This window comes from Microtus oregoni, unplaced genomic scaffold (assembly GCF_018167655.1).
Source record: "Microtus oregoni isolate MIOR12 unplaced genomic scaffold, Mior012 000041F_ref0000270, whole genome shotgun sequence".
Lineage (NCBI taxonomy): Eukaryota > Metazoa > Chordata > Mammalia > Rodentia > Cricetidae > Microtus > Microtus oregoni.
Genome location: NW_024543208.1, coordinates 17,143,461 through 17,345,734, shown reverse-complemented (window position 1 = coordinate 17,345,734; position 202,274 = coordinate 17,143,461). Strand labels below are relative to the sequence as shown.

Sequence of the window (202,274 nt, the reverse complement as noted above, 5' to 3'; positions counted from 1 at the left end):
CTGAAATGTACCCTTCCTTTTTAAAGCTTTAGATCTAAACTGGGTGTGGTGGCAACACCTTTGAACTCCAGGAGGCAGGCAGATCCAGAGTTCTGAGGCAAACCGAATTTACATATATATTGAGTTTCGGGCCACCCAAGTTGACACAGTGAGACTCTGCCTCAAAAACAAAAAAATAAAAATAAAACAAACAAAAACCCAATCAGACAACAAAAATACCATGACCTAAAGTAGTATGAGTTCTGAGCAAAGTATTTATACTATGAAAGTATATAAAAGCCAACAAATACTATTTAAGTACTATTAATTTCTTCAAACTTGAAACTTAAGGCAAACTAGTTAAGTCTGGTTATATGAGATAAGGTACAATTTTTCTCATTTTCTTTCCCTATCAGAATTCTTACAAACTCAAAGGTTAAACTAATTAAACAAAAGGTTATACTCACTAATGAGATCCCTGTGAGGTTTTTGTTTGTTTGGTTGATTGGCTTTTCAAGACAGGGTTTCTCTGTAGTTTTGGAGCCTGCCCTGGAACTAGCTCTTGTGGACAAGGCTGGCCTCGAACTCAAGGATCTACCTGCCTCTGCCTCCTAAGTGCTAGGATTAAAGGCACCAGAGCCTGGCTGAGATTTTTCTTTAATACCTATGGTCTCATGCTATAACTTGTATTACTGTGTTCACTCTTAGCACAAGGATTATTTACTGTATTATACAATAGGAACTATAATAACCTCATGTCTGTCAAATACAATTTTTTTTAGAATGAAACACTAAAATACTTTCACTTTTCAAATAAATCTTATTTCACTGTGGTAGTTTGAATGTAATTGGCCCCCAAAGGTCATAGGGAGTGGCACTATTAAGACGCGTGGCTTTGTTGATAAAGTGTCGCTTTTAAGTCTCCACCTGCTCAAGCCACGCCCAGTTCACTTCCTGTTGCTCTTTCTCCAGCATCTGCCTACATGCTGCTATGCTTCTCTCCATGATAACAATGGACTAAACTTCTGCAACTGTAAGCCACCCAATTAAATGTTTTACTTTATAGAGTATAGGTGGTCATGGTGTCTCTTCACAGCAATAGAAACCCTAACTAAGACAGAAGTTGGTACCACGAGTGGGGTAACAGGCCTGACCATGTGTTTGCTTGAAGGGATATGGACCTTGGAACTGTGAATTAGAAATGGACTCTTTAGTTTTCATTTTGGCTCAGTTTTGGCAGGGGTGGGAAATACTGAGACTGTAATACAAACTACTTTAACAATACCTTTCTAATTTAATTTTAAAAAGAAGTTAAAGATAAATACAATGTTTACCTGTGATGATGTGTCAAAAATACCTAAAAGTCATACAGTTCAGACCTGATATGGAAAGAGACCCATTTCAAGGTTTGTGCATAAGAATACTTAAAAATAACCCCAGTACTCCAGTACTTGGGACGCATAAGCAGGCGATTCCTGTAAGTTTGAGGCCAGCCTGACCTAAAGAGCAAGTTCCAGGGCAGCTAGGGTTGTTACACTGAGAAATCATCTCAAAAAAAAAAGAAAGAAAGAAAAAGAAAAAAACTCATAAATACAACATGATATTCAATATTTTCTAAAGACTAAATTTTATGAGCCAGGTGTGGCGGCCCGTGTTTTTAATCCCAGCACTACGAAAGCAAGCAGATCCCCATGTTGAAGGCCAGTCTGGTCTAAACAGTGAGGTCCAGGCCACCAAGACTACATAGGAAGACCTTGTCTCTATAAATAATAAAAAGTAACAAGTGGGGCTGGAGAGATGGCTCAGCAGTTAAGAGCATTGCCTGCTCTTCCAAAGGTCCTCAGTTCAATTCCTGGCAACCACGTGGTGGCTCACAACCATCTGTAATGAGGTCTGGTGCCCTCTTCTGGCCTGCAGGCCTACATGCAGACAAAATACTGTATGCATAATAATAACAAAAGTAACAGGTGAAATGACTGAAGTTTTTATAGCAATGAAGATAAAGTCATGGTTATTATCATATGACAGCTTAAAAATAACAGTGATTTCAAATAGAAGAGCAAGAAAACTGATGCCAGAGGATTAAGTGTATGATGCAGGCCAGGGAAATGATTCAGTGATTAAGCACTTGTTCCCAAAACCGTGAGGATCAGAGTTCAGATTCCTACATCTCACATAAATGTTGGGTGGGCATAATGCCCACCTGTAATTCCAGCCTCGGAAGGTGGAGAAAGGGGATTCCTAGAGCAAGCCGGCTAGTGAGAGAAAGCCATATCAGCGAGCTCTTGATTGGACTGAGAGACCCTGCCTCGATGAATTAGGTGAAGACGATTCTTCATGTCAACCTTCCAGACTTCATGTGCGCACATGCCCACCCCACAAACATGCACCCATGCATGCATAACATACAAAAATAAATGGAAAAAAAGAAAAAAAGGTTTACAATGTGAATCACAGGTTACAACACAGACTTAGTAATATTCAAAAATGTGTAGGTGATACAGTGTTAAACTGATTTTAAATTGGGGACTTCCACTTTGCTATTCATTCTTTAATTCTGGTTGCAGTAACTGTTCTATACTAAATGTTGTCTACTTCAAATACATTTAATGTATGAGAGAAAAGTTCCTAGTAATAACAGAAATCCCAGCATGCATTACCTTGTCCTGAAGGATTTGCTGCCATCTTCCTATTCTGTTTCAATTATATTCAGTGGCCACTGATCAGCACTTTACAATCATCTGTAAAAAAATTTATGTGCACACATAAAATGCACTGGCCTTAAATGACAGTCTCAAAATTGTGACAAACTGCTGGGCTGAGCTCGGTTTCTTAGTATCTAGAAAGATACCCGTAAAAAACAAAGACTTAAATCAGAAGTTTAACTCTGCAAATTCCTCATGCACTTTATTAAATGAGCAGTTTTTACTATTGAAGCTGTTAATAACAATATTTAGCATTACTTTAATTTACATCATTAAGATGTATTTATCAAATTCCTTTTGAAAGTATCCATATGATCAGTGCTAGGAAGAAAAATAAAACTATAAAAAAAAATCACTCTGTTCATTTTTAAAAAAAATATCCCAGCTCTGTTGGCAAAAGAAAAGAAACTGCTCCGGATCATAGCCTGTGTAAGATGTTTCCAAAACATGTTTTTAATGAACATCTTTCTACGCCTCGTTTGTGTGTGTGGTGTGTGACCAGGGGCGAGCGTGTGTGAGCTAGCATCGCATGCCCTGCCTGCTCTATCACCCTCCACCTTGTCCCCCTGAAGCAGGGTCTCTCAGTAAGCCTGGAGCTAGACTGGCAGCCAGAAATCCTCACCTATCCTCGCGTCTCTGCTTTCCTTTGGCGCTACAGCTACACTGGCTTCTGAGGTGGACGCTGGGGATTCAGACTCAGATCCTAAAGCTTGGGCAGCAAGTGCTCTTATCAGCAGGGCCACCTCCCTCGCCCCAAGCCTGCTGATTTCTAACTTTAGAAATTAAGTTTTGTATTAAGTAGTATCGAAATTAAAAGATGGTTTTTTTCATCCAAGTAATCACACTGGGGGTGTGACTGGGGGGAACCAACTTAACAAATGCGCTCTTTAAAACGTGGGTAACCCCAGCACTCGAAAGGATGAGGCAGATTAACTGCGAGTACCAGGCCAACCCGGGCTACATGGCCAGACCCTGACTCAAAAACATGGCGTGAACAGGGCTGCGGAAGCAGAGAGCAAATTGTTGAGCGAAAGTAAAGACAAGGGCTCGAAGCAGAAGCCGGGTGTAAACGAATCGCGTCTCCTACGGCTGGAGCACAATGTGAGCAAAGCCAGCTAACAGGGAAGGCGAGCAGGGCCACCCTGCCCGCGGGCGAGGCAGAGAAACCCGGCCCGCTCGTCCGTCCGCACGAGGCCGCCGTCCCGGGCGGCGCCCGGGCCACGCTCCTGGCGTCACCCTTCCGTTGCACTTACCCGGATGCGAGGAGTCTCGAGAAACCTCGCTGTCCGGTCACGGCTGTGCCGGGGCGGGGGGCGCCCACGCGGAACTCAGCTCGGGGCGGGGGCGCCACGCGGAACTCAGCACGAGCACAAAGGAGCGCCGCACTACAACCTTCCCGCCGGCACCAGCTTCCGCCCGCTGACTGACAGAGTCGGAGAAAGCGGAAGTCCCGCCTATAGCCTGGGCGCTACGCCCGGCGATTCGTGGTTTAAGGGCTTCTCCGGCGGGAAAGGGTTTCCCTTCCGAAGAATGACAGTCGAGGAGGCTCACGGGAGATGCAGGCTGTACTGAGGGGTGCCGGGTTCCTAGCACCTAAATTGACGTTTTAGTCTTCCAGGTTGGTAGACTGGATGTTGGTTTGTCAAGATTTAAACCTGGTGCTAATCCACTTCAGCAGAGCCTCAGAAGGAGGCTGACTTCACGTTCACGTTTTAACAACCATCCCAGAAATATTTTTGTTCACACACAAAAAAGCACTAAGCTGTTACAAATTTTTACTACTATGCAAAATCTGCATTTTAAAAATGAAATTCTGCGGACTGTTGTGGCGCACTCCTTTAATCCCAGCTCTCTAGAAAACAGAGACTGATGGCACCAGCCTGGTCGACACTGCGAGCTCCAGGACAGTCAGGACTGCACAGAGAGTCAGGACTGTCTCAAAAGCAAACAAACACAAAAAGTGTCACTCCAAGACTACTGAGGAATTAGATGCTGCGTTGCAGTACACTAAATCCAGATGTTTATATTAAAAAGTAAATGTTTTTTAATGTGTGTCAACTGTTCTGTGGGCATTGATCACTTTCCACAACTTGGAACTTGTGTTCTTAATAATTAATGTTTACTATGCTCGGGATGTGGCTAAGTTGGTAGAGTACTTGCCCTGAATTAGATACCTAGCACTGAATACAACTGGGGATGGTGGAGCATACATCCTAAACAAAGCTGGGGAATTCAGGGGGAGGAGGATCTTCTGTTCGAGGTCAGCCTTGGCTACATAGCAAGTTTGAGACAAGACTTGACTATATTAAACCTTATTCTTGAAATAATAATTAATTTTTGCTAATGTTATGGTGCACAGCTTTGTTATAGAGTCCATGACTGCAACAGTACGTTCAATATCAAGAATTTCTTGTGTTCTCAGCAAGAAACTGTTGAGTGTTTTCCCATGCTAGGTGCTGGCTATCTTCAGCTTATGTCTGTGCATGATTTGTGTATTGCACTCAAAGGTGTTACTACATTCTATCCAATAAAGAATTGAGCTAAAACCCAAAAATTCTGCTGGGGGCTGAGGCTTAAATTCTTAACTTTGGCATACTGTCTTTGCTCTAGAGAAATGAATTCCTCTGGGATCAGCTTTAAGTGATTGTCATCCATCCATCATACCCCCGCCCCTGGAGACAGGGTCTTGGTATATGCAAAGGAGCCTTAATGCATCCTATGTCCCACGCTGCATACTGCCATCCTCCTGTCTCACCTTCCTGAGTGCTGGCACTTACAGGCCTGTGCCACCACACCCACCTCTGTTGACTGTTTTGGGTTTTTTTTTAATTGATTTTTATTGAGCTCTACATTTTTCTATGCTCCCTTCCCTGCCTCTCCCCTCCCCACTTCAACCTTCTCCCAAGGTTCCCATGCTCCCAATTTACTCAAGAGTTCTTGTCTTTTCCTACTTGCCATGTATTTTAGATCCATGTAAGTCTCTCTTAGTGTCCTCATTGTTGTCTGAGTTCTCTGGAATTGTGGTTTGTAGGCTAGTTTTCATTGCTTTATTTTAAAACCCAGCTATGAATGAGTACATGTTATAATTGTCTTCTTATATCTGGGTTACCTCACTCAAAATAATGTTTTCTAGCTCCATCCATTTTCCTGCAAAATTCAAGATGTTGTTATTTTTTCTGCTGTGTAGTACTCCATTGTGTAAATTACCACATTTTCCTTATCCATTTTTTGGTTGAGTGCCATTTAGATTGTTTCTAGGTTCTGGCTATGACAAACAATGCTGCTAAGAACATAGTTGAGCACATGTCCTTTTGATACGAATGAGCATCCTTTGGAAATATACTTAAAAGTGGTATTACTGGGTCTTGAGGAAGTTTGTTTCCTAATTTTCTAAGTAATCACCATACTAACACCAAAAAGGGCTGTGCCAGCTTGCATTCCCACCAGCAATGCAGAAGTGTTCCCTTTTCCCCACAACCTTTCTAGCATAAGTTGTCATCAGTGTTTTTGATCTTGGCCATTCTTACAGGTGTAAGATGGAATCTCAGAGTTGTTTTGATTTGCATTTCTCTGATAACTACGGATGCTGAATATTTCCTTAACTGTCTTTCAGCAATTTTAGATTCCTTGTTGAGAGTTCTCTGTTTAGGTCTGTCTCCATTTTTTTTTTTTATTATTGGAGTATGTGTTCTTTTGATGACCAATTTCTTGAGTTCTTTGTATATTTTGGAGATCCAACCTCTGTCTGATTTGGGGTTTGTGAAGGTCCTTTTCCATTCTGTAGGCTGTCATTTTGTCTTGTTGACCATGTCCTTTGCTTTACAGAATCTTTTCAGTTTCAGGAGGTCCCATTTATTAATTGTTTCTCTCAGTGTCTGTGCTGCTGGGGTTATATTTAGGCAGTGGTCTCCCATGTCAGTGCATTCAAGTGTACTTCCCACTTTCTCTTCTATAAGGTTCAGTGTGGAAGGCTTTATGTCGAGGTTTTTGATCCATTTGGACTTGAGTTTTGTGCATTGTGATACATATGTATCTATTTTCATTCTTCTACATGTTGATATCCAGTTAAGCCTGTACCATTTGTTAAATATTCTTTCTTTTTTTCCATTTGATATTTTTGTTTCTTTGTCAAAAATCAGATATTTGAAGGAGTGTGGATTAATATCTGGGTCTTCTATTCAGTTCCCTTGGTCCTCCTCTCTGTTCTTATGTTAATGCCAGGCTGTTTTCAGTATGGTAGCACTGTAGTAAAGTTTGAAGTCAGGGATTGTGATGCCTCCAGAACTTCTTTTATTATACAGGATTGTTTTGGCTATCCTGGGTTTTTTGCTTTTCCATATGAAGTTGAGTACTGTTCTTTCGAGGTCTGTGAAGAATTTTGCTGGGATTTTGATGAATCTATAGATTGCTTTTGGGAAGATTGCCATTTTTACTATGTTAATTCTGCCTAGCCAAGAGCATCAGAGATCTTTCCCCTTTTGGGTGTCTTCTTCAATTTCTTTCTTCAAAGATTTAATGTTCTTGTCATACAAGTTTTCCACTTGTTTGGTTAGAGTTACTCAGAGATATTTTATGCTATTTGTGGCTATTGTGAAGGGTATTGTTTCTCTCATTTCTTTCCCAGCCCTTTTATCATCTGTGTATAAGAGGGCTACTGATTTTTTTGAGTTAATCTTGTATCCTGCTACATTGCTGAAATTTTTAATGAGTCGTAGAAGTTCTTTGGTAGAATTTTTGGTATCACTTATGTAAACTATCATATTATCAGCAAACACTGAGAGTTTGACTTCTTTTCTGATTTGTATCCCGTTGATCTCCTTTTGGTGTCTTATTGCTCTAGGTAGGACCTTAAGAACTATGTTGAATAGATATGGAGAGAGTGGACAACCTTGTCTTGTTCCTGATTTCAGTGGAATCGCTGGGAGTTTCTCTCCATTTAGTTTGGTGTTGGCTGTTGGCTTGCTGTGTATTGCCTTAATTATGTTTAGGTATGTTCCTTGTATCCCTGCTCTCTCCAAAACCTTTATCATGAAGGGATGTTGTATTTTGTCAAAGGCTTTTTCAGCATCTAATGAGATGATCATGTGGTTTTTATTTTTCAATTTGCTTACATGATGGATTACACTGACAGAATTTCGTATATTGAACCATCCCTGCATCTCTGGGATGAAGCCGATTTGATCATGATGGGTGATGGTTCTCATCTGTTCTTTGATTCAATTTGCCAGTATTTTATTTAGTATTCTTTTTTTTTTTGGATTTTCGAGACAGGGTTTCTCTGTAGTTTTTTGTGCCTGTCCTGGAACTAGCTCTTGTAGACCACACTGGCCTCGAACTCACAGAGATCTGCCTGCCTCTGCCTCCTGAGTGCTGGGATTAAAGGCGTAAGCCACCAACGCCTGGCTTTTATTTAGTATTTTTGCATCAATGTTCATGAGTGAGATTAGTCTGTAATTCTCTTTCTTAGTAATGTCTTTTGTGGTTTGGGTATCAGGGTAATTGTAGCCTCATAAAAAGAGTTTGGCAATGTTCCTTCTGTTTCTAATGTGTGGAACAATTTGAGGAGTATTGGTATTGTTTCTTCTTTTAAAGTCTTGTAGAATTCTGAGGTGAAACCATCTGGGCTTTTTTTTTATTGGTTAGGAGACTTTTGATGACTGTTTTTCATTTCTTTCTTCAGGAGTTATAGGTTTATTTAATTTGCTTTTCTGGTCTTGATTTAATTTTGGTAAGTGACATTTATCCAGAAAGTTGTCCATTTCATTTAAGTTTTCCAATTTTGTGGAGTACAGGTTTTCAAAATATGACCTGATGATTCTCTGTATTTCTTCCATGTCTATTGTTATATCTCCCTTTTCATTTCTGATTTTGTTAATTTGGATATTTTCTTTCTGACTTTTGGTTAGTTTGGATAAAGGTTTGTCTCTTTTGTTGATTTTCTCAAAGAACCAACTCTTTGTCTAATTGATTCTTTGTATTGTTTTCTTTGTTTCTATTTTGTTGATTTCAGCTCTCAATTTGATTATTTCCTGCCATCTAGTTCTCTTGAATGAGTTTGCTTCGTTTTGTTCTAGAGTTTTCAGGTGTTCTGTTAACTCACTAGTGTGGGAATTTTCCAGCTTCTTTTATTTATTTATTTTTTTTATTAAAAATTTCTGCCTCCTCCCCGCTTCTGCCTCCTATTTCCCTCCCCCTCCCCTCCCCCCTCCCCTCCTTTCTCTACAGTCCTAAGAGCAGTCAGGGTTCCCTGCCCTGTGGTAAGTGCAAGGTCCTCCCCCCTCCATCCAGGTCTAGGAAGGTGAGCATCCAAACAGGCTAGGCTCCCACAAAGCCAGTACATGCAGTAGAATCAAAACCCAGTGCCATTGTTCTTGGTTTCTCAGCAGCCCTCATTGTCTGCCATGTTCAGAGAGTCTTGTTTTATTCCCTGCTTTTTTAGACCCAGTCCAGCTGGTCTTGGTGAGTGCCCAATAGATCAGCCCCAATGGCTCAGTGGGTGGGTGCACCCCTCGCGGTTCTGACTTCCTTGCTCAATTTCTCCCTCCTTCTGCTCCTCATTTGGACCTTGGAAGCTCAGTCCGGTGCTCCAGTGTGGGTCTCTGTCTCTATCTCCTTCCATCACCAGATGAAGGTTCTAAAGTGATATGTAAGATATTCATCAGTATGGCTATAGGAAAGGGCCATTTCAGGCTCCCTCTCCTCAACTGCCCAAGGAACTAGCTGGGGACATCTCCCTGGCCACCTGGGAACCCCTCTAGGGTCAAGTCTCTTGCCAACTCTAAAATTGGCTCCCTTAATTAAGACACATACTTACCTGCTCCCATATCTACCCTTCCTTTATCCCAACCATCCCATTCACCCAAGTTCTTCCCATCCTCCCCTTCTCACTTTTCTCTCCCCATATCCCTTTTCCCCCATCCTACCCCACCCCTAGATCCCAGTTTTTGCCCGGCAATCTTGTCTACTTACAATATCCAGGAGGATAACTATATGTTTTTCTTTGGGTTTACCTTCTTATTTAGCTTCTCTAGGATCACGAATTATAGGCTCAATGTTCTTTATTTATGGCTAGAAACCAATTATGAGTGCGTACATCCCATGTTCATCTTTCTGGGTCTGGCTTACCTCACTAAGGACAGTGTTTTCTATTTCCATCCATTTGCATGCAAAATTCAAGAAGTTGTTTTTTACTGCTGAGTAGTACTCTAATATGTATATATTCCATACTTTCTTCATCCATTCTTCCATTGAAGGGCATCTAGGTTGTTTCCAAGTTCTGGCTATTACAATAATGCAGCTATGAACATAGTTGAGCATATACTTTTGTAGTATGATATGGCATCTCTTGGGTATATTCCCAAGAGTGGTATTGCTGGGTCCTGGTGTAGGTTGATCCTGAATTTCCTGAGAAACCACCACACTGCTTTCCAAAGTGGTTGCACAAGTTTGCATTCCCACCAGTAATGGATGAGTGTACCCCTTACTCCACATCCTCTCCAGCAAAGGCTATCATTGGTGTTTTTGATTTTAGCCATTCTGACAGGTAAGATGGTATCTCAAAGTTGTTTTGATTTGCATTTCCCTGATCACTAAGGAAGTTGAGCATGACCTTAAGTGTCTTTTGGCCATTTGATCTTCTTCTGTTGAGAATTCTCTGTTCAGTTACGTGCCCCATTTTTTAATTAGGTTGATTAGCATTTTAAAGTCTAGTTTCCTGAGTTCTCTATATATTTTGGAGATCAGACCTTTGTCAGTTGCGGGGTTGGTGAAGATCTTCTCCCAGTCAGTGGGTTGCCTTTTTGTCTTAGTGACAGTGTCCTTTGCTTTACAGTAACTTCTCAGTTTCAGGAGGTCCCATTTATTCAATGTTGCCCTTAATGTCTGTGCTGCTGGGGTTATATGTAGGAAGTGGTCTCCTGTGCCCATGTATTGTCGAGTACTTCCCACTTTCTCTTCTATCAGGTTCAGTGTGTTTGGACTGATATTGAGGTCTTTAATCCATTTGGACTTGAGTTTTGTGCATGGTGATAGATATGGATCTATTTTCATTCTTCTACAGATTGACATCCAGTTATGCCAGCAACATTTGTTGAAGATGCTCTCTTTCTTCCATTGTATACTTTTAGCTCCTTTATCAAAAATCAGGTGTTCATAGGTTTGTAGGTTAAAATCCGGGTCTTCTATTTGATTCCATTGGTCGACTTCTCTCTTTTTATGCCAATACCAAGCTGTTTTCAATACTGAAGCTCTGTAATAAAGTTTGAAGTCATGGATGGTAATGCCTCCAGACGTTCCTTTATTGTATAAGATTGTTTTGGTTATCCTAGGTTTTTTGTTTTTCCATATAAAGTTGATTATTGTCTTCTCCAGATCTGTGAAGAATTTTGATGGGATTTTGATGGGGATGGCATTGAATCTAAAGATTGCTTTTGGTAGAATTGCCATTTTTTCTTTGTTGATCCTCCCAATCCAAGAGCAAGGGAGATCCTTCCATTTTCTGGTGTCCTCTTCAATTTCTTTCTTCAAAGACTTAAAGTTGTTGTCAAATAGATCTTTCACTTCCTTGGTCAGAGTTACCCCAAGATATTTTATGCTATTTGTGGCTATCGTGAAAGTTGATGCTTCTTTGATTTCCTTCTCTGCTTCCTTATCCTTAGTGTAGAGGAAGGCAACTGGTTTTTTTGGAGTTGATCTTGTATCCTGCCACATTACTAAAAGTGTTTATCAGCCTTAGGAGTTCTTTGGTAGAGTTTTTGGGGTCGCTTATGTATATTATCATATCATCTGCAAATAACGAAAGTTTAACTTCTTCCTTTCTAATACGGATCCACTTGATCCCCTTATGTTGTCTTATTTCTATTGCTAGAACTTCAAGCACTATATTGAAGAGGTATGGAGAGAGTGGACAGCCCTGTCGTGTTCCTGATTTTAGTGGGATGGCTTTGAGTTTTTCTCCATTTAATTTAATGTTAGCTGTCAGCTTGCTGTAAATAGCTTTTATTATATTGAGGTATGAACCTTGTATCCCTAATCTCTCCAAGACCTTTATCATAAAGGGGTGTTGAATTTTGTTGAATGCTTTTTCAGCACCTAATGAAATGATCATATGGTTTTTTCTTTCAGTTTATTTATATGCTGGATTACATTGATAGATTTTCATATGTATAACCAGCCCTGCATCTCTGGGATGAAGCCTACTTGATCATAATGGGTAATTTTTCTGATGTGTTCTTGGATTCAGTTTGCCAGTATTTTATTGAGAATTTTTGTGTCGATCTTCATGAGTGAGATTGGCCTGTAATTCTCTTTCTTGGTTGAGTCTTTGTGAGGTTTTGGTATCAGGGTAACTGTAGCTTCATAAAGGGAATTTGGCAATGACTCTTCTGTTTCTATATTGTGAAATACATTAAGGAGTATAGGTATTAGCTCTTCTTGGAAGTTCTGATAGAATTCTGCATTGAAACCATCTGGTCCTGGGCTTCTTTTGGAAGGGAGGTTTTTGATAACAGCTTCTAATTCTTCGCGACTAACAGGTCTATTTAGATTGTTCACCTGGTCCTGGTTTAACTTTGGTATATGTTACTTATCTAAAAATGTCCATTTCTTTTACATTTTCCAGTTTTGTGGCATACAGGCTTTTGTAGTAAGATCTAACGATTCTTTGAATTTCCTCTGTGTGTGTGGTTATGTCCCCCTTTTCATTTCTGATCCTATTAATTTGCATATTCTCTCTCTGCCGTTTGATTAGTTTGGATAGGGGTTTGTCGATCTTGTTGATTTTCTCCAAGAACCGACTTTTTTTTCATTGATTCTTTGGATTGTTTTCTGTGTTTCTATTTTGTTGATTTCAGCCCTCAGTTTGATTATTTCCAGTCTTCTACTCCTCCTGGGTGAGTCTGATTCTTTTTTTTCTAGAGCTTTCAAGTGTGCTGTTAAGTCTCCAATGTATGCTTTCTCCGTTTTCTTTAAGTGGGCACTTAGTGCTGTGAACTTTCCTCTTAGCACTGCTTTTATCATGTCCCATAGGTTTGAGTATATTGTCTCTTTATTTTCATTAAATTCAAGGAAGACTTTAATTTCTTTCTTTATTTCTTCCTTGACCCAGGTGTGGTTCAGTAGTTGACTGTTCAGTTTCCATGATTTTGTCGGCTTTCTGGGGGTAGCATTGTTGTTGCATTCTAACTTTAATCTGTGGTGATCTGATAAGACACAGGTGGTCACTAAAATTTTTTTTTATCTGTGGAGGTTTTCTTTGTTACTGAGTATGTGGTTGATTTTCGAGAAGGTTCCATGAGCTCCAGAGAAGGAGGTATATTCTTTCCTATTTGGGTGGAATGTTCTATAGATGTTTGTTAAGTCCATTTGCTTCATTACCTTCATTAATTCTCTTAATTCTCTATTAGGTTTCTGTCTGATTGACCTGTCCCTTGGAGAGAGAGGTGTGTTGAAGTCTCCTACTACTAGTGTGTGTGGTTTGATGACTGCCTTGAGTTTTAGTAATGTTTCTTTTACGTACGTGGGTGATTTTATATCAGGGGCATAGATACTCAGGATTGAGACGTCATCCTGATGAATTGTTCCTGTTATGAGTATAAAATGTCAATCTCGATCTCTTCTGATTGAATTTAGTTTGAAGTCTGTTTTGTTAGAAATTAGTATGGCCACGCCTGCTTGTTTCTCAGGCCCTTTTGCTTGAAAAACCTTTTCCCAACCCTTTACTCTGAGTAGATGCCTGTCTTTGTGGTTGAGATGTGTTTCTTGTAAACAGCAGAATGTTGGATCCTGTTTTTATATCCAATTTCTTAGCCTGTTCCTTTTTATAGGTGAATTGAGTCCATTGATATCAAGTGATATTAATGACCAGTGGTTATTGACTCCAGTTATTGTTATTGGTTTTGGTAGTAGAGTTTGTGTGTTTCCCTTCTTTGAGTTGTGCTGGTGAAGGGTCGCTAGATGTCTGAGTTATTGTGGGCAGTGTTGGCAATGTTGGATTCCTTGGGTTGTGATTTTCCTTCTATTACTTTCTGTAAGGCCTGATTTGTGGCTACGTATTGTTTAAATTTGTTCTTATCCTGGAATGTTTTGTTTTCTCCATTGATAGTGAACGATAGCTTGACTGGGTATAGTAGTCTGGGCTTGCATCCATGGTCTCTTAGTTTCTGCAGTACCTCTATCCAGGACCTTCTGGCTTTCATGGTTTCCATAGAGAAGTCAGGTGTAAGTCTGATAGGTTTGCCTTTATAAGTTACTTGTCCTTTTTCCTTTGCAGATTTTAATATTCTCTTTTTACTCTGTATGTTTAGTGTTTTGATTATTATTGGCAAGAGGACTTTTTTTTTGATCCAGTCTATTTGGTGTTCTGTAAACTTCTTCTATCTTCATAGGCATATCTTTCTTTAGTTTGGGAAAGTTTTCTTATATAAATTTGTTAAATATATTTTCTGTGCTTTTGAGTTGAACTTCTCTTTCTTCTATAGCTATTATTCTTATATTTGGCCTTTTCATGGTGTCCCATATTTCCTGGATATTTTTGGGTTAAGCTTTTGTCAGATTTAATGTTTTCTTTAACTTCCGAGTCTATTTCCTCTATTATATCTTCAGTGCTTGAGATTATCTCTTACATCTCATGTATTCTGCTGTTCATGCTTGCATTTGTGGTTCTTGATCATTTTCTCATAAGTTCTGTTTCTTTAATTCCCTTGTCTTGTGTTTTCTTTATTGTCTCTATTTCAGTTTTCCGATCTTGAATAGTTTCTTTCATATGTTAGATTGCTTTTTCTTGGTTTTATTTATGGGATTTGCTGATGTCTTCGAATTTTTTGTTTGTCTTTTCCTCAATTCCTTTAAGGGAATTTCTCATTTCCTCTTTAAGAGTTTCAAACATTCTCTTGAAGTTATTTTTTAGGTCATTTTCTTCTGCTTCATATATATTTGGTAGTTCAGGTCTTGCTGTTGTAGGGTCTTTAGGTTTTACTGGTGTTGTGTTGCTCTTTGTGATGTTGTGTGTGTTCTTACCTTTTCTATTCATCTTTTTCTCTAGTAGGTGTGATTGGGGCTGTCTGAGATTCTGTTGAATAATCTTCTAGGTACCAGTAAATCCAAAGCTCAGATGGTTGTTCCTCTTGGTACAGTCAGTGCCACAGTTCTAGTTATCCCGTTAGTTATTCCGTATTCCTGGAGATAGCTCAGCACTCCTGTGCTTTGCTCTGCTCCCTTGGAGTTTGCTGTCTCAGGACTACTTTGGCCTAGGTTACTGGCTTTGACCTGTTTCTTTACATCCTGGTCTGGATCCCCTCCTGCAGAAGTCCCTGGCTTGGAGTTGTTCCTGCAAAAGTTTCTGGCTCTGGTCTACTGCCTTGCATTTCCCAGCCTTGCACAAAAGCACAGAGGACCTGGCTCAGGCCTACTCCCTCTGAGGTCCCAGACTCATGCCTGGCCACCAGAGATCTCTGGTTCCTGCCTACTTCCTCAGAGGTCTCAGATTCATGCTCAGACTGGCAGAGGTCCTGGTTCAAGCCTAGTTCTCGGGAGGTCCTAGATTCACTCCCAGACCCGCAGGGGTCCTGGCTTAGGTCTACTCCCTTGAAAGTCCCAGATTCATGTCCAGACCCTCAGTGGTCTCTGGCTCTGGCTCTCTGTTGACTGTTTTAGTTAAGATATAAAGCATGTTGGTAGAGAGAATGTTTTTGTCTTCTTTAATCTGCCGGGAAAGTACAATCTTATTCATGCTGAAAATCCTTAACAATTTCAGTCAAAAGGTCATTGTGAGACTGAGAATGAACTAAAAGTCTTAAGAGATTTTTTTTGGACTGTTGCCTGGCTAATCAATGCCGGAAGTAGGGTATAGGAAGCTCTTTAATTCCCAAGTAGAAAAAAATTTAAGTAGATGAAGATGCTTGGTACCCTGATCATCACATGTGAATGCATACATTGTATTATTATACCACACTGCCTACATATGTACAATTAAAATAATGGACATTCTGAAAGAATCTTGTTTAAGGAGTGGGAGAAAGTTCTTCCAGAACATTTGGGATTTTCTGACAAGTTCTGTGTCTCAGGGTTGCAGGGAGCTTGATCAGCAGAAAGATAAATTTAATTCATGGCTAATTGTTTTGCCTCTTATTTTGTGAATAGTAATATTTGAAGTCATCTATCTTCTCCTGAGAGTTTTTGGAACCTTGGTAGGGCAGCCAGGGCTACAAAGGGACGATCCTATCTCAGAAACAAGGGGAGGGAGGTTCTGTGAAAATTTTGTACAACCAAAAACGATAGTCTGCAAGGTTGCCTTTGATGTTTCCTGTGCTCAGGACACAGCCCAGAGTTTCTGTTGACTTCCTGTTGCATGCAAGATGAAGGACTCTCAGCTACTTTTCCAGCATCACATCTGCCTGCATGCCTCATGCTCCCCACCATGATGATAATGGATTGAACCTCTGAAACTGTAAACTGCCACCTCAATTAAATGTTTTCCTTTATAAGAGTTGCCATGGTCATGGTGTCTCTTCACAGCTATTGAAAATCTGACTAAGAGAGTCTCTGAAAATGCTACAGCCGGTAGCATTTCTGTGTGAGACAAAAAGGAAATCTGGTTCACCATGCCTCTACTAGTAGGCAGTGTTGATTTCAACTTCTGGAGTCTGACCTAGGCAGTTTGTTTAGGCATATTTAAGTCCAGTACAATTCAGGGGAATGTTTCCTGATAACAGTTATCTCAATCCTATGCGCACAATAAATCTTAAGTCAAGGTAACATTGAAATTCGTCTGATCTCTTCCAGAAAGCTGGATTCTCTAGCTTAAAGGGCTCTTGGAGACTCTGATGGGGTCTTGGTTGTATGGGTAGTGTAGCAGTCACCTCGCTGTAAAGTATGTGTGACATCGCCCTAAGGATGGGCTCTATTGATTGAGAAACAATGCTCAAGATAAAGATCTAGGGAGGAAGGGTCTGGGAGATTCAGATGAGGTGTGGTCCTACAGATAACACAGGTCATCAGGCTAGTAACTATATCCACTCCCTGCCTTCTGTGTTAGAAGAGACAACCCTGCATGTTTAACATTCCTGGTTTCCCTGGTGCTTGTCTGTGAGCACGATGTCCTCTCCACACTAATATATAGTTAATATCCCAAGAGTAACAGGTACTCCTCCCCCATTGGTACAGGCTCCTGCTACCCCCGTCTCTGACCACTGTTAGCCTTGGAAGAGGATTCTTTAATTAAGGATATTCTCTGGGATGATAGCAAAGTTTGCTCTCCATTAGCTTGTCAGTAGATGGCAGTAAAGAGAAAGGAACAGGGTAGTACAGCTCTGCACCTTTCTGGAGAACTGGCACTTTTTACCAAACAATGGAAGATGAATAGTTTGGAACCAACTGTGAAGGTATTGGATGTTGGATGTCTAAAGACTACGCCTGTAATCAGGTACTTACATTCAAACTTGTTGCTGTCTTCCTCCATCCCTATGCCTTGATGTGTGATAATATATGGTTGGACTTGAAGAACATTTTTTCTTTTTGTTATTTGAGGCAGGGTTTCTCAGTAGCTATAGAGCCTCTCCAGGAACTAGCCTGGAACTTGAACTGGTCTCTATCACAGAGATCTGCAGGCCTCTGCCTCCCGAGGGCTGGGATTAAAGACATGCGCCACCACGCCCACTTGAACATTTTTTTTAGTTTCCATGAGGACAAGAAAAGCTTATCCTTGAAGGAGAGGTAGGTTTAAGTCAAAATGTACATAGTTTGATGGTTCAGTGAAGAAAATGGAAAGCTTCTAGAAATCATAGGGGAAATGGGTGTCATGTGCCCTAGAACCTTCACATACATTTTCTCAACACCAACCTGTTAGAAGGATATGGTTGTCATCTTACTATTTTAAAGGTGAAGATAAATTGAAACTTTGAAAAAATAAAGTAACTTGTCTAAGATGCTACAGTTGTTTTGCTGTTCTTGTTGTTGTTTATGATAGTGAACTGATCCAGTAGAAGATGCTCCCGTGTCTGTGACCACCATCATGAATGTATGAAATGTATGCTACTCGCTGCCATGTATACACCAGTTCTTAATGGGTGGTGACTTGTCTCATTATTGACTATATCAAACTGATGTTTTCTGTGTATTGTTTAGAGGGCTCACTAAACTGCACTGGGCTTCCTGTAGAATGACTGCATGGTTGCCAATGTATTATTTCCTAACACCTACTTCTAATGTGAGTACCTTTAGAGAATCAAGTACATTAGTAGGTGCTTGTCTAATGCTTGAGAAGAAAAATGACAAAATTCACTCATTCGTTCAATAGATATTTAATGACTTTCGTGCTGTGTGAGACACTTGAAAAATACAAACAAATGATGTGTTCTTGTCTCCATAGGATACCTTTGCCATGTGTGGTAGCACACACCTTTAATCCCAGCAGAGGCAGTAGTCCCAGTACAGCCTGATCTACATAGTGAGTTCTAGGTAAGTCAGAGTTACACCGTGAGATCCTATATCAAAAAAGGCGCAGGGCAGGGGGGACATTTTGGTAAACTACAACTCTGATCCTTGGGACTCCTCGAGAAGGTGTTTTGTTGGTTCATTTATTTATTGTCTTAAGACTCCAGTTACAGACACACACACACACACACACACACACATTTTTCACTGTACTTAATCTCTGAGAAATATATCACATTGTTTGAAATGTTTTAACCTTTACTAAATATGGATTAAATGTGAAAGGTTTAATTTTTTATTTTTTTGGATTTTTTGAGACAGGGTTTCTCCGTAGCTTTTTGGATCCTGTCCTGGAACTAGCTCTTTTAGACCAGGCTGGCCTTGAACTCACAGAGATCCGCCTGCCTCTGCCTCCCGAGTGCCGGGATTAAAGGCGTCCGCCACCTTTGTGAAATGTTTTAAAGCATTGTAAAAGTGTTGACTAGACATAGATATAGATATAAATATAATACCACACACACACACACACACACACACACACATATATATATATATATATATATATATATATATATATAGCCTGAATGGATGGTGACCTTTGTTTATAGTACTTTATAATATCCTTTCCAGAATTATGAGATTCTGGGACTGCAGCAATGTTAATATGGGTATTCCATTGCTGCAACAGGTCAGAACCCCATAAACTCACTGAGATATTAGCCACGTATGGCCTCATCCTTCCTCTCTGTCCTTCTGGCCCTATGCATTCAACCCATCATCTAGAAGAGTATATTCTAGATTTTTAATTTTCCTGGTTAAATGTCTTCCACAGTGACTGGAAATGACTGGACCACATTTGACATGGAGACCTGTGAGAGACCCTCCTAAAGAGTTTCTCAATGGTAATGGGTTGACTTGTCTGTCTTTTGTTGACCTACATTTATTGGTCCAATGTCAGCCTTTGCCACATCTTATCCATAGTACAGAAGTTTGAGACCTTCTAATTTTGCCATTCCCAAAGGAGACATTATTTCTATTAATTCCTTGTCTATAGTTTCTTCTCAAATGTTCTATTCTACTACAATTAAAACACTTGGCATTTTGATGTCTCCTCATGGCATTGGAAATTTCTGCTCCTACCTAAGCCTCAGTATTATAGTCTAAAGTCTCATGATTCATTGCATGCAGAAACCATTTATACATTGGTGATGATCTGACCTTTAAAGGCCCAAGTATCATTTTGCATTCTAAGTTGACATTTTCAAAAACCAGAGATTCAATAAATACTCATCTAGCTTCTGGACCAGTTACTTCTATTTGTACAGCCTTAGTTAATCTTTGTAAAATGTCACTAAAGGGTTCTCTCTTGCCCTGTTTTACCCTGGTATATGATTCAATTCTTTTTCCTATTCTTGAATCCTGTCCCAAGCATTTAAGTCTGCTGTGTGGCATAGGGACAAGATATGTTCATCATATAGAGTTTGATCCTATGGCTCTGAATAATAGCCCTCACCAAGTATTTGAACTTGGGAAGTCTGAAACCCTTTTGCTTTTCCTGTTGTTTTAAAATTTTTGCTTCTTTTTGCTAGTGACACTTCCATAGCAGCTGAGGTCTGTCTTCAAGGACCGCTCAAAGTAGTTGAAGCCAATCATGTTGGATATCCTTATTGCTTGAAGCCCACATTTTCACCCTTTCCCCTAACAAATGGTGACTGCAAATCATAACATACTATTGCTTGTTTAATTTCCTTTCCATCATTAATACCTATAGGTTGATATTTACATTCTTTGAATCCTTTTGGGTATTTAGTATTGGATGGCTTGTCAGAGGAGATTACAGGGTAAGTAACTAGAATACTGGATAAGTCATCTCTAACTCTGACACGTACTAGCAAAGCTAAATCCTGTCCTTGTACCTTAACTCCCTACTCATCAGTTACAATAGTTTCCTCAGTCATTTCAAATCTTTTTATCATTGTCTTTTGTAAAGCCTGAATCTCTTGATCTGTGTATAATTCTAGTGCTTTCATTGAGTCAAGAGATTCAGGCTTTACAAAAGGCAGTGGCTGAGAGACGTGACCAGATGTGATGTGAACAGTCCTGCTTTAGTTCCACACATTGGTGCCTGCTTCAATACTGACAAATATACTTTGCTTGACAAATTAAGAACAATTATTAAGATCAATTAAAGTGATTCCATACACAGAGAGAGTTTTTTGGTGGCCAGAATATCAAAAGCAAAGCTTGCCATCAGTTGCAAGCCACAAATGGTGCCACAGACATTATGCTGTGGGGATTGTGGTCTGAAGAAAAACAGGTAGCTGGAGAGGTTGCAGCAGCATGCTTTGGGTGGGAGGAAGCAGTGGGAAATGATGAGTTATTCCCAGAAGGTGCAGGCTCATACCCACGCTGGGCGGCAGAAGTAGGAGAACATGAATAAAGTAATCCCACATTAACTCAGAATTGAGTATAATAAAGAGTCATTTGTTTGGGGAGACTCACAGATCACAATCCTCTGCATGAACAGTGGACAGGAATTGAATCCAATATCTAGGCAAGAGAGGAGAGACAGGGCAGGCATGCAAGCACAAACTTTTTTGGTACCCAAAGCCATGCCCAACCTGGGCCAGCCTCTCAGAGGTCATTGGCTGAAGGAGGTTTCCTCAGCAGTTGCATAACAAAACTATTTAAGTAAGAGAAAATAGGATTTGTGAACTTCCAAACACCCTTTTCACATCGGACAAACTTGGGAAGGTCTTGCACAGCTAACAACTGTTTTCAGTTAGCCTAATGTCTATCTAGTCTCTTTCTTCTCTCTTGTGATTCTGGAAACACTCACTTCTTAGTGTAGTCTCTATGAAGTGTACTGTGGCTTGGGAACATTTCTGCAGCTCTAACCACTTCTATCCCTGCTGAGTTCCTATGCATGAAAATTTATATGGAACTTGGGTCAAGTGTGAGGTTGATTCTCTACTGAAGGAAAAATATAATTCCTTTAAAAACAGAGTTGCACTTTTATTTTTAAATAGGCTATGCCAGGCATGGTGACTCATGCCTTAATCCCAGAACTATGGAGGTAGAGGAAGGCAAATCTCCGTCCTTTTAAAAATATTTTATTTATTTGAGTTTTGTTTTGAGATCAAGTAATGCTATGTACCTGTGCCTGACCTGGAACTCACCATAGAGAAACAAGCTGATCTCAAATTTGTGATGATCCTTTTGCCTCTACCTTCCAAAATCTAGAAAACAGAGCAGGTGTGCTCTACTATAGATAGCAGGATAGCGTCCTTCTCATAACTATACTGGAAAACTTGTTGGCCCTCTCCTAAAGCCTACATGAGGGATCATACACAAGGACTAACTACTCGCCAGTAGAAGATGCTTCAGAATGAAATCTACCTTGCTGGTGTCTTGAATTTGAACTGTCTAGTGCCTAAACTGTGAGAAACTGGCATCTACATTTTAATCCATGGTCTATTATTATGGCAGCCCCAGATAAGTGCTTTAGTATAATATGTTACACATATGTTCAATTAAACTTCATTGTAATGTCCTTCCTTCCTTCCTTCCTTCCTTCCTTCCGAAGACCAGACTGTGACCGGACAAGTGATGAATGGACACTTACAAGAAATCCCACACTAGCTCAGAACTGAGAAATAGATAGTTATTTATATAGGGGTAAACTCGCCAATCAGGATTCTCTGCTTGAACAAGATGAAGATCGAATCCAAACAATCTGAACAAGCAGTCAGCAAAAAGGAGCAAGGGGAAGGAGAAAAGAGGTGGACGCAGGTTCTGCATCCAGGTATCTAATATAAGGGACCATGCCCCAGTAGGCAGGTCTTCCTATAGCACCTCCCCCTTTTGTTTAAATAAGAGTGTTCTAAACCCAATACAAAATTATATACAATAAAAACAAATATCCTATTCTAACTAGCTTAAGTCTTGTATAATAAATAACTTGGCCAAATCATGAGAGGAAAGTAACTACAATTATCTAGTCTTCCACCCCATCAAAGATCTGAGAAGGGAAATAATATTATATTACTTGAGTAAGTAGGAAGTGCAATCAACCAACTTCCAAAACATGCAACAAATCACAGAGACAACTGGCTACATGCACAATCACCCAAAGTCTCATTTTGCAACACTGAAGCAACCAACTTTGGCTAAGGCCTAGAATAACGACAGACTATTTTCAAAGGCAAGAAAACTTTCAGAACCATCTTACCTTGTCTTGGCAAGATTTGAAAGTCCTGCTTATCCATTTCCAGATACTATGTATCTTGTCAGAGGTTGAGGCATGGGCATTTCTTTACCCAAAGGCCAGTTTTTTGCCAAGAAGAAAACAAGCCCCAAGTGGAGTGTCTTTATCATCTCCTTAACAAATGTGGAATGCAAGTCGTAAGTTACAACAGCTTGCTTAATTACTTTTAGATCATTCATTCCTATAGGTATTCATCTATCTTCTTTGGCTCCTTTTGAGCTTTTAGAAACTGATGGTTTGTCAGAGTAAATTACAGGGTAGGAAGCTAAAAGTCCTGGGTAAGCCATTTCTGACAGCCACTGGTGATGTTGCATCTTGTCCTTGTGCCTTCTTTCCCTGTTCATCAGCTCCAATAATTTCCTCAATCATTTCAAATCTTTTTATCATTGTCTTTTGTAAATCCTGAATCTCCTGGCCTGCATATATTTCTAGTGATTTCACTGTGGCATCAAGTCTCTGGTCCTCATTCTGCACCTGTGATTGCAAGGTTTGAATATTCTCCTTTAAAGATAACATCTCCCCCTTGGACTTTACTTGAATATTGTGTATATCGCCATCCTGGAGGTACATTCTTTCTGTTAATTTATCAAAACTTTTTTGATAACTTTGAATGTCAAATTCAACAGTATGAATTCTTTCAGACAATTTCCTAGTACCCTTAGATATGGAGTCAATTCTGTCTGTCATAGTATCAACTTGTTCAGATAACCTCTGATTTTCAATTATATTAATCCTGTCAACTAGCTGTTCATTATTAGTCTGTAAAGTTCGTATCATTCCTAAGAGTGCCATATTCTTCCTTAATGATAGAATATGGAGAAAAAACTGAAACCTAGTAACCAATAAATTGAGGTATCTCCATAGTCATATAAGCCTCGCATAATACATTCCATGGTATTAGCAAAAAAAGTACTAAAAGTCACATTGGTAAAAACATCTGCCATATTACCTGTTATCCAGCAGATGGAGTGGTTGCAGAGTTGCGACTAGAAGCAATGCAACAATGACAGGAACAGTCCTGGGCTGCTTTAGTTTCCACCTTGGTACTTGTTAAAGACTGAGAAATGTGTGTTGCTTGACAAATTGAATGAAATTAATTCAATTAAATCATTCCATACATGGGAGCAAGAAACCCAGAATCCACGGCAGAGAACAGAAACCCCGAAGCCACACAACAAAGAATGCCCCAAAGGGTTGCAGCCGTAGGCAAACAGCGCGTCCACTTGCGTTCTGGCTTGCTGCGTAAGCACTGCAAACTCCGTTGTGATGGGATTTTACAAAAAACTACTCAGGCAAGAGCAAACCAAGCGGGCAGAGTTGAGAGACTGTCCAGGCCCATGGAGCAGCTCGGAGTTTAAATCCACATGGGCGCCAAGTATGACCAGACAAGTGTGACCAGACAAGTGTGACCAGGCAAGTGTGACGAGGCAAGTGTGACCAGGCAAGTGTGACCAGGCAAGGGTGACCAGGCAAGTGTGACCAGACAAGTGTGACCAGGCAAGTGTGACCAGACAAGTGTGACCAGGCAAGGGTGACCAGACAAGGGTGACCAGGCAAGTGTGACCAGACAAGTGTGACCAGGCAAGGGTGACCAGGCAAGTGTGACCAGGCAAGGGTGACCAGGCAAGTGTGACCAGGCAAGGGTGACCAGGCAAGTGTGACCAGGCAAGGGTGACCAGGCAAGTGTGACCAGGCAAGGGTGACCAGGCAAGTGTGACCAGACAAGGGTGACCAGGCAAGTGTGACCAGACAAGTGTGACCAGACAAGTGTGACCAGGCAAGGGTGACCAGGCAAGTGTGACCAGACAAGGGTGACCAGGCAAGTGTGACCAGACAAGGGTGACCAGGCAAGTGTGACCAGACAAGGGTGACCAGACAAGTGATGAATGAACGCTTAAAAAAAAATCCCACACTAGCTGAGAAATAAATAGTTATTTATTTAGGGGTAAACTCACAAATCAGGATTCTCTGCTTGAACGGTGGATGGAGATCCAATCTAAACAATTGGCAGTCGGCAAAAAGGAGCAAGGGGAAGGAAAAAAGGGACAAATGTAGGTTCTGCATCCCTGTACATAGTATAAGAGGCCACACCCCAATAGGCGGGTATTTACAAGCTGCAGGTCTTCCTACAGCACCAGCCTTGAACTTGATCCTGTTTTTATCTTCTAGGTCCTGGGATTACGTGTGTACACTACCATGCCAGATTTAGGTAATACCTGGGATCAACCCCAGGGTCTCATGCTAGGTGGTAAACACTCCACCAACTCAGTTACATTCCTGCCTATTATTTATGACTTTTAGAAAAGACTTATTTATTATTTATTTCATGTATATAGGTGTTTGCCTGCACGTATGTCTATATGCAGTGTTTGCAGAGGCCAGAAGAGTTCCCTGGGAATTACAGTTGTTAGCTATCATGTACGTGCTGGGAATCCAATCCAGATCCTCTGGAAGAGCAGCTAGAGCTCTTCATTGAGCCATCTTTCCAGCCCTGTAGCCCATCACTTCTGAATCTATATATTGCTTAGTATTTTATTAGAAATTTCCATTTTTTTCTATACTGGATCAAATATTTTCTTCAAATTAAAATAATTTCAAAACTTTACTTCAAAATAAGATGATTTCAAAATTAAGAAGTATAATTATACAAAATTTGTCAACTATAATCAATCAGCAATTACTTTTGTGAAAAATCATATAATTTTATCATTGTAATACAAATACTGTGGTAGTTTACACCTTTAATCCCAGCACTCGGAAGGCAGAAGCAGGCTGATCTCTGTGTTTTCAGGGCCAGCCTGGTCTATAGAGTTCCAGGGCTGCCAGCGCTACACAGTGATACCCTGTTGAAAAACAAAAAAAAAAGGAGCCTAATAGTTACTTTGTTGATATAAGACAAAATTTTTTACAGTATACATTTAAAATAATTTACAAACTAGTCAGGTATGTATATATTTATTTTGTTATGCATTAAACATCAAGATTATTCAGATATAAGAGGAACAGTTGTTTTTGATATTACACCAATTTTCAGTTCTTTCCAAGTGTCAGCTTTCTATTATATATTTATATATTTCTATTTATAATCTGTAACATTTAGACAGATTGCAGGAATATAGTTGGCCTAGCAGGCACAAGGTCCTATGCTTGACCCCTAGTATGCCAAAAATAAAATAAAATAAATAGCTAAAAATACAGGATGTATTTTTACATTCTGCATCTGTATTCTTGCCCTCAGTCCCCAAATATCCAGATGGGATCTTTAAAAAAAAAAAAAACATATTTCATTGTCAGGCTGTGGTGGTGAATGCGTTTAACCCCAGCACTTGGGAGGCAGAGGCGGGTGGATCTCTGTGAGTTCAAGACCAGCCTAGTCTACAAGGGCTAGTTCCAGGACAGGCACCAAAGTTGTAGAGAACCCTTGTCTTATGAAAAACAAAAGAAAAGACAAAAACATATTTCACCTTCTGTTTATTACTTATAACACATAGAAGTCTAAACTGATATATTTGATCCATCCTCTCCTTTCTCTCTCCCTTTCTTTTGTTAGTAGTTGGCATTGAACCTTTATACATGCGAAGCAAAGCTTCTACCTAGAGCTATAGTTCCAGCAAAGTAAATGACTCACCTCCTTTTTTTGGGCAAACTATATTATTTTTTTAAAGATTTATTTATTGATGTATTTTTATGTAATCTGCATGACAGAAGAGGGCATTGGAGAGAAGAGGGGATCAGGTCCCATTATAGATGTTTGTGAGCCACCATGTGGACGCTGGGAATTGAACCTGGGTCTTCCAGAAAAGCAGTCAGTGCCCTTAACCTCTGAGCATCTCTCCAGCCCAAACTATATTATTTCTAACACCCTTACAAATAAATAAAAATTTCATATGGCCAAAATTAACCACACCTAATATCTGTGTTGGCAGTAGAAATGGGAACTGTGAAACTTCACACTAAATTTTCTACTTTCAGTATTGAGTTGTTTTATGCACTTAATCACCACCAAATTTAAAAAGTCCATTAGAACTTCCTAATTCTAGCCAGTGGTGGTGGCACACACCTTTAATCCAAGCACAAAGAAGGCAGAAGCAGGTGGATCTTTGTGAGTTTGAGACAAGTCTGGTCTACAAAGCAAGTTCCAAGACAGCCAGAGCTATTATACAAAGAAACCCTGTCTCAAAATAAAAGGTCAGTGGTTCTCAACCTGTGGGTTGTGACCCTTTTGGGTCAAGTGACTCTTTCACAGGTGTTGCATATTAGATATTTGCATTATAATTCATAACAGTAGCAAAAATATAGTTATGAAGTCGCAATGAAATAATTTTATGGTCAGAGGTCATGACAACATAAGGAAATGTATTAAAGGGTCACAGCATTAGGAGGTTGAGCATCAGTGGCCTAAATGAAGATATTGAGTATATATACCAGCTCCATTTTTTTTTTTTGGTTTTTCGAGACAGGGTTTCTCTGTGGTTTTGGAGCCTGTCCCGGAACTAGCTCTTGTAGACCAGGCTGGTCTCGAACTCACAGAGATCCGCCTGCCTCTGCCTCCCAAGTGCTGGGATTAAAGGCGTGCGCCACCACCGCCCGGCCCAGCTCCATTTAGGAATATACATTATTTATATGGGTAACAACAAAATGGCAAAAAAATTCCTAGAGCTAAAAGGAAATAAATTCTAGCTGGAAAGTAAGACTGAAGTTAGTTTCTAAAACTGTACATCTATGATGGGCTTCACAACCTATGACATAATGTAATCTTGCATGTTAACACGTTTTTCAAAATACGTTGTTCAAACTGAGATTGGAGAAGGGTATTTGTAGGGGAGAAAGTATTAGACCCTAAATTAACCTGTAAGCCCCACCTGCTCAAAAGGTAACTTCCTGCAATGCTGGAAGTTGTAGTTCTTGGAAAATAACAACAAAACCTTCTGGGAAAGCATGGTGGTCTGTGGGTTTTGTCCATATAAACCCTAACAACATGTGTCTTGGACCACTCACCTGGAAAGTTTATAGGTGGTGATCCTGACCAAATTATATCTTGGTTAGTATTTAATAATTTAGTAAAATTTTGCTTTAAATTAACCAAAATGGTAGAACTGCTTTTTCTAAGGCAAATTTCAGGATTAATACAGCTGTTAAGGAGTTCCAAATTTGATTGAGAAATTGGTCATTGTTAATACAAAGTAACATGTAACTCAAGTTTCTCAAAAGGGCCATGGACAGTTCTGAAATTCTATCACTTTTGTAGTGGAGAAACAGGCACAGAGCTGAGTTACAAATACAATGCTTGTACTCAAAATGCTGAAGCAGGAGAATGCTGCAAGTTCAAAGCCTGCCTGGGCTACTTAACAAGTTCTAGGCTAGTCTAGGTTACATAGTGAAACCTGGCTCAGAAAGACCAAAAGCTCCAAACAAATGAAAAATAACCTTAAAAAGAAAGGAGGGGAGGAAGGAAGAAAGAAAAGGAGAAAGAGGAGCTGGAGGGTTGGCTCAACAGTTAAGAATGTATACAGCCCTCAACCCAAGTTTGGTTCCCAATATCTCTATCAGGCAGCTCACAGACACCTGTGAGTCCAACTCCAGAGGATCTGACACCCTGTCTTTGCCTCCAAGGGCTGATGCAGTCAATGCACATACCCCCATCCAGTTCATATAAGCTAGGGTCATCTGGCAAGAGGGAACCTCAGTTGAGAAAATACTTCCATAAGATTAGCCTGCATGTGGTAGCATGGGCGGAGGAGAGATGCTCCCACTCATCAACTTCTGAGGCAGGTGGAGGAGTGGCCCTGGGATTCAGAAGAGTGGGAGGACTGTATCTACCCATTGCCAGCTGCAGCACTTGCAAGAGTGGCTCCTGTGCCTCTCCAGGTAAAACAATAAAGCTGGCCCTAACATTGTAGGTCTGGGAGAATCAACCCTGGGGGCAGTGCTGGAAAGCTGATCCTACTGGTGAGGATGGGGAGAACTCACTGGCAGACCATCCTTACAGCTGTTCAGGCCCAGAATCAGGATTAGAAGTTGGCCTGACCCAATATCCACCCTGTCTGTGATCTGCTGGAGCATGTGAAAGGACCTCTGACTCACAGACCCAAAGCTGCAGGATTTCCACAACACAGGGCAACAATAGGATATCCAAGAAGAGTCTCAGTGAGAACCCAGCATCAATAGTGTAGTAAAAACCAGAGGCCTCAGCCGGGCAGTGGTGGCACACTCCTTTAATCTCAGCACTCGGGAGGCAGAGGTAGGCGGATCTCTGTGAGTTCGAAGCGAACATGGTCCACAAGGGCTAGTTCCAGGACAGGCTCCAAAGCTACAGTGAAACCCTGTCTCCAAAAAACCAAGAAAAAAAAATCAGAGGCCTTGAACCAAATCCATGACTTTGCAATGAACACTTGCAAGCTTGCAAGTAAAGATATAGGAACAAAGGGGTTTATTGCGTGAATCACTCTGTCACACTACAGCTACCATGGTGAGATTTTCTTAATTTTTTTTACCTTCTTTCTCATAAATTTTGTTTTATTTTTGGGGGGGTGCAGGGGCAGAGGGCAGTTGTGAAGGGATGGGGAAATGAATGGGATTAAGATACATGATGTCAAAAGACATTTTCTGTAGGGAGCCGCTTGTTTGTTCCTGGATGCTCAACCCCGAAATAACCACACAGAAACTGTATTAATTAAATCACTGCTTGGCCCATTAGCTCTATATTCTTATTGGTTAACTCTTACATCTTAATTTAACCCATTTCTACTAATCTGTGTATCACCAAGTGACAGTGGCTTACTGGGTAAAGTTCTGGCATCTGTCTCCAGTGGGGCTACATGGCTTCTCCTTACTCTGCATTCTTCCTCCCAGCATTCAGTTTAGTTTTCCCTGCTACTTCTACTCTGTCCTATCAGGCCAAGCCAGTTTCTTTATTCATTAACTAATAAAAGCAACACATAGACAGAATGAGCTCCCACATTATTTACCTTTGTCTGTTTAAATAAAAAGGAAGGTTTTAACTTTAACATATCAAAAATACATATAACAAAACAGATAGCAAGTAAGAATTATAGTTATAATATTTATAACTACTTTATATTTTATCATAACTAAGGAAAACTATAACTACATATTCTTCAACTTCATTAAAGACTCCAGAAGGATATAATATTACCTAAGTAAACAAGAAGTGCATTGTAAACAACTTCCAAAACTCTAGAATTGACAGAGACATCTTGCTGCTTCGGCAGTCACCCAAAGTGCTTCTGTACCCTTGTGGCCTCCATCTTCAGCCTACACTCCTATAGTATCCAGAAGACTTTTCCATAAAGCAGGAAATTTCAAAGACAGTTCTGTCTATATTGGAAGTTTGTCAGTCACCTTTTTTCTGTGTCCTGCAGAATGTCTGGCAGACTCTTTTTATTCTTTCATGAAGCAGGAATCCCAAAGGACGGTGGTCTCACCATTAGGTGAGTTCAGCAGTCATTTCTCTGTGGGTCATGCATGTCCAGTGCATAAAGCATAGCATCAAGCAGTCCAGCCAAGGGCAGTTTCTTGCCCAAATAGCTAGCAAACTCCATAAGGAGACACTTCAATGCCCATCTTCTTCTTGAAGTAGATTGGTGCTGCCAGGAGTGGATGTGTCTCATTGTCATTAAAAGTTCTATTAAAACATTTAAAATGCCATATTCTGAAGGTCTCTGAAAGATTTGAAGAATACCTATCTAACTGAAATATGTCTCTATATATCTAGAAAACCTAACATGACTATAAACTTGACTATTATAGATGATTATCTATTAACCTATATTTCTTAATTATACATTATATTTTAAATGAACTGCACAAACACCATACCTTAATCAAGAGTAGAAATACATATACACAGTATAAAAAAATTGACCTTACATTTGTATTAATAGGCCAAAATCCATATCAATGCAATGTGTCCATCTCTATAGCATATATCCCTTTAAATGTAAACAAACATTATCAACAATCATTTAGGGAATTTGGATGTAGTTCTCTCCAAACTGCTTTGTGCTTTTTCTTGGATGGAGTAATTTTTTGGGGGTGTTCATGATGACCTTTTGGGGAATCTTGGTCCATCAAACCACATTATTCTGGAAGGATTCCATAGGTTCTCATCCTCAGGAAACAAAAGAAGAACCTCATTTCCAAAGCAACATATCCTTAGACCCAAATTTTGAAGTCAAGATACCTTTATGTTGGTTTATCTTAGCAGCCTGAACAATGAAATGTCTCTCTGTACTTAGCTCCTTCACTGTAACATAAATGGGACAGGCCTGCTTGTTATTGGGGGTTTTGTCCCTCCTGATACCCCACAACTGTTTAGCCCCAAAGAAAATCACACTTAGGTCTCCATAAATTATAAGCTGATTGGCCCATTAGCTCTAACCTCTCATTGGCTAACTCTCACATATTAACCCATATTTCTGATCTATGTTAGCCATGTGGCTCAGTACCTTTTTTCAGTGGGGCAGATCACATCTTGCTGCTTCGGTGGTCTAGGCAGGAGTGGGAGGAATCAACTTCCTCCTTCCCAGAATTCTCCTGTTCTCATTACATCATTTCTACTTCCTGTTTGGTTTTCCCGCCTATATTTCCTGCCTGGCCACTCAGTGTTTATTTATAACATGATTGACAGAATGCAGACAATTCTCTCACACCACTTCACAGTCAAAAATTAAAAGAAAACACAATAATATCCATAATACAGACTTTCTGTGTATATTCCATCTTTATGAGGCTTATTTTTCTTATTTTTTAATTTATGCCTGTCTGTAATCTGTCTCTTTAAAGACTTTGTTTTTCTAAACCATTTACTTCTTTTTATAACTGTCTATATTCTTTTCTTCTCTCTCCAAAGCCTACATACATTTATCCAACACTGTGACCCATTTAGAGGTCTTTTTCATCTTAATTTGTATTTATTGTGTATCTGTAATCATTTTCTGACCAGGACTGCTTAAAATGCTAACTGCTTCTTAAAAACCTAAGTGGCAGCACTGCTAGGGCAAATTCATGCTGTCTGCTTGCTTTGTGCAATTCGACATGGTGGAAGTCCATTCCAGACACATAAAATAAATAAAAAGAAAGAGAGAAAAGAGAGGAAGAAAGAACGAAAGAAAGAAAGAAAGAAAGGAGGGAGGGAGGGAGAGGGAGGGAGGGAGGGAGGAAGGGGGGAGGGAGGGAGGGATGAAAAGTTGCCTGTACTCAAGTCTATGGGGGCATTTTCTTTCTTTTTTCCATTTCTTTCTTTCTTTAAATTAAAATCTGATTGGATCACTTCCCTCTTGCCCTTTCCTCCATCCAACCCTTCCCAAGTCCACTTTCCAATGTTTTTGTGTCCCCTCCACTCCCTCTCAAATTGATGGGCTCTTACCTCTTTTTCTTGGATTATTTTGCTACACACACACACACACACACACACACACACACACACACACGCACGTTCATGTGTAAATATGTAAAATATGTAAATACACTTGCTGAGTCCATTTGGTGTTGTGCATGTCCCAGCAATGGAAGGCAGAGACAAGATCCCTGGTGTTTGCTGACTAGCCAGCTTAGCCAATTGATATACTCTAGTTTCAGAGAGAGACCTTGTCTCTAAAACCAGGTATCCAGGCTGGAGAGATGGCTCAGATGTTAATAGTACTGACTGCCCTTCCATAAACCTTGGGTTCAATTCCTAGCACCCACATGGCTGCCCACAACCATATTTAACTCCAGTATTACATATACTATAACCTCCATATGCACACAACACACATGATACTTAGACATGTATACAGGCAAAACACCCATACACAGAAAATAAAGATAAACAAATCTTTAAAAAAACATGGAGAACAATAGAGGAAGACATACCAATGTAAACATCAAGCTTTCATTTGTACATTCATGGGCACACATATGCATATAAAATATAACACACACACAGATACACATATATACACATAAACAATGTAATGGGGTATCCGGGATGGGTTACTGAACTGGGAAAATAAGAACATTAAGGAAACACTAGTGAAATTTGAATGAAGGATCTGGTCCAGCACGTGTAACCATAATGATGGCAGAAGGTAGTGACGACAGGCGACACTGAAGGAGACATATGCATAAACTCTCTGTACCAACTGTGCAACTTTTCTGGAAACCTAAAAGCAGTCTAAAAAAAGTTTAAATGAAAAGGGGGAGGTATTCAATTATTCCCACAACCACATCCTTCCTGAGGGACCTCAAATACTCCAAAAAAAAAAAACACCCTGCCTTTAGAAATAGAATCGATACATTTATAACTCAGTGCTTAACTTGAACAAATTATATGGATGGTCAGGAAGGAATTTTTTCTCAACACCTACTGCCACCACCACAGCTATCTCAGAGAAACTCCCTGTGACTGTCCTGGCCATGCAGTGATCCTGTTGCCATGTGCCCACACCAGCATGCAGTGATCCTGTTGCCATGTGCCCACACCAGCATGCAGTGATCCTGTTGCCATGTGCCCACACCAGCATGCAGTGATCCTGTTGCCCACCCGGGTGCTGCTGCCCCTGGTTCTTGGACTCTTGCACTCTCTGTCTGTCTCCATGTCTGTCTGTCTCTATGTCTGTCTTTCATTTCAACATCTTTGCCACTGTCTCCACACTTTTTGTTTTGGCTTCCTGGTTTCTGGTTCCTTACTTTACTTTACTTTCCACAATCTCTCGATTTCAGTAACACTTGGAACTGCAGATGGATGTCATTCTTTCCACTCCACTTTGCTTGTCCTTCTAGCCCAAGCCATGCTTGGATATAACTGGAAAAGTAGATGCCTGTAGCTTCTCCATAAAATATCAACAGCTGTATAATCAAATATAAAGAACATCCTCTCTAGAATGGGAAATGTACAGGAGTTGTATACTTATGAGTAGCTAGGCTTGGGTTGGAGAAAAATCTCAGTGGGTAAAAGTGCTAGCCACCAAGTCTAAGGACTTGAGTTTGATCCCATGTGGTGGGAGTGAGAACATAATAGAGGAGAGAACCCAACTCCCTCTCTCTCTCTCTCTCTCTCTCTCTCTCTCTCTCTCCCTCTCTCTCACACACACACACACACACACACACACACACACACACACTATTAGATATTTAAAAATATTAGTGCAGGGTAGGTCTTAGGGCCTGAAACTAGAGTCTCAAAGATGCTAAGCAAGCTTTGTATCTCTGAGTTATATCTGTAGCCCTCTTTTTACTTAGAAAAAGTTTAAGTTGTCTAGGCTGTTTTTGTTGAACTTGGGGTCCTTCTGCCTTCTGAGTAACAAGGATTATAGGGCTGACTTATACTATTCTTCTATTGATATTGTAGGTAGATGTTTCTTTCCAACCATCCAGTTACCAAATAGTCACACAGAGACTTATTAATAGCAAAACCTTGGTTGATAGTTTATGCTTGTTACTAACTAGCTCTTACAACTTAAATTAACCCATATTTCTTATCTACCCTCTGCCACCTGTCAGTACCTAATATGGAATTCCCCTCTGTGTGCTGTGATATCATTGCTTAGCATTGATTGAGATATTCTTTAATATGTCTTGGCCTATAATAGGGTACAGTAGAGATAGGTGGAGGAAACTAAACTGAATGCTGGGGGAAAGGAGGAGTCAGGAGATGCCATGTAGACACCAGTGGGAACAGACATGCCAGAACCTTGCCGGTAAGTGACAGTTGTATGATGATACATAGATTAATAGAAATGGGTTAAATTAAGATGTAAGTGTTAGCCAGTAAAAAGCTAGAACTAATGGGCCAAGCCGTGATTTAATCAATACAGTTTCTGTGTAGTTATTTAGGGGCTGAGCAGCTTGGAACAAACAAAAACAGCCTCCAAAAACAAGTAACTTTTTTCAGCATGCTATTTTCATCTCCTGCTTCATCTGCCTCTTGCTCATGACCCTCAGACTCTGCCTTTATCTTCCCAGCATCCTCCTAGTCTGGCTCTTCTGCCCAATCTCTTCCTGCCCAGCTCTGGGCCACACAGCTCTTTATTAACTAATGAGAGCAATACATATTTACAGTGCACAAAGATTATTCCACAGCATGGATTATAAAAACTTATGATTTTATAATCTTTTCTCTAGTAAACAATCTGATTTAGTTTCCGATGGTCTCCTAGGTTCCCTGAGTCTCAGAAGGTACCTAGGCATCCATGTTTATTAGTTACTTCTCTAATGCTGTTATAAAATACTGTGACCAAAAGTAACTTATAGAAGAAAGAGTTTATTTTGGCTTATGGTTCCAGAGAGATGGTTAATAATGGCAGGAGAGGAATGGAAGCAGGTAACCAGAGCAGGAAGCTGAGAGATCACATCTTCAACCTCAAAACAAAGCAGAAAGAGTAAACTGGAAGTGGATGTGGCTAGTAACTAACAAAGCCCACCTCCAGTGACTTCCTTCATCAGCAAGACTGCACTACCTCCAAAAACAGCATCACCAAGTAGGGACAAAGTGTTTGAATATCTGATCCTGTGGGGTTCATTTCTTATTCAAACCACCATACCATGTATCAATACTCCCAAGGAATTCTGGGTAGCAATGGTGCTACTGCATGAAAGACAGCCATGGACACCTAAATTCTGAGACTATGCAGAAATCTTCTGGTCAAGGTACATCTAGATAGACCCTTGCTGCTCCCACCTCATGGTTAAATTGTTAGCATCAAATCTTCCCGGATATGTGATATTTCTTGGGAAGAACTTTGGCTTGCTTTGTCATGATCAAAAAAAGTTGCTGAATGAGCACATTTGGGAGATGACAATCTCATAATGATGCTGACCTGGAGGAGCCAAGATATACTTAATGACCTAAAAATTGGGAGCAGAATGAACCTTTATGCTAGCATAGAGCAGGGTAGTTTACTAAGCCTTGAAGAGGACTGGGTTTGGTTTTGGAGATATGAGTATTCCATCAGATAACACTTCCAGAAGTTTCCATTTATAGCCTAAGTTCAAAGTTACTGTTTCAGCAAGCAGAGGAAGTCAAATGAATGAGTTTATGGTAAGGGCAGCTTCCTGATCCTCCCATGCTTTGCATGAGTGGTGGTGATAGTGTTCTTCCTGCCACAAAATAGGAAGTCCTGGGTGGTGGACACAGAGCAAAGCAAGCTTTCCCCTATGTGAAAGAATCCTAAAACTCCTGCATAATTAATTACCTCATATGTGTACATATAATCAGGTATCTGACTATCTTGGAGCCAGGGACCTCTAGCCCAGGATGACCTGCAACTCCTTAAGTGGTTAAGGATGACCATGAACTTCTGATCTGCTTACCTCCACCTTCTGAGTGTTGCAATTATATGTGTACAGCATTGTGTATGGTTTATGGTATTCGGAATTATACCTCAGGCCCTGGGCATTCTAGGCAAGCACTCTACCAACTAACCTACATGCCTAGATCCTGACTACAGTTTTATTACTGTGGTCTTCTACCCCTCACTCCTGTTTAGAGGTTACATAGAGCAAAGGCTTGTATCATATATAGTCTCCTGGTCTGTGCAGGGAGGGCTTATGTGAAGACCTGCACAATCTTTTGTTACCTGGGTTACAAAACTCAAGAGGGAGTGAGCAGAGCAGCCTGGCAGGTGCTTGCACAGTGGCTATGAGAATGAAGAATTCAGAGGCTTTGGGAAGAAGCCAGAACTAGGCCCTCAGAAGCCAGAAACACCATGCCTCCTCTGTTTTAGAATTAATCTGTTTGCAGTTTTCCCTTATTACTACCTGTGGTGGTTTGAAAAAGTATGGCCATAGCTGGTGGTATTGGCACACGCCTTTAATCCCAGTACTTAGGAGGAGGATTTCTGAGTTTGAAGCCAGCCTGGACTACAGAGCAAGTTCCAGGACAGCCAGGGATACACAGAGAAACCTGTCTCAAAAGGAAAAAAGAAAAAAGAAAACGAAAGAGAAAAAGAAATGGCCACCATAGGTCTATATGTTTGAATGCTTAGCTATCAGAGAATGGCACTGTTTGAGAAGGATCAAGAAGGTGTGGTCTTGTTGGAGTGGGTGTTGCCTTGTTGGAGGAAATTTGTTACTTGGGGCAGGCTTTGGGTTTAAAAAACCCACCCAACTCCAGCATCTGTCTGTTTGTCTGTCTCTGTTTCTCTCTTTCTTTCTACCTACAGATCAAAATGTAACATTCAGCTACTACCCCTGTGCCATGCTATTCACCATGATGAGGATAATTGACTAAGCCTCTGAAACTGTAAGCAGTTAAGTCTGGTGTGAGCTGGAGTTATGGTTCAGTGCATAAAAGCACCTCCTGCTAAGTCAGGCAGCCTGAGTTTGAACCCTCAAACCCACATGGTGGGAGGAGAAAACCAGTTCCCACAAGTTGTTCTCTGGCTGCCATATTTGTGCCTTGGTACACTCTCTCTTTGTCTCTGTCTCTGTCTGTCTGTCTGTCTGTCTGACTGTCTGTCTGTCTTTTTCTCTCTCTCAGACATACACAAATATACATACACACATGTATATGCATGGGCATGACTAATAGCCCTGACTGGCATTAGGAATAGGGGTACAGTGGGCCATCTGTGTTGGTTAATTTTTCTTGTCAACATGACACAACCTTCAGTCACGTAGGAAGGGGAGTTTCAGTTGAGGAACTTCCCCCATCAAACTGACCTGTGGCCATGTCTGTGAGATAGTGCTTTGATGGATGAGTGAAGTGGTGTGTATGTGTGTGTGTGTTTGGTAAATGAGTGCAGTGTGTCCATATGTGTGTCCTGTTGTATCACTCTCATCATATTCTCTTGACAAGGTCTCTCATCAGACCTGAGACTAGGCTGGCAGCCAGCAAGCCTCAGTCACTCTCACCCCATAGTGTAGGCTCATAGGCACATGTGTTGTAAAGGAGATGGTCCCTTGTTTTGTCCTGGCTGCCCGGCTAGCTTACACCACAAATAACCACACAGAAATTGTATTAATTAAAACACTGCTTGGCCATTAGCTCTAACTTCTTATTGGCCAACTCTTACATATTAGTTAAGCACATCTCCATTAATCTGCATATCGCCACATGGCAGTGGCTTACTGGGTAAAATTCTAACCTGTGTCCATCTCAGGCAGAGGATCCATGGTGTGTCTGATTCTGCCCTATTTCCTCCCAGCATTCAGTTCTGTTTTCTCTGCCTACCTAAGTTCTGCCCTATCAACTAGGCCAAGGCAGTTTCTTTATTCATTAACCAATGAAAGCAACACACAAACAGAAGGAATTCCTACACCATTTCCCCTTTTCTGTTTAAACAAAAAGGAAGGCTTTAACTTTAACATAGTAAAATTACATATAACAAAACAGTTATCAAGCAAGAATTACAGTTACAATGTTTATATTTACTTTATCTTTTATCATAACTAAGGAAAATTTTAACTATAAATTCTTCACCTCCATCAAAGACTTCAGAAGGATATAATATTACCTAAGTAAGTAAGAAGTTCATTGTAAGCAACTTCCAAAACTCTAGAATTGACAGAGACATCTTGCTGCCTGGACAGTCACCCAAAGAAAGCTCTTCTGTACCCTTGGGGCATTCATCTTCAGCCTACAGGACCATAGTCTCCAACAGACTTTTTCATGAAGCAGGAAAATTCAAAGACAGTTCAGTCCCTTTCTTCTGTATCCTGTAGAATGTCTCGCAGACTCTTTTATAAAGCGGGAACCCCAAAGGATCATCTCACCTATAGGCAAGCTCAGCAGTCATTTCTCTGTGGGTCATGTATGTCCAGTGAAGCAGTCCAGGCAAGAGCAATTTCTTGCCCTAATGGCTAACCAGCTCCATAAGAAGCCTCTTCAATGCCCATCTTCTTCTTGAAGTAGATTGGTGCTGCCAGGAGCAGATGTGTCTCATTGTCATGAAAAGTTCTAAACTCTTAAACATTTTAAATGCCATATTCTGTAGCCTTTGAAAGATATGAAGAATGCCTATCCATCTGAAATACATCTATGCACATCTAGAAAATCTTACTAACATGAGTACAAACTTGACTATTATAGATGATTATCTATTAACCTATATTTTTAATTATACATTACAATTTTAAATGAGCTACACAAACACAATACCTTAATCAAGAGCAGAAATACATATACATATAACAAAATTGACCTTAAATTTGTATCAATAAACCAACATTCATACCAATGCAAATTATTCATATCTATATCATATCCCCCTTTAAATATAAAAGAACATTTATAAACAATATTTGGGAATATGGGCACATTTTTTTCTCCAAACTGCTTCCAGCTGTATGGGGGCACTGTTAATCAGGTCTTTCATGGTGTATCCTGTGTGCTAGGTTCATCTCAGTCAGCAGTTGAATGAAGTAATTTTTCCAGGGTATTCGTGGCGACCTTTCAGGAGGCCTTGGTCCATGAAACCATATTTGTCTAGATGCAATCCACAGGTTCTCATCTTCTGTGAAAACAAAAGAAGAACCTCTTTCCAAAGCACCATGTTCTTAGACCCAAATTTGGAAGTCATGATACCTTTATAATATACATCCTGGTTTAGCTTAGCAGCCCATACAATGAAATATCTCTCTGTACTTAGCTCCTTCACAAACAATTCAATACACAATAAAACACATAATCCAGACTCTCTGTGAATTTTTCATTTTTATGTGGCTTATTTTTGCTTACTCCTTTAATCTATGACTGTCTGTACTGTCTCTTTAAAGGCTTTATCTTTTTTTAAAACATTAACTTTATTTTATGACTCTCTATACTCTTTTTCTTTTCTCTCTCAAGCCTATGTATATTTATCTAACACTGTGACCCATTTAGAGATCTTTTATGTCTGAATCTGTCCTATTGTGTATCTTCAATTCTTTACTGTCTAGGAGCACTTCTTAAAAACTTAAGTTGTGCCCTTAGTAGGGGTAATATGGTAACACTAGTTTGCCTGCCCAATCTTTAGACTTAAGCTGAACTGTTATTATGGTAAATATAGTAGTTTCTGCTAGCTCTGCACAGTCCATCATGGTGGAGCATGGTGGATCTGCTTGCGTCTCTGAGCTATACACACTGCCCCAGTTCCAGGGATATTGCTAGTCCAAGTTGCCATCAAGCAAGCCGCATGCAGCACGATGCTCACAACCCCTATCCAAGTGCTTTGTCTCCTGAAAGATCCAGAGGTCACACTGGCAGCATCGCCCAGAAATCTGGCATGTCAAAGCCACCACAGCTTTTTTCTTTTAAAGATTTATTTATTTATTATGTATACAGTGTTCTGTCTGTCTGTATGCTTGCTGGCCACAAGAGAGCACCCACCAGATCTCATTACAGATGGTGGTGAGCCACCATGTGATTGCTGGAAATTGAACTCAGGACCTCTGGAAGAGCAGTCAGTGCTCTTAACCTCTGAGCCATCTCTCCAGCCCACTGTCACAGCTTTTTTACTGTTATGACTGAATCAGGAAAATCTCTCTAGGAGCTGCAACAAGCAGCCAGCAAACAGCAAGAAGTTGTGTTAAACTCTGTATTTTTTTCTAGAATTCCCTTTTAAGCCCTCTTAGGTTTTATGTGGAGTAAGTTGGCCACATTGGGCCACCAATTGTTGTAAAGAGAAGGGGGCCCTTTGTTTGTCCTGGCCACCCGGCTAGCTTACACCCAAAATAATCACACAGAAACTGTATTCATTAAAGCACGGCCTGGCCCATTCACTCTAGTTTTACACACGTAGCTGTGCCCAGTGTTTATGTGGGTTGTAGCTCAGGTCCTCACGGTAGTGCAGCAGAGACCCAGTTACCCAGTGCTGTGCTTTATCTTCTGAACAAGTTATGTATGCCTCTCTCTGTCCCACTAACATCTGTCCCTCTTCCTCTTCTCCCTTCACTAAATTTTTTGATATAGGGTCTCTCTATGTAGTCCTGACTGTCCTGGAACTTGCTATGTAGACCAGACAGGCTTTCTGTTTCTGCCTCTTGAATGCTGGGATTAAAGGTATATAATACCAGTTCCAGAACTTTCTCTGTTTGAGACATACTCTCCATAGACTCCCAGACTGGCTCGAAACTCACTTTGTAGACCAGGCAGTTATCCAACTCATAATTCATAAGGTTCAGCTCCATGAGATCATAGCATAGTGATATGACACCTAACTATAATATGTATTTCTATGATTTCTATTTTCTAGGGGGGTCATATAATGTATGAAAGCTCAACTTTTAGATGCTTTTTAGTGACATTGCTTAGTGATGAACCAAATGTCATCACAAGGCATATATATCCCAACCAAAGAATCACTCAGTGTTGGTTTTTCCAGATACTTGTCAACTATCCAGCCCAGGTCCATGGTAGGCAGTCACAACAAAGGAATACCATCCATGCCTTTCTCACTCCCAGCCAACACTGCTTGAGCAGAAAACTGGGTAGCAGATATCCTTAGGTTATGGCAGCAAATTGCATTTCTATGGTCAGCAGAGACCCCCATCTACCAAGGGTTTACAGTGGAGTTCTAGAAAATACCCTTCCCCTGGTGATTCATTTCAAGCCTGAAATACGAAATAAATTAATTCACAGTTTAGTTAATCTGTTTCTTTTAAATAAATGTAAGCACCTGATAGATGTTGAAACAAAACAGCACCAAAAGAAGCTGTATTAGTTTAATGGTGGGTTGGATATGTATCTCAGTTGGCAGGGAGTTTCCCAGCATGCAGGAAGCCTTCTGTTCAATCTCAAGCTCTGCTTAGACCAGATACACACCTGTAATCCCAGCACTAGGGAGGTGGATACAAGAGGATCAGAAGTTCTTGGTTAAATAGCAAGTTCAAGTCCACCCTGGAACACATAAGATCCTGCTTTTTTAAAAGAGAGAGAGAGAGGGGCGGGGAGAGGGACTGGGGAGATGGCTCAGTGGGTAAGATCACTTGCTGTGCAAGCATGAAGATCCCAGCACCCATATAAAATCTGGTCCGTGAGTCCTTACAACCTCATTGTTGGGGGTGGGAAGGATGGATGGATCTCAGGAGCATGCTAAACAGCCGGCTAGTTGAAATGGTAAGCTTCAGGTTCAATAAGAGAGTAAGGCAAGAAGTTACAGGACAACACCTCATGTCCTCTTCTGGCTTCCACATGCGTGCACATGTGTATATGCAAACCTGCACATGCATACCCCAAAGAAGGGGGGCTTCTCGACTCCTGACCCCACCCTGTGCTCATGTGTATGTGTGTATGCATAGAAGCAGGAGCTGGATGTTGGTGTTTTTCTACCAGCATCTGCCACATCTTCATCATCATTGGAGACAGGATCTGCACTGTACCCTGGAGTTCACTGATTTGGTTAGCCTGGCTGGCCAGAGCCTCTAGGATTCTTTTGTTTTCCCCTCTCTAGTGCTGCCTATGATTTTCTTTTCAAGACTGGATTTCTCTGAAGCTTTGGAGCCTGTCCTGCAACTAGCCTTTGTAGACCAGACTGGCCTCAAACTCATAGAGATTCATCCGCCTGCCTCTGCCTCCTGAGTACTGGGATTAAAGGTGTGCACCACCACCACTCAGCTTTTCTTTTGAGACAGGGTTTCTCTATAGATTTGGAACCTCTCCTGGAACTAGCTCCTGTAGACCAGGCTGGCCACACATGACTTTTCTTAAAAGATTTTTTTAACCTTTATTTTTATTTTATGTAAATGGGTGTTCTTCCTACTGTTTACCTGTACATCATGTGTGTGTTGGATCCCCTGGGAGTGGAGATACAGACAGTTGTGAGCTGCCATGTGGGTACTGGGAATTGAACCCAGCTCCTCTGGAAGACCAACCAGTGCTCTTAATCCCTGAGCCATCTCTCCAGCTCATTTTTCTTAGATTTATTTATTTTTCTTTGTATGTGCATGAGTGCCTGCATTAGATCCTTTGGAACTGGAATCACAGGGAGCGGTGAGCCACCATGTGGATGCTGGGAATCAAACCAGGTCCTCTGTAAGAGCAGTAAGTCCTCTGAACTACTGAGCCATCTCCTACGTGGGGCTCTATGGGCTAGCTGGATCTGAACTTGGGCCTTCATACTTGCACAGCAAGAGCTTTCACCCATCCCGCCTCTGAGCATTTTGATGAGGAGATAAAACGATCCTGTCATTCACCCCAGAACTTGTCTGTCTGTTCTTCAGCAGGATTTAATTTCTTGTTTGTAAAACCCTTCAGATTCTGGCTTTAAGTGGATTTGCTTCTATCCTGAGATATCACCAGCTGACTTAAACTGTCTACACAAATTTCTCTCTGTTGGGATTGTGCCTTCTCAGCTGGGTACCCACCCCCCTTGATCGAGACAGCCCGCTGTGGCTTGTTCCCGGTCACTCTGAACATTCTCTGAAAACCTCCTTTGTCCTCACCAGCCATCCTCTTCAGAAGCTGTGGTGTTATTTTGAGGCAGGGCTTGGGATGCCATATAGAATAAAGCTAAGATTGTATTAAAAGCCAGAGGAGGATAAGCAGCTAATACAAACACCAAGAGTTTCTGAGCACACGCTGTACCAAGGGAGAAATGGGACAATGCCTTTGTTGGCCCTGCTTTGTTTCTGAGGACTGAGTGCTCATATGTTGTCCTGGCAGAATTGCCAGTGAGGTTGACGGGGTTCCTGTTTGGCAAAGTTACTAAATTGTGGGGCCCAGGGCTCTCTCTCTTGATAGGTCCCAGTCTAAGTGCTTACCATTCCTTGTAGATGGGGAAGGGCCCATGGGTCTTGCTCTAAAGGTAGATAGTTTATTCTAGACCAAGTAAGTTTGACCATGCCCCAAGGAGCATGGGTCGAGTGTACTTGGAATGACATGTTCTACTGTGGAAGTTCATGCACGATTCTTTTCTTTCTTTTTTTCCTTCCGAGGCAGGGTTTCACTATATAGCCCTGACTGCCTCAGAACTCACTATGTAGACCAGGCTAGCTTCCTAGACATCAATTTCCTTCCCAGTGTTTGGATTAAAGGCAAGTTTACCACATCCTGACTTAGGTAAACTTTTATAGTCCTAGAACAAAGGAAAGTCATAAATCAACATGTTTACCATATACATTCATGGGGACATAGTCAGGCTATAGCAAAGTGGGGACATCTCTGCTATAGGCCTCAGATGCTCTCAGATGATGGTTTCAGCTTTCCAGTTGGTGGAAGCTACTCCTTTGGTGAGTTAACACATCCTAAAGATTTTGCTTGATAGTCAAAAGGAAGTTAGATACCAAATACATAGGTATCTTACCATTTATTTATTTATTTTCCTATTTTAGAGACAGGGTTTCTGTGTAGTGCTAGCTGTCTTGGAACTCTCTGTCGACCAAGCTGGACTTGATCTTCCTGTCTCTGCTGGGATTAAAGGTATGCACCACCATGTCCAGCAATAAATGACTGTTAAGGGAACTAAAGATAGCCAAAGACAACCTGCAACATTCCAATATCACAAAGTTGTTGTGGTAGCGTTTCATCTGTATTTTAGTAAATAAAACTTGCCTGAGGATCAAAAAAGTAAACCAGACACACTGGTCAGTCTTGCAGACCAGGCAGCAATAACGCACACCTTTGATCCCAGTAGGGACACTAGTTTGCCATAGAAACCAGGCGGTAGTGGTGCACGCTTTTAATACCAGAACTAGAGAGGATTATAAAATGGGAGGAGACAGCCCCCAGTCTCGGTCTCATTCTGAGATTCCTGGAGGCAGGTTCACCATTTTTGTACTGAGGTCAAGGTAAGAGCCAGTGGCTGGCTACTTTACTTTTCTGGTCTTCAGGTTGAACTCCAACATCTGTGTCTGAGCTTTTATTAATTGTGCTTCAAGTTGTAATGATTTTGACTGTGGAATCTCAACAGAGACAGAGACAGGCTTTTCCAGCGAAGTGCAGTTCCCAATATGTAGAGCCACTGGGGGTATCCCACAAACTCCCATGTTTTTTTCTCAGTGCTCAACCCTAGAAATCCAAGTTTCTCTCAATAATTTCCAACCAACACCACAGGCTTTTGCTATGATAAACTTCCCATGCTTCCTCTTCACCTCCATGTTGCTCTCAGTAGACAGAATCATGTGCTCTGGGACTTAGGTTATGTCAAGAACTATTCCTCACCACAAGGAGCACTGAAATGAAACAGGAAACTGAACAAAAACAGGCAGGCCTCAGCTGAAAACAAATGCTGGAACTTTCCACCAAAAATATTTCCCTATGTATTCACTTTCTTTGGTTTTGATAACTACTACAATTTGGATCATTTCGGCCAGATGCCCCTGACTGACCAGGAAAGTAAGTAAATTTTCACATGGCTCTTTAGGGATGCTGGTTCTTCTCTCTCTCCCTCCCTTCCTCCCTCCATCCCCCTGTCCCTCCTTCCCTTCCTCTCCTCCTTTTCTTCCTCCCCTTCCACTGTGGAGAGGACTAAAAAAAGGGTCATTTTAACTCAAACTAAGGAGTTTGGGATGCATCATATAACTATGGATATTCTGTGGTTGTTGTTTCATTGAGTAGTAGAGGAAGACCTGAGGGAAAAAGAAGAGAATTAGCATTTGCAGAGCTCCTAAGGACCTCGATCCTGAGAGTCCCATCTAACTCTCATAGCTGCCTGTGTCCCTAATTGCTAGGCTATGAAACCATTTTATTGTGTGTGCATGTGCGCACATGCTTGAGGCCCGAGGGACAACTTTTAGGGAGCTGGTTCTTCCATTTCACTCCATGAAGGCAGAGTTTCTCATGTTTCTGTAGAAGCAGCAGCACTGAGTACTCTAGGGTAGCAGAGCAGAGGGCTTCAGGAAGACTCTCCTGCTGCTGCCTTCCATCTTGCTGTGGGAGTGCTGCTGGGGAACATCTGGCTTTTCATAGATGTGCTCTGAAGGCTGAACTCAGGTCCTTAGGCATGAGGGGCAGGTTCTTTTGCCTACTGAGTCATGTAATTGGCTCTTCTGTGGAATTTTCTTTTGATATTTGTTTTTAATTTATGAGTGTTGTTTAACTTGGGTTCTCTATAAGAGCTGGCTTTGCTCTTAACTACTGAGTCATCTCTCCAGTCCCACTTCTATGGAATATTAAGAGATCCATTTTGTTAACGCGGCCCAATTGTTAAAATAAATACAATATTCAAGAAGAAAATGTTAGACATCTATAGATCAGTCATTTATAATTTTATTTGTATTTTTTGTTTTAATGAAGAATAAAAGAGTATGTAATGGTTTTAGGCAGTTCCTAAATGTAAATGGATTGACAGTTTTGCCCAACTCAGACCTCAGTGCTCCCATGAAACAGATGCATTTAAAATTGTCGTTAGTGCCTTTCAATCTTATTTCCCCAGTCAAGGTAGACTGCTTCGAAGGAGATAAAAGACATTGCTAAAGGCCCAACTCTTCGGACTATGCCAGAAGAAACTCGAGTTAAATGAGACTCTGGTAGTTATTTTGGGTTGGTTTCAATTCTGCGTTTTCCACTTTTGTTTCTAGAAAAAGTGTGGCAGATAGAGCCATTTGTGAGTCCCAGTGCCAAGTGTAGTCACCATTTTTTAGCAGGCAAAACTGGACAAACCTAACAAGTTTGGGGATTGGAAAATGTGTGTCTCACAATACTTAAGTCATTGCTAGATGGGTAGATGACCCTCTAACTTCTTGGCCTTAGGAACAGAAGTTCCCCTGACAAGCAAAAGGGACGAAGGTACACTTTAAAGAGTTGGGAGTAATGCCTTGACTATTTCCACCATGCCAGCAAATAAAAGTTGAGAATTCAGCACGGCCGGAGGCCAGCATAGGAATCATCGATGTATGATGATCCTTACGGCTCTTGCAGAAGACTGCACTCGCTGGTAAGGCCGTAACTCGTTTGCTGCACATGCTATTTACGGGTGCTCATGCTTCTGAGGTTTCGCCTTACGTAAACCATGCTTAGCTGCAGAAGCCAGACCATATGGGGACATCAGTGTGGATCTGAAAACATCCCACACTACCTCTTTAAAGGTCCTCCTAGTTTCTCTACTCCTCTAGCTCCTCTGGGCCACGTAACTCTCTACGTTACTAAAATATGCTCCACATTTCTATTTTGGGTTCCTCCTGCGAGTGTGGCGAGGCTGGAAGACCCTGACTTACAACAGCGTCTTCAGAGCCCTTACCCCGTAGCCCGCAGCGCAGCTGCCAGTTGGCGCACTTCCTGCCAGGAGGAGGGCGGGGCGGGACGCCTCCTGGCTTAAGCCCCGCCCCCCGGCGTCCCGCCTTCCCCCTCCCCTCCCCGCAGGCGAGGCTCCGCGGGGGCGGGGCTGGGAGCCGTGGGCGGCGTGGCGCTGCTAGCTGGGCGCAGGGCCGGAGGTGCTGGGGATCGACCCTGCTCTGCGTGCGGAGCTGCGGTGTGCCTCTCGGGAAAGCCCAGCCTTGCGGGCAGGAGAAGCGGCGGGCGGCGGCGGACCCCCTCCGACTGGTACAGGGCCTCGAGCCGAGCAGGGCCGAGTGCTGCGGGGGGTGGGGGGGGGAAGCAACCGCGGCGGCGGGTCCCGAGCGCTGCGCGCCATGGCGGGCGGGCCCCCCAAGGCCCTGCTGTCCACGGGGCCCCAGTCCCTGCGCGACGTGCCGCACCCGCTGGCCGGCTCCAGCAGCGAGGAGGCCGTGGGAGGCGACAGCACGCCCAGCCCGGACCTTCTGATGGCCCGCAGCTTCGGTGACAAGGTGGGGTGCTTGGGTCTGGGGACTCCTGGGGCGGAGAGAGGAAGGGTGGATCGAGGGCCACCCCTAACACCGGGCGGTGCTCATTCGAAAGCCCCTTTCCCGGGGATCAGGCGTGCTCTGGCCCCTAGATCCCTTGACCAAAGCGTGTCCTCTTGCTGCCCCCGCGGGGTCGCAGCTGCTGCCTGAGTGGCCAGAGGGCATGTGTGTTTCCCTGTCTGACTGAGACTAGCCCAGAGAGCGGGTGACAGCTGGTGGGGAGGGGTTCAGGTTGCAGCATGCATGTGGGGGCCCGGGGCTTGTGCTGCAGTACTGGTCTTTGGAAGGGGGGTCCATCATACCTCTAGGTGCATTCCTTGAAGAGGACTGCGGAATAGGAATAACTTGTTGGCGCCTCCAGTTTCTGGATACTGCAAAGAAGCAATAGTTAATGGCTAATGGCTTTCCGGGGTGGGACTGAACAGTCTTGCTCTTCTCCCCAGTCAGTCACGTGGGGAGTGATCTTTGTTTAGGTTTGCTGTTTGCCCCAGGAGTCACCTGACTCCGACCTCAGTGGCAGCGGGAGGAGAGTCTCGCTGTGGTTTTCTGTCTGGGGTTTCATTCACCTTCTTTAGCCGGCCACATTGATTAGGGTTGGCAGTGGTAGGTTTTGTGGTTGGTGGAAAGCAAGCTTGCCCTTTGACCTTCTTTGTGCATAGGGAGGCACTTGGTTTCAGAGCTGCACTACCCTCCTGCTGCTTTGAGAGACTGCAAAGTCCAGTGAGGAGGAAGAGGCAGCATCTTCCCCGCCCCCACCACCATTTCAGCTGTGACCAGGATTTTGAGCACTACCGCTGCCACTTAGTCATGAGTTGCAGACATTTCAGTTGTTCTTAGTTAGCATTTGAGATCAGGGTTTCTTCCTCCTCCTAAAATACTAAGTGAATTCCCCTTTTCCCCAATATTAATGGAATCGAGAGAATTAATTTTTCTTCTTTCCTTAGATGGGAGGGCATATGGAAGGGTAACAGTGCCCATGAGACAGTGTGACTTGATAGCCTCAAACCTTCAGAATAACCAGGGAGTGATATATATTGGTAAAGCATAAGCTGTTGAAATTGACTGATTGAACAGCTCAAAATGTGTTCTTGAACGTATGCATTACCTATGTGGTTATTGTTTTTTTTATAGATTTTAAATTATATGAAAACATAGGCAGCTTGCAAACCCTTTGCTTATGTTTGAAGTTCAAAAAGTGATTGTCGAATGCCTGAAAGATAAATTGTTTTTTTTCTTATTAGTAGAGAAATTGATTTTTAATGGATGTCAAATGAGAACTAAAGTTAAACCTTCAATTGTTGTCTTGGTTCTACGTTGGAAATGGAATTATTTTCTTACAGCTGTGTAACAAATGAACCAGAATTTAGCACCTGAAGTGATTGTCTGTTGGTCAGGAGGAGGCTGCTATTATCTGAAGGCTGGATTGGGCGGGTTCTAACCTCCATTCCAGGCTCACTCATGTGGCTCTTCACAGGCTGCAGCATAGTATCTGCTTTGTGCCAGAGAAAGTGATTCAAGACAGCCCATCAGCCCTATATAAACTGATCACGAAAGTGACATGCCCCTGCTGTATTTTATTGGTTATGGAGAGACTTTTGCATGGGAAGAGAGTGTGAGTTCGAGAGTATTCTGGGAAATGGAGATCACTGTGACCATCTTGGAGCCTGGCTTCTACTGTGTGTGTGTTTTGTGTTGCTAGGAGTTGAACCCAGGCCAAGTGCTCTACCACTGAGCTACATCCCTTGCCTTATCTACAGCTATTTTCAGTATTTCTTTATGCTTCACTCTTGGGTAGTTAATTCAGAAGTGCAGCCATTTTACTAATAAGTACCCTGGGAAGGTAAGTTCTCTGTCCCACTAAAATCTGGTTGGTTGGCAGGAAGCGAGGCCCATGTCTAAATATGGATGGTTTCTTCCACAGGATCTTTTCTTTGAGAGAGTCTTGAAGGCACTGTTATTAATTATTCAACATTTAATAAGTATCCTAACAATTGTGGGGAGCATCTAAATGACCCAAGTCTCAAGGGCCTGATTTACAATCAGCCACTTTTCCTTAGAGGGTAAGGTTCTCTCTAGTTGGGAATAATATTTTCTTATCTTGGCATACATTTTTAAAAGAAAGATTTACTTTATGTGTCTGTATATGTGTGTATTTCTGTGTGAATGGATGCTGTGTGTGCACAGGTCCCCTCAGAGGCTAGAGAGGGTGTTGGTACAGGCTCTGTGACCTCCTGACCGGGTGGGGTGTTCCTCTAGAGGAGGAAGAAGTGCTCTAAACTGCTAAGCCATCTCTCCAATCCCTCCCTGCCCCAAGTATTTGTAAAGAGAAGCCAGCCAGCCCCAGAAGTGAGGGCAGTGGATGGGAAGCTCTCCTTGCCCATGTTTGCCGCGCTTGGGCAGCATGTGTTGTTGGAGGTAAAATCAGGTGCTGCAGACTTGTGAGAAGAGGCCTTTTCCTGCCTCTTTAGACACTGGGATTTTCATCGTAGCTGACAAGGATTTAGGTTTGGTCCTGGGTAAGAGGCATAAAGGTTTTGACAGGCGAACACAGGGCCAGGTTATTGTGGAGTGGGGAATTGCTTTCTCTGACCTCAGGTGGTGTCATCACCAGTATAACGGACACTTCTTCATGCTCTTTGGTTCTGGGGTGAATGCTCAATCTGTCAGCTTCTATGTTGTCCAAATTGTGGTACAATGGGAAGAATTTTTTTTGTCTACCAAGGGCTGGATTGAAGAATTCTTCTGATGCTAGCTAACCACCCCAGCCTTATATTACTTAATTTTCCCCCTCCCTAAAATGTTTAATACCACTTGACCTGTTTCTCTTCTTTTTTCCTTTTGTCCATATATTCTGAACATTTCTTCTGTGACACAGCCTTCGCCTTCAGTGTGCATTCTGGGACTGAATACTGGACCCTTTCAGCCCCCATCTTTGGTTACATCCCACCCGTTTCACTGCCTACTTCCTGACCCTTCCTTCCACCGAGGTGTCCCTTCCTTGTACATTTCATTCACTGGGTGTGGGAATCCAGATCCTCCCCCTTTATCTTTTGAACGCTTTTTCCCTCCTTTAAACCTTTAACCTTCAAACCGAATGCTATATAATGAACTCTGAGACAGAACAGCCAGGAGATTCTGTCTTAAAACAAACAAATCACAACCAAAAAAAAACAACTAATAATAATAAATACATGTATTAAAGAAAGCTAACTAATACCGTGGATCAAGTAAGCAATTCTCAACTTTGTAGCCTGGGAGTCCAACTTGACTTCTTCCTGCTCAAGTCTCTGGAATGTCCCCCTGTCACTCATAGTAAAGGCCAGTGTTCTCAGTGGTCCTTCCAGTCCAACATAGTCTGACCCTTTCCCTGACCCCTCCAGGCTGTTTCCTGATTCACCCTCCCTTCTTTAGGACTCTTACTGCAGACATCCATTTTGCCACCTCTCTCATTTCCATAAGTCTACTCAAGTCTCAGATTCTCAGAAAATCCTACCCAACAGCCAGTCGTCCTGAAGTTCCCTTTCCACCCCACTTTCTTTCTTCCGTAGCAATGTATATTCTGAAAACTGGGGTCTTGCTTGTTTAGTGAATAATCTTTGTGTTCCTAGAACAGTGTCTGACTCTCAAATATTTTCTGGATGAACAACAACAACAGCAGCAGAAATGAAGTGTGCCTCCAAGAAACAGAGTTGGGGTGCTGCTCAGTTGTTTGAGTGCTTGCCCAGCCTGTCCTTGACCGGTGCTACACACACCTGTAATGCCCACACTAGGAGGGGAAGCAGAAGAATCAGGAGTTTAAGGTCATCCTCAGCTATAACAGAGAATTCAAGGCCAGCCTGTCTTTAAAAAAGCAAGAGGATGGAGGTTGGGGAGATGGCTCTGCCCATAAAATAAAGTGCCTGCCTGCTGTGTAAGCATGAGGGTTGCACACATCAGTATCTCTGAAATGTCTTGGGACACGTAGTCAGTCTAGCTGAACAAGTGAACTCCAGGTTCAGCAAGAGACTCTGTCTCAAACAGTACTTGCTAGATGTGATAGAGCACACCTTTAATCCCAGCACTCTGGAGGCAGAGACCAGTGGATTTCTGAGCTAGAGGTCAGAGAAGTGGGGCGAGGGGGGGGGGGGTCAGCACGATTGACGACACTTGGTTTTGACCTCTGGTATCCACACATGAACATGTACATGCATCATGACATCATTTTGCCTTTTCTTTTTTTACCTTTGTGACAGGGACTTGCTATGTAGATCTGTCTGACAAGCCTTGAACTCACAGTGATATGCCTGCCTCTGGCTCCTGGTGTTGGGAGTAAAGGTGCGGCTCACCACGCCTGGCTATTATTATTAGTCTTCTTTCCCCCATCCCCAAGTGTGTGTGTGTGTGTGTGTGTGTGTGTGTATCAAAGAACAACTTTTTCGAGTCTATTCTCCCTTGATTTGTTGAGACAGGGTTTCTTGTTTCTGTGGTGCTACTTAATCCAGGCTGACCGGCTGTGAGCTTCTGGGCTGTTCTGTTTTCACCTCCCATCTGGAGGTAGGAGTGCTGCAATTATAGCTGGACAACACCAGGCTTTCTTATGTGGGTTCCTGGGGATTTAGATCAGTTTGTCAGCATGCATAGCAAGTGCTTTTACCCACTGAGCCATTTTGTTGGTTCTCAGTTAAGATTCTTTTAAAAGGACATAAATCTTAAAAAGCAAACTGGCCATAGGAAAATGTACAAGCATCATTATTGAAAAGACCCAGATATTTTGGCTTCAGGCATGGCTAGAATAGGTGATGATGATGCTGGGAACCGTAACTTGCAACAAGCAGAAAGGGCACCTCTCTCTGATAGTTTGGACAAAGCTCTGGCTCGTGTCTGGGCTGGAATTGGGTCAGATACTCACACCTGTTTGTGACTGATCAGACAGAGCTAGAATTTGGTTACCTTTAGATTGTGGGACTTTTGAAAATAGAATGTACAAATTGAGTTTATCTAAAAATGGACCTGTAGATTCTGAAGAGTAAGATTTTTTTTTTTTTTTTGAATTTTTGAGACAGGGTTTCTCCGTAGCTTTTGGTTCCTGTCCTGGAACTAGCTCTTGTAGACCAGGCTGGCCTCGAACTCACAGAGATCCGCCTGCCTCTGCCTCCCAAGTGCTGGGATTAAAGGCGTGAGCCACCACGGCCCGGCCGTAAGATGTTATTTTTTTGTCTCAAACAGAAACAATGGAGGAATATTGCCTAGCCTGTGGCTTGCTCTCTTCTAGCTTGCTTCTTTCTTTCTTTCTTTCTTTCTTTCTTTCTCCTCTCCAAGACAGGGTTTCTTTATGTAGTCTTGACTGTTCTGGAACTCACTCTGTAGACCAGGCTGGCCTCAAACTCACAGAAATCACCTGCCTCTTTTGCCTCCCAAGTGCTGGGATTGAAGGCATCTGGTACCACATCTGACTCATTTTTCAGTTATGTTGGAATCAAAGGTGTTCGTCATCATGCCTGACTTTGTTCCAAAATTTTACAAAGTGTACTGGCTAAATCTCTCAGACTTTGGATAATTTTGCATCTCATAGATTTAGAATTTCAGAGTTTCAGATTAGGGATGTCCAACCTACAGTGGCTTCTGTGCCCCATTTCAAGTGAGAACACTGGGTTGAGACAGCTTATCCAGTAAATGTAGTTGCTGAATGAGCCTGATGACCTGAGTTCAATCCCTTCAACACACAGTACGTCAGAGAGGAGGCAGAGATGACAGGCGAATGCCTGAAAGCTGGAAGGTCAGCTAACCTGGAGTGCAAGCAGTGGCAGAAACAGTAGTGGCCCCGCCTCAGCGTGGTGGAAGGAGAGAAACAACTCCTGAAAGGTGTCCTCTGACCGTCACACCACGGAACACGAACACACACACACACACACACACACACAAATTTAAATCTTAGACCATCCCTGTAATATAGCCAAACTTTAGACTGGGAAATGGAGGCATTTTTAACATTAGGAAGTTTGTCCCAGGCCACAGAGCTTAGCTGTTAAGTATGTAGCATATCCGCTAGACCCATGTGATGACGTGTCTCTTTCTCACTGGACAATGAACGCTCAAGAGGCAGACCTCTGCTCTTCTTTGTCTTCTTCCAAAGCATCTAGCACAGAGTCAGTCAGGTATATGGCTCCAGAAGTAAGGATTTGAAAGTACCTGCACTTGGCTATGCAAATGGGTTACATGCTTTCTGGCCTCTGTCAGTTCTCAAATAGGACCCCTGAAACCCTGATTATCCCTGGCTTCCCATTCTGCCTCTACATACACAGGAGAACCCACACAAATGACAGTAATTCTTTTTTTTTTCTTTTCTTTTCTTTTTTTTTGTTTTTTCAAGACAGGGTTTCTCTGTGGTTTTGGAGCCTGTCCTGGAACTAGCTCTTGTACACCAGGCTGGTCTCAAACTCACAGAGATTCACCTGCCTCTGCCTCCCAAGTACTGGGATTAAAGGTGTGCGCCACCACCACTCGGCCATGACAGTAATTCTTATTTGCTGCTCTGGCGGTCAAAATGAAAGACTTTATAGTTAGCTAGAGTTAGTATTCATAAATTACTAGTATCCCTTGGCCCAGCGGACGTCTTATGTACTTGTTTTGCTTTGAGAAGCTCTTGTCTATCATGGAACACCTGTCTTCCCTACAGCCTCCACTAGCCTTCAGTTTCCAGGTGACTGTGGTGTCCTGCCGTCTCATTACTGTCAACGCCTTCTGTGTCTAAGTTCTTTTTCCTTTATTCTTGCTATGCTTTATTCTGACTGGCTTGGCGCTTGTTGTGCAGCCCAAGCTAACCGAGAACTCCCTGCAACACTTTTTGTTTAAGTTCTGACCCCAACTTCTTCATCCTGCGCTCTCAGTGCTCATCTGAATAGAGTTTCCCAGGGCACCATTCATGTGAGCAAGCTTTCAACAGCGAGCTTCGAACAACCTCTGTCCTGAAATAACTTATGAGCATCACATTCTGGTCATCTGAACACATCATAGCACCTTCCCTTCCTATCTGAATCCTCCTCCTCAGGGAAGGTATGGATCCTCTCCAGGTGCGTACAGATCATCGCACTACTAGGCCAGTCTCAGACTCCACCCAGTAGAGTCAACCGAATACTTCCTGATTCTTCTTTGCCAGGCAACAACTCAAGCCTCCGCCAAACTCCTTCCTATCTGCCCTTTCACTGCCAGACTCTTCCTATCCCAAATTCTCTCACTGAAAACCCCTAGAGCACTGGCTAATACTTACCGAAACAAAACAAAACAACAACAACAACAAAAGACAAAAAAAAAACATTAAAAGAAGAGACTGTCGATATCACAGCACTGAGAGGTTTTCAGCCCCTCCTACCCATGCCCTCTGACTGTCCCCACCTTAAGGCTCGAAAGCCATGGCTTGCTTTTGACTTAGTCATCTACTAAACACAGTTCTCCCCCCCTTGGGAGCTTTGCTTAAACTACTTCCCCAGCTGGTTCTTTCCTCACATCCCACTTCATCTCCAAATGCCCCCTTGAGTTCAAGGACCAGATGAATACAGAGCCTCTGCCACCTCAGCCCACTTGCAGACAAACACACAAATACCTCAATAATGGGGCTAACCAATAAGAAGCACACACACCTTGTTGACATTCTCCTAGCAAAACTCAATTTTCACTTCCTGTTTGAAGGTGATTTATATTCAGTTTTATGTAAAGCAGTGTCAACAGAAGGAAATGTCATGCTAGCTGCTGACCAAGTTGCTCGCAGAATTTAAATGATCTTGCTCCTTTTGTTTTTTGGCTTACTTACCTCTGACTTTTTAAATTTTCTTTTATTTTGAGGTAGGGTCTCTTTTTTTATTTTATTTTTTTATCGAAAAGAAAAAAAAATTTCCACCTCCTCCCAGCCTCCCATTTCCTTCCCTCTCCTCCCGTCCCTCTCCCCCTCCCCCCACTTTTCTCCTCCTCCCTCTCCAGTCCGAAGAGCAGTCAGGGTTCCCTGCCCCGTGGAAAATCCAAGGTCCTCCCCCCCTCCATCCAGGTCTAGGAAGGTGAACATCTAAACTGGTTAGGCTCCCGCAAAGTCAGAACATGAAATAGGATCAAAACCCCGTGCCATTATCCTTGGCTTCTCATCAGCCCTCATTGTCCGCCATGTTCAGAGAGTCCGGTTTTATCTCTTGCTTTTTCAGTCATAGTCCAGCTGGCCTTGGTGAGCTCCCCACTGTCTCAGTGGGTGGGTGCACCCCTCGTGGTCCTGACTTCCTTGCTCATGTTCTCCCTCCTTCTGCTCCTCATTGGGACCTTGGGAGCTCAGTCTGGTGCTCCAGTGTGGGTCTCTGTCTTTGAGATATCATCTTACACCTGTCAAAAACACCAATGATAGCCTTTGATGGAGAGGTTGTGGAGGAAGGGGTACCCTCATCCATTGCTGGTGGGAATGCAAACTTGTGCAACCACTTTGGAAATCAATGTGTCGATTCCTCAGGAAATTTGGGATCAACCTACCCCTGGACCCAGCAATACCACTCTTGGGAATATACCCAAGAGATGCTCTATCATATGACAAAAGCATTTGTTCAACTATGTTCATAGCAGCATTATTTGTAATAGCCAGAACCTGGAAACAACCTAGATGTCCTTCAATGGAAGAATGGATGAAGAAAGTGTGGAATATCTACACATTAGAGTACTATGCTGCGGTAAAAAACAATGACTTCTCGAATTTTGCATGCGAATGGAGGTAGGATCTCTCTATGTAGCTCTGTCTATCCTAGAACTCACTTTTTTGTCCAGGGTGGTCTTGAACTCACAGAGATCCGCCTGCCTCTGCCTCCAGAATGTTGGGATTAAAGGCGTGCGCCTCCATACCTGGCTCTGACTTCATTCTTAGGTAGGCAGTTTGTGTATTCTGAGAAATAATTGCTCCCAACCTAATAGAAACGTATTTTCCTCAGTATCTAATAAGTCTCAGGAAAGCCTTGTGGGCTCCCCCACATCACCTACCCACTAAGGGCCATTTTCTGGCAGTCAGAAGACATTGGTGAGAGACCAGAATGCAGGATGAAAACAGAGGTCAGGTCTCTCCCCCTGCCCTCCCCTCCTTTTCTTCAGAGTGAAGCTGACTAGGCTATTTCCTATCCAGGGCTTCTTATTGTGTGGTCCCAGGTATAGAGGAACAGCTGCGCTGCCCAGTTAAGAGTTCACAGAAGTGACTGGTTTCTACCAAGGTCAGCTTCTCCACTGACCATCCCGAGGAAGATGGGAGCTTCCTGCCTTTGCTGCTCTTGAAGATCTCGCCATGCCCTGCTTGGCTCCTCAGGTTTCTCATTACCTAGGCAACTAATTCCCTGTACTACAGTCTCAGATTAAAGTACCTTAGTGGTTTTTGTTTTCCAATTGACCCACAACTGATACAGAAATCACAATGAATATTCAAAAATATAGAAACAAAACATAGATGAACATATCAAGGATTAAGAAAAGCTACTTTAACACAGTATGAATTCCCTTGATCTCACATCAATCCAGAGATGGAGGTCACTCTGTGACTCTTTTTTACAAGTGAGGAACTACCAATACTGTCTTAGTGGAGCTGAGATTTAAAAGGAGCATCTGACTCCAGAGCACACTAACACAGGAAGTCAAGGGCAAAGGCTTGGAGCATAGGGGTTCTCAGTAGGTCAGGTGGTGCCTGCAGAGGGCCAGGTGAGATAAGAGCTGGAAGCAGTTACTGGATTTGGCAATAAGGAAGTCCTGGAGGACCCTGAAGAGCAAAGTTAGAAACCAGATAACAGGTAACCAAGGAGGAAGCCAGAGGTTACAAGTAGAGAAGATGGTGCATGCGTTCCTTCTAAATTTGTTTGCAAGGAACAGTAACAAAAATACATATATATATTCATATATGCATAAACATTAAGTATGAGTTGGAGGTCAAGACCATGACAGAAAGATTTTCTTGACTCTTATTTTCAGCATGTTCAAATGTAGATGGAAATGCCAGTTGGTCATGTGTCCTCTTCCAGCTTTGTATTACTACAATGAAATTCCTGGAGACAACTCATTTGTCAGAAAGACTTAAGCTGAGAGTATAGCCCAGTTGTAGGTTACACGTAATATGCAAAGGGATCAACGACCAACACCCCCACCCACACACACACACTTACTGAGGTTTTGGAGATTCAGGGGTATAATACCTCTATCAACTTATTGTGCAGGACTCGGGAAAGAAACTAGAGTTCCACAGTATTTTCCAATGGCAGGAGTCTTTCCCAATCACCCTCTTAAAGTTTTGTTTTTTGAAAAAGATTATTAATTAATTAGGCTTTTTTTTTGGGACAGGATCTCTCTGTGTAGCCCTGGCTGTTCTGGAACTCACTCTGCAGACAAGGTTAGCCTTGAACTCAGTGGTTCTTCTGCCTCTGCCTCCCAAGTGCTGAGATTAAAGGTGTGTTCTAACATTGTCTGGTTCTTAAAGTTCTTACCATCCCTCAGTACTACCAGTTTGGAAATGGAGTTCTCAACACCTGGACTTTGGAGGTTGGGGAGACAAATCCTATTCACCAGAGAGGACGGAGACTCAGGTGAGGATGAGAATCTCCCCAAGAGTAGACTGTTCCTGGATTGACCACATCAACTCCAACACTAAAATATGAAGGAAAGGAGGGCTACACTTTCAGATTGTGTAATTTACTGAAAAGTTCTGTCCTCTGGCATTTCAGGTTTGGCTGAGGTCATTGGCAGAACAGGAAGGCAGAGGAACGGGAAGGAAGTGTGGGGAGCAGACAGAAGCTTGAGGTCATCATGGGGCATCGGGAGCCTACTGTAGAAACAAAAGACTTCTCAGCATTAGAAAATTATGTAGGGGATGATGTTCCAGGTGCCTCTGTACTGTGGACGTTGGGGAAAGACATGAGCAAATAGAATAAAGCAACGAGACCGAGTGAAACGGGACAGTTGTTGATGGGTCTGAGGATGTAGCTCAGTAGGTAGAGTACTTGCCTAACACTCAGGAAGTCTGGGGTTTGAGCCACAGTACCCCATAAACCGTGTGTGGTGGTGTAGCCCTGTAATCCAAGCACTCTGGAGGTAGAGACAGAAGGATCAGAAGTTCAAGGGCAGCCAGCCTCACTACACAGAGAGTTTGAGGCCAGCCTGGACTGACTTCCTGATACCTAGTCACAAATAAGCAACAATAAATAAATAAAGTAGAGGTGTTGGAGATGCATCTCAGGGGCCCAGTACTAACATGTGTTAGGTCCTAGGTTCATTCCCTTGTACCACAAAAGAGAACAAAAGAAAAAGGAAGGAGTGAGGTGAAACCAAGGTTGGAGAATCCTCATTGTCTGTTATTACGTGGTGGGTGTCTGCAGAGGTCCGTGGAGCTTAGCAGAGCCACTGTAGAACACGGCCTGGTAAGAGTCCTACAAGCCACTGTGTTTCTGCCGGGCCCGCTCGCCTTTCTTAGACCTGGGTCAGTAAAGCCCAGCTCCTCTCTTTTTCTGTCTCCTTTCAGATCCTGGCCAGAAGCTAAGTATGTTTTTCGGATACCTTGGGCCTCTTACTCTTTCTCTAAAGCATCCTTCGCCTGCATGGCTGCTTGTCTGCAATATGGCTGATCTCCAGGCTGGTTTCGGTAGAGTAGCTTTTTCCTTCTCGGCTCCATTCTGCTTCTCCTCTTAGCAGCTGCTAAGATTTATAGCTTGCCTGTTCTGGAGGTTTTTCTTTTAAATTCCCAATAAAATTTAAGCTTAAATCCTGGAGCTTAAAAAACAAGGAAGGAAAGAAAGAAAACAAACAGTATGGAGATTCCTAAAGAATTTAAAAGTGGAGTTACAAGGTGACTCAGCGATTCCTTTTCTATAAACACATTCCTTGCAAAGAGAATGAAACCACCCCCTCTAAGATACCTGTACTATGGGCTACAGAAATGGCTCAGCAGTTAGGATCATTCGCTACTCTAGCACCTACAACTGTCTATAACTTCAGGGATCTGACACCTTCTTTAGGCCTTCAAGTGTACAATATACTGGGACACACACACATACGTACATACATACATGCATACATACAATGGGAGACTGAGTTTTACCCAGTCTGGTCTACATAGACCAGTCAGGGTTACAAAGTGAGACCCTGTCTTTTTTTTTTTTTTAAAGTTGGGGGATCATTTCATAAGACTAAAAGCTTGGTTTAGGGGTGCTAGCTTGGTTAAGTGTTTGCAAATATTCCAAAATCTGAAACACTTCTGGACCCAAGCATTTCAGCTAAAGGATGCCAGTGGCCTTACAAGCCATTCTTGAGAGAAGATGTTTGTAATTTATTTGATAGTTGGAGAAGCAGGGAAGCAAGAAGGGACTGTAGGGCAATCCAAGGATGGCATGTTACCAAGCGAGTCTCCCTGAACACAGCTGGAGCTTTATCTCACACTGGAGCCTCTGCCAGGGAAGGGTGGAGCTCCCATTAACACTGGCTGAAGGCTGAGGGCAGTGAGTTGGGCATTAATTAAGAGCACTTTTCAAACTGCTTAGTGGGAGACAGCAGGTTCAGCTGGAGAAACAGTGAGGCTGAGAAATGCAGGTGCTGGAGTTGGTACTTAGGTGGGCAGAACATGGGTGTGCATATCGGGAACCGGGCATCTGCTATAGTTACTGTAATGCTAAGAGAATGTGCCGCTGCCAAGGGAACTAATTTTTGAGTCAGAGAATTAAGTAGGTGACTTCCCTCTGTTCACTGCTGCCCCAGAGTCGTGAATGTAAAAGTGTGCAGGCACTAAGTGTCAGCGGGTGAAAGGCACTGGAAGAGCTGTTGGATAATGGGGCTGGAGGGGTGGAAGGTCTGTAGTGGAAAGTTAAAGCAAGCGGTTGAGAGACCAGTCAAGTGATAAGAAACAGGGAGAACAAGGCTGTTGTGTGGTTTAAGCAAGGTCCTGATGATTGAGCCCCTAGCATGACTCTTGTGTATAGAACCTAGAGCTGGGGGCAGACTGTTGGTGGTGGGGTGCAGTTCCACAGGGCTCCACTCACTGGACTCTGGGAGTGTGCTGGACAGTTTTATTTGCTAATAATAGGAACCCAACTCCCAATAACTCAAGCTAAAAGGAGGGGCCTGTTGGCAGTCTTAGCTGGAATCCCTTAATGCCACTCAGAATGGGTCAGTTTCAGACCAGTTTCTTCCATGTTGGGTCTTCTGTTGGGTCGCACACATTGCACAGATCTAGAGCCAGCTTGAACATGGAAATGTCAAGGCTCTCTGGCTTGGGTCACACGCCAGATCAAGTGGCCCTTTGAGGTTGATACACTGGCTGAGAACATGGTTGGTCTTATTTTAATAGCTAGGAGACAGGTCGGAAATTAAAGCATAGGCTTTCTAAGGCATATATGCTTTCAAAAAAGTTTCATATTTACATGCTACAGAATTCATCCAATGTATGTATATGTGTGTATGTATGTACGTACGTACATATGTATATATGTACACAGGGATCTTTCTGTGTAGACCAGGCTATCTTCAGATTCACAGAATCTGCATGCCTCAACCTCCTGAGTCCTGGGATTAAAGGTGTCACCATCATGCCTGACTATTTTGTTTTTAAAGATTTATTTATATTTATGTGTATACAAGTTGTCTGTGAACATATTCATGCTAGTGCCCATGGAAGTCAGAAGAGAGGACCGAATCTCTGGAGCTGGACATTCAGCTGGTTGTGTTATGCATAGTGCTGGGAACTGAACCTGGGCCTTCTGTAAGAGCAGTGTGTGCTTTTAACCACTGAGCCATTTCTTCAGCCCTGTTTGCTTGCTTGTTTGTTTTTAGGTAGAGTTTTACATGAAGCCCAGGCTTTTCCTGAATTTTGGGGCCCAAGTGATCTTCTTGCTTCAGACTCTGGTATTTGGCACTGCGGACATATGGCACTATGTCTGGCCACAAAAATAAACTTTTTAATTGTATATACACCAAAGTGCTTGTCAGTATAATTATGAAATTTCATAAACATCATTACTACCTGCTTCCAGAACAATTTCATGACCCCAGAAGACTCCTGAGCCCATGCCCAAGCATTTTTTATTTTCCGTTTCCAGCCCCAGGCATGATGGATTCTTGGTTATGTACATTTGCTACGTAGGTACTCCATGTTGGTAGAATCATGGGTATGTGGGCCTTTGCCTTCAGTTTCTATCTCTTGCTGTAATGTTTTGAAGGGTCATCCATGTCCAAGATGTCAGTGCTTCTGTCCTCTTGTCTGTCCCCTAAACTTTATAGTCTGACTGCCAAATAATATATTAAAAACATGCAACATCATATTGTGTTTATGTATCATGAAGTAACCGTAACTGTCAAGCTATTTTAAATATCCATCACTTCAGGTGTAGTTACCATTCTTTATGTAATGCTTGAGAACATTAGAGATTTCAGTGAATTTCAGATATAAAACATTTATTATTAACTGAGCCACCATGTTACATATCCAGTCTCTACAAGTTACTCATTTTATAATAGGCGATTTTTTTTCTTTTGAATAATACTTCTCCTTTTCTCTCAACCCTCCTACCCTTTTCATGAGTAATACTCATTTTATAAATATTCCCCATTTTTATCCTTTCATCAGCTGAGGGACATTAGCTTATTTTCTAGGCCCATGTCCTATTTTTTTAGTTCCTAAAAGGATAGTGATATAACATAATAATAATAGTTTTGATATTTGCTGTCAATGATCATTTTAGTCATTAAACATTAAATTAACTAATTTATTCATTTTAAAAACTTTACTGGGGATTGAGCAATGACCTCACCATGCTGGGTGCTTTTGTGCTGGATTTCCAGCCTTCCTTTTGCTTTTGTTTTTCCTTTTTAAATTCCAAAACTAAATCTAAGTTTCCTGGGACTCATTTGTACAGCCCAGGCTGGCCCCGAACTCTGCAGAAGCTGGGGTAACGGGGTTTCTCCAGCATGCCTGCCTGATCACTTCATTCCCAGTGTACGATGGGTGGTTTCTAGTGCCTGGCCTTTCTTCTTACCATCTCAACCACTTTTCACACGTACAGTTTAGCTGTGGTAAATCCATGCGTGTTTGTGGATCTTCAGAACACTTATTAAATGATAGCTCCTATATATCCTTCCTTGCTTGTCCACTGATGACCCACATTCTTTTTCTTTTTGTGAGGTTCCCTTAAGACACCTCTTCCAGGATGTGATCAGGGATTGTCCATATGACAAGACTTCATTTCTGTTAAGGCTGGATAACATTCTGTTGTACATATCTACTGTATACAGATTGTCCATTTATCTAAGGGACATTTGGGTGGCCTTTTGCCTCTTGGCTGTTTTGAAAAATGCTATATTGAGTGGGACTGGGCTGAAGAGATGGCTCAGTGATTACCAGCACCCACATGAAGGCCTCACAGTTGTGAGTCTGTAAGTTCAGTCCCAAGGGATCAGAAGTCCTTTTCTAGCCTCTACAGGGACTGCTCCCATGTGCCAGATCCTTACGTTCTGGAAATGTCATGAGTTTAGCATAGGTCATGCCTCAGACATTCCAGCAAACCTTATCTCCTTGCAATTATAATAAGGACTGTAGAGTAACTGGTTTCCTGCAGAAGGAGAGGCCCAGACTATCCCAGGACAGCTGAGTGTGGGCAGTGGTGTGTGCAAAGGAGCAGGCTTGTCCTGCTGCCATCAGCGTCTCTGCTGGAGAAACTCTGCAGCAGCATTTTTCTGCACCATCTGCCCAGGCAGACCTGTGCGCTCCATAACTTTTGTCAGCATTTATAAAGGGCAGGCTGGCTTCTTGTTTGTTCCTCAGATATTTGTACAGGCCTACCATGTGCTGTGTCTGAGGATTCAGAGATGTGACCTCAGAGGACAGTCACTCAGGCAGAGGAAGATGGGAGAAATCTGCTGTGTAAGCGATGTAGACACAGCGCATGGGAAGTGGGGGGACACATGTGAGCTGATGGATGTTGTAATAGGAGCGGCGGGGCTGCGTCCCCAGCACCCCAGCCGCCTGCTAGCTTATGCCCGAAATAACAACACACAAACTATATTCATTTAAACACTGCTTGGCCCATTTCTATCTAGCCTCTTCTAGGCTAATTCTCACATATTAATTTAGCCCATTTCTAATCATCTGTGTAGCACAGCTAGGTGTGCTTACCGGGAAGATTCTAGCCTATGTCCATCCTGGGTCGGAGCTTCATCGTGTGTGTCTGCCCGGGAGCGGGGAGCATGGCATCTCTCTGAGCTCACTTCCTCTTCCTCCCAGCATTCTGTTCTGTTTACTCCTCCCACCTATGTTTTAACCTATCAGGACCAAGCAGTTTCTTTATTGCTTAACCAATGAAATCAACAGATTGATATATGACACTCCCACATCAGATGTAGACACAGCACATGGGAGGTGGGGGGGGACACATGTAAGCTGATGTAGACACAGGGCATGGGAGGTGGGGGGACACATGTAAGCTGATGTAGACACACACAGCGCATGGGAGGTGGGGGGACACATGTAAGCTGATGTAGACACAGGGCATGGGAGGTGGGGGGGGACACATGTAAGCTGATATAGACACACACAGCGCATGGGAGGTGGGGGGGACACATGTAAGCTGATGTAGACACAGCGCATAGGAGGTGGGGGGGGGGACACATGTAAGCTGATGTAGACACACACAGCACATGGGAGGTGGGGGGGGGGACACATGTAAGCTGATGTAGACACACACAGGGCGTGGGAGGTGGGGGGACACATGTAAGCTGATGTAGACACAGGGCGTGGGAGGTGGGGGGACACATGTAAGCTGATGTAGACACAGGGCGTGGGAGGTGGGGGGACACATGTAAGCTGATGTAGACACAGCGCATGGGAGGTGGGGGGACACATGTAAGCTGATGTAGACACACACAGCACATGGGAGGTGGGGGGGACACATGTAAGCTGATGTAGACACAGCGCATAGGAGGTGGGGGGACACATGTAAGCTGATGTAGACACACACAGCACATGGGAGGTGGGGGGGGGGACACATGTAAGCTCATGTAGACACAGCGCATGGGAGGTGGGGGGACACATGTAAGCTGATGTAGACACAGGGCGTGGGAGGTGGGGGGACACAGGGATTTTTTGTTGTGGTGGTTAAGGAACTTTGAAAGTGAAGTATAGTTGGCTGAGGGCTTGGGTGGCCTGTTTCTGGTAACAGATACATTTTGTATTTAAATTAATGGGCAGTTTTAGAGTTTTAATGAGAATTCAGATGGTTGCTTTCCGACTTGACAATACCTTTTCTTTGCCCTTAGATATTCTCTTTGTCTTCCCTCCTCCCTCTAGAGGAGCGTCTCCAGTGGCACAGCAACTTAGAGCTCTTTACTTGGTCAGCACACCCCAGGGATCTTCCTGCCTTCACTTCTCCATCACTGGAATTACAAGCTTGTAGCACCATACCCAGCTTTTTAAAATGGGTCCTGAGGATCAGACTCGGGTCCACATGCTTCTATGGCAAGCTCTTTCCGGACTGAGCTAACTCCCCAGCCCCTGGCCCTTAGACTTTTCTAATCGAATCATTGTTAATTACCAGAATATCCAAAATGGCTATGTAGTGTGTGAGGCCCAGTGCACAATTCTAAAGCTTGCTTTCTTTTTAAAAAATAATAAGCATAGGGGCTAGAGGCACTGACTGCTCTTCTAAGGACACAGGTTCAGTTCCCAGCACCCACATGGGAGCTCACAGGCTTCTGTAACTCCAGTTCCAGGCATGTACATGATACACATACATACATGCAGGAGGCAAAATACTCGCACACATAAGCATTTTAAAATATTAAATGTGTTGGGGTGGTAACAGTAGGGCATCAAGCTCAGCATTGGGACCCCTGTGAATACAGGTCCTGTGTTGTGCTCTAGGTCTGTCTTGTTTCCGTCTTGTGTGTGTGAGAGGGACAGCTCAACTTGCCAGGATTTATTTCCTCAGCCTGGTTGAGAGTGGGGGGGTTACCAGATTCCTCCTGTAGTATTCCCTGTTTGTAGAAGAACTTAATGCTGTCTCCCTGAGGCGCAGCCTTCCTTGTGTAATGTGTGCCTGGTGATCCTTCGTTTCCCTAGCCACGCTCTTTTCCCAATGGGGAAGGCTGTCCGTTTGTTCCTGGCTGCCCAGACATGAAATATTAACACAGAACTGTTATTAATTAAATCACTGCTTGGCCTATTAGCTCTAGCTTCTTATTGGCTAGCTCTTACATCTTAAATTAAACCCATTTATATTATTTTATATTTTAGCACGAGACTCATGGCCTACTGGCAAGGGTCTGGTGGCTACATGGTATCTCACTGACTCTGCCTTCTGTCTCCCAGCAGTCAGTTTAGTTCTATTCTGCCCTTTCACAGGCCAAAGCAGTTTCTTTATTCATTAACCAATAAAAGCAACACATACACAGAAGGACCTCCCATATCACCCCAAGGTCTTCTTTCTCAGTCGAGGAAACAGATCTGGTGCAGTTTCCTAGGCAGCCCATGGCCAAGCTGGATTAGGATCTTCATAGGCATGTTCTCCACCTAATGCTTAACAAATACTCACTGAGTAAATTGACGTCCTCCCACCACTGCCCTGGTTCCTAAACCCATTTCTCCTAGACGTCTGTGGGTGGCCTTCATGATGCAGAACTGCTTAGGATTCTACAACTGCTTCTGTGGCCCAGCCTTTCAGATTTTTGAGTGATCCTACTTTTCGTGTTCTGTAGTCAGCTGTGCCTGTGCAAGGGTATTTCAAAGCCCACCTCTCTCTCCCTCTCCCACAGTCTCCTTCCTGTGTGGGCTTCACTGTCCCTTCATGTCTGTCTTCATTCCTGTTGTTACTGTCCACATCCACAAGACCTATGTCTGTCTGTTTTATTCAGCCAGGTCCACCTATCCTGAACACTCACCAAATTCCACATTCCTCAAGGATTGCCTTGCATGTCCATTCCCACCTGTGCAGACATTGTTTATTCAGTAATGATTTGTTAGCCAGCCTGGCTTTCTCTGGTCAGGGGTCTGTTTATCTCTCTTGTCCCCTCCTAGCAAACTGTGCTTCTGTCGACTGACTTTCCTCATGAACTGCCTGGCATGACATGTGAATTCTTGTTTCCAGGAATATGACAGTGAATTAGGATAACAAGAGAATTTGGCCTCCACCCACCCCACTATGTTGTATCTTCAGACTGCTGCTGATTGCAAGGAACGAATGCACACTGCATGAAAAGTGCGGCCTTTCGACCTCGGTGTTCTCACTGTAGACTGTGTACTAGGAGCACTGATACCACTTGAGGGATTGTTGGAAATTTTGAATCTCCCAATCTCAGAATGAATTCCAGAGCTGCAGAATCAGTATCTGCATTTTGATCAGATCTCTGAGTTGTATGCATATCAAAATATGAATGGGCCTAGCAGTGGTGATGTACGCCCAGTACTTGGGAGGCAGAGGCAGGTGGATCTCAGTGAGTTTGAGCCCAGCCTGGTCTACAAAGCGATTTCCAGGACAGCCAGGACTACACAGAGAGACCCTGACTCAAATTCTTGTCCCCACATCCCAACCAAATCAAAATATGAATAGGATGCTGGGTATGGTGGCACACATCTATAATATGAATATTTGTAAGGTCTGAAGGATTACAAGCTTGAGGCCAACTTAGGCGTACAGCCAGGAATTAAAATTACTTCCATTAGGAGATTTCAGTAAATTGTTGTAGGTGTAATAATCATTATGGCCAGCAGGTGTTGTGGTTGCAGCTGTGTGGCAGAGAGATGTAGCCAATGGAGGTGTGAACGGTCCTGCTTTGGTTCCGTATGTTGGTGTCTACTTAAATACTGACAAATATGCTTTGGTTGGCAAATTAAGAACAATTATTAAGAGCAATTAAAGTGATTCCATACACAGACAGACTCTTTTGGTGACCAGGATATGAAGAAACCCAAAGCTTGCCATCAGTTGTGAGTCATGAACAGTGCCTATATGCAGTCAGCAGATGTGATGCTGCGGGGATCATGGTGGGAAAAAACCTGGCAGCTGGAGAGGTTGCAGCAGGGTGCTGCAGGTGGGAGGCAGCTGCGTGAAGCCATGAGCTGGTCCCGGTAGGTGTGGGTCATCAGTCCCAGTAGGTGCAGGCTCATACCCACATTGGGCCCCAGATGTAGGAGAACACTAACTCAGAATTGAGTATAATAAGGGATTCTTGATTTAGGGAGGGGAACCCACAGATCACAGCCCTCTGTACAAACGGGGATCAGGAGCTGAATCCAGCATCCAGGCAAGAGGGAGAGAGGGAGGGAGGGAGGGAGAGAGAAACAGACAGACAGACAGAGAGTGCTGGCACACAGCACATGCCTTTTTGGTACCCGAGGTCACGCCCAATCTGGTCCAGCCTCTCAAAGGCCATTAGCTAAAGGAGGTTACCCAGCATAAAATGCTGCTCCTCCTTATCCCTTTTCTTCCCTTCCTTCCTTCTTTCCTACAGCGTGTGAGATTCAGCTGGGCACTCAGAGCCTCTGAGGAACTCTTAGGCAGTACCTGGCCCCTACCTCAAGAAATTTGGATTCCAATGGGGCATGGTGGTTTGAGCCTGTAATTCTTGGGGAGGTTAAGACAGGAGAATGTGAGTTTGAAGCCAGGCTGGTGACATAGTGAAGAAAAGACAGGACTCATAATTGGAATGCAACTGCATTTCTCAAAGAGCTCTCTGTCAGGTCCCTGCCACTGCACGCTCCAGGCTCAGCTAAGCACTCGTGTTGCTTGGCATGGGTCTTGTGCCTCCATGACTCAGACAGGAGTTGGGTGATTCTTCAGTGGGCTTCTCCTCTGGTCTCTGTGTATCTAGCTACTTGCCAATTTTCAGCTTTCTTTGCTGGTTCCTCCTTGTTTTCCTCTAAACACCAAGATGCTCTGGGACTCAATGCTGTTACCTCTTACATGCATAGTGTATCTAAGTGTCCTGCAACTAGCTTTGTGGCTGTAAACACCACCTGTGCACTGGGGAGTACAATCCTAAACCTCCTAATTCTGGATGTGTATCTTTCACTAACTCCTGCCAACCAAACCTGCATCTCCGAGCAGGTTTAACTCTCCACTTTGAAAGTAGGGAAACGACTTCTAGTTTTTCCTGTACCAAGATTGGTCTATTATTATTTAAGGTGTGTTACATTTAAGGCTGTGGAACATTTGGTTAATGATGTAAAGATGTGTTGCTTTGTTTATGCTGCATTTGTTTAACTCTCTGAAGTTGTGATTCTTTGCCTGTCTAAAACAACTGATGGTCTAATAAAGAGCTGAGCGGCCAATAATGAAACAGGAAAAAGGATAGGCAGGGCTGTCAGTCAAGAGGATAAATAGAAGAAAGAGCAAGAAAAGAAGGAGCAAGATGGAACAAGGAGAGGAGAACATCTAGGGCCACCCACCCAGCCAGCCAGCCACCCACTCACCCACCCACCCAGCCACCTACCGACCCAGCCAGCCACCCAGCTACCCACCCAACTAGCCACCCAGCACCCACCCACCCAGCACCCACCCACCCAGCCACCCAGCACCCACCCAGCCACCCAGCACCCACCATCCAAGGAGTCAGAGTGAAAGTAAGATAAACAGAAGAAAAAAAAGGAAAAAGCCCAGGGGCAAAAGGTATAAGATAAGAAAAGCTGGCTAGAAACTTGTCAAACTAAAGCTGGGTATTTTTAACCAGTAAGTTTCTGTGTGTATTTATTTGGGAGCTGGGTGGCGGGCTCCACAAAAGAACAAGGAGTTAAACAACAACAAAAACAAACAACGTCGGTCCTCATACTTTTCTGATTTCTTAGACCAACAAAAAAAACTAAAAATCTTTGTGATGTTTTAGGATTAGCTTTCCTCTTCCACCAACAAATCATCTGGAGTATATCTAGATGTTGTCTCTTCTTACACTCTACACTGCATCTACCCTGGCCCAGGCAGACTCATTTTTTGCCTGAATTACTGTTATTACCTCAGGGGCCTCTTGACCAGCCTTCCCCTCAGTTAACAGCAGCAGTCGGAGTGGTCCTTTTGAAGAGCAGACGTGGAAGTCCCACGGTGTCTTCCCTTTGGAGACATTTCCGAACGCACCTCCCTCTTTCCTTCCCCCTGCTTCTCCATTTTCTACCCACTTCTGCTGCCTTGCCTCGGGCCTTTGCACTTTGTGTTCCCTCTGCATAGCATCCTATCCCAGAGAACATTGTGCCTTTCTTTGTTTCAATTTGGGCTTTTTCCTTGCTGCCTCCCCAAAGCAGTTTATAACCTGCAGCAAGTAGTTTATGACTTCTCTTTCTGAGGTGTCCTTGGGTACATGGTCAGTGGTGAAGAAGGATGCTAAAAAGAAGTCCCACACTAGCTCAGAATTGTGTATAATAAAGGGTTATTTATTTAGGGATAGACTCACAGATCATAATCCTCTGCACGAATGGAGAACAAGAACCGAATCACACCGCCGGAAGAGAGGCCAGACCCGCGCTTCACATTGGCATATATAGTATAAGAGGCCATGCCCAAGTGTCAGGTAACTTGAAAGCCACTGGCTGTAGGAATTTCTACAGGACCTCCCTTTTTGTGTAAATAAAACAGTTTTAAGTCTAATACAAAATTATATACAATAAGAACAAATATCAGCTATAAAAATAAGAATTACAACCAGCATAAACAATATCAAGCAAGAATGTGATAAATGTCTCAGTAATTATCCTATCCTAAGGAGTTTAAGTCTTGTATTATAAATAACTTGGCCAAGTCATGAGAGAAAAGTAATTACAACTATCTAGTCTTCAGCCACATCAAAGACCTGAGAAAGGAAATAATATACTTGAGTAAGCAGGAAGTGCAATCAAGCAACTTCCAAAATGTGAAACAAATGATAGAGATAACTGGTTACGTGAGCAATCACCCAAAGTCTCATTTACAATGTTGGAGTAACCAACTTTGGCTAAGGCCTAGAGTAACATTGTCAGAGGCAGGAAACTTTTCAAAACTGTCTTAACCTGTTTTGGTGAGATTTGGTGGTCCTTTTTCTTGTACCCTGCTTGTCCTATCTGGACATCATGCATTTTGTCAGTGGTCAATGCATGCGCAATTCCCTGCCCAAAAGCCAGTTTTGCCAAGAAGCAAACAAGCTCCAAGTGGAGTGTCTTCAGTGCTCAACATTATCTCGGGAATAGATCGGTGCTGCCAGGAGGAATCATGTCTCACATGAACAGAGCCCTAAGTTATTTAAAGGCCATATTCTATAGCTCTTTGAAGTGGTTGAAGATTACCTATCTATGCAGAATACAATCTCTATGTATAAAGAACCTGATTAGTCTAACTATAAGTATGACAAACATGGATGACTATTGACCTATAATCCTTAATACCTATATAACTTAAAGACTAAGACTTTATATTAGAATATTCAACAATCTTTAAACAACTATGCAACAAATGAGGACAACTAGGCTTCAAATGAGGTAGAAATATATATTTCAATCCAAAAATTATATCAGTAAACAAAATGTCTTAAGGATGCATACATACAATATGACAAAATAACTTTGCCTAGGTATACAAATATTGTAGATGAAAATAGAAACATATTCAATATAACTTAAGTTTGTATCAATATACAAGAATCTAAACCATTGTAAATTGCTTATAAATAATAGCTCACAATATCACTACTATTATTAGTGTGAGAAAGCTCATACTAATCTATTATCCCATTCATATTCCCTTTTTTTTCAAAGAGATCCCTGAGCTTACATAATTTCCCCCCAACCCCCTACCCTATAACAATTATAACCAACCCTTAAATAATGTCCCTACCCTAGTACAAGCTTTGTTGGGAGAGGGGTTGTCATCTTTTAGAATTACTTCTGGCTGTCATGGGGGCGATGTTCTTTCTATGGGATCCCGTGAAAGTAAAATGATAGTTAAGTTCCAAGATTAGTGTCTGGTATAATTACAAATAGTCTCTGAGTATTTGGTAGGGTTTTTCTGAGGTTCCTATTTGGAGTTCTTGCCAGAACATTGTAAAAAAATTGTACCATTTCAGCTAACGAAGTTGGAACCATCTTGAGCAGCTGGTACCCAAAGCAGGTCTTATAGTAGCACTATCAGCATCATGATGTCATATCAACCAGGTGGAGTTGTTGTTGTGGGTCTCCATCTTCTTTCTGGAAACTTCAAAGATTACTGCAGGAAAATTTATTGTTCATTGAGGAGAACCTAAATTACTTATACAGACATATTTTCATTGAAAGGTACAATAGAGACAAAAATAGATATTAAGAAAAGTAAAATGTTTTCTAAATTTCTTTTTTTTCTGTCCCATACCATGGCTCCTGACATGAGACAAAAACGTGTGTGTGTGTGTGTGTGTATGTATGTATATGTTTTGATTACCTGTCCTTATAAGTCATATTCCTTTTTCTTGATGATCCTTATTGGATCGTTATTTTTCCTTCTGTCAATATCCAAACATCCATGGTCTCTTGAATTTTTTAACATGTGTAATTTCCTGTAAAGACAGGAGCAGAACACTTAGGAGGTTTCCTTACCATCTGTATGGTTGTCACCTCTTTGGATGAGCTGTCATTTCTCTTTCTCTAGAGATTTCTCTTTTTCAAGCTGAATCTTTATTAATTTTGATGGTATCCATAAATTTTCTTATCCTGTTGAAACAAGAGCAGAACCCCTTCCCCAATGTAGCACATCTCCTGGCTTCCATTGTGAGGTCAACACATCCTTGAAATATACCGGCTGATTTAATTCAGAAGACTTTTCTATTATCCAATGTCTCTCTACTGCTGTCATCCCTTTCTCATTGGCATTAAGAAAAATTCAAGGTCAATAAAGCATTATGTAATCTATTTCTGGGGGTATTTTCATTACCTCCCTGTTTGTTTAACATGTCCTTTATAGTTCAATTTGATCTTTCTATAACTGCCTGACCTGTAGGATTGTGTGGTATACCTGTAATATGTTTTATATTATAATAAGCAACAAACTTTTATTTTCTTAGAGACATATGCTGGACCATTGTCTGTCTTTATTTGTGCAGGTATACCCATGATGGCCACAACTTCTTATAGATGTGTGATTACTGAATCAGCCTTTTCTGAGCTTAAAGCAGTTGCCCATTGAAAACCTGAATAAGTGTCAATGGTGTGGTGTACATATTTTAATTTTCCAAATTCTATGAAGTGGAACACATCCATCTGCCAGATTTTATTTCTTTGAATACCCTGATGGTAATGGTGTTTGGTTATAGAAAGAGCAAGTAGGGCATCTTTTTATAATTTCCTTAGCTTATTGCCATGTAATAGAAAACTCTTTCTTTAAACCTTTGCTATTGACACGATGTTTCTTATAAAATTCTGAGGTCTTCAACACATTTCCAATCAATAATTGATCAATTTCTACATTACCTTGTACTAGAGGACCTGGCAGACCTATATGGGATCGGATTTTTGTTATGTATATAGGACAGAGCCCATTCCTGATTGTATCTTGAACCTGTATGAATAATGAAGTTATGGAGGAAGGTCATTGGTTAAATAAAAAGAAACTGCTTGGCCCTCATTAGTTAGAAGATAGGTGGGAGGAGTAAACAGAACAGAACGCTGGGAGGAAGAGGAAGTGAGCTCAGACTCCACAGCTCTCCTCTCGGGAGCAGACACCTCAGAGAGATGTCATGCTCCCAGCTCCCAGGCAGACGCACGCGATGAAACTCTGACCCAGGATGGACATAGGCTAGAATCTTCCCGGTAAGCGCACCTAGGTGCGCTACACAGATGATTAGAAATGGGCTAAATTAATATGTGAGAATTAGCCTAGAAGAGGCTAGATAGAAATGGGCCAAGCAGTGTTTAAATGAATACAGTTTGTGTGTTGTTATTTTGGGCATAAGCTAGCCAGGTAGCCGGGGTGCTGGGGACGCAGCCCTGCCGCTCATATTACTACAATGAAGTCAATTCTATATCATCTGGTATAAATTCAGCAGTTTCAATATATAAGACAACTCTTTCTGCATTAAGAATTAATAACTATATTAAGAGGTTCTTTAAAATTCCTTAGTACCATGAGAATAGCAAATAATTATGCCTTTTGGACAGAATTATAAGGGCTTTGTTCCACCTTACTTACATATTCTGATGTATAACCTGCCTTTCCTGATTTATTTGCATCAGTATAGAATGTACGGGCTCCAGTTACTGGTGTGTCCCATTCAATGCGGGGAAGAAGCCAAGTAGTTCTCTTTATAAGGTTAATTCTATCACTTTTGGGATAATTGCTATTGATCTCTCCTAAATAAAATAGCACAAGCTCTTTGCCAAGATTCATTGTCTTCCCATAATTTTTTAATTTCATCAGTATTAAAAGTCACTATACTCTCTGCTGGGTCTGTACCTGTTACTTGACAAAGTCTCAATTTTCCTTTTATAATTAATTCAGAGACTTTTTCCACATAAGTTTTTAATTTTTTACTTGGTTTATGTGATAAAAATATCCATTCTAAGATAATATCTTTCCTTTGCATTAAAATTTCTGTAGGAGAAATTCTGGGAGACAATATGGCTAAAATGCAATTAAGATTTGGATTCACCCTGTGCACATGTGCCTCCTGTAATCTTTCTTCAACAACAATCAATTCCTTTTCCACTTCAGCTGTTAATTCCCCAGGACGATTTAAGTCTTTGTCACCATCTAAGGTTTTGTTTAAATGAACTAACGATCAGGTGTTATTACAGCAGCTGGTTGTAGACTGGAAATGTCTCCTAACAATATTTGAAAGTCATTAAGGATCTGCAATCGGTCTCTCCTAATTTGTGCCTTTTGTGTTCTAATTTTCTGTAGACCTATTTTATAACCTAGGTAATTGAATCTCCTATTTGTATTTTTTCAGGAACAATTTTAATCCCTATTTTTGTAAAACTTTCTTAACTTCTCCAAGCATTCTTTCTGAACTATCTATGTTTGAATCGTATAGCAAAATGTCATCCCTGTAATGGTAAATTATAGATTTAGGAAATTTTTTACATATTATTTTCAATGGCTGGCTTGCAATTTATTGGCATAGGGTAGGGATATTGAGCATTCCTTGTGGGAGGATAGTTCATTGGTATCTCCTAGTAGCTTGAGAATTATTATAAGTAGGCACTGTGAAGGCAAATTTTTCTCTGTCCTTTTCTTGTAAAAGTATAGTGAAGAAACAATCTTTTAAATCAATAACCATAAGAGGCCATTCTTTTGGTAATAGAGAAGGCAGAGGAATTCCAGTTTGTAGTGGGCCCATAGGTTGAATTACTTTGTTGACAGCTCTTATATCTGTCACCATTCTCCATTTACCAGATTTCATTTTAACAACAAATACAGGAGAATTCCAAGGGCTGGTTGATTCTTCAATATTGTGAGCATCTAGTTGCTCCTGTACCAGCTGTTCTAAAGCCTGCAACTTATCTTCAGCTAGAGGCCACTGCTTAACCCATATTGGCTTCTCAGTTAACCATTTTAAAGGTAGGGCTGTTGGTACCTCTAAAGGTTTGCTAGTTGCTTAGTGCTCTTGTACGGCCTGAATGGATGTTGACCTTATAATATTTTTCCCAGAATCATGAGTTTCTAGGACTGCAGGAATGTTAATCTGTGTATTCCATTGCTGCAGCAGAGTCACCACAATATTAGTGGCATACAGCCTCAGCCTTCTTCTCTATCCTGGGCCTGCATTCAACCCACCTCGTGCTTTGTTTCACTTGAGATATGATTCCAATTCCTAGTAATTAAACCCCTTGAAGAGGCCAATTTGCATGCCAAGATTCTGGAATAATGGTACTCACGCCCGCACCCATATCTATCACACCCACAATTACAATGTCATTTATATGCACTCTTAGATTTGGTCTTTGATCATTTATAGAAGTCTGCCACAATATACGTTTCCTATTTCCTATGGAAAATTTTGATTTATTTTCCATGTTTATTCCATCATCCAAAACAGTATGGTTTTTTACAAAAGGCTCTAGAGTTTTTAATTTCCCTGGTGAGACATGTCCTCCACAGCGGCTGGGAATGACTGGACCACTTTTGTCTTGGGGGTCTGTGAGAGGCCTCCCCAAGGAGTTTCCCAATGCTATTGGTTGCCTTGTCTGTCTTTTGTTGATCTGCATTCATTGGTCCAATGTCAGCCTTTTGCCACACCTTCTACATAATCCAGAACATTGAAACCTTTTATTTTTGCAATTCCCAGAGGAGACATTATTTCTAGGAATTTCTTGTCTACAGTCCCTTCTCAGATGTCCTATTCTACCACAGTTAAAACATTTGGCATTTTGATATCTCCTCATACCTTTGGAAATTGCTTCTCCTACCCAAGATTCAGTATTATAGTCAAATGTCTCAATGTTCATTGTATGCAGGATCCATTTATCCATTGGTGCTGATCTAACCTTTAAAGGCCCAAGTATCTTTTTGCATTCTAAGTTGGCAATTTCAAAAGCCAGAGATTCAATAAGTACTTGTCTAGCATCTGGGTCTGTTACTCCTATTTGTTAACCTTTGTAAAAAGTCAGTAAAGGGTTCTCTGGCAAATAACATTTCCACAGCAGTTGAGGCCCATCATCCAGGACTCCTGAAAGTAACTAAAAGTCATGTGGTGTGGCTTTAATGCTAGAAGCCCATGTCTTTACCATCTCCCTTAAATGTGGTTGCAAGCCATAAGTTACTATAGCTTGCTTAATTTCTTTTAGATCATTCATTCCTATAAGTATCCATCTACCTTCTTTGGATCTTTTTGGGCCTTTAGAACTTGATGCTTTGTCATAGTAGATTACAGAATAGGAAGCTAAAACCCTGGGTAAGTCATCTCTGACAGCTACTGGTGATGTTGAATCCTGTCCTTGTGCCTTCTTTCCCTGTTCATCAGCTCTAATAATTTCTTCAATTATTTCAAATCTTTTTACTATTATCTTTGTAAAGCCTGAATCTCCTGGCCTGTGTATATTTCTAGTGATTTCATTGAGGCACCTAGCCTCTGGTCCTCATTCTGTACATGTGATTCCAAGGACTGAAGTTTTCCCTTTAAAGACAACACGTCATCCTTGGACATTATTTGGATAGCATGCAGATTGCCTTCCTGGAGAGATACTCTATCTGTTAACCTATCATAACTTTTAAACAATTTTGATTGTCAAATGTAACAGTATGAATTCCTTGAGATAATTTCTCAGTAACTTTTGATATAGATTAAATTTTGTCTGTCAAATTAATGTTACTCTTTTAATAGTATTAATTTTTTTCAGGTAACTTTTGATTTTTGATGGTATCAATCCTGTCAGCTAGCTCTTCATTATTAGTCTGTAAAGACTGTATCATTTCTAAAAGTGCCTCATTCTTGGCTCTGTTATCAAACCATTTTCTTAATGATATAATATGAAGAAAAAAACTGAGTCTTAATATCCAATAAATGGATGTATCACAATAACCATATAAGCCTTGCTGAATACAATCTAGTATTAGCAAAAAAGTTACTAAAAGTTTCAATGGTAATGTTGTCTGCCATTATATTACTTTCAAGTTTATTGATTTTGAGGTCTGGTAAATTGTTTTGGGTGTAATAATCTTTATTATCCAGCAGGTGTCATGGTTGCAGAGTTGCGACTAGCTGCAATGCAACCGGTGTCGACACAAATGGTCCTGAGCTGCTTTAGTTTCCTTAGTACTGGTTAAATACTGAGAAATATGTTTTGCTTGACAAATTAAAAGCAATTAAATCAATTCTGTACACGGAACAAGAAGCCCAGAACTCATGGACAGGGAGCACAAACCAGAAGTTGCACAAATCGCCATGTGGCAAGGAACATTGCAGTGGGGGAGGAGATGTTCGCGAGCTTGGGAAATTTCCAAATCACTGCATGCAGTTAGCTCTCCTGTGGTGGAGGTTTTACAAAAAATGACTTAGATAAAAGCAAGCCAAACGGGTGGGATTGGGAGACTTTCTAGGCCGTGGACCGGTTAGGCCTTTGAGCTGGTCCATTGTGTAAGTGTGAAGTCCGGATCCACTTGGGCACCAGATGAAGAAGGATGCTAAAAAGAATCCCACATTACCTCAGAATTGAGTATAATAAAGGGTTATTTGTCTAGGGGTAGACTCACAGATCACAGTCCTGCATGAATGGGGAACAGGAACCGAATCACACGGCTGGAAGAGAGGCCGGACCCATGATTTACATTGGTATTTATAGTATAAGAGGCCAGCCCAAGTGGGCGGGTAACTTAAAGGCTACTGGCTATAGGAATTCCTACAACACAGTGGTAGCCCAATACTCTTATATTGAAAGATCTAAACATACAGTTTCTAAGTTTTTCAGTTACACCCAGCTAGAGAAGCACGTTAAAATCCAGCATCTTTCTGCAGTGTCCACGCACCTCAAGGATGACCTTGGCTCAGGATGTTGGTTTTAGATACACTGTCTTTTTTCACTGACTACTTAGAAGCAATCTAAGTTATCAGTTCAACCCTTGTTTTACTTAAGATGGCTCCCTAAGAGTTTTTTGTTACAGAAGGAAGAGTTTATTTCTACTTAGCAGTTCTGGAGGATAAGATCCAGCCAGGACAGAGTGGAGGTAATGAGTGGACATTGGAACAGGAAGCTGACTGCTCACAGCCTCAGTTGCTAAGCTAAGCATGAAGAGGAGAGAACCTTTCAAAGCCACCTCCAGTAACAAAGCTGTGCCTCCTAAATCTTCCCCAAACAGCACTACTAACTGGGGGACCACGTGTTCAAACACCAGAGCCATTCTTTCTCCAACCGCGAGGCCCCGAGAGCAGTGATACTGACAATTTATTGTCATATTATCATAACTGGTTCATTTTCAATAGGGATTGTTAATCTCTTACTGTGTTCCATTTATAGATTAAACTGCCATAGGGGAAAACATTCAAAGGTCTCAGCTCCAGCCTCCCTTTCAGTGTTTGCTCGGGGATCTCTTAGAATGTATACCCCATAGGTAAGGGAGACAACTATGGTGTATTGGTGCCTTCTTTGCCCCCATTGTATTGCTTTCTACCCTACTTTATTTTGTTTAACAGCTTTCATACCAGCAGATGTTTTACTTAGCACCCGTCTGTCTATTGCTATAAACTACTTGAGGAAGAGAGTTTATGGAATCAGTTTATTGATGTAATTTCAATGTATGAATAAAACCTAGGGTGGTATAGGTACATAGACATTTGTTGACTCAATAAAGAACGTGCGCTAAGTGATATGTCCCTATAAAGATACTTGTTTTAGTGTTATGGTTAATAGCAAAACAAAGGGCCTGAGTAGCTACCACTTGGGAGCTGGTTTTATATCATGGGCTGGTCTATAATCTGGTCCAGGATGGCCTTGAATTCACAGCTATCCTCTTTCCTCACCCTATTAAATGATAGGATTATAGGCATAAACTACCAGGCAGTGGGACTTGGGAGAATGAAGCCAATAAATGAGATGAACGTAGCTGACCTTATTCTGAGCATCAGACAATATATACTGAGGGTTAAGAAAGGTCACATGAGCAAAGATTTCATTAGTTCATGCTATATACATTCACAAGGACAAGCTGCATGTGGCAAAAACATGTTTTCCACAGAGGCATATAAAGGGTAGTTTAACCATTTAATTCACAGCAACAGCAGCAATAATCTGAAGTGAGTGTACTCCTGTCTGATCACCTAGGAGGAGCATGAAAATACATTGTGAGAACAAGTCTGTGTTTTGAAGAAACTGAGGTCACAAGACTATTGTTTTGGAGTGTTTTCATAAGCACTCAGAATTCTCCTTGCATGACTCTATTCTTGGACTGTGTTTCGACACTCAGTGGGTAAAGTGCTTGGTACTCAAACATGAGGACATGAATTTGGTTCCCCAGCACCCTTGTAAAAAGCTGGGCACTGTGGCACGTGCCTGTAACCCCAGCACTGTGAGATGGAGACTGGAGGATCCCAGGAACTCACTAATCAGCCAGGATAGCTCAGATGGCTCACTACAGGTTCAGTGAGAAATCCTGTCCTGCTGCCACAAGATCCTCTCCAGGCGTGGTCCAGGTGTGGTCCAGGCGTGGTCCAGGTGTGGTCCAGGTGTGGTCCAGGTGTGGCGCTGTGGCACTCACCTGCTTCTGCAGCTTTCTAAGCACATCTCAGTTGGTGGTTTGAACCAAATGGTTGCTCTTGCACCTTCAACCACAGTTGTGTTGTTGCTTTTCTCCAGCCATTCTGATCCTCTCGGGCTTTCTCTACCGTGTGTGAATGCAGAATATGAGAGTATTTACAGTGCACTGTGGTGTTCCAAGAAGAGTTTCAGCTGGGCAGTGGTGGCGCACGCACTCTGGAGGCAGAGGCAGGCGGGTCTCTGTGAGTTTGAGGCCAGCCTGGTCTACAAGAGCTGGTTCCAGGACAGGCTCCAAAGCTACAGAGGAACCCTGTCTTGATGGGGGTGGGGAGAGAAGAGTTTCATCTCACCTAAGCCAGTATATGTAGATGACCAGGTCTTCAGGTGTTGACCTTAATGTACAACAAACAGAAGCACAGTATTTTGTTTCCAAGTTTGGGTTTAAATTATGAGGCTACATAGAGAAGTCTTACTGTGAGCTTATTAGTCAATCAGAAAAGCTTCATTGTCTGGGTTATGATGTTGCAGTAAATGAGTGAGGAGAATCAGTTCCCAGTGATTGACAGTGTGGCCAGGAGCCAAGTAGGAGATATGCATGGGCTGCCCAGTGTTCCTCCCACAGCAGGAAGTGCCTCTGTGACGTTAGGAGCTTTGCCTTAGAGAGATTGCTTAAAGGCTGTAAATACAGACCTGCCGGCAAGGCACAATAGAGCCTCTGAGGTTGCCAAGAGAATCTTGATAAAAATCACTTCCTGGCTGTTCCATCAATACAAAGGAATGATAATAATAATAAGAACACCTCATTAGGTTGTTTTAATAACCTAACGCAATTTGTAAAGTTCAGAGATATTTTTGTAAGTGATTTGTAACTTCAGTGAACATATTTAAATATTTTTCTTTACTTTTGTTTTTGTGGTGTGTGTGTGTGTGTGTGTGTGTGTGTGTGTGTGTGTAGTGAAGGTCCTTGTGGGAATTTGTTCTTTTCTGTTGTTGCCAGACTGGACAGCCAGTGCCGTTTACCCACTGAGCCATCTTGCAGGCCCTAGATGAACATATCTTATATGACTAAAAATACTTTTTGCCTTTTTTTGTTTTTGATATAGTATCTTCTCTGTGGCTCAGGCTGACCTTGAATTTAAGGTGATCCTTCTGCCTCAGCCTTTCAGTTCTAGTGTAGGGATAAGTCCCCCCCCTTAGGGGGCGTGTTCACCTTGGGCTAATGTTTGCCTATAAATTTGGCAAGTGCGCTCCCAGCCACTGCTTCTGCTTTCCTGGTCTCCGCAGGAACGGTGGTTCTGTAAGTCTATTTCTCCATTAAAGCTGTATATATTTTTGTATACATACTCCATTAAAGCTGTATATATAGTCTGTCTGCATTCATTTACGCTGTTACGTTTTGGCACCCAACATGGGGCTATTTTGCCCCCGACTCAAGCGCGTAGCCCGCTAGCTAACACAGCACGCTCCCGGGTGCCGTTTTTTAGTTCTTGACTCGGGCCTCAGTGCTGAGTCCGAGATACACTCAGCCACACAGGCCCATTCTGCCCGGCCTGCTCGCCGGAGCAATTAACCCCTCCCTGCCTGCCTTGGCTAAGTTTGCAGCGGAACCCCACTGCCTGAATTAGCAGAAGCAGTGGCTGGTAGCACGCTTGCCAAATTTATAGGTAAACATTAGCCCGAGGCGAACACGCCCCCTAAGGGGCGGAACTTATCCCTACATTCTAGGATTAGAATTATGAGCCTCCATATCAGCTCTGTGCCTACTTTTGATGACTTTTGATAGTAGATATCGGTGCATTTTATAGGAGATGGAATTCCTTAACCATCCAGACGTGCATGATGAAAACAACAGAGAACTGGGGCTGGAGAGAAGCTCAGCAGGTAAGAGCATCGGCTGCTCTTCCAGAGGACACGGAAGCTTACAGCTGTCTGTAACTGGAGTCCCAGGGGATCCAGTGTTTGCTTCTGGTCTCTTCAAGTATCAGACACATACATGGTACACAGACGTGCATATAGGCCAAACACCTTCATACATTAAAGAAAGGCTTATGTTAGCTGGCAAGAAAACAGTCTGTCCTCCCAAAGGAAGTAGAAGAGAGAACCCAGACTTCCTTGGGAAGTTCAGATTCCATTCATTTCTTCATTAAATGTTTATCCACTGTTTATTATTGGCTATGTACTTACAGCCAAATCCCCATTGGACAGGCCTCTTCGCAGGTTCCCTTTCATTTTTTATGCCCCAATATTAAAGACGAAGGTCTCAAACCTCACCAGTGTTCTTATTGTTATTGGAGGAGGCTTGTTTTTAAATTTTTACCTAGCATCCAGGGACTGTACTAAATTCTCACCAATTCTGAATACCTTGTCTTAGTTTCTTTTCTCTTGCTGTGACAAACACCATGGCCAGGGTAACTTACAGAGGGAAAGGAGTGTTGACCTGGGTGTCAGGTTCCAGAGTGGTAAGGAAGCCATTGCCATCATGATGGGGTGAGGAGCATGGCAGCAGGCAACAGTGGCAGCTGGAACAGCAAGCTGAGAGCTCCCGTCTGCAAACTGCAAATGGGAAGTAGAGAGAGCCACTGAAAATGAGTCCTGCTCCCAGTGCCTTGCTTCTCTCAGCAAGGCCACACCTCCTAAGTCTCCCCAAACAACACCACCAACTCAGGACCAGGTATCCAAATGCTAGAGACTATCAGGGACATTATCAATTAAACAATGACACTTGTCTACTTTGATTTCTTCCATTTGTTTTTAAACTGGGTGGGTACTGTGGTATATGAAATGGATTTGCTGCAAGTCCCCAGCAGCTTGCTGCATGGTCAAGACCACGCAGCAGGTCCCCAAACAAAGGTGGCTGGTCCCCAGGCAGCAGGTGGGAGGTACAGAGATAGGCACACCATACAGAATAAAATTGAACATTTATTAGATGGGTTATGGAGGGGAAGAAGAAGAGGAGGGAGAAAGAGAGTCAGGGGAGAGGCTGCCTCTGAGAGAGGGACAGGAAAAGAGAGAGAGTGGGGCTGAGGCTGCAAGCAGGAAGGGAGTGGGCGTGGATTGTCTCTTAATTCCAACACCTGGGAGGCTGAGGCACGTGGACCTCTTGTGAGTTTAAGGCCAGCCTGGTCTACATAACAAATTTCATTTCAGCTAGGGCTACATGGTGAGACCATATCTTAAAACAACAACAACCCCAAAAAGAACAGAACACAACGAAAAGAAAAAACCCTAAATCAAATTTGGTTTGGGCTGAAGAGCTGGTTTAATGATTAAGAACACTTACTGCTCTATCAGAGGATGAGAATTAGCATCCATGAACCCACATGTCTCAAATGTCTGTAACTCCAGCCTCCTTCTAGAGGCCTCTCTCTCTCTCTCTCTCTCTCTCTCTCTCTCTCTCTCTCTCTCACACACACACACACACACACACAAATAATATTAAAAGCAAAACATTTTAATTGCATTGGCTTTGACTTGGACCTATGAAATTCTTAGATGAGGTCATTCTTGTCATGTTCTTATCAAAGGGGCATGCATTGAGTACTAATGCTTTGTTTGCTACTGGTTTCTTATTAAGTTGAAAACTTTTCACTCATTTTTTTAATTAAAGAATTACTTTATGTGTGTGGGTGTTTTCCTGCATGTATGTAAGTGCACCAAGTGTGTGCCTAGTATCAGTGGAGGGTAGAAGAGGGTGTTGGAGCCCCAGTAACTAGGGTTACAGACTGTTGTGAGCTGCCATGTGGGTGCTGGAATTGAACACCAATCCTCTGGAAGAGCAGCAAGTGCTCTCAACCACAGAGCCATTACTCCAGCCCCTGATTTTAAAAATATCAGGAAGTAAATGGAATAGTTATAAAATGCACCATTTAGCATCTATGAATGTTGTTATATTACTGATTTCTTTCTGCCTTAGTTAATGGCTAATTTTTCCTGCCTTAGTTAACTGACTGTTTTTTCTTTTGATACAGAGTCTCATTATGCAGCCCTGGCTGGCCTATAATTCTCTATATAGACAAGGGTGGACTCAATCTCATAAAGATCCACCTGTCCTTGCCTTCTGGGTGCTGGGATTAAAAGCATGTGCCACCATGCCCACCTGTCAGTTGATTTCCTGATATTGAGCTATCTTAGAATGGATATACGTTGCTATGGATTTAGTTTGCTAATGGTTGAAAGTTTCTATATTTGTAGTGAGTGTGCATGCATGTGTATATGCCAGCGCATTTTGCAGAGGTCAGAGAACCATTCCTGGGGTCAGTTCTTGCCTTCTGTCTAATTGAAGGAATATTATCTTGTCTCTGCTGCCCAGTGTACCCCTGGCTAACTGGCCTCTGGGCACCCTGTCTCCATTTCCCATCTCACCATAGGAATGTTGGGATTACAAGTGGGCTACTGCATCTAGCTTTGGCTTTGTGTGTGGAGATGCCTGATTTATCAAGTTTGCTCTGTTCAATTTTCTTTTTTTCTGCATTCTCTTTCATATTTCCATTTGTCTAATGTTTGTAGCTATATTTTTCATAGGCATGTTAGCTTTTATTTTCTCTAGAACAAGCAAAAGTGTTATGACTTGCCCTTCTTTCATGCCTAGGTTTTATTGATATCTTGACTTTGACCTCATGATTGTACTTTTAAAAAAATGTTCCTTTTATTTTATGATTTTTAGCAGCTTTAAACATGACAGGATTATCTGCTGTCTGTTAAATTAATGCTATCCTTTCTTCTCTTTTCATTTGAGAGAGAGTGTGTGTGTATGCATGTGTGCGTGTGTATCTGTCTGTGTCCAGGCGTTGTGCATATGTAATGTACCCTACTTTCCTCCTTTCCCCGCTCCTCACTGTATCCTAGGCTATCCTGGAACTTGCCAAGGATAACTTTGATTTTATAATCCTCCTAACTCCAAATCTATACTGCTGGAGTTAAAGGCATGCCCTGCCATACTGAGTTTTATGCAGTGCTGAGGGTCTAGGGCCTCCTGCATGCTAAGCAAGCTCTCTGTCACCTGACCTACACATCCGACCCTCTTTTTTGAGTGAGGCTTGTTCTCATTTATTTTCTTCAATGCGATACATTATGTCCATAGTTAAGAATCCCTCTTCCCCATGGTATTACACAACACCTGGATGTGGTGTTTTAAATTTTCTGGGCACCAAGGCTATGGGTGGCCTTTGCTCAGGCTATAGGAATTGGGAAAAGTATGGGATAATGTTGGGGAGGGAGACACTAGAGACTGGTCACTTGGTCTTGCAACTTCCTGTTATGCTTTGTGGCTGAGACCAGAATAGAAGGTTGGACTTTTTCAGCCAAGGAAATGGGAAATGAGTTGCCCTGCAATGGAGAGTTTCACAGCTGTTCTGGAAATACCCTTTCTCTTTGCTTTCTCCAAGAAACCAGCCACTCCACATTCCCTGGCGTCTTGGCCACCCCATCCCTCAATCTCTCCTGGCTTCTGATTTTAAGCACTGGGGTCCCGAATTTGATATTTCCTCCATGTTTTTTAAATAAAAAGAAAATCCTGTCTTATCCCACCCATATCCAACATTTCCCACTGGCCCACTTAGATTCTTTCTTTTTTTGACAGTGTCTTACCATGTAACTCTGTTTCGTCTGGGGTTTGCTGTGTAGACCAGGTTGGCCTTGAACTCACAGATCTGCCTGCCTGCCTGTGCCTCCCCAGTGCTTGGATTAAATATGTTTACTGTCACGCTCAACCCCATTTAGGTTTTGGTGTTTGTTTTTATTTATGTATTTAGGATGTGTGCGTGTGCGTGTGTGCACTCACATGCACGCATGCACACAACGCATGTGAACTTACCATGGCATTCATGTTCTTACCCTTTGCCCTGTTTTGAGGCAGGGGCTCCTGGTGCTGGTGTTGCCCTGTCAGTCAGCCTAGGAACCTCTGGCTGTTGTTCTGGACGCCTGCCACTGCATCCAGCTCTGTGGGCAGATTCAGGCCTCAAACACCCTGTGCACAGAATCAGAGATGTCCCTTACATCTGGCTTTAACATATCGTCTGACTGTCAGGGCCTGATAGAGGAAGGTCATTGGTTAAAAAAATAAAGAAACTGCTTGGCTGGCCCTCATAGGTTAGAACACAGGTGAGTGGAGAAAACAGAACAGAATGCTGGGAGGAAGAGGAAGTGAGCTCAGACTCCACAGCTCTCCTCTCGGGAGCAGACGCCTCAGAGAGATGCCATGTCCCGCTCCCAGGCAGACGCACGCCATGAAGCTCTGACCCAGGATCGACATAGGCTAGAATCTTCCCGGTAAGACCGGTGCCCACAGATTATTAGAGATGGGTTGATCGGGATATCAGAATTAGCCAGTACGGGCTAGAGCTAAAGGGCCAAACAGTGTTTAAATGAATATAGTTTATGTGTTGTTATTTCGGGCATAAGCTAGCCAGGCAGCCGGGGTGCTGGGGACGCAGCCCCGCTGCCCTTATTACTACAAGGTCCTGTGCTGCCTCAGGTGATTCTGAGGGCTGTCTGCTTTCTGGGGTGTTTCTGTCACAGTAAGATGAACTTCATTAGGCCAGAATATTACTGTCTGTGGCTCTTAGGTCACTGAAGAGAAATGGGTGTTGTGAAATGCACTCTAAATCTTTGTCATTGGCTGATGACTGGAGAGATGAGGCTCTGGGTCTATAACTCATTTTCCTTCTTGCTCTGCTAACCTTACAGAACCTTAGACCATGTGTCACCGTTGCTCTTCCCTGTTTGCAAAGTCCTTCCTTGTTCTTTGGCTCTGATGGGATTTTGAGAAAAATAAGATAACCAAAAAACCAACACTCTGCTTTGGTGGTAATTGATGTTTCTGCATTTGTTTGCATTGTGGCTTTATGGTCAGTGGCTTCTTTAAAGTCTGCCCAGTTGACAGGAGAAATGATAATTTTGCATTTTGATATTGTGAACTGGGTATGGTGGCTCTCAGGAGGCTAAATGATTGCGGAAAACTTCAGGGGCAGCCTGGGCTACAGTGTATTCCTGGTCATTCTGAGCTGTAGACTGAGACCCTGGTACACATGCAGGCAAAACACCCGTTCTCTAGAAAAACAGAACTAGTAGAATGAATCCATATATGTTAAAAAAGAACAGCTTGAAGGCGGTGGTCCAGCTGCTTCAGCAATGGCTCTGTCTTAGGGTTTCTATTGCTGTGAAGAGACACTGTGACCAGGGCAGCTCTTATAAAGGAAAACCTTTAATTGAGGCTGGCTTACAGTTTCAGAGGCTTAGTTCATTATCACCATGGTGAGAAACATGATGGCAAGCAGGCACACATGGTTCTGGAGAGATAGCCGAGAGTTCTACATCTGGATCTTCAGGCAGCAGGAAGAGAGAGTGACTCTGAGCCTGGCTTGAACACTTGAAACATCAAAGCCCACCCTCAGTGACTCACTTCCTCCAACAAGGCCACACCCCCTTATAGTGCCACTCCCTATGGGAGTTATTTTTATTCAAACCACCACAGGCTGTCTCCCAGTTGTTCCATCCACAGGGTTGGATGTCTCGGGTCGTCTTCCACCTGCATTGGAGTCTGGAAGAAGTAGGTTCTAATACGAGTGAAGGGTCGCCTCAGCAGCAGGGTTGGTGAACTTGCCAGTGTGAGTGAGGACACACAGACAAAACACAATAGCTTCCTTCTTCTATGTCCTCCTATGTGGTCTGCCACCAGGAGGTGTGGCCTGGATTTAGGGTGAGCTATCCAACTGCAAAAGATCTGCATTTAGGATGGTTCTTCCAGAAGAATCCCTCACTGGTGTGTCCAACTGCTTGAGTTTTAGTTGATTCCAGATGTAGCCAAGTTGACAACCAAGTACACACCACTAGTACACATAAAATAAAATTAAAACAAAACAAAATAAAACTCATTTTCATGTTATTTACTAATGAGGGTAAACAATTGCTTATTAGCTTTCTATAGCTGTTCATTTTCTTTTGTGTTGGTCTCTGTGTGTGTGTGTAGGTGTGTGTGTGTGTTTGTGTGTGTGGGTGTGTGTATGTGTGCGTGTCTGTGTGTGTATGTGTGTGTATATGTGCGTGTATGTGTGTGTGTGTTCCTGGGTGTGTATGTGTGTATGTGTGTATGTGTGTGTGTATGTGTGTATGTGTATGTGTGTGTATGTGTGTGTGTGTATGTGTGTGTGTTCCTGGGTGTGTATGTGTGTGTGTGTGTATGTGTGTGTGTGTGTATGTGTGTGTGTTCCTGGGTGTGTATGTGTATGTGTGTTTGTGTATGTGTGTGTTCCTGGGTGTGTATGTGTGTGTGTGTATGTGTGTGTATGTGTGTGTTCCTGGGTGTGTATGTGTGTATGTATGTGTGTGTGTGTATGTGTGTGTATGTGTGTGTGTATGTGTGTGTTCCTGGGTGTGTATGTGTATGTGTGTGTGTGTATGTGTGTGTGTATGTGTGTGTGTGCATATGTTTCTGTGCATTTCTATCACATGTACAGGTTTCTTCAACCAGCTCACCATGTCAGCATTCATTGCTACCATTTATTGTCATCACTACACCCGTTCCCCATTCTTAATCTCTCATTGTAAAGAGAATATTAATTTGTGTATTTATTTAGACAGAGCTTATCTATGTAGCTGAGGTTGACATTGAACTCATGATTCTCCTGCCTCAGCCTCTTAAATGGTTGAATATTTTTCACATCTTAAATACATGAAAAACAATTTGAACTCTTTATTATATGTTATCATATGTAAAAACTAGTGAGATTAAAGTTTCAGCATTCTCATGTAACAGGACAGTTACATCCTACTTGAGCTTTTAGAGCATATACTATATGCTACAGACAGAAACATATTCACGCTGATACTGAAAAATTTGTAGCTCCCTGTATAAACTGTGATCAGAGTCCTTAAGCAACCTACATTTGATTTTGCATTTGGAATTTGAGAAAAACATTAATTGAGAAGTTCTTGATTATTTTACCCTTTTAAGACTAGTTAAACAAATTCTCCATCGATATTCTTTGAATAATATTATTCAGTCCTTTAATTTCCATAATTATCAATTAATATTAAAACTTGAATATGGTCTATCAATTTCAGGGTTGTCTGGGTTGAGTCAGTCATCAAGCTCTCTAGACAGGAACTGACTATACGAGGTTCTCTAGATGAGCTCTCCAGACAGGATCTGACTATACGAGGTTCTCTAGATGAGCTCTCCAGACAGGACCTGGCTATACGAGGTTCTCTAGATGAGCTCTCCAGACAGGACCTGGCTATACGAGGTTCTCTAGATGAGCTCTCCAGACAGGACCTGGCTATACGAGGTTCTCTAGATGAGTTCTCTAGACAGGAACAGCTATACGAGGTTCTCTCGATGAGCATTCCCAGCCTCGTGCACCGACACTGAAGGCTCACGTGAGATGGTCATTCACAGTGTACTTGACCACATGGTTTACATCTAAGTACAGACACTGTTAGGTTCTTGGCTCATTTTTCCAGAGGCCAGGAAATTGATGAAGGCCAGATAGAGCTACTTGTTAATGACCCATGGGCCTTCTGTGGAAATGGCTGGCTCTGAATGTCCCTTGAGCAGTGGCATGACTCGCTTTATATCTTTGGTGGAGCAGGAATTTTGTTGTTCTAAGAAACACTGATGGTGGTCAGGCTTCCTTATATGCCTCACTTGTAAAACCATGAAGGTGGTTGTTGGTTTATTTTGTTCGGTTAGTACTGTTTAATAAAATCTCTAGGATGGCAAAGACAGATAGTGCGTGCTCCGGGGTCCCAGACCCGGTTCTCTGTCCCTCTGCCTGTGACTGGTGTGTGATTTTAGACCCAGGTTCTAACCTTCTTAGTCCAAAGTCTGTTCTCTCGGTAGTCACATTGGGATAATAAAATCTCCTCCCAGCTTCCCAGTTACTATAAGGGATAAGTGAGCCCTGGCGTGTGAGTGACGTACTTACTTGCACACTGTTTGGCAGACAGCATGCTCTTAGAATACTTTACTGGCCCTTCCCTTGATTTGTAGCCATGTATGATCGCTGTGAAATATATACAGTTTCATCTCCAAACACAGATTGTTTAGCCTCAAGTTTGCTTTTGTTTTTTAAACTATTATCATTGTTATTATTTACTATTTTGAAATACTGTTTCGCTTTATCTATGTATAGCAAGGTTGACCTGGAACTCGCTGTGTGAGGCTCAAGCCAGCCTCAAACCTGCCGTCTTCCTGCTTCTGACCGGAGAGGGCTGGCATTACAGGGTGCACCACCATGCCCAGTTTTGTTTGATGTGTTTACTTATAGCCCATGCTCTCGGGTGCTCTCTTGTCGAGGGTGGTTCAGGTGTCACAAGAACACTGTATGATGACAGTCTGTGAAGTCCCAGGGTGAGGGCTCTTGGTGCACGACAGTGGAAAAGTGGCCCAGATTGGCTATCAGTGAACAGACAATTGAAGAGAAGTGGCCTCTGGGAAACAGTTCTCAGTGGATCCAAAGAGAATGGCAAGCACTACATGTCCTTGGCTTAAGCATTTGCTGAACAGTTATTTTGTCCTAAGGAAGGAATCTGTAGAGATTTCATAGACTTTTTGATTTGGGCTTCATTTGGTTTTGCCTGAGGGACAGCATTGTCTAGTCCTCTGTAACTTATTCATTTTTAAAACACGACTTCCCTCAGGTTTGCTCTGTTGTCGTGCCCACCCCACCCCACCCCCGCTTCTGGGAAGCATTCAGAAGCACATCCCAGTCTTTGTTTTCACCCTGTTTCTATTGCAACAGCATATGCTAAATTCTAACGAGGAGAAATCAGGTGATAGTGATGGGGGATCCTTAGCATCCTTCTTCTCCTGATATTGTGGGGGGAAATGGGTGGTGTCTGCCTGCCATAGCTCCTCTGTCCACTGCTGCCTGTATTGGCCCTCCCTCTTTGTTCTGTGTGCTTTTGAAAAGAGTTTCTGAAATCCTGGGCATGACCACCACTTTCCTGTTTCAAAGCTTAGCCATCCTCTGTGGAAGACTTGTCGAATTCCTTCTTAAGATCCTGGAGGCTGGAGCATCTACTCTCCAGGCTGTGTTTCCTGCCACTTCCTCCTAAGCACCTCACACCCATCCAACTTTCTTTGGAGGGATGCCTTTCTCTTACACTGAGGGACAGGACAAGTCTCCTGTTTCTGGAGAGTTTGCACCCACACTCTCAGGATCTCTGTGCAACCTGCCTCCTCTTCCATCTGGTGTGAGTCTGAGGGACTTGCTTGGGGCCTGACAGCCAGCTGGATCAGCCCAGGCCTTCTGCCATCCTGTTAAAGAAACAAGTCAAAATCATCCTGAAGTATCCTCCAAGAGTAAGATTCCTTTACTCCTTCGCTAAACTGCAGGTTTTCTCTTCATTTTTGCACTTAACCATACTATGTCATATCGTTGTGCTCCGTGCAGCAGCCTACACAAGATTTCCGCACTAAATCCCTTCTCTTCTTGCTTCCATTCCCAGAATAGCACCTGGCAGTCATCAAGAATGCTGTGTTTGGATTAAATACATGCACAAATAAATTTTGCTTCTTCATATCCTCTCATTTGTGGTTTGGGGGCCTATAGTACCTGTCAATTATGCCACTTAAAATCCTGTGTGTTGGAAAACACCTGTATTTTGGTCTATAATATAAATAGGGAGTGATAATTATTTTGTCTCTCCGCCGTCTCATAGAGACATAATCAGGTATTTTATTACTAGAAGAAAGGTGCTTAACACATGTTTAGTTATATATATTTTAGAAATGTAACCTTTTAGCTAAATTTTACCCAACAGCAGCTGTGCCTGAGAGAAGTTTTGAGGAAAGTGAGCCCCTCCAGTCTGTTAGCGTCTTTCTTTATAACTGCTTAACTGATAATAATCATGGTCTTCAGTTTGGCCAGCTGGTATTTTCCTCCATTGTGTGAAATGTAAACAGAAGCGTCTTCAGCAGACGTGGTGGTGCACACCTGTAATCCCAGCACTGGGGAGGCTGGACATGGGCTGACTAGGCAGACCCTGTCAAAACCAAAACAAAAGTCACAGTTACTGATCTCCTGTACACTGGCTTCAGGACAAGTCTGCAAGTCTGTCCTTACCCGTGAGCCTCTACTGTGCCAACTTGGTTAGAGCAGGCTTGTAAGGTTTTGTTCTCATTCTTTCCTCGGGCTTCTTCCTTCATCTGTCTGCCTCTCTGTCATCTACTGTAATCACTGTAATGTAGTCTGAGGATTCAGATCACTGGCCCTTTACAGAATCCATTTCTGCAGCTGAACTCAGAATGGTCCTGCAGAGAGGACGGGACTGTGACAGGTACGCCCCGTGTTCTGAGGAACATGTTTCTAGATGATTTCCTCATTGTATGAACATCATGGTGTGTACTTACACAAACCTAAGTGGTGATGGAGCCTGCTGTGTGGGGCACAACCTGGGTGTGGGCTGTCCAGCGTGTTACTGTGTTGAATATGGCAGGCAATTGTAGCAGTGGGATTCATGTAACTGAATACATTTACACACCGGAGCAAGGACAGTGGACCATGATGTGAACGATACAGAACAGCAGCAGACTCGCCGGTGCATGTGGAGCTGCAGGCCTGGACGATCTTACCTACTGTAGTGCAGTCTTGGAGCTCTGTGCACTCAGGCTGCAATAAATGGAGAGGATGCAGCTTTAAATTTGGAGACAAGTCATTCTGCTGTAATAAACTTAAAAAAACTTGTTGACATGTTGGTTAAAAACATTTAACTTGCCGGGTGGTGGTGGCGCACGCCTTTAATCCCAGCACTCGGGAGGCAGAGGCAGGCGGATCTCTGTGAGTTCGAGGCCAGCCTGGTCTACAAGAGCAAGTTCCAGGACAGGCACCAAAAACTACAGAGAAACCCTGTCTCGAAAAAATCCAAAAAAAAAAAAAACATTTAACTTAAAATGCAAGCTTCTCTTTCCTGTCGCTTTGACGAGTGCTGGGATTAAGCTCAGAGCCTCCTGCATTCAAGGTTAAGAATTTGCTTTTTCTCTTATTCCCCAATGTTTGAAAATTTCATTGCTGTATTTGTGTGTGTGTGTGTGTGTGTGTGTGTGTGTGTGTGTGTCAGAGGACAACTGGTGGGAGTCCTGGGGACTGAACTCAGGTTGTTCAACTTGGCACCAGGTGCATTTACCTGATGAACTATCTTGCTGGCCCATCCTAAAAAATTTTCCCATGACCATACTCTTGGTACAGTGCTCTTTTCTTTTCTAGTGACGTAATTAACCATGAGCATTAAGAGAAATCACCCTTATCTGGTCTGAGTCACATTGGTAGGGTTGTGGGGATTAGATCTGGAGCAACCATGGACTAAGCAGGTGGCTCTGCAGGCTGGAGGTCTATCTGGACTTTGGGGTTGGACATGTGTATTACATGGGTGTGGGCCAGGCATCTGAAGCAGGTTCCTGGGGTTCCTAGGAAAGCACCCACAGTGGCTGCTTTTGGTAAGATGGAGATGAGAATCATCGCACCATTGCTGAGCACCTCAGCCAATGCTGAGGGAGCCCTACCCCTTCTACGTAAGGAGACAGACCTGCAGTGAGAACTGACCTTACATGTTCCAGCTCAGCATGTTCTGGTCTTATGCTTTAGCCTGTGATTGTCCCAGTCTTGAGTGAGAGAGCGCCCCACCTGGGGTGGCTTTAGTTGTGTGTCCAGCAGAAGTAGGGATGTGTTTCCTTTCCCCTTCCACATCAAAAAGGCAGTTTAAACTCTGTGATCCTCCCTTCTCCCAAAGGCAGTCTACGACCCAAGGAAGGGCACATGTGTCAAATACAGAATTTCACACTTAGTTTTTGCCTCTGAGATGACCACAGATTCCCGAGGGAATCTGTTTTGTACGAGAGTGGTGACTTTTTGGTAGCGTCTGATAAAAGGACACTTTCAGTCTTCCTGAAAACATGGGGGATTTTAAAACACATTTGAGAGATGAGAGCTGTTCAGACCAACTTCACAGTAACATCTTATGCTTGCCGTTGGTCTGCAAGTCTGTCCTGTTTCTTGCCTGAGTGGTTTTTGCCCTCAAGGGAGTTTGGGCCAGGGTAATGATTAACCCAATCGCACAGAACATACTTGTATTTCGTTTCTTGTAGACCCTTGTTCTGACAACCAGGAATGTTCTTGGCTAATCTTTCTGACATGTCTGTGTGGTACTGTGTCAGGTGATAGTTCAAAAACACATGACCAAACTTTGTAGAATGAATGAATGGTGGTGACAAGATTGGCTTGGAGGCTGAGCAGTAGTTAAGAGCACTTGCTGATTTTGCAGAGAACTAGGTTGGGTTGCCAGTTCTAGGGGATTCAATGTCGTCTTCTGGTCCCCAGGCACTGCATGCACATGCTGAAGTTTATGCATGCATCCAAAACACTCATGCACATAAAGTAAATAAATAAAGGATATGCTAGGACCTTCTTCCATATAAGAAGAAGCACTTGGGTTGTAGTGACTACCTTAACTTTCACGGGGCCATGTAAAAAATGTCTGTGCCCCCCACAGAGTAGGGTACCAATGACAAACCAAAGTAATGATTCCATTCAATTGGCTTAGTGAGCTAATGAGTTTATTTGGACTTACTTAATAGGGTTGTGGCAGACCCCCCAAAAGCCATATCATAAAAAGTCTCATCCCTGCCTTACCCTTCCTCCCTTCACCATAGCTGCATAGGTAGAGTACCCTTTAGTTTATTCTCTCTATGTTCTAGCCGGCAGGTGTGCCCAACATGCACCCTGTGGGCTGCATGTACCCCAGGATAGCTGTGAATGAGGCCCAACAAAAATTGTAAACTTACTAAAATCTTGAGGGTTTTTTTTTTTTTTGTAATTTAATTGATGCTTCTTGAGCATGTACTGTGTGGATGACAATTTTGTGTTGCAATGTCAAAAGATGGGTCACCTGCCTGAGTAACTCCTACATCTTTTAAAGGTTGGGGGCAGAATTGAATACAGCTGGGAGGGAAGGATACTGGAGGGAGTGGCTCAAATCTCAGGTAAGGGGCTGTTGACCTTCCTTCCCTGGGACACGTCAGTAGCCTCTGTCTTGAAGGTGTCTTTTGGATGGTCACGGCTCCTCTGCTCAGAGGATATCCCTCTCCGAGTGTGCGGCTGCACAGCCATGCATGAGACTGTGCTCTTTGTATATCATTTCAATAATCTTGTGCCTGTCACTATAGAACAAATAGGTATGATGACTTCTGGAAGCTTCTATACCCCAAGGCCTTGTGAGATGAGGGTGCAGAAGTACCAATAGAAGAATGAACATTTTGCTCAGATTTGTGGGTTTTGGTTGACAGGATTCCGAGAGAGGGTTGGAGATGGGCGTAAAAGAGAGCTGTTTTTTTGGGAGAGCTGTGGTTTTAGGTGGAGTTGGGAAAGCTTACTCTGTCTTCTTAGAAAGCTGTCTACTTGGACTTTGAAGTCTGCTAGGTGGCATGTGCATACAGCAACCAAACAAAATACCTGAGGAAAGCAAGTTAAAGAAAGGAGGGTTTCTTTTGGCTCACAATATGAGCTTATAGTTCATCAGGATGGGAAAGGAATGGAGGCATGAGCATGAGGTGGCTGGTCACATCACACCCGTGCTCACGAGAGAGAGATGAGCTCTGCTGCCCAGCTCCCATTCCTTTTATTCAGCTCAGCGTGGCTCTTCCCACCTCAGCTAGAAACTTCCTCACAGACATGCCTGCAGGTGTGTTTCCATGGTGACTCAGTTTTCTCCCAGACCCCCCCCCCCAAATCCTGTCAAGTTGACAGCCAAGATCATCCATTACACTTGTAGTAGCCGTGACTCTTAGTTACTGTTCATTTGGGTACAGCTTGTGAGAATACCTCTTTTCCTTTAATGGTGGTGACTTCTTAGCCTGGAATGTCCAGACTGTGTACTACCCTAGCGTTGTTTTTCCATTTGGCAAACCTCCTCATTCTTCTCATGCTGTCCCAGCATCCTTTGCTCTCACCTTTGCTGCAGAGTACTGTTACAACCAGTATTGCTTTGTATCATCATTACAGGCTTTGACATCCATACCCTAGCTAGACTGAGTTGTGTAAACACAGATGGTCTTGGTCCTGTGTTTCAGTATCCCTGCGTTGTCTCTTTGCTGGCATCTCTTAGATGCTCGGTATGTTCCTGAAATAGTGGCTCCTCTTCAGAAGACTGTAGGAATCATGTTTAAATTAATCTTCTAAGAATGTCCAGAGCAAGGGCTACATTCTTGAGAGTTCTTCAAGAATCTAATAAAAGATCATGGAAACTTTGCCAAAGAATGTGGACTGGGGCTCTTTGATTTTGAAATTTATTTTGAAGGTGTTCTTTTAGATGCAATTTAAAGGGCAGGCTTTCTCGTAGGGAAGCTAGGAAAGCTGTATCAGCCTGTGAGGGCAGAAACACGTGGTCCATGAGCTCACATATAAGGAAGATTTGTCATATAGAAAACGGTCAGGATTCAGAGCAGGAAGGTGTAAGCCTATTCCCGGACAGGATCAGCCTGGAAAACAGACTGTGCTGGTCAAGGACTCGGTTAATGTGTGCGGACAGCTGGGAGGTTTTGAAGAATGTTTGACATAGTGTTTCTAGGTCGGTGGTAGGAAAAACTGAACCTTTTGCTACTAATAATAAGGAGGAAGGGTCCAAGAACTTGGACATATTAGTTAAGACATTTGAATAGCTCCAGGGCTAAAATGGGTAATGTCTTTAAAATTCTCTACTGTTGGTTTCATAATTTCCTCTCTACATTATAGACATTTTATAATTATATGCACTAGTCAGCTTTACTGAAGTAATAAACAGCTCCCAAACTCCACAGTTTGCAAGAAACATTAATTTTTAGGTCATGTTGTATTTTCTGACTGAGTCTGCTCACTCTTCCCAAGCCTTGATTTCTGAAGGAGAGTTCCTTCTGGGGTGCCAGGTGGAGGGGAAAGAGTGAGAGACTGAGAGAAAAGAGTTTCTGAGGCTCAGCTCAGGTCTGGCCTATGCTGCTTTCATTCATTTGCCTTTGGCTGGAGCAAGTCACATGACCTAACACAAAGCCTGTGGTATGGGGATGTTTTTCTGTGAGAAACCATTAGGTAATACTAAGAATGTATGATCCTATCGCAGGAAGTATTGGTCACTTATGTGTCTGTAAACAGAAGTTTTCCTGTGTTCACAGCCACTGTCAAGTACCTGATAGCTGCTTCCCAAATTACCACATAGAGGCTTAATATTACTTATAAATGCTCGGTTGGTAGCTCAGGCTTATTACTAACTAGCACTTACACTTAAATTAATGCGTAATTCTTGTCTATGTTTAGTCTCATGGCTTGGTACATTTTCTCAGTACATTCTCATCTTGCTTCCTCTGCATCTGTCTTGCAGTTCCTGGCTTCACCCTTCTCTGTTCTGTGTTCACTTTGTCTTTCTGGTCTAGCTATATCCTGCCTGACTATAGGCCAGATGAGCTTCATTTATCAACCAATGACAGCAGCACATATCCACAGTGTGCAGGAAGACACCGCACAGCAGGTGGACACTGGCTGTCCCCTCTGTGCCATCTGCTGGTTTCACTTAATAATATTTAGTAAACGCATTGTTTGCATTTATCATTTCCTACTGTTACTTGTATTAAAGTTTAGGTTAATTTGGGGAACTTGACTTGTCATGAAGCAATATGGCTGATTACTACATGTTTGCAGGTATTACAGTGCATCATTGCATTGTCTCCAGATTCTGGGTGTCAGGGTCTTACTGGGGGGCTCAGCACTGGGGAGGTGGTATGTACCTGAATCCCAGCACTGGGATGCCGAACATCAGGAGCTCAAGTCATCCTCCTCTGTGTAGTGAGTTCTGGGCCAGCCTGGGATACATGAGACTCTCCCTCAATACTCCTCCTCCTTGAAAAAGGCTCTTCCCTCTGAGTTTAGTAGATGTGCCTCCAGTTTGTATCATGATTATTGAGACATAATTTACACAGGAAGAAGTCTGTTGTCAGCTGTTAATTTGTACTGTGAAACCACAGTCACTGTCTAACTCCAAAATACTTGTGTCAACATGCCCACTGAGCCATCAGTGCTGTCCTCTGGCAACCAGAAGTCTGCTCTCTGTGTCTGAGGACATGTCTGTACAGTTAATAGAAGCAGTTCACTTAGAATAAGGTTTTTAAAGTTCATTGCTGATGTTTCTGATAGTATCTAACATACTATGAAATTTCCTTGTCCAAATCCTTAATTTTACTTAGAGATTTTAATTGAATGGTAAACACTTTGGATCTGTGGACATGGCTGCCGTCAGCAATCCATCTGCATACAATTCTTAGTGCAGTAATTACATCAATACATTTCTTTATGTTGAATCCTTCTTGCTTTCTTGGAACTCACTTGTTTGATCTTAATACATTCTTTTTTCAATATTACATATTTATTGTGTATGCAGGACCATGAAGGGGTGGAGATGCATGCCATGTCACCAGTGTGTAGGTCACAGGGCAGCCTTGGGAGTTGACATTCTAGAATATGAGATCAAATTCAGGCTTGGTGGCAAGTGCCTTGACCCTTACCCTCTGTGCTACACTAAGGCCCCTATTCTTCTCAAAAACTATTTTTATTTTATGTGTATGGATGTTCTGTTTGCATGTCTGTGTGCCGTGTGTGCGAAGTGCCCTAGGAGGCCAGAAGAGGCACTGGATCCCTTAACGCAGCAGTTACAGATGCTCATGAGCTGTGATGAAAGTGGTCCTCAGGAAGAGCAGGCAGTGCTCTTACCCACTGGACCTTCTCACCAGCTCCTTGATACAGTCTTCTAAAAAATAAAAGTAATTATTTATTTACTTTCTGGGTATGAATATGCATTCATGTATATGCACCACGTGCATACCTGCTGAATACATTGGAACTGAGTTGCAGATGGTTTGGGGCCACCATGTGCGTGCTGGGAATCAATAGGGACCCTTAACCACTGAGCCATCTTTCCAACCCCCTTGGTCTATTCTTTTTGAAGACTCATGATTTTTTTGTTATATATGTGTATGTGGGTTTATGCACATGAATGCAGTGCCTTCAGAGGCCAGAGAGGGCATTGGATTCCTGGAGCTGGAGTTACAGGCAGTTGTGAGTCACCTCGTGTGGGTGCTGGGAACTGAATTTGGGTCCTTTGGAAGGTCAGGGAGCAGTCAAGTGCTCTTTAGGGCCAAGCCATCTTTCCATCCTCCATCGTTTTAAAAAGTTCTTTTCAGAGCAGGGGATGTAGCTTAGTGGTAGAGTTAGGACTGAGTTCAAGTCCTTGTCCTGCAAAACATCAATTCATTGATTAATTAAATTTAAGAAACAGAGCTGGATGTATGCCCCATTTTATGGCACTTTATTACATTTGATAAAACTAACACACAAGCCACGGTTTTGACTGTTACTTTATAGCTGCCGTATATAATAGTTGTCATGGAATTTTGATAGCAGATTATTGGTTAGCCCTCACAAAGTGACTTGGAAGGTTTCTTTGTGTTTTCATGTGTGTCTCAGAATATTTGCTGTAAAACCTCTGGGCCTTGATGGTTATTGTTTCCAGATTTTCTCTTTCTTTTTAACTTCATTGCTGCATATCTGTCTCTCCTTCCCCAGTGCCACCAAGCTTATGTGTCTTTCTGAACTTATTGGTGTAGTTATTTGTAATACATTTATAACTTAAAATCACTTATAGAGATAAGATCTAAATAGTTATTATTTTTCTTCTTTCTATATTGGCTGGGCTTTGTAACTTTCACTTTATCTAATCCGTTTTTTTTTTTTTTTTTTGGTTTTTCGAGTCAGGGTCTAATCCGTTTTTTAAAGTGAATTGATTTTTTTTTATTTTCTTTTTCTTGTTTTCAGGATGTATTTTAAATTTTCTGACTTTTTTTACTAAGTAGATGTGGCCTAAGTTCATTTTATGGGTTAAAGCTTTTCATACATATATTTATCTGCTTTGTGGACTCTGCCTCTCTTGTTTCCTTGGGTCTTAATGAATGAGAGAGCATAGACTTCAGGTTTTCACTTTCTTTTTGGTTGTTTACTTGTGTCTGATGTGCTAATAACACAGGTCTGCTATTGGACTGTTGGATTGCCTGTTTCTGCTTGATGTCACTGAACTGTCTTTTTTGAGTCTTCACTTCTAAACACTTGAGCAAACAGAGGAAGGATGGGGGCGGAAGGCAAGTCCTGGGCAGTTAGTGAAAGGTGGTCTGACTCATCTCAGTGTCCCTTCCAGTGCTCTGTCTTCAGCCCAGAGCCCCACGCCCCTCAGTGCCCCTTAAGCTATACAAAGCCTTGTGGGAAGGGCACCCCTGCTGGTGATCCTCACCCTGCTTTGTGGTTTTTGTGCAGCGCCTCAGCCAGAGCCTTACTTTGTCTCACTGTCCCGTCTGCCATACCCCATCACCAGCCCTACAACTGCATTTTCACATTAGGCTTATGAAGGGGTTGGGGCAAAGATATTTTCTACATCTTTGCAAGCCTCAATGACAGTTAAATAGTCTCAGAAAAACTCTATTAAAGGTGTCTCTCGGTCCCCTGTTCAGCAGTGTTCTAATTATATCTAGTATAAATTTTTAGAAAGCCTGGTCCTTGGGTGGCACCCTCTCCTGGTTTCCAGAATCACATCGCTTTTGTATCCCATTCTTTAGATGCCAGGTTAGCATCTAGTGTAGGGTGGGGAGGAAGTTAGCTGTGGCGGTTAACTTATTGAGATTGTCTAGAAGTCTAGATTTATAATTTTTATCTGTCTGTCTGGAGTCTATTTTTCAAGAAGAACCTTGCTATGTAATGCAGACTGGTCTCAAACTTTTAATCCTTGCTTCTACCACCCCAGTACTAGGATTACAAGCAATCTCCTCTATGCCCAACTTGGATTTATAATTTTTATAAGGAATGTATAGTATATTGTCTGTCTTGCTGCCATAAATGCCATCAGTCCTGGCCACTTTTTAGGTTTCATTGTGTCCCCTGTTCTGTTAGTATCTTTGACAAGCCTACTTCTGAGTTTTTTCACTTTGAGTTGATTCTCCAGAATGGCTTTAAATTAAGTTTTACAGCAAAATCATCAGTCAGGAGAGTTCTGTTCAATTTATGTAGGACATATTCATTCTCCAGATCTCTGCTGTATCCATGACTTAGGACAAATTGGGCAGGTGCAGGCTGTGGATAAGTGCTGTCCTCCCCTGTGGGTTGCCTTGATCTGCTTTGCTGGACTCTTCTGAAAGGGGTCTTCATGTTTCCCACATTACCCGGTGTCAGAAAGGAAACTGGACTATGTTAGCATGACTCTTGTTTTTTCTGCATCCATATTGACTCCCAGTAGAGGCCATTCTGCCTTTATGAACCTCATGTTTAACATAACGGAAATCTCACCAGAGATGTAAGTGTATTTTAATTATCTTGCCAACCACTGGCTATGACAGTACTTGAAACTGGAATTTCTTGAACCAGAGGAGTTTGTGAGGGAATGCAATTTTCTTTGTGTGTCTTTCTTGGGTAAAGAGTGAGGGACAGGGGACAGAAGAAGGAGTGTTCTTACAACTACTGGCGAGAGTTGACATTTTGCAGCAATGAGTGGGTTTTGTTTTGTTTTTGCGTTGCTATAAGAGACAGGGTTTCTCTGTGTTTTCTTGCCTGTCCTGGAACTTTCTATATTTATTTATTTATTTTAAATTATATACATATATGTGTCTGTGTGTGTGTTTGTATACATGAGTGTAGGTGCCTGAGGACACCAGAAGGTCCCTCATTGCTGGAGTACCAGGCAGTTGTGAGCCACACTATGTGGGTGCCCTCTGCTAATAACAAGTACTCAGAACTTTTGAGTCTTCTCTCTATCCTTAGATTAGATTTTTTTAAAAAGAAGGACTCTAACTGTGGTATGGAGAACTGTCTGATGATAACTTAGCTAAGAGTACGTGCTCTGTGTCTGCAGCTCACGTTGCTACCATGAGAATCCAGGTCAGAGCACAGCAAACTCCACTGCTGAGGTCTCTGCTGGGCAGAGGCACCTGGGCTGTTCACGTCTCCCAACCCTCGCTCATTACCCCTAAGATCTTTGTGTTTTCTTAGTACACTTATTTCTCGTGGGGCAGGATCTTGAAAGTCATTTTGTGATAAACTTATGATCCTGAAGAAAAAATGTTGGTTTTACCTCAGTGGCTTTAAAAACAGAAAATTCATGTTTACCAGAAGAATTTGTGACCAGAGAATGGAGAGGAAGAATTGCCAAGGGGTTGGAAAATATCCATGAAGCAATTCAGTTTAGTAAGGAACTCAGGCTCAACTGTTGGCATATCAAACACTAGGGCAGGTTAGGTCTTCAGTCTGCACCCTCATGGAAAGGGGTCATGGCTGACCTGCTGATCTTGGAAGGCTGTTATTGGTTAGTCGGAGCAATAGCATCACTGCTCTGGAGACTTCAGACACTTGAGTCTTGTCCATTGTTCCTACATGCCCAAACTGCAGGGGACACCCTGGAGTGAGAGGTGACAGCATTTTCCCTAGCTGAGTAGTCCCAGGAGGAAGGAATATGACCAGATTTAGCTGTGACAGAATTTGATTGCCTGATTCTCCCTTTCCTCTACTGGTCAGGTCATTTCATATTATATGTGGCTATTCCTCAAGGTTACTGGCTGAGGTCCAGGGATAAACCTAGGAGAGTTGGTATAGAGTCTCTGTAGATCAGACAAGAGAAGGCAAATAGATAATTACACCAGCACATGCACACACATGTACATATGCACGTGGCAGATAGATAATTACACCAGCACATGCACACACATGTACACGCATGTACACATGCACACGCATGTACACATGCACACACATGTACAGATGCACATGGCAGATAGATAATTACACCAGCACATGCACACACATGTACACATGCACGTGGCAGATAGATAATTACACCAGCACATGCACACACATGTACACATGCATGTGGCAGATAGATAATTACACCAGCACATGCACACACATGTACATATGCACATGGCAGATAGATAATTACACCAGCACATGCACACACATGTACACGCATGTACACATGCACACGCATGTACACATGCACACACATGTACACATGCACATGGCAGATAGATAATTACACCAGCACATGCACACACATGTACAGATGCACATGGCAGATAGATAATTACACCAGCACATGCACACACATGTACACGCATGTACACATGCACATGCATGTACACATGCACACACATGTACACATGCACATGGCAGATAGATAATTACACCAGCACATGCACACACATGTACAGATGCACATGGCAGATAGATAATTACACCAGCACATGCACACACATGTACACATGCACGTGGCAGATAGATAATTACACCAGCACATGCACACACATGTACACATGCATGTGGCAGATAGATAATTACACCAGCACATGCACACACATGTACATATGCACATGGCAGATAGATAATTACACCAGCACATGCACACACATGTACACATGCACACACATGTACACATGCACGTGGCAGATAGATAATTACACCAGCACATGTACACATGCACGTGGCAGATAGATAATTACACCAGCACATGCACACACATGTACACATGCACACACATGTACACATGCACGTGGCAGATAAATAATTACACCAGCACATGCACACATGTACACATGCACGTGGCAGATAGATAATTACACCAGCACATGCACACACATGTACACATGCACGTGGCAGATAGATAATTACACCAGCACATGCACACACATGTACACATGCACGTGGCAGATAGATAATTACACCAGCACATGCACACACATGTACACATGCACACACATGTACACATGCACGTGGCAGATAGATAATTACACCAGCACATGCACACACATGTACATATGCACATGGCAGATAGATAATTACACCAGCACATGCACACACATGTACACATGCACGTGGCAGATAGATAATTACACCAGCACATGCACACACATGTACATACGCACGTGGCAGATAGATAATTACACCAGCACATGCACACACATGTACACATGCACACACATGTACACATGCACGTGGCAGATAGATAATTACACCAGCACATGTACACATGCACGTGGCAGATAGATAATTACACCAGCACATGCACACATGTACACATGCACGTGGCAGATAGATAATTACACCAGCACATGCACACACATGTACACATGCACGTGGCAGATAGATAATTACACCAGCACATGCACACGTGTACACATGCACACATGTACACATGCACACATGTACACATGCACACATGTACACATGCACATGGCAGATAGATAATTACACCAGCACATGCACACACATGTACACATGCACGTGGCAGATAGATAATTACACCAGCACATGCACAGTTATACATGTACACACACATGTTCCACATGTACAAGAAAGATAGATAATTTCATCAGCAAGTGCACACACATGTACACATGCACACACAAGGTGTGTGCTATTGTTTGTGGATAAATCAGGTATATAAACCAATTATGTAAAAGTATTTATTTTTACTCTATAGTATGAATATTTGTTTGCCTGCATGTATGTTTGTGCACCACATGTATACATGGTGTCTGCAGATGCAATAAAAGAACTTTGGGTCTCTTGGTACTGGAATTACAGACAGTTGTGAGATACCAGGTGGGTGTTGGGAACTAAACCTTGGTCCTCCTCACCCCGGGCCTTGCTTTCCTCTGCCTTGTCTTATCTTTCTTCTTTCGGGTCTCCTGTGATCAGCTGTAGCTCATGGATATTACTTCTGAGGTAACTTCTAAAGGACAGGTCAGAGCTCTCAGAGTGTCTTTGACCCCACCCTATGATCTGGGGCACCAGTGCCTTTCCATTGCTGTCTTGTCACTTTTTGCCACATTCTTATTCTTTGTCTTTCAGTGATTTCTGAGGTAACACTTGGGTCTTCCCATCTTCTGGTAGACACAGGCTCTGTTCCCTTGTCAAGTTCTAACACCACAGGGGGACTGTTAGACTGGGCCTTAGATGTTCATGGCCTTTGTTTTAGTTAGGGTTTTTATTGCTGTGAAGAGAGCCATGACCACAACTCTTATAAAGGTAAGCATTTAACTGGTGCTGGCTTACAGCTTCAGAGGTTTAGCCCATCATGGTAGGAAACATGGTGGCATGCAGGCAGACATGATGCCCAGGAGTAGCTTAGAGTTATATCATCTGGATCAGCAGGAAGAGAGAGACACTGGGCCTGGCTTGAGCATTTGAAACCTGAAAGTCCATCCCGTGTGACACACTTCCTCTAACAAGGCCGCAACCCCTAACAGTGCCACTCTCTGTGGAGTCTGTGGGAGCCATTTGCTTTAAACCACCATAGCTTTTAAATATACTATGTTTGTAAAACAAACAAATAACAACAACAACAGTAACAAAAACACTGGATGATGGCTGTGCAGACCTTTAATCCCAGCATTCAGAGGCAGGTGAATCTCTTGAGTTCAAGGCCAAGCCTGGTCCACAGAGCAAGTTCCAGAATAGCCAAGGCTACACAGTGAGACTTTGTCTCAAAAATCCCAAGATAAAATCAAACATAAATAGGATACTATATTTGTAACAAATTCTTAACATGTAATTTATCCAGGTAGCCTTAGGCCTTCATCCTATGGTGGAAAGAGAATGAGAACTGTTGTTTGCTGTCCTCCCTCCCTCCCTCCCTCCCTTCCCTCCCTCCCTCCCTCCCTTCCTTCTTTCCTTCCTTCCCTCCCTCCCTCCCTCCCTTCTTTCCTTCCTTCCTTCTTTCCTGACATTTCTCCCTCTGACAATCTCTTTAAATTTTTTTTTTTTTACTGTGAAATTTTAAATACAAAACGGGACAGATAGCATGAAAGGCTAAGATCTGGTTAGCTTTTTGTCAACTTGACACAAGCTAGAGCCATCTGGGAAAGTGAACCTCAATCTAGAAGACACCTCCATCATACTGGCATGTAGGCAAGTCTGTGGGACATCGTATTGAAAATGATTGATGTGGGAGGGTCAAGCCCACCCATGGACAAGTCATCCTAGGGTTTATTTGAAAGCAGGCAGAGCAAGCCATGGCGAGCAAGCCAGTAAGCAGCGTTCCTCCATGGCCTCTGCATCAGTTTCTACTTGAGTTCCTCCTGTGACACATGGAGTGAAGAGAAACATGGGCGCATTGGCAGTTGTTCTTGAGGTTTTCATAGTGTGGCTGCAGCAGCTGTGATTTGGTGAGGTTCTCCATTCGTGTGATTTCTAAGACTGTTCTCTTCTTCCAGGACCTCATTTTGCCCAATGGTGGTACTCCAGCAGGCACTTCGAGCCCAGCATCATCATCTTCCCTTCTGAACAGACTCCACCTTGATGATGACATTGATGGTGAAACTCGTGATCTCTTTGTCACAGTTGATGATCCTAAAAAGCATGTTTGTACAATGGAGACCTACATCACATACAGGATCACTACCAAAGTAAGTCCCCTACTTTGTGGGAGTTCATACTTGTGCATGTGTTTTCTGTTTTTGTTTTTGGGCAGTTCACACAGGCTATGGTCATCTAGAGGAAGAATCCTCAAGTAAGAGGATACCTCTCGAAGACTGACCTATAGGCAAGTCTGAGAAGCATTTTCTTCATTAGTGACTGATGTAAGAAGACCCAGTCCGGTGTAGTTGGTACAACCCTTGGGCTGGTGGTCCTGTGAGGTATCAGGAAGGCAGCTGACCATGAGCAGGCCAGTAAGTAGCCTTCCTTCATGGTCTCTGAATCAGCAGTCTCTGCCTTTAAGTTTCTACCTTGATTTCCCCCAGTGATGAACTGTGATTGGGATGTGTAAACCAAATAAACCCTCTCATCCCCAAGTTGATTTTGGCCACAGTGTTTATCACAGCGCTAGGACACAGCCTAGAACAATGCTCTGAGCCATTGGGATCCTCTCTCTGCTTTTGCTGTCTCTCCTGTGGTCACTTTATTATAGTTATGAGAGGGAGGTTATATTAAAAGTTAAAAAGAATTATATGCTTACAATAGGTTTTTATTCTTAAAATGGGGAAATTGTGGCTGAAATAGTTTAAATAAAACTTTTGGTCCCTGTAATCCCTCTGTGTCGTTAGTGGTTTTGCTTAATGTTTCCCAATCTGCATGACTGTATACCAATCCATGTCTCTGTGATGGGACCAGGATTTGGGATAAGTGGAGTTAAAGACAGAAATGAGGGGACGGAAACTGATGTCTAGTGATTCTCTGCCATGCTCTCTACCAGACCGAAAGAGGGAAGAGCACTGGGACTAAATTGATTAGTTTTATCAGAAATCCTAAAAGATTTGTGTTTAGTTAGAATTTTATACATGACGAAACTGAATAACCTGTATGGGGCAACAAAATTGGTAACTAGGTTTCTTTTTTTTTTTTTTTTTTTTTTTTTGGTTTTTCGAGACAGGGTTTCTCTGTGGCTTCGGAGCCTGTCCTGGAATTAGCTCTGTAGACCAGGCTGGTCTCGAACTCACAGAGATCCGCCTGCCTCTGCCTCCCGAGTGCTGGGATTAAAGGCGTGCGCCACCACCGCCCAGCGGTAACTAGGTTTCTAACATGAATGTGTTAAGACTACAAAGTTCATATTCTTCATTTAATTCTACTTGTAAAATAATACATTTAATTCTTTTGGTTTTTCAAGACAGGGTTTCTCTGTGTAACAGCTCTGGCTGTCCTGGAACTCGCTCTGTAGACCAGGATAGCCTCAAACTCACAGAGATCTACCTGTCTCTGCCTCCCAAGTGCATGGATTAAAGGCATGCACCACGACTTATTCTTACTCTCTGGGGGAATGGTGGGTATGGAACACAAGGCCTTGTTTCTGCTAGGCAAGTGCTCTACCACTCAACTATATCCCTGATCTATGTTGTTGACTTTTACTTTTTTGAAGTCCTTTTTCATATTCAAAATAGTATTAAAATTTTAGAGTTAGATCAGGGTTTCTTAACTGACAGTATTGATATTTTGAGATGAACAATACTTTCTGTGGGGGCTGTCCTATTGTAGGGTGTAGGACATCCCTAGACTCTGTCTATTAGATGCTAGTAGCACCCTCTACTTGTCTCCAACCCCAACTTATGACGATCGGAATTATCTTCAGACACTGCAGGACTGGGCAGGACAGAAACCTCTATCAACAATTGGTGCAAACATGGCCAACTAAATCCACTTAAAACCTGAGAGAGTTTGGGAAGGAATTTTAGACATACACAAATACACTCTGGCGGCAAGCAGAGATGCAGCTCCTTTAAGAGTTTTCCTGACTCAGCTTTAGTGGCAAGAATTGTGCAGTTTCTTTAAGGGAAGCCTTTCTGGTTTGTGCTAGTTACAGGAACAGCTTTGGCCCCTTTTGGGGGTTGATGCCCACCATCCACAATGGGTCTGCATGCCTGTGGCTCAGTGTAGGCAGTGGGATCAGGTCTGCTAGACGTGCACAGGCAGGAGAGCATGGCGGATTCCTGCCGCCATACACAGATATTTCCAGGCTATGCAGTGTGATATGTGGCAGATTTAGGTTTTACTCAGATAGAAAGGGTTTATGTGCTGTATGCCCAGAGTCATGGTCGTGAGGACGGCTTCCACCCAGCAGTCCCAGAGCAGGTGGTGAACTACCTCTGCCATGTTGAAAGCCTGGGCTGCTGAGACCAAGCTGTCTACTATTTTTAAAGCACCCCTGGTCAGAAAATTATTACAGATATGCAATAAAGACAAATTAGATGTAAAAGACCTCTAAATGGGTCACAGTGTTAGATTAATGTACATAGGCTTGGGAGAGATAAATAGTTTTTTTTAAAAAGTGAATGGTTTAAAAAAATAAAACAAAGTCTTTAAAGAGACAGAGTACAGACAGTCCAGTCATAGATTAAAGGAGTAAAAAAAATAAGCCACATAAAGATAGAATATACACAGAGAGTATGGATTATGTATATTATTATATTTTCTTTTAATGTTTTGACTGTAAATGAGCTAAGTCAGAGAGACATGTCATTGTATGAGATGCTGAGCTAAACCAACATATGTATTTTAAAGGTATCTTGACTTCAAAATTTGGGTCTAAGGATATGTTGCTTTGGAAATGAGGTTTTGCTTTTGTTTCCACAGAAGATGAGAAACTGTGGATTCCTTTCAGACAAATATGGTTTGATGGACCAAGACACTCTGAAAAATCTCCAATAGGAGTGGGTGGCCCAGATGATCCAACATTTCAGAGGATCTCTATTAGAGTTTTCTCTGAGTTCTACATCTAGAAAAACCTCAAGACTGCTGGTTGAGTTCAAGACTTGACCATAATCTTATATTTTCTTTAGGTCCCCATAAGATTATCAGTGCCCCCAATCAGCAGGAAGTAGCCTAGAAAACTATACCCACATCCCGCCAAAATTGATTATGGATGTTTGTCTTTGTTTAGAGTGTTGGCTACAAGTTGTTATGGATAATGGTCAGGAAAAAAAGCTAAACAGAGGAGACTAGATTCAGAGTTCTTGTTTTTTTAAAAAAGGGGGGAGTGTTGTGCGACAATGATCTTGTACCCTGTAAAGATTTGTCACTTTTATTGGTTTAATAGAACGCTGATTGGCCAGTAGCCAGGCAGGAAGTATAGGCAGGGCCACCAGAATAGGAGAATTCTGGAAAGAGGAAAGGCTCAGTCTGCAGTCATCAACCAGACACAGAGGAAGCAAGATTAAAATGCCTCACTAATAAAAGGTACCATACTATGTGACTAACACAGGCACGAATTATGGGTTAATATAAGATGTAAAAGTTAATTAATAAAGAGCCTGAGTTAATAGGTCAACCAGTTTATAATTAATGTAGGCCTCTGTGTATTTCTTTGGTAATGAATGGTTATGGGACCAGGCAGAACAGAAACCTTTGTCAACAAAAAAGTGCTTTACAAAAACAGCACAGATATGAAAGAGGGATGGGGGCTTGGTGTGTATGTTAGAGAGGGACAAGGGGGTAGTGGCTAATGTTACTGGGATATGTTTTATATATGTATGAAGTAAGTACTTCGGTCAGGAAACCATTCTTTTCGTCTGTTTTTCCTCTACCACAAATCACACACTGCAGAAGGAATTACAGATGTTTTATGACCTTTTATGACTGAACCTTTATGGTGGTGTTAGTAGCTCAGATAAACCACATATTCCTTTTCTTACTCTTCAACCCTCCCACTTTGTGTTGGGAATTGAACATAGGGTCTCACACGCCAGTCACAATACCACTGAACTATCTTCCTGACCTCCTTATTTTCTCTTTTAATTAAAAACTAATAATTTGGGGCAGGAAGCAAGATTTTGCTGTGTAGCTCAGGCTAGCCTTGAACTCTTGATCCTTCTACCTCACCCTCTCCATCTCTGAGATGAGAAATGTGTGCCTCTATACCCAGCAAACATTTTTTTATTGTAAGAATTTGGTTGATTCTACATCTGTTTAACTTTTTGGAAAGATGAGCAGAATGAAATCTGTTCATATATTTCTTCATCTTTTTTGAGTGGAAATACTATATTTTAAAATCACATGAGTGATGGAGGAAGATCATTGGCTAATAAAGGAACTGCCTTGGCCCATTTTATTGGTTAGAAGATAGGTGGGAGGAGTGAACAGAACAGAACGCTGGGAGGAAGAGGAAGTGAGCTCAGACTCAACAGCTCTCCTCTCGGGAGCAGACGCCTGAGAGAGACGCCATGCTCCTGGCTCCTGGGCAGACGCACGCTATGAAGCTCCGACCCTGGATGGACATAGGCTAGAATCTTCCCGGTAAGCGCACCTAGGGGCGCAACACAGATGATTAGAAATGGGCTAAATTAATATGTGAGAATTAGCCTAGAAGAGAATGGGCCAAGCAGTGTTTAAATGAATACAGTTTGTGTGTTGTTATTTCGGGCATAAGCTAGCCGTGCGGGCGGCTGGGGTGCTGGGGACGCAGCCCCGCCGCCCATATTACTACACATGAGTAGTAAAATACATGTTCATAAAGCAGAAACAGTTCTAAGGGCTCCCTTCTCCTCCTTAGCTGGACAGTCTTCTCACTGAAAGCACAGATGCTACAGCTTAGCTTTTCCTTTTCATATGTGGGCATACATGAACACTAGAGTGCAATGGTTTGAGTTTCAGTGTATCCTGCTTGCTGCTCTCTCACTTTCCTTCTGCTTGAGAGTGTTTTTGAAACCATTTATATGTCCACATGACTACATGTAGCTTACTGTCTGGGTCTGTCTAATTATGCAATGATTATATAAATCTCTCTCTCTTTCCCACTCTCTCCCCTCTCTCTGTCATGTGTGACCATTTAAACCATTCTGTTTTTAAAATTTATTTTTGAAACAATCTTTTCTCATTTTATATACCAATCCAGTTTCTTCTTTCTCCCCTCCTTCCATTCCCCCCATCTTCCACATACCCACATATTCCATCCACTACTCAGAGAGGGTAAGGCTTCCCATGGGGAGTCAACAAAATCTGGCACATCTCTTTGAGGCAGGACCAAGGCCCTTCCCCCAATATCAAGGCTGAGCAAAGACAATGGGCTCCAAAAAACCAGTTGAAGCATGAACGATAAATCTGGTCCCACTTCCAGTGGTACCACAGACTGCCCAAGCTACACAACTTTCACCCACTTTCAGTGGGCCCAGTTTGGTCCTAGGTAGGTTCCCTTACTGTCAGGCCAGAGTCAGTGAGTTCCCACTAGCTCAGGTCAACTGTTTTCTGTGGGTACCCCTATTATAGTCATGACCCCTTTGTTAATAATATTGAGCCTCCCTCTCTTCGACTTGAGTCAGGGAGTTCGGCTCAGTGCTAACTGTGGATGTCTGCATCTATTCCCATCAGTTGATGGATGAAGTTTCTATGATGACAATTAAGGTAATCATCAATATGCTTTAAGGGGAAGGCTAGTTCAGGTACCCTCTTGACTATTGCTTATCCTTGTGGATTCCAGGGAGTTCCCTAGTGCCAGGTTTCTTGCTAATCCTGTTATGGCTCTCTCAATCAAGATAATTGTCCTTGCTCTCCCTCTCTGTCCTTCCCCCATCTTGACCATCCCTTTCCCTCATGTTCTCCTCCCCACATCCCTTCTCCCTTCCCCTTCCATCCTTCCTCCCCCAATATGTTGTCAGTTTTCTCAAGAATTCTTGTCTATTTCCCCTTCCCAGGGGGGAATTGATGTATTTTTCTCTTAGGGTTCTCATTGTTGCCTAGCTTCTCTGGGGTAGTGGAATGTAGGCAGTTATCCTTTGCTTTATGTCTAGAATCCACTTGTGAGTGATACAAGCCGTGTTTGTCCTTCTGTGTCTGGGTTGTCTCACTCAGGGTTTGAAGGCGTAAGTCATAAACAATGCCACACCAGTTTGGAATTATGATTAATAGGGTGGTATTTATTTAAAGGGGAAAAAACTTAAAGATCACCGTCAGCCCTCTGGGCAACCAGGAAGGGAGTCTAGTCGCCGGCGGAGCAGGAAGTGAAGAGAGAGAGGAGAGGGAAGTGGCCGCTTTTTTAAAGGGAGAGAGACCACGCCCCAATGGGCTGGTATCTCAGCGGCTATAGGCTGGAGGAGTGGGAGGACCTCCCGTAACACCTCCCCCTTTTGTTTAAATAAGAGAGTTCTAAACCTACTATGAAATTATATACAATAAGTACAAATATCTTATTCTAACTAGCTTAGGTCTTGTATAATAAATAACTTGGCCAAGTCATGAGAGAAAGTAACTACATTTATATAGTCTTCAACCCCATCGAAGATCTGAGAAGGGAAATAATGTTACCTGGGTAATTAGGAAGTTCAGTAAAACAACTTCCAAAACATGCAACAAATCACAGAGACAACTAGCTACCGAGGCAATCACCCAAAGTCACATAGGCAGCGTTGAAGCAACCAACTTTGGCTAAGGCCTAACATAAGTGACATACCATTTTCAAAGGCAAGCAACTTTTCAAAACTATCTTACCCTGTCTTGGCAGGATATGACAGCCCTGTTTTATCCATTGATGCACGCTCTGTATCTTTGTCAGTGGTTGAGGTATGGGCATTTCTTTGCCCAAAGGCCAGTTCTGCCAAAAAGAAAGGCTCCAGGTGGAGTGTCTTTGGTGCTCAACATTCTCTCGGGAATAGAGTGGTGTTGCCAGGAGCAATTGTGTCTCACTACCACAAAACTCTGAGTTAGATTAAAGGCCATTTTCTACAGCTCTTTGAAGAAGTTGAAGATTGTCTATCTATACTGAGTATAATCTCTATATATCTAAAGAACCTGATTAGTCTAATTATAAATGACAAACTTAGATGACTATTAGTCTATATAATTCTCAATATCTATCTAACTTAAAGACTAAGACAATAAACGACTGTGAAACAAATGAGGACAATGACCTCCAAATATAAACAATGTACAAATATACATTGCAGTAGGTAAATATATATCAATACACAATCATTATATAAGTATCTTAATCAGAGGTAGAAATGTACACTGCACTATGGTAAATATATACAATATATATATCAATACAATATATGTCAATACATAAAAATGTTTTAAACAGAGGTAGAAACATGCATGCATACAATAGTCAATATAATTTAACTTTGTATCATTATACAGGAATCTATACCAATATATTTGTCTAAAAACAGTAACTCACAATTACAAATCTATTATCCCATCATCCCTCTTTTTTTTTTTCAAAATGATCCCTGAGCTTATAAAATTCCTTCCCCAACCCTCAATCGTATACTAATTATAATCAACCCCTAAATGATGTCCCTAAACCCAAGGGCAAACTTTACTGGGAGAGGGGACGTCGTCCTCTAGAATTACTTCCAGCTGTCATGGGGGCGACGTTCTTTCTGGGGGATCCTGTGAAAGTAAAATGATGGTTAAATTTCAAGATCAATGTCTTTTAAAATTGCCAATCGTCTCTGAGTATTTTGTGCAGGTCTCGCCAAAATGTTGTATAAGATGTGCACCATTTCAGCTAACCAAGTTGGAACTGTCTTGTGCAGCTGGTACCCAAAGCAGGTCTTGTAATAGCGCTATCAGTATCATGACGTCATATCAACCAGGTGGAGTTGTTGTTATGGGGCCCCATCTTCTTCCTGGAAACTTCAAATGTCACTTCAGGAAAAACTCATTGTTCATTGTGAAAAACTTAAACATTAATCATATAGACATATATAGAAATACATACATATATATATATATATATATTCACTGAAAGGCATGATAGATATATTCAATGAAATGTATGATAGATATGAAGAAAAGCAAAGATGTTTTCTAAACTCATATTTCTTTCTGTCCCATATCATGGCTCTTGATATGAGACAGAAACTCCAGAAACTCTGGATTTTTTTCTTACTAACAGGCTTGGAATTGGAGAGGGACTGAGCCAGAGTCCAACTTCAAAACCAGCTTTATAAATTTAGAAATATGGTTTAATATTACTTACACAACCCATCCAGTTTTCTTGATATTTCCTATTGGGCAGGTATTTTTCCATCTGTCAGTATCCAAACATCCAGGGTCCCTTGAATTTCTCAAAGATGAGTGTTTTCCTGTGGAGACAAGAACAGAACCCTGCCCCGATTCTATATGTTTTTCTTACCACCTGTATGAATATCATCATTGTGGATGAGTTGTCATTTCTCCTTTCCAAGAGGTTTCTCCTCTTCAAATCGAAACTTTATTAATTTTGATGGTATCCACAATTTTTCTTCTCCTGTGGAAACAAGAGCAAAACCCCTTCCCCAACGTAGCACATCTCCTGGCTTCCACTGAGAGGTCAGCACATCTTTGAAATAAATCGTTTGATTTAGTTCAGCAGACTTTTCCATTATCCAATGTCTTTCTGCAGCTGTCGTTCCCTTCTCATTAGTGTTAAGAAAATTCAAGGTTAATAAATCATTATGTAATCTATTTCTGGGGGTATTTTCAGTCCCTTTCTGTTTGTTCAGCATATCCTTTATAGTACGATTTGATCTTTCTATAACTGCCTGACCTGTAGGATTATTTGGTATACCTGTAATGTGTTTTATATTATAATAATCAAAAAAGCGTTTCATTTTCTTAGATACATGTGCTGGACCATTATCTGTCTTTATTTGCACAGGTATACCCATGATGGCCATAACTTCCAATAAATGTGTGATTATTGAATCAGCCTTTTCTGAGCTCAGGGAAGTAGCCCATTGAAAACCTGAATACGTGTCTATGGTGTAGTGTACATATTTTAATTTACCAAATTCCATAAAGTGGAACACATCCATCTGCCAGATTTCATTTCTCTTAGTACCCTTTGGGTTACTCCCTGCAGGCAACTGTGTTTGATTATAGAAAGAACAAGTAGGACATCTCTTTATAATGTCCTTAGCTTGTTGCCAAGTAATGGAAAATTCTTTCTTTAGGCCTTTACTATTGACATGACGCTTCTTATGAAATTCTGAGGCCTGCAACACACTTCCAATCAACAATTGATCAATCTCAGCGTTGCCATGGGCTAGAGGACCAGGCAGACCTGTATGGGACCGGATGTGTGTTATGTACATCGGACAAAGCCTGTTCCTGATTATGTCTTGTACCTGGATAAACAATGAAGTCAACTCTGTGTCATCTGGTATAAATTCAGCGATTTCAATATGCAAGATAACTCTTTCTGCATATTGTAAATCTGTAACTATATTAAGACGTTCTTTAAAATCCCTTAGCACCATAAGAATGGCATATAATTCTGCCTTATGGACAGAATTATAAGGGCTTTGTTCCACCTTACTCAATTCATCTGACTTGTAATCTGCTTTCCCTGATTTATTTGCATCAGTATAGAACGTACAGCCTCCAGTTATTGGAGCATCACGTACAATTCTAGGAAGAATCCAAGAAGTTCTTTTTATAAGGTTAAGTCTACCACTTTTGGGATAGTTGCTATTAATTTCTCCCAAAAAATTATCACAAGCTCTTTGCCACAGTTCATTGTCTTCCCATAACTTTTTTATTTCTTCAGTAGTAAAAGGCACTATAGTTTCTGTTGGGTCTATACCTGCTAGTTGACGAAGTCTCAGCTTACCTTTTATAATTAATTCAGAGACTTTTTCCACATAAGTTTTTGATTTTTTACTTGGTTTATTAGGTATAAATATCCATTCTAAAATAATATCTTCCCTCTGCATTAGAATCCCTGTAGGAGAAATTCTGGAAGGCAATACGACTAGGATGCAGCTAAGATTTGGGTTCACCCTATCCACCTGTGCCTCCTGTAATTTTTCCTCAATCATTGTCAGTTCCTTTTCTAAAGCTTCAGCTGTCAGTTTTCTTGGACTATTCGAATCTTTATCACCATCTAAGGTTTTGTTTAAATGAACTATTAGATCAGGTGTTATCCCAACAGCTGGTCGTAGACTGGAAATGTCTCCTAACAATCTTTGGAAGTCATTAAGAGTCTTTAACCGGTCTCTAATTTGTGCCTTTTGCGTTTTAATTTTCTCTAACTCTATTCTGTAACCTAGGTAATTAATAGAATTTCCTCTTTGAATCTTTTCAGGGGCAATTTGTAATCCCCACCTAGGCAAGACTTTCTTTACTTCTTCAAACATCCTTTCTAAAGTATCTTTATTTGAATCAGATAACAAGATGTCATCCATGTAATGATAAATTATTTCCAATGGCTTACTTACAAAATATGGGCACAATGTAGGACTATTGAGCATACCTGTGGGAGGACAGTCCATTGATATCTCCTATTAGGCTGAGAATTATTATAAGTAGGCACTGTGAAGGCAAATTTTTCCCTATCCTTTTCTTGTAACGGTATAGTGAAAAAACAATCTTTCAAATCAATAACTATAAGAGGCCATCCTTTTGGTAACAGAGAAGGCAAAGGAATTCTAGATTGTAGTGGGCCCATAGGTTGAATTACTTTGTTGACAGCTCTTAGATCTGTCACCATTCTCCATTTACCAGATTTCTTTTTTACAACAAACACAGGAGAATTCCAAGGGCTGGTTCATTCTTCAATATGGTGAGCATCTAGTTGCTCTTGCACCAGCTGTTCCAATGCCTGTAGTTTATCTTCAGCTAGAGGCCACTGTTTGATCCATATTGGCTTAGCAGTTAGCCATTTTAAAGGTAGGGCTGTTGGTACCTCTAAAGGTTTGGTATTTGCTGTACGTTCTTGTACCGCCTGAATGGCTGGTGACCTTTTTCCATAATACCTCATCATATCCTTCCCAGAATTATGAGTTCCTGGAACTACAGGAATGTTAATCTGGGTATTCCATTGCTGTAGCAGGTCACAGCCCCATAAATTGATGGCAATATTGGCTATATATGGCCTTAGTCTTCCTATTTGCCCTTCGGGCCCTATGCATTCAACCCATCTTGTGCTTTGTTTTACACGAGATAGGGTTCCAATTCCCAGGAACTGAACATCTACCTCTTGAAGAGGCCATTTTGGATGCCAAGATTCTGGGGTAATGATACTTACATCCGCACCTGTGTCTAATAAGCCTTCAATAAAAGTGCCATTTATACAGACTCTTAGCTTTGTTCTTTGATCATTAATAGAAGTCTGCCAAAATATACGTTTACTCTGTCCTACTGGGTTTTTTGACTCATCCTCCACACGTATTTCATCATTTAGACCAGTATTACTTTTTACAGCAGAAAATGGAGCTTTTAATTTTCTTGGTGAGGCACGTTCTCCACTGTGACTGGGAATGACTGGGCCACTGTTGGCTTGGGGGCCTGCGAGAGGCCCCTCAAGGAGTTTCCCGACAGTATCGGGTTACCTTGTCTGTCTGTTGTTGACCTGCATTCATTGGACCAATGTCGGCCTTTACCACATCTCCTACATATACCTGAAGGCCTAGGTCTCCTATTTTTGTCATTCCCAGAAGAGATAATATTCCTAGAAATTCTGTGCCTGCAATCCCTTTTCAGATGTCCTAATTTACCACAATTAAAACACCTGGCAGTTTGATGTCTCCTCATTGCTGTGGAAATCGCTTCTCCTAGCCAAGATTCATCGTTATAGCTAAACGTCTCAACATTCATCGTATGCTGAATCCATTCATCCATAGGTGCTGATCTAGACTTTAAAGGCCCAATTATCTTTTTACATTCTATGTTTGCATTCTCAAAAGCTAGAGATTCAAGAAGTATTCGTCTAGCTTCTGGGTCTGTTACCCCTATGTCCAGAGCCTTAATTAATCTTTGCAAAAAGTCAATAAAGGGTTCTCTCTGTCCCTGCGTAATTCTGGTATATGATTCAACCCTTTTTGCTGGCTCTTGTATCCTATTCCAAGCATTTAAAGCTGCTTGGTTACATAGACACAGTACTTCATCATCATAAAGAGCTTGGACCTGTGGATCAGCATATTCGCCTGCACCAAGAATTTGATCTTGGGAAACCTCAACACCTTTTGCTCTTCCTTGCTCTTCCATATGTTTGGATTCTTCTCTGAAATAAATTCCAAACATCAAGGAAGGTCCATTATCTAAAACTGCAGATACTAACTGATGGAAATCATGGGGGGTAGCTCTAGCATTAGAAGCCCAAGTCCTTATCATTTCCTTTACGTATGCAGAGTGCAAGCCAAAATTAATAATACCTTGCTTAATTTCTTTTAGATCATTCGTTGCTATTGGCGTCCATCTAGCTTCTCTGACTCCCTTTGAGCCTTTAGAAGTTGATGCTTTGTCAGAATTAAGTATAGGGTATGCCGCTAAAACCTTGGGTAAGCCAGTTCTAATAGCTGGTTTTGGCATTGTATTCTGTCCTTGTGCCTTATTACTCTGTTCACCAGCTCCAATCATTTCTTCAATCATTTCAAGTCTTTTTATTATTGTCTTTATTATTGTCTCTTTTGAATCCTGAATCTCCTGACCTGCATGAGTTTCTAGTAAAGATTGTATGGTTCTTAGGAGTGCCATGATCTTCCTAAATGATAGAATATTCAAAAGAATACTGAAGCCTAGTAACCAGTAAATTAAGTTATCCCCATAGTCATATAAACCTTGCATGATATAACCCATTGTATTGGTAACCAGAACAGTAAAATTCGCGTTGGAAACGAAAACTGCCATATTACCTATTATCCAGCAGGTGGCGCTGTTGCAAAGTCGCGACGAAAACAGGGTCCTGTTTCAGAGTCTGCCTAGTATTTGTTAAAAACTGGAAAATGTAAGTTGCTCAACAAAGTAAATGTAATTAAATCAATTCCAGAGACGGAACCAGAAACCCAGAATCCGGGGTTAGAGAAGAGCAACCTGGAAGCTGCTTATGCCTCCACATGACAGAGTCACCCTGAGGGGTTGCAGCTTTCAGCAACCGCGTGCTCTGGTTCGTGACACTTAAGAGCTGTGCTTGCAAGGGAGACTTAAAAACGACTCAGAAAAGAGCAAACCACACGGCAGAGACTACGCGGACCTGTGGAGTTTAAATCCACGTGGGGAGGCCAAGGCCGCCGGTGGCCGGCTGAGGAATGAGGGCTCCCGCCAAGCTGAACTCGTGGCCGGAAGCCGAGCAGGGAAAGGAGAGGTTCTAAAACCAAACGTTGGGTGCCAACTGAAGGCATAAGTCATAAACAATGCCACACCAGTTTGGAATTATGATTAATAGGGTGGTATTTATTTAAAGGGGAAAAAACTTACAGATCACCGTCCCAGCCCTCTGTGCAACCAGGAAGTGAGTCTAGTTGCCCGCAGAGCAGGAAGTGAAGAGAGAGAGGAGAGGGAAGTGGCCGCTTTTTTAAAGGGAGAGAGACCACGCCCCAATGGGCTGGTATCTCAGCGGCGATAGGCTGGAGGAGTGGGAGGACCTCCCGTAACAAGGGTTGTTTTTTTCTAGTTCCATCCGTTTGCTTGATGCCATTTTTTTTTTATTGCTGAGTACTACTCCATTGTATAGATGTACCACATTTTCTTTATCCATTCTTTGGTTCAGGGGCATCTACATTATTTCCATGTTCTGGTTACTATGAATAGTGCTGTTATGAACATAGTTGAGCAGATGTTTTTGTGGCGTGAGTGTGTATTCTTTGAGTATATACCGAAGGGTGGTATCACTGGGTCTCATCATAGATTGATTCCCAATTTTCTGAGAAACTGTCATACTGATTTCCAAAGCAGCTGTACAAGTTTGCACTCCTACCAGCAATGAAGGAGTATTCTCCTTTCTCCTCATCCTCTCTGGCATAAGCTGTCATCAGTGTTTTTGATCTTAGCCATTCTTCATACTTAATAGTATAAGATGGTATCTCAAAGTCATTTTGATTTGCATTTTCCTGAGGCTAAGGATGTTGAGCAATTCCTTAAGTGTCTTTTGGCCATTTGAGATTCTTCTGTTGAGAATTCTCTGTTTAGATCTGTACCCCATTTTTAATTGGATTATTTGGTATTTTGATGTCTAGTTTCTTGAGTTCTTTATATTTTTGTAGATTAGTCCTCTGTCTGATGTGGGGTTGGTGAAGATCTTTTCCCATTCAGTTGGCTGTCATTTTGTCTTATTGACTGTGTCCTTTGCCTTACATAGCTTCTCAGTTTCAGGAGGTCCCATTTATTTATTGTTGCTCAGGTTATATTGAGGAAGTGGTTTCCTGTGTCCATGCATTCAAGGCTACTTCCCACTTCTCTTCTGTGAGATTCAGTGTGACTGGATTTATGTTGAGGACTTTGATCCATTTGTACTTGAGGATACATGGGGATAGATATGGATCTATTTGCATTCTTATACATATTGATATCCAGTTATGCCAGCATCATTTGTTGAAGATGTTTTCTTTTTTTATTGTATAATTTTAGCTTCTTTGTCAAAAATCAGGTATTCATAGTTGTGTGGACTAATATTGGTGTCTTTGATTTGATTCCATTGGTCCACCTGTCTGCTTTTATGCCAATACCAAGCTGTTTTCATTACTGTATTCTATATTCAATAGTATTGTATATTCAATAGTAAAGTTTGAAGTCAGTGATGGTATTGCCTCCAGAAATTCCTAATACAGGATTGTTTCGGCTATCCTGGGCTTTTTGTTTTTCCATATGAAGTGGAGTATTGTTCTTTCAAGGTCAGTGAAGAATTATGTTGGGTTTTTTTTTTTAATGTTGGGTTTTTGATGGGGATTTTAATTGAATCTGTAGATTGCTTTTGGTAAGACTGCCATTTTTATTATGTTGGGGCTACTTATCCAAGATCACGGGAGATCTCCATTCTCAGTTTTTCAATGTCACCCTACCCCATCTTTCTGCACCTGGCTCACACGTAAAGGTTTGCCTGTCCATGCATAGCTGCCCTGTTATCTCCCTGAGAGGGTGCTCACACGTGTATGACTTCCTCAGAGGTAATGTACATATTTCCAGGAATTCTTCCCATTTGTTTACTTTCTCTTGGGGTGACCTTTTCACCCTGTATTCAGTAAAATGCAAAACCTGTTTCTCTTGGTGCTGTGAGCAGCCTGGTGACAGGGTGACTGCCTTGCTGCAGCAGTGCAGACCCAGCCTGGCGTTTCTACCACTGCTTGACTCCCACACCCTATCGCCCTCCAAATCCTCCAACACACATGCACATTAGGACAAACTGCAGGGCTTAGCTGGTTCATTGGCTAATGCACCTGCTCCAACTGATGATGATGATGGAGACAGGTTCTCACTCTGTAGCCCTGACTGGCCTGGAACTCAGAGAGATTTGCCCCATAAGTACTATGGTTAAAAGTGTGTGTTGCTATGCCTACCTCCAATTCAGATTTTTTTCTTTTTAATTTTTATTTTTATGTGTATGAGTGTTTTGATTACATACAGTGTGCATTCTTGGTGCCCTTTGGAAGCCAGAAGAGGGCATTACATCCCCTGGCACTGGGGTTGCAGGTGATCATGAGCTGCTGTGTGGGTGCTGGGATTCAAACCTGGGGGTCTTCTGGAAGAACAGTCAGTGCTCTTAAGTAGTGAGCTAACTCTGACATCTCTAATACAGATTCATTTATTCTTTTCTTTCCTTTTTAAAGTTTATTTTTATTTTTGTGTGTATTGATGCTTTGCCTGCATGTATGTCTGTGTGAGGGTGTCAGTTCTTGGAGTTACAGATAGCTAGCTGCCATGTAGGCACTGGAAGTTGAGCCCAGGTCTGGAAGAGCAGTCATTGCTCTTAACCACTGAGCCATCTCCAAAGGCACGTAATCCGGATTCTTTATTTATTGATTTTATTGAGCTATACATTTTTCTCTGCTCCCGTCCCTTCTCCCCTCCCCTTCAACCCTCTCCCATGGTCCCTTGCTCCCAATGTAATGCAGATTCTTGGTGACACAGTTCTGAGCTGAAGTTAACTGAAGACATTCTGATAAGGAATGCTCACTAAGTCTCCACCATCCATGCCTTCCTCTTAGATGGGCAGGCCAGCATAGCACAGCCACTTGTATCCAACAGCTCCTGGCTCCTTTTTCTGCAGGCTCTTAGAAAATCACAACACAGTAGCATCTAATTATTGGACACTTAACAATACGTCTATCCATTTTTGTGATGAAAATTTCAATTTTTTATTTTAAAATATACTTAATCTGTTGTAGAAAACTTAGAAAATGAAAGTAAGCTAAAATAGTAAAATGAAAACATGCCTATAGACTCGTAGTCAGAAATGATTATCGGTGGCTTAGTGTGCTAGTCTCCATTCTTTCATGAAAATGAACATTTGTATGTAGCTAACTCATTGACTGTCGTCGCGTGCGTGTGTGTGTGTGTGTGTCATTCTTTGCTAGCATGTCCCAAGCAGCATACTTTCCATCATCTCTGAGACTGCAGTCTTGTAGTAAGAGGAGCAGGCGGCATCCTGCCACCCGGCTAGCTTAACCCCCGAAATAACCACAAAGAAATTGTATTCATTTAATTACTGCCTGGCCCATTAGCTCTAGCCTCTTATTGGCTAACTCTCACATCTTTGATTAACCCATTTCTGTTAAATCTGTGTATCTCCATGTGACTGTGGCTTACCAGCAACATTCTAAACCTACATCTGTTTCAGGCTGGAGATTCATGGCGTCTGCACACTTCCCTCCTTCCCAGAATTCTGTTCTGTTTACTTAGACACAGTGACATAAATATAATCGCTCAGTGACATGCGGCTAATGTGCGGTGAGGCTGAGCTTGAGCCAGAGTCTGCTCCCTTGATAATTGTGCTCTACCTCTCCGGTGATGGCTAGTCTTCACTGTCAGTCCCAGTGGATTTGGAACCACCCTGGAGGCACACTTTAGGATTATATCTTCTTGTCATTACCATCAGATGCCTCCGCATTCTAGAGTGTAAGTGCTGCTGAGAGGTTTGGATAAGGAGTTCAGGATCATAAGTGGATGTTCGACTTAGTGACAAGGGTTTGGGTGACCACGATTTGATCAGTTTCATTGATGTAGCTTGCAGTTTGTTAATGTGAGTGGGAAATAAGGGGGAAGATGTGAGTGTTGATAGCTTGGCAGTTTACTTGACAAGAAGAAAGCATCAAGTGAGCAGTAACTACAAGAGAGCGCCTGAAAGAGATAAAAGCTGTGTGTGTCCACATGCACACATGCGTGTGCATGAGTGTGTTAGACAGAGCCTTGCTGACTTCAAATTTGCTGTCCAGGATTGCGTAGAACTCATTTTTGATCATCCTGCCTTGCCTCCTGAGTGTTGCAATAACAGGTACGCATCACTGTGTCTGGTTTACATGTTTTTATTTTTGAGGATAAAGGAGAATTAAGAGCCAGATGGGCAGAAGGTGATGGCACAGGGAAAAGTAGGGCAGGAGTTGCTGGGTGTGTCAGGAGATGTGTGCTGAGGACAAGCATATGTCTCATGGTAGGGAGTTAAGGGAGTCTTTGCTTATAGTTGAAGTTTTCTCTAGGGCAGAGTGACAAGATCATCTGGCAGGAACAAAGGGAGGTCCAGATGTTTTCAAGCTGTCTGCAGCTTTTTAATAACTGGTGAAGCAGGGAGTGTTGAGGTTGGAGATACAGTGAGTGTTGTGGTTGCTTGGTGATGCCAGGAGTATTGAATTTGTTTGGTGATGCAGGGAAGGCTGGGGTTGCTTGGTGATGCAGGGAGTGTTAAGATTGATTGATGATTCAGGGAAGGTTGAGGTTACTTCACAGTGCTGGGGATCCTGTTGTAGAGTGTGTGTTGCTCTTTGCCTGATATTGCTAAATGCTCAGGTGTTAGCAGAGCATAATCTTAGCTTTTGAGTTTGTGAAAGTCAACAGTTGCTAAATTAATTTAGTGTTTTGGCCAGTTTCAATAAACTCATCAAGGATTCTTTTGCCGTTGGAGACTGCTTTTGTACCATTTAACTTTTCAAAAAGTCTGTTCAAAATAATGTGTAGGATAAAAGTTACTCCTATATAGGACATTGAGCTCCCAGAGCCCTGTTCCTTCTAGGTCTGGTGGGAGATCTGCGCGGGCATGTGCAGGCTGTCCTGCTGGGTGTTTTAGGCTGTGGGTTTGTAGCCAGTGTCTCCAGAGATGACCACGGAGGTGTCCTATGGAGTAGCCATGCTAGGCTTCTCTGCCGTAATTACTTTCTCAGATCTGACTGGAGTGATGGGCGACCTCTGATGGACACTGTAGGTTATAGACACAGGACAGAAGGGTGATGTAGAGGTTCTCTCTAATGATTGGAATTTGTGTGTCTGTCTGTCTGCCTGCTTTTCTGTTTACTGACATTAGAGATTAGAAACCCTGAATTTCGCAGAGGAAAACTCACTATACTCGTCCCCGGAGTTTTGATGATCGAAATGTTTTATGAATTCCTGATTCTGCTCTCCCAGCTCCTCTCCAGAAAGTCAGAGCCATGCATGTGGCCCACTGTCAGCAGCTTTGCAGTGTTGTGTGGCAAGTCTGTTGTGCTGGCCTTGCTCTTACCTCCAGGGTGCTAGGCTCCCTGTCCTTGTTTTTCCTGTATCTTTCTCTCCTATTTCTAATTTTTGTCATTTGATTATATTTTATGTGTTAGTATGGCTTTTAGAGAATAAGCTGTGCTCAAAATAAATAAATTCTGAGCTGAAAAAAAAAATGAGCCTTTCTGTTTCGTGATGATATTTACCCTGCTGTGTCGGACAAGTAGTACATCCCCTGTGGTCCCTAGTGGAACCTTTAAAACACAAGCATTTTGAGGGGGCTGGAAAGATGGCTCAGTGATTAAAGAGCTCTGTCTGTTCTTCAGGAGGACATGGGTTCAATTTCCTGCACACATGGCAGCTTATGACCATCTCCAGCCCCAGTTCCAGGGAATCTGATGCCATTTCTTGTTCTCCTCTAGTACCAGGTACATAAATGGTGGACAGACATACATACAGGGAAAACATCCATACACCACAGGACTTAGATAGAATGTTTGTCACACATGGTAAAGACCAGAATTTGAATCCTGGAACTCACATGCCTGGACATGGCAGTGCACCTGCAACCCCAGTGTTCCTATTGTGAGGTGGGAGTTGAGGCAGGAGGATCCCCAGAAGCTGGCGTATGCAGCGATGAGCACTAGGAGATACTGTCGGAGCGGGGACACACCTTTAGTCACAGCATTAGGGAGGCAGAGACAGGTAGATCTCTGAATCCAAGGCCAGTCTAGTCTACAGAGTGAAACCCTATCTCAAAAATAAAATAAAAATATACAACACACACACCCCTTATCTAGCAGTTCTGTCCTTAGGAATTTATTTTAGTGGGATAAATGGATAGAAGGCCAGTGATGTTTACTTTAATATTATTTATTGATTAAAAGTCAGAAGCAATTTGAATAGGGATTAATTATGTTATAGTTACTCAGTTAAATATTGTCCTTGTATATATGTTAAGTGATTTTAAAGGTCTGGACACAAAGGTGTCCAGGATGTATTAAAGTGATACAGAAACTGAATGAATATGTATAGAAAAAGTATAAGTTTGTAAATTTAAATATTATTGTGTTTTCTATTTAGAGTACTAAATCCATTTTTATATTTTTCATTCATTCATTATTTTTCTTGTATTTTTAAAATAAGCAAATATAACCTGAACATACAGAAGAGTGGAGCCAAATCTCCAGATACAGAAATGTTTGAAGCAAAATACCATTTCTTGTGCCTTTTGTGTAGGGTAAAAGGGACAACTGGAGCAGGAAACCAACCAATCACTGAGCACCCTGACTCTGAACCCAGAGTCAGTGAAAGAAATATACCTTGGTCCTAAGATTAGAGTAAAAAAAAAAAAGCTAAAAAGAACCAGTGAAAGAAACACAGCTTGACCACAAAGTCAGAGCCATCTCTGCCCTGACCAACTAAATTGACCAGTCCCCGAGCAGGGAAAAACTAACCAATCCTCCTTCTCCCTGGGAAAACTCCATCCCTAAAATAAACCTATATAAGCCTCTCTGCCCCTTCAGTTAAGAGCTGCCCTTAATCCTTCCCTGGCAGAGGCAGCCACTCCCCTGGACTTCTCCTTCCCAAACAAATCTCTTTCTCAAAAGAGTCTTGGGTGACCACCTTCATTCACCATCACAGACTAGAAGAACCTGGCTGGGACCTCCCTTAGGAGAGCGAGCTAAAAAAAAAAAAAAAAAAACTTGCTGAGACCGTTCCTTAGGGGGCCTTAGCAAGATGGAGCAGAACAGAAGAACCTTGCTAGGATGCTCCTGAAGGGGGTCTGAGCAAGGCCGGCAGAAAAAGTAACAACTTTTCACTTGAGCTGGAGGAGATTGCTACATTTCTGCAGGGGCTTCTCCTTTAGCAGAGTCTTAGCAAAAGAAGAAACATCTTGGGCTAGAGAAGAAGCAGACAGCTCTGCTAGGATGTTCCCTTGAACAGAGCAGAATAGCGACTCTCCAGAAGAGCAGGATCCCTATATCCTGACCATCCCCCACCACACCCAGCTTCAGGTAACCTGGCTTCCCAATACTCAGGACACCTTTCCTCCAGGGCTGAGCTGCCCTATTGCAGCTCTGGGTAGCCTGGCTTCCTGATAAGTCAGGATATCTGTGCATCACTACACTGTAACGCATTCCCCTACATTTTGTAGTTACCAAGTATTGATTTCACAAAGTAGGAATATTGCATAAATGGTGGTTTGTGGAATTGATTTGATGAGCATAAGAATCATGGTCACTTTGTTCATGGAATGTTTAGGAAGGGAGAGGGAGAGACCCCGTTGTCTGTTTCCCTCATTAACTACTGACAGGTGTTCTTCTGGGGTCTGGGTATTGAGAGGGTTCTTGTAAGTGTCTCCCTCCAAGCTTGTAATGTTGAGGAAAGTAAAACGCAGGACTCCATGTATTTCAGGAACCTGGCATGGGTGCTTCCTGCCACTGGGGCCAAAGAGCACAGCATAGCCCTGTCAGTGGGATTCTGCCATGCTGTGCCTGAGGTCATCCATAGTTCCACTTCCTCTGGAAAGCCTCCTGATAACTCAGCAGGACCTTTGTGATGTCTCCTCCAAGTCGTCCCACTCTGCATGCTTTGACATGCGAAGGTTCTGTCTCGTGGATACTTACAGTGTGACAGACTAGATGGGGAGCTGATGCAATCCTTGAGGGCCATCTCTCTCCCCTTCCAGTTCTGCTCAGGCCAAGAGGACAGCTTTTGGGAGAATGACATCATAATCTCAGAGCCAAAAGCTGTTCACAGTCTTGTTTGGTGGACAACTCTTCCTTAGGTATTTTAAAGATTTTTTAGAAGTCTTGGATTAAAACAGACTTAGGGTCTGAAAGAATAAATTTGTGAAATGTGACATAGTTAATTTTTATCTTGTGCTTTATCTCATATTTGAGATCAGCAACTGCGGTAACCACCCAGAGAGGAATGGTATATCTGAGAAGAAATAACAGTTAAAAAGTAAAAACTGTATTTCGGTGTAACTTAATTTTGTTTAACATTGGTGTATTATTAAAGGAATGTGATCGCATTTCAGAAAACTTTAAAAATTCATAGATCATCAGCATTTCCTGCAACACACTGGCATGTTTTTCTAGATGTTTTCTATCTAGATCTACAATACAGTTTGCTTTCAAGGTCATTGTTCTGGCAGAATGAAGCAAAAGCCTTTTGTTGTTGTTCTGTTTCACTGTGCAGCCTTCCTAGCTGCACTGTGAGTCTGCGTAGGCAGGATGTCCTGAACTCACTGGGTTCCCTTGCCTCTACCTTGAGTACTGGCAAAAGTCTTAGGCTCCGCCTCCCACAGGAAGAGTCTTCTGTCGTCTCTTCTTGATTATGTCCCCTGTGCCTTCAGCAAAGCTCGTCAGCATATGTCACAGAGGTGGGGATAACATTCCTTTTCATGGACTTGGATTCAGTTCAGCAGCAATATCTGAAATTGTATTATTCTGAGGGAAAACAACCAACAGCCCTCCCAGAGTTAAGCTAGAGGAAATGAATCAAATGTTGTAGACAATTCTGAAGAATTGCTGAGTTCCATTTCCTGAGGATAGGGAAAAAAATCAAATCCAAACCAAAGACCTGATGTTTCCATCCTTTCTGTTTGTCTATCTCCCCCCCCCCCCCACACACACACACTCTCTTATTGGTCTTTTAAGACAGTTTCTCTGTGTATCCTTGTCTGTCCTGAAAATAACTCTAGTTCCAGGCTGACCTTGATCAGGAGGCCTCTGCCTCCTGAGTGCTTGAATTAAAGGCTAGCACCACTGTACCGGGCCAACCTAGCTCCTTGACTTTGTAACCTGCTGGGAAACGCTGCCTTTTGTCTGGTGAATGGGTGGAAGGAAGTGCGTCCTGGCCTGATTCGGGTATTCTAAAAATGTATTTTTCGCCAGAATGTAATCCCACTCATATTCCCCCTTCTCTCTTCTTATTTGCAGAGTACTCGGATGGAGTTTGACTTGCCAGAATATTCTGTTCGAAGAAGATACCAGGATTTTGACTGGTTGAGAAACAAACTGGAAGAATCACAGCCCACTCATCTCATTCCCGTAGGTAGTAAGTCACTGCAGCTTGCTTCTCGCCTTTCCTGAATTCTCTCCGTAGAGGTGTTGCTCAGTTCTTTGCCTCTGCAATGATGGGTTCACTCTGATTTTATACTGAATCCGCCCACCGAGAATGTCTATAGGACAGAGGCCATGTGTCTCACAGTCTCGGTTTCTGATCTCTTTGCTAGTTTCTTAGCTAAGGTGGAATAGATTTTTACTTGTTTCCCATACGTGTGTGTGTGTGTGTGTGTGTGTGTGTGTGTGTGTACACTGGAAGGCAGAGTACAACTTTCAGGAGTTGGTTCTTGCTTTCCGCCTTGTTGATGTTCAGTCGCTCTTGTTTCTGTTGCTTCATGTACTCCCGGGAGCTGGTCCCTCCCATCTTAACTGAAGGAACGCTGGGATTGCAGATGTGTAACCACTCACCTGCTCTTCACATCATTCTAGGGACTGAACTTGGCCGATGAGCTCTGCAGCTAGCATTCACTTACTGAGCTGTCTCTCTGGTCTCTGTCTCTCTGTCTCCCCATGTCTATGTCCCTCTCTCTTATGTGGTACTGAGGACTAAGTACTTGCTAAGATTCTGTTCTATACTGAGCTGGACCCCAGCCCTCTTTTTTAGAGACAGGGTTTTACTAAGTAACCCAGGCTGGCCTTGAACTTGCAGCCAGCATCAGCCTGTTGAGTATCTGGGACTACAGGCATACAGCACCGGCTCACAGTTCATTTTTTTTCCAATACAAGATCTTACCTTATTGCTTTAATTGGCCCAGAACTCAATGTCTAGCCCAGGTTGGTCTCAAATCTGTGGCAATCCTGCCTCAGTTAAATCTTCCTGCCTGCCTAAAGCTACTGTGCCTGGCTCCGATTTTCACTTACTCTGTGACAATTTTCTTTTTTTATTATTAAAAGGGGAACATCCTAACTCTTTAAAAGATTGAAGTTTGATAGCTGTGTGTTCTGGCTCACACCTGTAGTCCTAGTGCTTAGAAGGTGGAGGGAGGAGGATGTCTGTGAGCTCAAGGCCATCTTGGATTCGTAGTGAGTTCCACTGGTCTGGAAAAACAAACAACAACAAAAACAAAAAGATTGAAGCTTCGGAGTAAGTCTCCCCGAAACTGTTTTCCCCCTTGGCAGATTCTACTCTTGAGGTTTGGCTGCTTACCAAGAAGGTGAAGCTGACTGTGGCTGATGGGCCAGGAATCTAGCACGTCATTCCTTCACAACCACAGCTTTTTATTTACAGCACACACAGGAAAACCTTACCTCTGTGTGTTGTTGCAGCACAGTGTGGATGCACCACTCACAGCTTCCTTCCCTTCTCCCTTTTCTCTCCCCATCTCCCCTTACCCCCATCCCACCCCACCCCCAAGATCCCAATTTTCTCCCCGGAAATTTTGTCTACTTCCCATAGCCAAGAGGATAACTATATGTTTTTCCTTTGGTTCAACTTCTTACTTAGCTTCTTTAGGATCACCAATTGTAGACTCCGTGACCCTTATTTATGGCTAGAAACCAATTATGAGTGAGTACATCCCATATTCATCTTTTTGGGTCTGGGTTACCTCACTCAGAATAGTGTTTTCTATTTCCATTCATTTGCATGCAAAATTCGAGAAGTCATTGTTTTTTACCGCAGCGTAGTACTCTAATGTGTAGATATTCCACACTTTCTTCATCCATTCTTCCATTGAGGGGCATCTAGGTTGTTTCCAGGTTCTGGCTATTACAAATAATACTGCTATGAACATGGTTGAACAAATGCTCTTGTCATATGATAGGGCATCTCTTGGGTATATTCCCAGGAGTGGTATTGCTGGGTCCAAGGGTAGGTTGATCCCAAATTTCCTGAGAAACCGAAACACTGACTTCCATAGTGGTTGCACAAGATTGCATTCCCACCAGCAATGGATAAGGGTACCCCTTCCTCCACAGCCTCTCCAGCAAAGGCTATCATTGGATTAAAGACCTCACTATCAGTCAGAACACATTGAACCTAATAGAAGAGAAAGTGGGAAGTACCCTACAACAGATGGGCACAGGAGATCGCTTCCTATGTGTAACCCCAACAGCACAGACATTAAGGGCAACATTGAATAAATGGGACCTACTAAAACTGAGAAGCTTCTGTAAAGCAAAGGACACTGTCACTAAGACAAAAAGGCAACCTACTGACTGGGAGAAGATCTTCACCAACCCCGCAACTGACAAAGGTCTGATCTCCAAAATATATAGAGAACTCAGGAAACTAGACTTTAAAATGCTAATTAACCCAATTAAAAAATGGGGCACTGAACTGAACAGAGAATTCTCAGCAGAGGAAGTTCAAATGACCAAAAGACACTTAAGGTCATGCTCAACCTCCTTAGCGATCAGGGAAATGCAAATCAAAACAACTTTGAGATATCATCTTACACCTGTCAGAATGGCTAAAATCAAAAACACCAATGATTGCCATCCAGTTTCTTAAGAATGTGCCTGAGAAAGAAGCAGCCATTTTAGAGCCGTCAGAACAAGTCCTTAAAATAGACTTGGCCAAATGGGCAGCTAGTTGTGTTTTTTTTCCTGAAATAAAAACAAAAAGCAAAAATAAAACAAAAGAAACATATGCTTTTTATTTCAGAACAGCTTTAGGGTTATTGTGAAAATTGGCGAGCAGGTTCTTAGTGTTCAGTATCCAGCTGCACTATTTTACACAGATGTGAGGTGCTTGCCTTCCAGGTCACCAGCCAGGCCCTCGTGTTGTTTTTGCTGTGACAGTATCTCAAGTTTTCTGGGTTTTTGACAGTTTTGGGGTTTTCTAATGAGGTGTTTCATAGACTCTTCAGTGGACACTTGTCTGAAGGCATTCTTACTTAGACCATGGAAGTGGAATGAGGTGTTCTCAAGAAGAAAGTCACAGAGATAAACTGTTAATCCGGGTCACATGACTTGAGAGGATGTTTGCAGGGAGTTTCTACTCAGTCTCATTGTAAGACATTTTCCCTGTAGCCTGTCTTGCTTTCCTCTTGGCAGCTAGTGGCTCTTGTTTTTCTTTATTTCCTTGTGGTTTGGCGCTTGAGCATCAGAAGCTCGAGAGTGACACCTGCTGGTAAGTTGTAGTGCTACTTGTCTGTTGATCCAATGCAGCACTGTGTCTCCAGCATCCCAGAAAGGTCCTGGCATCCTTCAGTATAGTCAGTCTCCTTTGCCTGAGTGGCAATGGTGGGCAGGAGAGTGCTTTGGGAGCAGGCAGGCAGAGACTTGAGTTTCTTCACAAGTTGTTTTTTTTTTTTTGTTAGTTCAAAAAGATTTTTATTTATTTAAAATCTGCCTCCTCCCCGCCACCGCCTCCCATTTCCCTCTCCCTCCCCCAATCCAGTCCCCCTCCCTCGTCAGCCTGAAGAGCAATCAGGGTTCCCTGCCCTGTGGGAAGTCCAAGGACCACCCACCTCCTTCCAGGTCTAGTAAGGTGAGCATCCAAACTGCCTAGGCTCCCACAAAGCCAGTACGTGCAGTAGGATGAAAAACCCATTGCCATTGTTCTTGAGTTCTCAGTAGTCCTCATTGTCCACTATGTTCAGCGAGTCCGGTTTTATCTCAGGTTTTTTCAGACCCAGGCCAGCTGGCCTTGGTGAGTTCCCGATAGAACATCCCCATTGTCTCAGTGTGTGGGTGAACCCCTCGCGGTCCTGAGTTCCTTGCTCATGCTCCCTCTCCTTCTGCTCCTGATTTGGACCTTGGGATTTCAGTCCGGTGCTCCAATGTCTTCACAAGTTCTTGATACTTACCCGAAGTGAAGATTTAATTTAGGAAAGTATCTCTGGTTTAAATTGAGAAGTCAAATGAGAAATGGACTTTTTGCAGTAGCCACAAATCGTCTTACGGAAACTGTTGGGAGGCATCTCTGTATTTAAGCACAGTTGTGTGTTCTTCACTAGAGCTGGTATGTGACTTTGGTGGGAGCATAGGTGAGGGAGAGATTTTAAGGTAGACAGGGAACCTCTACTTAAGCATTGACTCAGTGCTTAAGAGCATTTGTTGCTCTTGCAGAGGACCCAGGTTCTCAGCACCCCCATGGTGGCTCACAACTGTCTATAACTCCAGTTCCAGGGAATCCAACACTCTGTTCTGGTCTCCGAAGGCACCAGACACGCATGTGGAACATAGACATACATGTAGGCAGCACACCCATACACATAAAAGTAAAAATATTTTTAAAAGAAAGCTCATCTAAAATCTTAACAAAAGTGGAAACCCAGGAAAATGTACAACATACTTACTGTATAGATTTTTGCTATCTCCTTTAAGAAAGATTTTATTTTTATTTTTAGATTACTATTAGACTTATTCATTTCATTTTATGTGTGAGTGTTTTATCTGCATATATGTATTATGTGTGTACTTGTGTCCAGCAGCTCAGAAGAGGTTGTTGGGTCTCCAGGAACTGGAGCTGCAGGTAGATGCCTGTGAACCATTACGTGGATGCTGGGACTCGAACATATGCCCTTTCCAAGAGTGACAAGTGTACTGAACCACTGATCCATCTCTCCAATCCCCTTATTTCTGTTTTTAATTATCTAAATATGTGTGTATGTGTCTGTGGAGGCCAGAAAGGGGAGTCAGATCCCTTGGAGCTAGAGTTGTGTGCTGCCTGGCATGGTGCTGGAAACTGAGCCTGGGTCCCCTGCGAGAGTCATATGCGCTCTCAGCCACCGAGCCTCTCCAGCCCCAGGCTGCCTCCCTTTTAAAGTCTTACTGGAGCTGTATATGTACAATTCACTCATTTGAATTTACAGTCCCAGTGCTTTTAGTGTATTCGGGTTCGTGGAACAGCCAAAAAACACCAATGTTAGGCCCTTTCCATTGACCTCACCTGCCACCATCCTCTCCCTCCAGCCTGGTGACCTCTTCTCTACGTCCTGTCCCTACATGGTTTGTATTCTTTCTTACCCTCCTTTCTTACCCTCCGCATGTTTTCAAGGTTCCCCACCTTGGAAACCAGTTAGCACTTCCTACTGTGTGTGAGCAGACGGCATTCTGTCTGCCTGTCCACCCTTGAATGGAATGTCATTTGTTTTCTCCTTTGGCTGTTATGCACAGACTGCTACGGACATTGCATATAAGTCTTCCTGTGGCCAAGTGTTTTTATATTTGGACATCTACCTCAGAGTATAATTGCTAAATTATATGTTATTCTGTATTTAACCATTTGAGGGGCTGCCAGGTATTTGACATGTGAGTTTCAGTTTCTCCACATCTTCACAAACAGTGATTAGTATCTGTCTTTAATAATAGCCATTCTAGTGGGTGTGCATCATATTGTGATTTTAATATGCATTTGCCTGAGAGCTGAGAGCATCCTTTGATGTTCTTGTTGGGTATTTGAATGTCTTCTTGGAGAAATGCCTGTTCAGATTCTTTGCCCATTTGGTTTCTTAAGGATTTATTTTGTTTTTAATTATGTTTGTGTGTCTGGGTATTATATGCATGTGAGTGCCAGTGCCCCTGGAGGCCAGAGGCATGGATGTCCCTGGAGCTGGAACTTTGGCAGTTATGTGTCCTGGACGTGGGCACTAGAGTCAAACTTGAGTTCTCCGAATAGCAGAACGTGCTCTTCACCTTCAGCCATCTCCCTGGCCTCCTTTTGTCCCCTTAAAAAATGAGTTGTTTTTCCGTTTTTGTGGAAAAGAGCTTTAGAATCTATTCGAATTGGTTTGGAAACATAGGGGAGAGTGGTCTTAGGACATTTGCCAATCTATCTGTCTCCCCGTCTTAAGTCAGCTCTGTTAAACATGTCTGAGAATGGCTGTGCTGTCTGCTTTGACTGCTCAGGTTAGGGGTGCGGAGATAAAGGTCGAGAGATAAAACTCTGGTTGAGTGCTTTCCCAGAATGCATAGGAATGACCGAGTTCCATCTCCAGTTCCCAGGGGGGTCACTGAAGCCATAGAAGTTGTAACCAGTTAAACAATGACCCGGATGCTCGACTTGCTTCTCCTCGTGAACTGTAATATGCCTGTTTTTTTTTCAAGTCTCTGTGACTTCAGACTTGGCATCCTTTGTGGGCTCTGATGGAAAAACCCAGTTGCCTGCTTCTTAGACCCACCCCTTTTTTTTTCCTGAGGAGAATCTCAAGATAATTTATAAATGATTGACTTTCCTTTCAATTCTTCTTTATCATCACAATCCTGGCCTGCTTAAAGTATCCTGTCATTGTGTGTCTCCCCCTTCCCACCCTGTGGTTCGGGGGTTGAACACAGAACCTCACATATGCTGAGCATGCTTTCTCACCACCGAACAGCATAAATCCTTAATTGTGTGCACATCACTGACGGATACCTGGCAGGAACAGTTTAAAAGGAAAGAGGGTGCATTTGGCTTACAGTTTTAAACCTTGGTTGGTTGGACCCATTCCTCTGAGCCTGAGGATCACAGCATTGGGAGCATGTGGCTGAAGCTGCTCACCTCATAGCAGCCAGGACCAGAACCAGGATAGAACCCCCATAGACATGCCCCCCGCCCCAGTAGCCTGTTTCATCCAACCACTCACCAACTCTTAGTTTCTGTCCCTTTTCCCAAATAGCACTGCGACCTGGGACCAAGCCTTTCACATATGAGTCTGTAGGAAACATTTGAGATTCAAAACCTAACAGAGCCCTTTGAGGTTTTGTGGTATCCTGACAGTTTTTTTTTTCTTTCTATATTGCTTTGTTCCTCTGGAATTTTTAAAGCAGAAGGAAGTAATCAGTTGCACATGCTGGGAGTTGAGTGAGCGTAGAGTGTGCAGACAGTCTGTAAAGACAGTTTTCTTTTTGCCCTGTAATGGAGACACCAGAAAGTCTTGAGTTGAGACTATTTTCCCACACTGTTTCTTTGTAAGTCACATAACTGCTGTACATTTTACAGATAGACAGTGTCATGAGTATGTCACCACAGTCAAGACAGTAAACACATCCACCCCTTCAGAAGTGTCTCTGTGTGTACGAACCCTTAATACAACGTCTCCCATAACAAATTTTAAAATTATAATATTTTTATTATTCTTAGAGAATTAAAATTACGTCTCCTTTTGCTCTGTTTTGTCTTTTATTTTTTTAGCAGTACTGGGGATCAAACCTAGGGCCTCATACCCTATCATAGCACAAGCTTAGGTGCACACCTGCTGTCCACTGGAGATGATGCTCATCGTGTGTATGTATGAAGTAAACAGCTCTCTATGTGTTCCTGTCCCACCCCAGGCAACCACCGCTGTGTTTCCTGTGACTCACTACACGGCAGACAGATGGCATGATTAGATGGGCATGTGTAGGGAGACGGTGTGCACACATCTATTAAACACTCTGGTGTTTAGTTTTACTTGCAAAATGAATGTTTGCTTTTCCCAAAGGAGGAAAGAAGTGTTTGCTATGCAGCTTTCTTCTCACTAGAGTTAATGAGAGGAATTTGTGTTGCAGCAACTGTTTTCCCCAATTTGAAATGATAAAATGACTTCATTTTCTAGCCACTCACTGGGGTTTTTCTGTCGGCTTAGTGGCTGCACATGAATTTACTGCTGTTTTAATTGTTGTCTCTAGCACCACAGCCGTGCCGTGGCCTGGCGGGGCTTCCAGTTCAATAGTCCTGGCTCTGCTGTAGCTTCAGTGTGTAGGTTTAATTAACCTATACATTTAAATTAATTTAATTTAATTCTATCATTTTAATTACCAATAAGACTGTAACTGAAAAAGCATGGGATAAAACCGGACTCTCTGAACATGGCGAATAATGAGGGCTGATGAGAAGCCAAGGACAATGGCACGGGGTTTTGATCCTACTTAATGTTCTGGCTTTGTGGGATCCTAGCCAGTTTGGATGTTCACCTTCCTAGATATGGACGGAGGCGGGAGGACCTAGGACTTACCACAGGGCAGGGAACCCTGACTGCTCTTTGGACTGGAGAGGGAGAGGGAGAGGAGTGGGGGGAGGGGGAGAAGGGTGGGAGGAAGGTGGGAGGAGGGGGAGGGAAATGGGAGGCAGGGAGGAGGTGGAAACTTGTTTTTTTTTTTTTCCTTTTCTCAATAAAAAAAAAAGACTCTGCAGTCGAAGGCTGGGGTTAAAAGCCTGCTAGCTTAGAGAGGCTGAGCAGCAACTAGTTGGTCTTACTTTTTGGCCAGAGACACCACAAAAAAAATGTCTCTTCCCTCATCCCAGAAACCAAGAGGAAGCTCAGACTTCAGTCCCTGTCCCTTCCTTCCTATGTGTCTTCTCTATCCAAATTGCTGGATTCTCTAGGCCAATTTTGATCAGCTAGTCACTGGCTCTACCCCCTGATTCTAGCTATAACTTTATTGGGAGTGTTAGAGTGCCATCAGAATATCTCACACTAAGTCCCTCTTTTTATATAAAACATTTGCACATGCATGTGCTATCTGCCACATGTATGCAGTGCCCATGGAGGCCAGAAGGGGGCATTGGGTCCCCTGGAGCTGGAGTTTCAGGCAGTTGTGAGATACTTGATGTGGGTACTGGGAACCAAACTCTTGTCCTCTTCAAGAGCAGCAAGAGTTCCTGACTGACAGGCCATCTCTTTAGCACCCCACCCTTTATTTTGAAGTACTTTTAGCTTTAGGGAAGTGTAGTAATAGGAGCGGTGGGGCTGCATCCCCGGCACCGGCCACCCCCACGGCTAGCTTTACCCAAAATAATTACACGGAAACTGTATTCTTTTAAACACTGCTTGGCCCTTTAGCTCTAGCCCTTACTGGCTAATTCTGATATCCCGATCAACCCATCTCTAATAATCTGCGAGAACCGGTCTTACCGGGAAGATTCTAGCCTAGTCCATCCTGGGTAGGAGCTTCATAGCGTGTGTCTGCCCGGGAGCCAGGAGCATGGCGTCTCTCTCAGACGTCTGCTCCCGAGAGGAGAGCTGTGGAGTCTGAGCTCACTTCCTCTTCCTCCCAACGTTCTGTTCTGTTTACTCCTCCCACCTATCTTCTAACCAATAAAATGGGCCAAGGCAGTTCCTTTATTAGCCAATGACCTTCCTCCATTAGGGAAGTTAATGGTAAAATATTGATTGAACTTGCCAAGTACCTTGAATTAAACTAGGGTTGGCAATTATTCTTCTTAATGGCATGATTTCTAATCTTGATGCTTCTTTGTTTGACAGTGAATCATGCCTTGGAGTGGGGTTCTCTATCAAGTTGGTAAGGGTAGGATGGGACAGGTTTCAGTGATGAAGTCTTGCCGGGCGATGGTGGTGCACGCCTTTAATCCCAGCACTCGGGAGGCAGAGGCAGGTGGATCTCTGTGAGTTCGAGGCCAGCCTGGTCCACAAGAGCTAGTTCCAGGACAGGAACCAAAAGCTACGGAGAAACCCTGTCTCGAAAAAAAAAAAAAAGTGATGAAGTCTTTGTTGAATTCAGGGAAGATTCTGACTCTTGACAAGACGTTGTCACATCCATGATTGCGTTTAGATTGTTACTTAGACATACACTTCTCTGTGGCAATGTACAGGAAACATGCTTTTATTTCAAATAACAGACTAGATTTAAGCAAAAACCACGTGTAATATTTAGCCCCAAGTCTCAGGGGTATAATGTCACTGTTTCAAAATTAAACCCTTACGTTTCCAATAAGATTATTTCCAATAGATTATTGTAATAATTTGCAAGTAGGATTTTTTGTAGATTCCAATATTTATCTGTACAAATATTTAGGGTGTTTGTTTTTGAGACAGGGACCTGTTATGTAGTTCACCCTAGCTGATATATCCCAGTATGGTCTCAGGTTTCTCTTGCCTTAGTCTTCTGAATGTTGGGATTACATGTGTGTATCATCACATCCAAGTTCATTACAGTTTTGATTCATTTCCCAGGTAATTAAGCGGGTATCTTTTCAGGTGTGCCTTGGCTGTTTGTAGGTTCTGGGAGAAATCACCAATATTATTGAGCTTCATCATCATCCCATTTGCTCTTTTTTTTAAAAAAAAATGTGTTTTTAGATATTTTAAAACTCAAACACTTTATTTTATTGTATATAATCATTATATGTGGTACTGTAATATTAAGGATAGTTTTCTACAGATATATGTCCACTAAGCATATCCGCCTCTCCACCTCCGTTTAGTCCCCCATGTATTTATAAAATCTAGGAGCCACATCTGTGGTTAGTTATCTCCAGTGCTTGTAATTCAACATAACTCGTTTACAGCTGAAGACTCACTGTGTATATGGCACAGTTGCTCATCCATCCCTCCATTCAGTCCCTAGCTTAGCTGTTGTGAAGTGTCTGTGTGATACGCTGGCTTAGAGTCTCTCAGTCAGATACCAGTTGTATAACAAGGTTATTTAGCAGATCTACTTTCATTTTTTGTTCTTTTTTTTTTTTTACAGATTTTATTCATGGGTTAAACAGTGATTAACTCTGAGTCAACAATAATGCAAGGATTTTGCATTAAGACAAGAAATAAAAGTTCTTCCCCTTGGTGTCATTTAACTAAGAGCGAGCCCCGGTTTGAATTCTCTACTTCATGTTCCCTGTTCCTTCAATCCTTTGTCTTATGATCTGAATCTGTGTCTGTCTGCAGGGTGTCTTTGTGAATCTGTCCCTGTGTCTGGATCTTCTGTCTGTGTGTCTGTGCTTAAATGAAGGGCTTTACTCTGTCTCTATTGAACAGCACATGAGAAAGAATGGGATACGTTATGGAAATCTTTAACAGAGTTTTATGAGGGATTAAGCCACTGGCTCCAAGCTACTCACATAACAAACAGTATTATAAATACTGTTTATCAATCAATATTCATAAATGTTGCTTTCAACCTTGGTAGTAGATTTTAGAAAGTTGCTTTCAATCTCTGTGCTTGCTGCTTTCAGCAAGTGATACCCATGCATTGTTCTGGGCCAGGGGCATGGAATTTAAGATTACAGCTATGAACTGGGCAGTGATGGCACATGTTGTTAATCCTAGCACTCTGGGAGGCAGAGGCAGGCAAATTTCCCAGGTCTAGTCCATTCTGGTCTACAGAGTCAGTCCCAGGACAGCCAAGGCTACACAGAGAAATCCTGTCTCAAAAAAACAAAGAACAATAAAAACAGAAAGCTCATAGCGGTGCTGTGCATCCGTTTAGACTGTAAACGGTGATCACCCGAGAGATCCAAGGCGGGGAAGGATGAGTGTTCAGTTAAAGGCAGGCTAAACAGTTTGAGTACACAGTAAGGCTAGCTGTCTGACTTATATGACCTCAAGGTGTTTTATTATTAATTCTGGCTGTGTGGTCCAGCAAACACTAGTCTCTTAGACTACAAGAGATAATTTTTAGAATATTTCATTGCCACAGTTATGTTCTTTGCTTTTGTCTTACTATAAAGACTTTGCTAGCCTAGAACTCAAGATCCACCTGCCTCTGCCTCCAGGAGTGCTGGGATTAAAGATGTCTACTATCAAGGAAATCCAATTTTTAGTTTACTGAGGGACCCCCCCCCCACACACACACACTGGTTTCCATAGTGAAGGAATTGGTGTATATTTCTACCAGTGGTAGGTAGATAAGGCTTCCCTCTGTCTACATTTTCACCAACATTTTTTTTTTGTCAGAACCCAGATATTTTTCAACTGTGCATAGCAGTCGGTTTTCCTCTGGGAGGCAGTAAGATAGACATATTTAGTCACTCATTTGAGCAAGCTACCAAGGAAATAAACAAAGCTCAAAGGTCCCTGGAAGAGCAACTAGTTTACATAGTTCAACAGTGTTGGCTCAAAGATTTATGATAGAAAAAGTTGAATAAGAGAAATAAGGAAAGTTACATTTCAATTACAAACCTAAAAGGAAAATAAAGATCGTCTTAAACTGTGTGAGTTTGCCCTCTTCCTTATTTCTGCATTTGAACTGGGAACAGAATCTTAAGCTATTTTAATAAATTTTTGTGTGCTTGATGTTGTCTGCCCCCTTCCTTAGTGTGTGTCTGTGTGTATGTGTATGCATACGTGGGGAGTGTAGGTTCATGTGTGTGCCTGTGTGTACAAGTGTGTATGGAGGCCAGCCGTGGGTGTTGTTCCTCTGGCATTGTCTGCCCTTTCTTTTATTTTCATGTTCTTTATTTTATTTTATTTTGGACATGGAGTCTTCCACAGTCTAGGAGCTCACTGAATAGGCTAGGCTGTCTCCCCAGCCTTTGCTTTCTGGTCTTAGAATTTGTCTTCCATCTTTCTTCTTATAACATCTATGCATGTTTAAAGACAATCTACCTGTATTTTCTGGACAGATGTTGACTTCTCAGTAGTTCAGGGGCTGTGCTATAGTGGTTTGTTCTGTGCATATCAAACTGAGAGGACAGTTGGATTTGCTACATCTGCGTTTCCCAAAAATCTTTGTGTTGATGATAATATAAAGTCTAACACTCGGAAAAAGCACACACCTTTAATCCCAGCACTAAGTAGACAAAGGCAGGTGGATCTCTGAGTTCAAGACCAGCCTGGTCTACAAGTTGTGAGTTCCAGCACAGCCAAGACTACACAGAGAAACCCTGTGTTGGTAGAAAAAGATTTAACAGATTAAGAACTACTATACTTAGGCTAGAAATACAGTGCAGTTGGTAAAGTGCTCGGCATAAAATGATATGGTAGGATATACCTGTAATCTCAGTGTGAAGTTGGAGTCCTGAGGAAAGAGCTCAAGGTCATCTTCAGATACAAAGTGAGTTTGAGACTAGGCTGGACTATGTGAGATCCTACCTCAAAAAAAAAAAAAATGGGAAGAAAGACAAAAATAAGCACCAGCTTGTTCAGATAGGCAGTACATATTCATTAGCCCGGGGAGTTTTCCTGCCCCATCTTGACTGCTCCGTTTCTCTCCATCTCAGCCGCTTCCTGAGAAGTTTGTGGTGAAAGGGGTCGTGGATCGTTTCTCAGAAGAGTTTGTGGAGACCAGAAGAAAAGCTCTGGATAAATTCCTAAAAAGGATTACAGATCACCCTGTGCTCTCTTTCAATGAACACTTCAATGTATTCCTCACTGCTAAGGTATGGGCAGAATTTTGTGTATTTCTCTGTAAATGATTATTATTGGGCTCCTTCTCAAACCACTGCTTTGCTCTTTCGCGAGCCGCTTCCGTGAGTAGTGCCCTGAGGTGGGCATCATAAGGTCTTCGACTTTGGGTGCCCGCGGCATTAGCATGTTTTCTGTTTTAGAATCCTAGAGGAGGACAGGCTGCCCCTTTGTCTTAGCAATAGAAGTCGGAATTTTTACTTGCCAGAAACAGAAGTGTCCTGTTGATGCTTCTTGGCAGTGTTAGTAGGTGAGGCTTACCAACAGTAGGTACAAAAGCGAAAGGACAGTGTCCTTCGGGGCTGGAAGGATGCTTCAGTGGATCAGGTATTGGCCACAGAAGCCTCAGGAGCCAAATCTTCTTTCCAGGACCCACATAAGCGTGGAAAGACCCAGCTCCACAGGGTTACCCTCTGACCTCCGCATGCCACCCACATACCAAAGTACACATACACACACACTCAAAATAACACATTATAAAAGTTTTCTCCATAAGAACCTGTTGTACACACAAAGGTCCAGGAATGTTAAACATGCAGAGGCTTCTTCTCAAAGGAAGAATTACCTGTTTTCCACCCAGAAGGCTGAGCGTGGACACTGTTAACAACTTGGTGACCATTTTACTGTCTGTGGAGGCAGATCTCACCCACTGTCTTAGGGTTTCTGTTGCTGTGAGACGACACCATGACTGTAGCAACTCTTATAAATGAAAACATTTAATTGGGGATAACTCACTTACAGTTTCAGGGGTTTAGTCCAGATGGGGTGGCATGCAGGCAGACAGAGTGATGGAGCTGAGAGTCCATTAGCAACAGGAAGTTGACTGAGATATTGGGTGGTATCTTGAGCATAGGAAATCCCAAAACCCGCCCCCCACAGTGACACACTTCCTCCAACAAGGCCGTAACTGCTCTAACAAACCACACCTAGTAGTACCTCTCCCTGTGAGATTATGGGGGCCAATTACATTCAAACTGCCACACCTACCTTTTGCTATAAAGGCAGACCTCACCCATATCACCCAAAATGTTTATCCCAGACACTTCCCTCCCTAGAACATTATCTTTAGCTCTCAGTTAATAGAACCCATCCTTAGGAGAGATGTTACGTGTACTTTATGGCCTCTATGCTACTCCCCAGGTCTGATCCAGATTGACGAAGTTAATCTGAGCCGAGTTTTCTTTCTCACCTCTTCCCTGCCTTGATACCTTCGGGCCCCCTCAAGAGCCCCTCAAGAAATAACTGTAGCTTCATTTCTCAGCCGAGGGAACTGAAGTTCAGAGAGATTCAGCCTGTTCATTTGGCATCTCTAGGACTTGAAACTGGGTCCTGTGGCTCTTAAGGCCTGATTCCCATCTGTACCACAAGGCCTGGACATTGCTTGCTGTTGGCAGAACTGACCTGAAATCCGAGGCTCCACTCTTCCTACGCAGAAATGTGACACATGCCTGAGCATGTGTCACTCTCCCTAGCCATCCCAGTTAGCTACAGATTCCTGCATTCACGCCAGATGTAGAATGCTCTAATTGACAAGGGTGTTGAGGTCTAAGTACTGTCCGTTTCACGCTGTTAAAATTGCAGAGGCATGTGTGCAGATGGCAACTGCTAAAATTTAAGGCTTCTGGAAGAGTCTGTTTTCCACTCATGGAAACTTTCTGGCAAAGTCCTCTAAGCTTTTGTTTTTAACTTCCATGGATAGCAACCCATACAACAGCTCCCCCTACAGACTGAACATGTTTGATGTAAGCATTTCTCAGTGTACTAATACTTGGGTATGGTTCCCCCAAAGTGCACGTCAGTTCTCAGGGTGCAGGTCCTTTGTCCAGAAGCCCCAGGCTGTCCTCATTACTGAGTGTAGTGTGGGAGGGTTGTGTCTGATTCCTGTTCCTCAGGAGTCTGAGTGGAGAATGAGTAGGAGACCCTGTCTTGGAGAGAGATGAACTGAGAGTTCTGGGCTCACCAGTGTGACAAACCCTGACCCATGTGAGTGAGTGCAGGCGAGCAACCCTTAAACAGTTCTGCCTGGACGTGGTGTGGTGCACACTTGGGAGGTAGAAGCACGAGGACTGGGACAGGGTCATCCTCGGTTACATAGTGAATTGAAAACCAGCCTGGGATACATGAGCCCCTTTCTGAAGAAGCAGAGAAGAAAGCCAGAACCAAAACAAACTGCAAGCCCACTTTAGTGTCACTTGCCCAACTAAACACACCAAATAGCCCGTTTGTTTGGGGTTTGTGGGGTTTTTTTGGTTGTTGTTGTTTGTTTTTTCTAAGACCAGGTTTCTCTGTGTGGCTTTGAAGCCTGTCTTGGAACTCGCTTTGTAGACCAGGCTGGTGTCAAACTCACAGAAGTCCTCCTGCCTCTGCTTCCCGAGTGCTGGGATTAAAGGTGTGCGCTATCACACCCAGAAACCCATCTTTTCTTTTGAACTGTGATAAACTATATATAGTGTTAACCCTTTCTGAGTGGCCAGGCCAGGTTGCTATGCCAACACTCTCCAGAACTCTCCTAGGACTCTCCAGTCTTCCAAATCTGAAACTCTACTCCTGAGACAAGAGCTGCTTCTCTCCACGTCACTCTTGTATATTTTCCTTTGATGAAACTGTTGTGTGAAGAGTTGTCAGCAAACATCTGTTCCTCCCCCAGACAGGACACCAATGACTCCAAGGTCATGATTTCTCCAAAGCCAAGCTCCACAAACCAGTGGGTTCGCGGAGTTTTGTTTACAGAGCCTGGAGAAGGAGTTACATACAGGAGAAAGTACGACTGTAACCACCACACCACACAACAGTCTCACTCCAGTGAATTTCCCTGTAGCTACGTAGATAAGTACTCCCTCCTGTTAAGCTGACTCCGACCACAGACGAGACTTACCTACAGCTGAGAGGAGGTCGAGGAAGGAGTGACTGGGGTCTCAGTTAAGGGTTTGATGATCTTCCTTCTATGATTAGCAACAGGCCTGACCTGGGTGTCATGGCTGTCAGTTAACCTGGGAAGGCAGTGTCTTAGAGCAGGGAGTGTCTGAGTCCATAGATGAGCATTTGCACAGACAATCTCTTGGTGATGACATCCCAAACTAGGCACGTCACCAAGACGAAGCCTGTGGTGCTGGGAGGGTGTGAGGAAGCTCAGTGGGCTGGGTTTGGGCTGTGCCGATAGGTACCACTAATAATTTCATCCACTTGGTAGTTGACTTGCCTGCGGCACATGAACTCAGCAACAGTGAGGCTTCGGTGACAGTCGTGAGGAAGTCTGGTGCCTTTGGGAATGTCAGGACGTCAGGATAGGAGATGGAAGCTTTAGAATATTCTCCCAATTGCCTGACTGAGATGGAGAGGTGCTAGAGGGAATTACTGTTGTACTCATGTGGGCATGGGCACTCTTGTCGTTCACCAGGTATTGGTTCTTTACAGGTCAGGTCATGAGAAAGCCATAGCCTAGCTCTAACCCCCTCCCATGAACTGGGGGTGATTGTTCTGTTTGTGTAGTGGTGTGGAAGAGACACCAGCACCTTCTGTAAACCCATCTCTGAAAGTGATGCAGGACAGCCTAAGATACATTTCAGTAATGGGAACAGGCTTGTTCCCCGATGGGCTCGTTACACTTCCGGTTTGTTACTGTTTTAAGACGGAGTCTCTGGTGGTTTGAAGAAGAGTGGGCCCACATTGGTTCCTGTATTTGAATGCTTGGTCATCAGAGTGAGAAGGATCGGGAGGTGTGGCCTTGTTAGGGGAGGTGTGTCACTGGAGGTGGGCTAGAGATTTCAAAAGCCCACACCAGGTCCAGTGGTCTGTCAGTCTGTTTGAGCTGCCCTGCCCAATAAATCAGGATTTCTCTCCTCTCTTGCCCTCCCCTCCTCTCCCTCTCTGCCAGTGGATCAGGATGTAGCTCTCAGCTACTTTTTCAGCACCAAGCATACTGCCATGTTCCCTGCTATGACAATGGACTAAACATCAGAAATTGTAAGCAGGTTCCAATTAAATGCTTTCTTTTATAAGAGTTGCCTTAGTCATGGTGTCTCTTCACAGCAATGGAGCAGTGACCATGATAGAGTCTCACTTTGTAGCCCATGCTAGCTCGAACTCCTGATCCTCATCCCTTAGCCTCCCAAGTGCTGGAGTGATGGGCATGCACCACCAGCTTTTTGTTTGTTTGTTTGGTTGGTTGGTTGGTTGGTTTGGGGGACAGGGTCTTACTATATAGACTAAACTCACAGCTATCCACTTGCCTCTGCCTCCTGAGTAATGGAACCACAGATGCTGCACAGTGTATCTTTTTAAAGCTGCAGTATTTGAATACAAGAGGTTTAAAATCCCAACCCATTACCCACTTTTGCTGACTCACAGAGTTTAAAGTTTGTTTGCAATGACACCTCAGCTGAGTTCCTAGCAGTGCCTCTGTTGTCTCTTCTCAGCGCCCCGCCTTCTTCCCTCCACCTTCCTTATGTGGCTCTAGTTGAGTCTGAGTGTGTGAATGGAATAAATCTTTGGGCATTTAATTTTGTGCTAAGACAGCATGAGGCATTTTTACCAAAGATTTTACAAAAGTTGTGTTAGAAAGAGTGTTGCGTTTAAAAACAGGATGTAGTAAAGACAGGGTGTAGATTAGACTAGAGGATCTAGGGCCCCACCATGTTGACAGGGAATCCGGACATGAGCATATGGATGTGAGTCTGGTGTCTGTGGTAGAGTGCTGTTCCCAAGCTGCCATCGTATCAGAGCAGCTGTGACTATTGATGTCCATCATAGAAGGCCAGGCATGTGTGTGCCGGGCACTTCATCCCGCCCACACCCTCTTTCACTTCACAGCCAGCTGGTCTTGGCAGATGCTACTCTGTATAGACTCTAGAAGTTTAGCTGAGGGAGGCTGTCCATATTTGTGGCTATGGGGCTGTCGTCATCCATGCGGGGGGAGACACCTGCACTCTGTAAGTAAGTCCCTGACTCCTCACTTTGAACTTTGGACTTGTACTTTGATTTGCCCTTTAAGAGTAGGTAGATGTTTATCTGGCCTCCCAATGGAAAGAGTTCCCACAGTGGGGCTATCGTGTGCTTGCGGCCCTAACAGCCCTGCTTTCTAGTACTTCCGTTTCCAATGAGACACGGCTTCTGGAGCTGTTTCCTTAGCCCTGGCCACGTGACCAAATGGTACTTTGTCATCGGCAGGACCTGAATGCCTATAAGAAGCAGGGAATGGCACTGCTGAGCAGAATGGGGGAGTCAGTCAAGCACGTCACGGGCGGCTATAAGCTGAGGAGTCGGCCTCTGGAGTTTGCAGCCATCGGCGACTACTTAGACACTTTTGCACTCAAACTGGGAACCATTGACCGGATAGCCCAGCGGATCATCAAGGAAGAAATAGGTGAGCCCTTTGTTGAGACGAGTGGTGCCCAGAGTGATGGGGATGGCATTCATACATACCGGGCTGAAGCAGCCTGCAGAAATGCCGCAGTGGTAGAACCAGGCCTTGTTCTGCTTGAAAACTACACACAGAGAGGGAGGGGCTAGTTGTGACTAGAATGGAGTTTTGTGCTCAGGCCTTTGTCCTGCACTCAGCATGGTGCTTTCCCATGCTCTCCATCCACAGGAATAAACTTATCAGAGAGGTGGTGTGGGCATCCACGTTTGCCAAGGTTATGACCCAGTAAACTTTTGAACTCCTTCACCATGCCCTGCTTCTCTTCACACCTCTTCTGTCCTTGTCACTGCTTGTCTACCTGTCTCCTGTCATGGCCACCTGATTAGCCACATCCCGGTACAGTGGGGCAGTTTGTCCTCTCACACAGATATAGGCCAGACATACCAGAACAATGGTGTCACGCAGGCCTTTTAAAACACGCGTCAGTTACTGTCAATTGCTAATAGTTAAACACAGCAACCACATTTTGTCAAAACTGGCAAGAATCCTGGTGACAAAGAAAAAAGGGCCAGATTTACCCTGTAGGGGTGAAAAATATTTTTTTCTTCTTCCCTGGAACCACTGATAGGACTGTTGAGTGAGAGACTGCGTCTGCCTATCTGAGACCACATCTCTTCCAGCAAGGTGTGCTCCCCATTAACCCTCTTGTTTCTCCATTGTGAATGATTTTTTTTTCTTTTAAAAAGATCCCACTGCTGGGTACTAAAGACATGACTCAGATTAAGAGCCCTTGTTGCTCTTGCAGAGGACCTGGATTCAGTTCTAGAACCTGTGGACTCACAACCATCTATAACTCCAGTTCCAGGGGATCCGAGGCCCTCTGAACCTTTATGAAAGTCTTCCCACATTGCTTTGTAAGATGTTGCACTTGCAGCAGGGGAAGAGGTGATTATTTTCAAAGTTCCCTGGGTTTACTCTTAGTCACTTTCCCATGTAGGGCATTTTGGTTCCTGTTAACAAGAATCCTAGATGTTTGGATGTTAGTAATTTGCAATAGCTTTGAGAAATTAAAAACATTGTTAGGAATATATTACACTTAAAGGAAGGCATGCCCAGGAAAGAGAACAGCCAAGGCTGTGCACCCAGTTCCTGACTCAGTCATACACTGAGAGCTCCCAGCTAGATTCCAAGTGGCTTCTCTTCCTATAGAGTACCTCGTAGAGCTGAGGGAATATGGGCCCGTGTATTCCACGTGGAGCGCCTTGGAAGGTGAACTGTCGGAGCCCCTGGAAGGTGTGTCGGCCTGCATTGGGAACTGCTCCACGGCCTTGGAAGAGCTGACTGATGATGTAACAGAGGAATTTCTACCAGTGCTCAGGGAATACATTCTGTACTCAGACTCCATGAAGGTAAACTGGCTTGCTTTCTGTGCAGCGTCAAGTGCATGTGGTATCTGTCCATCTCTGTGGTCCGGAAGACTGACGCCACAGACAGATAGATAGAACGTGTGGTGAACAGAGGGTGGGAATTAAGTGGAAGAAAAGATCGGAAGAGATTTTCCATCAGTGTTCTCATACTGAGGAATGCGATGCTGTGGGAGAAGGAGTTAAATAACTTTGGGAATTTTTTTTTTTCCGAGACAGGGTTTCTCTGTAGTTTTTGGTGCCTGTCCTGGAACTAGCTCTTGTAGACCAGGCTGGCCTCGAACTCACAAAGATCCTCCTGCCTCTGCCTCCCAAGTGCTGGGATTAAAGGCGTGCGCCACCATTGCCCGGCTAACTTTGGGAATTAAAAACATGATTTGTTGGGGCTGAAGACATGGCCCAGTGATTAAGAGCACTGGCTTCTCTTCCAAAGGATCCAGGTTCAATTCCCAGCACCCACATGACTTCTTAGAATTGTTTGTAGATCCAATCCCAGGAATCCACTTCTAGTCTCCTCAGACAGCCGGCACTTGTGTGGTGCACAGGCAAAGCATCCATACACATAAAAAATAGTTAATTAAAAAAGCACATGATTTGTTAAATAAAATTTGTAAAGTTGGAAAATGTGGTTGAGGAAATCTTAGAAAGCAAGACCAGAAAGTTGGAAACTAAAACTCAGCTGCAGATATGCCAAAACTGGGGCAGAAGGTGAGCGAGTGAGTGGCGGTGAGCACTAATCTCAAGGCTCAGCATCCTTTGAGGAACTCCTCGCTGAGGGAACGGGGATAACCAGGGGAAGGAAATTAAGAAAGAGATAATACAAGAAAATCTCCCAAATCTGAAGATACAAATCTTTTCATTACAAAGAATGTGCACCTCAGATATCTATGCTCCTACAGTCAAGTAAAAATATATCATTACAACTGCAAAAAACTAAAGCCAAGGACTGGGTATCTCAGTGGAACACTCGACTAGCATGCTTGAGAATCTAGGTTCAACTCTCAGCACTGGGGAAGAATCGTGAACAGTTACTGGGCTGGGGAGATGGCTGGATAAGCCAGGTGTGGCTATAGCATCTGTAACCACAGTGCTGAGTGGTGATGGGGGTGGCAGAAACAGGAGCATTACTGGGACTTGCCAGATGGTTATTAGTCTAGGTGCAAAAAACCTATAAACTCCAGGTTCTGTGAGAGACCTTGTCTCAAGATCTGAGGAGAATAATGTGGGGCCTGATAGAGGGAGACACCAGTGTCCTTTCTGGGCTCTATGTGCATGAACATAGGTGTGCGATGAAACACACATACACAGGTATTTTAGAAAACGGTTTCTTACTGTGGTCTCATATCCAGTACTGCTCAAATTGTCTCACACAATTTTTATAGTCCTCCCTCCAAAACCTATCAGAATCTACATATATATATATATATGTATATAAGGTTTAAATATTTTAAAATTTCTTTCCATCTTTTTCCTCACAATTCTCTTGTTAAAAGTGAAAACTGAACTGAGTCCTTAGCCTTCTCTTCATCTGAGCAGAAAACCAGTGAAGTTCCAGATTATCAGGACAGCTTAAAATCCTGCTGAAGTGCTCTTCCTCTGAAAGTGGCATCCGAGAGAAGTTCTGTCCTTCACATCCTCAGTCCTTCCCATATTTGTCCCCGTTTTACTTTTCCTTCGTGCTGTGTCCAGTACTGCTTACTTGCTTGTTGTTCGTCTCTTGTCTGGCATGGAAGCTCCATGAAGGCAGAACTGTTTTGTTCTCTGCCCCTAGATTGATGGATCTTGATGCTGAGAGGCAGAAGTGGGGGAGAAAACTAGTGTTGCCTAGAGAGGCTCAGGTGGCTTGTGTTTGTTCTTTGGAGCTTCTTGACTCTTTCATCCCCATATGAACCCTCTCTAATAGCCATAAGCTGGCTTGACCAACCGTACTCCAGAGACTGTGTTTGGAGTGGCGAGCCATCCTTAACATGGCCGGCGCTATGTAGAGGGCTCCCCTTAGAAGATGCTCAACCTTCAGCATGGCTGGGTTGTTGGGCTGTGAAACCCTAAACAGAAGATGATGGACACTGAGTTGCTGCCGTCCTGTTACCCAGCAGTGGGACTTCAGACAGGCTCTGCACAGTCACCATGCCAAGTCTCCTCATTTAGACAATAGGCTCTATGTCCTTTGCCTCCGCCCGTTTGTCAGGAGCCTTTTATGCTATCCCGTGATTCTGGGATGCAAGCCCAGATCCGCCCCTCTCCCAACTCTGCTCCTGAAGAGAGCATCCCATTTGCTCCAGGCGAGGTTGGGTGGCAGAGACTTGGACAGAGAGCAACCCAGACTACTGGATCTGAGCTTCTCTTGCCCTCTTTGTGGAATGGGTTGAGTAGTTAGTTGCCCTCTAGACTATGGTAGCCATCTAGGGTGCATGAATCTTCTCTCACTTCCCTCCTCTCAAGGGTCTTGGCATCCTCAACTAGAGACATAATAAAAATAGGGAGAGAAAACCACACTCTGGGTTGGCAGTCCAAGGCGTTTTCTCAGCAACATTGATTCTCAGATGCTGGTCACACCAACAGTACATGTCTGTGCGACTTGAATCCTTGAAATGCTAGACTGGAAGTGCCTGCTTTTTCCAGTAAGATGTGCAGCGTTCTGTAAAGGGGAGTACGTGGACGCTGGATGGGACGCCGTCACTCCCACAGACAGTATCATATGTTTAGTTCTCCTGGGCGGAGAGGATGATTTTCAGTGCTCCTGGTACCAGGCAGGTAGATGTAGACTGCAGCCTAGGCTTTGTGAAATCAGAAATCCTAGGTTCTTGTTACCTTCCTTTGTCTTGTGTTATAGATTTAGCCTGTTCAGTGTGGTAGCCACTGTCATATATAATTATTTACTTAACTTTAAATTTAAAGAAAGAAAGAAAACTTCAGGGCTGGAGAAATAACTCAGTGCTGCCTTTACAGAGGACACAAATTATGGTTCCACCACCCACATCCGGTGCTCACAACTGTCCATAACTCAGGCATCTGACACCTCTGCTCTTGCAAGAGCAGGAACCTGCTTTCTCTCTCTCTCTCTCTCTCTCTCTCTCTCTCTCTCTCTCTCTCATACACGCACGCACACACACACACACACACACATGAACACAAATCCATGACTTCACTCACATGAACCACATGTCATGTCAAGTATTCGATAGGCAGATGTTAAAGAACATTCCCATCGCAACAGAAGGCTCCATTGGAAACATTAGTGAGTGTGGGGAGTGAACATCAGAGCCCTTAGGAGAAAGATGACCAGCCCACCTGGAGGACGAATGGTTGCAGAGTACATGTTCTTCAAAGTAAATTCTCCAGTAGAAGACTTAGGGCTCCCGGTGTGGATGTTTCCCTTTAGAAAATGGGCTGTAGAGAACCTTCAGGCATTTAGTTACTCGGAGCTTTGGACACATCCTCAGGGGTACCAAGTGCCTCACACTTAGTCCAGAAATGGGTTCTTCCTGCCCTGACTCCATGCTGTGATGGAAGGTCCCTGTAGAATCCGTGATTAGAGATTGTCTAGGTAACTTGTTGCTTCTGAGTCAGTGGGTAAGAAGGCTCTGACCATATTTGGTTTGCCAGTTTTTAATATTCCAGAAAAAGGTTCAGGGGAAGAACTGAGATGTGCTTTTTTTTTAATTTTATTTTTTCTACAAGCTCTTGTGTCTGGCACTGTAGGGATAAGATTGGAGGAAGGGAAGTGAGTTGGGGCAGAGTCTCAAGGTGTCACTGCCCGGTACTACGTGTTGGTATGTCGCCTCTTCCTCCCAGGTCCACTGTCACTGAGCCCATTTGCTGCTCTCCAGGGACTCAGAACTCTTGTACATCCAGCCTTATATGCATCAGGACCTTTTCCAGATTGAACCCTCAGAGGAGAACTGAGCCTCTGCATCCTCTACCTGACCCAAAATAGAGAATAAGCAAGTGGCAAATCAACACCAGGGATCAGCCCGGCAGACTAAGGCGTCAAGAAATCTGTAATTACTCTGTAATGGAGTGACGGTAGCTGGCTAGTGAGTTCCTAAAACTTGTTGAGAACAGGTTTAGATGCTCTCACCACAAAAAACGAGCATGAGGTGATACCTGCTAATTAGCTCAGCTTAGCCACATCATAATATGCATGTATTTTAGAGCAATTCATACACAATAAATGAATATGTATGATTTTTGTCAATTATATAAATTAATAATTACAATTAAGAACTATTTTGACTGTTCTTTTTCCCCTGAACCCAGAGACTGCCCTGCATTTAAGCGTAGAGCTAAGCATTTGCCAACGTTCTCTGTATGCAGAGGCTAAGGCCTCTGGGCAGTGTGGCGATGGGTGCACGTTCCCCTACTTGCTCTTCCAAAATCTGTTGCTGTCAACATCTGGTGTTCTTCCCTGGAGAGCCCCATCTCCAGGATTGGTTCTCCTTCCTCCCCTCCTCTTTTCCTCAGAAACTGGTGTTATGTGCGGCTTTTGGAGCATAATCCCTGTCCCGGGTTGGGAGTTGGAGAGCCCTTTGCAGACTGTTAACATGTTTCTCTCTGCCTTCCACAGAATGTATTGAAGAAGAGGGACCAAGTTCAGGCTGAGTACGAAGCCAAACTGGAAGCTGTGGCTCTGAGAAAGGAAGATCGTCCCAAGGTCAGGCCAGCCCCCAACAAAGGCTGGGCGGAAAGCTGCAGGCTCCCACTGATGCTGTTGCAATCTTGCCACTACAGATATATTGTTCTCTTTGCTTGTTTTTGATTAGAATTTGCAGTGGTATTCACAGAAGGGGTGGGGATTATTAGAAAGATAATAGTAGGGACCAATGTTCAGGCAGATAATTGAACATCGGAACTAGTTAGTCATTTATCCACCCCTCCCTGGAATAGATTTGGAGATTTTGAAACCCAGACTTCAGAGATAACACTCCTTGACTTTGTGTGTGTCTTTAAAACAAATGTTTCACATGATACTGTACTACTAATCTGTCCCAAAGAGGAGGCAGTATTCTTATCCCATTCCGTCACAGAACAGTTCTGTGAACTGCTTAGCATGTCAGATGCAGATGTACAGAAATGTTTCTGTACCCAGTATGCCATCATAGCAAGCACAGGTGCACGTCTCTCGTGTTGATTAATGTGTCTCTATAGTGATCAATGGGAACTAGCCAGCTCCCAAATAATGACATGGAGATTTCTTAGAATTATGAAAGTAAGGCCTATAGCTTAGGCTTGATCCTAACTAGCTCTAACTTAGCCCATTTATAGTAATCTACACTCTACCACATGGCATTACCCCTCTTCCATCTTGACCCTCCTGTTTCCTCACAGTATCTCCTGTGTGCCTCTTCCTTTCTCTCCCCAGAAATCCTCCTGCCTAGCTATTGGCCATTCAGCTTTTTATTACAATAATCACAGCAATACATCTTCACACAGTGTAAAATTTCCCACATTTCCCCCTTTTGTCTAAATAAGAAGGAAAGGTTGCAACTCTAACACAGTAAAACTATATACATTAAGAACAATTATTAGGTAAGAATTATATTCATGAGGCTGGAAGGACGGCTCAGCAGTTAAGAGCACTGGCTGTCCTCCCAGAGGTCCTGAGTTCAATTCCCAGCAACCACATGATGGCTCACAGCCATCATGAGATCTGGTGCCCTCTTTTGGCCTCTAAGAATACATGCAGACAGAACACTGTATATGTAATAAATAATTAAATCTTTTTAAAAATGCAACATGTCTTTAAAAAAAAGAATTATATCCACAATGTCCATTTCATTTGTATTTGGCAAATTTGGAGAGGCTACTGTATTTCTATTCAATCTTAGTGAGTCTAAAATTTTGTACCTATACCACTTTCTATCATAACTTGTATTATGATCCTAAAAATATCTTTTTGGACCTTAAAACATAGTTTTGATTGTTAGAGGAGGTCACTTGTTTGTTTCCTGGCTGCTCAGACCCGAAATAATTACACAAAACTGTATTAATTAAAACACTGCTTGGCCAATCACTTAAGCATATTGCTGGCTAGGTCTAATATATTAAAATTATTTTATATTTTATCACGAAGCTCCTGGTTTACTGGCAAGGTTCTGGCCTGTCTGTCTCCTGCTCCATGGCTTCTCCCTGGCTCCGCCTGCTCCTTTCTCTGTCCGCTTGGAATTCCCGCCTTGTCCGCTTCTGCACTATAATAGGCCCAAGCAGCTTTATTATCCATTAACCAATAAAAGCAACACATATAAAGAAGGACTTCCCACATCATTTGATAAACAACTTAAGCTTTTATGTTTTCAGCCTTAAAAAACGGTATACCTATAATGTAAGTTTTTTTTCTGAATTTGGTAACAAGGAAAACTGTAAAACTATAAATATCTAGTCCTCAACCCCATCAAAGACCCAAGAAGGATAAAATATTACTTGAGTAAACAGGAAGTGTAGAGTGAACAACTTCTAAAATTATAGAAACAGCAGAGAACTTTGGCTTGGTCACCCAAGGTTCCTCTGTAGTGGTGGGGCATCTGTCTTCAGCCTACAGGCCTAGATTATCTGACAGACTTTTCTGTGAAACAGGAATTTTGAAGGACTGTCCTACCTTGTCTTGGCTAAGTTTGGTTTGTTACTCATTTTCTTTTGTTCCCTGCTTGTCCAGCCTGGGCAGCATACTGTCAGCAGTTGAGGCAAGGGTAGTTTTTGCCCAAATGGCTAGCTTTTCCACATTGAAATCAAACTCTATATGGAGGTTCTTAGATGCCCATTATCCTTTTTTGAAGTAGATTGGTGCTGTCAGGAGCAGACATGCCTCACTGTCATGAAAAGCCTTATGTTATTAAAGCATTTTAAATGTCATATTCTGTAGACCTTTGAAGTGCTTTTTTTAAACCATCTATCTTTTTAAAATATACCTCTGACCTTGACAACATACCTAGCATAATTAAAAGTTTGATTGTTATAGATGACTAAGTACTAACCTGTCTTTATTATCCTAAATTAGCTTTCAAGGACTAAAACTTTACATTATATATTTAACTAAGCTGCATAAGTATAATACCTTAAACAAGAGTAGAAACATAAATTCAGTATAACAAGAATAATCTTAAATCTGTATCAAAATACAAAAATCCATATCAATATATTTGAGGGTAGTAGTTGTTCAAAAGTAGATTCAACAATCCACCCTTTTATTCTATCATTTCTATACTATATCCACCCTTTTCCTTTCAGAAAGACATCCCTGAATCTAATCTTCCTTTAGTTTTTTTTTCTAACCATTACTAATAACAACTTGTAACCAGGACCCCAAGTGATGTCAAACATCCATAAACCACCAAATGACCAAAACTCACCGACCCTTCCTCTTGGGAATGTAAGTGTTATGCTCTGCGTTCTTGTCTGGGGGCAAAGGCATCTTTAGGGGACGCTGAGAGAATTAGGGTGATGGCCAAGTCCTGGGAGAGCTCGTCTGAAGAGTCTGACGCCATTCTGAGAGACTAGATCACGTGGGCTGCTTGTCTTTATTGGTATCTGGCCCTGTTCTTCTGAAAACACCAACTTTTAATGTAAGTGAAGATTGTGCTTCCGTTTCCCAGCCACCCAGACCCAAATAACCACACAGGAACTGTATTAATTATATAGAAACACTATTTGGCCGATGGCTTGGACATATTTCTAAGCAGCTCTTACACCTTAAATTAACCAATCTATCAATCTGTATTGCCACGAGGGTGTGGCCTACCTATAAGGTTCCGGCATCTTTCTCCTTCAACAGCTACATGGCGTCCTTTTGACTCCACCTGCTCTATATATCTCTGTTCGGATTTCCTGCCTGACTTTATTCTGCCTTGCCATAGGCGAAAGCAGCTTCTTTATTAACCAAGAGTAATAAAAACATATTCACATATACAAAGGGGAATCCCACATCATTTTAAAGATAACATGTATGTATATTAACACTAGTATGGGATGTACAGTGTGCACAAGACAGTTAAAGATGACTTTTTTGTTTTATGTTTTAGCAGGAAAAGGGCTTCTGTTAACTTTATAAGTTTGTTTAGACTGTAGAACCAAACCTCTCTTCATGTCATATGAAAGGAAGGCATGTAATAATAAGTCATGAGAACTCTGTAGCTGGCAAGATGTATCAGTTTCCTCCAGTCTCAGAGCTGCTCCCACAGTAGAGGGATCAGCATGTATGTCACCTGCCCTGTAGTCTTTCTTGGTTTCTTTCTTCATGTCTGTAGCTATGAATTGTAAGAGGTCTCCCCCAATCATATTTGATCTTCATTAATTTTAAAGAGAGCCATACTTTTTGTTTCCTGTTAAAACAAATCCATAACCCCCCCCCCCCACACACACACACACACAACCTAACACATGTCCTGACTTCCATTCTGAAGCTAAGACTTCCCTAAGGTACATAGAGTGGTTTAGTTCAGCCGTCCTTCATAATCCAGTGTCTCTGCTGCCATTTGCTCATCAATATTCAAAAAATCTAAAGTCAACAAAACATGCCGGATCCAGAGGCCCCGTGTGTTTCCCATCTCTGCGTGTCTTTTTTCTTCTATATTACTCTCTCTTTAAAGACTTTACTATTTTTAAACTATTTTTTTTCCTATGACCATCTATACCTATTTTTTACTGTATCTGTTTAAAGTTTTTCTTGGTCTGGATCACTTCACTGCATGCCTGCAGCCTTCTGTGACCCTGTGAGCCAAGCTTTAAACCCATCGTGCAGCTCCTCACGTGGTACTGGCTGACTCAAGCCTGCAGGCTGCGACCAGGAACTGCGTCTCTGTACACCTTGGCCAGCCTGAGAGACTGTAGGGCCAAGAAGCCATGTCTGGCTCTGTGTTTGTGTGCTTGGAACCTTTTTCAAAAGCTTTCTCAGGTCCTGTGTGGATATTCAAGCCCCCATGCTATCACACCTGAGCCTTCTCTGAAAGACTTTCTTACCAGACACGGAGGAGCCTTTGTGGGAACAACAGCTTACCCTTGATTCAGACATTTTTGCCATCTGGGGCCTTAGCAGGTGACTCAGCCCCCAGTCTTTTGAATCTTATGATAGAAAACATCCAACCGTTTTCCTTGGATATTGCCATCCCGATGTCTGTCAGACACAAGGAGCATGACTAACAATAAGGAATACTAGATGTTACTCATCAGTTAGTTGTCAAAAAAAAAACACAAACAAGAAACAGAGCCACAGTGTCACCTCCCTGCAGACCTGGGTGTCAGATGTCAGCATCCCTGTCCCTGCCATGTCTGCATTTCTGGTGGGTAGAAACTGGCTCTCCATGGTTACTCCTGTAACTTGGGGACATTTGTGCTCATTGCTCTGTGGACTTAAAACCTTGAAAGTCTCATTTGTTTCTGGCAAGTGTTGACCTAGCTTGGCATGTTAAGCCCTGACCACTATATGGGCCCAATGCAGCACTTGAGATAAAACTGAAAAATCTGACTTTGGAAAACCATCATGACCAGGAGGCCCTTGCTAACCCTGTGGGATAAGTGCAACTCCCTGCAGCAAAGTGAAGGTCATGAATCCCAGGGGACACACTTCCTTTGGAGAAAGTCTTCCTAAACTAAGAAATACTTGAAGCCACCTGCTATTATTATGCTTCAAATTCTTTTGATACCGCAACAATTTTCCTTCCGTTCTCGGACTTTCTGATTCTCTGCCACCTAGAGTGCAGAAGTAACCCGGTTTATTTATGATGTGGAGTTTAGAGGAGGGAGCTGGCTGGTAGCTTCGTTTTTACAGTTAACTCAGATGCGTGAGGAAAGGCATCCCGTGACCCAAGAAACCCCGGAACGATGCAGGACTGTGCGCAGAAATTGCTGCTGTATGTACAAAGTCTGCCCCGTTTGTCAGCATGGAAGCGTAAATCCTAACAGGATCCCAGGTCTCTACTTGATTGCAGGGATTTTCTTTCCCATTTGCAGATGGAGACAGAGGAGTGGTTTCCCGTGTGTCTCTGCTCTGTTAACGGGTGGGATGATGTTTGCGTTTTGCAAACACTTCCAAGCCTCTGCTTTCCAGGGTCATTTTAATTTAGCACTTTGGCTCCCTACAAATGTTTGAAGAGTAATTCACAGTAGAAGAAACCAACTACACTTAAAAGCCACGAATCTCTTTCCACTCCAGGTACCAGCAGATGTGGAGAAGTGCCAGGACAGGATGGAGTGCTTCAATGCTGACCTTAAGGCTGACGTGGAGAGGTGGCAGGGCAACAAGCGACAGGACTTCCGGCAGCTGCTCGTGGGCTTGGCTGACAAGAATATCCAGTATTATGAGAAGGTGAGAAGCAGCCCATGCCATTGTGGTTTCTAGAGGCCAGAGCCTTTCGTGGGGGTGGTGGGTCTTTCAGAAACCCCAAAGCATGATCCCCCTTGTCCCATCCCTAACTTGCATGTGAGCTATCCCGAGCGCCCTGGCCGAGCAGGGCTGAGTTTCGAAGCAGAGAGGCAGTTCTCACGCACGCCTCTTACACACTGCTGGAGTTCCCAGAGCCAGTGAGACCAGCACATGGGTACCCCCAGTTTATGGAGGCTTTGGGGTTCCACATAAAGTTTTCTTTATTTTCACTATGCCATGGACCCCTTTAGTCATCTACTGAGGCTGATAGACATCTTATTAAGACCTTGTTTGTTTTTAATACTCTTTTTAAATACCTGAAATAAAGCTGTATGGAATTAGACAGGAAAGCAATGCTATTAGCAAAGTTTTTATTCTTGCATCCTCTTGACCTGTGGACCTCAGGTTAAACATTTCTATTCACACACACACACACACACACACACACACACACACACACACACACGATGGGAGGGTACGAGAGAGAGGCCCATCTCCTCAAATCAAGGTTCATGCCTAATGTATCTAATTTGAAGTCGTTTCTGGTAGTGAGTCTTGTCTTTTGTAGACTACACTTAGAGTTAAACAGTGGCCTAAGTTCAGTTGGAATAACTTGTGGCCTTGAAGTTGAGCTGTTGGAGCCAGGACAGCCTCTCTCCTGTGGAAGGTGATAGGGACAGGCATATCTCCTAGCCCTAAGACACGTCCTTGGCCTAGGCTGTAGTAGAGGCTTTGATGATTGTGGCGACTGCTTTTAGGTGGTATGCCTGGACTTTTCCCGGCTTACCAAAGGAAAACAAAGGAAATACAGCTAAGAGTTGGGAGAGATGGGTGCCCTCCATCTTTACCTGATTTTTCTCTGGAGTGCGTTGTTTCTGAACTGGATCGTCCCTGGATAATAGGCCAGCTCATTAAATTGAACTCCATCATGGCCACAAGGTGTGGGCATCGGAGGAAGGCCTGAGGGAGTGAGGGCCTGAGTGTGTGTGTGAGGGCCTGAGTGTGTGAGGGCCTGAGTGTGTGGTGAGGGTCTGAGTGTGTGAGGGCCTGAGTGTGTGGTGAGGGCCTGAGTGTGTGAGGTCCTGAGTGTGTGAGGGCCTGAGTGTGTGAGGACCTGAGTGTGTGAGGGCCTGAGTGTGTGAGGACCTGAGTGTGTGTGAGGACCTGAGTGAGTGTGTGAGGGCCTGAGTGTGTGAGGACCTGAGTGTGTGTGTGAGGACCTGAGTGTGTGTGTGAGGGCCTGAGTGTGTGAGGACCTGAGTGTGTGTGTGAGGGCCTGAGTGTGTGAGGACCTGAGTGTGTGAGGGCCTGAGTGTGTGAGGGCCTGAGTGTGTGAGGACCTGAGTGTGTGTGTGAGGACCTGAGTGAGTGTGTGAGGGCCTGAGTGTGTGAGGACCTGAGTGTGTGAGGGCCTGAGTGTGTGTGTGAGGGCCTGAGTGTGTGTGTGAGGGCCTGAGTGTGTGAGGACCTGAGTGTGTGAGGGCCTGAGTGTGTGAGGACCTGAGTGTGTGTGTGAGGACCTGAGTGAGTGTGTGAGGGCCTGAGTGTGTGAGGGCCTGAGTGTGTGAGGGCCTAAGTGTGTGAGGGCCTGAGTGTGTGAGGACCTGAGTGTGTGAGGCCCTGAGTGTGTGAGGGCCTGAGTGTGTGAGGGCCTGAGTGTGTGTGAGGACCTGAGTGTGTGTGTGAGGGCCTGAGTGTGTGTGTGAGGGCCTGAGTGTGTGAGGACCTGAGTGTGTGTGTGAGGGCCTGAGTGTGTGAGGACCTGAGTGTGTGAGGGCCTGAGTGTGTGAGGGCCTGAGTGTGTGAGGACCTGAGTGTGTGAGGGCCTGAGTGTGTGAGGGCCTGAGTGTGTGTGTGAGGACCTGAGTGTGTGTGTGAGGGCCTGAGTGTGTGTGTGAGGGCCTGAGTGTGTGTGTGAGGGCCTGAGTGTGTGAGGGCCTGAGTGTGTGTGTGAGGGCCTGAGTGTGTGTGTGAGGGCCTGAGTGTGTGTGTGAGGGCCTGAGTGTGTGTGTGAGGGCCTGAGTGTGTGTGTGAGGACCTGAGTGTGTGAGGACCTGAGTGTGTGAGGGCCTGAGTGTGTGTGTGAGGGCCTGAGTGTGTGAGGGCCTGAGTGTGTGTGTGAGGGCCTCCTGAGTATGTGTGTGAGGACCTGAGTGTGTGTGTGAGGGCCTGAGTGTGTGTGTGAGGGCCTGAGTGTGTGTGTGAGGGCCTGAGTGTGTGAGGACCTGAGTGTGTGAGGACCTGACTGTGTGAGGGCCTGAGTGTGTGAGGACCTGAGTGTGTGAGGGCCTGAGTGTGTGAGGGCCTGAGTGTGTGAGGGCCTGAGTGTGTGAGGACCTGAGTGTGTGAGGGCCTGAGTGTGTGTGGGCCTGAGTGTGTGAGGGCCTGAGTGTGTGTGTGAGGGCCTGAGTGTGTGTGTGAGGACCTGAGTGTGTGTGTGAGGGCCTGAGTGTGTGTGAGGGCCTGAGTGTGTGTGTGAGGGCCTGAGTGTGTGTGTGAGGGCCTGAGTGTGTGTGTGAGGGCCTGAGTGTGTGTGTGAGGACCTGAGTGTGTGAGGACCTGAGTGTGTGTGTGAGGGCCTGAGTGTGTGTGTGTGAGGGCCTGAGTGAGTGTGTGAGGGCCTGAGTGTGTGTGTGAGGACCTGAGTGTGTGAGGACCTGAGTGTGTGAGGGCCTGAGTGTGTGTGTGTGAGGGCCTGAGTGTGTGAGGGCCTGAGTGTGTGTGTGTGAGGGCCTGAGTGAGTGTGTGAGGGCCTGAGTGTGTGTGTGAGGGCCTGAGTGTGTGTGTGAGGACCTGAGTGTGTGAGGGCCTGAGTGTGTGAGGGCCTGAGGGAGTGAGGGCCTGAGTGTGTGAAGGCCTGAGTGTGTGAGGGCCTGAGGGAATGAGGGCCTGAGTGTGTGAGGGCCTGAGTGTGTGAGGGCCTGAGTGTGTGTGTGAGGGCCTGGGTGTGTGAGGGCCTGAGTGAGTGAGGACCTGAGTGAGTGAGGGCCTGAGTGAGTGAGTGTCTGAGTGAATATGTGTTGTTGACCCATTTCGAGGCCTCCAAGGCCTCTGGCCCATGGGAAACTGGCAAATCCAGGCTGCAGAGGAGTAGTAGAGCTTCCTAGGGTCTGAGGGTGAGTGTTTTCAAACAATTGATCAGGGTGTTGCAAAGACTAGAATTGTAGCGTCCTCCTTCCAGGTGTTTACAGCCTGAGACTACTGCTACAGAGATCTACAGCTCCTAGCTAATCCCTCTCCCTATGCGGAACCTAATAAACTCATTGAGGTTCCATGTTGCTGGCAGTAGGAGCCCTCTATCAGAGTGATCCCAGCTTTGCTGCATGTTTGTCCTTTCTTCTTTGTCACCCCTAGTCAGGGTTCCAGGACCCCAGCCATGTGTTCATGTCAACTGATGTGACAAAGATTTTATGATTTTCAATTTAAAGCTAAAGAAACCAATACTCACAGAGGTTTAAAAAGTCCTCCCAAGGTGACCCGCCCTTTGAGTACCAAACTACAAGCATCTAACTGACAGAACCGTAGTTTGGATTGTCCTCACACACAATCAGAAACAGCCTTGCTTCCTACAAGATGCTTCTCCTGCTGGCTCATCTCTCTTGTTCTTGATTTGTAAATGTAATCATTTTTTTATGGAATGATTATGAAGATAAAGTAAAATGCTCATTCAGGTTTCCAGAACATACTCAGCATTTGGCAAACAGTCAATAAAAATTACCTTGCTGTTCTTCCTTCCCAGTCTAAAAGCAGCCAGGTTCAGTGTCTCCATCATGCTGTTGTGGGTGAATCTGCCATCTCTAAAATCCCAGAATGCAAACTCGGGTCTATGCCTGTTTCTTCCCATTGTACTATAAATAGGGTAACGATCTTGAGGCCTGGTCTTGGCTTCTACATGTATTTGACATTTTTTCCTGTACTCTTTTGTGTGCAAAGGATTGTTTACAAAGTTGATAAATCCATCTAGGCATCCTCAGTCTATCAGTGGGCAGGGAAGACCAGTCTATGGAAGTCACATTTATTCTGATCCTTAGAGCCAAAGGTCTGACAAACGTGTACTGTAGGCAAAGGGTACAACATACACAAGGTCCCTGAGCAAGAAAAGAGAACACATTTGAGGACCAAAGTGAAAGTTTGATCAGTCATGATTCCTTTTGGGACATGCAGAAAGAGCCTTGTAGATAGGAGAGTTTGGCCTTCAGGGTCATTACTGGAACAAGCTCCTGAGGCCGCCTAGGCTTTCTGTATTTAGGACAGGCTTCTGAGTTGTCCAGGAAGGTACCAGGGAGAAGTTTCACCACTCTTCTTTCTGCCTGACCTGATGCCTCTCTCCTCCCTCCCACCTCTGCAGAACTCCTCCCCAGGTGACTCAGCACACAGTCCTCCTTTACCCCAAGGCTGTCTGTTACAGAGGCTTTTCAGAGGGAGGATGTGGCTGCTGCGCCCAAGTCTTCTAAATTCTTGGCCTGTCACAAGGGCCTGGAATGAAGAGAAAGGATTATCAGTTTGTATTTATGTTCTGACTACAAACTGTGTAACAGCGAATATAAAATACATAACAGTGTATGGGTCTAATTAAACCTGGTAGTTGGGCCAGTGAGATTGCTTACTTGCTGCCAAGCCTGACAGCCTGGATTTGATCCCTGGAACCCACGTGGTAGAAGGAGAGAACTGACCCCTTAAGGTTGTTCTGACATCCATACAAATGTCATGGTACATGTACCCCACCTTCACATAAACAGAAATAACTGTAGGAATTGTTGGACTCCTTTCTCCCCATTCTGTGGGGAGATCTAAGAGTGACACAAACAAGCAACCCAAACTTCAGGATGGTGAATCAGAGCAGGTTTTCCACCCACCCTGACTCAGGTGGCTGGGTTTTCATGTTTACATCCTTGTACAAGCCCCACCCAAGCCTCCAACAGTGTCTCCATGGGTGCTCAGAACCGGTGTCCTCATCAGGAGTTTCCTGCCTGGTCTAGTGCTTGCTTAGTGGAAGGAAAGATTTTCTTAAGAGTAGATCCATGTCCACTCCCTGGGTGTAGGCTTCACACTCTCACGAATGCATGCAGCCTTGGAAGGACATTGTTCTTTCATAAAGATGGGGTGACACATTCCAGACAAACACTTGTCACTTCCTCTGTTGATAATAGTATTGATAACACAGGTAGGTGCCACTGGACAAAGGTGACCCAGCAGGATCAGGGTTGGCAGAGTGGCATTCAGCAGCTGACCTTGTGTGGATGTTGTCGTTTCAGTGCCTCATGGCGTGGGAGTCAATTATTCCCCTACTGCAAGAAAAACAAGAGACCAAGTAGATCTGTTCTTGGGACAGAGACTCTTCTGCCTCCACAGGGCATGGCACCCTGAACCAGAGTGTCCCTGCAGTGCCGGAGAGGTGGCCGTGAGAACACAGCAAAACACCACCTCCCGTTTGTGTACTTTCTCCCTCCCCTCCCCCACAGTTGTTTTTCAGTTTAGTATTTATTCCTTGGTGGAGTCTGTGAGTCTGTAATCATCTCTCAACAGAAGCATACCTCCATATTGTGAAGGAACCTCCTAAATGGAACACTATGAAGACTTGAAACTAAGGGACAGAACAGCCCCCAGATGACATGTGACATCACTTTGGGGGCATCCCAATTGCTTTTGTGAGACAGAACAAGAACCTTGCGTTTCAGGGACACAGGAGACATGAAGAAGGCAGCCGTGGCTTGCTGTGGAGACCATGTGGTTCTGCACTTTACCCCTAAGGGCATTGACGTGTCCCAGCATAGGAGGTTAGGTACCTTCGTGGAAAGTCCTTAATTTACAGTGACTGTGGCCTACTGCCAGCTCATTATGAGTGGCATCTTTTGACTTATTTCTGGTTCACATGGGTCCATTTAAATCAGTGTCCGTGTGCACCAGTGCTTGAGCCAGCGTCCTCGTCCTTATGCCATGCCTCAGGAAGCTGAAGGGAATGCTCCTGGATCTTGTTTCTGGCATCCACAGTGCTATAGATGAGAAGCTTTTCGGTGTGAATTGGCAAAAAAAGGTGCATTTTTCTTTGTGAAGGTGTCAATGTGCTTGTTTTGATTGTTTAACCATTGTCGTGGTTGCTCTTAGACCTCTTAGGAAACAGCTGCTATTTTATGGTCAGCGACTCTCCTGTGTGCCAAGCCCCAGTCCCAGTGTCTGCTTTATGCAATTTGCCTTTACTTCACCAAAAATGTCTGTTTTAATACTTCCTGTCATGCCCACTGAATATCTGGGCAACCTTGCAGTGAGGGCTGGTATGTCACATTGTCATGACTGTCACCAGTTTGTAAATTCAGTATGAATGTTCTACATGAGTGTGGTCAGGACGAAAGCATCTGCAGGGCGCTCAGAGACGAGAGTGACAGCATGCTCTTTGCTTCTAGATATGTGGAAATCTCCATTTGCTGCCCAAATCTGGAGACTGCTGGCTGTGCTTAAATCTTCATTTGAAACTTTTCAAGTTGCCATAAATCCAGAAGTTAGAAAGGCTCTTTTTCAGGCCATTGTTGGAAAGCAGCTGCAGAGTGTGTTCTTTCATCTGTGGCTCTTTGCTCAAACGCATAAATCCGAGCTCGGGTAAATGGAAGGGGTTCTGTTTGTTTTTAGAATGAAGCACATACAAGTTATTTGCAAATTCTAATCAGCGCACCGCGTGCTGAAGCCTCCCTTCCCTCGCGCAGAGCTGGCCTCCATCATGGACAGCAGCTAGACAGCATGAAACAATTTGCCTTTTCCTCACATTTGACAAATTTGTGATTGAAATAATAGTTTCTGCAACTCTTGGTACTTGCCCAGACCCCTCTGTGCCATCCTGAACTCCTTTGATGTGAATTCTGTTTGGTACAAATAGAAATGGCCCGCTGGAGTGGAAAGGTAAGAACAGTCTGTCCACTCCAAACTTCAGTGGCCTGGAATCTCATTCTACCTCCGAAGCCATCAGGTTGGTGTGGGTGTAAATGCCCAGAGTCAACCTGAGCGTGCTGGTAGAGTCAGGGCGTGTGTCTAGTCACCGGCAGGTCTCCATTGTTAGATGTCAGCAGACACCAAGCAGTGATGTTCATCTTTGGGAAACATGAAACTTGGCTTTGTGGACTGTGCCCTTGCTAAGTGTCCAGCGTAATGATGTTTGACAAGAACTACGGAAAGAATTAAGGAGAAGCTAAAATTTGATGACGAGCTGGTTGCTGAAACCCCAAGTCAATCCTGTGTGCTGGTTAGCTACACAAGAAAGAAGCCTGTGAAAACAGCCCTGGGCTGCAGGGGAAGTAAATGGAGGGAAGCAGGATCCACAGCCATTTCCTCATGAGAGGCTGGCTTTTACGGCATCTTTTAATTTCTGTCTTCTGTTTATTTGGCCAGCAAGCAATGTCCCTAGACTTTGAGATTCCAGAAAGAGCTGGGATAATGGAAACTTTCTGTCCCCTAGAAATGATGTCAGTGGCTAAGCCAGGAACAGCCATGCACAAGAAGGCACTCTTGTCCCTGTCTTCAGGCTAGCGTCTGGCCCAGAAGAGAAGGGGCAGTAGACAGTGGAAAGAGGCCTCCTACCCGCCTACTCTGGGGCTCCCTCAAGTTCCCGGAAGCTCAGCAGTCCCAAGCATTTGCTTCCTCTTGGCCAAGCCCAAAAGAGATTCCCTCCACAAAATATTGCTCAGAGATTACAGTGTCAAAAGGCCTTAGAGAGGCCTCATTCGTTCCTTCTGAAGCCTCTGCCATGAAGTCACGGATCCCTCTTGTTTATTTCCCATGAGACTTTGCCTTGAGGGCAGAGCACTGTACTCAGGTAGAGAGACATGGATAGCTTTGGAGGCTTGAACATGGGACAGTGAAGTGAAAGTTGGCCCTATGACTGCCCGGTCCTGAGAGATGGAGGGTTTCTTCCCTGGGTTAGAGATCTGCCCGGGCAAGAAAAGAGTTCTTAAAACCAAGGAGATTGGAGAGATGCAAGAGTTTAGGGCAGTGTCGTGGTTTGTAGTAGGAAAGGATGCTATTAATGCTGACAGTTTACAAGAAGAATCTGAGCTGCTGTGCTCAAAGCAAGGAGTAAGCCTCTGTGGGGTCGGGTTCAGTAATGATTGCTGGTAAGTGGAAAGTAGGCTTAGAGAGGCAGTGGGCTTGGTGCTTCTCCAGGCTTCTTCTGAACTCACCAGGCATTTTCCCATAGCTGAAACAAGAAAGCCCCACCGTGCTTGGGGACAGAGGTGAACCCCGTGGAGTGTGCTCTAGGTGTTGAGTAGAATGTACTCTTTCTGCTGTCCACGGGAAGAAACTGTCCATGCACACTGCAGCCCTTGGTGAGGCCCAATGGAAGTTTTGACTTTAGAAGTGAGCGTAATGGCCGTGCTTCTCTTAGGATAGCACCAAAAGAACACTCAGCCTCTGGGCCTTGGTCCTGTCCTGTGAAGGCAGGACCTTCTGAAGCTCTAGGTACTAGGTAGCTGGTTGTTTCAGTGAGGTCATCTAAGCCATGGTAAGGGCACTACACTGCACTATCCTGAGCGGGTTAGGGTGGGTACAACAAAGCCAAGGACTGCCTTAGAGACTGTGTTGACACTACTGGCTTGGGTCTTGGAGTCAGCTGGAGGTGGGCTCTTCTCTGGCTAGGTGGAGCTGCTGACCATGAAGGGTGATTCTTATGGAGGGTCAGCTCCTGGGGCTGGGCCCCTGCTGAACCCCATCTTCTTATAAAGGGTATTTGGAAATGAAGTAAGGTAAGCACATGGCTAGGGGACTTTGCTCACCTTCATTTACAAATTACGTCGGGAATTTGGGCTTGCCGTCTCGCTCTCAAGAGTCTTCAGGATGACAACAGATTGCATGTGCCTTCTCATCACCTGTGACTTGCTCTGCTCAGGTAGCAGGTGGCACTTAGCAGTAGAGTTGAGGAAAATGACCTCTTCTTGGCCAAATAGAGGTACAGTCGGTGTGCTGGGGAAGCCTGCTTCCTCCCTGTTTTTAATTTAGTGACTAATGGGGGACTCGGTTTTTACCAGCCTGCTCTGTAGGTCGTCAGTGTTCCGTTTTGAAGGTGTCCCCATGCTTGTACACATCAGAGGACAGGAACTCGGTGTCTGAGAAGGCTGGAAGCACTGTTACAGGGCTGACCATTCTCTCTTAATCATATCTGTTTGGAATATTCCTGGGTATGACTGACTATCCAATACTTTATGTGTGGCAAAAAAAAATGTTACTAGTTCTTAACTATTGTAGTTTGTAAATAAGCACCGTGGGTGGGGAAACTTTTAAAGAGACAAATAAGATGTGTATCTCATATCGGTGTTCTTAGCACTTGAAAACCAACCCACCCAGGAAAAGCCACAGACTGTTAAAAGCATAACAGTAGTTCTTAAACAGCTGTCAGTACCCACTAATTGCCTTACTAGTGTTTTAAAGTGTTGGCATAGAAAGAGTTTTACGTGTAGAAGCAGTTGGTCTAGAAACTTATTATGGGCCATCTTCAGTCCTCTTAAAGTCACAAGCCAGAGGTATAGGTCACAGAAGGAAGGTGGCCTTTTGGGAAGCAAGACTAAATATTTCTGTTGGCAAATGGTATTTGAAAATAATGTCAAGAAACAGGGAGCACAGCCCGTTTTGATGTTTTTGAGGGAGAAAGACAAGCTTAGTGTGCTTTGGCCTAGTTGGGGTGTGGAGGATACCGACATTATCAGCAGTTACAAATTGCATGCTTCAGAGAACCCTCCAGATTACGGCAGCATGAGAGGCTTGCCTTGCCTCCAGAGTGGTCTCAGAGCACACTGGGATAGAAATTCTCCTTAGGTTGAAATGCCAAATAGCTTACCTGTTCTGCCAACTCACTCACTACTAAAGCCAGTGTTGAAGGGTTCAAATGTGCCTCTCCCAGAAGTACCGCCCAAGTATTGGGTGATTCTGGGCTCTCCACAGTCCAGGTCAGAGCAGCTAACACCTGTGCACACTGCTGTTGAACAGGCTGGGCCACAGCCTTAGACTGGCACTCTGCCAGGAACAATGCTGGAGGGAAGGAGGGGGAGCTGTGTCCACTGGGCCTTCATCCAGGAACAAAGCAGCACAAGCCAGCGTCTCTTCCAGTCAGCGCTGCCCACCTAGGCCGTGCCGGGCTGGGCTCCCTCAGAGTCCCTGCTCATTGTATTTCCGTGTGCCTGTTCCCTTCATGCCTGCGTCAGGAACGCACGGAGAGACAGCCTACATCTGCAGACTCCCATGAAGCAAACTGCCAGCAAACTCTTCAAGGGGCATGAAAATAAATATTTGGACTTTTTTAGAAATTGTTCTTTGTGTTTAAAACTTCCAGAGAAAGAAACAGGCTTCTGAGGAATGGAGTCCCACCCTGGTGTACTGGCTCTCTCCCTGCTGCCGTTAAACCAAAACAAAAGCTGTGAACATAAGTGCTTGAGGGATATGTGTTGACAAGAAAGTGATTTATTTACAGAACTAAGTCCTTGTCTCATGAAACTACCGAAAAAGAATGTCACCTTTCTCTTTGTTACAGAACCAGAGATGTTTTGTTGTATTTTTTATGCTGGCACGAGGTTCTTGTCTGCTTTGATTTTTCATGTATCTGTGTGTAAGAAATTCTGTTTGTTGTTTACTATGGAATTAGTATTACATTTTGAGGTAAACAAAGAATTTGTATTGCTTGGTAAACTATTAGCTTGTAAATTAAAAAAAAAATCTTTACCTCACTTAAAGCAATGGACCAATAAACCTATAAAAGATGCTTTATTTATCCTGGATCATGTGCTCATTTGTATCTGTTAGGATCCGAAAATGGGATGCCTATCTTTCTGGGTTTTTAAAAGATTCTCTGAACAGATGATAATTTGCTTATGAGAGTCGGAACATTTCTTGCAGGGTAATAAGAAAAGGCAAACGTAAGTACACACTTATCCTTCCTGTTCACTTCACAGTAGGTCCTGCCTCAGTTCACCCTCTCCTGCAGTCAGGGAGATGGAAACACTGTATACTATAGTATCAGTGAGATGATTTTTCCCACACGGGCAGCCGTTTCCTGATTCTTGCTTTGTGTCTGTTTTCCTGCCATGTTTGAGAGGCATTTTCAAGAAAAGGAATGCCTGTGGTTTACGAGAGTGATTTTGAGGAGAACAGGGCCAGAATTCAGTTCCAGTACCCGTGTCTGGTAGCTCACAACCACATGTAACCCCTGCTCTACAGGATCTCCTTTGCCTTCGTTGGGCCCAGGGGGGTCGTCCCAAGATGGGGACAGACCACCAAAGTCTAATAAACCAGAAGTGAACTTTAATCCAGAAACCAGATTCCAGGAAAAAAATTAAATTAAAAATCTCCATGGGGCACAAAAAGCTTATCAGCTAGCTGAGACCACAGCCAGAGATGGATTTTGTAAGGTTGTGGCAAAGGCTGGTTTCTGAACCTACCTTTTTATAGTAGGAACACCAAGCATTAGGTCTGAACAAAGAAATTTCTACAATCTCTAGGTAAAACTCAGATACAGGTTGCCTTACTTTACAATCTCCATTAACAGAGTTTTTCAGCTAAACTAGTGTTTATATTTAATGTCTTTCTTGGTACTTCCCAGTGGTGTTTACTGAAGCCCTGTGCTCTCCCTTTGATGCTGCCAGTTTCACGTAGCAGGGATAATGCGCAACCCAGAGGTCCTAACAGTTGACCCAGCTCATACCCGTAGGCTAGCTCTCAGTTTGGCCTTGTGAAGAGAGCTCTAGGCTGTAAAGCAGAGTAGCCCGCTGTTAATAGTTCATCCTTAAGCTGCTGAGAGATAGACTGTTCTCATTCTCCTAGGCTTGCAACTTTACATTTTTTTATTTCTACATTCTTATTTCTGGAATCTACATTTTTATATTCTTATTCTTGGAGCCTTCAGCCTTCTCCTCACATGCACATTCCCACTCAACGCATGTACATGTAATTTAAAATGAAGCTGAACTTGGTGCACACACCTTTGATCCTAGCACGTGGGAGGTAGAAGCCGACAGATCTCTGAGTGTGAGTCCTGTCAACCAAGGCTTGATAGTGAGGCGTGGTTTCATATTTATATATGTGATATATATGCATGCCAGACCTTGGAAATGGATGTCCCAATGATTCTGGATTAAGTGATAATTATTTGATTAATCCAACATCATTAATCCAATACTACAGTGATATAAAATGGGGCAGCAAGATGGAATAAAGAGATTTGAGACTTTGACTCCATTGTCTCATTTAATAACTGATTCTAGGATAGTTACATCTCTGAGCTTTCAGTACTGTGACCTTTGAAGTGCAGGAAAGCCTTCGCTATAGGGTTTTTGACAAACTAGTCCTTATGTACACAAAGCACCTGTCTGGTGAGCACTGTGACAGCCCTTACGGAAGATGTTCAAATATGTCCAAGTTCAATAATTTTTAGAGATTTATTTATTTTGTATACAGTATGCACGTATGACCGCAGGCCAGAAGAAAGCACCAGATCTCATTACAGATGGTTGTGAGCCACCATGTGGCTGCTGGAAATTGAATTCTGGACATCTAGATGAGCAGCCAGCCAGTGCTCTTAACCACTGAGCCGTCTCTCCAGTCCCCCAAGTTAAATATTAATGAGTAAGCTTTTTCTATATGCTTAGTCAGCTGATTTTTTTTAAAGGAGCATTTATATACCTTCCACCTTCTCATTTTAAAAGGTACAAAGGTCAGTTGGGGTCAGACTGAAATAAATAGAAATGAATAGTTAAAGCCATGGCCAGAGCTGGCGAGATGGCTGTGCAGGTGTAGGTGGTTGACCCTTGGGACCACATGGTAACACACACGCACGTGCACACACATGTTATAAAAATCTTTTCTTAAAGCAAGAAGTGATTAAAAACAAAAAAGGAAGAGGTTGTAATGGGGCAGCTGGATTTAAGAGATAACTTTGGGAAGGGGACTAGGTCAGAGGTGATTTGGAGCCTGACGACCTGGGAGGTGGAGGTGATGCTATTCTATCAGTCAGGAAAGAGAGGATGGATACAGTAATCTTAAATGGTGAATGGGGGGAAATAAGGAGCTGGAGGTGTTGACTCAGGTGTTGGAAAAATTCTGGAGTCTGTGGGGGAAATTTAGAGTATTGAAGAACCAAAGGAGGCTTCTGGCACCTAAGAGGTAAGGACAGAAGGAAGAGGGTGGGGTTGGAAATGCACTGAGCTTGGAAGAGAGGAGGAGGGAAGACAAGTTTTGATCATTCCCTGCAAGGGAATCCGATACAAACTATTCACTCCAGCCTGAGAACGCCACATCTGCAGTTTCGGGGGTCCCACCCAGAAAAGAAGGATTTGAACTCACAATGTAAATGTTGATTTTATTCGTAGCGAAAGGGACAATCAGAATAAGTAACTCAGAAAAGCTGATGCCAGACACCCCGACTCTTCACACCATCCACTCAAGAAAGTGATGATTAAAAGTGTCCGACAGCATAGTTCACTGGTCCTTGCTGGATTTTGCTGTTGTTGCTGGGTTTGTTTCTTTGAGGCAGGACTTTATGTATTTCTGGTGGCCTCAAACTACAGTATAGCTAAGGATAGCCTTAAAGTTCTGATCCTTCTGCCTCAGCCTCTCGAGTGCTGGAACTTCAGCTGTGCACGGCCATGCCTGATTTATGAGGTGCTGAGGTTCGAAGCCAGGAATCAGTGCTTGCTAGGCAAGCACTCCACCAACTGAGCTTCCTAAAAGCAACAGTGTTAACACTGCCATGAACTTTGTTGCTCTCTTGTTCCTAGCCGAGGAAGACTCAACCAAGCAAACTGATTTTTTTTTCAAGATTTTACATTAACTTGAAAACTATTATTATTTGTACAAAAATGTCAGATTTTACAAAATGTCCATTTCATGTTCATTCCCCCTTGGGCTTAAGTCTTCCACAGAACCTCTAGCACTGTGCACATGTGACTTGCTATGCCTTGATTGGAACCCTTAAGACAGTGATGGAAGAAAGGCTGGCTGAATGGAGCCTGAACCCCTCCAGGACCTAGAATGCCGGTGCAAGCAGCTGGTACCCCAGACCCTAACCTCTGCCTTTCCTCCAATACCCAGAAACTGATTTTCCCTCCCACCAGGAACCTAAGGGCGTCAGCAGGCCGTTGGAAGGCTGGAATTTGGGTTTCATGGGCAGAACTTGGTAATTGAGGTGTTTTCAGCTCCTTCATTTCTCCGCACCCTCTCCTTGTGCCCTTGGGACTTGTTTGTAGGCCACAATGCTGTAAGGATTTGCAAAAGAGGGTTAGAAAAGGAGAGCTGGGATGAGGCAAAGGGAAGCAGGCAACTTTGCAGCTTCCCCTGTGCCTGGATCATCCCCCACTGCTCTTTCTCACCATACTGCATCAGATGTTACCAAGGGAGTCCTGGGATAATGAACCTCTCCCTGCCTCCACTACCACTGTGGACTACAGCTGTTTCATCTTTGCCTCAGTCCTGCATTTAGTCACTAAGCAAATCCTCCTAGGGCAGTGGTTCTCAACCTCCCTAATGCGATCCTCTAATACAGGTCCTCATGCTGTGTGACCCACAACTATAAAATTCTTTTTGTTGCTACTCCATAACTGTGGCTTTGCTTTTGCTATGAATTGTAATGTAAATATGTAATATGCAACCCACAGGTTGAGAACTATGTTCTACACTTCTTAGTTGCTGAGAGCTCTCTCCTGGGCACCGTGGGCACACAGGGAGCCACACAGCTGTGGGCTCTGTCTTCTGCGAGCCTATAGTCCAGTGGGAAGCATATAAACAGTGTGCTGTGAAGGGAAATACAGAAGCTTAAACAAGATTTAATTTAGACCAACGTGGAGGGAGGAGTTTTTCTTTTCTCTTCTGCAAAATAGGGATAAATAATAGTTACCTTGAAGGAGTCTTTATGAATTATTATATACAAAGATTTCAAGTGTTTACTAGTACTGTTTGTTTAAAAGTCTGTGATGGAGATGGGATATGGATGTAGGTTGTGTGGAGGTTGGAGAACATGAAATCATTCTCTTCTGGAGGTTTACACTTTCCCCGTGTAGCAAAAAGCCTTGTGAAGCCTTCCTTAATACCCCCTGTTCATGTAAAGAAGAACTGGCAAGGAAGACAGGTTCCCATTGTGACTGTGACTATGCCTTCCCTTTGTTACAGGGACCACTCAGATCCTGCCCCCTCATTTATGGCCAGGCTGTTGGCAGCCCTGGCCTAAAGACCTCTTCTGGTATCAGGAAGGAGAATGCAATAGTAGCTGGTCCAGCCTGCTGACTTCCGTGTCCCGCCCTGCTTTGGCACGCCTTCCTGGAACTGTCTGTGCTTGGCATAGCCTTCCCTTCTGTGGCTAGGACCCCACAGGTCTTTCCTCCTGCTTTTACTTAATGACAGCACAAGAACCTGGCCACCTTTAGCTGGAAGAGATTTTCGGATTCTCATTGAGTGACTTCGGGACAAGGGAAGCATTGCTGTTACACCATGCGTGTTCAGTCTTAGTTATACATTCAAAACAAAGCTGTCGAGCTTTAAAACAATGTCTATCCCAGGCTGTGCGAGTCCCAGTCTGTGGAGATGGGACCTGAGAGCAGTCATTTTCAAATCTTTCCTAGTCATGCAATGTGTAGAAATATGTCTTTGTCTGCACGTGTTTCTGGACGGCTGAAGGCTGAGGGAGGAAGCACTTAACAGGTAGGTGCCTGATCCACATGATCATCCAGTCAGAGCCTCTGCCTGCTGGACACAAGATCGTGAAGATTCTGTGTGGGGAATTAAGATTTGGTGTAGAGCTGGCAGGATGGTTCTGCAGGTAAGGATGCTTCCAGAGGATCCGAGTTTGATTCCCTGCACCCATGTCAAGGGCCTTATAACAACCTCTAACTCTAGCTCCAAGGGATCTAAGACCTTCCTCTGGCCTCCAAGGGCATCTGAACACACATGAAATGTTTTCAAAACATTTGTTGCAGAGCTGGTAAGATGGCTTAACAGGTAAGGACACTTGCCACCAAGCCTGACAAATCTGAGTTCAAGCCCAGATCCTACATGGTGTAAGGAGAGGATGAACTTCAGCCCACACGCGCACTCATGTGTGTGTGCGTGCACACACACACCTTTGCAATTCACACTTATTCTAGTGAAACCAAATAACTCTGGCTTTTTTCCGTCCTTCTGACTCCTGGACCAGTGTCTGGCTATGGAGAAGCTTGCCTGTTCTTTCACTGCTGGGTCATCTGCCTGTGCTTGCCTGGAGGTGAGTGCTCTTGTTTCTTAAGGGAGAGGCCAGGAAGAGGTCAAGGAATTGTTGCCTAAGGCCTTGTTGGGGAGCTCACGCGTGTCCAAGTCACACAGTGGTCACTGAGTCCCTTCAGGTCACAGAGAAGAAAATGTCCTTGGAAGGGACAAAGGATCCAAACCAAAGATTTGGTCAGAATGGCTCCTATGAGTTTCTGACAGAGCCTCCAACTGTAAGGAAGTAAATAAATAAATAAATAAATAAATAGTTTTTTAAAAATTGTCAGAAAGGAACCAAGTTTTTGGTGCTGTTCTTCTTTGAGAAAGCGCTTATAATTAAAAAAAAAAAAAAGCCTGTGGTTGATGTAAACACCAGGGCCCTAAACCTAAACCCACACAGTAGACAGTTTTTGTCTTACCCAATTGGAACAATTGCCAAGAAGGAGAGAAAGGAAGATAGGACAAAGCAGGTGCCCGTGAACTTGTCCAGAGTGAGCTGATAGATCTTGTTATATAGGGTGGATGTCACCACGCCAGTCAGAGCTAGGCACAGCTGCAATATAACAAACACCTTTCCTGTGGAAGAAACAAAGATTATCAAGACATATATTGTTGTCCCTGTCTTGTTCCCCCTACCTGGTCCCTGGGGATCTCCAGAGACCCCCATCACTCTCCTAGGGACTCCTTTTCGGTCCCCATGGCTCAATTTGGAGGGAATCCTGTCTCCATCTAGTTGGATCTTCCAGAAATATCTTTCCTTGACTCTGACTTGTAGTGACTAACTTTGTGAACGTTCTCTACCCTCCTTTCTCCATTCTTCTTGCCCTACATAGAAACCAGTACGTTCCCTATAAGTTTGAGGATGCTTCTAGGGTGTGGTGTGTGTGTGTGTGTGTGTGTGTGTGTGTGTGAAGGCTATGAGTAGACATAAAGCTGCAGGGACCCTCCTCTCATCCTCCCCAGCCCCCACACCACCCTCAGGACCTCATGCAAGCACTTTATCAACTTAACCATCTCCCCAGCCCTGCTTCTGAATCTTCTGTTTCTGAGAGTCTGTGACAGCAAGCAGGACATCCTGGAGAGTCCTCTGCTCACCATAGGAAGAGTCCTTTATGAGTTTGGACATGGCTGATCGGATGGTCGTGATGGGGATAAGTGCAAACATCATGACGGCTCGAGCTATAACAGATCGGAAGAATACTTCACATTTGAGTCCAGCTTTAACACAGATCAGAACAAACAAAGGCTTCCCTTCCAGTGCCCCGCCCCAGGCCCTGTGGTCTTGGCCCAGAAGAGTACACCTCTCTGCTGGGAGGACCCTGAGTAGCCCAGACTCTGAATCTCTGGCTCTCAGAAATGGTTCCCCCACCTAGTTCAGCTGCCTCGCCTCATTATTAACTAGTGGGGGATGGGGAGAGAAAGAAAAGGAAGGGGGAAGGGCTGGAGAGAAGGGCACTCTGTCCTCTGCACAAGGATTCTTACCTGGGACATTGCCATTTTGCTGGCTGTCTCTCTGAGGTCTATGACCTGGGGTAGCTCCCTGATAACCATCTAGAGTTTTTTTTTCCAAATTATTAGCTATTCGGCACGTGCAGCCTACGTAAGTTAACATGAAATAAGCCCTAAACTCTGTTTTTTCCCTACACTGGTCACATATCAAATGCTCGATAGCTTCACGTGGCTAGTGGCCATTGTGCTGACAGGTGAGGCCACGATTACAGCTGGAGAAAGTTCTGTTACCTCGTGAGTTCTAGAGCTTTCTGCTCAAGGTTGTCTGACCTCTCTGTCCTCCAGTGGAAACCCCAGTCCACGGGCTTGTGGGTATGCTCTCCAATGCTTGTAGAGCCAATGGAATTCTACTGGAGCTAATTATTGAGAAATTCTGTGCATTGTTAAAAAGCTCTTATCTGGCCCTAGATGATTTAGGGAACTTTTTGTGTATTTTATCTATTTAAAGCTAGAAAGAGAGGGCTGGGGAAGTAGCTTCGCAGGTAAAGGTGCTTGCTACCAGATAACCTGAGTTCAATCCCTGAAGCCACGTGGTGTGAGGAGAACTCTGCCAAACCATCCTCTGAGCACCGCAGGCCGTTATAGAGTGCACGCTGCCCACTCTGCTTACATAGATACAATTTTAAATTATTAAAGTCACATGAACCCATCTCCACTTCAGGCTGTGCCATCCACTGACTACACCTCCTTGCCCCAGAGCATGGGCACCACTGTGGCAAGATCCAGTGAGCAATACAGGTAATACATGCACAAAACAGACAAACCCATTCTTGTCTCCCCTGTACTGAACTGGGACTCCTAGACCACACCCCTAACCTATGACACAGATTGCCTGCAGCACCCTGCCTCCCTGAGCCCCAAACTTACCAATGTAGAACGTGTATGTCTCCTTCACAAAGGCTAAGAGAAGGGCTCCAGACCCAAAGGAGACCATCCCAATTATGATCATTGTGGTGTCCGGGAAGTAGCGGGAGAAGACTAGAACACCCAAGAAGCTGGTGATGAAGATTATGTACCCAGAAGCCATCCCATAGCCCAGCTGCACTTGGTTCCAACTGAGAGGTTCCTTTAGCACAAAAAGGGCCATGACATCCACTGTGCCCACAACGGCCAGGTCATAGACGATGGCACCCACAAATAGCAGGGCGATGATGGTCCGGGAGGTCTTCCTTTTCCCAGGAGTCAAAGCGTTCCTGGATACATCCTGCTTGCCCAGTTCATCTGGATCCATGGTTCGATAGGTGCCCACCATGCCAGACACAGTATCTACAGTAGGGTATACCTTGTTGGACTTGGACACAGACTCAGGGACCTTCAGCACAAAAAGGCTGTAGAAAAGGGCAAAAGCCGCACATCCCACGCTACAGGAGGTTAACAGGAGGCCCTGAGCAGAGTGCCCAACTATTTGTTTGAAGAGATGCCCCGAGGCCATGCTCCCACAGAACCCAGCCAAGCCCAGGACTAAATCGATGAGGATGAGGCGCAAGGAGCGGTGGCCTTCAGCGCAGCCTAGGGATCCCAGTGCCATGACCCCGGACCAATAAGCGGAGAAGCCCCCGCAGAGCCCACTGAGCGCCACTGCTCCGTACAACACCTCCACCGGCCAGTCCAGCATCACTTTGAGGAGGAGTCCCGTGCGGCACAGCAGGAAACCCAGTGTTGCCGTGCAGATAGAGATCTTGCGATGGTAGCGGTCACTGAGCCAGCCCAACCCATAGGCGGACAGCAGCGGTGTCAGGCCCATCACGAGGTTGTAAATGATGTAGAAATTGGAGATGGCCTTCTGCTGTTGGTCCTCCTGATGCCCCCTGATCGACTGGCTGGCATTGTGGTTGGAAGAGCCTCCAGCCTCAGATGAGAAGGACTCCTTCACTACCAAGAGTAATCCTGCATCGTAGAGGGAGCCGGCCACCTGGGTTGAGGCCACCACAGGCTCTATCCAAGTCCTCACCTGGAAGCCAGAGAGCCGGTTTCCCCACGGACAGGTGACTCCGGGACCCATGTAACCTGTGCTGCGGCAGGGGACAGGGTTTGCTGTCTGCAGAAAGCTGATCCCAAATCTGACTGCTTTACAAAGGGTCAGGGCTCAGTCCCTAAGTGCTTGGGAGAAGCCTGGGGCGGCTCCTGTGACAGCAGCTAGTTTAATGGCCAAGGGACCAACCTAACTGTGGCCCCTCCTCCCCAGTCAGAAAAAGCAGCGCCCCGCCCCCACCTCCACCCGGGTCTGGCTGAGCAGGCTGGAGACTGCCCAGGGAAGCCAGAGCACGGGGGAGCCTCAGCTCCCTCCCCACACTTCTTAGAGCTGGCCACAGGACCTGAGTTAGCTGAAACTCAGCTGAGGAAGCTCTGGGATATGCCCAGGGAGCGTTTCCAAATTCTTCCTCGTTTGGAGGCAGGTCTGGGCAGGGGTCTGATGGCTAGACTTTTGCTTGATGTAACTCTGTGGTGTCAAGTTTTCTTTGTCAAAAGTAAGAGTACACACACCTTTAATCTCAGCATTCAGGAGACAGAGACAGGCAGATTTCTGTGACTTTGAGACCAGTCTGGTCTACAAAGTGAGTTTCCAGGGCAGGATCCAAAGCTACAGAGAAGCCCTGTCTTGAAAACAAAACAAAACAAAAAACAAACAAAAAAAGTAAGAGGAACCTTGGTGTGCACAAAGCTCTGGGTTCTAATGCCTGTACCGTGTAAACCAGGAATGCTGGCACATGCCTGTAATTCCAGGACTCAAAAAATTCAAGATCATCCTCAGCTACATAGAGAGTTGGCTACAAGAGACCCTGTCTCTAAATAAACAAAGAAAAAGAAAAAGAAAAAGAAAAAAGAAAAGATGGTTCAGCAGGGAAAGGCCCTGCTACCAAGCCTTAAAGCCATCATTCAAACCCTGGGACCCACACCACAGAAGGAAAGAGCCACTCAGAGACCTGTCTCTGACCTTTGCACACATACTGTAGTAGAGAAACACACACACACACACACACACACACACACACACACACACTAAGCCTATTAATTAAAAAAATAAGAATAAAACAACAAGGGCCTACATTGTAAGAAGCTTCTAGCACAGACTTTCAAAGAAGTTAACTCGATGGCAGCTCCTTTGGACCAAAGGCCTCTCAGAGAAGCACCTACTTCATGCACCTGTATTGATGGGCCTTCCTGTTGGGCTCCAGCCTCAGCTCTCAGGCCCAGATGCCCCCCAGAGCATAAAACTGGACTCTGGTAGAGCGTGGTGGAGCTCACTGGAGAGAGCGGGTTCTTCTGAGTAAAGCCAGGAGCAGAGACCCTTATTGCTCCCTCATGGTTGCTCTTCCTGCCTCGTGGCCTCAATCCTTTCTAGCCTGGGCTAAGAGTTCCACTCCCCAGACCCCTTGCTTCCTCTTTCAAGCACGTGCCTCTGGACTGAGGATCAGGGGGATACAGGATTCAAAATACATTAAGAAGTAAGATGGCCTTTCTCTTCCACACAGATAGTTAGAAATCACCCAGCCTCTCTTCTTGTCTCTCCACCATCAACCCTGACACAGTAATGCTAATGTGACTGGCATCAATTCAAAGTTACAAAAAGACACACAGTCTGCCTGGGAGAGTCCAAAAAGCCAGATGGCTGGATAATGTGCTTCTACAGTAGGGAGGGATCAGATTGCAGGCGCTGCTTATTAACCGTGTGCCCCTCTGGTAGTTCTTAAGGTAGTCTTCTGTGGTCTTTGTCACCACTCACCCAGACACCTCTGACATCTGCAAAGAAAAAGATGTACAGAGTCCTCTCTTGTGAGATGTACCTGTGGATCTGGCTCCCCAGCTTGTCCCCCACACACACCTCGCCCTGTTTTCACCAACCCATGCCTGATTCTCCTACTCCATTCCTAACATATCTTTCCAAGGCTTCAGCAAGCAGCCCAGCAACCTGCTCTCATGCATGGCAGAAACTCTAGGGATGGTTAAGAGAGCTCTGCAATCAGTGATGGTTCAACCAGAAGGACCGCTCAGGCCATCGGATCAAAGGAGTCTATTCTTGGTGCTGAAGACAAGAGGAGGCAGCCTTGCCCGATCTCTGGCAGACTTCTTGGGTTCTCAGCTCCTTCCGTCTTCAATGTAAAGCGCCTCTGAGAGATTCACATCAGACCTAGGAGAAGCTGGATGCCAGCCAGGCATCCAGGCTTGTGGTCTGAATCTTCTGGTCTGGAAACGATATAGTCTCAGGTCCGATGATGCCTGTCCTGGTTTAGATGCCTGTCCCGTTTCAGATGCCTGTCCCGTTTTAAATGCCTGTCCCGTTTTAGACTACTGTGGGTTGGTTTATATTCGCACTATGTCTCTACTCTCCTTTTCCTCTATGAATGCTGGGTCCAAATGAAGTTGCACCTGACCAACTTAAGTGACCCAGGCTACCAGCAAGTTGAGCCTCGACTCTCTGCCACATCAAGGTTTAGTATCTTTCACAGGCTTTCTTAATTTCCTTGTGTTCAGATATTATGGGAAAGGTTTCCCTCCACTCCTAAGGTACTAGCAATAAACTGAATACCACTGTCTTGCATATCAGGAATCTAATCTGTAGCTCATAACTGGCTTCATGAAAGAGAAAAAGTTAAATTTCTTATCTCTATATGACTAAAGGTATACTAGTCCACAGTCTCATGTCTCCCCAGCTAGCCTCAGACTCATCGTGACACCAAGGATGACCTTGAAATTCTAGTCCTCCTGCTCTACTCTTGATGCACTTACAGGGGGCATGCTGGGTTCAGGGGGGGCTGAGGATGGAACCCAGAGCTTTGTGCATGCAAGACAAACACTCTACCAACCGAGCTACACCTCAGCCCCACCCTAGCCCACAAAGGGTGGCGTCTATTGTTTATTGAACTCTTACCACGTAGTAAGCACATTATATTATATAGTTGTTTCAGAAAGTCTATGGGCTGAAATAGAGATGTTGAAATAACTTGCCCAGACTCACACAGAAAGCCGGCAGTTTGCACCAGGCAGCCTTTGAAAGCCTACGGCTATGGAGAGAATGCTGCAATCCATTTGAAGATGCCCTCTCAACCAACAAGAAGGTGGAGCTACAGAGACATCACCGTTGCCAACATGGGAGTTTCTCTTGCTCAGTGAAGGATTGCAGAAATAAACAAGAGGTGTGGTCAAAATTTCCCTGACTGAAGTTTCATCTCAAGCACTTTACAGTCAAATGGAAAATAATTTCTTACCTTAATAAATGGCTCCAAATTTATTTTTACAAAGGAACAGAGAAGAGAGAACCTTCTCCCTCAAGTTGTCTACTGACTTCCATGAACTTGCTGTGGCATGAGCAAACACACACACACACACACACACACACACACACACACACAAAGTAAATCTTTAAAAGGTATCTAGTTTATATGAAAAATATAAAATAAAATTTTTTCTAACCCTTTAAGCAAATAAGAATTAACATGCTCTCTTTTTAAAAGTGTCTCTGTTTCTGTTCCCCCTTTTTTATCTCTTGACAATTCCATACACGTATACGCTGTGTTTAGTGTTTTCAGGTTGCCCATGTTTCAGTAAATGGGATCCCTCATGTGAAGCCATCTGCTGGAACAGGGTCAGCCCACCAGGGAACACATTCTTAAAGAAAACTGGTTGGTCCTCTCCCCTCCCCCAACTGTCAATATCTCCAGTTTGTGAGCCCTTTTCCTCGCACACGCGTGTTAGCTAACTCGATCTTGTACAAATACCACAGTCGTTCTGACTTGTCCTGTCTTGTCCAAAAAAAAAAAAATACTGTTCCACTATGGTTCTTCCCAACCTACTTCTATTATTTTCTGAAATAAATTCTGTCAAATAAGCATACTATGAAACTCCTCCTTTCTAGATTAGAATCTCTGTACAGGTGGATTAGTGCAGCTCCCAGACCTCATCAGAGATACTTCTTAGTGAAGAGGATGTAGCTGATGCAGAAATTCACAGCTAGTCAAATGCAGAGAATAAGGACCTGTGGAGTACTCAGCTACATATGGGACATCTGTATCATAGGCTGTCCCCTGAACCCCAAACTCAGAGACCAGCATGGAAGAGGTGGCAGAAAGATTGTATCTTCTAGCTTTAAGCTGCACCGTTCCAGACCACTGAGGGAACATCTAGAACTTTCCAGTCTTTGTCTTAACCCTGAAAGGAGATGCAGTGGTTGACCTAACTGTCTTGCTCTTTTTCTGAGTCATTTTTTTGCAGTTGCTGTGGGTTCCAAGTCTAACCATAAACGTGTTGTAATAAGAGTCAAAACTACTCCGTAGGCAGTGGTTTTCCTGTCACCAACCAGGCTCCTCACAACGCTCCTGAGATAACATCACCCAAACAAGTCTGTTCCTTCTCGGATCCTACCGGCACGCCTAGGATGCTAGTCCCTGTGTTCACTTCCTTTATGCTAAACAAATTTGTTTTCTGCTTCTACTACTACTACTATGACTTCTTCGGTCATTCAGGCAGGTGGCTGAGCCTGCTCAGTTGGAACCCCAAGATCAGGTTGCTGCCTTGTGACCCTAGGATACAGTGCTTGTCTCTCAAGTGTTTTCCAGTGGTTGGGCTCTCACTACATGAAGGACACAGCTCAAGTCCCTCTGTTTGATCACAAACAATCCTCCAGTTACAGTGATCCTCCTGCCTTCTCCCCTCGAGTGCTGGGATTACAGGTTTCATGGTGTAAGTCACCCTGTCTGTTTATGTGGTACTGGAGACTGAACTTAGGGCTTCTTGTAAGAGAGGCCCTCTGCCAACTAAGCTCTAGCCTCGACTCTCTCTACTTTTCCAGTGTAGGCGATAGGGTGTCTATCTAGGAACTGCCTTCCCTCTTGTGGTTCTGACGAAATGTGACCTTTTTCTTATTTTGCTGGGTTGAGAGTTAGCTCCTGGCTCAAGTAAATTCATCAATATAGTGACTACACCCATGCAACTTCTTGGGCAATTGATGCACTGGTCTTTCCACCCTGAGATGGCATCCTACTAATAATAATGTTACCCAATTTTATAGATGAGGAAACTGAGATTTACAAAGGTCACATAAAGCAAGGACCTAGGTTCGTGTGGTTTTAGGGTCTATGCCATTTTTACACTGCACTTGAAATAATCAAGAAGAGATACATTTAAGAGGCATGTGATTGTTGAACATTTTTAATAATGTGAACTTTTTTATTTTTAATATATTGTCAAACCAATGTGGTCCATTTTTTTATTCATGAATCATCCATCCATCCATCCATCCATCCATCCACTTGTCCATCCATCCATCTACTTGTCCACCCATCCATACATACATCCACTTGTCCTTCCATCCATCCATACACACATACATACATACACTTGTCCATCCATCCATCTATCTACTTGTCCATCCATCCATCCACCCATCAACCCATTCTTTACAAACATTCAGTATATTGCCCAATAGAAGGTACCAAGAAGGCAAAGTCTTGCCTTTAAGGATCTTTCAGCCTAAAGAGTTATAAAATACTTGTAGGGTTAGCAAGACAGCTCAGCAGGTAAATGCACTTGCCACCAAGTCTGACAACTTAGTTCAATCACAGCACCCAACAGCTCCTTAGAACCAATTCCCACAAGGCCCACATGTGTGCTGTGGTATATATGCACACTGTCAGGGTCCAGCCCTGACATAAAACATTTCTCATACCAGAGCAGAGGCGTGAGAATAAATGAAAACACAATTCACATGGCAGTATTGGAGGGAGTTTCAGTGATCATCCAAACCCTGAAATCACCCACGTTTATTTTCCAAACAGCTTTTATATCAAGGTAAACTGAGGGGGAAGGTAACATAAACCTCGTTAACATTGTTTCCTAGTTAGCAGGGAAATGACTTAGGTCATATCTTGCCTATACCTACTTTGTCACATAGACTGAAAACACCTCTTCTCTAGGTGACCTCCTAATTTACAACAAAAGGAGCAGAACAACATTAGCACACCCTGGCACCAGTTGAGGTGGTGCTGTATTTGCTTTGCTTCAAAGAGCCAGGCAATCCCCTCCTGTGTGGAAGGTGCAAATTGTGCCTTGCTCAGATTCTTTGATCACCAGACAATGTGGAATATGGGCCTGCATAATTCAGCCCCCACAATATCTCCTTCCTAATAATTTTTAAAAAGCCTGTGCTTCTGCAACAGGACAGATGATTACATCTGCCTTAGGCAAAGACTCCTTCATTTACCCAGACTTTCCCATCATTGGAACAGACATTCTAATTATGCAAGTTCCTGTCTTAGGCATTCAGGGTGAAGAAGATTCAAACCCATCTCTGACTGCTGACCTCTGTGAATAAAAGAGATTAAGGGAAAGAAATACCTTTGGGCTCTGTGTCTCCGAGCCAAACTTTCTTGCCAAAAGAGTTCATAATGTTTTATTATTTTATTATTCAATCACACTCCTAATGGCTACAGTCTCCTAGTTAAAGGAGAGGAGGACCAACTGAGTTGGAAATGTTTTTTTCAGCTGGCCTAGAGTGCCTATTAACAATTTTATACTGTATCAAAACCTAGACCTCTTAACAAATACATTAAATCCAAACATTTACAGGGCATTCAAACTTTTCTCAACATCTTATAAGCAATTACAAACATTACCAGGTCAATACCATAATTCTAATATGGGAATTAACAATAAATCCACAATTGAACATATCACAATTTTCTTAAATCCATTCTAATAAAAAGATAAGAAAAATTTTGTTTTGTTTTGTTTGTATTTTGGATGGGCGAGAGGCCAATGATATTGCTGGTATCAGTCAAACCCCTTAGGCTGCCCCCTTGTATGTGAAGAGGGGCTTCAGTCACTCCTTATTTTGAGTTTTTCTTTCGCTGAGGGAAAAGTTTAGGTCTTAGTTCTCAGGTCCAATATTTTAATCAAATGAGTTTTGTGTCCCAAAGATTAAAACAGTCAAATGTTCAGTCTGCTTTTCTAGTTCATCTCCAAAGTCAACAGGGTTCAGACTGCAGCAAATTGTAGTCTTTGCAGCAGGGCCTCAGTGACTGTGTGAGTCCTGACTGTCCGGAAGCAGAACAGCATCCTGCAGAGTAGAGTGCAACAGTGGTCCTGCAGATGGGGCGGGGAAGGCAGGACCATGAACTCGCTCCTACTCCTCTATGGGGGCCTTTGCAGCTATGATGTCATTGGGACTGCCATTCCTTTCCTGTCCATGCGGTCATCTCAACCAGCTTTATTTTCTTCCTATGGAGAAAGCACAAACACATCCTCAACCCCAAATTAATACAGGGTCAGGCTTTTTATAATTCAGTGAAGGGTTTTTCACCTTGCCTTAGCAAAGTTCGCCTTAGTGCCATCATGCCAAAATCTGTCTGCAGCTTTGTCCATCCATAAAAGGTGTATGACTTTAGGCATTATGTGGCTATTCTTGATTCTCCTGCTTCTATCCTTTTAAGTTGTTTTCAAAGAGCCATAGGCACGCCCCACAGTTCCTTTTCACTATTAACCATATATGCAGTTCTTCCATTGGAAGAACCATCTATAAAATTTAGCATAACAGCCTTTAATGGGTCTTTAGCTATAAGGGAAATTAAAGAAATACAGTGCGAATTGCAGCAATGATCAGCTGGGAAAAGATTATTAATCTGGTCCTTAAAGTGAGCAAATATAATTGTCCAAGAATCATTATTTTAAAATTATCTATTACTCTATTGCTTAGTATAAGAAACTTTAATCATGGTTAGTTCTCTGCTAAAATATCTCCTAGAATCTATACTGCTCTTCTGTACTAAACAAGCTACTGATTCAAAAATAAGAGTTTAATATCCTAACTGGCAGAACAGGAAGGTGCAGTCATAAAAAGAGGGCCATTTTCCCATAAAACTGCTATAGAATAAGTATTGTGTTAGCTGTTTTTGTATAGTTTACTGTTTGAGTACCTGTCTGGCAGCTTCTATAAGCTCTCTACTGGAAATTGGCTCATTGCTCCCTTTAAGAGTTTTACTTAGTGGCTCAAGGTCTCCTATAAGGAAATTATAATTAAGGTTTTAGCCATTGTACATCTAATTAAAAGTTTGTAAACTATTTTTCTTTTAAGTTGTAAATCTGTCTAGTTGATAGGAAAATGGATAAAAGAGAGCATATTTAACAAATGATGCTGGCATAACTGTAGAATAATGAAAATAGATCCATATTCGTCACTCAGCACCAGACTCAAGTCCAGATGGATCAGAGGCCTCAATATAAAACCAACCACACCGAGCCCCATAGAAGAGAAAGTTGGAAGTGCATACCCCAAATACAACCCCAGTAGCACAGACATTGAGATAAACAATTAATAAATGGGATCTCCTGAGACTGAGAATCTTCTGTAAAGCAAAGAACACAATCAACAAGATAAAATATCAGTCTACAGACTAGGAAAATATCTTTGCTAATACACTCTAAAACATACAAAGAATTCAAGAAATTGATCATTTCAATAATGACCAATTAATAATCCAATAACAGTAGGGTACAAGACCTGAACAGAAAACTCTCAATGGATGAATCTAAAAATGACTAAAAGACACTTAAGAAATTAATGTTCAACATCCTTAGACATGAGAAAAATGAAAATCAAAACAACTCTGAGATTCCATCTCACACCTGTAAGAAGGGCTAAGATCAAAACCACTGATGCTAACTTATGCTGAAGGGAATGTGGGGGAAAGAAAAACTCCTCCCTAACTGGTGGGAGTGCAAACTCCCAGTATGGCAATTTCTCAGAAAATTAGGGAACAATCTACCTTAAGACTCAGCAATATCACTTTTGGGTATAAACACAAAGGATGCTCAACCATACCATAAGTACATATGCTCAACTATGTTCATAGAAGAATTATTTTGTAACAGCTAGAATCCGGAAACAACCTAAACGCACCTCTTTTACATAGATGATAAATAAGGTGAGAAAGAAATCAGAGAGACGTCACCCTTCACAAATAGTTACAAATACCATAAAATATCTTGGAGTAACTCTAACCTCACAAGTGGGAAAATCATATATGACAAGAACTTTAAATCTTTGAAGAAAGAAATTAAGACACCAGAAAAATCTCCCATACTCTTGGGAAGGTAGAACTAACATAACAAAAATGGCAAACTTACCAAAAGCAATCTAGATATTCAACACAAATGCCCCATTAAAATCACGGCAAAATTCTTCACAGACCTTGGAAGAACAATACTTAAAAACAAAAACCCAGTATAGCTAAAACAATCCTGTACAATAAAGAAACTTCTGGAGGCATCACAATCCCCGACTTCAAACTCCACTACAGAGCCACAGTTCTGAAAACAGCCTGGCATTGACAGAAAAGCAGATATGAGGACCAAAGGAACCGAGTCAAAGACCTTGGATATCAATCCACAGGCCTATGGACACCAGGTTTTGACAAAGAAGCAAGAAATGTGAAATGGAAAAAAGGAAGGATATTTAACCTGCTTGCTTATTTTTAACTATCCTGAAGCTGCAGTTCTCTGAGGCTACCTTTTAGCAAACCTGCCTGTCAAGATGAAGCCGGGCTGCATGGCAGGGGGCATGCCATGCTTGGCTTGGCCTTTCTGCTTTTTTAACTTGTAATCCTAACATTGGGAGGATTCCTGAGTCCTCTGCTCTAGAATTATCCATATAAGCTCCTTGACTCATAGGTCAAATTTAGCCTCTGTGCGTTTCTGTTGACCTGCTCGGTGCACTGTGGGTTAAGCTCTTTAAACTGTCTTTGCCTTCTGCTTGCCTCCCTCGCTGTGTGGGTCAGAGTCCGCTGGCTATAGCACCTGTGCACATTCTGTGACAATCCGTAACCCTGGCAATCTTTGTGTTAATCCCCGCGTTCCCTTCACTCTTCCTAGCCTTTCAGCAGCTGCGTGTAGGGGATGTGCGCCTTGGCTTCTCTGAGTCCCCGAGTGGCCAGAAGCCAGCACCTGTAAGTATGCAGCCAGTGCAGGGGTGTGAATACGCTATTTACAAACTAAACATCCACCCTTGTTTCTGCTCCACTTTACTCCTCTGGTTATCAACATACATAACTGAATACTGTTTGTTTGTTCTATATTTATATTTATTATTTACAAATTTTTACTCCTGTTTTTTTTATTTCCCACTACTCTCTTTGTCTTTTAAATTCTATTACTTATTCTGAGTGCTCCTTACTCACCTCTTCACCGGTAGAGCGATTTTCTCACAGGTTCCTCATTCTCCTCTGTACATCTGGTCTCTTCTGTGTTTTTCTGAGAGTGGAGGTGTGGGAATAAACAAAGACACAATTCACAGACAGTATCGAAAGGGAGTTTCAGTGATCATTCAAATCCTGAAATCACCCACATAATATGGGTCTGCATAATTCGGCCCCACAGCATACACCCACACACAAACACACCCCCCTCCTGTAACAAACACACACAAATAAATGTAATATAACTAGAAAAACAAACAAATAGATAAATGGCACTCATGGTACTAACCCTACAAGTTCTGTCTCACACATAAAATTGTTGATGCTGTGCCATGTTTTCTCTTTCAAGAGTGACTTTATGAGACTCCGCTCTGCTCTGGGCTCTGCTACCAAGCTGAATGAGTTCCTAAACAACCCACTCAGCATTGTGAAGGACGACGTATTTGTCTCTGCTGCTCAGTACACATCAGCGCAGTGGTAACTGCCCTCACGTGTCCTCTGATCAATCTACCTACTAACCCTCTCTGCTTCTGCTCTCCGACACTTTGACCTTTACCACTTGGTATGACACAGGTGCCCATGATTACAGCAATGGAACTACAACCCAAATCTTGACCAGTAAGAAGAGGCCCAAGAAGTTGGGCTTGAGTAGTTAGGAAAGAGAGATCCTCCTTTTTATCCTGCTGGTCTTGGACAAAAGGGTACGAAAGCCTAGAGTTTCCCTACTATTGGATAAAAACTTATCTGAGATTGGAACCAACACAGAGCAGACCTGAAAACTGGAAGGTCCAAATCCCATTGGCCTCCTATGAATTCATGGACACAGCTATGCCTGAAGCTAAGTTATCCCTTCATGTTTTTAACAAAAGCTACTACACTCATTTTTTATGATGCCAGTTTGATTTGGATTTTCTACCGATTGTAAACCCAAGAAATTTGATGGTGCCAGACTGTAGAAGGAGCTGCGGGCAGCCTGCTTTTTGTCCCACCCGCCTCCCACACACACCCGAAATAACAACACACAAATTGCATTCATTTAAACACTGCCTGGCCCATTAGCTCTAGCCTCTTACTGGCTAACTCTCACATCTTGATTAACCCATTTCTATTAATGCGTATCGCCACTTGACTGTGGCTTACCGGCATGAGTCTAACCACCATCTGTCCTGGGTAGGAGAAGCATGGCATCTGCCTGACTCTGCTTCTTTCTCCCAGCATTCTGTTCTGTCTACTCTGCCTATCTAAGCTGCTGTCCTATCAAAGGCCACGGCAGTCTCTTTATTTGACCAATGAAAGTAACACATAGACAGAAGACCCACCTACATCACCAGACCCCCAGTCACTCATCTCTACTGACCCTTGACCTTATTTAGCTACAGACCTCCTTGGATCTTCCAGCTGGTTCTCAACCTGAGCCAAAGGCCAAGGCAGTCTCTTTATTTGACCAATGAAAGTAACACATAGACAGAAGACCCACCTACATCACCAGACCCCCAGTCACTCATCTCTACTGACCCTTGACCTTATTTAGCTACAGACCTCCTTGGATCTTCCAGCTGGTTCTCAACCTGAGTGAACCACCTCCAAAGTCATTCGTTCAAACTTCCCACTGACTACAGTCTTTTCTTCGCTGCTTCTTCAGTTGTTTCCACATCAGTGGTTCTTTGATCTTATCAGGACCCTGACACCTACACAAATATCTAGTTTTCCAAATCAGTAGCTTTCTCTCTTTTTCCTCTTCCTTTCTGGTCTAACTTTATGATGAATTTCATTACTTTTTCATAAATACTGTTCTCTGTTGTCTGTCTTTTTCCTGTGTGCTGGCCTTGAAATAACTTATTTACGTAGCTGAGGATTTCTTGGAGAGATCTTACAGTAAGGCAGATGATGTCACCATGAATTTACAGGTCCAGTGTTAAACAGTCCTTCAGAACTACCCAACAACTCCTGCATCTCTCCAACCACCTTTCACTCCTCCAAACTCCAAAGTCCTGAACCTCACCATTCCCTTTGAGATCCCAAGTTCTACTACTGCCTTGCCTCTCCTCTCCTGATATTGTGTGTGTGTGTGTGTGTGTGTGTGTGTGTGTGTGTGTGTGTGTACAGTCCCTAAGCTGACAATGGATATCTTTCTTGGTGTAACAGGCTCCCATACCTTAGTAGGTCCCCAAACCTTAGCACAACTGATTCCATGATGGATATACCATTCAGGCCTTAAAACTCAGCATGTAGACAACACCACCAGCCAAAATGAGAGAAAAAACCCTAATCCATCAAATCCGTAGTTCTGGGAAAGTACTGTATGTACTAACCTTGTTTTTGTGGCTTCTGTAGTTCCACGTCTGGGTCGTTGCTCTTGTTAACAATGTATGCCATCCCAGAATATGGTTTTTGTGCTTAAATCTCATCCTGAGAAAGGCTTTGGGATTCTGAATTCCCAGTATAGCTTCTGGCTGTCTAATAGAAATTTTCTATTGGCTTAAACCTGTGTAGGCGTAGTTTTCTCTGATGGATATCCCACAACACTCAATTGCTCTCCATTTTGTTTATTGGGGCAGGGTCTCTTAGTTGATCCAATAGTTTTCCAATCCACTAGACTAGCTAGTCAGCTTGCCACAGGGATCCGCTGTTTCTGCAGCTAACATACATGCCTGGACTTTTAAATGTGGGAGACGGGGATGTGAACTCTGGCCCTCACTCTTGGACTGTCGGCATCTTACCCACTGAACCGTCTCCTTCACTTATTTCTTCATCTAAATTTTATTTTATGTGTATGGGTCTTTTGCCTGCATGTATGTCTGTGCACCACTTGTGTGCCTGGTTCTCATGGAAGCCAGAAGCAGGGAGTTTGATCCTTTAGAACTGGAGTTATATTGGCGTGAGCCTCGACGTAGATGCCGGGATTCTAACCTGGGCCTCTGGAAGAGCCTCCTGTGCTCATAACCGTTGAGCCATCTTTCCAGACCCATCTTTTTATTCTGGAGGAAACTTGGGAGAAACATTTAGGTCTCAGGTAACTTGTATATAAAGATTCATTTAACCTCTTGTTTGTACTTCTTTAGCATGACCATTAATTACATCAAAGGTATGATAAGCTAGCAAAACTGTCAGTGCTCTTGAGAAAGAAGAGAATGTTATGTCTTTGGATCTGTTTATTTTTGCCTTAAATGCAAGTCAATTATAGTCTTGTGGTTCTTCCACCTGCAAGGAAACAACTGTAGTCATAACTAGGGTAAGACACTATGGATTCCCACCCTTCTTTATTTTAAACGAGACAGGGTCTCACTATATAAATCCAGCTGTCCTTGAACTTGATCTGTAGGTGAGACTTGGTGTTGAACTCAGGGATTCTCCTACTTGTGCTTTCTGAGTGCTGGGATTAAAGGTGTATGCCACCATGCCCTGCATATTCTGTTTTTTTTTCCTTCTATAATCCAGGCATAGTGTTTTATATCTGTATTTCCAGCACCTGGGGGCTAAGGCAGGTGAACTGCCACAAGAAGATCTTATCTCAGAAATAAAACAGAAATGTCTTACTTAAAAAACATGTCTGTGGGTTGAAGAGATTGCTTACGGTTTAAGAGTACTTGCTGTTCTTGTAGAGGACTGGGGTTCTGTCCTCACATCCACATGCAACTCACATGTCTATAACTCCATGTCCAGGGGATCTGACCCTTCCTATGGTCTCTGCAGAGAATGAGAAAGGAAGAAACAGGGGGAGAGAGAAGAAAGAGAGGGAGAATTAAAAATGAAACACATCTTTTAAAATGTCACATTGAACTGAGTTTAACTATCTTTCAAAAATTCTGTCTGGGTATTGTGTAATCCCTACCTCAGGAGAATCATGAAATTCAAGCCCTTTCTGGGCTCCACAATGAGACTTTCAGCAAACAATCAGACAGATAGAAACCATACAAAAATTGTAGTAAGAATTATAACTCATATAATATATAAAGATTTTTATATTAGTACATAATAAATTATAATAAATATAAAATTATAATCTTAAAAGATGTAAGTGACCTATTTCTATGGTCTACGGTAGTTGTAAATTACATTTTTCCTGTTTTATCTGCTGTGGAATAATCTCTTTGTACACTGTGAAGATGTGTCACTCTGGTTGGTTTAATAAAATGCTGAGTGGCCAACAGCTAGGCAGGGTTTCCAGGCAGAGAGGACATTGGGGAGAAGAAAGGGAGAGTCACCAAGGGACGCAGAGGAACAGACATGGGAAGAGAGTAAAAGTCACAAGTCACATGGTAACATGTGAATGAGTAGACATGGGTTAATTTCAGTTGTAAGAGCTAGCTAGAAACAAGCCTAAGCTATCGGCTGAGCTTTCCATGTCAGTTGGGGAGCCAATGGTCCTGACAAAAAATCCACCTACAAATGGTGTCCAATGTGGGGCACATGTTTCCACATAAGACCTGAGAAAACTTCTTAAAAGATTCCAAACACACAAAGTAGAGCTAATGTGGCAAAGGCCACATCACCTACAGTCTAACATCGCCCTCCTTGTTATGATGATTCGGTCACAGGGGACATCAACACCAGGGGCTGCCATTAGAAGTGGCCCTGGGTGTCGGGAAGGCAGTCAAAGGCCTGGAACCCAAGTGGTTTGAATGAGAAATGTACACACTCGCCTGGCTATTGAACACTTGGTCCCCAGCTGGTGGTGCTGTTTGGAGAGATTATGGGGGGACAGCTCTCTGCTTCTGCCACCATGCCTGCCACTGGCTACCACACGTCACCTCCGGGACACACTCTGATTCTTTTGGAACCAAAAGCCCAAATAAACTCTTCCACAGGATGCCTTGGTCATGGTGTTTATCACAGCAATAGGAAAGTGACTCATACAGTCTAGATTCTCAGTTCTAGGCTGAGCATGGATATTTATGCTCCCCAAGCTCCTAACCTCAACAGGATCAAGGCGACATCAGGACTCAATATGACAGTTGACTTAGAAGAACTAGAAGGAAATGGGCAGGTACTGGTCCCAGAAAGACCACCACTCAGACCTCCATGATCAGAGATGCCAAAATGGCAATTACAGAACTGAGCTGTGCCTCTAGGTCTGGGATTCCATGAGAACTCTTAATGCCAAGTCAGAGAACAATATGAGAGATGTGGAGGCCTGTTATGACACAGCCCGACCAGATCCTGCTGCACCTAGAGACCTGGACAGAGATCAGGGTCAGTCTGAAGGCTGAGGTCGAGAGCTACCACCACTTGCTAGAAGTCAAGGCGGTCATTGTCTCCATAATGCCCTAGACAGCAGCAGCTTCATACAAACCACCCACAGTCCAGGACCCATGGAGCCATGCGTGGCAATGCGCTGACGTTGACCATCTGAGACCAGTGACACCAACGCTTTGAGGCTGGGACCAAAGAGCCAAGCCTTGTGTGTTCCTAGATACCATCCATTTGTTCCTTAATAAATCAGCCCACTTATGTACGTGGGTACATGCACATTTGTGCATACATGTGGAGGCCAGAGGACTACTTTTTGTGTCCCTTTTCAAGTGAGTCTCTCAAGGCCTGCAGATTTTCAAATTGACCACCAGATGCCGCCATTATAAAGTACATATTTCCTTCCTTTATTAAACGACCTATGGAGTTGCTTGAGAAAATATTGTGCAAACCCGATTTTTTTGTGCATTCACTCTGCTTGGTGGCTTGACAAGTGAACCGGTCCTAGGTGGGGTGGCTGATTCCACTGACAGCGAAACTGCCCGATGTCTTCACCACACTGGACTCATACTGCAGTAGCCTGGGTGCTGTGCCCACCAGCTACCCCTGGGTGCGACCCCTGTACCTGACACTACGTCCAATCCCTGTTCCTGGGTTCTTGAATAGCCTGTATACCTGGCCTCAGGCTTTGGAGCACAAAAGTGTCTGCAGCTGTTTGATAACTACAGAGGTCCTGCACCTAGAAGGTGACCACAACTACTTGTTCCTATTTTCCACACTCCGGGCTGGACTTTGGAACAGTCATGTTGCCAAGTGGTGCCCAGCTCCTGAGGCCCAGGTCCAGGTGCAGGCTTATAGAACAAAGCTCCAGCATTTGCCCATTGATTGCTGAAGTCACAGCAGAGGCTTTGGCTGGGCCACTTGATGCCACAAACTGGCAGTGACCCCCAGGTCTGATTGATTCTATCTGCTGGCATCCTGGCACCTTACAGCAGGTGGTCTGAGACTCCCTGCTGACCCCACCAGGAGAACCTCCTGCTGGGACACTGAGTGGCCCTGCTCAGTCCTTGACAGTTCTCCACTGACAACTGCAGGAGCAGTCGAGGCAAGAAGTGAAGAGAACGTAGAGATTTCAGGAGAGCAGAGATCTGGAAACAGGCTGAGAAGAACCAGTGAGGAGAGCCAGGTATCCAGAAGCTCCAGAGAACTTCAAGTCTTCAGGGTCCATTGCCTCATAGCCCAGGCTGAGAGCTTCAAAACTGGCACTGCCAAGGGCCGCAATATACAGTCCAAACACGGATGTGCCAAGCTTTGTCTGAAATGCAGAAGACTGTTTTCTGCTGGAGGCAGAAATGGGAGCTTTAGAGATAACTATAAAACAGTTATCTTTAAAAAAAATCTAATGTGTAAACTCAGGGCACCTGAGTTGAGATGGTCTGTGCAAAGGACTTCATTTCAGTACCAATGAAGTACCTTCAAGTACATACCACCAAGCTCATGAAGACCATGTTAGACCCTCTCCTGCCAGGCTTCTTGACCTTGATGTTTTGAGCTGGATTATTCTCTTGTGAAGGTCTGTCTTGTGCAGAAGCTACATTAAAGGGACGTTCAGTGGGATTCAAATTTAAGTTTGATGAGAGTGGTCTGGTCTCTTTGGGGTTGCGGGGCACAGCTCAGTGGGCAAAGCACTTGCTGTGCAAGCATGAGGACCCGAGTTTGAATACTCAGCACACACAGAAAAGCCAGGTGTGCTGGCACTCACCTGTGATCCATTGCTGGAGTGAGAAGACCGATCCCAGGACTCTCTGGACAACCAGTGTAGCCATTGAGCTGGTGTAAGCCTGCCTCAAAAGTAGAGAGGAGAACCTGAAGTTACCTGATACCTGATGTCAATCTCCATACATGGATACATAATACAACAGAAAGAGGGGGGAGGGTGGGAAGGAGAGAGAGAGGGAAGGAGGGAGGAAGGGAGAGAGAGAGAGAGAGAGAAAGAGGAAGAGAAAGGGAGATGGAGGAAGAGGGAGAGGGAGAGAGAGAAAGAGAGAGAGGGAGGGAAGGAGTGAGAGGGAGGGAGGGAGGGAGAGAGAGAGAAAGAGAGAAAGGTAGGGAGGGAGGGAGGGAGGGAGGGAGAAAGAGAGAGAGAGAGAGAAAGAGAGAGAGAGAGAGATTTTGTCTCTTTCATCTCACCTGTCCAGGCAGAAGGTTTGGTGCATGGGGACTGCTTGGGTACAAAGTGAAGTTATATATCTTTCCAAGGATGCTTAATGACAAATGACCTGGGAGGTGAGGATATCTCTGGGGTTAAGAGCAGATATGTCTCCTGACCAAGACAAAACAGATAATGGCTTAGCATTATTCCTTGACGTTCAACAGCCACTCCAAAGTTAATGTTTGTGCTGTAACTCATGGTCTCCCAGTTTCCCTGACCCCATATCCCAGTGTTCCCCTTGCCTGCATCTCTGTTGACCTGGAGGGTTTGTTCTGAGATCTTTGCTCTTCTTGGATCTTTCTCCCCTATGGGCTCTGGGCTTTCTCTGCTTGGCCAACTCAGCCCTTGTACCCAGCTGCCAGTTTCTGAGATTACAGCAATCCTTGCCTGCTATTACTTCCTCTTTATTCTTCTCATCTCCTAGTGTTTCTGCTGCAACCCCTCCCTTTTCTCCACTGTGAAGATTTTAAATTTTAGTGTCTAGGTAAGGCTTCAGGAAGAAGGAAAGACAGCTGCATGCCCAACTATGTTCAACTGGAGGCCTGTGGTGATTTCTTTTTAAAAGATTTTATTCTCTCTCTGTCTCTTTTTCTGTCTCTCTCTCTCGTGTGTGTGTCACTTTCTGCGTGTGAGTTTATGAGCACCATGTGTGTGCAGGTGCCCACGGAAGTCAGAAGACAGCAGCAGATCCCATAGAACTGGAGTTATAGACCATTGTGAGCCCACAGATGAGGGTGCCGAGAACCAAACCCAGCTCCCCTGCAAGAACCAGTGCTCTTAACCACGGAGTCATCTCTCCAGCCCCTGGGGTCATTTCAGTGCTCCCGTGCAGGCTGTTTTGGTTTCCTCAGTTTCAGTTGCTCTTGGTTAGCTGCAGTCTGGAAATACCAAACAGAAAATCTAATTTGCAAGTTCTGAATATCTTTTATTATAGTATACTGCCATAACTACCGTAGTGGCTATTGTTAATCCTTTTAAATATCCAAATTCTAAATTAGGCTTTGCTGTAGATGTGTGCATAGAGGGCAGCCAGAGTCTGGTGCTTTCACTGCACAATCCAGGGAACCACCCACGGATAAGAGGGGACCTCTGAGATCATGTTGGGATGTGGGGATCCTGGCAGCTGGGTGATAATAAATCTTTCACTGGACAATCCAGGGAACCACCCACGGATAAGAGGGGACCTCTGAGATCATGTTGGGATGTGGGGATCCTGGCAGCTGGGTGATAATAAATCTTTCACTGGACAATCCAGGGAACCACCCACGGATAAGAGGGGACCTCTGAGATCATGTTGGGATGTGGGGATCCTGGCAGCTGGGTGATAATAAATCTTTCACTGGACAATCCAGGGAACCACCCACGGATAAGAGGGGACCTCTGAGATCATGTTGGGATGTGGGGATCCTGGCAGCTGGGTGATAATAAATCTTTCACTGGACAATCCAGGGAACCACCCACGGATAAGAGGGGACCTCTGAGATCATGTTGGGATGTGGGGATCCTGGCAGCTGGGTGATAATAAACCTTTCACTGGACAATCCAGGGAACCACCCCACGGATAAGAGGGGACCTCTGAGATCATGTTGGGATGTGGGGATTCTGGCAGCTGGGTGATAATAAACCTTGGTCTCTGGTGCCCAATGGCCTGAGGAGCAGGGTTAGGCTCTCTGGGTCAGCCTGATAAACCAGTTCTATCTTCAACATGTGGTTCGTCAGAAGTTGTCCATTATTCCCTCAACCAAAACTAGTTCCACCAAAACTTTTGGAAGCCTAGGTAAAATGTTTTTGAAATGCTATTTTTCAAGAAACGGTAGTTAGTACCGTGGAGGGACAGTGTCAACTAAATTCTGTTTTGGTAGAACATCAAAGGGATAAAAGCTTCTAAGCCAGGAACAGGGATTATAGGTCTTAATGTCCTAAAATAACCTGAGAATGCCCTGGCTTGATATTTTCTCTAGAGATCTGTTTGACATTAATCTGACTTTCTTCTATTTGGACTAAGGTGATTCATGACGTTAAAGGGAACAGTATCAGGACTGCTAAAAAAAATGCTCTCAAATCATGTCACTCAATGCCTGTTTCATTTGAGGCACATTCGTGGTTCTAGTTTGACAGTTTTGTTTACTCCAGGGAAGGGAATGTAGAACAAAGCCATAGTGTATAGCTGTTAGAGGTAACATATGGAGAAGGAGATCAGTGTGCCTGACTCCAAGCTGGTAGGAGAGAGTTTGGACCTTGTGGATCACAATGCAAAACAAGGGTACATACACAACATCTAAATACTAAACACTCGAAATCTCCTAGGAGTGTTATACCAGCTAGTCCTCGCGCCTATAGGGGCTCTGGGCTGAAGGCGTAAGTCACAAACAATGCCACACCAATTCGGGGTTATGATTATTAGGGTGGTATTTATTTAAAGGGGAAAAACTTACAGATCACTGTCCCAGGCAACAGCCCTCTTCGCAACCAGGAAAGGAGTCTAGTCGCAGGCGGAGCAGGAAGTGAAGAGAGAGAGAAGAGGGAAGTGGCCGCTTTTTTAAAGGGAGAGAAACCACGCCCCAGTGGGCTGGTACCTCAGCGGTGATAGGCTGGAGGAGTGGGAGGACCTCCCGCAACACCTCCCCCTTTTGTTTAAATAAGAGAGTTCTAAACCTACTATGAAATTATATACAATAAGTACAAATATCCTATTCTAACTAGCTTAGGTCTTGTATAATAAATAACTTGGCCAAGTCATGAGAGAAAGTAACTACATTTATATAGTCTTCAACCCCATCGAAGATCTGAGAAGGGAAATAATGTTACCTGGGTAATTAGGAAGTTCAGTAAAACAACTTCCAAAACATGCAACAAATTACAGAGACAACTAGCTACCTGGGCAATCACCCAAAGTCACATTAGCAGCGTTGAAGCAACCAACTTTGGCTAAGGCCTAACATAACTGACATACCATTTTCTAAGGCAAGCAACTTTTCAAAACTATCTTACCCTGTCTTGGCAGGATATGACAGTCCTGTTTTATCCATTGATGCATGCTCTGTATCTTTGTCAGTTGTTGAGGTATGGGCATTTCTTTGCCCAAACGCCAGTTCTGCCAAAAAGAAAGGCTCCAGGTGGAGTGTCTTTGGTGCTCAACATTCTCTCGGGAATAGAGTGGTGTTGCCAGGAGCAATTGTGTCTCACTACCACAAAACTCTGAGTTAGATTAAAGGCCATTTTCTCCAGCTCTTTGAAGAAGTTGAAGATTGTCTATCTATACTGAGTATAATCTCTATATATCTAAAGAACCTGATTAGTCTATTATAAATGACAAACTTAGATGACTATTAGTCTATATAATTCTCAATATCTATCTAACTTAAAGACTAAGACAATAAACGACTGTGAAACAAATGAGGACAATGACCTCCAAATATAAACAATGTACAAATAAACATTGCAGTAGGTAAATATATATCAATACACAATCATTAATAAGTATCTTAATCAGAGGTAGAAATGTACACTGTAATATGGTAAATATATACAATATATATATATCAATACAATATATGTCAATACATAAAAAATGTTTTAAACAGAGGTAGAAACATGCATGCGTACAATAGTCAATATAATTTAACTTTGTATCAATATACAAGAATCTATAGCAATGTATTTGTCTAAAAACAGTAACTCAGAATTACAAATCTATTATCCCATCATCCCTCTTTTTTTTCTTTCAAAATGATCCCTGAGCGTATAAAATTCCTCCCCCAACCCTCAATCGTATACTAATTATAATCGACCCCTAAATGATGTCCCTAAACCCAAGGGCAAGTTTTATTGGGAAAGGGTCGTCGTCCTCTAGAATTACTTCCAGCTGTCATGGGGGCGACGTTCTTTCTGGGGGATCCTGTGAAAGTGAAATGATGGTTAAATTTCAAGATCAATGTCTTTTAAAATTGCCAATAGTCTCTGAGTATTTTGTGCAGGTCTGGCCAAAATGTTGTATAAGATGTGCACCATTTCAGCTAACCAAGTTGGAACTGTCTTGTGCAGCTGGTACCAAAAGCAGGTCTTGTAGTAGCGCTATCAGTATCATGACGTCATATCAAGCAGGTGGAGTTGTTGTTATGGGGCCCCATCTTCTTCCTGGAAACTTCAAATGTCACTTCAGGAAAAACTCATTGTTCATTATGAAAAACTTAAACATTAATCATATAGACATATATAGACATATATATATATTCAATGAAAGACATGATAGATATATTCAATGAAAAGTATGATAGATATGAAGAAAAGCAAAGATGTTTTCTAAACTCATATTTCTTTCTGTCCCATATCATGGCTCTTGACATGAGACAGAAACTCCAGAAACTCTGGGTTTTTCTCTTACTAACAGGCTTGGAATTGGAGAGGGACTGAGCCAGAGTCCAACTTCAAAACCAGCTTTATAAATTTAGAAATATGGTTTAATATTACTTACACAATCCATTCAGTTGTCTTGATATTTCCTATTGGGCAGGTATTTTTCCATCTGTCAGTATCCAAACATCCAGGGTCCCTTGAATTTCTCAAAGATGAGTGTTTTCCTGTGGAGATAAAAACAGAACCCTGCCCCCATTCTATGTTTTTCTTACCACCTGTATGAATATCATCATTGTGGATGAGTTGTCATTTCTCCTTTCCAAGAGGTTTCTCCTCTTGAAATCGAAACTTTATTAATTTTGATGGTATCCACAATTTTTCTTCTCCTGTGGAAACAAGAGCAAAACCCCTTCCCCAACGTAGCACATCTCCTGGCTTCCACTGAGAGGTCAGCACATCTTTGAAATAAATCGGTTGATTTAGTTCAGCAGACTTTTCCATTATCCAATGTCTTTCTGCTGCTGTCGTTCCTTTCTCATTAGCGTTAAGAAAATTCAAGGTTAATAAAGCATTATGTAATCTATTTCTGGGGGTATTTTCAGTCCCTTTCTGTTTGTTCAGCATATCCTTTATTGTACGATTTGATCTTTCTATAACTGCCTGACCTGTAGGATTATTTGGTATACCTGTAATGTGTTTTATATTATAATAATCAAAAAAGCGTTTCATTTTCTTAGATACATATGCTGGACCATTATCTGTCTTTATTTGCGCAGGTATACCCATGATGGCCATAACTTCCAATAAATGTGTGATTACTGAATCAGCCTTTTCTGAGCTCAGGGCAGTAGCCCATTGAAAACCTGAATACGTGTCTATGGTGTGGTGTACATATTTTAATTTACCAAATTCCATAAAGTGGAACACATCCATCTGCCAGATTTCATTTCTCTTAGTACCCTTTGGGTTACTCCCTGCAGGCAACGGTGTTTGGTTATAGAAAGAACAAGTAGGGCATCTCTTTATAATGTCCTTAGCTTGTTGCCAAGTAATGGAAAATTCTTTCTTTAGGCCTATACTATTGACATGATGCTTCTTATGAAATTCCGAGGCCTGCAACACACTTCCAATCAATAATTGATCAATCTCAGCATTGCCTTGGGCTAGAGGACCAGGCAGACCTGTATGGGACCGGATGTGTGTTATGTACATCGGACAAAGCCTGTTCCTGATTATGTCTTGTACCTGGATAAACAATGAAGTCAACTCTGTGTCATCTGGTATAAATTCAGCAGTTTCAATATGCAAGATAACTCTTTCTGCATATTGTGAATCTGTAACTATATTAAGAGGTTCTTTAAAATCCCTTAGCACCATAAGAATGGCATATAATTCTGCCTTCTGGACAGAATTATAAGGGCTTTGTTCCACCTTACTCAATTCATCTGACTTGTAACCTGCTTTCCCTGATTTATTTGCATCAGTATAGAACGTACGGGCTCCAGTTATTGGAGCATCACGTACAATTCTAGGAAGAATCCAAGAAGTTCTTTTTATGAGATTAAGTCTATCACTTTTGGGATAGTTGCTATTAATTTCTCCCAAAAAGTTAGCACAAGCTCTTTGCCACGGTTCATTGTCTTCCCATAACTTTTTTATTTCTTCAGTAGTAAAAGGCACTATAATTTCTGCTGGGTCTATACCTGCTAGTTGACGAAGTCTCAGCTTACCTTTTATAATTAATTCAGAGACCTTTTCCACATAAGTTTTCAATTTTTTACTTGGTTTATTAGGTATAAATATCCACTCTAAAATAATATCTTCCCTCTGCATTAGAATCCCTGTAGGAGAAATTCTGGAAGGCAATATGACTAGGATGCAGCTAAGATTTGGGTTCACCCTATCCACATGTGCCTCCTGTAATTTTTCCTCAATCATTGTCAGTTCCTTTTCTGCTTCAGCTGTCAGTTCTCTTGGACTATTCAAATCTTTATCACCATCTAAGGTTTTGTTTAAATGAACTATTAGATCAGGTGTTATCCCAACAGCTGGTCGTAGACTGGAAATGTCTCCTAACAATCTTTGGAAGTCATTAAGAGTCTTTAACCGGTCTCTCCTAATTTGTGCCTTTTGCGTTTTAATTTTCTCTAACCCTATTCTGTAACCTAGGTAATTAATAGAATTTCCTCTTTGAATCTTTTCAGGGGCAATTTGTAATCCCCACCTAGGCAAGACTTTCTTTACTTCTTCAAACATCCTTTCTAAAGTATCTTTATTTGAATCAGATAATAAGATGTCATCCATGTAATGATAAATGATGGACTTGGGGAATTGTTTACGAATTATTTCCAATGGCTTACTTACAAAATATTGGCACAGTGTAGGACTATT

At 43.3% G+C, this 202,274-nt stretch overlaps 3 protein-coding genes across 5 annotated transcripts in view; 1 reads left to right on the top strand and 2 right to left on the bottom strand.

The window, feature by feature from the left end:
• The window catches only part of LOC121433831 (INTS3 and NABP interacting protein), a 14,601-nt gene extending 10,506 nt beyond the window's left edge, over positions 1-4,095 (bottom strand). For 2 of the 3 annotated variants that reach the window (XM_041632477.1, XM_041632476.1), the window contains exons 1-2: positions 3,938-4,095; positions 2,640-2,720 (exon numbers count right to left, since the gene is read on the bottom strand). In XM_041632477.1, the coding sequence (XP_041488411.1) occupies positions 2,640-2,664 (25 nt within the window). In that variant the 5' untranslated portion in view covers positions 2,665-2,720; positions 3,938-4,095. The remainder of the gene's footprint in view (positions 1-2,639; positions 2,721-3,937) is intronic. The other variant, XM_041632479.1, reaches the window with a different exon arrangement.
• Positions 4,096-46,639: 42,544 nt separating this feature from the next.
• Positions 46,640-168,971, top strand: Snx30 (sorting nexin family member 30). The gene is made up of 9 exons (XM_041632439.1): positions 46,640-47,025; positions 105,438-105,629; positions 127,980-128,090; positions 140,911-141,069; positions 146,261-146,456; positions 147,663-147,862; positions 152,445-152,531; positions 158,022-158,174; positions 163,487-168,971. Exons 1-9 carry the CDS (start codon positions 46,870-46,872, stop codon positions 163,544-163,546), a joined length of 1,314 nt encoding a protein of 437 aa, XP_041488373.1. The 5' UTR covers positions 46,640-46,869; the 3' UTR covers positions 163,547-168,971.
• A 3,427-nt stretch (positions 168,972-172,398) lies between these two features.
• Positions 172,399-177,942, bottom strand: Slc46a2 (solute carrier family 46 member 2). Its single transcript, XM_041632261.1, has 4 exons — positions 176,808-177,942; positions 175,527-175,610; positions 174,851-175,007; positions 172,399-172,453 (listed from the first exon to the last, which is right to left on the bottom strand). Exons 1-4 carry the CDS (start codon positions 177,940-177,942, stop codon positions 172,399-172,401), a joined length of 1,431 nt encoding a protein of 476 aa, XP_041488195.1.
• Positions 177,943-202,274: the final 24,332 nt, after the last annotated feature.

Excerpts from the sequence above, each read along its gene's own strand:
- Snx30 (XM_041632439.1), top strand. The coding sequence starts at position 46,870 with ATGGCGGGCGGGCCCCCCAAGGCCCTGCTGTCCACGGGGCCCCAGTCC. Across the intron at positions 47,026-105,437 it reads CCCGCAGCTTCGGTGACAAG|GACCTCATTTTGCCCAATGG; the intron begins GTGGGGTGCTTG and ends CTCTTCTTCCAG. Across the intron at positions 128,091-140,910 it reads AGCCCACTCATCTCATTCCC|CCGCTTCCTGAGAAGTTTGT; the intron begins GTAGGTAGTAAG and ends TCTCCATCTCAG.
- Slc46a2 (XM_041632261.1), bottom strand. The coding sequence starts at position 177,942 with ATGGGTCCCGGAGTCACCTGTCCGTGGGGAAACCGGCTCTCTGGCTTC. Across the intron at positions 175,611-176,807 it reads GACATACACGTTCTACATTG|CTCGAGCCGTCATGATGTTT; the intron begins GTAAGTTTGGGG and ends GATCTGTTATAG. Across the intron at positions 175,008-175,526 it reads CATAAAGGACTCTTCCTATG|GAAAGGTGTTTGTTATATTG; the intron begins GTGAGCAGAGGA and ends TTTCTTCCACAG.